Source organism: Protomyctophum bolini (genome assembly GCF_963924005.1).
Source record: "Protomyctophum bolini genome assembly, chromosome: 22".
NCBI classification, from domain to species: Eukaryota; Metazoa; Chordata; class Actinopteri; order Myctophiformes; family Myctophidae; genus Protomyctophum; species Protomyctophum bolini.
In genome coordinates, this window is record NC_137883.1 from 21,807,424 (window position 1) to 22,095,781 (window position 288,358).

Sequence of the window (288,358 nt, forward strand, 5' to 3'; positions counted from 1 at the left end):
AATATTTGCCATTGACATTTGACAATAAAAGGAGAAACTGTGTCAAATGTCCGTCAAATATGATGTAAATTTGTGGCAACAAACATTAAATGCCATTGACAATGAAGGGAAAATTGACGTCATATGTAGACAAGCAAATCGGCGAACTAATCACATAAATTCAGTTGTTCATGAGATGGTCTATGATGATGTAAGTGTGATTTTTGAAATTAGAATTAGAATCTGTAATGTAATACACACCAATAATGAGGACCTACCTAATTCAGTAGAGCATGACTGACAACGATGTAATCCAAACATAACTTTATTCAATAAACTCATTATTATGGAACACCGGCTGTTTTGAACCCTATAGTTCCTCCTGGCTGCGTGTCCAAGTGTCCTTGAGCAAGACACTGAACTGCCCCCGATGAGCAGGTTGGTACCTTGCATGGTTTTCTTCACCCTCAGTGTGAAGTATTCACAGCATAGAATGGCAAATACTTTCTGCCCATAGCGGACAGGTCCCAAGATGGAAAGACACAGTGTTGATGATCCCTGATGTCATGGCACTGACGTCACGGTACTGACATCACGCTACTGATGGGCTCACCTCTTCGCTGTGTTATGCCTGCCATATTGCATTTGAACTAATTTGTGACTTGTGTCAGTCAAGGGGTTGCATGTGAGTGACGTAGGGTAGGGTCCTTAAAGTCTTTAAAGGCTAAGATTGTCATACTCTTTCTTCATTGTGCATGCATTCTTTGTCGTTGTCTTAATCTCATATGTTTTCGACTTTTGTAACCTTGTTCTGTTTGATCAGATAAAGCATAGGATATGAGTGGGCATCGTTCTAACGGCGCTGTCCAGTTTGAATGTGGCTCCTGGGAGAACCATTCGTACAAGGACAAAGAAAAGCACAGGGAACACAAGAAGCCCAGGGACCACAAGAAAAGAAAGGAACGGAAGGAACAGGATAAGTCTGCCAAGCACAAGGACTCGTCTGGCAAAAAGCACAGGGACAAGGACAAGATAAAGCACAGACACGGCAGCAAGGATAAGCACAAGCACAGAGAGAAGAAGAGGGACGACAAGGAGAAGCCCGAAGGGCTTCAAGTCCTTGTCAAAGAGGTGAAGTATGAGCCTGATAGTGAACACCTCACCGTGCCTAAACACAAGCATACTCTGAAAATGGAAGGGAACGACTACAATAGCTCTGATTCCAAGCTCAAGAAAATAAAGACCGAACATGATGAAAAGATTTCCAGGAAAAGGAAGCAAGACGACTGCAAGGAAGTCGTCAAGGCCAAGAAGGCAAAAGACCAAAACGGGGAAGACTCTGATGGAAATAAGAAAGCGACCAAGGAGCCAGAAGACACGTACAAGTGGTGGAAGGAGAAGAGGTACACTGATGGCACCAAGTGGACCACTCTGCAGCACAAAGGACCCGTGTTTGACCCCGAATACGAACCACTTCCCAACCATGTCAAGTTTTACTACAATGGGGAGCACATGAAGCTTAGCCCGGGAGCTGAGGAAGTGGCCACCTTCTTTGCAAAACTGCTGGACCACGATTACGTAAAAAATGATATCTTCCGGAAAAACTTCTTCAACGACTGGCAGAAGGATATGACGGAGGAGGAGAAGGCTAAAATCAAAGACCTGGCCAACTGTGACTTCAGAGAGATCAGCGACTACTTCAAGGCTCAAACGGAGGCCAGGAGGGCATTGTCGAGGGAAGAGAAACAGAAAACCAAGGATGAGAATGAGCGCCTCCTGCAGGAGTATGGCTTCTGTATCATGGACAAGCAGAAGGAGCGCATTGCTAACTTCCGCACTGAGCCGCCTGGTCTTTTCCGGGGCAGAGGAGATCACCCCAAGATGGGCATGCTGAAGCGTAGGATAAAACCCGAGGACTGTACCATTAACTGCAGCAAAGACTCCAAGTGGCCCAAGCCTCCTCCAGGCAAAGAGTGGAAGGAGGTCCGTCACGACAACAAAGTAACCTGGCTTGTGTCCTGGGCAGATAACATCAAAGGCTCCATGAAGTACATAATGCTGAACTCCAGCTCCAGGGTCAAGGGGGAGAAAGACTGGGAGAAATTTGAGACGGCCCGTAAACTGAAGAAGTGTGTGGACCGTATCAGGGCCCAGTACCGCGACGACTGGAAGTCCAACGAGATGAAGGTCCGACAGAGGGCCGTGGCACTCTACTTCATCGACAAGCTCGCGCTGAGAGCCGGTAACGAGAAAGAAGAAGGAGAAACAGCGGACACTGTGGGCTGCTGCTCCCTCCGAGTGGAACACATCACCCTCCACCAGGAGAAAGACGGAGAACCGTACGTGGTAGAGTTTGACTTCCTCGGTAAAGACTGCATCCGGTACTACAATGCGATCCCTGTGGAAAAGAGAGTATTCAAAAACCTCCGTAGGTTCATGGAGAAGAAGCAGCCCCATGATGACCTGTTTGACCGTGTCACCACCGACATCCTGAACAAGCACCTCCAGGAGCTGATGGACGGTCTGACGGCCAAAGTCTTCCGTACCTACAACGCCTCCATCACCCTGCAGCAGCAGCTCAAAGAGCTCAGCAAGCCCCGGGACAATGTCGATGCCAAGGTCCTGTCGTACAACAGGGCCAACAGAGCAGTAGCCATCCTCTGTAACCATCAAAGGGCGGCGCCCAAGACCTTCGAAGCGTCCATGCAGAGCCTGCAGGCCAAGATCGATGCAAAGAGGGAGCAGCTCTCCGTCGCCAAGAAAGAGGCGAAGAGGGCCAAGGCCGACTTCAAGGAAAAGAAAACCGAACAGTTCAGGAGGACCGCGGAGTCCAAGAAGAAGGCGGTCCTGAGGATAGAGGAGCAGTTGATGAAGCTAGATTTGCAGGCCACCGACCGCGAGGAGAACAAGCAGATCGCTCTGAGCACGTCCAAGCTCAACTACCTGGACCCACGGATCTCTGTGGCCTGGTGTAAGAGCTTCAACGTTCCCATCGAGAAGATCTACAACAAGTCCCAGCGGGACAAGTTTGCCTGTTTTATTGACATGGCAGACGAACACTTTGAATTCTAAGACCCCCCTTTATGAATTCTTGTGAGCTTGTAGATCTGCTGTTATTGCCTGCGATTGACTCATCAGGAGAGAGTCCAAACTAACACCAACAACAACAGTAAAATCTATTTCTGAGATTTGTGAGGTATTAATTTCACCCATGACATTATAGTGAAATGATAAAAAAAAGTATATATTCACCATCTGCAAAAGCTTCCCTATAATACGAATGTTGGGGTTTAAGTGGTAAAGGTTGAAACAGTTGATCTTTTTTTTTATTGATCCCCTATCTTTCTTTTCACTACAGTAACATAAATGGACCGTGATGTGCCTATCTATGACTTACTGTATGATTCCATATGTGGGCATAGGTTTCCACTTGATTCAAGTGATATTCACTTCCTTTTATGGCTTGGCTTTAAGTGATAACGTCGTGAATTTACACTTTGTTTCTCGACACATTTTTTTTAATGGCCGTGTACGGCCAGTGATTCAAGGGCTGGGACCAGGCTCTAATCTGTGCCAATCTGAGCCCCATTGACTTCCATTGTGTAATAAAGTAAATGTAAACATTTCAAAACGTATAGACGGGAATCTAATCTTAACCCAACACTGGATTGGTCCAGTGGTGTGTCAGATTAGCCGTGGACCGACAGTCTCATTGACTTCCACTATTAAAAAGAAAATCACACTTGTGTGAAGTGACGCCCACTGTGGCTGCCACATGATGTCAGTAAAGGTCTGTAGACTTGCCACATGACGTCATGTCATGTCTGAAAGCCAGACGTGCCTCTTAATCCATAGACTTGGCTTCCACATGATGTCACGTGGGTGCTTTTTGTGTCCAGCTTTTAGTGTGTGCATGTGCACAAACGTTGTCCTACACAAACATTAAATTGCCATTGACATTGAATAGACAATTTTACACCATAGTGTGAATATTACGTCATGCTGATGTACGATGATAAGAGCGCCCCTCACTTCACACGGTTGTGAAGGAGAAATTAGGTCATATGTGCCTCAAATATGATGTACAATTTGTGGCAACACAAACATTAAATGCTATTGACAATGAAATTAAGGGAAAATGTACGTCATATGTAGACGAGCAAATCGGCTAACCAATCACACAAATTCAGTTGTTCACGAGATGTTGTATGATGAAGAGCTCCCCTCACTTCACACGGGTGTGATTTTTTTTGAGGGGTGCTATAGCTTTTAGTGTGTGTGCACAAACTTTGTCCTACACAAACATTAAAATGCCATTGACAATGAATGGACAATTTTGGATGTTTGTGTAAACACAAACATTTCGTAACACAATGATGACGAAGGTGAAGACGCAAATTGTGATTGGCCGGAAGGAGTATGATGATGTATGATGATGTACAGTACGATGATAAGAGCGCCCCTCACTTCACACGGGTGGGATTCTTTTCCAAACACTTTTATCCATAGATTTTGCTTCCACATGACAATTTGTTAAAGCCAGATGTTGGAGGGGCTTGCACCCCACCCTCAAAAAGTGGATATTATGCAAACCATAAGATGTTTTAACGTGACCGGCCACTGGCCTAGTGTTTAACAAGATAGGTTCTAATAAGGGTTGTTATACCACATACCGTGATGTCAGCTCACTCTAGCCAATCAGTCCGAAGATGAAGGTGATGCACCAAATTTGGGGATATAAATAAATGTGTCAGCGAGGGCCACTGGCCCATAGTTATGTGTTCGCTGGTGTTCAATGACCTCCAGCAACATCGATACCCCTGAAATTCCCACTGAACATGTCCAAGAAGCACATGTTCAGTCATGTCTTAAATGACCCAGTGCACAATGACACCAACGCAGCAACCGCCGGACGTGCCACGGCGTCATCGGCACCGCACCGGGTCGATCCGCTGAGAAAGAACAGGCCGCCGTTCCCGTGGTTCGGCATGGATATCGGCGGCACGCTGGTGAAGCTGGTCTACTTCGAGCCGAAGGACATCACGGCGGAGGAGGAGCAGGAGGAGGTGGAGAGCCTGAAGAGCATCCGGCGGTACCTGACCTCCAACACGGCCTACGGCACCACGGGCATCAGGGACGTGCACCTGGAGCTGCAGGACCTGACCATGTGCGGCCGGACGGGGAACCTGCACTTCATCCGCTTCCCCACGCACGACCTCCCGGCCTTCCTCCAGATGGGCAGGGACAAACACTTCTCCGGCCTGCACACCACGCTCTGCGCCACCGGCGGTGGGGCACACAAGTTCGAGGCCGACTTCCGCAAAATGGTCGACCTGCAACTGCGCAAGTTTGACGAGCTGGACTGTCTCGTCAGGGGGGTGCTGTACATCGACTCGGTGATGTCCAGCCGCTCGTCGGAGTGTTTCTACTTTGAGACACCGACAGAAAAGGAGCGCTCCGTCCAGAGGCCCTTCTCGCTTGAGAACCCTTTTCCTCTGCTGCTGGTCAATATAGGGTCCGGGGTCAGCATCATGGCCGTCTACTCTGAAACCGACTACAAGCGGATCACCGGGAGCAGCCTAGGTGGTGGGACCTTCCTGGGTCTGTGTAGCCTGCTGACCGGATGCTCCAGCTTCGAAGAGGCCCTGGGGATGGCCTCTCAGGGCGAGAGCAACTCCGTGGACAAGCTGGTGCGGGACATCTATGGCGGTGACTACGAGAGGTTCGGACTGCCAGGCTGGATCGTGGCCTCCAGCTTCGGCAACATGATGTTCAAGGACAAGCGAGAGTCGGTGTCAAAAGAAGACCTGGCCCGGGCCACGCTGGTCACCATCACCAACAACATCGGGTCCATCTCCCAGATGTGTGCTCTCAACGAGAACATGGAGAGGGTGGTGTTCGTGGGCAACTTCCTTCGGGAGAACACCCTTTCCATGAAGATCCTGGCCTACTCCATGGACTATTGGTCCCAGGGACAGCTAAAAGCTCTCTTCCTGAAGCACCAGGGCTACTTCGGAGCAGTCGGGGCTTTGCTTGAGCTGTTCAATTCCTCTTCTGCGGAGCACAAGAATGAAGACGTAAAGAACGAGACTTGATCTCCCCAGACTAAGGAGCTGCCAAGTTCTTCCGTATACGGTATCTGTTTTTTTCCTTTTCCTTTTTTTTTCTGGTGCCCAAGAGACAACCAACCACAATCAACAATCTTGCTTAGAGGAAGGGTTTAGTGGCTGTGACATGCCGAGAATAAATAGTCATCTCCATATTTTCACACACGCGCACACATGTTTTTCAGGCATGTTAACGGAAAATACTGACTAGTTGGCCATGCCCCTTCCGTCTGCACTTGGGGGGACGAAGGCCCCGGGAGGCCTGCGACGCCCTCTTAGCTTGGGGTTGCATATTGTCTCCATTTTTGAAACTTTTGGAATGTTTTTGACAAATGATCAACCATTTTATACACACACACACACACACGTGTGTGTGTATATATATATATACATAAATGTTAATTCTGTGCTTAAAAATAATAGGTCTACAGTGTGTCAGCATCTAGATTCTATGACACGCTGTTGGACTTACGAGGCACGGCCACACGGTAGGCCTACATATTGTGCAACATGTTTAAACATTTTTGGACTACGTCCCAACAGGACAGCTTACCTAAAGTAGCTGCATTACTTTACTACTGTAAAGTAGTTAATGTATAGCATTCACAATCATTTTAGCCACTTTATCCATTTATTCGTTATTTGTGCGCGTTAGAAATGTTTTGAATAATGTATAATTTCTTAACACAAATCTCTTGTGGGGGTCTGGCAGTTAAACATCTACTGATGCATGAACTTGGACAAATCACCAGTGTTGTAAACACTAAACGGTAAACCTGGGATCATTGGGTGTTTCTGGGTCTTACAACAGGTGACCCGGCCAAGGTTGATCAGACCCCGACATGTGTCCAAGTACAAAACCTTTTCAGATGGGGTTCTGTGACTAATCATACATCAGCTTGGGGGTGGTTGGCACGAAAGGTTAGAGAACCACCGTTTGTATGAAAAAGAAATGTCACCAACTTTCAAGACATTTTTTTTAATTATTATAATTCCCTTCACTGAAACATATGGGCCAGTTGGTCTAATGACAAGTCACACAATGACATAAGATGACGTGATGAGAGGAAAAAAGGCAATTTGATATGACAAATTATCAAAATGAAAAGGGGTACAAGAGTACAACAGAACCTCTCATTTTAACATATCAATTGGATTGTTCAGATGAACTGAGAGAGTAGGCCCAGTTTGTACATTGTTTGCCAACTTCCCGGTCAACATGTGAAACATCCATCAAATGGGATTGCAGCAATTTATAGCTAATCCCCAAAACGTCATAAATGGCTCAAAAGCAGTACTGTACTATTTATTCTCAAATGAGTTGAAATGACATCTCGTTTCTTCATTTTGCGACTGCCATGATGAAATAAACAGATTGAAAACATTGCAGAAATGCCACCCAACTAATCTAACGGAATATTCCTATACCAGTATATTAGTTTCACTATATGAATAGCCACAAAGAACTTATTAAAGGAGAAAATATTTATCACTATTTGGATTTTCAATTATCTGGAAGAACTACAGTATATGACAACATGAGACTAAAATCTCAACTCCCCACAAATGCCCGTAGTGCTGAAAACAGTTAGACCTTCATTTTGACATGACTAAACCAGCAACAACTCAAAGTCAACGGTAATACAAAAAGAAAAATACTGGATTATTAAATGCATGTTCAACACATGACCTTGATGCAACCAAGAATGTGTTTCATGCACAAAACAATACAAAACACAAGAGAAAATCAAGTCAAAGAATCACTTAAAACAAGCACTCTTTTCTGCATCCGGGAAGCAGGAAAGGACAAAATAGAGAATCTTGAAAAGGAACAGAACATTCACACCAGTGGGACTGGAAACATACTGGAATAAATAAACGTCACTCCCTGAACCAAGAGAACATGAATAATGCACAAACTTACAGTGAAAAGTCAAAGGAATGAACAAAGCTCACAATCGCCACTTGCAATGATGCTGCAAATTGACTTATTACTGCCAAAATACTCATTCAATATTTGCATATGGAGACCAACTGTTAAGTATAGGTTTAGAGGACAGAAGAGCCATGTTTCTCTTTTGATACGTTGCTGCACACCGAAAGTAGCAGATCTACAAGTTTAGAGCTGGTCACATACGGTTTGTGGAAAAGGCTATGCTCAAAATGCAAGTATTGATACAAGGGAGGAGCTATTACATCAGTGGTTCTCAGGAGTTCCTTGAGGGGGTTCCAAATGGACACCTATGGGTCCATTTGTACTCTCATAGTGAGGTCATGCCTGCTGCTGCCCCCCCCCCCCCCCCTCAAAAAAAAGAAGCCATCTCAGTTGATGACATGATCTAATCAAGGACAGGACAGATCATTCTAATCAAGGACATTGAGCAGACTAATCACATTACAGTGTGACCATATCAACATAGTTTCCCCCGGTTGATTATCATCTTGTGTTGAAACAACCTTTTTATTCTAGTTCAACTTGTAGATCTGTCATTTTCAGTGCACAACGCTGGAGTGCAATCCAAGTATAATTCGGGCAAAAAGCAGCAGCTACTTAAGGTGATAAATTGTTGGGCTAGTAGTAGTGTGATTGTGTGGTGTTGGTTGGACTGTTGTGTCGGGTGGGGAACGTGTAGGTTCTGCTCTGGTTCTACCCTCATCCCTCCAATTCAAAGCCCATGCCCACTTTGTGTCCACCAGCGTTGAAGTTCTTCCCATCGATCAGGGCTGAGAGGGTGACCTTGACACCTAGAAAAGACGAGGGGAGAAAAGTGAATCACTTTCAGCACAAACTTAGGCCTCTTTTAGACGGCGACCATCTCCATATAACACGTCAAAGTCCCGTTGCGTTCTCATTTTTTTGGACCATTTACACGAGAACGCACACTTGAATGAACACGCTACAAAGTGCATGCATATATATGCCAGGTCGATAGGTGGCGATAACGGGCTGCCAAATAGACCAGTCACCCACGTACAAGAAGAAGAACCCCTTCACACAAGCCTGCGCAACACGGCTCCGTCTTTCTGGCAAATCTAGAACTTCCTGTTTGAGAGCTAGCAAATTTAAGACATTCGGTTGCTTTCAAAATAAAAGTATTGTTAATTAAATAATTATTACATTACATTACTAGTATTATTATTACATTACAGTTATTGTAAAGACACACATTATATTTCTGTGTAAAAATAAATAATTAAATAACACAGAAACATAATGTGTGTCTTATAGCATCATTTAAATGCTTAATTTCTAGTTTTAATGTGCAAATAATTTATTTTAAATACTCTAGAGGGTACTCTTATTTTGAAGAGATCGTCTTAAATTTGCTGGCTTAGATTTGCCAAAAAAACTGTGCCGCGCAACACTGCTCCTGTCAGAGCATGCAGGCAAAGCGCACCACGGGATGGTTATATATTTTATAATACATTAGGCTACATAAACGCTGCTGCCGCCTATTACAAGGATTTTTATTTACATCATGGTTTTACATTCACCATCATGCATGTAATAAACATATGCGCTGTGAGCCAACGTGAGCCATGGTGTCATAAGTTTTGCGGATTCACCGTTTTGCCTGTTTACACGGAGAAGGGATAAAACGGCGTTCTCAAAGATTTCCACTGTGGAAGGTGGTTTCACTTTGTTGCGTTTTCACCTCCTGAGAACACGGTTCTCGTCTAAATGACAGCAGCAAACGATACTTTATTTTGACGTTTTATATGAACACCATCCTCGTGTAAATAGCACCTTAGAATAATTCTCAAAAGTTTGCTTGGTGTAACAGACATAACACGTGATATAATCATATTTTACAGAAATACAGTATACTGTATTATGAATTCTAGTGCAACTCACTGTATTATTAGTCATTGTGCCAAAATCTTTTTTTGGGGGGGGGGGGGGGGGGGGGTCTCTCTAAATACTTTGTTTCTTTAAATTTCTCGTTTTGTGTCAGTTTCTTACCTTTTTGAAAACTTTTATACTGACCAGTGTGCAAACTCAAAAAGTTCCATCTGAAGAGACCGTGTATAGACCCTAGGGTTTTTTGTGGTCAGACAATATAAATATGAGGCCAAAATTCCAAGCCAGAGCCTTTGAAATGGAGTTGCAACACTCCTGCAATGTGATCACTAGGTTCATATATTGCACCCATAATGAGGATTCAATGTCTAAAACTATACACTTACAGTAGCATTCTACGAACTAAAGAAATAATACAAAAATAACAAACAATTATTTGTATATGTCTTAGCCTTTATGCTTTTTTGGCATTTACCATTTTGAAAAACATCTTATAATAGACTTATCGACACATTGTGAGCTATTTGAAGTACTTAAAATAGACAAAACGTGTGTCATTTGTAATGCTCTCCATGCAGGTGTGAACTGTATGTGTGATGAGCGTAACCCTACCTGCCCTCAGGCTCTGGGTGTAGCCGATTCCAACCAGACTGGCATTGTTCACTTTGGCCTGAAAACGGACAAACAGTCATAAACCCAATAGTTGGACAAACAATTTTGGGGTCCCCAGCAAAAGTAGTTAATATTGCATCACCATAATAATAATTAAAAAATGAATGATCTGGATTTTGTTTTCTTCTGGGGATCCCCGGCACAAACATTTTTCAGATGGGTGGTCCGTGGCCAAATACATATCAAATTGGTCCTTGACATGAACCACTGACCTAATGCTCATCAAACTGAGGGGTCACTGGAATGACAGAGGCTGAGAACCACTGAACTTACAGACAGAGAAGCGTCGTTGTCCAGCTTGTATTTGCCGGCGATGCCGAAGCGAGTGTTGTTGCTGCCGGCCGTCCAGGCCAGAGTGACCGCAGTCTCCAGCTGATCGTTCACCTTCTGATAGATGGAGCCACCAAACTCTGTCCCATCATTTCTGAAACGATGACATTGCAGTCATTTAGCAGACGCTCTTAATCCAGAGAGATTGACAGTAAGCAAGGTAAACGCATGGTAATGCATAGACAGGGCCAGTGTAGGCTTAGGTGCTGCAGCACAGGGCACCAAACGGCAGGGAGAAAGCAAAAGAAAACAATCGCAGAAGCAGCGCCAAGAATTAGATGCAAAGGCTGCTGAAGGAGTGCTAAAACGTGCCAGTCAATCGAGAATTCTCCCAGCTCTGCACCCGCCACCCCCTGCATGGTCTTCAAGGCTAGGGCAAGTGCTACAGCAGGGTTCCCCAATACATTTCCCTCAAGGGCCATATTTTGACTAGGGTACCATGCTGGAGGCCGAGTCCGCACGCGCGAGGTAGAGATGAGTCGGTCATGAACGAATCAAAAGAACTAGTTCTTTTTGGTGAACGAAACCGATCCGGTCACTTCCGTGAACGATCCGTTCAAAATACAAATGACGGGGACTCAGGGAGTCGCCCGGCTGCTCTTCTCATTCAGTGCGAGGCTGCGAGCCGGAGCCTGGAGGGCGGGGTGCATGCTCTCCGTCTCCAGGGCTCCCACAGCGCACAACAGTTGCAGAGGAGAAGTACGCTACGACCGAAATGCATATTTCGTTCAAAGTGGGTCGGATCGGTCATACTGGTACATTGACCGAGCTAGGAGACCGAAAGACCGAAATTTTTCGTTCTTCGTTCAAAGTTTCGTTCTTCGTTCAAAGTGGGTCGGATCGGTCATACTGGTACATTGACCGAGGAGACCGAAAGTTTCGTTCTTCGTTCAAAGTGCTGTAACAGTATAACCGACCGGGAGAAGGGGGTGGTGACTGAACGAAGTGCTGTAAACTAACTGAAGTGTGTACGAATGACTGACTTGGGTCTGACATTGTCTAGCATTGGAAACCCATATGTTTTTATTTCGCGGAAGGAAAGACCGACGAGTCTAAATAATAATGCATGACTGACTGACTGAATGACTGATTGTATTTGTAGCCCTCTGGCTACAAATACTACTTGCAAGTGCAACAAACGTCATGATGATTAACGTAGAAACATTAAACTTTGATTGATTGATTGAAATATGTATTAACAGTTTGCAGAATTACTTGTTTACAAGAGGGTCCACGGTGGACTTATTCATGCTCCCCCGTGACGTCATGTGGCAGCCAAGTCTGTGGACTTTTAATGCTTGCTTTATTCATGCTCCCCCGTGACGTCATGTGGCAGCCAAGTCTGTGGACTTTTAATGCTTGCTTTATTCATGCTCCCCCGTGATGTCATGTCAGCAGCCAAGTCTGTGGACTTTTAATGCTTGCTTTATTCATGCTCCCCTGTGATGTCATGGCAGCAGCCAAGTCTGTGGACTTTTAATGCTTGCTTTATTCATGCTCCCCTGTGATGTCATGGCAGCAGCCAAGTCTGTGGACTTTTAATGCTTGCTTTATTCATGCTCCCCTGTGATGTCATGTCAGCAGCCAAGTCTGTGGACTTTTAATGCTTGCTTTATTGATTGTCACTCTTTGATGAATTGAACAGAGAATCACAAGAGTGACAATCAAACAATAAAAGTGACTGGTTATTAAATTTGCTCTCTTCTGTTTAAATGTACTACTATTATGGTGATATTATAATATTATGGTGAAATTATACTATTATGGTGAAATTATATCAATGGAAAATAAACAGGCTAATACATACCAATAAATATATATAGTATTTAATGCTATAAAAACATGAAAATAGATTAGGCTCCTTCTTTATACTAATAGCATTAATAGCATACAATTCATATTACCATAATTGGTTAGTATAGATTAAATATAGGAGGGGCAGGGCTCAATAACCACCATGGAAACTAAAGGGATGGAGGGTAGAGGAATGGAGTTAATCAATGATATTTTATTTGTGCATATAAATTATATATTTCCCCTCAAATATCTTAGTTTTACCAACATTGTTAATGTGAAATAGTTTCTATATGCTTATTTATTTAAATTGTGATAATTGCTATAGGTATTGGAGCTCTGGTGGTCCCAGACAGACAGGGGACGTAAAGAGGAAATTATGCCCGGGTAGAATGACTGGGGGAGACTGGGAGGAGTGACTGGTGTTGACATCGCGGATCATCTGACTCTGCCAAAACGTAACAGTTACCCTCCAAAAAAACACCTCCATTCAGTTTCATTGTAACTGAGATTTTCGACAGTGCTACTCTGCTACTACCATAGACCGCAGGGGAAAAAATGGCTACTCTCAGCCACACAAGAGGAGATTAGACCCCATCCCTCCCAGAGAAAATCCCATAGCCTGGAAGGACGATCGGCCTGGCTCGGCTAATGATATTGATTGAACGACTCGTTCGAGTGACTGGTGGGTCCGTGCCATAGAGTATGGTCCGTGCGGGAGATCCTATAGTTTACAGGACCGAAATGAACGAATCATTTTAGTGAACGAACGAACGACCGATCCGTTCACTGAAAAGAACGAAAGTTCCCACCACTAGCGCGAGGTCTTGCCCTGAAAATTGTAATAGTGGTTTGTTGATTACGTTTGACGAAGTAATGGTTCTTTTCTTTTGAGGCATTTAAAAGTCCTTAAATGGACACATCTGGCGACGAGAACCACTGGTTTAACCCATTAAGGACTGGAACGAATTTGTGAATATATATTCTTTCACAGCTTAGGTTTTTAAGTCAAATATTATGAAAAGTGTGGGAACCACTGGGTGAAAGTGCTTACACGCTGGCATGCAGTTGGAAGTCGTCGGCCCTGTATCCCAGGGAGAAGTTGTTCTGCGCCAGCTTAGACTTGGCGGTGTCGAAGGACATCTGGTAGCCCGCCAGCCAGCCCTCCAAGCCCAGCACCGCAGCGGCGTGCACGATGGGACCCTCGAAGTCGATGTCACAGCCCATGTTCACGTAGTCGCGCTTGTAGGCAGTCTTCAGCTTGCCACTCTTCTTACTGACAAAGAGACCAGGGCAGTGGTTATTTCATGAATTAAAGCAAAAAATGGAATGACTGAAAATGTTGCATGGCCAAGTCCTAAATGTGCGATTTGTGAAACGTATCTGTTAATTACAAATTGCTTTAGATTACAAATGACTTTAGATTATTCACCCTGTGTTTGGTACAAATGAGGTATCCACTGCAACCTTCAATCCTTGAGTCAGCTGTGGGCGAAGAAAGAAAGCGTCAACAATAAACAAACCTTTAAATACCTCAACATTGTATAATGTGAATAACTCACAGTACAACGTTTAAGGCAATATATCTAAGAAATTAAGAACCCTTCCCATAGGTTGGTGCATGAATAAAATATTTTCCCAATTATAAACACGCATAAACCAACCAGGAGAAGAAATCACAGATTGAGGCTTTAACCTTTGCAGTTATTAAATATTCGAGACCATTGGGGTTATATGGAAGATTGTTCTGAACATATTGCTACTAAAAACTTTAAATGCTCTAATCTTAAAACAACTCAAAACAGCCGGTCTAAGACCGGCTCTCTTTTCTGCACAACCCACTTCCATAGAAAACATGCATGGTTTTTATAGTCCAGAAATGAGTGAAATCAGTCGTGGTGACTGAGAACTTTAAATCCATGCATGCACTGAATAGGCAACAGAAAATCTAATCCGCAATTTTCAGTGACTTTAAACTCAATCTCTGAATGCCCAAATCCATTTATCAAATTCTACAATACTTGTGGTGACATATGAGACTAAAAATTATAGTAAACACACACACACACACACACACACACACACACCTGGTCCTCCACAGTGACCTCTGCAGCCAGTGTGTTGTCAGTGTTCCACTTGTGGTTGAAGGTGAGGCCCAGGTCTGTCATCTTGTACTTGGTCTCTATGCTCCCTGCAGCCTTCCCTGTGTCCGTGTTACTGGAGCCTGACGTGTTGAACTCCTGACAGAGGGTGCCAGAGAGTCACATCATGAGGGACACTGGTGGACCAGTTGTAGACCCCTGGTTCACAAACGTTTTAGCTCGAGACCAAAAGGAGAATTTGATGTCTCCCAGGGAACTCCAACTAGTGAAAACAGCCAATCTACAAGCTCTCAACATGTCACATTGCGAGCTTGTAGAATGGCTATTGTCACTAATACTAAAACAAAATAAACAGATTGTCATGTCTGAAAAGTTATATTTTTCTTTTCATTCATTAATATTTTTGAATTAAAAAGAAAAATGTAGGAAATTAAACTGTAAAATGGGTCCCGACGCAGTGTGGGTTTATTATAGACCATTATATTCAGGGTTAGTTTTGCTGAGGGGGGGGGGGGACAACACCACTACATGTTCCAAAAGTTAACGGTCTGATACGTTTCAAATTTCAGTTTGATAATATCAAACCATTTCAATTTAACAATTTCGTTTTAAAGTGCATAAAGCACAATTATTCTTTATTTAAAAATCACACCGTGTGAAGTGAGGAGCGCTCTTATCACACATCTGGCCAATCACAATTTGCGTCCTCACTCAAAGCTGGACATACTATCATAGGAGGGGCTAGCAGGGACACACCTTGTCAGCTTGTGAGCAATGAGCATACATGTAGATCAGCTACATTTAGCCATTTGTTCTGCTACAAAATATATAGGGTTTAATTGGTGGAAAATATCCACCGTTTTTACAAATCATCATTCGAAAGAAAAAGCTACACACTAAGAGAGGGAGTGTACACGTTGTTAGAAGTGGCGAGGCTGTTGGGAAAAGGCATTCAATAGTAGTGTTAGTTAAAAAGGAAGAAGATTACATTTAGTATTAATGAGCAAACTTGTGAACAGAAGTGATTATTGAATGAACATGAGGTGAAACAACGTTAAGCAGACAAAAATCAGACAATGATACATGCAACATTGTACATATCTGGACAGCAAGACAACCGTGAACATAAAATTGCATACAGAAAGCATATGATTTTTATGAGTAGACAACCGATACTGCAGTTTAACACAGATGTAAAATAATAAGGGTTAATTGCCTTAGTCGTTCAACCTTCTCAGGCCACGAGATGCCAAAATAATTCATATTTTAAGTCATTTTAACTGGGGAGTGGAGACCCCCCCCGTCCCCAAAATAGTCACACTAACTCTGGACCCCCCCCCCCAAATAATCTAATTTTAAATTAAGACCTGCCAAAATAATTAGATTTTAACTGAGACCTCCCCCCAAAATAATCTAATTTTAACCGAGGACCGGCCAAAATAGTCACATTTTAACTGGGGACCCCCCCACCCAGACAAGCACTTGGTTGAGGCATTACATTTTGTTTGACTTGGTTCTACAGATTTTGTATGTTATAATAGTGTATTTTAGAAATGTGCAGATACCCTGTATACACTTACTGTTATTAATGTTGGTTTGTTTACTGTTGAGTGAGAAAAGAAAAGAAAAAGCGTTTGACATAAAGCCAATCATCTGGGGACATCCCGATTCCCCACCCCCAATTTGAGAACCACTGTAGTAGAACATTGTTTTATAAATGGGGGTATACCCCTAGTGGTATGCAGAGATACTACAATGTATGTGAGAGAAAGAGGGAAAAATGTAGTTGACCATTGTGTTTAATGATAACAGTATTTGCCTAGTTATCAACTCATTATCTACTGCAAATACCCAGAGCAAGCATACAGTACAGTCGTCTCTATTTTAGATTGTATAGAAGTAATTTCTCAGAAATGTAAACTGTTCAGACAAAAGTAGTATGTGCAATCGACGGTCCTGACCCAGAACCGTTTCCATCCAAGAGTTTCATAATATTATTTCATTAAAACGTGTTTGATAACCTTTTAGAAAAGAAAAAGTTTGAAATTATGAATAAGAATCACCCCGTTCAATAGTATTTCTAACACAGCTAAAACGAATTATTTACCGGTACATTAAAATAGACATAATTGCGCTTTTCCACTTTTTTCCCACCACCTAAGTGAACATCGTGCAAAAACATCTACAAGCTCTAAATGTGTTGCATTGAGACACGTTGTGAGCTTGTAGATTGGATTATTTTCACTGAATATGTTTGGTTTATTGAGACAAAGGGGTTTAAGTGGTTAAAAATTATTAGAATGAGTTTTGTTTTTTAAACAAAAAAAAGCATGCATGACAAATAGAAATACATTATAACAATTGGTAACTTCACAAAAAAATTAAGAAAAATAATGAAATTGTGTGGTGGTGAGTGGTGACCATGTGAAGGGAAGAATGCAACATAGCGTGGGTAGAAGTAAATAAAGAAATAAAACATCCGTTTCACGTTCCACAAGCACAAATGAACGGCTTTAGGTACCAGGGCTTACCATCTATGTACATGAGAGTGAGAGAGGTCCGGGGCAAGAGGAGTCAGCAACATGGAGACAGAGCTGGGGTTAGCAGGAGCAGTAGAGAGACACGCATTCTCTAGGATTCAATTCAATTCAAGCCGAGCAGAAAAGCATTACAACCGCCTGTGGCAACCTGCAAATCTTTATGGTCAACCAGTAAAAGTTACAGCAAGGACTGGGGTACATAGTTGAATACAAGAACGCTCGCACCGGGTCAAATCCAGCAACCTCGGAATGGTCGCCACTGCCACCACGTATTCCTAAACATAACCTTAGTAAAGATATGCCTCATAAACTTTAACTCAGTAAAACTCAGTAAAACTACCGGTATGCCTAAATCCAACCTTAATCCTAAACGTAACCTTACCTCAGTAAAACTATGACTAATTACTTAACCTTATTCCTAACCTTAACCAGAGTAAAACTATGCCTAAATCTAACCTCATTCCTAAACGTAACCTTACCTCAGTAAAACTATGCCTAAATGTAATCTTATTCCTAACCTTAACCTGAGTAAAACGGATAAGCTCAAACATAGCTCTGCTATATTGTGGATGATTGTGTGACACTGTAGTATGATCAAGTAGGAGCATTACTTATAAAAAGTTAAAATATGGAGACAAGAGGTTTCTTCCCGGCAGCAATGTAGAGATAAGGCCAGACCAGGATCCTTCCTTGTCTGGCCTTATCTAGACACACAGATGGAGAGCAGGGTACACCAGGTGAATGAAAAACAGGGACAAGTTTCCTCACCACTCCATTTTGTGATTTTGTCTTCAGGTCCAGCTTCAGAACACCAAACCCTGATGAAAGAAGATACAGTTAGGCCTGTCACAATTATTGCATAATCACAGCATATCAATAGAAGAGCCGGGAGACAAAATACAACCACCCCAATTGTATCACTTATATTGTATTAACATACTCTACCATACAGATGTACTAGTATCTGTATGGTATAAAAACGATGTTTCAATTATTTTCAGGCAATTAATTGAAGTCTTAAACTGAATTGGAACAGAGGTGCTACAGTACTATGAACTGTTAAGATACTTTTATTGCTGCTGCTAAGGAACTGAAGAACAGATAAAGTGAACGCTTGGAAGTACCGATAGGAGGCGAAGCCTAAATCTAATTAAAAAGATAAATACATTAGCACTAGAATGATTGACCACTGCACATCATGAGACAGTCCAGTGCTTCTCACACATACTGTAGGACAAGGGCCTTCAACAGGGTGTCCGGGACCCCAAAGGGGTCCTCAGTTACTACCAAATATTTGTGAGATACTCTTCTTCCCCCCCATCCTTACATCCCTATTCTGACAGGAACATTTGATTAGGTGTTTATAGCTGTGGTTCAAATACCCACCATAGCCTTTGTTGAATATGTCCTTGGCAGACTTGCCCAGGTCAGCGTATGAAGGAGGGACAGCCATTATGCTAAGAGAGGACATAAGAAAGACAGAAGGTCATGAGACCGTTTCATAGCACAAGTAGGGTTTAGTTGGGATCCGGAAACTGGGGAATCAGACATTGAGAAAACAGAATCGGTTCTGTCACATTTGGAACCATTTCCAGAACCAGGTTTAAACACACCATCAGAGCTGGTATGTGGAACTTCTCGTCTGCTATACAATTAAAATACCAGTGGCTCTTAAATTTCACAGACCATAAGAACCATTTGTACACAAGAGTTACAAGACCAGCAAAGGGTACATTTGGAACCTCCTATAGGAATTGTTAAAAGAAACCATTAACCCATTTTGGGGTGGGAACACCTTTTGGTGTTAGCATTATGTTATGCTTTAGCTATTGAAAAATAGCAGATCTACAGGTTTTTTAATCGAAGACTGACAGAAACATAGCTTTTTCAGAAAACTGTCAGGATGTAGAAGACATTTTTAGAATCTGATCCCAGGTCAAAATGGGTTAAGGAATCGTTATCGTTAAAATCCTAAAGTATCCCAACACGCCTCTCTTCATCTCTCCAGAAGTCTCACACAAAATTAGCTAATCGAGTCAAAAAGCAAATTCAGTAGCCATTTCAACCACCTGTGGACTGTCCTATAGCCTAGAAGAAATGTTTTAACCTGCACTTATAAACCCCCATACATTGTTGAGCAGTCTATATACTACTGTAGGTGTCTTTTCTGTCCCCGCTGCCATCCTTAGATCTCCATATATGGAGCTCACCTGTTCTGACATTCCATATCCTCATCAAACCCTGTACACTAGTGATGCGCGGGCAGGCTTTTTTTCATAACCCGCCCATCCCGTCCCGCCACAGGAGCCAGCCCGCACCAACCTCCCCCGCAAAACAATATATTAATCAACGACTAGCCCGCCCGGCAGACCGCAAACATAAAAAGTAGAATAACGACCGACTTTTCACCCAGCATATTTAGTCCATTCAATTGCAATTGCTTTCGAGAGAGAGGGGAGGAGGCGCCTTTATTTTTCTTTTACATTTCTACCCAGATTTAGAGGAATATCTATTTTAAACACTACGCAACGACCCAACCAGTCTGCCCTGCAGCCCAAATTAGGCCTACTGGTTATCAAAGTAAAATGAGCAGTTGTTTGCTTTGCTGTTATTAATAATCGCATATGCTTGATTGCCGAGAGAGAGAGGACAGCACAAGTCGTAACAAATGATTTAACATATAAAACGTATACACATACGGCGACACGTTCTGAGCTTGTAGATCTGCTATAATTCTGTGCGTGCGCACTGGCACACGCTCAATTAAGAAAGATTTATTGCAGATGCGCTCATTGCGCTGATGACGGCCACGTTCAGAGCCTCAGAGGGGCGAGCGAGAGGGGATTCTTTCAACATAAAATGCTACATTCCAATATTAATCAGCAGGAGTAGTAGTCGTGGAGACAGGAGAGCAGGTAACGGAATGCTATTTTTCCTCTCTTTTGGGGGGGAGGGGAGGGGCTGACCTGTTCCGACATTCCATATGTTGATCTGACTTCATCAAACCCTGTACACTCAAGACACACTCCATATATGGCCAGTACAGAATTCATTCCATGTTGATCTGACGACCCATTCCAAAGCACCAGCACTCGCCCAGTGGTCTGCTGTCACCCAGGCAGGTGCGTGCACACGCCCTCGCCCTCAGGGCGTCTTATTGGAAATAATACATTTGATAACAGCTTTGTCTATCGGTCTGTCTGTCCGTTGATGGTCAATACTATTAACATGAATAGGTTATTTATTCTGATAAGCACTGCAGCCAGCCTATTATAAGACTAAAAACTAATTTTAAATATTTTTTTGGGTGGTTCCCAGTTCAAATGTGATTATTTGGGTGGTCCTCAGTTCAAATATGATTATTTTGGGTCGTCCTTTGGGTGGTCCCCACTTCAAATAATGATTATCTTGGGGCCTGACATTTAGGCTGACAACATTGAGAACCACTGCACTAGATCTCTCCAGCCTAGGAAAAGACGAATTAAGTGGATTAACATATCATACCTACCTATAATAAAATGATTGACCAACCCTGCTGGGGCCATGCATGACATGCAGCCATGGATGTGGACAAAAGGACAGAAGGGGGAGGGTTATAGTTGCTTCAATGGGGGCGAGTGAGGGTTGTAATTGTTCATTCAGTTGGTCAGCTAGCTTGGCTTCTTGCAGCAGGTCTTGGCAATTATAGCAGATTGTGAGCAGCATAAACTCGACTGCTCGAGTAAATTGCAGCACCAGCCACAATGACACCCCCCCCCCCCCCCCCCCCTGTATCTGAATCTGAACCTAAAATTCCCAACACAACATGAATTTCCATAAAACAGTTAATATCATGGGATTAACCTGTAGCATTAAAGGATATTATACATCATATTACATAACTTCTTTATTTGCTAGCTAGTATAGCGTGACATCCTTCCTTTAGCTTGGACAGAAGCAAGGGCTAAGCATGATGTTAGTCAAAAAATTACAAGCTAGCATGTCGGTCTAGCGAGCTTTATAACAAGTAATATTGATACAAAATACACTTCAGGTTCATACCAATGCAAATGTTGTTTGGCGAGGAGGAGCCGGGTGCACACAGCCTTGGAGAGAGACACAGAGAGAGGAGAGGAGACAGAGAGAGATGCTGCTGCTGCTGTTAGCACACTGGTTGGTGGTGGTGATGGTAGGGCACAATGAAGGAGACATACGGAGCATGCGCAGTCTGCCTGGTGATTTATAGGCTACTTTAGCCAGAGCCGCAAAAGGGGGAAATCAGCCCTCAACGGCTTCTGACAGAAACATCAGGAAAGGTTGGGGGCTGGGGCGCAAACGTCGGCCCTCAACGGCTTCTGACAGAAATATCCAGAGCCCCACAATTAAAGGATGGTTAGTATTTCGTAGATTTCGATTATTATTACTGAAATTACATTCTTCATAATGAGTGCATTTTGACACCAATACTTAATTTTGTAGGCCTACTTTTACTGAAGTCAGTTTTGAAATCCAGACTTCTACTTGTAACGGAGTAGTTCAACTTCTACATTGCAGTAGCCTAGTCTTAAATTGTCTTCTGCAGTATTAGTCAGCTCAAATGTCCTTCACCACCACCCACCCCCTTTCCCCCTATATGTTTCTTCCCTTTTTAGTTTTTACCTCCTTTATGATGAATTTCTGTTCTGTTCTTTGGCTATTTGTACGTCTCTAAATGTTTTGATGAATGAAACAAGGTGGACCCTCTTGTAAACAAGTGTAATGCTTAATTGGGTCGTCCACTCACAGTTAACAGTCTTTGTATTGAGTTTGTGCTTGAAATGTACTAATGCAATGTAATATAAATAAATAAACGTAATATTGCAAACTGTTAATACATATTTAAATCAATCAAATGACAGATTTGGTGTGCTTCCATAGAAGACATGTCTTCTTATGGAGCATTTTGTATTATTTCTTTTTATCAGACAACATTAGTCGTAGTGGCTGAGAACTTTAATCCATGAGATTATTAATTGTATAACAAATCCATTTCAGTCCAGTCAGTAGGGCCTAGGTCTATATGGATGTAACATTGCCTTTGGGATAAATAATAAAATAAAATAAAGAAATGGCGACATCTTCTGGTCACTAGTGAGAATAAAGAACAGACAATAACATATTCTAGATTAGAATAACTAGATAACACCAATGACTAAATGCAATTTAAATTGAATACTTTTTATTTAAAAAAAACATTCCAGTGTTTTTGTTGCCCCATTTTCAACACAAACCAAAAAGGTGAGATCACATTTGAGAGACTCAAACACCTTGGCTTCTAATCTACAGTCAGATTTTCCAGTCTTGGTTCCATTTATGGCCAGTCGGGATCTTCCCATTAGGGGATTGGTTGTCAAAATAGGGTCCGAGGAGGCCCGTGGAGGGGTTCCAAAATATGTTAAGCATAATCATTTTAACCACAGACATTATCCATTATACGTTGGCTATTTATAAAAAAAAAAAGCAAATATACAAGCTCACAGCTGGGAGCTTGTAGGCCTACATCTGCTAATTTTGAACATTTTTTTTAAAGGTTTGAAAAATATTGAATAATGTAGAATTTCTTAACACAAATCTCTTCTGGGGGGTCCCTGGCACAGAACATTATCAGATGGGTGGGGGTCTGTGGTTTATGTTGGGTGGGTGGGGTCTTCAACTTCATATGAAGTATCCCAGATAAACCCAATAGAACAGATGCCTATCACTAGTATTGATCTCAGGCTATTGGAAGAAGTATGGCATTCTGTCTGCATTACCTTAGTCTTGGTGACCTTTCATTGGAATAGTATAGACCAGTAGTTCAGGTTCTCAAAACATTATTGCAAGACCCTCCCCCCCTGACATGCATGACGGAAGGGTCCCATAACTCTTGAATTGGAACCAAATGGACCTTAACCATTGAATTTAGGTTCCCCAACTATCAATCACGTGGCCGCGAGGACTGCCCCTGGAAACCCCTCAAGGACCCCTGGGGTTCCCAGGAAACCACTTCGATAACCACGGTTATACTGTGTCACGCAAACGTAAAATGAAATGTAGAGCTATAACTTGCAGCTACATTTAGTTTTTAAGTTGAAATGCGTTGACAAAAGCAAAAGGTTTTGTTATATAATTTGTAAGCAAACTGAGAATGGAAAAGGCAATGAAAAAAATAAAACAAACATTATCCAAAGGCTGATCTGAAAACGACCACAGCGGCTTTCAAAAGCATCTATTGTTCAGCCTACGTTCTCACACCTCAACATTTTATTTACAATTAGGTCCATAGGTCAAAAACAAATCTCTCTCAAGGATTGATTGACAGGAAAAGAGCCATCCCATCCATCCCTGTATTAAATGTTTCTAGAGCAACTGCCCCCCATTTCTGTCTGTCTGGACACTTTCCATAAAGTATTTAAGCATCATTTATGCTCTGTCGTACAATGGTGTTGGTTGCTGAATAAAGCTGACAATAGCTAAATAAAAAAAATAAAAATTGGAGGGGCAAAAGAGAGATGTTTGCCTATGGTGAAAATAGTTATGCAAACACATTAAATGTAGGGTCGCAGACCAGAAAACGCATATCTCTAGTGTAGAACATGCGTCACATAACACATGTACGCAGATGGACGGGCATGGATTGAGAAAATCTGATTAATCTGCTAAAAACATGTTAAATCGGGGAAAACCTGCATAAAAAGCATTGGTTTGCAAAGTGGGGTCCGGGGAACCCCAAGGCCAGGGGTCCTTGGCAGGTTCCCAGTAAAAGTAGTTAATACACCAACAATCATTTTAGCCACTTATCTACATTTTACTTTGGATATTCAAAAATAGCTGATATACAAGCACATAGTGCAGCACATATCTGCTATTTTTGAAAACTCTTAACATTTGTGCAAATGTTTGAATATGTATTTTTTAACTGATTTTTTTTTTACTCTGATCTGTGCTTCTGGAGGTTCCTGGAACATATTTCTGAGATGCATTTTGGGGGGTCCTTGACATGAAAAAAGTTCAAGAACCACTGGATTAAATAACTGAATTTGAGGTTAAATGTTAACACTAGGGGGTCACAATTGCCATTCCGAGACCATAAATGACATGCCTGTACAGTAGTCTATACAAGCTCAGAAAGCGTTGCATCGTACGACTAAATATAAATCAGGCTTTATTCACTTCTAAAAAAATAATAAGTATATGCATTTTAGTTTTGAGGTTATGGCTGGCATTCTTGTGAAGAACAGGAAAGTGTTATGGACACATGCATTTCTTTTTTTTCCTTTACATTGTCTTTTGAATATCGATGCAGTCGCTCATGTCCAGAGAGTACTACTGGTTTCATAAGGAATTTCCCATGATGACAAATATTAATACCGGTACTCATGTAGATGGACCAAGAGTCGTTTTGCTTTTGCACTTTTCAGCTGTTTGGACAAAAAGAAAAGAAAAAGGAATCATGGCAAAAGTTGATTGTTCATACCTGCAGTATCACAAGTGACAGGGTGCATTTTATAACAGAGCACTGGATTCAGAAACATCAGTGAACATTCTTTACAAGGGTTGGATTAATAATAGTTTCAGTCCGACTTACTTTTAAAACCCATGCCCCATTTTCAGTGTGCTGAAAGAACATGTCAGGCAAGTTTAAAATAAGAACCAAGACAGGAAATTCAACTCTTAGTTTTCCAAAATTTGGACGTAAATGTCTGCTGATTTAACCACTTATGTCCTATATATATATATATATATATATATATATATATATATATATATATATATTGCATTGTTGAGGAATAGCGAAAATAGCTGTTCTACAAGCTCACGACCCTTGCGGATCTGCTATTTCCACTATTTATTTTGAAATCTTGGCGTATACAATGACATGCCCAAACTAGGTACACCAGGTTGGAAGTGGCAAACTTATCCCATGACTGCATTTTGTTTCATAATACTGCAACTACAGAGGTGGCTCCACTCACACAAGCACACAGCATAAAAAGAAAGCTGAAAAAATATAATAAAATAAAATAAAATAGACCCAGCAATTCATTGGGGAAGTCCAGTCCAAGTGCTTTCTACAGTTTCTGCCCCGTTGTCAGCTTGTCCATTATTTCCATAGAGTGACATCTGCTCTGTTCGTACAGATGTTGGTACAGCAGTGCACTCAAATCAAACAGAGAATCCTCCTCATGTCCAAACAGTAAAGGTGTTTACAGACTGCTGCGTTTTCGGACGCGAATATCGGAGCAATATTTCTGGTCCGCCGTCCGTCCGTCCCCGCAGTTTTTCTGTAAAACGCAGTAGTCTACAAGGACTGTAGTGAGAAAAAAAAAAACACTTCCAAGCATCTGGGCGTTTCTGTGTTTGGCTACAGAGACCCCCCATTGTTCTGGGACAGTGGAAGGCTTAAACACAACTAAAAACAAAAAGGGAATAGTGGTTTATTGTACTTTGTTTTATCTTTTCATTCAGTTAAATGTATCGTCTTGGTAGCTGATGTTCTTTAATCGTTGCAGGAATAGCCTAAAATTGCTTATTAATTTGTCTAGATACTTTCTCTTTTTTTTAAATTTCTACTCTTAAGCACATATTTTTCCTCAATTTCACTTATAATTACTATATAAATTAATGAGTGACTGACAAGGTTCTGTGCTGAAACTGGATTACACGTTTCAAGTGTGTTTGACAGCATGATAGACTGAGAATATAGCCTGGTTTATACTTTGTTACAAGCCAGTGTCTCACACCCAAAACAGCCAATCTGTTTTTGTGCGTGACACTGGTGCACAACCACAAGTATGCATCAGGCATTAGAAATCCATTCCAGACTTAGAATATGGTAAAAAAACAAAGTGAGTGTAGAACGAAGTGGAAAAAGGTAACTGATGGGTTAAATGGGGGAATTGGGGAGAAAATATGTCTTTTGTAGGTTTGTTGGTGGGATTGACAGGCGGTCGTGTGTGGAGGGGGGGCACCATTAGGGTGATGGGTGGGTGTGGTACAATGACTAAATGTTCGCTTATGTTGATGGTTATTCAGATCTTGAGGTTCTTTATAGTTTCTGCTCTCTTCTTGAGCAGATCTCCAACCTCCTGCAGCGAGCGCAGATAACTGCTGTGCACCTTGTCCATAGCAGACCTGGCAAACGACATCTCCTAGAAAGCAAACACACAAGCAGGAAGTGAGCGGGAATACCAAATGCGACTGTCTCTCAAACCTTTTCAGGCCACAGCCCCCAAAAATAAATCAGACTTGAACTGGAAATCCCCTACCCTGAGGCACTACATTTAGTTTGACTCAGTTCCACAGATACATTTTATATTGTGAAAATAGCCGATCTGCAAGCTCACAACACTTGTAGATAGACAATTTTCCCAATTATTTCCTCATTCTTACATGCCGGTAATATCTAATTTGTGTAAAATATATTTTTGGGGCTTTTTGTCTTTATTAATAGAGGAAAAAAGGAAAGATACTGTAGGTGCGCGGACCGCTAGGCAGGGCATTTTGCAAAGGATAGTTGTTCCACAGTAATATTTGGTCTCTTTTTTTCATTTTAGAGGGTTTCAACTGTAGACCCTGTATACACTTATACTGTGATCTGGGGGTCTCCCAAAGATCACTGGACTACTAGATACAGATGAGAATAACCTACATCCGAGTCCCCGTCCAGGGTGAGACTGGCCAGTTGGACAGCGGTCACAGTGATCTCCTGTCCCTTTATGTCCTCCACAGCCTGAGTCAGCAGCTCCTGCAAGCTGCCTGTCAGCTCCTGGAAGCCACACATCACCGCTGGCTGGATGGAGGAGGAGAAACAAACTGGTTCATCATGCTGTTTTGGAGTCTGGACAAATGTTAGCGCACGGATTAAACCAAGCAAAATAAGATATCAAGACTGGGGGAACAAAATGTTTTAAAGCAGCGCTAGCGTTTAGGAAACACTAGCACCGTTTCCTAAACAATTAGCACAATATGTAAAATGATGGATGTTTTAGTAATATTGTTCCTGCTGTTCTACATACTGCCAACCAGGTAAAGAAATCTATTAAGATTTTAAAATAATTACCGAAAATAGCCGATCTACAAGCACATTGAGAGCTTGTAGATCGGCTACTTTCTCTGCGCAATATGCTTCCATACATAGACATGCTTCTATGGAATCCAAATGACTGAAATCAGCCGTGACTTTAATCCATGGGAACAGCTACTATACCAGAGTGGTATTGGTGTCCTTTTTCTTCTTCTTCTTCTTCTGTAGGCTTGACTTGAGTGGTCGGAGGACCTTGGCACAGTAACTGGCCACCCAGAAAACAATGCTCAAAGTCTGTGTGTGGAGGAAAACAGACAACTTAAGAACTTCACTAATTCCTATAATGGCTGATGGGAGTCTCTGCACGTTAAACAATAACACCAGGAAACAATAAAATACCAAATAAAGGATTAATCACAGTATGTGTAGTAAAAACCGACGTCTCACCTCAACAAAGAAAACAAAGTTTTCTAATAAGGAGGGCTGCGTTTTTAATCTGTTGTCTTTCGTTTCCAATAGATCTCCTTTGGATTTATTCAATATTTCTGGGGACACAGGAATGGAGATATATAAGGAAAACAGACAAACATAATAATCACCCTGTACAGCTGGAATGCTAATGCTACAATTTGAGGGTATTAGGGAGGGATGGTAAAAAAAAGAAAAAACATCTGTAACCTTCCTAAATCATGATGATATAACGACATATTAACCACGGTCAATCTGGCATTCTTATTTTTGGGCATGTCGAAATGGACGATCAACGTCCATTGAGGTAGTATTGATTGTATTGTGTTGCCTTTCCTATTTTTAACCTGTACAGCACTTTGGTCGATGACAGTCGTTTTTAAATGTGCTTTATAAATAAAGTTTTGATGTCGAAATGGACAATCTATCACAGTGGGTCTTAACCAGTGGTTACTTACCTTGAAGCTGTACTATTAATGATTTGAAACCGTTACAGATCTGGGTTTGAAGCTCTGACGACTCATCTGGAGAAAAGAAAACTGTTGTGTCAGAACTGTACAGTATATACAGTACAGTATATTTAAGGTTGGGTAAGTGAATTTATTTGGTTAAATAGCTCTATATTCTGTTACTCATTGCATTAAGTGTTTGTTCAGTAACAGGAGTCTCCATGTCTCTTCAGCTCTTTAACGACACAACGTTGGGCGATAACGTTACATGAACCCAACAACATTTTTGGCCTCAGTGTGTGTGTGAGAGTGTGAGTGACAGTGTGTGAGTGTGTGAGAGAGAGAGAGAGAGAGAGCGAGAGAGAGAGAACTAAATACAGGGTGTCTCTTTCAGTGCGTTTTAACAGCAGGCGATAGCCAGACGAAGTGCATAATTTGTCTATGGGACCCGGCGACTACCGCCGATAACAGGGCGAACGGCTGACAGTCAAAAGGTCGCCCGAAAAGATAAAAATAATTCATCTTTTCGTCCAATAGCAGGCAATTAGGCGATGTGTCGCCCGATGCTCACCCGCTGTTAAAACGCACTGTTTGTCTATGTACACCAGAGGATATAATTTATAATATAATTTTTATATAAAAGTACAGTATATATCCAATGCTAGTATTTATTTATTTATCTATAGTTTTCTCAGATTAGTTACCGAGTCCGACGGTCTCCAGCTCCTGCAGGTGAACAGATAACTGGAGGGCAGCCAGCTGGCATTGACAGCTCCCGCTGGACAGGGCTGAGGCCAGGCGCGTGGAGGGAGGGCCCAGGAATGGATACTGCATCGTAGCAAATAGCATATTAGTAAGAATAGCAGTGTCTGTTACACACACACACACACACAGCTTGTGAAAGATGATATCGTCGCTGTCAGGCAGAAACCTTCTATTTCCATATAATTATACTTTTGGTGTTTTTTGTTTTGTAAATTAACGCGCTACTTGATCATACTGCAGCGTCACACAAAAGCATCAAAAGTAGCAGATCCGCAAGCTAACGCAAACTTTTTTAGAACAATCCTGAAAAGTAACAGTTTTGGCATTACAGTTTCCACCCGACATAGATGATATGCATAATTTAAACTTGGTTGAGCCACCGAACATAGCACATTTACAAGCCTCACAGCTCACTAGATCAGCTATTCCGCAAACCAAGTATATAAATGAAGACATAATTTCAGTCTTATTCAAAAAAGAAATCACACCCGTGTGAAGTGAGGGTCACTCTTATCATTATACATCATCTCAATCACAATTTGCATTCTCACTTTATTTTATTTTATATATTATTTTTTTATCCCACGATTTTGTAACCCATTTTTCACCCCTGTGTCAATCATCTAATGTGATCCTGGGCTCTACACCCCCTCCGCCAAACTGGGGAGAGCAACGGACTTAACTCATGCTTCCTTCATGCTTGAGTGTCCAAGTTGCACCTTTACACCTGACAGGGGGGGGAGTTTCCCTGGTTGGACGTAGCGCGTGGAAGGAACACGTTATTCCAACCAGTTCCTTTCCCCTCCATCAGGCGCCCCGGCTGGCCAGGGGGAGGTAGTTTAGAGACCAGGATTACTGCATGTTTTTGTGAGGGTACCTACCCTAGGGGACACGGGGAGAACATGCAAACTCCACACAGAAAGGCCCTTTCGCCAACCCCGCCTTCGGGTATGGGCACTGATGGCGCGGAGGAGGAAACACGCCGCCAGCACCCACAGCGCCCCGAGCGGGAATCGAACCCAGGACCTTCTAGTTGTGAGGCGACAGCACTACCAACTGTGCTACCGTGCCCGATGCATTCTCACTTTTTATCCTCAATACGTACTTTGCTCAGCCAATCAAATCATCGCTATGGGGTACAGACACAAAGCTGGGCATAGGAGGGGCTAGCCTAGCGCACCAAAAAAAAAAAACATACTTGTGTGCATTTCTTTGATAAGTGCGTTGCGGTCTGCAGAGTCTGCTCCAGCTGGGAGAGCAAGCTGCCGAGCAGCGAGGCCTTGTCTCCCACTCCGTTCTCGTTGGCCGTATCCGAGTTCTGCTGTTGTGAAGAAGGGGGGGCGTGTCCGAGCAGGGCCAATGAGGCGAGGAGGCGGAGCGTCAGGGAGCGTATCCTGAGCCACACAGACTCCTCCTCCAGAGACAGGCGCCTGTGCTCCTCGGTTAAAGCTCTGTCCGTGGAATAAAGCAAAAAACTGATTGTAGATCTTCAACCAGGAGGTTGGGTTTAGAAGGATAAAACAGCAGACCAAGTACAGAGCCAGAGGTGAAGCATAATAAATAGTGTTGGTAAGATTTCTGAAAACACACATTAACATGAATCCAGCACATTCATAGAAAAGATAGCATGTAAAGAAACAAAAGAACCACTGATGATAATGCTGTCAACCAAGTCTATGAAAACGACCTATTCAAAATGTTATACAGTGTGTGTGTGTGTGTGTGTGTGTGTGTGTGTGTGTGTGTGTGTGTGTGTGAGTGGGAGGCTGACAATTTACCCCAGGCGTTGAAGACCCCTGGGGATAATTGTGTGAATGATGTGACAATACATTTTTCAATAAAGTTTTCAACCAGTGGTCCAGGGTTCCTGGTGGTCACGAGCTAAATGATGGAGAGTTGATAACAAAAGAAGACCCTTATAGATCTTTAACTCTTGAGTGTGTAAAATGAAACCCTTATGCTTATGGGTCCATTTGGTTTCAAGAGTTACATTTTTGTTAGAAATCACTTAAATTTACAAGAAATCTACACAATTAGAGAATGTAGAGAATTTTATATTTTGATCAACGTTTTCCTGTTATCCTAATGGTACAAACATCAATACAGCATGGAATTGTTCACAAACGTATCCAACGATAACAAAATATTCTTTAGTTTTGGGTCTGCGAGGCTAAATCTGAAATGGTGGTCCGTGGCTCAAATGCTGAATAAATAAGAGCGTCTCTTGATATGAAAAAAAGTTGAAAACCACTGGTTTACAGTATGTACGCACCGGGTCTGAGGGTCCCAGCTGGTGCAGACGGTCAGGTCTCTGTTGTCTCTCATACGAGCCCAGGGAATGTCATCCTCCTCTGGACACAAACCCATGGCCTTTACACTCTCCTCCAAACTCAACACACTGGCCAGAGCCACAGAACACAGAGGTTAGCAATCCTTTACGTGCAAAGTGTTCATGTGTTGATTGAGTGTTCTGTTGTGTACAAGTGGTGGAAAAAGTACTCCATTTGTTTTACTTAAGTATAAGCACTCATTATGCAGAAAGTCTATGAAAACAGCAGATCAGTTAACGTGTCACGATTTTCAAATGGTAGACTGAACTGAAGTGGTTAATCTATGTTTTGTAATAATAAAAAATAATTGTAGTGGAGTAAAAGTACAATATTTGCCACTCACATGTCTGCTTCTAGGATGAGGTCCAGCAGCATCCTCTCTGTGCGCACCTGGGCAAAGTGCAGTGATTGGTTGAGCCTGGTCCTGAGCGCAATGAACTCTGGGATTTTCTCAAATGCTCCATACTTGTACGCCTGGATGATATACTCTGAGGTCTAATTGGAAAAGGTGAAGGAAGCAAAGAGACTTCAGACAGGAAGACTTAACAAAGTGGGACATTAATGATGAAGACATAAGTAGAAAAATTGTTCAGACAGCCCCAAATCACATTTTTGGCCTATATCCAGATTGGAACCAAATTGGTTTCATCAAATCTGAGGAGCAACAAATCCACACGCTAATCCAATTGGACACACACTCCTCTTAGGTGGTTAGAAATAAAATTAAAATGTGATTTCATCTCTTTCTGGTGGAAACCTATTGTCCAAACTTTTTACTTTTCAGGATTCAAATTCAAAGTAGCTAAAGTAGCAGATCTACAAGCTCAAAGCACGTTGGTTTGTGCTGCGCTTCGAGCATGCAGATCTGCTACTTTTGTGTGATGCTGTAGTTGTAGAAGGATGAAGTAGAGTGTTCATTTACGGAAAAACACACAAAAAGTTAAAATATGGGGATTAGAGGTTTCTGCCAGACCACAACCATTCCTAAACAAGTGTCTCAGTCTGTGGACACTGAAGCCTGATTTAGACTTTGTTGTACGATGGTGTCACAAGCCAAAAATAACCAATGTACAAGCTCACAACCCATGGCATGGTGACGCGTTGTGACTAGTGAGCTTGTAGATCTGTCGGTTTTTTTGCCAAGCGACGCGGTCGTACAGCAGAGGATAAATGAAGCGTTACTCACGCCTATGTCATCATTACATCATTACCGCCGTAACCAATGCAGATTATAGGTCGGCGACGTATGAATACAGAAACTTGATCTGACGATCACCTGCAAATAACAGTGTGGACAGTCAATCCTATATCTCCAATTTGATTATGTCATTATTTGGATTTGCCTGCAGTCCGAACAAAACCTAAGAATCAATATACCAGTATTACTAGTACGTAGACATTTGGTGGACTTACATCTTTTTGGTTCGAGTGGAAAAACCTGAGGGAGAAATTACACGACTGGGAGGCAGCAGCAAACTGACCCAGAGACTCTGCATAGCGCGTCAACACATACCTGGGGGCAAGAAAGAGAACAATGTATCCAAATATATCCTGAATTATTATTTTAAATCTAAAAGCTTTCCTTTTCCTCCCCAATGTAGTCAATTATTTCCTCCCCCCCCCCACACATTTGTGGACTGCCGTGGTATCCTAGTGACTGGCCTGCCAGTGAGGGTCCATGTGGTTCCATTTGTACACTCTCAAGAGTTACTACAGACCAGTGAGGGTCCATGTGGTTCCATTTGTACACTCTCAAGAGTTACTACAGACCAGTGAGGGTCCATGTGGTTCCATTTGTACACTCTCAAGAGTTACTACAGACCAGTGAGGGTCCATGTGGTTCCATTTGTACACTCTCAAGAGTTACTACAGACCCGTACAGGGCCATTTGGAACCAACTTTGACTGGTGTAGCAGAGTGTTTCTAGTGAGCCAACATGCACAATAGCAGCACCCTGACTCTGTATGACCAGAATGGAACAGAGCCTTCATTAGTATCATCGGTAACACCTGTGAAGGAAGTAGGGAAGGGGCCCACGGCGTGTGTTCGCATAGACTGTGGATTGAAAAACCCAGACAGATTGTGGTGGGCAACTACTTGGCTATTCTTTATGACCAATGGCAATGCAACCAATTCTGTACGGGAACCCCTTTTGGTGTTTTAACTATTGAAAAATAGCAGATCTACAAGCTCATAGCATGCCACTCGGTGGCGTGCTATGAGCTTGTAGGTCTTCTATTTTTGAAAAATCGTGAAAATGCGGCAAAAATCAAAAACATATATTCTTTCAGAAGACTTTTTTAATTTTATTTCGACGTCAGGCCTAAATGGGTCAAGAATGAATTTGAGTTGCAGGGACTGACCCGATGGTGTCGTGTTGTACATGTTTAGCATCCAGACTGGAGTACAGGTCCACCACAGGCTCGAAGGCTCCCAGGTGACAGTATAGGAGCAGCAGCAACAACTTGAACTGGGCATTTGAGGGGCTGTGAGACAGACCCTCATGGAGGAGACCCAGACCCTGCCACACCATGCTTACGTCCCCTGCAAAACACATCACTAAACCTTGTTAGTTATTCATTTAGTTTTGTCCATTTAACACAACATTGATATATACATAAATCTGCTACTTTGTTAGTGGCCTAAAATGGAGTTAGGTGGTTTTCTACTGACAGCGAATTATACAAAGACTTATAAAGAGCAGAGAAAGAGTGCTGAGAGAGATAGAGAAAGAGGGGGGGGGGGGTGAGACTTACCCGTGTCTGTCCAGAGGTCAACGTATACATGAGCTGCCATGAGACAATACATATCTGAGAACTGCAGCTCCGTCTTCAGAGCCGTCTCTCCTAGTGGACGTGGATATACATTTATGTTTTATATACAACCAGAAGTAAAACCTCACAACTGAAAGACTTTGTCAGACACACACGCACGCTGAGTTTCATAAACAATATCGTTGTCGGGCAGAAACCTCTTATCTCCATAGTTTAACGCCCTTGATCAAACTACAGCATCACACAAAAGCATCAAAAGTAGATCTAAAAGCTGGAAACGTGGAGCTAATAACCGAAAATAGACACATTGTAAGCTTGAAATGCTGTGAGCTGCGTTCACACGGGCAGATATAAAGATGCAGTCTACCATTAATTTTCAATGGAAGCCAGCGACATGACGATACAATGCTGCAAAAGATACAACAGCTACAAAAAAGATTGAGCTGGTTGCAACTTCAGCTACAATGATACAAAGCTATCTGCCAATGTGAACGCAGCATAAGATTCGGTGCGTGACACAGACATGCTGACTTCTTATGGAATCCAAATGACTGAAATTCATCATGAAATTCATCCATGTCAAGAAAACATTTAATTAAATTCTGCGCAACTTTGAAAGAGAGTAACCTCTCTTACCAAACTGTAACCCGTGACGATAATGAGCTTTAAGTTCTCTGATGAGCCGCAGTTTTCCTTCTACGTCCAGCAGGTGGTGCAGTCCGAGTGCGCGGCTCAGCTGACACACACATAAATGTCTCTGTAGAATTTTGGTGTCGCCTGGAAATGCGAAGCCTCCCTCACCCTCCTCCTCGCCCAATGGAACCGCTTCTCCCAGGCGGTTAATAAACTGAAAGAAACATTACATGGAGAAAATAAGAAACACAGAGTGATAGTTAGTTCACAGTTCTCTGAAAAAAGGTTTTCAGTGGTCCTCAAACTTTTTCATGTCAAGTCCTCTCAAAATGATAATGATAAATGACCATGATAAATTAGCGCAAATCTTCAAGATTTTACAAACAAATAGCAGATCCACAAGCTTATAGCACGACACGAATGACGTACTATGAGGTTCTATATCTGCTATTTTTGAATAGCCAAAGAAATTAAATGACACAGATGCTTTGCCAGTTTAATCTCGTACAATGCGCTGATAATGTACACAGTATATACCTAATGCTATGTTCATGGACTTTACTGTATGCCTAACCTCAAGTGCATAATTGTGATGATATGCTGTGTACAGTATATATGAAGATATTTTGTTAGATTTTTCCTTCTTCCCCTTGCTCCACGTCTCCCCGCATTTTCCCCTACTTGCACAAAAATGAATTGATTGTATTGATCACACACACACACACACACACACACACACACACACACACACACACACACACACACTTTACCTGAACGTGATGGTCAGGACACAGCAGATGCAGGTATATTTTCAGGTCAGTGATGCAGCAGGGTTTGTCTCCAAACTTCCCAAAGAACTCCACCATCAGCTCTAAGGGCTCACCTGCACATATAAACAAAAGTGTCAATCCAACGCACAGACCACCACATATGATCATGGTGTTTATGATAGAGGGCACTCTTCCCACAACATGTGAGTCAACGTCATCACAACATTTCCAAGCCCGTTGATCGTAATATACAAGGATATATACAAATAAATGCGTTATGTCTGCACTACTCTTCAACCTGGTCATAGACTGGGTTATGAGAAGAACCACCGAAGACATTCCAAGAGGCATCAGATGGACCCTCTTCTCACAATTGGAAGATCTCGACTTTGCAGATGACTTGGCTCTGTTCTCCCACACACACCAACAGTTGCAAGAGAAAACAAGTCGCCTGAACACTTTTGCAAAGCAAATAGGTCTGAAGATCAACCAGAAGAAGACAGAACTGATGGTGCTCAACATCCCAAACCCCACACCAGTACACATAGAAGGAATAAACCTACCCACAACAGAACATTTCACCTACGGTACTTAGGCAGCGTAGTAAGTCATGATGGAGGGATTGGAGGCGCAGGTAGCGACATCACAAGCAGGATCAGCAAGGCCAGAAACACCTTACAGAGGCCTAACAACGTCTGGAAGTCGGCCCAGTACAGCACCAACACCAAACTTAGACTGTACCAGAGCTGTGTCCTGTCTACCCTGCTATACGGTTCTGAATGTTGGAGAACGACAGAAAATGATCTACACAAACTGTCAACCTTCCACACCAAAAGCTTAAGGAAAATCCAGCGAATATTCTGGCCCAAAACCATCTCCAACCAACACCTTCTTGATATGTGTAAACAAGAAAACATGGATACCATCCTTATGAGAAGGTGGTGGAAATGGATTGGGCATGTAATACGTAGAGAACAAGGCAACATCACCAAAACTGCACTTCACTGGACACCAGAGGGCAAACGCAAAAGAGGCCGACCCAAGAACACCTGGCGTAGGACAGTGGAGGGAGAGCTGAAGACCCTGCATCACACCTGGGAATCTATAAAGATGCTGGCCCAGAACAGACTGAAGTGGAGATCCTTTGTTGCTGCCCTACATGCCAGCCGGCATAAAGGGCAGTAAGTAAGTAAGTAAATACAAATAAAAATGTCTCTGCTTTCCTGTTGCTATAAAGCAATTTTGGTGAAAACAAGCTACATTCAACTGCCAATAACTAGAGGCAACAGAGCATTAATTTGCGATGGCACACTTTTCCCCCCCTATGACAGCAGAGACTCGCCTCCGTCTTGAGACACTCGTGTGTCGATCGTCGTGGGGCAACATGCCAAGGGGGGCAACAAAATGTGCCAAAAAGTGCCAAGTCGACCCTGATAACAGTTTTCTCCGCGGCTCTGCCACGTAACAAGCGGCTGTGTGTGCGTCCTCACAAACATAGCCGATCTGAATGAGGAAACGCAGCGTTCTCATCAGGAGGGGCAACCAAAGGAATTTGACAGAATTTTTAAACATTGTTACAAAGTGTGTGTTTGTTTGTACCTAGCTGGCTGGCTTCAGGACAGCCCCTCTCTCTCAATCTGTGTATGAGTTCAAGACGGGCTAGATAAGGGCCTCTGAGCTGACGGGATTCTTTGGTGTCCTCCCCCTTAATCCTCTCTTCCACAAAAGTCATCACTTCGGCCACAGAGTAATGCACCGTGCCCTCTATGGACCTGCAGAGAAAAAGAGAGACGTGCACGTAGTTGTGGTGTCAGAAAAATAGTGGTTCTCAAACTTTTTCATGTCAAGGAGCCCCAAATTGACATGTATAAGCCTGCGAACCCCCATTTGTACAGCTTTAGCAGTGTTTTTCAACCGTTTTCATATCAAGGACCCCCAGTTTGACATGCATTAAGCTACGGGCGCCAATTTAACGGCATTCCTGGGCCCCGAATTTATATTGTAAAAACCTGTGTTAATTTAACTCTGAGTGTACAAATGGAACCACATGAACCCATGCCCAACCTAATGGAATAATTTGATTCTACTCACTGGTCTCCTTCGCCTGGGGGGTTCCATGACTGGTCAATGAGTTGGAAGAGAGCGTCAAAGTACATAGGATAAAACTGCCAATCATCTGGACTGAATAGGGAGACAGATGGAGAGATACAAGTGTTGGTAAAATATACATTATCTGTCATAATGGATACAGCATATCCATGGTGGATGTATAGTATACGATACGTAGTTGCTCGGTTATAGACTTACTTCTTCAATAAGAGCTTGTGGGCCAGAGCATTACACTCAGGCCAGCGCTGTAGTCGCTCATAAAGCATCATACACTTCTTCTCTCTACTCTGTAGCTCACTGGTCAGTTTCTCTATGGGAAGAAGATAAGACACACTGGTCAGTTTCTCTATGGGAAGACGCATACGACACATGAGGAAGGCATACTGTATAAGATAGACAAAGTTGAGGATTCATTAGAAGCTAATTAGAATTAATGAAGCCATTTCGACGCATCTATGCTTTTTCCACTGACAAATTATGCAAACCATGCACCAATCATTTTTAATTCACCATTTGTCAGCCTTCTGATTGGTCCACGACTGACTAACCAGCAGGCTCGTTCTGCCTTGTTCCTGTTGAATTTGCTAAAACTTTTTTTTTGGAAAAAACTAAAAACAAACATGATATGCCCAGTCACAATGCTGCACCTGTGATGTTCCTTTTTACTGACACCAAGATAAAAATAAGAATTGTATACACAGAATATCAATACAAAGCAACTGAAAAACATGTTGTTTCAATGGTAGTGGATGGAGAGAAAGGATTTTTGTCCAACCACGAACCAACACCCTTGGCCATTGGCTACTCAATGCAGGCAACTCACTTGCCTTCCGGCTCACTTCGGCGACGCCATGCATGGATTAAAGCTAAATAAAATCTCACGCCTGAATAAAATATGTATGGCCAACAAGTCCTAGTCTGGGATTTGTGGAACAGTGTGAAAGGAGCCCTCCACACTAGCACTGTTTCCTAAGCAATTAACACAATTAAACCACAATTTAACCTCTTAACCCAGACCCTCTAAATGCCTAATCATAACCCTAAGCCCAACCTGAATCTTTTCCTAATCATAAGCCTAAACGAGTGCTCACAATGTCTATTGCTCGAAATAAACTACAAGCCCTCGCAAGTATAGTAGTAATACAAGTGTACAGTCACACACGCACACACACACACACAAAATACCCCCAAGTGGGCCTCTGATCACTTCCAGAGCTTCTACACATTTCCCCAGTCGCTCCAGGATCATAAAGTACAGCTGCACCTAGAGAGACACAAACAATACAAAGGTAAATACTACAGAGGCAACTGAGACTGGCCATTTGTCACAATAAACTATGTGCATCAAACATGGACGGTATGACTACATGTAGACACTACACCTACCTCTGCCTCCGCTTCTATCTTCTCCTCCTTCACCATCTTCTCCACCATGCGTTCTGCCAGGGGAAGAAACATGGTCTGGGCCAGCTTCTCATCTTGTGCTGAGATGGCCTAAAAAAATTAAAAAGAATATATCAGTGATTCAGTGTCGATTCTGATGTAGGTTTGGTCATAGTCTTTTGAATAGAATTCAATGAATGAATTTGTTTTAGTCATGTTTAGTCATCTGAAATGTTTTAGTCTAGTTTTAGTCAACTAAAGTGTATTTTGCCACCAAAATACATTGCACCATTGCAGCATTGATGCTGCTGAAATTCATGATTTATACTCATCTGTGTGCTAAAAATAGCAAATCTACAAGCTCACAATATGTCGCGTTGTGACATGTTGTGAGCTTGTAGATCGGCTATTACACCCGCACACAAACAAGCATAAAATGACTTGTACAGTAGTTGTGTGCCGAAAACCTACCTGCATCACCAGGCTCATGACTGACCAGAAGTAGTAAGGATTCTTGGGAACTATTTTATAGAGGGCCATTCCTGCCTGTCAAGGAGAAGATTACGATCATCAATACTCTTTAGACGTGTCAAGCCCCAGTGGTTCTCAACCTGTAGGTCTGGACCCCAAGGGGGTTCCCCAGTCCCCACGTGCTGGTCAAACATTGGCCACATTTTTAAATAATATAAGAGGCAAGAATTGTGAAAATAGACAATCTACAATATGTAGATCTGCTATTTTATGATTAATATTTATCTGTGGAACAGAGTGAATAATAATTTCATGCCTGAATTCCTACAATTCCAAGTGCTTGTCAGGGTGGGGGGGGTGTCCCCAGTTCACATAAGATTAATTTGGGAGAGTCACAGGCTGAAATGGTTGAGAACCACTGGTCTACCATACTGTGTATCAAATGTAATCACTTAATCTTAAACATCATTAGAGCTGGGCATTATGCGTGTTTAAATGACTTAATTTGTCCCACCTGCTGCATCTTCTTGTACTCCCCCACACGAGCGTAGGCCATGAAGAGATGGGAGTGGTACTCCTCGCTGAGTGGGACCTTCTTGACTGCAGCCTCATACAGCTTGGTTACCAACTCCGCTATAAGAAAACAGAAAATTCAGCTCACACAAATACTCTGCATCAGAGTGACTCATGACTCTGATGAAGACCGCAAGGTCGAAACGTTAGTCGTTTTTGTATACTCAGCACCTAATAAAAGGCTCTAAATGTCTGTGCTGATTCAGTCTCTTCTCCTTATGCAACTCATGTCCTTGTACCTGTGAAACACCGGATCAGCTGTTTCAGGCTTGAGGCACGTTGGTAGACTCCCTTTGTTACTCTGTAGTAGAACTCTTCACAGGTCCAAAATTACCGACCTGAACAGGTGCAGTACTTAGTTTAGACAGTTTTTGGTTTAGACTAGTCATTGGTTAGACCAGTCATTAGTCCTACAACTACAATCCATCTCAAACCCTCACCCTAACCTCCCACAGGGCAGCACACCTAAACCTAACCCTAACCTATGTCTAACCAATGACTAGTCTAAACTAAGTATGCACCCCACCTGAACCAGTGACGTGTCTGTGGGGGCGGCGGGGCTCCAGCCCCCATGAGGAATTAGACCCGAATATATATATATATCTATTATATATTTGTAAAGTGGTACCCAAAAGTTGAAAGAAACCCAAAGCCACGAACGCTACGTCGCTACTGCAACGCCCACAACACCATCTTACACACTACACTCACACACACTCACACACACTCACACGGGCAGTGACGTCACACACTTACCCTTCGCAGTGTTCGGGACGTATCTCCTACTAAAGCGCCCCTCGCCAACGCTGAAAACCAGCCGTCAAACAATAGTCTTTGCACTGGCACTAACACTGCCTCCCTTCCACACTCACGCCGGCAATGCATTTGTTTAATACAAACATTATCGCCCCAATCACCCACACCCCCGAGGCTTCCCTACACGGAACACGAACCACTGCTGCCTATGCTGTTGCCCCAACAGGTCTAGAAACAAGGGGCCTGATTCATTCAAAACAAATACGCCACCGTTACACTGTGGCGGAAACAGATATCGTATTTATCCGTCCGATCAAGCTACGTTGAGATGACGTGTTATTCAGAGAAGCTGGTGTAATCACTTCATTCATGCGGATCGCTGAGTGTATCCTTTCCGCATTTTCCCCAAGCGATTCGCCTGGTGTCGCCTGGTTAGTTGGAACATCCACGCCCATTCTACACCATATAAGGCAACAGGAAATCTCGAAATACGTCATCATAGCGGCACAGAGGATTCCCAAACTTTAAATTCTATACAACAGCGCGATGAGCTTGTAGAGTAGTTAATTTTGACAGGAGGTTCTCTGCACGGACAGATCTTCAAGCAAACAGCGCGAGTTATATGTATATAATTATAAACGAAACTTGCCAACTTGGCACGCATTGCTTCACTCGATCCTTAAATGTCAGAGTTAACTGATATGTTACAGTTTAAATACTTTCACATAATGAGAAAGAAGTTAATTTGTACTGTTCACCACGACCAAATGCTATATTACAACTCGGCAATGATAAGCCCTTACTGATGAATGCACTGCAGGGTTATACAAAAAGAAAGAACACTCGCCTGCAGAAGTAAAATAGATATCCGATGTATCAGATGTATAAATTAATTTCATGATGTCGTCATGATTCGCGGGACACGGCAAACTTGATTCATCTCATGATGAGATCAATGTAGTAGCCTACAGCATATAGCCTACACAGCTACAACGTTGCCCATATTATAATTAATTAAGGTGAGCTGGCTTAAAACTGACTGGCCAAATTGCACGCGCTGATGCCATAATGTGGATTTATAGCCCTCGTCGTGACTGCTGTCTGTGAGTCTGTCTGTCAGACCGGCATGTCTGTGAACCATAGAATGCCATAGATAGACCATATAACAGTCGGGCCGGGCCGTGTTCTGTCCTTGCCGGGCTCACCGCGCCGTTATATTAATTTTCCAATGTAAATTTCACCCAGATTGGACTCGGTTCAGCGGCCGCATGCTGCTGTCCGCCCCACACACACACACACACACACACACACACCGACAGTCAGAGAACTGACTCACTAAACAACACTAACACACACTAAACAACGTTGGATTGACCATAATAATATGGAGGTCTTAACGAAGCCCTTTTTCCAATTTAACAACTATTTCACAACGGGTAAGGGCTAGTCATGATAAACAGACCCGAGGTGCGAGATAATAGAACCGGAAACGTCCAGGTCTGTAACACGTGCCGTTTACATTTCTGTCTAATAAAGTAATCAATCAATCAATCTGTGGATTCATGACTGAAATCGGCCGTAGTGACTGAGAACTTTCATCCACGTGTTGTCCGTGGACACGGGACCTAAGGAGTGTTGTGTGTGTGCTCGCCGCTTACGTCGATGCATCTCTCTGTACAGTATAGTCAGGGCCTGTAGTGAGTTGTCATCGGTTGGTTCTAGCGTGGCCACCTCCTGGGCCAAAGTGAAAGCCTCATCCTGCTTTCCTGTACGCTGAAGTCCGATGGCCTTGAGGACCTGGGGAGCAAACCAGAAGTTAAGTTAAGGTGGGTCAACTCATTGACTGACAGATAGTAATGCCTCAACCCCTACATTCCAAGTGCACATCAGGGTGGGGGTCCCCCCCAAGTTCAAATGTGATTATTTTGGCCACAGCTTGAAAAGATTGAACCACAATACATTGCAAGGTTGCGTGGTGCAAAAGCATACATCTCACACACTTTCAATAAGAAAATAATAGCTAGCACTCCGAATACACAGACATGTTTCGGTGTCAAGACTTCCTCAAGTACCAGAATGACTTATCGTAATATCCCCAGCCAAGTCTATGGACTTTTAATGTTCGCTAACATGCTTTAAGCAGTGACGTCATGTGGCAGCCACAGTGGGTGCCCCTCACTTCTCACACACACACACACACACACACACACACACACACACACACACTTTACCTTGGCACAGTGCAGGTCCTTGTGCTTCTTAAGCAGTTTATCTGCCTGCTGGATGGCCATCTTGTTGTTTCCATTGTCAAGAGAATCTGAGGAAATGAAGGGAACATTAAAGAGGATAATTTGTGTTCATTTGCACATGCAATTCATACGTTTACATTTCAGGAAGCATACGGTTATGTTTGTGAAAGTGTGGTTAAGTTACTAGATTGATTATTAATCTTCTCCTTGACAGGCTGGAATGGCCCTCTATAAAATAGTTCCCAAGAATCCTTACTACTTCTGGTCAATTATATAAACTTTAAATTTTCACAAAGAATGCCTCTTTTTCCATGACAGCTGGGTGCCCAAATTAACTGTGCCAGAAAGAAAATATATGTGTGTGTCTCATCATGCCCATCCTCTCCCCTTACGGACATTTAAGACCCCTTTCGGCAGGGGTCTTAAACGTCGAAATAAAAAGTCTTCTGAAAGAATATATATTCAAAGACTTGTGCCGTATTTTCACGATTTTTCAAAAATAGCAGACCTACAAGCTCGTAGCGAGCCACTCGGTGGCGCGCTATGAGCTTGTAGATCTGCTATTTTTCAATAGCTAAAGTATAACATAATACTTAGTTAAAACACCAAAAGGGGTTCCCGTATAGAAACAATGACTTATTTTCTATCAATTACACACCCTATGAAGCCTTGAATTCACGGAGAGGTTTTTGTTACATTCCTTAAGGCAAGAAATTGATGACCAGCGGAAAAAAACAATGGCGGAGTCGTTAAGGCCACTTTAATACCATATAGGTTCTGCTTCTGAATGATGCAGCCTAGTGTCAGGGTGTCAGCAAGGCTCGGGGTCGATTCCCGGGTTCGGCGGACAATTGCTGCGTCGACCTCCCTTGTTCTAATTTTACTTTTATTATAATACTCATTATGATTAGCTAAGCTTTTGCATTGTCGGAAGGAAGCTGAACAAAAGAGTGTTAATCTTATGTACACAAAAAAACAATAAAAGGCAACATTGAACTCCGACACTTTCCCCATTCCCTGTCAATCTCCACTCTTATCAAATAAAGTCATGAAGTCAAAAGTAACTATAAATAATATATATATATATATTCAAACCGCTGTTTGGTATATCGTCTGTCGGTGTCAGGTGGAAATAAAACCTCATATGTCCAGAATAGCACCACCTACTACCACCATTTTTGCTGTCGCTTACGCAGTGTTTTGAGCTTGTAGGATCTGCTACTTTTGATGGTTTCGTGTGGCGCTCTGTAGTATGATGAAGTAGGACAAAAAACACAAAAAGTTCAAATAGGCAGATAAGGGGTTTCTGCCCCGACAGCGACGGTATTTGAGGATAACCTTCAGACTGTTCTAGACAGTCGTCCTCTCCTAGGCTGCATGTGGAGAGGAGGGGAAGGTAGAGCTGTACACCAGCTTTCTGTCGGCGTGAGCCTGGCATACAGAATGAACACCACGTACCGGTACCGGTGTGACCCCTTACACAAGATATTGTTGCAGTCAGGCAGAAACCGCCTGCCACCTATCTCCAGATTTCAACTTTGTGTTTTGTCGTAAATTAACGCCCTGGCAGCCCTACTAGAGCGCCACGCGAAAGCATCCAAGCTCAAAACGAGTTGTGAGCGTGTAGATCTGCTACTTTTTAATTGTAATCCTGAAAAGTAACAGTTTTTGTCATATGAGGTTTCCACCCGACAGAGATGATATCAGAGCGACATATGGACATGGTTTCACTGATCTGAGCTCACTCTTTGTGGCCAATAATAGAAGAACTGAGGAACTGATTGTGTTACACTGTAAAACGCTTGCCTGGCTTTCAGCAAGTACCCTACAGTTTGAGACATAATGATTTTGTGTTGCGTACCTTACTACCTTTCATGCTTTTTATATGGATTTCGTATTTTTGAGTGGTGCAACCACTCCAAGGAACAGCAATGTCCGTGTTAACCTATGTGACTATGAGTAGCAGTAGGGGCAAAAGTGGCGCTGTTGTGCCATAAACACAGAGAGAGAGATAGTGCTGTACTGTTGCCTGCTAATGAGAGAGAGAGAGAGAGAGAGAGAGAGAGAAGGGGGGGCAGGGGGAGAGGGGAGTTGCACCACTCAGTTCACACGTGTGTGATTTTTGTTATACAATTGTGTCAATGAAATAACTCAAACTGGTGTCAGTGTCTGAGTCAACCATTGTCACAGAAAGGTTTCGGGTGCAGCAGAGCTCAAGTTGGCCGGTCTGGATGGAACCTGGATCATGTTTTTAAGCTACCAAACAACAACCCAGAAAAACAAGCTGACTCAAGCTGAAATACTTAAAAACTCAATTTCAAACTAAAAGGTGATACAGCCCAAAGCATCGTCATCGTAGTGTCAAATCCTATGAGAATTATACAGTTTGCAAACAAACAATTCGATAATACCTTAGATCTCACTCGTAAATCACAAGTAGTTTAGACCTAATTATTTGGTTCAATGGACACATTGCTTTCTCTACCACAGCACGGTGCTGCTAGTGATGGCTGACGCTGCATTTAATACCGTCTCCGGCAAAATGCTGCATAAAGCTCCAATCAGAGATTAAAATAGGGTGCATTTTGCATCCCAAAACGCAGTATATAGTTAAGTGACGCAATAAAACAACGACCTCTGCATCCACGGGATGCACTACTATACTGTTTTTAATTCTAGTTTATTTTGCTAGCTTTAGTTATAATAATAATTTTATCTGTATGGTGCCTTGTTACTCTGCTACTGAGAAATGTTGATCATGTTATGGAGTGTATATGTAAATGTATGCACTATGCAGAGATGTCGGGTCACATCACCCTGATTTGATTAGAGAGCTATAGTGTGAGCAGTCTACCATCATGTTACAATTTTTACACCATCTTCAAGCTTGGACAAATATTGACCGAAATTTGTTTATGTCCGTCAGTCTTTGTCGATCCTCCCAAATATCCACTGGATATCTCCATCTGTGTTTAGCACTGCACAGATAGAGTATATTTCTCAATAAAGACCTGCTATCCATTGATTATCCCTTGTCCCTTCTACCTTTAACTGGGTGAAACACTTTGGACTTCTTTGTACAGACATACACAAATGTCAGACTAGATTAAAAACAAACAATATCTGTCTGTTTTGGTCCAAACTACACTATCATTATGCTATTAAGAGTATAATTTAATCACATCGGTAAATAATATGTCTGTAAATGCAAAAAAAGCCTTGTCACTCTGCTGAATACTGCACACAGTTAACAGGGCAGCACACAGCACAACACAACACACTGAACACAGAAAGAGTGTCACAGACAGACACTTCACTTAGGAGCTAAGTGTATTGCTCAGGGGCACTTTAACGCATATTGCTGAGCAGATCAGGAGGCGAACCGTCTGGTGACCTTCTGATTAACAGATGGCCTTTCTACCCTTCTTCAATCTCAATGGTAGTGCTTTCCTTCATCCTTTTATGTTGTTGTGCTACAGTGGTGATATCCTATGCAATTATGCATAGTCTAGTGTCTGTACCTTGAATAATACCTACACATCACATCACCAATGATGCGCTAAAGTGAGCCATGTGTGTGAACATTGATAGTGCCAGAGCCATAAATAGCATAACTGCCTAAATGCACTACACTAGTAGGTTGGCTTTTAGACTCTAAACACAATGCTACCTATGATAATGAGAGTACCAAGACCATTCTGTCATTTTACTTTTACTCAATTAGAGTCTTCCATGTGGGTGCTCACTACGGGATGTGATCCTAATCCAGAGGAACCAGGAATCAGTTCCATCACATTTGAAACCGTTTACAGAACCGGTTTCATCATCACACTGTCGAAGCTTTGCATGTGGAATTCATGTCTGTTTCTCTGCTATACAGTTACAATACCAGTGGTTCTAAAACTGTTTAATTTCAAGGACAACTATAATAACTCTGAGTGTGTATACATGCTCCATTTGGTTCCATCTGTACATTATCAGAGTTACAGACCTGTAAGGAACCATTTCGAACCCCCTATAGGAATCGTTAAAGGGAACCGTTAAGGAATTGGACCGTTAAGAGGGAATCGTTTAGGAACTGAAATCGTAAAAATCAGAAGGATCCCAGCGCTAGTGCTCACAAGCTTGCGGGCAAATAAATCTTTCTTGGGGTTCATAAGCAGTGACCTTAGCAACTTAAAGACAATGAGATAGACTTCTGTGACCTCAACTTTGACCATAATGTTGACAATATGTAATGTGAAAACACTGCTTAACCCTACAAGCTTGTGAGCTTGTAGATCTGCTATTTTTCAATAGCTAAATTATAACATGTTTAAAACACCAAAAGGGGTTCCCGTCCAAAATGGGTTGTAAAGCTCTTCTTCAGAATCATGCAATTGAGCATATATATCAGCTATGAGGTGGTTTCGCAAGCAATGCAATGTATCAGATGAGGTTAGAATAGTTATGTCTTCCAAGTGTAAGGACACAATTACTGTCACCTTCATAACAAGCGTGTGCAGCACTCTTAAGGTCAACAGTAGTGGCAGACAGAGTCAGACAATGCCCAGCCAGCTCAAATAGCAACAGCAGCTACTAGCCAGCAATAACAGTGAGCTACAGTACACTAGTACAGTACATTCAACAATGTGAATGCCATCAGCAAGGAAAATGCCTTGTGTTTTGGGCCTCATTTTGAAATCACAGGGAACAACTGACATGACCTACCCTTACAGGACGGATGAGGCAGGGGTGGTTATATCCCTCCAAACACGGTACACCCCCCCCCCCCCCCCCCCCACATTCACACAACTGTGAAGCAAGCCAAGACAACTCAGGTGGCCCACGATCGACCCAATCTAGCCAAAATGTTTAAAAGCTATCTGGCTATTCCAAATGAACAAAATTCTCCTCTAACCAGCAATCTTGTCACCAGAAATTGGCCATGCAGTATTGCTTCCAATTGCGAGTCGTCCCCCCCCCCCACCCCAGCGGTGCCACTGACCATGAAGATTCATAAGGTATGACCTGAGACAGCTGTTATCATTTCATATTTTTCCACATTACGTGCCGACTATGTATCCTAACAATCTATCCTTTCTGTAGCGTTGCAAGTGGCTAGTAGCAGTAGTTCATCTGCACCTTTCTGTCTGTATATTGCTTTTGGCATTCACTGCCGTGCCATCTTTGGTAGAGAGGGAAATACATTAAGTTGTACCCCACAGTTGGTGTGTGATCATGTGATTATTATGCTGCATGGCATGGGCTGTAATGCTTTGTTTTACAAAACCCTGTTTTCACTTGCCCTTGTTTTTTTTGCCCTTTGTTTAACATCGCCCTCCTAGAAACAAAGGTGTCATTTCTCTGTGGCATCACAATTTCATTTGTCTGAATATAGAGACACAACATTATTGCAGCTGGTGGGCCATTACACTGGAGCTGTTCCAGTGAACTTGACTGTCACACAAAATGCTATTGCTTAACCAAAACGGCTCAATATAATACAAATACTTTTAATACAATGATTAAGTCTTTACAAAAGGCCTGATGTGAAACTATTGCCCTTCACTGCTGTTGTGCATCTAAATATTTGGTCCATTATTATATCATGTTGAAACTTTTACCCAGTACACTTCTATTGATTTTAAGGCATGGGCTAGCTCCGTTTGGAACCTCTATATCTATGCTGCTACGTAGATATAGAGGTTCCAAACGGAGATAGGCATGGGGCACACACATTAACCCACTACCAGTTAAACAATCATTTAAATTAATACCCAACAGTAGTAGTAGTAGTAGTCTTTTGTTCTTTGCTGCATATTGATGCAGTTCTTTCTCACACACACACACACACACACACCTTCTCCCTGTCCCCTTTTTAGGCATCTTGGACACTTTATGTCAAGTGAATTTGACAAATTTTACCTTGGACCATTTGAGATTGTGCCTCGTTATAAATGCACTGTTTTACATTGCACATACATGTATTTTGATGTCCAAACGCGCTGAAAATAAACTGGACTGAACTAGCATGCTGCTTGCTAAGGCAGAGACAGTGCTAATAATAGCTAAAGCTAGCTGTCAAATAGCTAGCTAACGTTAGCTTAGAGAGAGGAGAGGGCTTTGCATGCATGCATGCTGCTGCAACGTTAAATTATACCACTTTAAAAACACATTGACCAATTTATTAACGCGACAGAACACAACAAAGGCATTTGTACTATTAAATGAGATTATTGTCAACTCTGCTGTCTTGTGGTGTGTGTGTGAGAGGGGAATTATAACGTGCACTGTCATTCGCGCAACAGTCTCGCGCTGAAAACAGCAGACCTACAAGCTCACCGCGCATCGCAGAAGCGACGTTCGGTGAGCTTGTAGGTCTGCTCATTTCGGGAGCGCGACACCGTCCTACGTTCGAAGTATATGTGAGCGCGAGCGGCAGGCTCGAGCGGTTGGATGGTTAGCCGCTCGAGGGGCCGCTCAAGATAATACTACTACCCGACACACTACTAACTGACAGTGGAAACTGCGTCAATGTAACGAGCAAACAACACGCGACCGAGAGGTCCCTCTGACAACGCCGCGGATAAACAAGCAACGTGTAATTTTCGCTGCGTTATCTGGCCTCTTTGACTTGTTTTGTTTTCTTTACCGTAAATAGGTCTCAGTCTTCTGTCGTTGGGATCCTGCACATGGCCTCGCGCCGCCGCCATGGTGCTGCTGCTGGAGTTTACCTGGGTAAATGTTTCTGGGCATGCGCACAATGCCACATCGTTCGCTTCGGTAGCCGAAGCTAATGGTGGTGGTCGCGCCAGCTCGGGTCGCACAGAACGGGGAAAAAAAACGCCAAACTTTTTTTACGGGTTTGAGGGATCACATCTGGTCTAGAGCAGAGCCCCGCCCCGCCTACTGTATCCGGTCATTGCCCCGCACACACACATGGTACGCACACTGTCCGTTTCCGTATCCGCTCCATACCGGATCTGCTAGCTGCGGAGGGGATTGCTCACAGCTCTGCTGCACCTCCAAGGCTCAGATCCGGTCTAGATCCCGCCTATTATGTGTGCCCATAGAGTTATACCTAGTTATACTCTATGTGTGTGCCCACCACAAAGACAGTTTCCGTATCCGCAATCCTGCAAAGCAAAATAATGATCCCAGTCTGTTACTCTAAAGTTAGTGGCGAAAAATAAAACTTCTGGGAACTCAGATTACTCTAAATAAAGTAAACTAAAGCAAATCATGATGCCAGTCTGTAGTCCTACTGTTAATGTATTGACAGGGTGAGCCAACACGTGTCCATCATTCAACATCCAATGATGTTAATATTATAAGTTTATAACATTGGTGACTGCATGGTCAGTGCATTTGTTTAGACATATTAAAGCAAATACATTTACAAATCTAATTAAATCTAATCTAATTAATTTATACATTAAATTAAATTAAACACAAGTCAGCAGAGTTCTTTTTTTATTCATTCAAATTTATTAGATATTCTGTTATGTTCCATTGTCTCTAGACCTTCAGTCACACAGCCATAGAGCTGTGGAAAAAACAAAACAAAAAACAAACCAACAAAAAAACCTAGTTGTATTACATTCACTACTAATATTCCCCTGAATTTCATCTTATCAGAAATGAGAAACTTGAATGCAATTGAATCCCCCCCCCCCCCCCCCCCCCCCATGTTAAAAAATAAAACAAAAAGAAAAATATTTAACAGTAGATTTTACAAGTGCTTATTTTATCATGATTACAAGAAAAAGGTACAGTAGGCTAATTCTCTGGAGTCACATCTGTTCCCTTAACCCGCCGTCAACACAATACCCTGGCTGGCATTCCTGGTAATGCTACAAAAAAGCATACATCACATCACATGGTTCTGTTCTAGTCTACAGGAAGATTCTCATCACCATCAAACTTAGGCCCAATTTATGATTAGTCACACAATGGTGTCGCAGCTTTAGAGCAGACAATTTCACCCAACCAAAAGCGACAAGGTCAAAGCTTAATCCACAGTTTGATGCCGAAGGACAAACCCTCCATTCAAAACTAGGAGAAAAAAAAGTGTTTCCCTTCTGTTGTGAATGCAGTTCAAGAGCCAATCAAAAGTAAGTTGCCTAAAACCGACAAACAGAATGGGGAAAATGCAGGGAGAAAAACAAAGTTGAGCATGCAAGTGATAATGAAAAGCAATGAACATGTCCTCAGAACTGGTGTGATACCATGTCAATATCAATGTCATGTCAACGTAGGGGCTGTAAAAACATATGTCTGTTTCCCGAATCCGGACAGTTCAGAAGCAACCTGCATAGTCCGACACTCTGACTCGTGCATCTTTCTCATAGATCAAACCTGTACGTTCACTGGCATGGTTGAAAGTACGGTTAAAACCCATACTATGAACGCATGAATAGCTTTACCACACAAGTATTACACAGAGCTGACACATACTCTGAGAATACTTTAGTTACTGAATTTATACAGTTGTCTGTACAGTACTGAAACTGAACACCTGAAAATGCTTGTAAATTGTAAAATACAAAACTCAAATTCACATTTGTAAAATATAATGGACCTACAGTATTTAGAAGTGCATACAACGACAATGCCTTTAAACCTTGGTCAAACAAGAATAACATGTATACTGTAGGCGCCAATGAAAGAGGAACTTTGGAGACACAATGATGCCAAGCTGTGTCATGTCTTTAGAGAGATTTTTGACAGTTATAATACTAAGATACGTAAAAGAACATTAAATAAAAAACATCACAAATAAAAATTGTTACCTAAAAAATAATCTGCATTGAACTTAAATTAAAACAAAGTGGACATAATAAAAACAATGCATGTTTGCTATGATAAGCTACAAACCTGAAGTCATATGGAATCAGAAGAACCACAGGCAGACAAAAATAAAGAAGGGTGGAATATGATGAGGTTAAAAGCTGCATTGTGTGGAAAATAATGCACACTGCATGATTTCATTGAGACAGCACTCAAATTCAAACACATTGTTTTGTCAGAATCCAACCCAACTCTAAGCTCCTACTAAGACTTCGGGCTTCCCTTGCCGAGCTGCCTGGCAAGTAAAATTACATTTAGAACTAACTAACTACCTACCTACCTACCTACCTACCTACCTACCTACCTACCTACCTACCCCTGGACATGATAACATAAATTAAAACTGCCTGCCAGTAGTAGAAAAGTCTCTTTGGCTGCTGTAATATGTTGGTTGTGTAAAGTTGTTTCAGAGCTAGGGGAAGGGGAAGAGCTGTCTTGTTTTGAAATGCAAAGGCTTGTTATTACCGTAACTCCCCATGTTTATCGGGGGCCGCTACTGAGCTTAATTGCACAATGGATCTTTAACCAATTAAGCCCGTCAGTCACCATAATACGAAGAAAATAGACGATCTACAAGCTCACAGCAAGTTGTGACTTTGTAGACTGACTATTTTAGCTGCACAATACATGTATAAAGTATACACAGTTTTGAGAATGTTTGCCTATAGTGACATGCCCAAAATAGGGACGCCCTTGGTCAGGGTTAATATGGTTAAAAATAAATCACTTTACCTGACCAAAACCTAAATTGTAGGGGTTATTATTACATTAGTCATTCATATTATATGACACCACAAACAAGCGGAATAGTTAAAAATTGTCAATACCCTACGCATGTTGATTTTCTGCCCTGGACCAATTGGAGGGAGGGAGCGAGACAGAGACGAGAAAAGGTAGTATGACGAGAAACTGAAATACAAACTGCCTTGGTTGATTAACCCCATACACAACTTCTCAGTGTCATCTCTGTTTTAGTATAAAAAAATAAAACCTTTTGAAGGTCCAACAAAGCCCTCTCACTAAAGCCCCAATGGAGTGAGAGAGCGTGCAGCGACAGCATGAGGCAAGTTCAACAGGAATGCACGCGCTACACATATATACACAGATGAATTGTACACACACACACACACTCTCATACATAATCTCTCATACATCTACTAAATGCCTAAATCATACATACAGTCAATAAGACACTAACTAACCCTCTCTCTCCTCTCTCTAATGGTCGCAACGGACTTCAGTAAAGCTGCATTGCTGTTGTACACCCCTGCAATGGCAGTTGTTGTTGGTCCACAACACATGCATATGTGTGGAGGTGTAGTATATCATTCATCATATCAGCAAAACATGATCATGCAGAAGCCTTACATGTCCCTAGAACTGCAATAACAGGCATGGATGAGTCTCAAAAACAGAACAAAAAAGAAATAAAAACAGAATATCATTCACACCTAACTGCCTTATTGAGATGCCAGTGAAACGGGGGGGGGGGGGGGGGGGGCGGGGCGGCGGTCTATACAAATTGCAATAAAGTAGACACTACTCGGGGTAATAAGGAGATGGATATAATTAGAGGTGGAGACAATAGGATAAATCTATAGGGAGGACATTAATGGTCCAATACCTGCTTTAGTGATTTCATTTTTTTTTTTGGGAGGAAAACCGTTAAATCAAAAAAAAAACGAACGAACAACATTCTAATGCAAAAGGCTTGACTTTTCAGAGTTGCAGTGTACACATCTGAATGAAAACAAAGCCCATTTTGATAATCAACTAATTACAGGCAATTTACGATCTGTGCAAAGAGTCTCCCCCCCCCCATTTCACACATACTTTGCATATATATATATATATATATATATATATATATATATATATATATATATATATGCAAAAGGTTTTGTTGTGAAATGGAGGTTTGTGATTGGGTAATGGTCTGTAGAGTACTGTTAACCAATCATGTCCAACCCTCCAGTATATCATGTGAGACAGGAACAGAACAGCGGATGATGTCACAGGGCCACTTCCTCATCATGGCGGATGATGTCACAGGGTGATGACATCATCCTGACAGGGATTGGTTGATTTGCCTCATTGCTCATGAGCAGCACTCATGCCACGAACCGGACCTCTGATACGCAGCTGGAGAGACGAGACAGGAAGAGGGGGAAACCACAGTAAAAACAGGATATAGACAGAACTTTATATTTATAATGCGTTATAAGCACATATATAATGCATTTATAAGACATTACAACATTTTAGAACACTGTTCATACTTATGCAGAACAACTTATAATAATATAAGGTTTATGAAGTAGTGCTGGACATAATGCATTATAAACTCAGTGGTACATTATAACTACCAGGTAACACATTTATAATGCGTTATAATTCACTTATACAGCATTATAACACTTGTTTATAATTATGCATAACAACTTATAACAAAGCCAAAGCAAACTTTTGCCAAGTTGAGGTAGTTATAATAATTTGCTGTTCCACTGAGCTTATAATGTAATTATGACCAGCACTTATAATACATTAAAACATTGTTATAAGTTGTCATACATTTCTTAATTGATTATAAACATGTGTGTTATAGTGATGTATAAGCATGTTATAATGCATTATAGACCTGACTTTTAAGTAAAAAGAGACAAAAGAATAATGATTAACTTGAACCTTGCACTTGAATCATGCCTATTCTGGGGGGAACATGCAGCAAAAATAGACGATCTACGAGCTCAAAACGCATCAGGTTTTGAGCTAATAGATCGGCTATTTTTGGCTGGGGGAAAAAGAAGAAAAAAGTACAGTTGTAACTCCAAGTCCATTTCACCAAGTCTAGAGGGTTTAAGTGGTTAATGCGATAGACCGTAGTGTGTGAAGGGTTAAATTAGTAAATACATTGGATTTCATTTCACAAGCTGTGAAAACACAGTAGGTTGATTTTTACTGGTTAGGTTGGTGTAAGTATCTACCATCACCTCAGTCAAATATTAAATATTAAAGAAAGGGCAGTCGTTCCAAGGATGCAGCATACTGTACTTCTTGCCGAAATTAGGTTCTGCAAGGCAATAACAAAACATTTGAACTGGCTGAATATCACTGCAGAGACATAAATGAAAACACAGTGAGTGCCACTGTCACAGGAGGTACAGCAGCCGCTTGGGTATTGGAAGGCTGCCCATTCGATCCCAGAGTGTCGAAGTGTCCTTGAACAAGAGACTGAACCCCTAATTGCTCCCGATGAGCAGGTTGGTGCCTTGCATGGTTTCCTCAGCCGTCAGTGTGTGAATGTGACGCACATTGTAAAGTCGCTTCAGATAAATGCACAATATAAGTCAATGCATGATTTACCTTTTTATGGTTATTAGTCAGAAATTCAGCATGCTATTTTGTTTCATTTCCGCAATCAGCTATCAGATCCATGTTTTCCAACACTGTATACAGTGGACCGTGGTCTAACTTCATATTCAACATTCATCATAGCGCAGCCAGATTGAGTATAAAACAATTTTGTCCTCAGTGAACTTGCTCGGTTCCAGCAATAAGCAGAAGTATGCTGCTACCTTCAGAAGGATCATTCCTAGTAAACAAAACACTCAATGCATCCCCAGTGTGTCCACCAGCATGCAACAAACTGAAAACACAACATGAGCGTTTCAAGAAGTTAAAGTGAATAAAAGAGACAGAGACACGGACAGAAAATGAATTAGAATGCAGGCAAGTGAGGCAACGCTTACAAAAACAATCCATTAAGATCATTAATAACTATTTATATGTTGCTTTGGGAAAACATACGTATTGTCAAATTGCAAATGTTTGATGTCAAGGGATGAGTGAATGCTTATTGGATTGTATTTGCCCTGATTACAGACATACATGCAGTCATAATGTCAAACAAAAGGTTTCATATAGACTCGTAGAGAACTTACAACACAGAAACACAGAGGGAAAGAGAACGAAAAAATTAAGAATGGAAACCATTATGTTGAGATGTTCGTATGAGGTAAAGTCCGACAGTTATTGGACATGCACTGAACATGCACCATGCTGGTTAGTTGGGGACGGCGGCAAGACGAAAACAAAATGAACATGAGCGATAACGTGTCGTTATCAGAGAGGACATGGCAGAGAGGACATGAAGACGGTGGCGGAGAGAATGACACAAACATAGCGTCCATCCATCGCCTCTCCTTTCCTCGGTTAGACTTACTCAGCCTGTCTCTAGCCTTTGACCTACAGGGACGGGATCTACTCTTCCATTGCAGAGGTGCCTCGCACGTCTCCCTTCTGACGCATCTGATGTTGATATTCAGGAATGAAAAGGGTTACATGACTTGGGTGAAATTACAATGTTTAGTAATATTTTCCCTGGTGTTCTACATACAACAGGTGAATAAATCACTGATTGAGGCATTAACCTTTTGCTTATGAAATAAGCGAGACCATTAGGTCTTGGACATACAAGGTATCCACCCGACAGAGACGATTTACATGTTGTAGAGAAGAACTGAACATATTGACTAAATGCACACTGTGGCCATTGTGCTCTCACGTCATATTTGCGTGTTGGGAAGAAATAGCATTTCATTAACTTAACCCCTTTTGACCTGCAATCAGATTTAAAAAATGTCTTCTACATCCTGACAGTTTTCTGAAAAAGCTATGTTTCTATGTCAGTCTTTCTGTGATTTTTCAAAAATAGCAGATCTGCTATTTTTCAATAGCTAAAGCATAACATAATGCTAACACCAAAAGGGGTCCCCGCCCAAAATGGGGGTTAATAGCCAACAAAGTCTTATGCACACCTGTATGCTCTGAGGCGGGTGCGTAGGCAGGGCTCAATGTATTCAGAAAAATGCAATAAAGTTTGTATTGCAAGTGCAGACGGTGTGCGGGTCTTTGTGCAATTTATGTGCATTTTTCTGAATACATTAACTTAATAGCAAAATGGCCGCCATGTGAATATGATGAATTGGCATTTGCAGATCTGTATGGAAAAGCCATAATGTTGGATACCTTCCACTAATGTATCTGTATCTAGTCTGTATGTAGAAAAATAAAACCTGTTGGTAAAAACAACAGCCAAGGGTATCACAGGAGGGCAGTAACACTTAAAAATGTTAAAACATATTTCCACGTGCGCTGAAATTCTACAATCTCACTCCAACCGCCCCACCGCACAACAAAGTGTGAAAGGCCATCGTACCTCTTCAAGCTCTTTTTGAGTCTCTGCCTCCATCCTTCTGATGTCCTCCATGGTCAGACCCACCCAGTTGTCAATCCAACAGAACAGCTGGCGGTGGAAGTTTGTGAAAATACGCTTCTCTTGCTGTGGAGGGAGAAAACAGGACTTTCTGTAAGGTGCTTTAGAATCCTTGTGCCCTATGATTCTTTATAAACCATGCCACCCCACACTAGTTTAGTTGAAATTATGGATGCCATTTCAAAGAAGAAGCACATTCAAAATGAATATACAGGGTTTGATGAGGGCCCAGGTAGAGCCAGTGATGTCACGATGACCTGGGCACCTGGGGTGACCAGGGGACTGATGTCATGTGATGTCACGATGAGGGCTTGCCTGGGGCAAGCGACGGGGATTTGAGTTAGGTGACGTGTCAGAGTGACGGGGATTGTGGGTTAGGTGTCAAAAACGCAAGGTTTCATAGTTATCTGCGACCTCTGATCGCAATAATCATAAAGAAATTATTTAAACAAAAAGCATCACAACTTTCCATCAATTCAAAATAATTCCAACATTTTTCAAAAGTATTTGACAAATAAAAATGTAAATTTCCGGAAATACATTTTAAGAAGTAGTAGTTCATTTTAAGAAGTTTAAGAAGCAGTGAACATAGCCGATCTACAAGTTGAGCTTGGAGGTCTGCTATTTTCTATATTTGGGTCCCAGACAAATCAATCTTTTGGGTCTTGAGCAAAAAGGTTTGTGAATCACTGGTTTAAATAGTTCCTAAATACAACCAACTTGAGAAACACAAAGATACACAGTGACGTAGTGATGCATCACATGCATTATAATAATAATACAACAATAATAATAATAATAATAATACAGCAATAAAGCAACAAAACCACTCCAATATGATGTACAGTGTGTTAATAGTGTTTTACCTTATGGATGAAATTTTCTATTTTGCTTTGAAGACCCCACCACTTGAACTTAACAGTGACGAGTTTGTATGCACACATATATGGACAGTCCGACTTCAGCTCATCCTGTGAAGAGGTGATAAACAGAATTGTTTTCGTTACAACAGAGAACGACTGCTCAATTACTCATGGCCAATGTATTACTACACAGACAGTGTAAAGTGGATAGACATGCATATTTCTACATTTTTGCCTTTGAGAGCATACAAATGGAACCATTTCCTTGAAATGAAAAAGTTCTGAGAACCACTGATTTTAGTTAATTATTTCATACACTACCATCCATTCAGGGCTCAGAGGTCCTCTGCCTGTCTTGGTGGAGTGGAACATAGTAGGATCTTCTGTTTCTTTGTAGTCCTGCAAGGATGAAGCACATATGAACTAATTACTGTAGATTCAGGAATGCTAAGAATACTGACTGTGGTTGAGCTCCTTGGTGTGAGGAGCTAGCCTGGTGAAACCACTCCTGCTGGACAACATTTGCATTCTGCCAGAATGCCAGAGTCTGGAATCTCTCGGGCAGAGACGATGTACTCCGGACCAATTCTGGCCGGAGCGATATGCGGCTGTATGGGGCCGCTAGAGTCGGGATCAACTCAAGACTTATGACATATTGAAGCTGCGCCACAGCGCAAATGTAAACTCAACCTAACAAGACTACTCGAAATTATTATGGAGATATCAGATTTTTGTCCCGCTGCTTCCGGGTTTGTCATTTCTGCTTGAGAGAGCCCAGGAAGCAGGAGGAGGGAACTGGTGAACTCAATACTACCGCAATCTGGCAGAGTCAGGTTAGTGAGGAGAACAGATGAGAGTTACGACAACTCTGTTCACTTCATGGGGTGACAAAGGCCTGAACCGGAAGTTTGCGGAATGCCCCCTCATTGCAGAACTCTTCTTTCAATGGCTCTGGACTCTGGTGTGAGCCAGATAGTCTTTGAAGGACATAGAAACACAAGTTTACATTACGTGCACTGACTGCATGTGGTCAGACATATAGCATAAGGCCAATAAAGTCACCACAGATCCTTTGACTTTGGGTTGGATCAACTTGATTTTAATATTGAAAACCACTGCTCTACAGGGTTCTTTAAATTCCCATTATGTACTATTGAGACCAGCCATCTCAAAGATCAACGGAGGCTTTCTGATTCCTTCCTTGTCTTCATTGAATCACTGATTCAATGGATCAGTGAATGGACTTCCTGTTTGTTGTAGCGATGGATCATGCACTGAGAATTGCAATCAATGGCAGAGAGGAGGCACTGGGGTTCACTCTGGTCCCGAGGAAGTCAAGGCGAGTACACCCCATCATGGTCACTGACCTCGACTATGCAGACGACATCGCCCTAATCTCGGATACAGTCGAGAAAGGAAGGGAGCTACTACTGGCAGTAGAAAAAGAGTGCAGGAAGATCGGCCTCAAGCTCAATGCCAAGAAAACAAAGATAACAAAGGACAAAACCATTGCCACTGCAGACGGGACGGTGCTCGAACCAGTCGAGGACTTGAAGTACCTTGGGGCCTGGACTGCCTCAACTGAACAGGATCTGAAGGTTCGGAGAGCACTTGCCTGGAAAGCATTGCACGGGATGAGGAGAGTGTGGAAATCAGATATGGGAGAAGACCTTAAGAGGCAGCTGTTCATATCTACTGTGGAGTCAGTACTGCTGTATGGGGCCGAGACATGGACCCTCACAGTACAACAGGAAAAAGCCCTGGATGGAGTCTACACAAGAATGCTACGAATGGCACTAGGTGTCACATGGACGGACCATATCAGAAATGTGGACCTCTATGGGGACCTACCACGGGTCACGCACAGGCAGGGCACTGTGTCAGGCACCCAGAACTTGAGGCAAGTAAATTGACCCTACGGGAGCCAACTCAGGGCAAAGCCAGGAGGGGAAAGAAGCATATACCATTATAGACGTGCTGCGGCGCGACAGCTTTGGCTGACAACACTGCTCAAGAACCTGATGTTGGATAGGAAATTGTGGAGGGCAGCGATCCAGGAATCCCGAGTTGGTGTTGGCTAGACCTCACTCTCAACTAACAATGGATTTCACAAAGCAGCAACAAAACGAAGCTATTTCCGGTGAACGTATCCCTCCAGAATAGGAGATACCAGTAGTCCTATCACACATAGATTTGATGGCCCTCCCTGTAGTAACTCTGAGAACCTGCTCTAAAATCTACTCGATGCAATCCCCAGGACCTGACCGACAGATCGTGACAGTTACTGTATCAGTCTGCTACTGGGCCTCTCTACTTAAATGTGTTATTTTAATCCATTGCCACTGTGGTCAAAGAGTGACAAACACCCTTGGCAGATGGACCTACGGATTAACCCTCGGCCTCGATGCTGATCCACTTAAGTCATTATTGCACAAGAGCTGGCGGGGAGAAACGCTACAGGTCTGCAGCAGCCCTGGGCCAAAATGGTCCTTATCCATCCGCAGGGGGATGCCTGGTGTCCTTGACTCCTTTAAAGCAGGGTCTTCAACTTCAACCCTAGAGCAGGGTTTCTTAAAGTGGGTGCTGCAGTATCCTAATATGAATAATTCTAATATTTAATAACTAATATTAGGAATTCATCAATATCACTTCAGCCGAACGACTTGTCTTAAACCCTCATTACTTAGTAAGACAGACCTGAGTTGCACTGCACTTAGTTATTTTTCCATCTACACTAACTCTCTTCACCAAAAATAGCCGATCTACAAGCTCACAACAACGTGTCACCACCAGGGATGCTGATGTGGTTAAACGTGAAATATATACACGTTATTTTCAGTAAGAATTTGCATATTTACTTGGGTCCCATTTTTATAGACTTTGATTTGACCCAGCCGAGGAATAATGAAGCCTGACCTCCTGGTCTCAGGGCAGAGGACACTCTAACCAAAAGGCCACTAAGCTGGTATCGGCATAGTACCGACATTCAAAGCCTTTCAGCAATAATCTATAAGTCTACATCTCCAGTTGAGTGAGTTATGTGTTCTTCCAAGTTAAAGCTGATTCATGTGCTATCCGGGTTTCGAACCAGAGTCTCCCTCATAACTTGAGCACTACAATTTCTGCTACTGATCTAAAACGCAAAGCATGTTTGGGCAGAGGAGATATTATGCTTTGAGCTATGGATTGCAGCTTTAATTCGAGTCATCCTTGAAGATCTCCGGCACCTAATGCTAAGAAACTAAGGATTAAAGGTGACCAGCTGTACATGCATGCACTCAAGTGAAACGCTCCCCACGATCTAACTCTTCCCACCATGAGCTTAATCTGTTTTCTAATTATTATTATTTCTACAGTGATACGTACAGTACACACATAATGTATATAGCACAGTAGTTCCAAGTCTTGTTTTCTTCACAAGATTAGAGCATGTTCAATGTGTAGTGACAGATCTCATCCTGAGGGTGGAGACAAACATCCTACTGTAATCTTCCAATGGTTGTCAGTACTTCAACATCACTCACCACACTGAGTCTGTGAAAAAGGATGTCGTTTCCAGCTAAAAACTCACCGCAGTGGCCACTTCTTCGTTGGCTGTAATATCTATGGGAACCACCTCCACCTGCTTCCATGTCTCTTCGTCCAAATCATGCACCTGTTACACATCAAGCCATGGAAATGATGAGAACGACAATAATAGCTGTCTGTCACTCACAACTGTCAACATAACGTATTCAAGAGAATGCAATCAAAGGACTGTTGGCATTGACCTTAAGAGGCTGGTTTAGTTATTTCGTAACAATAAACAAATACATAAATAAATAGAAATGCCTCCACCAACAAGTTGCAGTTTACATCCTTGTGGTGAAGACTTTGAAAGAATTTAACTTAAAGGTATTAAGTGATTGTGATGTCCTAATGACCTTCACAATCACTTCATCTGTGGCTTTTTGAACGAAATGTAGATATCACGTTCACAAGAATGGAACAGACATAGTGGCGTATGGTATGAGTTGCCAACTCGAAAAGAAATAGGATGCCTCTGGCAGAGCTGCGAGCATGCCAGAGGCAGGTTTTTATTATGCTGACACAAGCATTAAAACAAAGTTGCATTATTATTACATAATAAAAGCTATGATAATGGCCAATGCGATTTTCTTTTAACATTTTTCAGAAAACACTGAACCAAAACGAACTATCTGATATTTCTCAATCATTTCACCCAAAAAGTGATATATATTACTATTGTAATGTATATGTCAATGATACCAGCTACACCAGACGCACGGATACCGCGGGCCATCTACGCGTGCTCTAAAAATAAGATCGGTTAAAAATGTTTTACCTGCGTATGCCCCCATGCGCGCGTATCTATATATCCTCCCGGAAGGTCCTGCACAAATCTGCCGCGCGCCACAGATCTGGTGTAGCCGGGGAATTTCACACGCATACTTTGTGCGCGCAGTGCGCTTACGTCAAACGCACACATGCCTGGTGTAGCTTGGCCGTTAGGCCAATTTGTGTTTTGACTTAGGCAATTGTAAACCTGACTTGGACAAGACAATGTGACTTAGACCAAAACATATTGGCCTAAGTCACATTCTCTTCGACTTAGACAACATAAAAATAATGGCCTAGGTCACTCTCTTGACATAGGCCAATATACTACTGGGGCAGGAACAGCATGATCTTTTCAATAATGATATTAAGCCAATTTACCAGAGTGTCCTGAAGAGCTGATTTAGGCACACATATCGAAAAATTACGTGGCCCATTGTTTTGGGAACCATTGCATTTATTATATTCCCCTCTGTGGATCCTTATAAGCACTACATGTTCAACACCAACATCCAGGTTATGATCTTACTGTGAGTGACTTACATTTTCTAATGTTCCCATGTCCGGTTTATGCCAGGTCTCAATCTTTATCATAAAGTCGTCTTTCATGTACTCGTTCTGCAAACACAGGGAAGAGCAACACTGAAACACTGAACTACAATAAAAACACATATTGTCTGTGATGCTGTATGCATGCCTGTTTTTCCCCAGAGGCTTGCCGTTCCCCCGCGTCGTGGTCTCGGAAGCAAGGGGCGGAGGAACATCAAGCCTCTTGGAAAAACAGGCATACTGTGTATCGATACTGTCGGGTAGAAACCTCTTATCTCCATATTTGAGTGCAGAGGGGTGACGTGATAGAATAGAATAGGGATATCCTGGGGTTAAAGTGGTTAAATGTCAAGTATAACGTTATTTTCAGTCTGTCCTATACTAAATGTGTGTGTGTGTGTGTGTGTGTGTGTGTGTGTGTGTGTGTGTGTGTGTGTGTGTGTGTGTGTGTGTGTGTGTGTGTGTGTCAACAATAACATCAACTCACCGTCACAACTGAGATAGATGACATGGAAAGGAAACAAGAGAAAAACGTATATCATTATTATTACCAGAATTCCAGACAAACTTTAACAGGTATATTGAACACGTTGATGACGTTGCCATAATGAATACATTAGCATTACAATATTTCAATACAAAGACAAAGTTGAGTGAATGTTGTTTACAGTCAGGCTACCGTCTACTACTGCATATGTATTACAACCAAAACGTCCATGCTGATCATTAAGGGTCAAGCAACCCAAACTGTCACACCCCACGCATTCAAAATAAACACGTTGCTGGAATTGCGGAAGCCGTGATGTGCCGCCAGGGCACTTTCATGGATGCCAGGTACTATGGGTCATTTGTAAATACCCCCTAAAAAACAGCTTATTGACTCATTTATTTCACTGATGATTTATATGACGTATTAAATACAAAATCATCCATACAATTCAAATAATAATAATAATAGGCCCCATGGCCTTGCATTGCATGTCACTCTATTCTGACCAGTGGTGATCAGAGTCTGTAGACTAGACAGTATGTCATCATTCAGTGTTGTGTCATGTACTGTAGCTCAATCAGGAAATTGGCACACAGCAACAAACAACAAGCTCCTTCTCTGAATGGATTCTGCATTGGATCATGCCACTCAATTGCATCAAGACACACATCAATCAATCAATATGCACCTCAAGAGTAGTAATGTATTGGTAACTTACTAGTGCGACAGTATGGGTAGGCATTCCAAGCTTTTTCATGAAAAGTTAATGCTCCTTCCGGTGCGATCATCTTCACAAAACCCGGGACTTTACTAAGGAGGTATACATTAAAAAAAAGCAGAAGTCAGATGTATTCTAGAGCAATTATTACAGCATTCAGATCACAGTTATGGACTAGACTAGGAACTACTAAATATATGATAAATATTTGACATCACCAGTCAATAAGTTAAATTTATTTGAAACTTTATAAACATTTATTTTAGCAAAGTAAACAAGTACTTTTAGCAAAGTACTTGCTTAAATAATTTATTTGTATTTTTGTTGTTAAATTAAGTTAAGTGAGATTACCCTTATAAACCCCACAGCTGCACACATACACAACCCCTATAATACGTTGTTGTTTCAAATGTGAAAATATATATATTTTTAAGAAAGGGTAAAAATGAGTTTTTTGTGTACTAATACATAGTAAAAGTAATTCTAAAACAGTTGACCAAGTTAAAAATGTATGCCTTTAATAAAAAGTTGTCTGTTATAAATAGATCTCTAAATAAATAGGTTTTAGTACAGGACGATGCATGCCGTTTATAGCAGTTAAAGGGTAAAATGCATAGGAGAGACTGTGGAAAAAGTGGGGAGGAGAGAGAATATTGAGTGAGTGGAAAAGTACTGAACAGATTCACCAGAGTGTATGACCTGACACAGGTTGACATGACAGAAGTGAAGTGGAAGTTTTTTGATAGTTTAATGCACAGTGCATGATTCTTGTGTCTGTTTTGTTTGAGTGAGTTATAAGAAGTCTTAAGTGAGTGGTAATGTAACATGTGTTTGGACTGAGTGAAGAAAGCAAGTTAATTTCTCAACAAGAGGAGACTTTGGCTCATTCTAAGAGATAAGTGTTTTGGAGTGTGTTCCTGACGAGGATTCGACGTTCCTGCAGTCTGCTCGGCTTCATCACATCTCACCATCTCACGAACTGTTCTAAAGATCTGACAAAGAACTGTGAGTAGGACTTTTGCTCATCATCAACAAGGACTGAGGAGTAAATCATCATCACCCCACCATCACCACGATCAGGCCTGCACCTTTTGGTGTGTGTGTGTGTGTGTGTGTGTGTGTGTGTGTGTGTGTGTGTGTGTGTGTGTGTGTGTGTGTGTGTGTGTGTGTGTGTGTGTGTGTGAGAGAGAGTGAGTGTGGGCCCACTGTGTGTTTAGATTAGAGTTTTTGCATTTTGTATTTGCTATTTAGGAATAGTAATCTGATTTTGGTTAATGTCATGTAAAAGGGAGTTTGTACAGATTTGTCTTACAGTCTTACAGATTTTGAGAGTTGGGTTTGGTTTGGTTTTATTGAAGGTAATTAAGGGACTCTACATTAGGTAGGGTTTATTTGGTTTCACTGGTTTAAAGGCTTGAGCCTAATTGGTTATATTACAAGGCCTAGTGTTGGTTCATTCTAAAAAAGGGTTTACCATTCTTGTATTGTATTATTATTGTCTTAACATTTAAAAAGGGTTAAACACATTTGTAAAAACAGATAACCTATTAACCCCATTTAAAGTGTGGTCTGGTATATCTCTTTAAAATAGGTATGCTGAGCTTGTAGATCTGCTAGTTTGCAGTTAAAGTCAAGTTAATCAGCCTTGTGGTTTATTCTATAAATACAGGGTTATTTAACGAACTCAAACGCCCCGTTGTTCCCTTTAAGACGGTACCGGGTGCTACATTTGGTTTAGTCTCTGCAATATGCACCAAGCTTTTGAGCTTGGTGAGCTTGTAGATCAGCCAGTTCAATGATCTCAAATAATTTTGATTAGTAGGCCATTATGTAATGATTGTGATTTTGTGACAGGCCTAACATGTGCTGTGTCATTTCTCGGACATACCTTTTTAGATGGTAGATTTTGTGTGTGTACTGTCCCTTCTCTCCCTCCTTCTCATATGGTTCGTTGATCAGCACCTCAATGCCTTCTCCCCCGCCGGTCTCATTCTTGCTGGCCTCAGCTACAGAGTACAGCTGGCCCACTTGATACTGAGAGCACACAAGAACACACCACACAGGTTTTAGAGATCAGTGCTACTCACGTCAAGGACTTACTCCCGAAATGAATTTTGTCTGCGGTCCCCATCTGAAAGTGTTTTGTGCCAGGGACCCCCAAAAGAGACCCCCAAAAGAGAAAATCGAACTAAATCTAATCTAAAACAGATTTTCTAAAAAGTTCAAAAACAGCAGATGTCACTTTGTGTCGTGCTGCAAGCTTGTGGATCTGAAAGTTTTTAATAGCCAACATAAGATGGCTATTGATGCCTCTCGAGCGTCTCCCTAGGGAGACGATGCAAGTCCCACTGGGAGGAGAAAGAAAATAGCTAAAGTAGCTTGTCTACAAGCTCAAAAAGCATCACTTTGCGCTGCATTTCGAGCTACATGCATCGCGATGTGATGCATTGTGAGCTTGTAGATCGGCTATTTTCAAAATATTTGTATACATTTGAAAACTTGAAATGGGACATTCTGCATAATGAGTACTTTTACTTTTGTAAAAAAAACCAAAAATAGAATATTTCTATATTGCAGTATTGATACTTTTAAGTAAAACATGCAAGTATTTTTTTCCACCTATTACTAAATCTGCTCATTAACCTCTTGAACTCTAGCTCTATTCGGAGGCGAACATTCAGCAAAAGAACAGCAGGTCTACAAGGTCATATTGCCTAAATAGTTACACAATGTAACGGATACTGTAGCATATTGGCCTGCACATGGACACCGATAAGAATTACACAAACGAACCAGCATGGGAAGAAAAAAAACCCTCTAGATTGCACTGGATTTGTATGTGGGTCAACAAGGGTAAATAGACAAAAACAAAAAATTGGGGCATCTAGAGCAGGAGGCTCTGTGCTTGGAAACACCAACAGGCATAAAGCTGGTAACTCAGTCATGATGCTAGAGGGAGCGGAGTGATCGTCTAAGTAAAGACAGTGGTTTTCAACCAGTGGTCCTTGAGGGGGTTCCAGTTGGTCCCCAGCTAAATGATGGAGAGTTGGTAACCAAATGGACCCTTATAGATCTTTAACTCTTGAGAGTGAAAAATGAAACCAAACGGATCCTTACAAGAGTTCTAGAAGTCTACACAATTAGAGAATGTAGAAGAATGTTTCCCTGTTATCTCTCCTAACTATGGTAGTGGTACCACATCAATACAGCATGGAATTGTGGACAAAATCCTATCCAATGGCAACAAAATATTTTTTAGTTTTGGGGCTAAATCTCATCAAATGGTGGTCCGTGGCTCAAATGCTGAATAAATAATGAGCCGCCTCGATATGAAAACGGTTGAAAACCACTGGTCTAAGTTCATCTGACCCTGTGCTGCTGTGGTCTGTTTGCTTTGGCAAGCCTACCAACTGCTCCTTGGGGAGGAGATGCAACATATCGTTGCCGTCCGGCAGAAACCTCTCATCTACAAGCTCAAAACACAGTGCAAGGAGATACACTTTGGGCTTGTAGTCGTAGATCTGATACTTTTGAATTTAAACCCGCAAAGTAACATATGAGGTTTCCACCCGAGACGATATGACAGGAGCATTTTGTTGTTGTCAGGCAGAAACCTCGTACCTCCATATTTAAACTTTTTGTGTTTTCATAAATCCATGCTCTTGTAGTTCATCATACAAGAGTGTCACACAAACGTGTGCCCAAATAGCACCCACTGACTGAAGCTCCCCTCCCCAGGATCCCCCTGGCTTTTTTGTCATGTAGGCACACAACTCTGCACCTTTACGGGGGGCTGCCTGTTCCCTGAGAAAAAATGGATATAGCCTACAGTCTTTTTAATTCAGAAGAAGCTGTGAGTTGGCTTTCACTGTCAGTTCATTCACGCTCCTGCAGCAACACTACGCTGATGCAGTCAGCGGAGAGGCTGCTGTCTGTGTGCCGTCGGCCTGTCTGTAAAGAGCCATGAGCCGAGAGGGAGGGGAGGGGCAGCAACACCTCCAGGTAACCTCCACACTGACTTGAGACTTGAGAAAAAGACCCATCTCAGCAAAATATCCCAAAACAATGTCCGAGGAACAGAACTGTTCCTTTTCCTCAGAAAGTCAGAATACTTTTACTTTCATTAAAAGGTAAGATGCAGTGACTATAATTGGGTCAAGGATCTGGCTTTCGTGAGCAATGGTGTACGAGATTGGAAATACATTGGTCAAATCATGACATTTTTAGACTATCTGGGGCGGGGCGGGGGCACCCACTGCCGTTATATATTCGCGCCTGAGTACAGTTATAAGTTAGATTATGACTAAGACTAGTCATAATAGAAGACTAACGGATAGTCTTCTTTAGAGTCTAACGATCGAGAGACAGAAATGAGTAGCAGGAAATGTGCATTTAGTAAAATATCTCCACTTTCTCACGAGATGAACACGGATCTCATTCTCCGCTTTCACCTCCAGTGAGCAGTGACTATGGCAATGTAGTGATTGTCCCTAGAAATGCTCTGAACGTCCTGTTCGAGCATCTGTCATTCGTTTACAAATCGTGGTTACTAACACAGGAACGGTGCGAACACAAACCAGACCGAATGCAAAAATGCAACAATGTAACCATTTGGTTCTTGATCCCACCATGCAGAGCACTTTAGAGGACTTTAGGTATGAAAGGAACGCCAAATGTGGTGCCCTATCGAGATTCGAGAACAGAGAGGCCAGAAAGTTAGAGCTGCAACAAGCTTTTGGCAGCGGGGTGATTATAAAATGATTCTTATTGATTGTGAATGAACTTCTGAGCTACTTCCTGAGAGGAGTTGTGCTGTTGTTATGACACTTACCTCTTCCACAGACACCGGTAAGACCACACGGCTGGAAGGAGGGAGACATGGGATGGGAGGCAGAGAGAGACAGATGAGTTAAAAGATCAATGTTGCATCAATAATCATAATCAGCTCATTTGGACGAAACACACCACAGGGCAGTTCAGTTATTAATGACGTGAATGAAGCCTACAGTAGCACCCCTATCTGGGCATGTCATAAAATAGGCACTGCGACATTTTGTGAGCTTGTAGATCCGCAATTCTTTCTATTGACGTAACAACGTATACCGGTGTAGGATTTAAGTTGTAAAAGCCTAAAGGAACTAAGGAAGGTGAAAGATTTAACCCATTTAGGCCTGACGTCAAAATTTATAAAATGTCTTCTAAATTTGGACAGTTTTCTGTCAGGATTTGCGATTTTCACGATTTTTTCAAAAATAGCAGACCTACAAGCTCGTAGCCACTCGGTGGCGCACTATGAGCTTGTAGATCTGCTATTTTTCAATAGCTAAATTATGTTTAAAACACCAAAAGGGATTCCCGCCCAAAATGGGTTAAAATCCTACTCCTAAAGGTGCTGACTACGGTGCTGACTTCATAGAACATAAAAGTCATACTCAAAGGTTATGTGATTCATCATATTACCCCTCAACATGCTGCTCTCATGCTGCTCACATGAATAGACTGGCTATTGAAATATGCTGTTGTTAATGTATTGTGTCTATGTGCTATAACACTCAAACACTGCATATGGTCTGTCCAATGTGATTGTAATGGCCATGTCAAATTACATAAACTAAACATAACATAACTGAGCTTCATGTGGCAGAGATTGCAAATCATGGAACTCCTAATTTTGTCTCTGGAAAATGCATAGTATCCACTATCCACACATTTGCTGTTAATGTAGGATTTGATGCGATAGCCTAATCGTAAATGTCTTCACTTCTGCCATCCAACAGGGGGGACTCTGATGCTGGATGGATGTTGCAAACTTCCTGCCATGTATAAAAGACATGCCATGTTCAAGTGATAAAAGATGTCAACAAAATGACAGCCCTGGTGTAATAAGCTGAGAATCAACTAGCAACAACCTCAAACACTGCTAACGCTTTGGGTCTGTTGCTATGCATGCATGTGGTAGGGTCGGGTGACTTGACAAATACATGATGGGGATTCGACGATGGGCTAAATCGCTGGTGGATTAATTTATTTCTTTTTTCGTTCTTTCCCCCCCCCATTTACATGCATCTCTCCTCGAGCATTCGAGTCGTCAAACCTGAGGCAAATAATTAACCCGCTTGAGTGTAGTTCAACCTGCCATGAATAGTGGCACAGTCAGGAACTGGCTGCTGGGCCCATTCAGCGATGATAATAATAATGTGTGGCGTGCGCATGGCTCTGATTTTAATCTAGTTAATACAGTCTAACCTCTGCTGCTGCTACAGTGTCCTTATTTTAATAATTCTCTTAAAAGGGGACATTATTGTGCAGATGTTATGGCATCAGTCATTAATGGAGTAAGTGAAAGGGTTTTTAGAGTTGTTGAAATTAAAGCAGTGGAAAGGGAATAGAATTTCATCTGGATTCACTCGCTCTAAACTGAGGCACCGAGTATTTAAACTAAGGAGGTGTAGTCCCACTTGCAGTAGTGCTGATTTTGATAGCAAATTTAGATTTTAGTTTTATTATATTTATTATTATATTTTAGTCGACTACAATGACTTGGCTGTGTCTTTTACTTATACTGGATCTCTTGTCCTGGTTGTCAAGGCTGTTTCAGTGTTGCAAACAGTTGATTCACCCATAGTGGTGTGACAGGGAGTCAGGGACATGGCTTTGGATGCTGCAAAAGCCTGATCAATCCCATTTATGCAGTCCAGACTCCAGCAGCCATCCAGGGCATTGGAAACTATAGCTTATATACTATATGGTCAAAGAGATACTAAGCTATGCATGCAGTCAGAATAACATCAGCTATACTGTAGGTTCTCTGGGACACACAGACTGCAGGATCATAGTAAAAAAACCCAAGAGATATTTCAGGGATCGTCTGTCGCGTGCACACACACACAGGAGCGCACACGCAGTCGCACACACACAGGAACGCATGTGCAGTCACACGCACACACACACACACCAGAGATGTCACTGCAGCATCACTGCCTAAAGAAAAAAAAGCTGGTAAATTAAACCACAGCTAAAGTCCAGATAAAGTGTTCAGCCCTGAGGTCGGTAGTGTGACAGAGAATGTTGTCCAAATGTTGAAAACACCAGCATATTTCCTAACTTTCTAACGCGTACTGTGTGAAGCGTTGTGAGCTTTACTTGTAGGTCAGCTATGTTCACTATTGGTCTTACGACGCATATTAAAGGGCTTAAATGGTTCACAACACTACAGTTAACAACATGTAAAGGTCATGACATGCATAAGTGACACTCGAAGTCACCTGACCCAAATGGTGTCACAAATAAAGATGTCCTTGCTATTGGCTTGTAAAGACAATAGGAATACAACATGTGCCAAAGTCCAGGTCTTATTCAATGCAGTGCATGATGTTGTCTTGCCTTCCATATACAATTACAAAGAAATGCTTTTCTGTCTTCTTCGCTGATATAAGTCACGTTATGACAAACTGATATATAAGCCACCCCCCAACCTGGACCCTATCTTCCTAGTTGTTTGTATCATATCAATCAGATATGATAATGATTGTCTCACTTATTCAGGGATTAAAATAGGGTGCATTTTGCGTCCCAAAACGCAGTTTATAGTTAATAAAACAACGACCTCTGCATCCTGCATCTCATTCTGTATTGAAAAATTATAATAATTTTGTCCATTCTGAAAAATGTAACAGGGTATCTGCTCTCAGGCAAGTCAGATTGAACTTAAATACCTTTATATTTAATATTGTAAGCTTGTAGATCTGTTAAAGCTGTTACTTTAGGCTTGTTTATCTGTAAAGACAGACCGATTCATTAATTAATTAATCGGTCTGATTGATTAATCGAACTGATGCCGATTAATCTAAAAACAACTCAAATCGGCCGATACCGATGTGTTTGCCGATTAATCTCCCATCATTATGTGAAATGTCCTTGTTTATGCTGTGCTTGTTTTTCTGAATAATAAAGTAGTAGCCCAATAATAGTGGCCAGCACTCAAACGTCTCAGCATGGACAATCGTAAACTTGTAAAAATGCTTATGCAGGTCTATTGGAAGTGCCAGTATCGTCAAAGTATTGTCTGTTGGCCCAATTGGACTGTATCTGACAGCTGCTTCAGAGAGTGAAACTCAGCAGCATTGCTGCCTGGGCCGGCTTAGCACTATGGCTGGTAGTCCAGCATGACAGTGTGTCTCGGGTTTAAGTCCTGATCCTGACGAACTTTGCTGTGTGTCTCTCTCTTTGTTTCCTGTCTACCTACTATAGATCTATCAATAAAAGGCAAAAAGCCCTTCAAAATATCTTTTTGCAAACCAAGCATTGCTTGGTTTGCAAATTGTATTACAAAAAAGAAAACAGGTGAGGTAAAAGATGTTATACACATTTCATTTCTTGAAAAGGCAAGGTGTATTTGGGCATTAGGTCTGACACTGTATGCTAGTAGCTATGGCACGAATTACCGGTATTCTATTTCAAAGTAAATTTGAAAATGCAAGGCAATGAGAACGGCATGAGAACCACTTGTTTTATCAAGAAATATTGCAGTTTTCCTATACTCGTCCTTTGACCATGTCTGGTTTGAGAGAGAATACTAGTGCACTGGAAACTACTAGTGGATAATATATTGAGACCTGGAATTTGTCCAAGTGCTTCTTCATGGCAAAATTCTATACATTATGTGGATTATTAATGTATATGTATTAAGAGGTACAGTATAGGGCATCACAGTCATCATAAATTGACAATTTATATTTTTAGGAAAAAGTCTAATTATGTAATTACCCTGCTATAGCAAAGAGTCCGACATTAAATGTATTACAGTGGACGTAGTTCAATTTGACACAGGGCTTAGTCAGAGAAAGAAAAGTCATCATGGCAGGTTGCAATTGTAACAATATCATGTTGCACAAATATGGTCAAATTTCAGTAGGCCAATTCTGATTGCTCAAGGACAATGTTTGAATGGGGTTTCAATGTTTTTCAGGCCAAGGACCCTCTAGCTGAGAGAGAGAGATGAAGCAAGGGACCCCTCTTTGCCAGCACTATCATCAGTGTGTGTTCACGTTAATGTGTATTTTCAGACAATTAACCGTGCACTTAAACCCTCAATACTTAGTAAACTTGACCTTTCACTCTGTACTTGATCTGCTCTTTTTTCCCTCTACACCAAACCTATTTGACGAAAACAGCAGACCTACAGCTTGTAGATCGGCTATTGCCGGCTTAAGTTCACCTCAGAATAGGGATGCTAGGGTTCATGTGGTTAACGTATTTGTCGATAGTTAGCCTGCATGACCGACAGTCAATAAAACAGCCATGGGACGTGTGTCTGTCATGCTGAATTGCCGATAAAGGCTACAGAGCTTCCTCTTTGATTTGTGTGCTATTGGGGCTTATAGGACTGCTTTGAATTAGATCTGTCCCATCAGTTGTGTCTAACGCATGTCATGCATCATACATGGTACATTTTTACGCTTCTATTTTATCAAAGCAACACTACATTTGTATATCTTGTTGCAGTCGGGCAGAATCTTCTTATCTCCGTATTCTAACATTTTGTGTATTTTTGTTCTCGTCGTAAAAGAATGGCCCTACCTATAATAGAGAATCGCACAAAAGTAGCTACAAGTATCTACAAGCTCGAAAGGCGGCGCAAACTTTCGCTACTTTTGTTGTTTTGAGACCGAGACATGCAGAGACGATATATATACTGTATATACAGTGTATATATATACCAGTATATAAAGGGCCTACCGGTGTAATATGTGTGTACCGGTATATATATATTATAATAATGTAATTAGGCCTAATTAAATTGAACGAACAGCCTTGATGGCATGTTATAACATTTTCTCCCTTATATTATAGCAAAGCAACATTACATTTATTTTTATGTTTTTCCCTTGCTGTGTTGGAACGGCATAGTAAGGGAACCAAAGTGATCTTTTTATGTGAGTCGTTAGGGTAGTGTAAGTGATTTTCTTAGGTTAAATCTTTTTTGTGGACATTTTTATCAATATTCTGACAGACAGTAATCACTGCTATAGAGTGTTTGTTCAGTTGTCCTCAGCTCTAAACAGAAAATACGTGAGGTGACGTTAGGTGAGTTGCCAATCATTTCCCGAGAGAGAGAGAAATAGAGAGAGAGAGAGAGAGAGAGAGAGAGAGAGAGAGAGAGAGAGAGAGAGAGGACATATTCATCAGGTAAACCAATTTCTGTCTTTATGTTTCTCTCTCCAGATTGGAAAAAAATTGCATGAAAAATGCATTTTATGTTTACTAATTGAGCTGGAGACAATTGGAGGCTCCTGTTACTGAACAAACACTCTATATAGCAATGATTACTGAATAATTGAATATAGAGCTATTTAATAAAATATAAATCTCCTATACCTAACCTATTACCTAATATTATTATACAAACATATATGTAGCTTTGCAGAAATAAACTGCATCTTGCCTGATGATAATGTATGAATGAAAAATAAAACATTTTATGACCATGTAATAACAACAACCACACATTGCGTTGCCGCTAACTGTAATTCTGTAATTCCCCAGTTAGCTGGAATAATCACATATTTTACAGTGCCTGCTAGCCGCCCAGCTATAACAGCTAACTAGACTTCTCCAAGGGGGCTAAGGGCTATAGCCGTACAAATAGCAGATCTACAAGCTCACAGCAGCGCGTCGCACAGGCTCACAGAGCGTCGCTGTGGAGCTTGTATATCTGCTATTTTACGGCCGTCGTACGGGCGAAGTATAACAAAGCCATGGCTTAAGCCCATAATACAGCAAACCCCTTTCATGCTCCAACAAAAACAGACAACAGCCGATGATGAACAGGCCCAAATATTAGGCAGCTTTTTGTATGAGAGCAGGGCGGTTATCGTCATTGTAACAAAGCTGTAATAACGCGATGATAACGCTTATTCCCAATGTATACATAAAGCTAAACGTTAGCATCCCACATTAGCATCAAGGCCCTGCTGGCTCCGAGACAGAGCCGGTGTATTATGTATACCTGGAACGCTGCTGCCTGCTATAGCTAGGCTGCTGCTGCTGTCAAAAGGACAAGACATATACATGTCACAAAAAAAGCTCTTATATAATGCATATAATACGCGATGAAGATACGATTTTATTCCGTTCATTAAAGGAGTTTAAGCCCGCTGGCTTAAATGCGACACGTCGGCGTCGAATACAAACAGGGGGTTTGTTTGCTTGTAATGATAATAATTCAGACTCACTATTCTTTAATGTTCACCATCTTCTCTCTCTCGCTCTCTCTCCGCTCGCGCTCCTCCTCCCGGCCTGCGTCTGCGCATTGAGAATCGTCTGACTGGCGGAATTATATCAACCGGTGTTGCCAGATGGAGAGATATAATAAGCGACCAGCAGGTCAATGAAAAAGAAAAAAAGAATGCACACATGACCACAATGGAAACTTAAGACTTTAAGACACCTTAAGATGATCTCTCTTGTGTTGTCCTTTTAGCAGCATCATTGTAATTGTACCACTGTACTATTTTGTAAACTGTAAAGTAGCCCATCCATTAACCGTATAGTCTGGTCGCGAGGGCAACAGCTTCACTAGAGAGCTCCAGACCCTCTCCAGAGCAACATCAGTAACTTCATTCTGGGAGATCCTGAGGCGTTCCTGGCAGATTTTGGAGATATAATTCCTCCATCTCATCCTTGATCTGCCTCGGGGTCTCCTTCCAGCGAGACTTGCATTTGGGTCAAAGACCTCCCTAGGGAGATGCTCGAGAGGCATCCAAACCAGATGCCCGAACCACCTAAGCTGGCACCTTTCCAAGCGAAAAAGCAGCGACTCTACTCCGAGTCTCTCTTGCGTGACTGACCTTCTCACCCTATCTCTAAGGGAGATGCCAGCCACCTCAAAAAAAAAAACTCATCCGCTTTTAACTGCAACCTTATTATTTCGGTCATGACCCACACATAATGACCATAGGTGAGAGTAGAAATGAAGATTGCTCGGTAGACAGGGAGCTTTGCCTTCTGGCTCAACTCTCTTTTCGTTACAACACAGCGACTGCAATACCGCCCCTGCCACTCTGATTCTCCAGCATCTCCATCTCCTTCTCCGTCCTCCCCTCACTCGTGAACAAGACCCTGAGATACTTAAAATCATTCACCTGGGGTAATGGCTCATTCCCTACTTGGACTGTCTGCACAATCCATCGATTTCCTCAGATTTAGAGATGCGGATCCTCATCCCAGCTGCCGTATACTCAACTCATGTGAACCTGTCCAGTGAGAGCGGCGGCCGCAGAAAATAGCAGATCAGATCTACAAGCTTACAACATGTTGCATCTATTTCAAAATAATCTTGAAAGAATCTTTTTTTGAATAGGCCTACCTTTTAAAAGATTATAAATACACACATCTAAATCTTTAATTTTGTTGTAGGCCTGGCAACCCTGGCACAACAGATTTTCAGATGAGGGTCTGTATGCAGACAAACAGTCTGGGAAGTTTGGGAACCCATTCCTTTCTCCTCTTCCATTTCTCCCAGTAGCCTACGCATTATGAATGCCCCTGCCGACAGATTCAGCCACACAGCTCGGAATCTGTCAACTCCCACAAATAATGTGGGGGTCCCACATTATTTGTCTAATCTCTCAAGAACAGATGAAATTGTTTGAAACCACTGTTTAAAAGCATTTAGAAAGCAGCAACAAGCCTATAAGCAACTGCACTTTACAAACAAGCCCTAAAGAAGCAACCCGCAACCACCAATAGGGGATAGATTAAGATTTCACCCAACACACTGATATGCACAAGCAACTTTACAGGAAAAACTCAAAGTCGCCCAAAGTCGCTTATAATACGCAGACCTGGCAACCCTAAATGTGTTCCGCCCTCTGAAATATCTCATTGGCTTAGATATATTGTTGCTGTGTGTCCATAGGGGTGTGTGTCCAACAGTGACCCCTGCAGGCTGCAGGATCAATTACTGAGTTTAGGGATGGGTCAATTCACATACCCGGTAGTTAGATCCTGTCCCTAGAGCGGATACGGAAACATAAACAGTCTGCGTAGGCGTACCCTTTACAGTGTGGAAACGGATATAATACAGGGGGGCTCTAGACAGGATCTGAGAAGCAAGCAGGCAGTAATAAATAGTCAGATAGCATGGCTTTCCACAAGTACAAGTACTGCAGTAATTGTATTGAATACAGGAAAGGTGGGCACTAGGGAAATGTGGTCACCATATTTTTGGAGTGGGCACCAGGAAAAAAGTGGACACCATGAAAACTGGGCAGTGGGCACAGCTAGGGAAATGTGGGCACCCGGAACACACTTTGGGTAGGAGCCGACCATTTTCTCAATTTGTTTCTTGTACTACTATTTTTGGCAAATAAACTCTTAAATTGTGCTGAAACAATGGTGAATACCAGGTTTTAAAATAATGAAATAAATACATTATACAAAAATTATCAAATGCAAAAAAAGATTTGCCTTCAGGCACACACTCCTGGTGCCCACATTTCCCTAATGCCCACTCTGCCAGTGTCCGCCCTGAGACTGCAGGGAGGTCAGGGTTCGATCCCCGGCCAAGTCATACCAAATGCCTCCCTGCTTGGCACTCAGCATCACGAGTTGGATTGGGGTAAGTCCCTGAGACATACCAGCGTCATGTCCAGGGGTTGTACTTCATGTACATCAAGCTGCCTCATTCTAAGGACACAGTGGATAGGCTCCTGCCCTATGGGCCTCAGGGCTCGCCAAGGCTTACTTACCACTCTTCCTAGTGCCCAGTTTCCCTTGGTGCCCACTCTTCCAAGGTGACCACATTTCCTGTATTCAAGCTACCGGTACCTGCAGGCTTGTAAACTAAAGGTGTCCTAAAAAAACAAAAACAAAAACACACACAAGTCACACACACACACACACCCACCCACACACACACACACACACACACACAAAAACAAGTTCTTATAACCTATAAACGTCATGTTTATTATACCGCTGTGGTGCATTTTGTAAATGGTAGTCTGACTCTGGCAGTTGTGAAAAAAAATATATGTACATTATAAAATACAATAGGATACCAGGCTGACAATCATGTCACATGAAATAAGACATTTAAATCATGCCCATAACAAATATCAAAATGTTTTCATTACTCAATTGCTTGTCAAGTTTATATAAAATGTAATAAGTCAATGGGAAAGTTAAATGTACAATATAAACAACAGTCATTGATGAGGGCATTTAACTATCGCAATAAATCCAAATCTGCCCAATGTAGTTCAATAACACAAATATAATAAGCATTTAATTAAGAAATCAATACTTTTTCATTACCTGCTAAATGCTTTCTGTAAATATTAAGTTAAAAAACTCTTACAGTGTTGATGGAGGCAGAACATAATGCTCTCTAGTCAGACACGATCAGAATAACATCTAGACATTCAGCGTCCCTTTTAAGACACATATTCTCTTTCCAGTTTTCTCCAGGAGAAGGAAGGCACATCACAACATGTGTAATAACAAACATTAACAAAAATGTCTTCCTTGTCTACAGCAGGTATCGCTTCAATATGCTTGTACTGTAGATTGCTGAAAAAGAAATGCATATAACAAATTTAACAATACATAAACCGGTCATCAAACAGAAGACGGACACAGTGGTTCCCAAAGCAACAGGGCATGTATTGAAACCATCAGCACTTAGAAGAGGGGAAAAACTTTCCAGATGAGAGGAATTTGTAACCATTCCCTGAGGGAAGTCTGACAGGATGAGGGTGATCACCAGAACCACTACCCTTGCCGTTTGTGCCAGACTTAGGCGGGGGTGGCGGAGGTGATTTTGGCTCCAGTTTTCTGTGCCCGTTAGTTTGGCTATCAGAGCTTTGATCCTGAGGTCCCTCTTGATTCTTTCTGGCAGACTCCAGTCTAGGCGAGAGATGTAGCAAACCCAAAACGTCCTTCCGAACCGTGCTCATCTTCATGTTATCCCCTCGGAGGATGCTGGCGGAGTCGGGCACCTCGTGTTTCTGGGTGGCGTTCGCCCAAAACGTCTTCAAGTTGTGAATAGCCTGGACCTTGTTGCCAGGAGCGCTCTTCTGTCTGAGCGGGCTTAGTTCTGTGGCACTGTTCACAGGGCTGTTGCATGCCGAGGTGGATCCGGTGGAAGAAGAAATGGAGAGGGCGGGGGAAGGGGCGCTGCCGGCTGGAGAGGGGATATCAGAGATGGTGGAGACAGAGAGGTTACTGGAGGAGCGTGAAGGTGAGCTGTGTGCGGCGTAAGCGAATTTCAAAGGTTGGGCGTTCGGGTCCAAGGAATGTAGGGAGCTCCGCTCTTTGAAGGAAGGAGAAGGAGAGGATACGGAGAGCGCTGGGCTGCTGCAGCCAGAACTGATCTTCTGTAAGGACGAGGAACGGCAGGGCGGTTTAGGCAGAGTCGGGGGAGGCGTTGAGTGAGAGGAGGAAAGATGAGCAGAGAGGGAGAGGAGGGGGGACGAACTGGCTTTTAGACTCGTTCCACTGCCGGGCCTGCTGAAAGCACTGGTCTTAGACGGACGAAACCCTAGCCCTCCTCCAGTGGGGTTCAGAGGTGAGGTCAGCGAGCGTGCAGGGAGAAGGGGTTGCGGTTGCTTAACAACACTCTCGCCTCCTTGCTTCTCAGCTTCCGTCGACGTCTTCTCTACACTGTTGGTCCTCTGCAGGCTCTCTACAGCCTGCATGTGGCTCTGTGTCTCTTCCAGAATCCTCTGGGCCAGCTCCTGGGCATCCAGCTTCCCAGCAGAGGAGTTGGTTTCCTCCTGAGACTTGACAGTGCTGTCCGTCTCTGTGCTGGACTGGTCCGACTCTGAGCTGCTCACCTTCCCTTCCCCAGCCCTTTGCGAGGACGAGCTGGAACAAATGAACACAGCAACAGTTTTTATTCATTTGTTTTATACTGGTTAAGTAAAGGTTAAATAGAGAGGTATATTTGGCCCAGCTACATCAGATTTAGATATGCTGGACCTTTAGGTAATTTGGGGCTGGCCTACTAGCTATGAACAAAACATGGTGAAGCAGTATTTCACTACTATGCACCACAACCCTAGCCATTTTTTCCCTCCAATGTGGGCATTTTGTAGCCTCAGTTTTCAGTTATTAATGGAGTTAAGATATTTATTAGGAGAGTGAAGAAAACAACAATGATCCAACTTACATCGCAGGCCTGGACGTGGGACTGGTGGCAACGGTGAGGTGCGGCGCTGGAGATTTAAGCGGAGACGTGGGGGTGCCGATGACACTCCCCTTCATGGCGGACCCCTGACTCCCCGCGGACCCTCTCCCGCCACCCCCCCTCCGGTGGAGCTTGTGTCCCCCCCCGGGAAGTGGCAGTGTGTCACACTCCTTCCCTGTCGCCGCTCCCAGCGGCTCACTGCTGATGATGGAGAATCCCTCGTACTCGCCGTCCTCCCCCTCTCCGCCCACTGCTCCTCCGCCGTGATTGGCCGGCCGACCCCTCGACAAGCCGCCGCCGGGGTGTCGCGGCCCGTGCTGCCGTCTCTCCGTCTCTATGTCGCTTCCCGCTGGCTCCGGTCTGGACAGGAAGCTGAGCGAGGAGGCGAGGGAGCTGAGGCTGTACACGGAGACGGCATCACCGGAGAGGTTGTCGCCGGGGCAGATTTGGGGGGGCGCGAGGGAACGATGCTGGGCTGGGTAGCCGCCGCCTTGGGGCCAGGCTATGGAGTGAGGCTGCTGGGGGACGGACTGGGAGGACGAGAGGGACTCCAGAGATGAGGAGCTGTCCATGCTCAGACGCTTAGGGAGCTCCGTGGAGTCTGACGGAGAAAGGAGGGGAACAAGGTCCATAAGGCAGTGGTTCTCAAACGTTTTAATGTCAAGGACCCCCAAAATGATACTCATTAGCATGCAGAACCCGCATTTGAAAATATTTTTACAGCTCTAGCAGTGATTTTCAACCATCTTCATTTCAATACAAGAAAACTACAAGCTCACTGTAAACAAATGGACCCTCATAGATCTTTAACTCTAAAATGAAACCAAGTAGACATGTACGGGTCCATTTTGTTTCATATTACGCTCTCAGTTCAATTATTTTTATTATAACACCTACATTAAAAAAAAAGAAGCATGTAAGCACTTTTATTTGATTATTTTACTTGAATATTACATTGTTCAGTAGAAAAGAGACACATGAACTGTTTTTGTTTGAAAAGGGGTATACATATATTTTGAATTTTTTCAATAACAAAAGGGTAGACGTAATAAGCTTAGGCTTCAGTCTACTCTATATCTTTCTTTCCCCCAGACTAAGAAAAAAACTGTGATGAACTAAGAATGTTTTTGTATGGGGAAAAAAAATAGTCTTGGGTCTGAGAGGCTGAATCTCATCAAATGGTGAATGGACCTTGATTATATGAAAATCTGGTCTTACCAAAGAGTGCGAGCAGAGCCTGCAGTGCAAAGTGCATGGTCCTCCTGGTAGCCTGCTTCCCTGTCTTCAGGACCACCTCCTCCTGACCCACCTCACAAAGGTCAAACCCTAAAGAGACGCAGGAGAAACATGGATTTATTCTATTGTATGCCACGTCAGGCTTCTATTATTAGCTTTTCCCTCCCCATTTAGTCCTTATGGTAATTCTCTGTGTATTCTAGTCCAGGGTTTCTCAAAGTAGGTGCCGTGGTACCCTATGGTGCCTTGATGCAAGTACAGGTGACTACTTTGATGATATTTGGAATTTATCAATATCGCTTCAGTTTAACCACTTAGACCCTCTATACTTATTCATTGTACTTGGTGCGTTCTTTTATCAATCAATCAATCAAGCGGCAGAGATCACCCCTATGTCGCTCGTTTTTTCCCTCAAGCAAACACGGCCAATTGTGATACCCCAAATCTCGCCCACTCGGTCACTCCAGCTTGACCTGGAAATAGTTTTATCCCAATTGGTAATTTGCTTTTTGGAGGAGCCGAGTGGCTTCTCCGAGTTTGAATAGTCTATTCTGCCATTATGTACTATTCTATACCTGCATATTATTCTATGCGTGTCTATTTTCATCCACTGGTTGTGTTCCACGGCTCTGGTTCCAGTGATCCAGCTGTGTGACAAGTCGATCACTCCGCCCTTGCATCTAAGTCCCATGCGAGTTTGAAAATTGGGGTATTGCAATTCAGCTGTTTCCGCAGTGGTGGCCAGGAACTTTACCACAGTGCTACTCAAGCACCTAGTCAATGCTTTATCTGCAATCTAAAAAAAAGAAGCTAAATGGGTTTAGTCTACTGGTAACATACATACCAAGAGCAGCAAGGAACTCATGACAGCCTGGCAGTCTCCAAAGCTGTACACTGATAGACACCTGGATGGGAGCCAATGAGAAGTCTTGCTCCTTGTCACCTGACTGCAACACCTGGTGAAGCTTTGGGAGGAGGCGATGGGGTCGAGTTCAACATGAAGAGAGGATGAGCAAAGGAAACAAAAACCATGTAACACATAGATACAAATAAATGATGTTATTCTCATTCTGTCAGTGGTTCTCAACCTTCTTAGAAGTGTTTGCGGCATCAGAGTTTGTCATTATGGCAACTTTAATAATAAATAAAAGATATATACAATTTTGAAAAACATTTTGAAATAGTTCAAATAACTGATCTACAAGCTCACAACGCATCGATGTAGATCAGCTAGTTGAACTATGTTGAAAATGTTTTCCAAAATCATAAAGATATGGATAATAATTTAAGATAAGAGGTAAGGAGGCCCCAAATACATAAGCAGATAAACACTTGCCAAGCATCAGTGCCATATTGGCAACACATTTATGAAAGCCCAAAATAATGTGGGCTCCATATATTAAAAAAAAAAAAAGTTAAACCTTAACAACAACAAGGTCTGACTTCAGCTACACAGTAAACTACCCAGAAATGTAACTAAATGGTTGGTTTGGTTACAAATTGATCAATTTAAAACAGTCAATTTCCGTTCATGATAATATGTCTTTTACTGTGTGTTTATGTCTATCTTTACATCAAAATGCTTTATTTCCATTTCTGCTGAGCAGCACGCTATATATTTGCTTAATAGATGATTTTTGCTTTATATTCAGATACATTTGTGTGACTGTAAAGACAAAGCGGAAAAGTGGAGGAGGATGCGTCACACTTGCTTCTGTGCTCCAGGCTGTATGAAAATTGCAATCTGTCTTTTAGCCAGGCTGGGGGAAGGACAATGTGAAAAAAACCATCCATGTCTACATCACATTCACAGTGTGCTGACAACAACAGTATATCAGACAACTAACCCTATCAGGCCAGGTTAATTACCTTGTTAATGAGTGGTTCACCAGCCTCAGAGGATGTCACTAGTTTGCAGAAAGCCTGGAGAGCTGGATGAGTAAGACCTGCATGTAGGTATACATACAGGAGATGATTAGGTACATAACAGTACCGACTACCTTTTTCACTGACAAAAAATAAATGATGAAACTATGATGACTAAAACTCTGAGTAAATATACTGACAATTTCGTCGAAAAAATAAAAATGAGACTAAAAATGTAGGGAGGGACTAGTGGAGAAGATATCCAGCAGAACTAGAAGACAAGTCATTTCATGCATGGTTATGTAAGTGGCACGTTGTGAGCTTTTAGATCTGCTATTTTCGGCACACAGCCGAGTATAAATCAGGCATTTCAACGCCATCACGACCGGCCAAAATACTTTTTTGTCGGCTAAATCAACTGTAGATTTAGTAATCTCAAGAATTGTAGTAAAAAATTAACAAACTGTCTCTGCGATATTCTCGGGGACATGGCTCTGTATCATTTACGACAGTCAGTCACTCGTATTTGATACAGTCGGTTTCTGGCAAAAATTATACTAATTCGGTGGTAGTAAACATTCGCGTTTTCTCACCGTCAGTTGATTCTTCATATCCATATGCATATCCATAACCGCCTGAATTATTTGTGTAACACAGTTCTTATTTGACGCGATATTAAAAAAATGGAATGGGGCAACCCAAGTAGGATGTATGGTACTCTGAACCATACATGGGCAACTGGGGGCCCGGGGCCACATGCGGCCCCCACCTTCACTTAATGCGGCCCGCAGGTTAATACTGCTATAGTAATGATTTCAGCTGTTACAATTCCAAACATGCAAACATGACACACTTTAATTACTTTTTAATGTCCAATGTATAAACCTTCTATTATTGTTATTCTTGTCATTGTTGCTATTGTTGTTTGTATTTCTCTTTCTCTTTCTCCTCTCTCGCTCTCTCTGCAATTTGCATTTAAGCTAATAAAGTTAACATAAGTGTAACTAAATGCATTTGAAATTAAATAAAGTTTAGATTTATCAGGATTCCAAATAAAAAATAGCAAAACAATAATTCAGGATTTCAATTCGAATATAGCAAAAAAATAGCAGATCTACAAGCTCAAAAAGTGTCGTGTAGATCTGCTATTCTTCATACGACAGTATATTATGCAATGTGAGTGAGTGTGGAACTATATAGTGGCCCTCTCCATCTTCAGAGAGGGCCACCCCTGCTCTGAACAATATAAATGCTGTGTAACTATGTACTGTATGTATACCAAGCAGGGACTGCAGAGTGGTGCTGCACTGCTGGAGGACATCAGCGGGGTCCGACGTGGGGAAATAGACGGCGGCGGGCAGACCACTACCACCGTAGCAGTCCAACCTGAAGCCCACCGCTGACAGCAGCGTCTGCCAGCCTGGCACCCCGCCAACCTGATGCAGAAAGAAAGAAAGGGGGCAACACGTTGCTTTTAGTGACCTGTGGTGTAAACAGTACCCAACTCTGTCTACTTAAGTCCTGTATTAAAAATGCACTTGAGTAAAAGTACAAAAGTATCGGCATCAAAATGTACTTAAAGGACGACTTCACCACTCGTTAGGCAGATTTCTTTTAAACAAGAAAATAAATATTTAGATTTTTATTATCGTGAGAACGATGGCTTCCATTATCGCATTGCAACTTTTCAGGAATAGAAAGCCTGCAGTTTCTATTAGCTTGGATTCCCCATTGATGATGTCACTGGTGGACAGGTTTCTGAATTGACCATAGCCCTCCTATGAAACACAGACATATATTATGAACATTAGTGAGGAGGACGTGTCGCGCTGCGACGCGTTCTGTAGGTCTGCTATTTCCAGCATGCAACCAAGTGTAAGGTCAAGCATTATGACGCCATCAAGGCCCGCCAAAATACATGATTGCAGACAAAATCAATTGTAGATTTAGTTGACTAAAACTAGACAAAAACCTTTCAGATGACAAAAATATGACTACCGGTAAAACTAAATGTAATTTTATTCAAGAGACTATGACAAAAACGACATAAAAATTTGCTGTCAAAATCAACAGTGCAGTGGACATGGAGGTAAGTCGACGAACAGACACACTCACACTACCTTGTTCTCCACGCTCTGCTGTGATGTGTACATGGGGTTACACTGACCGCTGTGGATACGCTGGAGGGATTTCTCTACCTGTAACGAGAACAGAAAGGAGGAAGACAATCCTGTATCATTTGCAAAAAATGCACAGCATACCCATAGTAAATCAATTGTTATTGAACGATTTGGAATAATGCATGGCCATGGTCTCATTTTGAAGGTAACACTTCAAAAGCCCTATTATTGGTTTATTGACGACACGCACACTCGCACGCACGCGCGCGCGCGCGCGCACACACACACACGCACACACTCGCACACACACACACACACACACACACACACACACACACACACACACACACACACACACACACACACACACACACACACACACACACACACACACACACACACACACACACACACACACACACACACACACACACACACACACACACACACACACAATGTGTGCAATGCAGCGTGGTGCTATCCCCCCCCCCCCCCCCCCCCCTCGACCCAGTGTTTGAGAACCAGTGGCTTACATGATGCAGTACATGTCTGTGGGTGTTCTCTTACCAGGTGCAGAATGACTCTAAGAGCATCTCTGGCTCTCTCTGGGTACTGGAGGATCTCTGTAAGGGCTTGGCCAACCAGAGACATGGGGCTGTTGAGCTTCACATCGTTGCCAACGAGCATGTAACCTAAAAGAACATGTATAAGCCACACGACAACATGTGAAATAAGACAGCGTGTAAAGGGGCTTCTTCTTGTGGTACGGCCTGAAAAGTGTGGTAACCCTTAGAAGAACTCAAAGCCCAAACTATGGATACTTACCAGCCCAGTTGGAGGGGTGTGAGAAGTCTTCGCTGCACTGCAGCGTCCTCATGGCCTCTGTGAGCGCCGTGCTGGCCTTGGTCCCATTGAGCAGGGCTGTGTAGAAGGCGTGGGTGAACACCTTGGAGGCGGCCACGGCCACAGGCCACAGGGAAACGCACACGCACTGGACCCCCGCCGCCAGGAAGGCCCGCGTGAGACCCACCACCCCGTCCGCCGTCACCCTGCCGCCGGACTCTGGGAACAACCTGCGTGAGGAGAGCATAGTAGCGTCAGTAAGGACGCGGGCACATACGCACCAAGAAGCGTCAAGAAGGCGCCTAAATCCAGGCGTCTCTTCCTGGTTTTACTCAATGTCTGCCGAGGACTTAATTAACTTATTTTTTATGATCTCCCAGACTGCCAACCACGCCATTAACGCCTTTTAAAAACGTGTATAACGTTTTTATTTATTTATTAAAATTAAAATTAAATAAAACAATGTATAGAAACTGGCGGTCAGGGCCTTTTTTGCGCCCCCTAGTGGCGATGGATGAGTTAAATAGCTGGTGGATGGAAATGACACCAGCTGCATCCATTAGCCTGCCCTCACTGTTTTCACATATTGTACAGTTAATATAAAACATATTGTACAGTTAATATATTTAAAAAAAATTGCCCATTAGGACCACTCTACGCAATGTCATCAAACGGCGACTCGCACCTATGGTAACATCATTCTACATGCCACAGGTTTCTGCATTCTTTCCCATAGTGCTAGAGCGAGTCCGGCTGCCAAAATTATTAAGTAATCGTCTAATCGCAATTATTAATGATAATAACTGTAAGGGCCAAAATGACCACTAATGTCGAACACATTTATGTAACCTTGGGGTGGCGCTGTTGTTACATAAGCGTCAAGTTCACAGTCACGGTGAGGGAAGGATTGACCCGGAAGGGCAAACGGCTTTGACCGCAGGTATGTCAGCACTGTGAAATGGTTGGAGCGAAATGTTTGTCTGTTTCAGTCTGAAGTATCCATTGTCTGTAATCTGTCTAATTATGGTTTATTGTTTAATATCACGCAGATCTGATGCTGTACACGACTCTTTACATGGTGAAATAAATACGTTAAAAGCCAATGGAGAGCTGCCTGTGCGATGTTATTGGGGCTGACACACAGGAATAAGCAGCACGGCATTAGAATGGCGCGTCAGTCAGGTCCAGCTACGGGATCAATTCCTTGAGAGATCCGAGGCTCTCACAATAACAATATTGTCATAATCGTTTCATCCATGTTGAAAAGATTTTATACATTTAAAAAAAGCTGAATTACCAGATCTACAAGCTCACAACGTGTCACTTGAGGGACGCGTTGTCAGCCTTTTCAGTATAAAAATAATGAATATGTCAGTAATTTCTTTGTATATTGTACATTTCTTTGTTATTTGTCATATCTGCCCTGTGCATTTTTTTATTACCAGGCAAACAGAAATGTATTATTTATTCATAATGTTCCAATGCTCAATGCCAAAAACACAATTCAAGCCTTAATCGCAATTATTGTTGAATCGTCAACTTAAACTTGTAATGGTGACAGCGCTAAAGGCGGTCGGTACCTCAGAACGACCAGTTTGACGGACAGGCTCAGGCCCAGGATGTCTGCGGCAGTCAGCAGCACGTCCTGCAGTGGGGGACTGTCGTCACAGACACTGTCCACCTCACACAGGCTGTCCCCCTGCTCCTCCTCCTCCTCCTCGTCCTCCTCGTCCTCCTCCGCTCCTCCTCCCATCGTAAGCGAGGCCTTTTGATTGATTGATTGATTGAATACTTTATTATTAGTGAGAAATGTATACAACAGCACGTGTTGCAGTAAGACATGCTAGACAGGCTAAAAGGATAACGCAAAAAAAAACATGTATTCATTCATATGTATTCAATTAATCAACATGGTATACAAAAACCAGTGATACAAATCAAGTTTGTTCTAAATTGGGTGCTCCCAATCTGGGAGTCCCAGATCATGGTCGTTCCCTCTAGTGTTGTGTCTGTGCGGGTCTCACTCACTTTGGAGAAGTAGCCTACTGTAGTCAGGTTGAGGGCACTATTTCGACCATCTTAAATACTTGCCATACCTTGCCATACCGATCCACCATCGTCCCGCCTGAGGTCGCAGAAGAACCGCCCACATGGGGCGCTGTGTGCTTGGCTCTCCCGCTTGCTGCTTCTTCTCCCCCTGTGTGGTGGTAGCGGCGGCGGTCTTCTTGGCCAGCGGGCGGGGCAAGGACCACGGCGGCAAGCTTCCAGGATATTTGGGTGGCGAAGTGAACGCACTCAGCCTGAGAGTAGGGATGGAGATCGTTCATTTTTATTGATAACGGGTACCTTATCGACCAGGCATATGACGCCAGGTTCTTATTGAGCCCGCTATCGAGAACTTTCTATAATTTTGTGGTTGACAAAGATGACAAATTCTGAACAGAACCAGTATCTTTTACTAGGGCCTTCAAATACAGTACTTTTCTAATAGACGGAAGGCAATTGAATGTTTTACTTTTGGGAAAAAATATTGAAGAAAGGTAATATGTGTACCGTCACTTTAAAAGTGTAATTTTGTTTACCTGGGCAACGCTGGTTGGCAGGTATCAATACACTTTTAGACCGACATGTTTGTGCCAGCATGGGTGATTAGATTTATTTCTTGATCGCCTCTTGTCTTGCGTGTTTAAACATGACGTCATGGGCCGCTATGCTCGATAACAGGCTTGATAAGCCCAAAGCTTATTGGGTACCAAATAAGCTTGTTATTGTTTTAGTTTTAGTTTTTTGATTCGAGCTCCATCCCTACCTGAGAGAGGGCCGCCAGCACGCGCTCCTTGGTGGCCGAGGCGCCGGTCAGAGGGTTGCAGCCCAGCTGCTCCACCAGCCACAGTGCTTCCTCCTGCGCTGAGGGGAGGGGTCCCCACAGCCAGCGGTCCACCACACTGCTGGAGGGCATGTGAGAGCCCCCTCCCCCCACTACCGTGGCCATAGAGCCGCCGGGGCACACCCCTACTCCTCCTCCTCCTCCACGCCGAGGATGGGGCTGAGCGTGTGATGGATGGGGACACCAAAAGAGAGATTAGAGACCCAGGACACAAACTAGTGAAAAAAGCTGACAAGCTTGTAGATCAGCTATTTTCACTACTACTTAATTATTATATTGTTTTATTTATGGAATTTCTTAGATTTGTTTGTTTGATTTTAAATGTACACAATTTATGTATTTATTATTAAAGTAAATCACACCCGTGTGAAGTGAGGGGCGCTCTTATCATACATCATCTCATTCCGGCCAATCACTATTTGTGTCCTCACCATGGTCTTCAATGGTTGTGTTTACACAAATCATCATGTATGTAGGCCTATCACAATTATTAGTACATAATAGTCTAATTATATCATTTTGCATAATCGTCATAACTTGAATTTCCATGTTGAAATATGTTCGTACATTTATGCCAGGTATTGTGTTATTTGCAGTTATCGCATTATCGACCGCTACACATGTTACTTATTTTCTATGTTGTGTCGATTTCTCAATAGTGCTACCTTGTGGGTGGTCCTCAGGCTGGCCAACGAGGGCACAGAGATGAGACTGAAGCGCTCGTACAGGTACTCGTTGGACGAGCTGCCTTTGAGCAAGGCATAGGGGACGAGGTACAACTCCCCCTCCAGCACCAGGACCAGCTGTCTGTGTCTCCCTACGGGTCCACTGCTGTGCATCAGGCCCTGCAGCATGGGGACGGTAGAGGAACACACAGAGTCACAACCCCGCTCAGACAGAGAAGGAATAAGAAGACACTTGGTTGCACTTTGACTATAGCCGATCTGCAAGCTCACAACGTATTGCAGCGCAACACGTTGTGTGCATGTACATCTGCTATTTTCAAAGTGCATCTCCCGAGCGCAACCAAAACAATTACCTGTCTTTTAGTTCTATTGAATCTCTTCTCCACAAGTCCCTACCTAATATTTTAGTCTAGTTTTTATTTGTTGACGAAATTGTCAAATATATTTTGTCTATAGTTTTAGTTATCATAGCTTAGTTTTTATTACGATTTTGTCAGTGACAAAAGGTAGTCAGCAAACTTGTTTTCGTCGTCGACAAAATCAATACTGATGCGTACCCCTTCCATCGGAGCTATCAGTAAGTCATAGAGGGCTCGTAGAGGAGGCTGGCCGGGGCTGCTGCGTCGATGAGGAGCAGAGCTATCTTTCACTGGAGATACAGCCGAACTGAATAGGCTGCTCATACTCTGACAACTCCTAGAGAGAGAGAGAGAGAGAGAGAGAGAGAGAGAGAGAGAGAGAGAGAGAGAGAGAGAGAGAGAGAGAGAGAGAGAGACAGACACACACACACACACACACACACACACACACACACACGAATAGGGGTAGGCGATCAACGTCACATAACTCTATGTTTGACCCCGCAAAAACTCGGATGTGTGTCTCAAAGAATATGATTATTGGCGGTTGTTGCAATTACCCGCACTACAATACTTCACCATATGTTGCGCTATGACGAAATCCCAAAAATGTTCCCTAATTAAGACATTTTGCATTTCTTTCACCACAGTAAATGCTGCATTCATGGTCTGGAGAGGTCAGTTGTAAAACGGGCTAAAGGGCAGGGGCTGAAGCCCCCTTTGATGTCCATGTGTGCACGTGCCTGCACTGAGCCACAGTGTGTTTGTCCATCTTCCAGTGTGCACATCACGACGGTCCGTTTACCTGTTGAACAGGTTGTTTCTGGACACCATCCGCACATATCCTGTGGGGTCGTCCAGCTGCTGCTCTAAGAGATCTCCTGCTTCACTCTCTGTCTCGCTGCTGGAGAAGGCTCTGTTGAACACACAAGTACACACACACACCCGTGATGATTTGTCAACTACCGTTTTTTCCGCGGACGAAAACCAAACCTATGCTGTGATAACTTAAACTTAGACTGGTACAGGCCTATACTGACAATTTAATCTACAAATAAAAACTAGACTAAAAGGTTAGTGGAGAAGAGATCCAGTAGAACTAAAAGACAAGTCATGTATATGTTTGGTTGTGAAAATAGCCGGTCTACGATCTACAAGGTTCTCAACCTTTTTAGGTCCGCAATTCCCAAAATAATCATATTTGAACTGGGGACAAGCTCACACCGCCTCGCGGTTCAAAATTGATTTGCCTCTTTCTTATATTATTTGAAAATTTGGCCAATGTTTTAGCAGGTTTTTTCAACAGTTTGTTGATGACTTTTGATACAGTAATGGCGGTTACAGTACCTGCTGGGATGGCTGTCCAGGCCCAGGGCCACTCTGGCGTTGCACATGTATTGTTCCAGGGACACTGCAGCGCCACTGGCTCCTGCAGCCCTGTCCTCCTCCCGTCCCGGAGCCTCTCCCCCCAGGTACACCTCGTGGAACTTCACAACACCTGCGCGTGAAGTAAAGGAAAAATTTCCATCTCACGACTGAAAAATGGTGTCCCATTTAGAGAAACCGTGTGAAAGGAGAAATCACAGATTGAGGCTTTAAAATGTTTTACTATTATGAAATAATCCCAGAGCATTAGGATTTTATAGAAGATGGTTCTGTACATTATTGCTAGGTTGACCACTTCAAATGCCAAAATATTAGGGACACCACTAAATAATAATAACCACATTTGGATTACATCTTTAACACTTTATATGAGATGAGAGATGAGATGAGATACGAAGATGTCCACTGAAAGTTTTATAAAGCAGAGAGGTGGGGGGGGGCGGGTGTCTTTTTTCATTCAGATTCAAAGGTGAGAATTGGCTCTTCTGGTAGAGAAAGTTTGAGAAAATGAAACCTGGCCAAATATGTTGTGGTTATTGGATTAAAACACCCAAATCAAATGATGTATAATGAAGATTTCCTCTCTGCATGTATATACCTTCCTTTGTATAAATTCGGGGCAGATGTCCGGCTTTGGCATCCATAGGAAGCGTGTGTTTTGGGCATGCAGTACAATGACAGTCGTATACCGTATACTGTAAATATATACTGTACCTGTCTCAGGAGCCAGTAGCCAACTGTACAGAAACTCCCCGGCAACAGAATAGTAGAGAACCAGAGCCTTCTCCCTGTTCACCGTGTCCAGCATGTGCTCCACGGTGACCGGGACGTAGGGGTCAGAGGTCATGGCCTGCTGACCTCCCGTCTGCCGTTCCACCAGGAGGTCAGCGAAGGCCCGGGTGCGGCCTCGCTCCGCTATGGCCAACGCCTCGTCATGGCGGCCTGCAGAGACAGAGAGTCAAAGACACAAGTGGCGTGAGTTCAGTGACAAAAATAAATATTTGATAAAGCCAAAAAGTGAGAATGCCTTAACCACTTAAAGATGGAGTGCCATTATTTTTTCCACCCTAAAACATGATCATCAGGTCTTATTGTTATACAAGGAGGAAGACATTTTTCAAAAAAGTGTACAGTATTTGTTAAAATGTTGTTTTTATGTGGACAGGACACACCCACCAGCTCATTAAGTATGCCTGGTTTGCCTGTTGGGTGGTGATCCACCTGAACTGAAGCCGCACCCACAGCTGTAGTTGTATGATAAAGTATGCACACAAACGACTCCATGGAGTCTAATGAAGTGCTGTCACCTCATACACATGAAAAACTGGAAAAATAATTGTGGCACTCCATCTTTAAAGGCGAATTCCGGACACGCTGTTTTCATTTTGTGAGCTGTGATACACTGGTAGTTTACATACCGTACATATAGAATGCATTTAATGAATTAAAACATAATAAAATAAGTGGATACAACAGGCACGACATTTGTAAATTATGTTTACCTAGGCTGACAAGAACCCTTTGGAGAGCTTGATAGGAGCTGGTTTGCAGGTCAAACAGGGAGAGCCTATAGTCTGTGTTCTGTTGGGTCTCATGACGGATCGTCTCGAACAAGGCAGATGCTCTGTACAGCTGGAACGTGTCAAAAAGACAAACTAACCAGATCACTCTCACCATAATATGCTAGATCAGTGGTTTTTAACCCTTTTCATATCAAGGCCCATTAATTATCCTGCATTTGAGCCACGGACCACCATTTGATGAGATTTAGCCTCTCAGACCCAAAACTAAAGAATATTTTTGTCATCATTGGATACGATTTTGTCCACAATTCCATGCTGTATTGATGTTGGTAACATTAGGAGAGACAACATGCAAATCATGCAGATCAAAATAACAATTAAATTCTTCCACATTCTCTAATTGTGTAGACTTCTTGTAAATTAATTAATGCAGACAATATATATCGTCTCTGTCGGGTGAAAATTAACTTCATAGGTCCAAGACCGTTACCTTTTCAGGAATCAAATAAAAAAATAGCAAAAGTAGCAGATTTAAAAGCTCAAAACGTGTCACTTCACGTCGTGTTTTGAGCTTGTAGATCTGCGACTATGGATGTTTTGTGTGACGCTGAAGCATTCATACAAAAAACCCCCCACAAAAAGTTAAAATATGGAGATAAGAGGTTTCTGCCCGACAACAACGATAATAGTACAGTAGAATAATTCCAACACACACACGTGGACAGAGACAGGAACACACCTGGTGCTGTGCCTCCTCCAGATTGCCACTGCACCACAGAGACAGTCCAAGGTGGTGGCGGAGCTTAGCTTCATCCTCCCTCCTACCCAGCTGCTCTGCCACATGTAGACCTAGGAGAAAAAGGGGTGAAAAACACTGGCAAATCTCTGAACTGAACTATACTAAACTGGGCTTTAGGAGGAGCTTAGAGCCAAAAGCTTGTTATATATTTTATTTTGACAGCATGCTTTAGAAAGGAGTGGAAAAGAGTCACTTGAGAACCGGAAGGTTCCCCAGAGTTACTGTAGAAGTGTCTTTGAACAAGACACTGGACCCCTAATTGAACAAGAGACTGGACCCCTAATTGAACAAGACACTGGACCCCTAATTGAACAAGACACTGGACCCCTAATTGAACAAGACACTGGACCCCTAATTGAACAAGACACTGGACCCCTAATTGAACAAGACACTGGACCCCTAATTGCTCCCAATGAGCAGGTTGGTGCCTTGCATGGTTTCCTCCACCATCGGTGTATCATTGTAAATCATTGTAAAGCGCCTTGGATAACATTACACATTAAGGCTACATATTACATTACATACATTCTGAGAAGTCATATCTGCTCATTCCATCAACGCATACACTACCAGCAGGACCATGCCGTCCAATCTTGCATTCGTTACCACTACACAGTACACAGTATACTTGGCTGACCGCAGTTCCACAGAGGTCTGTAGGTTGTAGATCGGCTATTTTCGGTGCACGGCATAATGGTACAACTAAGCATAAACAAGGCTTAAGAAGTCTCCACGACGTTTTCTTGACAAAATTGTCAGTATGTTTAGTCATAGTTTTAGTCGTCATACGGTAGCTTAGTTTTTATTTAGTTTTCGTCAGTGGAAAAAGGCTAGTAATAGATTTAGTAGGCGAAATCAACATTGCAACTCAGACAGGTGCTCCTATACCTTCCTGCAGGTACATGACAGCCTGCGTGTAGTTCTGCAGTGCGTGGTGCGTCCTCCCCAGGCTGCCGTAGGCCAGTGTCTTGGCATTGAGGTCGTTGGTCTGCGCGGCGACGCTCAGGTGCTGCTCCTGGAACACCACGGCTCTCTCGAAGTTCCCCAGAGCCTCGTAGGTCAGGCCCAGGTCCCCGTACGCCCGGCCCTGGCTCCTCACGCAGCCCGTCTGCTCCGCGATGTCCAAGGCCCTCTGGTGCCACTGGAAGGAAGACAAGTCAGTTAAACACTTTAATCCATGAGATTATATAGTCACACGTAGTCAGATATTGGCCCCGAAAGACTGGCGTACTGTATAAACTTTCTGGGCACGTAGGCTGACCTTTGCTGCGTGTCATTCCCCTCTAACCCCATTTCCTGTCACTGTGTTGTGTCATTGTTGCGTTATTATGGATCCCACCACAGTTAAAGGAAAGCCCAGCTGTCATTGGCCAGTATAGTCACTGTGATTGACAGTTCTCATTTTTGCAACTATGCCTAAACCTAAGCAAGTAAGCATAAACCTAATTTCAGTAAAACTATGTCTATACTATACCTAACCTCAGTAAAACTATGCCTTAACCTAACCTTAACCCTAACCCAGTAAAATTGTGCCTGCCCAGGAGCCAGTCAGACACATGGTAAGGCGGGTCTATCCTAGAACGTTCATATCAGAATCATGCATCTCATATGGTACACTAACCTGCAGTGCTGTGTCATTGTCTCCTATGGTACACTAGCCTGTAGTGTTGTCAAACTTGTCATTGTCTCCTATGGTACACTAGCCTAACCTGACTCTGCCAGATGGGGGCGGTATTGGGTAACCATGTTCCCCAACACAGCAACCATCTGGGATCTCTCAGGGAGTTGAGCTAACACCGAACCGCTCCGTGGTTCGAACCAATCAGCGTGAGCTAAGGGCGGGATATGTGCGAAACCGGATGTGAAGCTATATAGACACGTCAATATGATTGGTTGTGTTTGCACGCCCACACGGTGATAGACAGACGGTCCCATCCAATCATCTACCAAGTATCTTGCATCGAATTTGCTTCCGAGATCCCAGATCCCAATAAGCTGTGAAATAAATTTGTGTAGCAAGCTTCTTGGATCTGGCAGCGTCAGGTTAACACTAGCCTGTATTGCTGTGTCATTGTCTCCTATGTATGGTACACTAGCCTGTAGTGCTGTGTCATTGTCTCCCATGTATGGTACACTAGCCTGTAGTGCTGTGTCATTGTCTCATATGGATATGGTACACTAACCTGTAGTGCTGTGTCATTGTCTCATATGGATATGGTACACTAACCTGTAGTGCTGTGTCATTGTCTCATATGGATATGGTACACTAACCTGTAGTGCTGTGTCATTGTCTCATATGGATATGGTACACTAACCTGTAGTGCTGTGTCATTGTCTCCTATGTATAGTACACTAACCTGTAGTGCTGTGTCATTGTCTCATATGATGGTACACTAACCTGCAGTGCTGTGTCATTGTCTCATATGTATGGTACACTAACCTGTAGTGCTGTGTCATTGTCTCATATGTATGGTACACTAACCTGTAGTGCTGTGTCATTGTCTCATATGATGGTACACTAACCTGTAGTGCTGTGTCATTGTCTCATATGGATATGGTACACTAACCTGTAGTGCTGTGTCATTGTCTCATATGATGGTACACTAACCTGCAGTGCTGTGTCATTGTCTCCTATGAGCTGGTACACTAACCTGTAGTGCTGTGTCATTGTCTCATATGATGGTACACTAACCTGTAGTGCTGTGTCATTGTCTCATATGGATATGGTACACTAACCTGTAGTGCTGTGTCATTGTCTCATATGATGGTACACTAACCTGCAGTGCTGTGTCATTGTCTCCTATGAGCTGGTACACTCCTCCCAGTGCACTGCTGGCTTCCCCTTCTAGTGATTTATCCTGAGGGCAAAACAAACAGGTGATATTCTCTGCTACATTCCATTTCTGCATGCTAATGTCACATCCATATGGACCAAGGTTCAGGCATGGAAATAGGCTAAAGTTTATTTTTGTTTTTGTACTGTTACCCAGTATTCATCAGCTGTGTAGTCATTGTTTTATATAAGAGAACATGTTTCCCTGATGCTCTCTACTGTCTTCACTGTGTGTGTCAATCCATGTTGCTAAAGCCAGACATCCATACTGGCATATTTCGTTTTTAAGGATATCATAGCAAACAATAAAGCAGATGTATTAACAATTTATTAGAGCAAATTATTTTATTAGTTTCTGGACATGGACATTTAAATTGTATAGAAAGTGATCATCGTACCCGGTTCTCCCCTGCCACAAACTTATTGAGAATGCAAAGGCGGTACTCAGAAAAACATACTGTATGGCCAAAAAGAAAATCAATTGAAAGTGAACATCTGAACCCTTACCCCTGCAGTGTGTGCAATGTTGAGCTGGTGCTCCAGGCAGGAGAGAGCCTGCTCATAGTTCCCCAGCTGGCTGTGCAGGGTGCCCAGCTCCCCGTACGCCTGGGCCTTGCCTCCCCCTTCCCCGCCCAGCTCATGAGCCACCACCAGCTGCCTCTCGAAACACACCAGAGCCTGCTGGAGACTGCCTAGGGCCCTGGAGAGCGAGACACACAGCGCACGCAATGCAGAGAATGACGGGGTCGGGAACGCATCTGTGTCGCCTTCGTTTTTAACCACTTTTTTTTTAACAAGCTCATAGCGCGGCACTTGTAGATCTGCTATTTCTTAGTCATGTGTAGTCATGTGATCAACACGGATCTGCTTGATTTTTCATATTCCATCCTGAATAACTTTAGATTGACAGTTTGCATGACTGGCCCATTTAACAAAATGCCACAACTCATGAACGCAGCGTCCGTTTGCGGTGAAACAGCACATGCACATTCCCACTAGGCTGAGGAAGAAATGTTTCAAATCATGATCACAAAACTCTCAATGAATTCATTGCTTCATGGGGTGTGCAATTTATATGAAAATACGTTTTTTGGGGAGGTGAACCACTCATTTAAACCCTATTTATACTTGGTTGCAGGTGTTAAAATAGTATATCTACAAGGTCACATGCGTTGTGATCTAAGACAGAAAGGCATCCTGTGACAGCATGTGACATGTTCTGAACCCTGGCTGCATTGGGTTTAAAATCATCTGTAGGTCAAGAAATGGATTTACTTGGTGCTGATACTTGGGATTCAAGTATTTTGCTAAGGCAAATATTAGAGATTTATTGCTGAAATTAAGCCGATCTGTGAGAGTGCAGATTGGTCATGTTTGCAGATTGTTTAGCTTGAATGTTCCCCTATTATGACATGGCCAGAACGGGGAGTTCAGGGAGGTGATGATCGAAACGTGACTTCCTTGGTGATTACCTGTGTGCGTTCCCCAGTCCTCTGTAGGCCTTCTCCTGGTCCTGGAGGTGGTTGAGACTCTGGGCGACCGTCAGGTATTTCTCATAGTACTGGATGGCCTCCTCATAGTCTATCAGAGCTTCATAGCACTCTGCCAGGTTCCCGTAGGCTCTGCCTGCAATCACAGAAACACATTATCATTTTACTTTAGCAGTTAGAGTTAGGCATTGTGTTTGTGAGGTTAGGGCAGCAGTCCCTCCCTGCGCTCCACCGCGGAGGTTGTGGGTTCGAATCCACCGTTGTCAGGCGTGTACACAAACCCAATTAATTGATTCGGGGGAGAAGCCGAGCGGGGGAGAGTAATAATTGTCACTGCACGTAATCCTACAGGCTGGGCCGACACCTGTCAGCAGGGAGTGTTGGGCGAGAGGTAGGGTTGTCCCGATGTTAGGAAGGGACTAGTCACTAGTGGACAAGAGATCCAATATAATAAGTCATTTTACACTTGGTTGCATGCTGAAAATCGGCTATTTTCAGCAAGTGTAAAATCAGTCATTATGACAGCGTCAAGGCCTGCCAAAATACATTTTAGTGTACTCAACTGTTGATTAAATAAACTAAAATCTTATGACATTTAGTCGACCAAGACTAGACTAACACTAAAACATTCCAGGTAACTAAAATGTGACTAAAGATAAATGAAAACTATTCAAAAGATTATGACCAAAACTAAAATATAAAATTGCTCATTCAAAATCAACCCTGGGTGTAGGCGCCACCCGGGCGCCACACCAAAAGAAGAAGGGCGGTGCACACACACGGTACCTCTGTCCAGCATGCTCTCAGAGCCGCTGAGCTGTTGCAGCGTGGCCAGCTGCTGCTCCAGGTGGCCGATGGCCTCCTCGAACACGCCCGTGTTCATCCGCGTGATGCCCATGTTCCCGTGCACCTGCACCAGTGGTAGAAAAAGTACTCCTACTGTAAGTTATGTGTACTTAAGTAAAAGTATCAATACAGCAATGTAGAAATACTCCGTTACAAATAAAAGTCCGGAGTTCAAAATGTACTTGAGTATAAGTACACATTTCTGACTTGATCATGCATCTCACGCTTCTAAAGAGAGATTCAGACTAATTAGCGCGAGGTAGTAATGGAAGATTTCACCTCCCGGTTTTAGGGGGGATAATGGAAGGCGGGGCTTTTCCAGAGTGAAATCTGCCTCATCTTGGCACTCTAGGACCTTTATTATGAAAAATTCCCCAGCACAAAATAAGTAAATGTACTGTACTTAGTTACTTTGGCCCCCACTGACCTGCGCCTCCAGCCGGGTGTCCCGGAGCCCCACGGCCAGGGCCAGCTGTGTCTGGTAGCACTGCAGCGTGGTGACGTAGTCTCCCAGGGCCATGTGCACGGCGGCCAGGTGGCCCAGGGCGCGGCACTCCCCCGCCCGGTCGCCAAGGTCCCTGCGCAGGGTCAGCTCCTGGCTGTGGAAGGACAGCGCCGAGTCCAGCTGTCGCAGGTGTCTGCGAAAATTGTGGGTGGGGGAAAAAAATTAAAGTATACTCGAATGTTTTGCTTGAGTAAAAAAGTATCAATATGGTGAATGGTGAAAAATTGTGAAAAATGCTCCAGTTAGTAAAAGTTTCCGGAATGCCAAATGTACTTGAGTGAAAGTACAAGTGTTAGCGTCAAAATATACTTGAAGTGCCAAAAGTAAAAATACTCATTATGCAGAATGTCCCATTGCAAGTTTTCAAATGTATAATTTCTTTTATTGAAAATAGCAGATCTACAAGCTCACAATGCGTCGCATCACACAGTGCCTAACATTGCCTAACAAAACCTGGGTCAGGCTTGACACATGTGAAAATCAACTGAACATAAAACAAGCCTTGTACAAGATATGTAGTGTTTTATAAAGTGCTTCAGATCAACTACAATAATTCTGGAAAAAGGCTCGCTCAGCAACACATTCTGACAGAAAGTGGGAACAAAAAAATGTAGGCTATGACAAAATGACAGATCAGCCAGAGTACATCCCAGAATATTGAACAACATTGACATCTTGTGGTCATTCTGGCTAACTTCACCCTAGAGTGCTTCACAGCTACTTATTAGTATAGACAGGTAAGCTGAAGGTTAATTGTATGACACACACCCGCAATTAATGTGATTACTTGTTGTGTTTACTTTTCAAAAAGCTCAGTCAGAAAACTTTCCACAGGTAAAATGACAACAGCCACCCTGCCTGAACCCTGAATTTAGTTTAGAAGTTTTGCCCCACAGTTCGAGATAAGAAAAGGTATTATTAATTTAATCAAATGTAAAATTCTTCACTTGTTCATTGTGTGCTACAGTGCTAACATGTTTGATTGACCGTACTTCAAGCCCAGTGTTTTTTCTCTTCTGGGACAAATGTTCTGCAAAACTCACATGACATTGTGTTGCGAGCTTGTAGTTCTGCTATTTTCAAAAAAGGGTGCCAATAGAAATATTAGCTCTGTGGGACCCTGGTCTAGTGATGGGGGAAAAAGTACCCTCATAATTAAACTGTAGATAAGAAATACTCTTGTTACAAGTAAAAGTACATACAGTAAGTATTAGTATGTGATATCAATGTACCAAAAGTTGATTGGTATTATGCAGACCGTCCCATTTCACATTATCATTTTACTTTAGCAGAAGGTTAGTTAGGCATTGTGTTTGTGAGGTTAGGGCAGTAGTCCCTCCCTAAGCTCCACCATGGAGGTTGTGGGTTCGAATAGTGTCCCCAGATGGAAAAGCAGTGATGCTTGGGGCAACTCCTCAGAATGTCCCTGATACTAAGAGATTTAAATATCACGCAGTGTTGTCAAAGGAAGGGAACTTCAGGGAAGTTTTACTATGGTAAAACTACAGGTAAAGGGGAAGAATAGCTGGGCTGTAGGAGTGGCGAGACTGTCCGTTAACAGAAAGAATGCAGTCGGCCTATCCGTTAGGAATGGATGCTGGGTCATGGTGCGTGATGCCGGCCAATATCGAGCATATGGCTCAGTAGATTCTGCATGCAACCTGTTTGTGAAGGAGAAACCACAGGCGGTGGGGGTCTATGTAGACCACGACATGGGACAGGTCTCCTTTTATGATGTCGATGCAAACTATCACATCTACACATTCTTTGGCTTTGGTGAGAGTCTGCATCCATACCTGTGCACGCAATCTGACCGCAAGCCTCTGACCCTCACGCCTCTACGTCTCCCAAATTGACTTGGTGTGTGTATACGATAAAAGAAAAGACACCTTATTTGTTATACTGTAGGTATCTTGCCAGATTACCTGCTTTTACAGATGGTCTTACGTGCTTTCATGTTTCATGTCTACTGTCTTAACTTCTGTCTTTTAACTTGTGAGTTTTAAAGTTGTTTTATTTGTTCTGTTTTAATAAAGCCTTGGTGGTGTCAGCATGTTGGCACTGGAAATACTATGATCTTTGTGTCTGAATAATTCCGTAAGGGATGGGCTGTGAAAGGCTGCCAGACATTAAAACAAATGTAGGCCTATTTAATTTGTATATCCACCCCTCCATCCACACCAAACAATACAAGTACTGTAGAATGATGCTGTTTCGAGTGAAAATACTAAGTGCATCACGCCATAGCCTTACAATGTAAATGTTAAATAGAATAAAGTTAGATACTCAGTGTGGTTCTTAAAGTTCTGCGGACCCTGGCCTCAGGGGCTCTTGAGGGGGTCTTCCCGAGCAACATTACCGTATTTAAAGTTAGACGCTTACCCTAAGGGCAAGGGTCTAACTTAGTTAGAACCTTACAGCTCAGTAACTCTGGCCGTTGAAATTAAAACATTTGAGAACCACTGGTTCTAAACGGTGTTCTGGTCAGCTCAGCTGGTAAAGGTGAGACTGACTTCAATGAATTTGTGCTGCCGGGTAGCTTAGCATAATAATGCATGTTTTGCAATCGTCAAATTATAACAAACTATTGTTAAAGGTACAATATTTGCCTTTGCGGTGAAAGGAAGTAGAAGTAGCCCTAAAGTATGAAAAATGTAATATTCTATAAAGTAGGCCCACCTCAACATTGTACAAGTTAATTACCTTTAGCAAAAAGAAAAACAGTTACCTATGAGCTGATCCAAGCGCTGAGTACGCGTCAGCCTCCATCTTCTGAACTTTGACCTTCTGGGCCAGGGTCAGCTGCTGGTGGTAGTACCTCAGAGCTCCGGGCAGGTCACCCCGACACACACACACATCCCCGAGGTTCCCCAAGGCCCTGAACACTGCCTGGCAACACACACACACACACACACACACACACACACAAGCATTAAAAACCACTTTGTGTAGTCCCTATTGGGAGAAGTAAAGAATTATTGTATTCTTCAGGTAATAAAAATATATATTTAGTCGATAAAATAAACAGCAATCTTGACATCAATGTCAAGTTGTCAACCCCCCAAAACACAGACAATTCTAAAGTAGCAACAAATAGCAGATCGACAAGCTCAAAATGTGTTGCTTGCATTTTGAGTTTGTAGATCTGCTACTATTGATGCTTTTGTTTGACGCTGTAGTATGATGAAGGAGAGCATTAAGGAGGGAAGTACAGTGAGTATGAGTGATTGTTATCCAAGGCCTGGGCCAGTGACAGTGAGTATTAGTGGTAGTGACCTGTTATTTTAAGTCCCTCTCGAAGAGTCATTTGTCATCTAGTGGCTGGACCCCAAGTGACTCTCTTCTTCAAGTCACTTATATAACACTTATAAAATGTGTTTGTTATCCAGGGCCTACTGGACCAGTGACAGACAGTGGATATCAGTGGTAGTGACCTTGTGGCCCACTTTGACAGGCTGGAATGGGCTGGAATGGCTTAGAGTTGGCGACAGAGTACAGCATCATGCAATGGGTCTGGTCCACAAGAATCACTACACCTCCAAGATACCCATGTACCTGTCTAAATACTTCCTTAATGTCAACCCACACACACGCAACACCAGAGGGAGTTCAACAAACCATGTGCAACCCAGATTCGGCACAAACAAGGGACAAAATATATTTTGCTCCTATGCCACCAAAATGTGGAACGTAGACCTGTCGTAGACCTGTCAAAACAGCTCTCAAAGGGCACCTACAATTCGAAACTGGCCCCCGTAAAATCTGAATCCCCCACCCACCCCTTTTCCCCATCACTGTATATGTTTTTTTTGTATCGAGTTGTACTTGAAATGTACTGTAATTCTGCAAACTGTTAATAAAGAAATCCATCAATCAATCAAACCTGTTTGTTATCCAGAGCCTGGGCCAGTGACAGCAGATATCTCTGGCACTCCTCCGCCTTGCCGTAGTCCTTCAGGGCTTTGTAGGCCAGACCCAGGTTACAGTAGGCTTTGGCCTGGGACAGCTTGTCTTGGAGGTCCTTAGCCAAGGCTAGGTCCTGTTCATAGTACCTGGACAATAAATAAAAGGCATACCGTATCTTAATCTATACACTTATGTTACCACATGATTTTTACTACGTGTGTGTGTTTACATGGCTGTCATGTTGGAAACAGCAGTAAATCAAGTGGGGCGCAGCTGGTGCTCAGAGGGTTTGATTAGGGAGCGGTCATTATCAAGAAATAACTCACAGCTGAATTCAGCGATTGACCAATCAGAATAAAGCATTCAACCAAGCCATGTAATAACTTGTATGTAGGCTATATAAATTATATTGAATTAATGTACAACGCTATTGTCAATCCATCACTAAACTCGGGTAAATTAAACTAAATGTAATATATTCCATAACAAATATGTCTCATCAAAATATATTGAAGTAGGCTACAGCAAGACCTGGTAACTTGAGGTACTCATCTTTAATATTACATCATCACTGTTAAAAAAAAAGATTTCATGGGGGGCTCTATCATAGGGGGGCATTATTTAAAAAAATATTTAAAAAAATAAAACAATAATAATGGAGCTGGCAACTTCTCCTTTTGTCCACCCATTCCTGGGAATGATCCAGTGGGGAAAAAAACAAAAAAAACATTGTGGGTGTATGGGACTTTTCTCTATCACTAAACGCGGGTAAAATTCACCCAAAAAACAGGGATGTGGGCAGGGATACAAATCTACCTTCTATGATGTGACTGAGCATCATGAAGGTATTGAAAGACCCACCCACTATATATGATATTGTACAGTATTAACATACTCAACCATACAGATTGTATAGTATTGGACAGTATTAAGATGTTAATATTGATTGTATTCATCTTTAGGGCCCCAAATCACACCTTAGAAAGCATGCAGGTCTATTTAAAACACATAGGTGTTTTGACTGGGGGGTCATATTTTGACAGCAGATAGTGCCCGTCATAATTTCACCCCCCTCCCTATCGAACGATTGGACAGTATTAAGTGTTTTTCACGTTTTTCATCAGTCATATTTTGACAGCAGAAACTGCCTTTGCACCCCCTCCCTATCTAATTGTTGGACAGTATTATAGCCACCGACGTGGAGCGGAGCTGGCATAATCATTATCCCACTTCTCACACGGCTACTTAATACATAAATTAATAAATTGACCCAAAAGTTACAACTAAATAAAGTATTTCCTTTCTTATGGTAATGAAGGTATTCCAAGTTGGCCCAGCAGAGGCAGACTCTCCTTGGAAAACAAGGAAGTTAGTGTACAGTACATTTTCGGGTACTGCAACGTCTATTTCTCACTTCATATGTTTTCACATACATTCTTGAGAGCAACGTTTAGTTGTAAATTACATTGTGTGTGGGTGTGTGTGTGTGTGTGTGTGTGTGTGTGTGTGTGTGGAAACAGCATGAAATCCAAGCAGCACAGCCAGGTGTTCTGAGCCTTTGATTAGGCAGCGGTCTGTTATAGAGCGGAGCGGTATGTTATCAAGAAATAACACACTGCTGAATTCAGCAATCGACCAGTCAGAATCAAGCATTCAACCAAGCCGTGAAATAAATTGTATTATCATAATCCACCACTATGATATGTCCCACCTGACAGCGTCTTTGTACTGGCCCAGGCAGTAGTGGGCGTAGGCCAGGTTGTGGCAGACCTTGCTCTCTCCCTCCATGTCCTGCAGGCCTGCGGACAGGGCCAGGTACTGCTGGTAGAAGGGCAGGGCCTGAGAGTACTCTGCTCTCCAGCTGTGGAAGTTACCCAGGTTCCCTGGTAGGCCGAGACGGGAAGGAGAAGGACAGTGGCGTCAGTGGTGCACATGCTGAACATCCATGTCGCCAATATTATTTGGAAACCGTTTCGTAAAAGCAATATGCAATCTTAGAACAGCTAAAGTGGTTTTCAGTTGCAATTAGTGTTGATTTTGACAGCAACTTTTTTGAGTAACATTTGATTTAGTTTAAGTCATATTTTAGTCATCTGAAATGTTTTCATGTTAGTCTAGTTTAAGTCGACTAAATCTACATTTGATTTTGTTGACTAAAATCTATTTTGGCAGGCCTTGATGGCGTCGTAATGCTTTTTAACGACTTTACACTTGGTTGCACACTGAAAATAGCAGATCTACAAGCTCACAACGTGTCGCACTGAGACCAAGCAACCAAGCATAACATGTTTTAGTACTTCTGGATCTTTTCTCCACTAGTCCCTCCCCTAGTCTAGTTTTTGTTTGTTGACAAAATGTAGTCTCTACTTTTACTTTATTAACGGACAAGAAAATCCAAGTTACGGATTGAAACAAGCATTTAAATCTCTAAGTTATTTAGCATTTTTTTGCAAGGAAGTTGCAGCCGACTTCACTCGACATTCAACCAGGGGAGGCGCTAACGCTGCCTCAGCGGGTGCAACTTCTGGGACCTCATCTCGGAGCTACAGTATGAGCGTAGGGACTGAGGTACCATATGGGGCTAGTTCACACTGGTAGCTACAATCGAGGCGAAGATACAAAGTCTGTCGTTTGGAAACTTTGTTATGGCCAAAACTGTTACTTTTCAGCATTCCAAATTCCAATTCAAGAGTGGGAAAAGTAGCAGATCTACAAGCTCAAAACGTGTCGTTTGGCGCCACATTTCAAGATTGCAGACCTGCTACCTTTGATGCCTTTGTGTTATGCTGTAGTGATAGTACGATCAAGTATGGGCGTTGATTTGAAGTTAGAAAATAGAGATAAGAGACAGCGATGATAGCATATATGTCGCTGCGTCGACGTTGAAGTGTTGATCGACATCGACAACTCGTAGAACGTCATCTTGTGTGTCCGACAAGCGAGAAAAATATAAAAGGAATTCATGTGGCTGGGGTTAAAAAGACTTATGGAACTAGCAGACGGAAATCATTTTTTTCGCATTACAAGCAGGAACTGTGTAGCGACTCTGGTGAGTGGAAATGGTTAAACAACACAAGGCAGCTCAACTTGAATTGTAGCTTTGTAGATGTTGTATCAGCAACAAAGGTTGGGCGTTGTATCTTCATGTCGCTGGCTTCCATTGAAAACGAATGGTAGCCTGTAGCTTTGTATCTTCATGTCGCTGGCTTCCATTGAAAATGAATGATAGACCGTAGCTTTGTCACAACACAGCATAATGCCAAACACTTGTCTTGGCTGTTCTAAAATCACTGTTAATCACAGCCACTTAGTGCTTTAATTTACACCTCCATCTTTCGACAAAACACAAGTGTTTCAATTTAATACAGGCGCGTCTCTTTTCTTGTCTCACCCAGGGCTCTGGCTTCACTCTGGACGTCACAGAGTTCGCGTGCGATGGTTAGGTGGTGGTGGTAGTGCTGGAGAGCCTGGTCCTGAGCGCCCAGGGCCTGATAAGCCACAGCCAGGTTCCCATGCGTAGAGGCCTGCGACGGACGGTCATTCACCTGCACGCCATGAAGAAATAGAAATAAGAAGGGAAATGTGAACGTGCATGGATCTAGGCCGAGTGTATGGAGCACATTCTGGGCTTTAAATCATTTCTTAAAACACTCATATACACTTATATACCATATAGAAACATTGCAGATAGAATAGCCCCCACTCCTTGGGGTGTTTTTTTTGTCACTGTACAGTATATTTGCACATACATGGAATTTGTCTCATGCATTTACCTATTTACCTATCTAACTACTAGGAGCAGTGAGCAGTAATTCTACAGTGCTCGGGGAGCAATTAGGTGACTCTTGCTCAAGACACACATCGACACATTGCTGGCCTGGCCTGGAATCATATGTGGGAAAACCAGGGGCTCTCGCTCCCCAGGCAGGCTCACTAACATGGCCGCCCATATTGTGCTTTCTTCTTATGTTTTACCCACAGTTTTTCAACCTGTTTTGGGCATGTCATAGGTTTCCAAAACATTATGAGCATGTAGATCAGCTATTTCTGCCATCTTTGAAATAGGACTTAAAGGTAGGTTAAGTCATTTTATTTTTGTTAAAATAAGTGTTAAATAGATCTATATTCTGATGGTACTCATTGCTATAGAGTGTTTAGTCTCCATGTCTCTCCAGCTCTTTGGAAAACAGAAAATGCATTTTTCAGGTCGGGAAAGGATACCAATTTATTTTCTTTCAATCAGGACAAAGAACTCATCACTTGTTAAATAGCTGGAGGGACAGGGAGAGAGCCCTTCTACTTCGATTTTGTAGGCCTCAAGATCAGGTAGATTATAGTTATAGTCACCAATGTACACCGTTTTTAAAATATTTATTTCCAAAAACAAAAACAAATTGTCCGTGACCCACAAATGTGTCTGCGACGACCCAGTGTTTGGAAAACAGTGATCTATCTATCTATTTTATATCTCACCTCTAAGGAGATGTGCAGCTCCTGGCGGTGGTAGCGCACGGCCTGGTCGTGCAGACCCAGGGCGTTGTAGGCGTTGCCCATGTTGCCGTAGGCCCGGCCCTGAGCTGCATAGTCCCCCAGCTCCTGCACCAGGGACAGGTGGGCCCTGTGGAGCTCCAGAGCCTTCTCATACTCCCCCTTCATCTGGTAGATGATGCCTGGACAGGGCCACGTGTGGACGGATGATTAGCTTCCCGTGCTACCGCTAGGTGAAGCTGTTAACTTGATTTTCCAGCTTTTGGTGTATATGTGCAAACACAAACTTTGTCCTACACAAACATTAAATCCCATTGACAATGAAAAGCCAATTTTGAGTGTTCGTGTAAACACAAACATTGCGTGACACAAACATTGAAGACGAAGGTGAGGACGCAAATTCTGATTGGCCGGAATGAGATGATATATGATGATCTACGAAGATCGCCCCTCACTTTTCTTTTAATTCAAATTTTTGAGAGGCGCTAGCCCCTCCTATGCCCAGCTTTCCGGGTTCGTTCATGTAAACACAAACATTGGCTTTTGATTGGCTGATCACCGCATACCAATGATTTGATTGGCTGAGCATTACATACTGAAGATAAAAGTGAGGGCAGAAAGGTGAAGACGGAAAAGTGAGGACGCAAATTGTGATTGGCCAGAATTAGTTGATGTATGATGATAAGAGCGCCCCTCACTTCACACGGGTGTGATTCCCCCCCCCCCCTTTTTTCCCAAGTCAAATCAAGCAGAGTGATTGTGTCATTTATTCAGAAAAGAAAAATACCAGATGATGGATTACCTAGGTATAGCCTCAATGAGAATTGAAATGAGAAATAATAATACACTATACAGACACACACACACACACACACACACACACACACACACAGACACACACACACAAGACCGTGATGGGTTGTCCACTCAGCATAAGGATCAGGTTAACAGGCTCTCGCGTGTCACTGCGGCTGCAGAAAACCAAAACCACGTTAATAAAACATGAGTGTTGATTGGACGACGAGGCACTGCAGCAGTCATGTGATATATAGGACAGCAGGAGCTCCTGTGTCCAGTGAGGAGCAGCGGATTAGACGGGATGATGACATGAACCCCAGCATCCCATTTACTAGCAGGCATTTAACCAGAGGGAGGCAGTCCAGCTGCAAAGTATTCAATCAATCTATCTATCAATCAATCAATCGGCTAGTTGGTAGGAACAAGAGGGAGGGAGGAGCCCTCCTCACACACACACAACAGACAGGAGCGTATATTGTACGTACCCAAATAAAGGAGGCAGGAGCCTATACCTACCCAGGTTAGATGAGGCGCGTCCCTGCGCTGCTCTGTCCTGCAGCTCCTGAGAGATGTCCAGCTGGTGGTGGTGGTACTGGCCTGCCCTCTCCAAGTCCTTACAGGAGGAAACGCATTCACACAAGGTCACCACTGTTATTTACTGTCTCCGAGTCCTTACAGGAGGCAACGCATTCACACAAGGTCACCACTGTTATTTCATGTGATCGTCATCAAGAGGCAGATATTATTGACCATTATTCCCCTTTTCTGACAACATCCTGCGGTGTCGTCAATTTTGCGTCCTATGCGCGCCGCTATTTAAAGCTCAATAACTGCCAGTGCGTTTCTCTAGAACAGTCTGCACAAACTTTTTTTTTTACTAATCTTTCAAGACACAGAATATTTTGTTCTATGATGATGTAAAGACCAACATCCCAAAAGAAAGAAGAGTCTCTACTTTCACCAGAAAAACAAAATGTTCTGTTCTTTAGTCATTAGCAGCTTTTCACCAAAACACTGTCTGGGAAGATTTTATTTGTATGAATCCTATAATATTAGACTAAACCATCTTGTTATTTTAGATCACACACACACACACACACACACACACACACACACACACACACACACACACACACACACACACACACACACACACACAGGAAATGTGTGTCGTTCAGACTTAGCTATAGCCATCATTCCAGTCAAATAAAAACAGGAACACTGACGGAGTAACATCGCTGGAATGGAATGTGACTGTACCAACCTGCATGCAGCGGGCAGCATGGCCCAGCCCAGCGTAAGCCCTCATCTCGATGGCCCGGTCTCCCAGCTCCTGTGCCAGCCCTAGCACCCGTGTGTGGTAGGAGATGGCCTTGTCAAAGTCCCGCTGAGAGTGGTAGGCGCTGCCCAGGTTGCTGTATGCTCGCGCCTCCTCGCAGCGGTTCTGCAGATTCTGTCACAGCAGCAGCGAAACATGTTAAAACCCATTTAGACCTGAGGGCAACAGTTTTCTGAAAAACCCTATGTGTCAGTGGTTCTCAAACTATTTCATGTCAAGGACCCCCAGAATTATCTGTATTTGGACGCAGACCCCAAACTCAAAATATGTTGTTCCAGGGACGGCCCCAGAAGCAAAGATTTGAGTTAAAATCGTTCACTCTGAAATAATATATTAAAAGATATCCACCACATTTTTACGATTTTTCAAAAATTGCAGAGCTATAAGCTTGTAGATCTGCTATTTTTCAACAGCTAAAGTATAACGGAATGCTTAAAACACCAAAAGGGGTTCCCGTACTGAATGGGTTAATATCAATAGGTTGCACCAGGTCTAAATGGGTTAAGGCGATTAGCCAATAGCAAATGCACTATTTAATTTCTCATTTCGTTGCAAAACACAAAAGGCTGTTGTCATAATGTGTAGATGCAATTCTCATTCATCTCATTCCCAGTCGAAAACAGATAGATTTCATGTACATTTCCCATTCGCATTGACAGAGTTGTTCATTAGGTAAATCATTGCATGCAGAATACTGTGTACAATGAGCATTGTGTTTGTACAAAAGGTTAGGCCAGCATGACGGGTTACTGGAGTAAGTAACTTCCCTTCACACAGTCGAAGAGTAAAAGAGAACGGTGTACTGTTATTTCCAACCCACAGGCGCAAATTGTGAACACAATTGTTCTCACAAACATGTCGTCTCTGTTGGCTGGAACATATAGGTCCAAAACTGTTACTTTGTTTTCAGGATTCAAATGAAAATTCAAAAGCATCCAAAGTGGATAAGCTACATTTGAGGCTTTTGTGTGACGTGGTGGTATGATCAAGTAATAATAATAATAATGAATTGCATTTTTATAGCGCTTTTCCAAGTGCTCAAAGCGCTTTACAATGGTTCATTCATTCATACAGGGCCCAAAAAGTACAAATATGGAGATAAGATCCCGACAGCAATGAGAAGCTATAGGCTTCCGGGGCACTGTTTCTACATAAAGAAGAAGCAAGAAACAGGTGTCAATCAAAAAAGATGAAAGTGATACATAAACATGTTTTGAATGACTTAGTAGGCTATCCTTTGATGCACTTGTGGCACTGTTTCAGATTTTGCACTTAAGAGTTTTGGGGGAAAGAGTTCAGAGTTTCATAAAATGCAAGAGATTGTAGAAAAACTGTAATACAGCAGAAAAGAAAGCAGTGACATCACAATATCATCCCATCCCCTAACCCCTCCCCCTTTATCATAGAACATCAGCTGTAGTGCGACTTCAGTTCAGTTCAGTTCTTGTATAATAATAATACCCGATTTTATTTAGGGTGGGGAAAAAATCACGACACTCCATCTATAATGTGTATTATCACTAATCCCATTCTTATTCCAACTGTAATTACTGTACCTTGGCTATGTCCAGATGTTGCTCGTGGCATTGCACCGCGTTGTTGAGGTCTGCCAGTGCCGTGTACACGGCCCCCATGTTGCCCAGCTGGCGCGCCTCCGAGAGCCGGCACTGTGTCTGCCGTGCCAGCAGGACACACTGCTTATGGCTGGCCAGGGCGTTGGGGTAGTCCCCTATAGACGTGTACACATGGCCCAGGCTACTGAGAGCACTGGAGGCAGCCTGCACACACACACACACACACACACACACACACACACACACACACACACACACACACACAAACAATATTATTAGATTTGGCCCTTACAAATATAAGTACACATCCACACACACGCATGCTCACGCACGCACACACATCATGCATGCGCGCGAGCACACACACACACACACACACGCACGCACGCACGCACGCACGCACGCACGCACGCACGCACGCACGCACACATACAGTAGGAGGCCGTAGCTATGTTTAACCAGTTTAATGTGAAGGGACGACAGGATGAGGTGAGGTGTTGTTGTTGCTAATTGTCGAGAGTAATGGCTGCGTGTGATACTGAACAGTCAAACTATTTGTATCAATATGGCTGTATCAACAAAATAATTATGTTATAGGTATATGAGTCTTGAAACGGGCCTCCATATTCCTAAGGCCGCACACACACACACCCACACACACACACACACACACACACACACACACACACACACACACACACCTCTCTGTCCTTCAGCTTCATGGCGAGCATCAGCTGGTGTCTGTGATTGGTCAGAGCTTCTCTATAGTTCCCCTTGGAGAAGAAGGCTGAGCCGAGGTTCCCATGAGCACGGCATTCACCCAACTGGTCACCTGCATGGAAACACATTCAATCAGGAGATGCAAGGACCACAATGGAAATACGTCTTACGGCGTTGTTGTGTTTATAATCTTGACGTTGTATAATCTTGACATGTCACATGTTTTTCTTTTATGACTTCTAATAAATATATGGTTAGGGTGGCCATAGCTGCATTTTCTTTTTAAGAAAAGGTTTGAGAACTACTGGTAATATATGACTTAAGTATTACTGTCCATATAAATGCTATGTGTCCTTCCCATACACACCGAGAGTCTTGGTGACCTCCAGGTCTTGTTGCATGTAGGCCGTGCTCTTCTCCGCGTCGCCCAGTGACCAGTAGGCGGAGCTTAATGCGGAGAAGACGGATCCGCGCAGCTTCAGCGAGCACGTGCCAATCCTTAGCCCCGCCTCCAGCACCACTGCGGACGCCCCGTGGAACCCGTGGGTCAGCAGCTCCTGGCCAATCACAGAGACCACCACGAACGGGCTCTTGTCCAGTTTCATCTTCTGTAGCTGCTTGTGTGTGGGCTCTAGTGTGTCTGTGGAAGTGCGCACGTGCGGACGAAAGCACGCGCACACGCACACACACACACACACACACACACACACACACACACACACACACACACACGACCCATTTTTCATTTCAAGGATCCCCAAAATTATATGGATTTGGTCATGGACCCCATCTCAAAATATTTTGTTCCAGGGACCCCCAGAAGCAAAGCTTGAGTTAAAAGTGTTTGCTTTAGAAATGTCTTTATACACATTCGAAGGTTTGCACACATTTAAAAAAAACAGCAGATATCAAGCTCATATCATGACTCAGAACATGACGAGCTCAAATGCCTAAATTGTCAATTTGAGCTAGATGCATTCCAGGTCTTATTAATGGGTGGAAAGGGAAAGGGAAGCCTCTGTACCTCTAAGGGGTGATTTCATGGCTGCCTCCACCATGCCCACCAGCAGCTGGAGACTCTTGGGGTCCTGGGCCAGGCCGGAGGCGAAGGCTGCCAGGGAGTCAGCATGACGGCCCAGGTACTGCAGGGCAACACCCTGGCGGAAGTACGCCTGGACAAACAAAAAACACACTTTATACAGTAAATGCAGTTTGCCGGTTAAGGCTCATGAAGACTCACAATAAGAAAATAATAGCCGGCATGCATGCCAAAGTAGCATAAGCTACTTCCTCAGGCCTTCCTCATCGTGTATGATAGACTTTTCAGTTTTTTCTTTTTGCCTTGTATTGCTGTACTTAACGGTACTTTTCTTACACTTTACCTGTAGCTCTGTAACCTTAACTGCAGTGCCTCCTCCGGGTGGGATAATAAAGGGATATCTACTATTTATCTATCCATCGGTTCAAGTCACTGCAGCGGGTCCTGCTGGTCATTGAATACACACCAGTCCCCTGCTTTCTTGATTAGTATTTTTCATGGGTCTAAAATAAATCCTCCTCCCCCCTTCATAAGCGTCTGTTTTCATCCACCCTTCTCTTCTGCCATAATATGACATGAAAGGCAACAAATGAAGACAAAGAGATCTACAATTAGGTTACAGGCCATCTCCTGGGTTCTAAGCAGACAGGCTGTTCTGTTGTCTCTAGACAGTTTCATTATGAAGAATGGAGACACGTACGGGTCACATCTGACTAATACAGCCTTTGTTACTTTCAGTCTGAATGTGTTGGTACAGACAGATTACACTGTTAATTAATATAAAGTGGCACAAATGGTGCCACTTGGTAATGGTAATTACCAATGGTAATGGTAATTAAAGCTGCCTAATAGGTCTTAACCACTTAAAGTCGTAGGCACTATGACAGAAACCAACTATCAGGAAATGGGGAAAATAAATCTATTTTCGTCCATGCTAAACCTCTTATCCCTAAAATTCTTTGCCTTTTTAACTATTTTGAAAAACATTTTTGAATAGTTCAACTAGCCAATCTACATCGACACATTGTGAGCTTGTAGATTGGCTATTTTAACTATTCAAAAATGTTTTTCAAAATAGTAAAAAAAGAAAGAAGAAAAAGGCAAAGAAGTTTAGGGATTTATTTTTCTTTCTTTTTTGCCTTTATTGCTAGTATCAAGTGAAGATGGACAGGAAAGAGGGTGAGAGAGTAGGGGAGAGACATACAGCAAAGGTCGTCATGAACGGGACTCGAACATGCAACGCTCCGTCAGGCCAAAGCCTACATGTGGCATGCGCCTGGACGTGGACCACCTGGTCAGCTCGGGCCCCCAGAAGCTCTTTTTAATGTGTATTAATGGTTCAATATTCGTAAAGACCCACACATATGCGACGATATGCTTTGTCGACCAGGTTTCCCCGCAGGGATATACTTGGTTGCCCGTTTTTCCCTCTCCACCACGCAATAACTTATCTACAAGATTGTATACAGTGGGGCGCCCGCTGGCCAAGTGGTCCAGACGCACGCCACATACATGTAGGCTTTGGCTTGACAGCATGTTCGCGTCCCGTTCATGACGACCTTCGCTGCATGTCTCTCCCCTTCTCTCTCTCCCTCTTTCCTGTCTATCTTCACTTTACTACTACTTTACTATCAATTAAGGCAGAAAAGCCTAAAACAAACACAAAGATTGTATACAGCAGGGGTAGGCAACCTTAGGCACGGGTGACAACATTGTGGCACGCAAGTGTGAGAGACAGAGGTTTTCTTTTAAACGTTTGTTAGTCAGTTAAATGAAGTCCCAAGCACATAATTGTATATTCATTCAAACTCCTAACTCTGACTGGGGACTGGGAGTTAGTGTTGATGTGGCAAAGAAATGTTAAACATGGCACTTCATGTCCAAAAGGTTTCCGGTCCCTGGTATACAGTATCTGCTATTGTCTGCATATGTTCACTTATTTTTGGCAGATGATGACATGCCCAGAATTAGGGCTTACGGTTCATGTGGTTAAGTAAAACCGCACGCAATTTTTTTTTGAGGGTCCCCAGATGATTATCTTAATGTGCAACTCAACAATAAGCACACAAAACATAGTACAACAGAGTATATGAGTGAGTGTATATACGGTATTTGCACATTGCACATTCTAAAGTGACAATTTAAGGACCTTTAAGACCTTTTTAATACCAAATTGTCCAAATTGTCAAATGACACGCCGTAGAGAGTCAATAAAGTCTATACAAAATCCAAAGGACTGCTCTTCCGCCCCTGGTCCAGGCAACAGGGCAGAGCAGTGGAGGCTGCCCTGAGGCTGGAGATAGCAATGCGATATGGGTCTAGGTACACCAGCTGTCTCTATCCACCTCTACTTAACACTGCCGCATAGAGAACGTATACTGCTCTAATATTGGGAATCCACACACAAAACATGGCGTGGGGAGTGAGTATACAGGGAGCACAAAGTAATTTGATAGAGATACAGTATGTTGAGCAGACAATGGGGAGGAGAGGGCAGGTGTCACCTGGCAACCAAGAGCTCTGCTGTATTCTCACAATACCCAGGGTTAATATAACAGTATAGTAGAGTCTATGAGAGTTTAACACAGTATGTCTTTGTTTTTGTCGTTTCTTCTCAAATCCCTGTCAAGTACTGTCAAACTTTCTCATGTCAAGGAGCCCCACATTTATTATAACTTATTCAAAATGTTCCAAAAATAGCAGATGTACATGCTCACAGCGTGTCACAAAGTGACTTGTACATCTGCCATTGCTGCTTTGAACAGTCTAAGGATAGAGTGGTTAAAATTATAGTAATTATGATAGTATTAACTAATATTGGCAGGACCCCCGCCCCCCGCACCAGGCAAGGACCCGACTTTAAGGACCACTGCTGTAGCTGTTAGTTTACATAATATTTTAAAGAAAAGCCAGTGAGAACATTCCTAATCTACCCAGAAGGCCAGTCAGTAGTCAAGAGGAAGGCCGATTTACCAAACAAGTGTCTCATTGTAAAACGCTCCTGGTTATTAGGGTCAATTATCAGGGTTATTAGGGTTACACCAACCAGGCCTCTCTAGAGAACAGATTATATACCGTATACTCACAACATAAGAATGAATTAACTTTGCTTTCCATTGAAGGCCATCGTGATTCAAACAGGCTTTCATAAGGACTAAGCAGCACTGTGGTGTCGAGCCAGCATTATTTTCCCACACAGCACAGCACTACAAATGAGAAACAAACACGCTTTGAACACAGTTAGACACGCATACAGTACACAACTGAGTCGGGCTGCTGGGCGATGTGGACAGAAGCAAATATCACAATAGCTTTTGACCAAATAAATACCGTAGGCGGCTAGGCACACACACACACACACACACACACACACACACACACACACACACACACACACACACACACACACACACACACACACACACACACACACACACACACACACACACACACACACACACACACACACACACACACACACACACACACACACACACACACACACACACACACACACACACACACACACACACACACACACACACACACAGAGAGAAGAGAGGGAGAGAGAGAAAGAGAGAAGGAGAGAGTTGAGTTTGAGACTTTTTTTGCTGTGATGTTGGAATCCGTTTGTAACCGCCCCTTGGAAATAAATCTTCCACAACTGAGTTCCAGACTAATATCTGCACAGTGATATTAGTCATGGCCATGCCAGCCTAACGTAGATGATACGGGTCCCCCAGGGGTCTCTATGGTCCCCTCCCTCTAGTAATGTTGCTAAAACGGATTAGCTTTTTCTTAGTGCTTATGTCTGTTCTGAATGCTGCTAATAAGGAGCGCATAATAACAGTGTACTGTAGTGGTGGAAAGTAACATTTACTGTACAATAAGTAAAACATTTCTACTTTACTAGAGTATTTCCAATTGTCAGTAGCCTACTTGTATCTACTACATCTCAGATGCAAATATTGTACTTTTACTCCACTACAATTATTTGACAGCTTTGGTTAGGCTACAGTTACTTACAAAACATGACATTGACTCATTAACCACTTCAACCCTAGCCTATACATTTCAGCAAGCTCACAATCCCTCGCATCAAGATTTTTATACTAAAATGCCAATACTTTTAGTAGACAGATTTTACTCAAGTAAATGTTTGGGCTATACTTAACAGACTATATTGCAGACAGTATTGATACTTTGACTTAAGTAAAAAATGTGAGTAGCCTACTTTTTTCCACGACTGAAAAGCTTTAATTACCTTCTTCCGTGGCTGCCATTTCATCATATTTGTGACCCAGAACCAGAAGTGTCCCGCAGCATTCGGGTATCATAAACGGAGGGTTGAGCTAGAGAGACAGACAGGCAGCCTGTCTGTCTGCTAGGGTATAGTCAGAGCGGCACTAAAGTCCTGAAGACACGCGGTGTCCCATTCTAACATGCTTCTAACCTACCTAATACACTACAGTCTGTTGTTGCTCTGAGTGTCTGAACAGCGCTAGGGACAATACCCTCCCTGCTTGCGGCTTGGCACTTGATATGACAGCGAGCCGAGCGACTCTCTCTCTCTCTCTCTCTCTCTCTCTCTCTCTCTCATGATTTGCATTCACTTGGTATAAAACCTTTGCACAAATAGCAGCAATTCATTCACTTGTACAGTATATCTAGTATTTCACACACACACACACACACACACACACACACACACACACACACACACACACACACACACACACACACACACACACACACACACACACACACACACACACACACACACACACACACACACACACACACACACACACACACACACACACACACACACACACACACACACACACACACTTACTTCACCTAATCTAACCCCAGCTCATTATGCTAGTGTGGGATGGCTGCAGGGTAGAGGACAGAGTAAAGCAACTTGCAATGGGCCTGCAGGTCTGCAAAATACTCCAAGGAACAGGGATACCCATGTACTATCAGACTATTTCAGAACAGGGATACCCATGTACTATCAGACTATTTCAGAACAGGGATACCCATGTACTATCAGACTATTTCAGAACAGGGATACCCATGTACTATCAGACTATTAAACAGGGATACCCATGTACTATCAGACTATTTCAGAACAGGGATACCCATGTACTATCAGACTATTAAACAGGGATACCCATGTACTATCAGACTATTTCAGAACAGGGATACCCTATCAGACTATTAAACAGGGATACCCATGTACTATCAGACTATTTCCATAGCGTAAAAGACACACATACTGTACTGTAGGCACAACCAAAAGGAGCTCCACTGGATCTCGCTCAACCCAGATTCGGCACCAGCATGGGGTCAGATTTGTTCCACTGCTATGCCACCAGAATGGGGAATGCCCTGGCCTATAAACACACATCAAAACGTGTGACGTTTTCCAATATATTATTATTGTAGAAATAGTCAAATCAATGCTAACGGGTCCATTTGGTTCAATTTGTACACCGTCAGAGTTACAGACCCATACGGGTCCATTTGGTTCCTATACTATCTATCATTTAGCTGGGGACCCCTTGGAACTCCCTCAAGGACCCCTGGGGGTCCCCAGACCCCACTTTGAGAACAACTCCTTAAGAGCACCTGTCTGCAAATGGTAACTGGTCCGATTACGTCTAAGCTCAACACCACAATGATGACCCACGACCCGACTGTTACTGTACAGTAAATATGCTTTCTTGTTATTAGTGTTGATGTCTTGGTATAGTATTGTATATTATTGTATGTCTTTAAAGTTTAAATGTCTTTAATTGAATAAACGTTGTGAGCTTATAGATCAGCTATTTTCGTATAAGCTATTATGTATAAATCAGTGATTACGATGTTCACACATTTTTGCCGACTAAAATCTTATGATATTTAGTCAACTAAAACCAAGTAAATCATTTCAGATGACGAAAATATGAATTAAAACTAAAGGGAATTGTATTCGAAAGAAGAATAAACTACATCAAAACCATCAGAACCACTGTTCATGTCCCGGACAGAACATGGAAGTTATGGATCTCAAAACCTTATTTCATCACTGCTCTGAAATACTGTAACTAACATTGTTTTTTTGTAATTCAGAGATCACTGACTGTAACAAGTCGATGCTGCCCTCTAGTGGTCGTGCATGTTGAGTATCTGCTGTGTTATGTATCCACACTATTTTTGAAAACATTTCTAGAAGATTTGTGTTAGAAATGTTTGCTTAATAAACTATTTTCAAAAGGGAGGTCCGCAGCCGAATACATATCAATTTGGGGGTCCTTGACTTGAAGTTTGAGAACCACTGATATTAATGTAGGATTACCATTTATTTCATTTAGTGCAGAGGGTCATCACTGCTAGCCTCGCGTAGCGATACTACTGCATGGATATTAGTCTCTTCCCTCTCAGCATTCGATTTCTTTCCGCAATGTCTCGCCCCATATTTGTATACTGGGCCTTAGCTGGTTGGTCGTAGCAATTTCGGCCAACAAAGTCCTCCCACATACATTTTGAGACGGGCCAGACTTAATCTGCCTGGGGCAATATGCATTGCAAAAACAGATGAAGGCTGGCAACGCGAGGCTACATCACGGCCCCCTGCAGTAGCAGATCTACAAGCTTGAAATGTTTTGCGAAGCGACATGTTTTTGTGTGACGCTGCAGTATGATCAAGTAGACTAGTAGAGCATTAATGTACGAGAAACATTAAAACACAAAAAGTTGAAATATGGAGATAAGAGGCTTGTGCGGTTGTGCCCAATAGCAACAATATAGTTTTGTGCACATTTTTGCCAGGGGCGGGGGCTGCCAGGAGGGTGATGGTGGTTTACAAATCCTTTCCTCACATGGTCTGCAATAAGTCCTGGATTACCCTCTTGACCCCCGTATGGTTCCCCATGACACAACCAAGGCTTTGGATTTAGCACAATTTAACACAATTTAGGATCACAGTCCACTGAGCATCATGAGCAACACACACACAGACTGTTTCTAGGTCAAGGGTTCAAAAACGAATTCAGCAAGAGGAGAAGGAAAAGAATGCCTTGCCCATGGGGGTCATAAGCCCTCGTACTGCAGCATGTTGATGAATGGAATACATAGGGCCACAATGGAAACAAGGACATTTTTGTGTTATCCTTTTTACCTTAATGTCTGACTGTACCTGCATGTGCTGTTTACATTACTGACTAATAAATTGATAAATAAATGCAATTCAATAAATAAAAAAACACCTAAAATAATGTTTATGAAATTCAAACTAATTAATAAAAACGTTCAAAGTAACCTCTTTAATCTGACAAAATACTCCTTGTATTCGGTGTATCAATATGTATAGAATGGTATACAATAGATTACTATGAAAACCTGCAAAACCAGTCGGTCGGTCACGCCTCCATATATGGTTGTCAGAACATCAAGCCTTGTGACATCACGCCTCGTGACATCACGCCTCGTGACACACTCCATATATGGCCGCCTCCATATGGCTGTCAATGCATCACAGATAGGATACGACAGGAAGCACGCACATCTCCAGAAATCTACAGGTGCTGGTAAAAAAATACGTACAATGAAAAAGGAAGGGATGTCCGCACACTGAATTGTAGCTCCCAGGAAAATTCTTTATTGGAAAATTCTTTATTGAATTGTAGCTCCCAGGAAAATTCTTTATTGTAGCCTACCAATAAAGAATTTTCCTGGGAGCTACAATTCAGTGTACGGACATCCGTTCCTTTTTCATTGTCAATCCATCACACCTCGTGACATCACGCCTTGTGACACACTCCATATATGGCCGCCTCCATATGGCTGTCAATCCATCACGCCTCGTGATCCACGGTCCATATATGGCAGTCTCCATATATAAAGAACACGACATGGAGAATACTGGATCATCACCTACATCTGCATATATGGAGCCGGCCAGCAAATCTACATCTGACCTCACTGACACCAGATTAATAGTTTATCTCCTGCTTCTCAACTGTGCCGTATTAAGAAGCTCTGTTGTTTCAGCGCAACCTTGTGAGGTCGCTTCTCGCCCTCAGGGCGTCTTACTGGTATGTAATATATTATATATATGTATGTGATGAATTGAGTACAATGAACCACAATGGAAACAAGCCACCTGGGGCATAAACTTTGACTGCATTGTACTGTTAACAAGCCAAGTATTCAATCAAAAAGGAGCCAAATCCCATGCCCACCTTGGCACCTTTGTTTGCACCTCCGACACACTCATGTGATTTAAATTCCCTTCCCCTAGTAAAGAGTGATGATGTCACTGTAACTACAGTACTAGTCACTCACTAGCCACTAGTCCAGTGGTTCTAGTCACTCACTAGCCACTAGTCCAGTGGTTCTCAACCTGGGGGAAATGTTTTGGGTGGTCCTCCAGATGATTAGCTTGATGTGCAACATTGCTTTCTCACTCAACAGTAGACAAACCAACAGACAGAATCAGTAGGACAGGGCATTTGCACATTTCTAAAGTCACAATTGAAGGTATATTAATACTAAATAAAATAAAACACTAATAAGAAGGGGTCCGCGGCATTAATCCGACATTAATTATTACGCCGACACGTAGGCCTACTGTATAGCTTGACTCGCCAGTCGCCACATTACTAACCCTGTCCCTAATCCTTACTGTTATTGCACAGTACAGAGCACAGTACACTATAATACAGTACAGAGCACAGTACAGTACAGTAACGATAACAATAAATGTACAGTTGCACCACTCACTTCACACAGGTGTGATTTTTCTGTTGCCGAATGGTTGAGTTGCCAGATTCAACTACTAAATGTAATGCCTCAACTCCTACAATTCCAAGTGCTTGTCAAAGTGGGGGGTCCTCAGTCCAAATAGGATTATTTTGGGGGGTCACAGACTCACAGCCTGAAAAGTTTGGGAACACTTGGTGTAGTCCACAGTCTTTAAAACTAGCCAGCAGTAACCTTGCAAATGGTAAAAGCGTTCACACGACAAGCGTATGTGGGGAAGAAATAAACACAGATGAAACGCTTTCACTTGTGCATATATTTTTCAGACACAACAAAACAAACAAAAAACTTTTGTGCTCATTCGGCTGCTGACATCAGATGTCGTTTACTTCTTACTTCTTCTCACACAAGCACACAAACACATTCACGTGTGTGTGTGTGTGTGTGTGTGTGTGTGTGTGTGTGCGTGTGCGTGCATGCGTGCATGCGAGCCTGTTGTGCCAACAGAAAGGCTGGCAGAACAGCAGTGGGTTGAACGGTGGAACGCAGACTAAGAGAGAGAGAGAGAGAGAGAGGGAGAGAGAGAGAGAGAGAGAGGTGAAAGGAAGAGCTCATGCAGAAGTAAGTATGAGAACTCTATTCTGATTGGTGGTTCATTAGTCTTGACCCCGCCTTTGACCCTCACTACTGTGACACTGCCAGACCTGTCAATCACATGCACGCACAAGCATTCCCGCACACAAACAAATTCACACACACACACAGGCAAACTCCCTTGGTTGGCACACATACAAGCATGTGCAGTATACACACACACAGGAATGTTACTGCAGTTATTGTGTTTACCGGCAAAATGCACTCCAAGGTCAGGTTTTGAAAAACAAAGTGACACACGCGTGCACACACACACACACACACACACACACACACACACACACACACACACACACACACATCCGTCCATTCTGTTGCACAGAGAGAGGAAGTGGAGCGCACTGGTCCAGCCCTACACGTCCAGACTGTCTAGATACCAGTGGTTCTCAAACCTTTTCACCCAAAAATAGCAGAACACGTTGCTTTGTGCCATGTTGTGAGCTTGTAGATCGGCTTTTTCATTACTTCTTCAAAGCTCCCCCCCACGCTAATTTATGGAATGTCTTAGATTCTTTTCTTCTTTTGTGGGGAAGGGGACGGGGGAATCTTTTGAAATAGCAAATATTAAAAACAAAACCTAGGAAACAAAATCTTTTCTAATGGGGGTCCGAGGGCTAATAAGTGTCAATTTGGTAGATTGAGAACCACTTGCTTACATCATCAGCTTTACTCTTTAATTTGAAGAAACCTCACATCAAGCCAATGGGCTCTATACTGTATGCACACAGAATAACTCTTCCTACTTCTGAGCTGCTACCCTATTTCCTTCACATGGGTGCTACAGACTAATTAGGTTTTCAAACTTTTTAATTTCAAGGACCCCCATAACTCGGAGAGTTTACAACTGGAACCAAATGGAGGGTACGGGTCGGGTACACTCACAGAGTTACAGAACCGTACGCAGCCATTTGGAACCCACTCAAGGACACATTGAGACCCAATGGTGTAGCAGAGTGTTTCCAGTGAGCTACCATGCACAATAGCAGCACCCTAACTGTTTGACCAGAATGGAACAGATCGAGCCTTCATTAATTTAGTGTCATCGGTAACACCTGTGAAGGAAGTAGGGAATGGGCCCCAAGTTCTTTCCAAAATGGTGTGTGAGCAGTGCCTGGTGGTCACTCACGTACCTTGGGCCATTTGGGGTTGAAGAGCCGTGCTTTGAGGGCGTCGTCCAGGGCCGTGCCGTACTGTCCCAGCCGGAGGTGGGCCGCGGAGCGGTTGCTGTACAGGATGCAGTTCTGGGGGTCGGCGCTCAGCGCCTCGCTGTAGAGGCGCACGGCCAGGGCGTACTCGCCCTGCTGGCACGCCTGGTTGCTTCGCCGCACGCACTCCAGGAACTCTGCCTTTCTGAGGCCCGGGCCGGAGCCATGGAGTACCGGGCCGGAGCCATGGAGTACCGGGCCGGAGCCATGGCCCGGGCCGGAGCCGCCGGGGTGCTGCAGGTCTGTCTTCTTCACTGACTGGACGACGGCCGCGGCGGATAACGCTGAGGAGGAGCAGGAGGAGGAGGAAGAGGGATGGTTTGTGGTCCTGCTGCTGGTGGAGCGAGCACCAAACAGAGAGAACTGAAGACAATCAGAGAGAGAGGAGTAGAGCAGTGTTAATTTAGTTGACTAGACAAAGACTAAACCATTTCAGATGACTTAATGGGACTAAAACTACGGGTAAATGGTGTGTTATTCAAAAGACTAAGACTAAATCAGAATTTGCTGTCAAACATAACACTGGAGAACAAAGAGAAGAGGTGGGGTATTTATTAGACTAGAAAAAAGCACCCTTCAGGCGTGTACTGTATGCAGTAACGACAAATGTGTATAAATGCCTAAGGGTAGGTGAAGTAGCATTTGATGCTAGAGTAGAGGGTTTATTCAAGGTAAAGCAACTTTGAAATGAAAAATGCCGGTATGCTTATTCATTTTGCAAATTTGTAACGTTGGGGTCACTGGTATAAAAAGGACAGTGCTTACGCAGTTTGGAGGACAGACACTGACAAAAGTTGTGAGCGGAAAAGTGTAACACCCACACACACACACAAATGTCTAAATGATTATGGCTGTAAGACTGTTCAGTGGTCCTGGGGGAGTTCCAGGTGGTCCCCAGCTAAATGATGGAAAATTGGTAAGCAGATTTCCCCTTTAACTCTTGAGAGTGTGAGAGTGAGTGTCATTTTATGCTCTCAAGAGTTAAATTATTGTTACAAATCTGCATTTCTTAATTTACAAGATGTCTACACATAATTATAGTAGTATTAGATAATAGTTATCTCTCCTATGGTACCACGTCATCAATACAGCATAGTAGGAATTGTGGGCAAAATCTTATCCAACGATAACAAAATATTCCTACATTTTGGGTCTGCGAGGCTAGATCTCATGGTGGTCCGTGCATGGCTCAACTGCCGAACAAATAATGGGCCTCAAAATAAAAAATGTTGAAAACCACTGCTATAGCGCTTTGTGGAACAGAAAGACTTCCTCTCTTCTTCCAGCCTTGGACAGTGCAGTCCAAGGCCCATGGAATGCCAACCCTGCTGCCTCCAACATCATTTGCATGGCAGGTTTTGTACAACCACTGTCTTAAACCCTTTTAGTTGACCGCACTGAGTACCCCAGGGGTCTATAATAAGACCCCTCTTTTATTCCTTCAAGACCAAATAACTGACGATTTAGGAACTCGTACGTAGATCTGCAAAATCTGCAATTGTTTTGCAGTACTGTTCACCTCCCGCAGGGACACTAGGGTTCATATGGTCACGTTCAGTTCGTAAAGTAAATAAGTAGCTTAATATGTACACAAGTAATGCACTCAAGTATGTATTTTTAGGCATTTTTACTTTTAACTTTTTCCAATTTTCAATACTTTTAATTATATCCACTATCATTATTATTTGAAACTATTGTTTCTATAGTTACTGCAGAATTATTTTATTATTATTATATTTTGTTCATTTTGAAAACTTGTGAAATGGGACATTTCACTTTTAGAACTTTAAGTACATTTTTGATGGCAATACTTTTATATGTTTATTCAAGTAAATCTTGAATACCAAACTTTTACTTGTAACAGAGTATTTATTCATTGTGGTATTGATACTTTAACTTAAGTAAAAACAATGTGAGTACTTCCTAAGTTCCATCACTGGTTAAGTTTGCAAAACTCAAGTCAGTTGTTTGCACCCTGCCTTCAAAGTAAGCAGATCAGAAAGAGAGACAGATAAAGAATATAGTGATATAAAACATACATTTGTGTTCATCTCGTCTCATTTTTGCTACATTCACTTGGACTTTGAGGTCAGCCCTCTCTTGCCTTAAGTTTAGAAAAAGGCGCTTCCCTCCCTGATCCAAATTTGTCCTTTTCACCAGAGCCTACACCAAGGCCTTCATTATCTCTCTCTCACTCTCTCTCTCCTCTCTCACACAAACATGCATGCACACCCGTGTGCACAGCCACACACACACACACACACACACACACACACACACACACACACACACACACACACACACACACACACAGGACTATAGTTCCTTTGCTAAAACCTGAAAATGCATGAGCCAGTAGCTTTGAGAGAGTAACAGTGAGTGTATAGGGATGTATGATATTGAAATTATGGCCAATATCCGATCTCCGATTATTTGCAGGGTCATACAGGCCGATACCGATTCCGATACAGAAATATCTTTAAATTTCTTTTGCAATGCAGATTTGAAAGTAGATGGTAATCCCCCCCATCCCCACTAACAGCAGACACTATTAAAGAGACAGAGACAGTCAGTCTGCTCTGCGAGTACAAAGCCATTGGTGGTCACATTATCAATATCGGTGAAAATAATCATTATTATTTTGAGACTGAGGTGCATCACTAGTTCAACTCTTAATTAAACACACTTGGAAAGCAAGTGAGACGCATTGTATTATAAGAATGATATAATTGATATTGATATAATAGTAATGTCTGCCCTTCATTCTGTATCTACAAAGCTAAACACTTTCACACATGTACTAGCACACACACACGCACAGACAGCTGAGAGCGTTACTGCATAGTGCGCAGACAGACACACACACACACACACACACACCCCCCCCTCAGTCCGGCCCCTGTGTCCCAGTCAGAAGGGGGTATAGGCTACATTCCGAGAGGAATGAAATGACGTTTAGACCTCTCCACTGACAGAACACTGCAGACGCCTGAAACCTTTTATATTTGGACCATGAGTGGACAGTTGGACAGTGGACAATTTGGCCAATGTTTGACCAGTTTTTTTTCTTTTTCTTCTTTTCTTTGTTAGGTATTATAAAGGTCTTAAAAGTCCTTAAATTGACACTTCACTGTCATCTGGGGCCAAGGACTCCGTAGCTGAGAGAGAGATGAAGCAGGGACCCCCATTCATATTGTATAAAATTGTGTTGCAGATTAAACCTTTTTAAGGATATCATAATTTATAGACTTTTTGACAGCACAATCATGTTGGATTCATGTGTATTTTCAGACATTTAACCACTCAAACCCTAGTGAACTTGACCTTTCACTCTGTAGTAGCCTACTTTTCCCTCCCTCAAACTAAAAATAGCCAAACTACAAGCTCACAACGCCTTGCAGCCAGAGGCATTGTGAGCTTGTAGATCTGCTATTGTTGGCTTTAAAGTTCTCCTGAATGCATAGGACCCGAATGGAAACATTCCGGTGCTATCCTTTTGGATCAATGTGCTTTGACTGTACCTAGGCCTACTGTTTTGCATTGTCATTGTCTAATAAAATAATCAATCAATCAATCCTCAGAAAAAGGTTGCTATAGCCTATGGTTCAAGTATTTAAAGTAAAACAATATCCCCACAAAGACCCCCTCAGGGTGTCATCACTACAAGTGCCAAGCCAAGGCTTGACCCAGGGGGTCATCATCAATGCAAGGGTGCCGGACCCCCTGGCACCCTTGTAGTTCAACTACAAGGGTCCCGGACCCCCTGTTAGAGACCCCGATGCTGCTAGCCTACACAGTCACAATATAGACCAGCAGCACCAGTTCCACTTTGTGGCTGTCAGTTTGGCTAATGTTATAACCAGATGCAGCGGCTCTTCAAAGGCATACACAAAACAATGCCTCCATAAACAAATTGGTAATAGCTAGGACGATTTGCAATTGCTTAAAGTTTGGCTCTAAAAGGGTGTAACATGACATCTAAGATAATTAACAGCTATAGGCTAACTGTTGTTTTTTTGCAGTATTCATAGCAGAAATTACGAACTAGTCTAGGCCTACATACAGTAAGTTAGTAACAGTAGAGTTCAGAGTACTTGACAGCCGAAAATAGCCGATCTCCAAGCTCGCACCGGCGCGTCGTGAGCTTGGAGATCGGCTGTTTTCGGCCTCGCTCCCCAAAGCGCACTGTAAGCTCTATAAGTGCATTTAGTCTACTTTAGATTTAGATAACACTGCATTAAATATTTAAACTCACACACCGCTTCCGTTCAAGGCAAGCCTTACCTTTTCTTTCCTCGCTTTCTGTTTCTCCATCCTCTCCTATAATGTTTGTATTCCAATTTCCAAGCGATAGTATAGAACTCCAAACTTTTCATCTACGAAGCAATTCCAACAGCATGCCTGCCCTGAGCCAGGCAAAGGAGTCTAGGGAAAGAAAAACTTTCTCCACTTCTTCTCAGTATTATCCACAACAATGCCACACCACACAGACCAGGACCGTTGCGTCGCTAGTGGACCTAATTATAGCCCCGTACGCGCACACGATCCATCAAGCGCACAAATAGTTTGGTGTCGCCGATATATACATTTAAAATGTTCTTAAAGGACATGTTAAGCGACAGCCCAAACGGCCACTGACTGCCAGTGTTTTCTTCTTTTAGAGACTGCGTTCTCACTTCTCACAAGACTCACATCCGTTTTTTTCTCTCTCTTCTTTTTCCTAGCGGATTGTTGGCTGCTTTTTAAGAGGCGGGGACCTCGGTGGTGTGGAGTGTGGACTCAGCCATACACATGATGGACGCAGCGAGCAAGTTGCAACCTAACGCATAAAACTTCTGGAAACTCAGATTAATCCATATGGGTGAAGAAGCCTTCGTTCATCTTTAGGTCTAGTCTGCTATATGCATTGCATGGGGCTTCAATTTACTGTCTGTGACACATATGATTAGGCTAGTTAGCTGTCTGTGACATCACACCGGAGTTGAGAGCAGTTACCTGATAGCCTAAAGCCACACAGAGGCTATTCATTGCAAAGGCAGTGTTGTAAAGTAACTAAGTACATCTACTCAAGTATTATTTGTATAGGCCTACTTAAGTACAATAAAGAGTACTTTCTATATACTTTTGGTATTTTAAGTCCATTTTAATTCCAGACTTTTACTTGTGGTATTGATGTCAATGATATACTTTTAAAAGTAAAAAATGTCAGTACCTTTTTCACCACTGTGCAAAGGCAATTCACTGTTTACACCATGCTGTAGTGGAATACTATAATTATTACAGGGGCCTTTAAGATGCAGGGACCCCAGCCACAGGCGGCCACAGGGCATATTTGTAGCCTACAAATAGGCTACAAATAGATTTCATTCAGGGTTCCACAATATATGTTCTATTAATATGTTGGAGTCATGCCAATGTGCATTTTCAGACATTTAGCCACTTAAGTTGGTCTTGGTCTTCAGGAGAGAGATGAAGCACAGACGACAGACCCCAAACATATTGTATGAAATTGTGTTGCAGATTCATGATTCATGTGTAGGCTATTTTCAGACATTTAACCATTTAAACCCTCAGCACTTGAGTATAGTTTGCCGAAAATAGGCTTGCATGCAGCACGAGACTGCTTGTAAATCTGCTATTTTCTAATAATGCTAGGGTTCAAGTGGTTAATATAAAGAAAATCACACACAGATCTGGCAGACACCCTGTTGTAACTCTGAGGACCCCCTGGGGGACCCCTGTTTAATTAAAATAGTAGGAATTGTATAGGCTAAAATGTATGTGTTCAGTGGAATATATTGAGTTGAGCTCTTTTTCAGTGAATGGAGTCCACACATGAAATGACCACCACAGTGTTTATTTTTGACCAAACCTTTAAATAAAATATCAGAAACTTCTTGTATAAAATAAACAGTGAGAAATCCTACAACAATTAAACAAAAATTACGACAATTTATTTGGTCATCTACTGGCCTCTTGTCATTTGAATTGCTGTCATATTTTATCTCCAATCTTGTCATGTACATTTACATATTTATTTTGTTTAATGTGAACTTGTTTTGATATAAAAAATAAAAATATAAAAAACACATACAGTACAAAACACCATGTAGGATAGGGAGCATACACCTATGTTCCCCAATATAATTGAATGAATTGAGTGCAGAGCCATAATGAGGAACACAGAACCTTTTTTGAGTGGGGAACATAGAACCTCTTTTTGGTTGAGCAGGGAACATAGAACCTTTTTTGAGTGGGGAACATAGAACCTCTTTTTGGTTGAGCAGGGAACATAGAACCTTTTTTGAGTGGGGAACATAGAACCTCTTTTTGGTGGAGCAGGGAACATAGAACCTTTTTTGAGTGGGGAACATAGAACCTCTTTTTGGTGGAGCAGGGAACATAGAACCTTTTTTGAGTGTGGAACATAGAACCTCTTTTTGGTTGAGCAGGGAACATAGAACCTTTTTTGAGTGTGGAACATAGAACCTCTTTTGGGGGGCAATAAGAGGAGTGGGGAACATAGGGATGACCCCTGTAGGATATACTGTGTTCAAGTTTATAGATTGGGCCTACACCATCTTCTCTTGGTCAGTCCAATCAAATTACAAACAGAAACAATTCATATCAACTCATCACTATACAACTATTTTACAAGTTATTTTTGTTAAAATCGCAGTGGTAGAAACGTATACCAAAGTAAGTACATTTAGCCCAAGTACTGTAAGTGCAAATTTGGGGTGCATTTACTTTATTTTAAGTATTTCCAAAAATATATATATATTACATCACAGAGGCAAATATTGTACTTTTTACTCTACAGAAAATATTTGACAGCTTTAGTAATATAGTTACAAGTTACTTTCCAGACTGAGATGATAAAAGCAGCACTATATAACCTTTTTAATGCATAAAATGTAATTTTGTCCAATCGGTATGGTAGAGTATGTAAATATAATAACTTATACAATCTGTATGGTAGAGTATGTAAATATAATATAATTTATACAATCTGTATGGTATAGTATGTTAATAAATCTGTATGGTAGAGTACGGTATGTTAATATAACTTACAATTGGGGGAGTTGTATTTTGTCGCCTGGTCTTCTATTGAGACAATTTGATCGTGTCAAAGGTCATGTCTCACTCAGAGATTCTGACAAGATTAAATGTATTCCCTGAGCTATAGCAAGCATTCTATTATCTTAATGGTAACAGAAAGGCTACATAGTGCTACTTTAGAACTAATCTGAGTACTTCTCGCACCACTGTTCAAATCCCAGTGAAAGAAAGTGAACATGACCTTATTATGTCCTCATCATCTGTCCTCCTCAGTGCTGTGGACCTTGGTGTTCTTGCTTGGCTGTTTGGTTCTGTTGTTGTTGTTGCTCATCCTCACGCAGAGCTTCTGCAGCCTGACAGGCCTTCCGTCCTTCCGTTTGGCTCTCCTGGAGTTGGGCTGCTTCCTGACCTTCAGCCGGATGGCCTCCAGAGGGCGCCCTGCTTCCATGATGCCGCTGGGCTTCTTCAGCTGAGGAAGCAGAGCTGCCTGTTTGACCACAGCTGCTGAGCAACTGTTGAGAGCAAATACATTATTTGTTATTATTTGGAATTATGGGTTAGCCCAAAGGTTCCCAAACATGTCAGGCCGCGACACCGCAAAATAATCATATATTTGAACGGGATACCCTGACATTGCCTTGCGTGGCCACTGGCCAGACTATATCTATTCTATATAACCCGCCCATATTTCAATACTGGGTCCTGATTGGTCTTCTGGATTTTTTTTTATTAATTATTAATTTCTTTGCACCGGCAGATTAGAGTCTGGCCACGCGAGGACTTGAATTGTAGGAGCTGAGGTATTACATTTAGTTTGACTCTGTTCCAATGATAAAGATTAACTTTTACAATAGTTCTTAGGTGTACTTTCTTAGGTAATACCGGTAGGTAATTTGAACATATTACCAATGTTTGTCATTTTGTTTATATAGTTACTTTTGACGTAATAATAATATTATTATTATTATTTTATTTTATTTTATTTTAGAGGTATTAAAATGTCTTAAAAGTACTTAAATTGTCACTTTACAAATGTGCAGATACCATTACACTTATACTGGATGCTGGCTTGTTTACTGTTGCACATTAAGCTAATCATCTGTGGACCCCCACACAGACACACAGACAGACAGTTTTGGCCAGCTTCTATAGTTAGTGCTCACTTGGTTCGCAATCACTTCGTTTGCAATCATAGCACATGTCTCATCATATAATATCTATTCTACGCAGGCTGTGATGTGTAATTGCATTGCATTACTAAAACCATTGGTAAGTGTGTGTGCATGTGTGCGTGCATGCGTGCACGTGCGTGCATGCGTGCACGTGCGTGCGTGCGTGCATGCGTGCGTGGCTGGCTGGCTGCGTGCATGCTATACTGACGTTTTCCCCTGACTGCAGGCCTCCTGTGTGAAGAAGCAGGAATCAGACACATAATCCAGCAGCAGAGCCTGAATCATAGTGGTTTCCTCCTGCTGAGCCAAACTCTGGAACAATCTGGCAGGACAGATAAACATCAAAGACGTAAGTAAGTAGGTCGGGAGGAGCAGTTCATTGTCAGCATCGGCCCAATGAGAGCATCCATCTATCCCCTGTTCAATGGACCGGACCTCTGTGAGATGGGCCGGCGCACCTACTATTGGCTCCTTGGTTTCACCGAGCCATGTTATGGATATGAAGGTTTTGGATATGAAGGTTCCACCCAACAAAGTGTTATAGAGGGTAATAGAATGACACACACACACACACACACGCACGGACGATATTTGGACTAGTTTTTGTCAAGAAACATCACACCATAGTCTGCTGATCTTACTATGTACACAAATCTATATGTGCAGACAGAGTTTACTGGTAGCACTGCACGTGTGTGTGTGTGCGTGCGTGCGTGCATGCATTGCAAATAGCATGATAAGCCCTTTACTGTAAGGTCAGTCACACAGTGGTGTGAAATTGTGAAAATGCATATTAACGTCAGAGCAATCCTATAATTACAGTGACTGCCTCCAAAAAAATTTTACTTGATCATTTTCCAACTAATCATATGCATGTGTAAGTGTAAATCTGGCTTTACAGTATGTCTATGACGCCAAACATTAGATTTACCTTGTGGTGCAGTTGCAGTGGTAGAGGGTCCTTGATTCCCGGTTGTCGAGGCCATACTTCCTCTGTTGTGGAAAGATCTTGAACTTACATCCATCTAGGTCCGTAAAGACCACACATGACAGTGGCTTGCCTATATGTAGAGATTACAGACAATAATATTATCAGTATCAGATCAATATAAACATCTGGTCTCTTCTTCATCTGAGAGAGAGAGAGAGAGATCTGTGATAACCCAGACATTTTTACCTATTTGACAGCTAATACACCAGATGTTGTTGTGGTTATTAATGGAGAGTCCAGAGAAGTGTCTGTATTACAGGTAGGAGATGTGGAGAGAGTATGTTTTGCGCTGTCCGTCTGGCGGTGTGTTCGTCTACTGTATGTCCTACGTTACGTTGCACAGCCTACCTGTATTGGCTGATGTGTCTTGCTGAGGCTGAGGCCGAGTCAGTCCATTTGACACTCTCAGTCTGACGGTGTGAGGAGGACTAGGCGTGACGATGCGAGGGCCTCCGGTAGACACGTTATCCAGACCTGTGCTCGTTCTCACAGGCATAGACATGGGTGTGGAGCGGGCGGTACCAGTGGTCAGAGAGACTCCTGGGACACCGGAGGTGCTGCTGGACGCTGTCCTCCCAGAGAGGGACACCGACCCTGTACCATTGGTCAGAGAGACTCCTGGGACACCGGAGGTGCTGCTGGACGCTGTCCTCCCAGAGAGGGACACCGACCCTGTACCAGTGGTCAGAGAGACTCCTGGGACACCGGAGGTGCTGCTGGACGCTGTCCTCCCAGAGAGGGACACCGACCCTGTACCAGTGGTCAGAGAGACTCCTGGGACACCGGAGGTGCTGCTGGACGCCGTCCTCCCAGAGAGGGACACCGACGCTGTACCAGTGGTCAGAGAGACTCCTGGGACACCGGAGGTGCTGCTGGACGCTGTCCTCCCAGAGAGGGACACCGACCCTGTACCAGTGGTCAGAGAGACTCCTGGGACACCGGAGGTGCTGCTGGACGCAGTCCTCCCAGAGAGGGACACCGACCCTGTACCAGTGGTCAGAGAGACTCCTGGGACACCGGAGGTGCTGCTGGACGCAGTCCTCCCAGAGAGGGACACCGACCCTGTACCAGTGGTCAGAGAGACTCCTGGGACACCGGAGGTGCTGCTGGACGCAGTCCTCCCAGAGAGGGACACCGACCCTGTACCAGTGGTCAGAGAGACTCCTGGGACACCGGAGGTGCTGCTGGACGCTGTCCTCGCAGAGAGGGACACCGACCCTGACTGTGATGTGCTACTGTTCTCCTCCTGGCCTCCTGTAGTGACCTGGCCTTGAGTTGAGAAGGTAGCACTGATGACGGTGGAGATGTTGAAGTGAGCGGTGTTGTTGCTGCTGCTCTCGTGGCCTCCGTACTGGGTGGCTTGGTGAACCACAGCATACGGTGCCATTTTGTTCTCCTTACACCTGTGGAGTGCATGGAGGTTTACAGTAAATGTTTATTATCCGGTATAATGGTCCATCTTAGGTATTGTCTGTGTTATATAATTCCAAATTGAATATCTGTTAAAGAGGCAATCATTAACTTACTTTAATAATGAATTGCATTTTATAGCGCTTTTCCAAGTGCCCACATTCACACAGCCACAGCCGCCCTTTAAAGGACTTCAATGTTATTTTAACCAATCTGTATGGTATTAATAGCTTGATTGATTGATTGACTATTTTACAGTATACAAAATGTACAGGGGTACAGTTATACAATAATGCAATAATACTGTATAAACGCTCTCCCCCTGGCTATTGCAGGGATTCCATCTTCCAGAATGCCAGATTTTTAAGCCAATATCGCACAAAACAACAGTGTTGTTCACTCACCTTCCAAACCAGTTCCTTAGTGTGCACTGGAGTCGGTGGGAGAACTCAAAGCAGTTCAACTTCAGCACGTTAAAGAACGTATATCCCACTACATTTGATATGCTGTCGTTTGCCGCCGCTAGACAGCTGCGGAATCTACAAAAAAAGAATAAAGAAATCCGTCAGGAAATATTGTCCAACAACTAAGACTCAATATTGATTGGTGCTACGTGGTGTTTAGACTAGCATTGGTTCTCATAGTGGGGTCTGGGGACCTTTTAAGAGTTGTTTATGTTTAATGATATTTTCCTGGTATTGTCTTTAATAAGTTATCACATTGTAACTTCAGGGACATGAAATACCGATTTAGACTCACTACCAGTTTAGACCCTGAAGATATTACAATCTAGCTATTTTGTCTCTGTCTGAATACACTGTCTCTCTTGCTGCAAAAGAACCTTCAGATATACACTGTAGTAAGATTATTCGGAACAAGTCACACTGACCCAGCCGACTGCCTGTGGAACACTAAAATATGGATATACTGTATATCACCAGCACATGTCTACAGCACCTGTTCCCCGGCCTAAACGGACTATATACACCTTTTTTTTTAACTCAAAGAGCCATCTTTTTTATGTACAGCTTTTGGCGTACATACAAATGTGGACAAACTTTGTCGACTCCTACACAAACATAAAATTCCCATTGACAATGAATGGACAATGTTACGTCATGTTGACTAAATAGCACATCCACAAGCTCACAGCGGGTCACTGCTAATTGACTTTTTTTTTCTTTTTTTTCCTTTTACATAAAATCTCCTCTTCAGGGGGTCCCTTGACATGCACAGACATTGTGCGTCCTCTTACTTTTTGTCACAGCCACAGTGAGACATGGTGAAGATGTTGCTGTTGAAGACACCATAACTGGACTGGAAGGACAGGATGGTGTCCTTACACTGGTCATGTTCCCGGCAGCAGCTGTCCGTCCCTGAGAAGACACCTGCAAGAAGACCGGACAAACACTCAATTAGCAATGAGTATCAGAATAAAAATACATTTTCAACAAAGGAATATCCTTATACCCTACCTTTAACTTATTCAATTCTAACTCTGAGTGCAGCTGTAAATGGACCATTAGAGTTTAATCAAAGCAGAAATTAGACTTAATTAAAAAAAAAGTTATTTTAACCCATCTGTATGGTAGAGCATGGTCTCCCCATGTTTACATAATTATTTAAACCAGTGGTTCTCAAAGTGAACATTATATATTACAGCCACTGTAATCTAAACACAATTAGACTTCATTGGTACTCAAAGTGGGGTCCTGGGGCAGCGAAGGGTCCCATGGGGGGATTCCAGGGGGTCACTGGCAAAAGTAGTAATCACAACCACTTTATATGGTGACTATTCAACTATAGTTGACTTGACTATTCAACTATTCTACAAGTTTGCAGCTGTGGCATAAAGTGACACGCTGATGAGCTTGTAATACATCTGCTATTTTTTTATTGATAAAGAACAATTTACAATTTACAATTTAGGCATTTAGCAGACGCTCTTAATCCAGAGCGACTTACATTAAGCAAGAACAAAAGCATGGGAATACATCACATAAACATTCATCATGAAACATGCGTAAGCTAAGAAAGTAACAGTGGAATATCTATATAATGAAATTTATACGTATAAACTTTACATATATACTACTATGCTATACATATGTACTATGGCGTGCTATGACTATATACAATGCAATTCTAGTGCTGTCTACATAACATGCTATAAGTCTAGAAGAACATCTCATAACAATATATTTATATAAATCGTCGCTTCTGGGGGTTCCCTACAAACTCCTTTCAGATGAGGGTCCGCGGGGCCAAATACATTTTAGGGGTAAGTATATGCATGCTTTAGAGACCCTGGTCCTGGTGTCAAGCGGGACACCTAGTGGTTGAACTGAAACATTGCAGCTTCAACACTCTGCTCTGCTTTTTGCTGTGTAACGTTCCAGCGCCCCCCCCCCCCCCCCTCCCACCACACACACACACACACACACACACACACACACACACGGGGAAACACCTTGTTTTACTTAACTTACCCAGGTCTGCATATGAAGGCGCTTTATTCCCAGAGCCGCACCAGAGAGTTCCAGGGACAATGAAGCCACGTTTCACCCGCCGATGACCCCCCGTGATGAGGTGACCCTGGTGGTGGTCATTCATTTCAGCGACGCTCCGCGCCAGCCTCTGTCCCACCGGCCTCCCCTCCTCCTCCTCTCGCCCGGCTTTACTTGGAGACATCGAGTCGACGCACATCATCCCATCATGATCAAACAGCAGGCTGAGATCAAAGGGTTCATCGTGATGATGTTGTTGGGTGAACTCCGAGCTACTGCGCTCCTCCACACACAGTGTCAAGTAGTGTTCTATCACTGCCGCGTCGTCGCTCCACGCGCAGCCGAGCGGAGCGCGCTCCTCCGTGGACCACACGGAGTGGTACAGGCGCACGGATGGAGAGGAGGAGGAGGACGGGGATGGAGAGGATTTCCGGAGGAAACTATAGTGCGTCTCCTCCTGGTTCGCCATGACTTTGGTCCACCCGCAGTGGGCCTCCTGCTCCTCCGCGGTGGTCCGTGTCAGATGATGATGTGACAGCAAAATGAACAGGAGAAGAGATGTGTGGTGCATAATGCTGCTGTCTGATGTGGGTGTCTGACAACACAGCCAGCCTATGAATGCAAACTGTCTCTCCCTCTCTTCTTCCCTCTGAATGAATGTAACGGACGGTCCCTATTGGTTGCCTTTATACCGAGCAGGGGGAGTTTCCCGCGGTACTATAAGTGATGTCAAGTTGTCAACACCTGATAGCGGCCACAGCTCAGGAACACGTGGTAAAATCTGACTTGTTGTATCATGTAACCCAAAACACCAGAGAACTGCGAGTCCTTCTGTCTCTCTGACTGGCCTTCCCGGGCCCCCTTTCTCTCTCTCTCGCTCTCTCTCTCTCTCTCTCTCTCTCTCTCTCTCTCTAATAGAAAATCACACCCAGGCCCATTTTCCACCGGTTGGGAACCGGTTCAGTTCAGAACCAGCTTTTAGCCCATGAGCCAGACCTCCAAAATTAGAACATTAATTATTAATTGAGCGGGCAAAACCATACCCATATTAAATTGTTTATATGATCAATATCAATCAATATAAGTAAATTATATGATAACCCTTCCACAGTAAAAATGTAATTAATAAATATCACAAATGGAAAGCCCATTAATCGTTCCCATAGAGATGATTTTCCCATGCATATACACCATAGACTGTAAAAGAATATGGACAAAGCATTCCCCGGGTCTGATATGGACGTAAGATGAAGCCTGTCAGTAACCTGACGCTGCCAGATGAGGGCGGTATTGCGGAAACATATTCCCTAACACAACACTCATCTGGGATCTCTGACGGAGTTGAGCCCTGAGTCAGATCTGCTTCGTACCGAACCAATCAGCGTGAGCTAAAGGCGGGATGCGGATGTGACGGTATATAGACACGTCGATATGATTGGTTGTGTTTGCACGCCCACACGGTGATAGACAGACGCTCCCATCCAATCATCTACCATGTATCTTGAAAAAAAGGAACAGCCCCGTCATCGAATTTGCTTCCGCGATCCCAGATCCAAATAAGCTGTGAAACAAATTTGTGTAGCAAGCTTTTTGGATCTGGCAGCGTCAGGTTAGCCTGTCAGTCCTTGAATTGTAAATCGCCATCTTTCTAGATCCGTTTGGGCCCAGCTGGCCATTGGCTGGTCCAGACAACGAGGCGGGACTTCCCCCCCTTCTTCTTCGTTGGTTTTTATTTTGACTCGAACGGGGGGTGGCTCCCGATCATAGACTGTAACGGTAGCCACGCCCCTCAGAACATACACGACTTTATGGTCAATTTTTAAATAAATGGGACCATAATTTTCCAAAAATAATATTATGACATGAGAAATGAGACTTTAAACTAGTGACTGGAAGCAGAAAGTATTCATGACCATGTTTATTAAGGTAATACAGTCTAGGTGAAGTTGGGCCCTCTATGGAGATATGGGGTTTTTTGGGCCCAATGACAGCGCCACAACAGGCCATTATATGAACTTTCAGGAAGTCCCGATTTCCATAGTGGCTTCACGAAATATCTGTCTGACTGCCCCGGACTGCCCCCCTGATATAGAGACGCTATGGGATGCCCAGCTGCTGCTGAGTGCAGGCCATTGTCACACACTGAATAGGCTACTAGAGCCTGCAAACTTATTAAGGACTTCAATCTACGGCCTGCGTCCACAGCTCCATCCAGTCCCCCCCCCCACCCCACCCCACCCCACCCCACCCACACACACACACACACACACACACACACACACACACACACACACACACACACACACACACACACACACACACACACACACACACACACACACACACACACACACACACACACACACACACTGTGTTTTATGAGCGGGAGGGCGGTTCGAATATCATTTCACACGGGCAATGCTCTAATCCAGGTTGTGGCCTGGATTAGAACATTGCACGTGTGCATCTGCGTGCACTGCAATTGCTGCATGTGTGTCACACAGTGTGTGGGAGTGAACCGTGTGTGTGTGTGTGTGTGTGTGTGTGTGTGTTTGTGTGTGAAGGGCAATGCGAATGGTAAGTGATATGGATTTATAGATGTTCACAGAGAGAGATAAGTAGGTCTATCTCATCAGTATAGGTTATATTGATATTGAATACATGAGCCTGAACTACAACACCATTCTATTATCAGGCCTATCTTAACTTTTTTTTACAATATCCTCAAGCTGGTTCGGTCACATTACAAACGTAGACTGTAAGATTAACATTGAACTTTTCAGTATACCGGTATGCAGATTAAAATTTTCAAATACTTTAAAAGAGTAGTGGAGTACTTCTACTCCACTACATATCAGAGTCTAAATATTGCAGTATTACTATATATATATATATATATATATATATATACACATACTGTATATAGCTGCTAGCTATTTTCAAAACATTTTTGAAAACGTATTTGAAATGGCCATTTGTTTTAGCATTCTTTATAAGTTTGATGCAAAGACTTTAGTAGGCCTACTTTTACTCAAGTACATTTTGAATACCAGACTTTTACTTGAGTATACAGTGAGTATCCTATACATGTGAGTAGGCGACTTGTTCCATCACTGGTAATTTCCCCTTTTACGTACCTTTGGGGTTTGGGGTTACATAGTCTTACGGACACAGCAGCCACAATGGTTTCTTTTCATTCATGTCCCGGGCCGGAACACTGGAAGAGACTTTTAACCATGACGTGATTCAACTTGACCCTGTGTTTAAAGAATTAAGGTCTGAGTTGTTTTAGGGCTAACTGGGTCCATGAACCTTCACCCACTGGGCAGAGGAAGAGAGCATGTTTTATCAAGAAGGGTCAAAGTTCCCCAAAACGCCAGCTGCGTGTCTGTCTGTGCTGATTGTTCCAGACCTCACCTGATCCAAACAAAGTTTCCTGCCATGTCACAGTTAATGTTGCCAGGAAGGAATTGAGTATTGAAGTAAGTAAATACCGATAAGTGACTTTTGGCTTGTTTGTCAAGTTGCTTCTATATTGGTAGTTGCGGTTTGCTTTTTTTTTGTTTCCTAGTCTTGTTTAAACCAGTGGTTCTCAAACATTTTCATGTGAAGGACCACCAACAGAAAATATTTCCTGCCAGGGACCCCCGTAACAGATAAAATGTTTTCAAAATATTAAAAAATATATATTTTTGTTAAAATATATAATAATAATCTACAAGCTTGTAGATCGGCTATTTTCACATTCCCGACGTATATATAGATTTATAAAGTGCTCATATACAGTAGCCTATAGACCTGTTACTTATTTCTCTGGCAAAATCTGGCAACACTTGTAAGTTCTCACAACATTGGCCCAAATCCAACCCGCCCCCTTACAGTACTCGCATACAGTAGCGTCACGATGATGCAAGATGCAGCTTATAGTACAGGCGCGTCTCTTCAGGGGTTTTTAAACAGCTGGTGGATGGAAATGAAACTTGCGCATAGCTTCAACTTGCAGCGGGGGCAACTGTCTACTGTCTGGGAGTAGCCTACTGTCTGTCACTGACTTTAGGTGTGTGTTCATGTGAAGTCTGCGAGGGCTTGAGGGCTGTCCCATTTGAAATCGGTAAGGGTACACGCAGATATACGCAACAAGAGTTTTGAGAGTGATGCAAAGTGTCATGAATGGCAGACTCATCCTCAAAGTGCTGTCCCATTCCTTTCACTACTACAATTTGGAGCCCTGGCTTGCAGCATAGACATAAACGTAGACGCCCTTTCCGGTTCTGGAGTGTATGTGCTCAAGGGAGGGCAAAACGTTCCCAGAGCGCATGTTCCGGAAGTCCCGGAAAATATGCGCTGTGATTGGCCAGTAATCACTTGAGTGGCAGCGTGACGTAACGTGCCTTCCACACTTCCGGCGTACTTCCTCTCCCAGTGTAAATTATTCCGCCCCTCCTTCAACACACATCGCTCCAACGAACTGCAGCGGCCAATGAGGCATCTATTTTTTAAATATCTATGCCTTGCAGCCTCTCACCCTCAAGCACTTACAGCTGACATAAGTCAGTGAGGGTGCAGGCATTTGCCATTGATTGTATAGTACAGCACAGCACAGCACAGCGGAGCCTTCATTATGGTGTATTTCTTTATTAAACACATACAGTACTGCACATGCAATGGTGCACATAATACAATATATTGCCTGCAAGACATTATTTTTCGAATCCACGTTAAGTCTTTGTGCTGCATTCAGCAGCGGTTTTCAGTGTAAGCCATCATTGCATCCAAGTGTCAAATATGCGCCGGTTCTGAAACACTGCCGATAGGCTAAGACGGTGGGACCTCATCTCGGAGCTACAGTAGAGCGGAGGGAGAGGTTCCATATGGGGCTAATAATTACTCATGTTTTAAGAATAATAACACAATACGTATTGTCTACATCTATGAGTGCTTATAATAATTATATGCACAATGCATCACAATTATGTTTATAATACAATATGACATTGGCTGCACAGAAACTGTTACCTATCATTTTAATATCTTGACATCCATAATTGTCCAGAGTATATTTTGAAAGCATTCCATGCACTATAAAATGCACGATAACACGATAAAGTGAAATTTGTTGAAATTGATTATGCTTCAGTGGTGCAAGCAAAGTGTATGCATGACAAACCCACAATTCAACGCATTCTCACTCCGGAAAACGTGACCCCGTGGGGTCACATGTTGACTAGGGGGAGTGAGTTACAATTTGATCGGTGCTGCATCATCTGAAGTGTACAATTGCAACATTCGGCACAGTGCCTCTCGAAGCTCAAGTCTGATTCAGGCAGCGCGCCGCCGTCATTCCTCTTTTGTATTTTTGTGGAGCCATCAACCTGGCGACACTTCCGCATTCCTGAAGTGCAGAAGTGACCGTGATGTCGCCAGACTCTCGGTCACATTTGTCCCAAGAAGTCACTATAGGCCGTTTTGGGAGTGTGTTGATTAATGAATGGTCTTGTAAAATGATTGGTGACAGTTCTATCTATGCGAGAGGTGGAGTGAGAGGGGGGGGATGAAACAAACCGAGGGGGAAAGGACTCAGTCATCAAACTGAACAGGGTTGTCGTTCTGTAGGACGTGCCAGCGCTCAATCTTCTTGTCTTTGTTCTTGAGGCAGTCGTACCAGTGCTTCAAGCATTCCCCCTTAGCCTGGATGCCCAGCTGGCATCCTCCTGTGTGGGCACAGGAACACTATTGATCAGCAAGCACAAATAATATGCAATTTTGCAGACACTCCCAGTGGTGTGCACAGACATTTTGAGGGGCAGCGGCTCAAGTTGAAAAATGGCCACCTTGTGCGGCGCGTGGAACCGCTGGCTGCCTTAATAGTGTTAGGGGCATAAATAATATATTAGCATCTTTTAATCCAGAATTGGTCGATGTCACCATGGGCCACATACTGTACACTGTAGGCCTACAAAACAAATGTACAACAAACTAAATTTCAAAAGGGCACATTGCTGTCCAGTAAGACATCCTGAGGGCGAGGGCGCGTGCACACATCCGCCTGGGTGACGGCAGACGGCTGGAATGAATTATGTACTGGCCATATATGGAGTTTCTGGCCGGCTCCATATATGCAGATCAGGATGATGATCCAGTCTTCTCCATGTATGGTTATCCAGGGTTAGATGAGATCAGTGTCATGAACTTCATATATGGAGATGGCCATATATGGTGGCATGACGTGTCACGAGGCCGGATGTCATGAGGTGTGAAATGAACCTTGTGACCATATATGGAGGCGTTAAGATGTCACGTGATGTCACAAGGCACGATGGATTGCCAACCATATATGGTGGTTTGACGGACACGAGACGCAGGATTTCATAGTAAATGTGACCTTCTGTCGCAATAACATGCTATTTAAATAGCATCATTTTAATATTTTAATAACAACTTCAGATTAACCATTTTCTTACCTTAATCTGATAATGTAATTATATCCAATAACGAGTTGTACAGGTGAAAAATTACATACAGTAACTCCATCCAGAATGCATCGCAGCTCCGATCTTGTGTGCTGCAGGGGTCACGTCATATGATAAATCGCGTATTTTGGTCGTTCGAAAAGTTTTTCTTTTCTTTTCCGACACATCTGTCTTTCATGACCAAATAGGCTGCACAGTGTTTTGTCCCAAATGGGCTTCTGTAAAAAGAAGAAGCCAAACACATACAAGCAAATGACCCGGAGCGCATGCTCTGAGCTGCGGTGCGCTCTGGATGTTATGTCATGTTTCACCTGCACCACTCGTTATTCGATAATAACATTCTCCTTCAACACATTTTTAAGGCTTTTGTGGAGTGATTGACTGGATGGACGGACGGACGGACGGATGGACAGACTCACCAATAAAATCGTTAGATTTGCCCATGTCGTAGTCCCACACTGATATGTCCAGGGTTTTCTTGGCTAGGTCAGGATGTTTTATTTCATAGCCAAACTCCTGAAACAAAAATCGAAAGGTGTGTTGCTGTGTGAGCTTCAACAACGCAACATGGCAACGTAAGTTACGCAACGCAACACCACTCCTAGTTAGGATGGGGTAAAGCAAAGGACAAATTTTACAAAATTTGTGCAAAATGTACATTGACGAAAGAATACATCAAAGGAGTGGGGACGAAATTATTATATGTATATAATATTACTATATATTTTAACACAACATACAGTATGTGTAGCCTATACGGGCCCAAATTGATCTAGGATTCAAGGTGCAGTAGAGTAGACAACATTCAGCCACTCCACACATCACAACAGCTCTGTTGCATAAGGTTCCTTATTTCCCTGAGCAATGCCTATATGGCTGTGGCAGCACTCCTGCAGTTTGCAGCATTTGTAATGTGTTGGCTGCCTCAAGGCGTTGTAAGGGGGAAAAGAAGATTCCTAAAAATAAAAAAATATTTGTTCCTGACTGAAAATTATTGAATGAATATTTAACGATCACGTTTTCATAAAAATGTTATAAAAATACCCCTTTAAAATGCTTTGTGAAGGACTGACCTCGTTGTATTCTGGGTTGAGAGTCTTCTTCTTTGTCTGCGTCTTATTCTTGGCTTTCTTCCCCATATCTGGCTTCAGACATCTATACAGCACACAGGAGGTAAACCAACAGATCCAGGATATTAATCTAACAAAGGGGTCCATTGTTATCTCAGATAAGAGACCCACAGTTTTGCCGTGTGTATCTACTAATACCGTACATATTAAGCTGTGGAAGATATTGCGAATTAATGAGAGTTGATATAGAACAATATAGGTTTTTCAGAAAACTCTTAGGATTTAGAACAGTGGTTCAGATAGGGATAGCAGATATACGAGCTCACAGAAAGAATTATGAGCAAATCTTTTAATATATTCTTTAACACAATTTTATTTTTGAACTCATAGCATTGCTTCTGGGGGGGTCCCTGGAACAACATATTTTCAGATGGGGGTCAATCTGAGTGGTCAATTACATATTTTTTTTGGGGTCCTTGATATGAAATAGTTTGAGAACCACTGATACAATACAGAAATAGTTTTTTTATTTTCAGAAAACTGTTATGATTTAGAACACATTTGTAGAATTTGGTCTCCAGTATCAATGGGCGTTAAATGAAGCATAGATACGTACACTTTGACGAAGGGGTCAGAGTAGCCATTAGAGTCCATGGCGGCCAGGTGTGCACAGCGGACCACGCCCACCAGCAGCCTGCCCTGCTGACTGCTATAGGTCAGAGACACCAGGACACGCCCCCTATCCTCCGTGTCACAACCGTCATTCAGCTACGCACGCACGCGCCACACACACACACGCACACACACACACACACACACACACACACACACACACACACACAGTCAAGATCCCCAGTGCTAATTCAATCCATTTGCAATTCTGCTAAATGATGGACACTCATGATCTGATTGTAGTTCAGAAGCAAATTGACCTTTGATCACTTTCTTCCCTCCCACACACACGCACGCACGCACGCACACACTCACACAGAGAGCACTGGGACATGTGGAGAGCAGATTTACATGAACAGTGATGTAGTGACATGCATCACTAGTACTGTAGGATTACCATGTGACTAATGGAGGATAATATATATCTATATGTCAAAGATTATCTATACTAAGCACTTTGTAGCAATATTTGGAAGTGTAGTTAGTAGTGGAGTAAAAGTACAATATTTGCCTCTGAGATGTATAGTGCTGTAGAAGTAAAAGTTCAGATCTTTACTTAATTAAGTACAGTACTTGAGTAAATATACTTAGTTGCTTTACACCACTGTGTAAGAGGTCAGATTATGGTCTTACATCATCCTCGTACAGCGCCATTCCCCGGGCTGCACCTCCCACCGTCGCCTTCTTTACCTTCAAGAGAGAGAGGAGAAAAAAATCACAATTTAAAAGATGGTTTCAAAACTGGCCTGAAAGATCAGGCCATAGAAAGGAGGTGAAAAGGACATTTCTTGTGTGGCTTTTCCTTCATAGAGACGGCGGGATGCCCTGTAATTGCACCTTTGAGCCTTGCACCTTTAAGACCAATCTCTGTACGTGTGTATGTACGTACGTGCATCTGTAATCCACGTAACTCGAAAGCCGCTCGCCCCCCCCCCCCCCCCCCCCCCCCCCCCCCATTTGACACACACGTTCCACACCACTGCAGGGAGTGCAGTACCTGGTGTTGATTCCGTCGGATAGCCGGTTGTCCAGAACCAGCACAAAAGCCTCTGCCCAGGATCCGGACCTATAGATCTCCAATTATCCATATATGGAGCTGGCCTGTTCTGACATCACAATAATGTTCTGACATCTGTACAGACATATTTGTCTTTAATGTCTTACTGTACCATGGGTGCTTTACACGTCTGTCCATTTAATTTGTTGGAAAAAAATCCCATGCAGTAGTAACCCAACTAACTCGCCTACATTAGAGTATAGCAGACAGTGCTGGAAAAAGTACTCACATAACTGAAGTAAAAGTATCAATATCGCAATGTAGAAATACTAGTACCAGTAAGACGCCCTGAGGGTGCAAAGCGACCTCGCCCTTTGGCCCTCGCCATTGTCAAAGCAGCCTTGCTTTACACCACTCGTAGCAGGTATTAGTTGAGGCTCACCGGGATCACTCTCTCCAAACACACGCTGAAGTGTTTCTTCTGGTTGAACGTGAGTTTCTTCAGGGCCACGCGTGTCTCTCCGATGAACTCATTATGACCAAACTTGTCTTCATCACTCACCGAGAGCCTACGGAGAGAAAGAGCTTAGTAATTTGTTCTGTAAATCGACTTTGAGTACCTTGAAAAGCTATATAAAATGTATGCATGTATGTATTATTATTATTATTATTATTATAGAGGTTCTCTAAAAAACGTCGTTCTTATACCGCAGACTTTTGCGTGTCATTTCATCATCAGTGATGCCGTAGTAGATCAGAGTTTCATTCCACACCGGGTTCAGGGTGGTCTTCATAGTCTTGGTACGGAGCTTGTTAGCCTGAGGAAAGAAAAGAAAAAAAGATACACAGAACAGTACAGTAAGTGAGGCAAATTAGAAAGATACTTTCTCATATTATTACATTGATCTGACTAGTCAGACATGATATCAGAATGTTTTCTGTGCAGGAGTCTTCAACATTCTTTCAGGCCAAGGACGTATAGCCTTAGCTGAGAGAGAGATGAAGCAGAGACCCCACTACATAATGTATAGCATTGTGTTGATTAAACGTTTTCATAGAGCTCATAGACTTGTTTGACAGCACAATCATTCTATTATGAATATGTTCTATTTTAAACCCCTCAATATTTAGTCAACTTGATTGTAGCAGATTGTACCCTTGCTATAGTGTTCCCCATCACACAAAGATTTGGCGGACCCCCTGTAGCCCTCTTAGTATTATTACTGTTGTATTAAGAGGACCCCCGGGCCCCCTGTTGAAGACCCCTGTTTTAGTGACAGAAAGGCAAAGAACAAAATCAATAACATTTCATTACCAGTAAAAAAGATTCCTGAGCCTTTATTGGAGATGGATACAGTCGAGAGAGAGAGAGACATAGAGAGAGAGAGAGAGAGAGAGAGAGAGAGACACACACACACACACAGAGGAAATAGAGAAAGTGGTGCGGGCCACCCCGGCCAGCTGTTGGGTCGCCCCGCATCACTGCATGCCTCTAACGAGATGTGAGATGTTGTGAGGTGAATCAATAAAGATGAGCGCGGTACACAAATCACTCTGGGTTTGATTTAACGCTAGGAAGCGTTGCTTGGAGAGCACCTCTAATCACATTAAAGTATGGTCTCTCTCAGTCCACTGGCTGAGCCTGATTTATATATACCTCGTCGTTAAGGCATCCCGGAATATAGCCCGTCTAGATCAGTGCTCCTCAAAGTGGTGTCCGGGGACCCCTGGGGGTCCTTGAGGGAGTTCCAAGGGGTCCCCAGCTAAAGGATAGAAAGTTAGGAACCAAATGTACACTTATGGGTCTGTAACTCAGAGAGTGTACAAATGGAACCAAATGCATCCTTTAGGGTCCATTTCGTTCCATTTGCACACTCTCAGTTACATTAACATTGATTATACAGTATAAATTGCGGTCCCAGAGATAGAAATTACATTAAATGGGGGTCTGTAGCCTAATGCTTGTCAAACTGGGGGTCTTTGAAATTAAAATGGTTGAGAATCACTGCTAGAGCCGTAAAAACTTCTCTTGTGGGGGTCCTTGTCTTTTCAAATCACCCGGAAATATATTTCATTCGAATCGGTGTTTGTGCCATCATAGTACATGCATGACATGTCGCATAGCCTACCAATAAAAGCAACACAATTCTCATTCGGGAACAAGGTCAATTAAAGCATTGACCTCTATGAATGAGGCATTCCTCTCCCCCGACCCGAGGTCAGGGGTATAATATTTCCTGGCAGCGTGAATTGTCTTCCTGAAAACGTGTGATTGTGGCGCTGTTGATATACTAGGTCACGGAGGTCAGGGCCACCTCTGCAGCCCGTCAGGCCCCTCAGGTTGTTGGAACGCCAGCTGCTCTACCCGCTGTCAGGACGGTGACACATTGGCCTCGCCGAGGACACCAGACAATGTCACCGCGTCGCCCGCATACGTGAGGATCTTTCCAGAGGGGTACTCCATGGTGCACCCACTGTTTAGATCAGTGGCTCTCAGAGTTTAATGTTCACTGCATGTTATCCTAGGGGCTGGGGGCCCATGTTACGGACCTCAGAGTTTAATGTTCACTGCATGTTATCCTAGGGGCTGGGGGCCCATGTTATGGACCTCAGAGTTTAATGTTCACTGCATGTTATCCTAGGGGCTGGGGGCCCATGTTACGGACCTCAGAGTTTAATGTTCACTGCATGTTATCCTAGGGGCTGGGGGCCCATGTTACAGACCTCAGAGTTTAATGTTCACTGCATGTTATCCTAGGGGCTGGGGGCCCATGTTACGGACCTCAGAGTTTAATGTTCACTGCATGTTATCCTAGGGGCTGGGGGCCCATGTTATGGACCTCAGAGTTTAATGTTCACTGCATGTTATCCTAGGGGCTGGGGGCCCATGTTACGGACCTCAGAGTTTAATGTTCACTGCATGTTATCCTAGGGGCTGGGGGCCCATGTTACGGACCTCAGAGTTTAATGTTCACTGCATGTTATCCTAGGGGCTGGGGGCCCATGTTATGGACCTCAGAGTTTAATGTTCACTGCATGTTATCCTAGGGGCTGGGGGCCCATGTTACGGACCTCAGAGTTTAATGTTCACTGCATGTTATCCTAGGGGCTGGGGCCGTGAGCCTGTCAGCAGGGTGTGTTGGTTGGGAGGAGTGGGACAAAGTCCTCCCGGTGGGGGTTCCTCACTGGTAGGTACAACAGCAGTGACAGCACAACATGTGTGACTAAATTGGTGAGAAAAAGGGGGGGGGGGGGGTGGATGTAATGGAAGTATGTAACAATACCTTACTGGCTCCAGGTAAGAGGTGTAACTTCACATAAGGATCGGCCAGTCCATTGGAGTCCATTGACTTCAGGCTCTGAAACAAAGGACACAATGATGGAGAACCTCTGCAGCTGAGGCCCCTTCAGCACCATGGTCAGTGACCCTTGGGACAGGTAATGCTATAGTGCGTGTGCGTGTGCGTGTGCATGTGTGCGTGTGTGTGTGTGTGTGTGTGTGTGTGTGTGTGTGTGTTTACCTTGGCTTTGATAATACAGCAGTGCAGGGCGTTGTTCTCTTGCTCGTAAAGCAAACTGAACTCCAGAGAGCCCAGACTGGCTGGAAATGAACGAAAAGCACAAAGACAAATGAGCAACAAGAGGTATATTATCGACATGAATCGTGTACACATTATATAATTTCGTTGGAACCTTGTTGGGAAATCAGGTGTCCACGTGGAATTGTAAACCTTTGACTGATATGTTCACAAGTCCAGTGGGAAATTACCTAGTGCAGCTCTGAGCGCAGGCAAAATAATGTGTGTATTTTGACGCAAATCAATAACATACACACAACTGAAGAATAACCAAATCAATGGAGCCGAAGAGCATTATGGTAAAAAACAGGGTATAGTTCAATAACCACAGATGCTATGAATTGAATGAAAGCCCTAGCAAAGAAATAGCAGATCAACAAGCTTAACAACGTGCCACGATGCAACGCGTTGTGAACTTGTAGATCTATTTTCAAAATGTGCGACCATCGTTGACATTTTGTCTTGACCCTTTTCGCCTACAATGAGCTGCCCGAACCGCATGGACATCAGGTTAAAACCATGAAACCATCTGTGTCAAAGGCATAACACCAAAGGGAGCTCCATAAATCACTTTCAACCCAGATTTGTCTCAAACAAGGGATTACATTCGTTCTACTGCAATACTACACAAAATGTGGAACACCCTACCAACAGTCATAAAACAATGTGAATCCTTAAACCCTCCTTCAAAACCACTCTAAAAGAGCACTTACAGATGGCTGCCCATCCCCCCCATAAGTAAATGGTAAATGCTGCATTTATATAGTGCGCTTTACAGAGATTCAAGTGGGGTAGCTGGCATGTCCCTTAGAGATAGGGTGAGAAGTTCAGTCACGCTCAAAGGAGTAGTCACTGCTTTTACGCCTGGAAAGGAGCCAGCTTAGGTGGTTCGGGCATCTGGTTAGGATGCCTCTCGAGCGTCCCACAGGGAGGAGACCCCGGGGCAGACCAAGGCGCAGATGGAGGATCACATCGACTCATTGGCCTTGGAACGCCTCAGGAAGTTACTAATGTCTCGAGGACTAATGTTGCCTGAGGAAAGTCTGGAGCTCTCTGGTGGAGCTGTTGCCCTCGCGACCCGAATACGGATAAGCGGTTGAAGATGGATGGATGGATTCACCCATTCACACACATGTTCATAAACCGATGACGGAGGAAAACATGCAAGGCACTGACCTGCACATCGGGAGCATAAGCATAATGGGTTCAGTGTCTTGCTCGAGGACACTTCGACACCGACTATGGGTCTGTCGTGGCCCTAAAAGGTTGAGAACAGAACCCCCATGGAGTAAAATTTGTATAAAATGAGAGTAAAATGAATCTTACTGGAATCATCTGAGTCATAGTTGGTGTCGTCCTCCTCCGCTGTACTAGGTGGTGGTGTGGGGTTGGAGGGAGGGGGATGGACACGGGGCTCTAAGCTTGGAGCAGGTATGCTGGAGTGTACTGGATGTACTACTGGAGTGGAAACAGGGCCGAGCACTGCTTGTCTTTTTTCTTCCCCGACTGTAGGAGGCGCTGTCTCTTCTTTATGTGGGTATCTGCCCTGTTCGCCTGGAGGAGCAGCAGCTGTGGGGTTAACAGTAAACACACATAAGTCAACACGGCACAATTATTTTATATATAAACTACTGTATATCCTCACCTCCTTTGTGTATGTTGGGCTTACTGTGAAATTGGTGACCTGATGAAATAATGTGTCAACGCCTGAAAATAAATCATTGACATTGTTTTATTAACAGAGGTAAACCTAGTGGTATTGAGGCCACAGGACCGTCAACGTGTGTGTTATTGAAAACGTGCTATATTGGAATATGAAACGTTAACCCTAACCCTAATTTGACCCGCCAACACCAAAAAGTGTCAGCAGGTTTCTAGTTTTTTGTTTTTATTTGTTGATGAAATTGCCACTATATTTAGTCTTAGTTTTAGCCTATACTAGCTTGTCGTCAGTTAGAGTAAGTTTAAGTCAACAAAATCAACAGTGCAAGGGAACGTACTCTTTAGAGGACCCGTGCAAGCCGTGGCGTTGGCCTTGGCATCCTGTGTGGTCACTTTGGACGATGTGGCCTTCATATCTGGGACCATCGGTGGACTGGCCATGCTGTCATTGTAGGCCACTGCCGAGTTCACTTGAGATTCACAGGACCGTTGCTGTTGTTGTTGTTGTATACTGGCATCTGTGGAGCCCAATATGCAAGATAAGAGACTCACATGACGTGTGTGTGTGTGTGTGTGTGTGTGTGTGTGTGTGTGTGTGTGTGTGTGTGTGTGTGTGTGTGTGTGTGTGTGTGTGTGTGCGCGCATGCGTGCGTGCATACCCGTGTCCTGTGATCCCTGGGTGACAGTGGGGTCGGGTGGGGTGGGGTCAGTCTGTCTGGGTCTGGACAGCGGAAGGAGGGGAGGCAGCACCTGTTGCTTCTGTCCCTTAAAGAACCAGGCTCCTGACCGCTTCAGCATCTGTACACACCAGTGACGTTAAGTCAGCAGAACAAACAAGGTATGGCCAGGGAGCCAGGCTATACGGTACGGTACGGTACGGTACAACACAACACAACACTTTTCGATAGTATTTGAGGTAAATTCTGTTCGCTTTTTTTAAATGTGGTATTAATATTGTTAGAACAACAAATTTAAGGAATGTGTATTATACTTTGATAGTATTTGATGTAAACTGTACTATAGTTTTTTTTTAATGTGCTATTCTCAGTGTTACAGTACATATATTATTTGTAGGAGACTACCTTGGAAATAGTCAAATAGGTCTATGACATATAGTTTATTTATTCTACATTTCCACTTTAACCTTCTATCTATGTATGTTGGTCGGAAGCAATTAATTAGATCAAATCACATCAAATCGAATCAAGTTGATTTGATTTGATTTAATCAACACATCATGTTGCTCGGCATCATTCTGGATCAGCAGAATTAAGCCAGATTTGTGTGTCTAGTAGTGACATATAAATTAAATTTAGGGGCTAAACCTGGGTGGAAACTATTGATTAAAAGAACGACATCTTAGACAAGATCTCCAGCTAAATTGATTCTCTTAGGATGTCTTTTTTATTTTAGTCATAAACCCCAGCAACAGAGAGGGAGACCAGCTGGCCTCAGTGTGAAACTAGTGTGAAACCAGCTCATGACTAAATGAACCAGATCAGTGCTTTTCAACCTCTTTCATATCAAGGACCATTATTTAGTTGGCATTTGTGCCACGGACCACCATGTGATGGGATTTAGCCTCTCAGAACCAATGGATAAGATTTTGTCCAAATTTCCATGCTATATTGATGTTGGTACCATTAGGAGAGATAACAGGCCAATGTTGATCAAAATAACAATTATTTTCCATTATCTACTGTAGACTTCTTGCATTTTACGTCTTTAAATCTAAGCCGTAGGTATAGTTGACTAAAATCTTATGGAATTCACTCAACTAAAACTAGACTAAAACATCTCAGATGACCACAATATGACTACTGTAAAACTATATAAAATGTAATTAAAAAGATTATGGCAAAAAATATATATTATAATAAAATACCTGTCAATCAACAGTGATTTTGTACACATTTTGAACTTCTACATGTAACGGAGAGTACACCTACATACCAGTATTGACACTTTTACCTAAGTAAAATATTTGAGTACTTTTCCCACCATGTCTCACCTCTTGGTGCTCGCTGCAGATCCTACACAGCCACACAGGACAGGAGTGGCTGTTGCTCTGGACGCCGCATTTACTGCACATGTGCTGCAACACAAGCATCATTCACACACCAGATCAAGGTCCGCATTATTTTATTCACCATTTGAGCCACGGGCCACCATTTGATGACATTATCCTCTCAGACCCCCAAACTAAAGAAGTTATTCATTGTCGTGGGATAAGATTTTTTTGTCCACAAGTCCATGCTGTATTGATGTTGGTACCATAGGAGAGATAACAGTATATCGATATAACATGTATATAGGAACATATATTGTATTATATCGTATCGTTTTGCAATGCAAATAATCAGTATCAAAAGGTTTTGCATTGCAAATAATCGATTGTATCGATACTAAGTACTTGTGTCTATTGATACATGTGTGTATTCTCTGTGTTCATGTCAAGGTTTGTCCATAATGTGTTCAAATACAGTGCCCATGTGTTTACTTTTTTACTTAGTTTCCCTTAAAAAACTTTAATTTCTTTGCTAAATAGTTACTGTATCGACTTTAAATCATTGAATCATCGGTGCCCTGTAGGCCATGTGTGCCATCAGTGCTGAAGTGTAAACCTCTTAATGGCTGCGCCCAGAGCACCCTTCTGTGGATTTGTCTATACATAATTATTACATAATGGTGGGTGTGGCCACAAAAAAACGTCACTTTAACACGTTATGTACACTTTCTTTTCTTTTCGCGTAAATTAACACTCTATTCTACTTGATCATAACGCGAAGCGACAGATCTGCTGCCTTTAACGCTTTTGAATGTAAATCCCGAAAAGTCACAGCTTTTGGACATGTGAGGTTTCCACCCCTACAGAGACAATAAAGTACATGCTGACCTTGTTGCATTTGGCACAGAGGACGGTCTGGACTCCATGCGATCCAAAGGACTGACCACACAGCAGACAGTGGGACTGTCCATCTCCACACGCCGTCTTCTTTATGGTGTCCAGACGAGAGGCCAGGCGCCTGCACAATAGTGTTGATTTGGACAGCAAATTTGGATTTAGTTTTAGTCTGAGTAAAATGTTTTGGTACATTTTGACATCAATACTTTTATACTTTTACTTAGGCCTATTTGGAATTCCAGATATATTTACTTGTAACAGAGCATTTCTACATTGCAGTATTGATACTTTTAATTGAGTAAAAGATTGTGTGTATACTTTCCGCACCGCTGTACGCGTGCGTCTCTCACTCACTCACCCGATCCTCTCCTGGTCCACTGCCTCCATCATGGCGGCGCGCGCGATGACCGCGTTGATGACCTCCTTCTCCTCATCGGTGAGCTCCTCCCCCACAGCCGCACAGGGGGGACCACCAGACGTGTACATCCTTCCACCTTCCTGAAACACAGTATATGAATATGTTGCTGTCGTCGGTTGGATAAGATTTGGTCCACAAGTCCATGCTGTGTTGATGGTGTTACCATTAGGAGAGATAACAGGCAAACGTTGATCAAAATATCAATTCTTCTACAGTCTCTAGACTTCTTGTAAATTAATTTATGTAATGCAGATGTTTAACAATAATGTAACTCTTGAGAGTGTAAAATGTTACACTCTCAAGAGTTAAAGGTCTATTAAGGGTCCATTTGGTTACCAACTCTCCATCATTTAGCTGGGGACACCTGGAACCCCCGGACCACTTGTTGAAAACCGCTGTCATACACACACACACACACACACACACACACACACAGCGCAAGGAGAGAGACTCGACAATTATTTGGGGGCCCAGACATACATATACAGTATACATCCTTCCACCTCCTAAAACACATCATGCACACAGCTCAGCATGGCCAACAGCAAGGCCAGGTTCCCGCCAAACCTCTCAGGCCAAAAGCTTGCTCCCTGTCTGAAACAGCATTTAGGCTACATTTAGTTTGATTCGGTTCCACAGATAAACTGTGAAAATAGCTAATCTGAGTTTGTAGATCAGCTATTCCAATCCCATGTCTGCCTCTTTTGACTTCCAGGGACCCCCAGTTTCATATGCATTATAGGGCAGCTGTATCTATGCTAGCTAGAGCAACCACAACAGTTTGTGTATATAGGAAAAGATATTTTATTGACGACGTTTCGAGCCAAGACTCTTCATCCGATCAAAACTACCGTATATAACCACCTGACGACTGACTGACACGAGACAACACTTTATAGCAATGATTACTAGAATAATAGCCTATACTGAATAACTTATGCGTTAACAAAAGCGTTTTGTATTAACCAAACTTTTATACCTATAACCAATCACTTACAGCAACTTTACGATAACGAGAGTGGGCTCTTACATTTCTTGATGTAGAATTATAACATAATTTGCCATATGAGGATAACAGTTTATTTAGTAAAATGAATGGCCTACTTCATCATACGCCAGTGCCACACAAAGCAGTGAAAACATCCGATCACTATGTTTTTATATTTAGATAATAATAAGAAGGTTTCTACCCGACATTGACGATATTTAGGAGCCTGAATACAGTACTTTATAACCCCTCGACCCCCCCCCAATCCATAATTGTTCAAATAGGCCTACTTGCGCTTTACGATTTAATGTGTTTACATTCTGGAACATTATGAATAGAAATGACATTTCCGTTTGGCTTTTAGGCGTTGTAAACTAAAGTTGCACAGGGTAGATACAACAAATAACTTTATACTCTACAAAAAACATTAACAGTGGAAATAGCCGCTCTACAAATGTTACAATACAAAAGATGTTTGAAAATATATATGAAAAAAGTTCAACACGGAAATAATTATGTTACGATTATGCAAAAAACTATATAATATGAAACAATTGCGATTAGGCCATTATGTAACAATTGTGACAGTGCTCTAAACACACAACACACACCCACAACCCCAGAGAGAGGACTTTGATGTGAATGCAAAGAAAACCAGCGCTCAAAGTTGAGACTGTGTTCAAGCGAACCATAGCAACAGTGGCGCCACTGAGCAACTTCCATTGAAATTAATATAGTTGGGGACGGGGTTGTCTGGTCTCTAGATTGTAGATTATATAAACTATATGAGGGCACCCCTCCGATTATTCGTCTTATAGACTTGGTGCACTTGGTGTGTATGATCTATCAAGCAAGCACGGCTTTAATTAGGCTACTAAAAGATCTCAATTAGCGTGCCACAGCGACATAATCGGCTTATAAATACGTTTAGATGGAGGTTCTCATGCATTGTATACTCTTGGAAGGCTATATCGACCTGAAATTGATTGAAGACTGATTTTTAACAGCAAATTTTAAGCTGTTTATTAACATTTCTGGCTGTGGGAGTCTGTATACAGTATGTGAACATCAGATGGCGGGTGCACTCATCATGTCTCGCATATACTGAAACAAAAGATGTCACAAATTTGAAACTAAAAATCACACTTGTGTGAACTGTTAAGTGAGGGGCGCCAACTGTGGCTGCCACATGACATCAGGGAGCATGCTTAAAACGGGGGGAGAGGGGGTGAATGAATAACACAAACATTAAAATGACTTGGCTGACACATGGCATCACGGGGGCATGAATAAGACAAACTTGGCTGCCACAGCGCCCCTCAACAAAGGAGCCTTGCCTTATCGCCCCTCAACAAAGGAGCCTTGCCTTATCGCCCCTCAACAACAAAGGAGCCTTGCCTTATCGCCCCTCAACAAAGGAGCCTTGCCTTATCGCCCCTCAACAAAGGAGCCTTGCCTTATCGCCCCTCAACAAAGGAGCCTTGCCTTATCGCCCCTCAACAAAGGAGCCTTGCCATATCGCCCCTCAACAAAGGAGCCTTGCCATATCGCCCCTCAACAAAGGAGCCTTGCCTTATCGCCCCTCAACAAAGGAGCCTTGCCTTATCGCCCCTCAACAAAGGAGCCTTGCCTTATCGCCCCTCAACAAAGGAGCCTTGCCATATCGCCCCTCAACAAAGGAGCCTTGCCTTATCGCCCCTCAACAAAGGAGCCTTGCCTTATCGCCCCTCAACAAAGGAGCCTTGCCTTATCGCCCCTCAACAAAGGAGCCTTGCCATATCGCCCCTCAACAAAGGAGCCTTGCCTTATCGCCCCTCAACAAAGGAGCCTTGCCTTATCGCCCCTCAACAAAGGAGCATTGCCTTATCGCCCCTCAACAAAGGAGCCTTGCCTTATCGCCCCTCAACAAAGGAGCCTTGCCATATCGCCCCTCAACAAAGGAGCCTTGCCTTATCGCCCCTCAACAAAGGAGCCTTGCCATATCGCCCCTCAACAAAGGAGCCTTGCCATATCGCCCCTCAACAAAGGAGCCTTGCCATATCAAGATTCTTCGCTTCCAGCCGCAATGTGGTGCACGGTGAGCTTTGCTATGAGAAGCTGCAGCAGAACATCGTCCTGTTTGTCCACCAGCTGACTCTTGGACATTTCACTGAGGTCGATCGGTATCTGGGTGAACTTCTTCTCGAAGTCCTTTAGGTTCCGGAGGAGGATTTCCTTCTTATCCTGTATCTCGTGGTCCGCCATTTCCAGGTGCTGCTCCATATCTGCGACGGTCTGCTCCGCGAAGCGGAGCTTCTTGCTGACGGTTAGCTTTTCTCGGAACAAGGCGTCTTTCTCGAGGAGTACGTCCCTCCTCTCCCTGTCGAAGCTGACCTCCATCGCCTTTGTCTCCCTCTTAAAGAGGTCCTCCAGCGCCTGCTTCTCCTTCCCCCACTGCACCTGTTTGCTCTTCAGTTCATTCATGGCGGCCGTCACGTGCATGTAAAGGAGTTTGTTGGACCTGTCGTCGATGTTAGCCATGCCTTTCCTCACCTTGGCCGCCTTTGTTCTCAGCTCGTCCTCCAGAAACTTGACCCTCTGCTGCATGGCGTCCAGCCTCTTCGCGTTCATCTGGATCTCTCTAATCAAATTGTCCTTTTCTACCAGCCAGGCTTCTTCCTGGGCGACCGCCGAGGCCCAGAACTCGGCCTCTTGTTCTCTCTGCAGTTTCTGTGTGCGCTTCGCCTTGTTGACCGGCATGCCATTCTCGTATAGTATCGGGCGGCCGGTGGATTTGGGACGGGTCTTTTTGGCTTTCAGTCCATAGTTGGCCCAAAGGAGCTCTTTGCTTCTCTGCTTGGACAGTGGCTTGGGGAAGAGGAATAGGTCGTCGGGGTCGTCCTTGACACATTGCAGCTGTCTCTCTAGACATTCTGTCCTACTGTCCATGAAGTTCCGACTGTCTTGGGACCCTGTTTCCATCATTGCAACCACTCTAATAGTTTCACCTATCAATAACCTGTGTCCTCAAAACGCTGTTTTGTACCTCCAGCACTACCATTCTCACGCGTCATGCTGACGTCACTCCCTTTAAACAAGTTGAAACCGCATGTAAAACACAACGATTTGGGGCACCCCTGTAGTAAGGAGGACCCCCTAGGGGTCTCGGACCGCCTGTTGAAGATCCTTGTATTATTGACTATTGAGAATTGAGAATATAGTTTTCAGTTTGTTTTGTTACACCTAGTCTAGCAGCCAGAATGATTATAGTCAACCTGTAAAGTAGGCTACATTTCTGTGTATGTGAGAGATTTCTTTTGTATTATCAAATGACACAGACACTGTGTGCACTTGTTACCATTGACAATAATGTGTTTTAGTATTATAATTGCAAAGAAAATAAAGCTGTATTGTGACCAGCAGTCCATCACTTACACCTCTGAAAGACAGAGAGACTTGTAAATGTGAGTTTACAGTATGTTTGCATTATTTGATATTCGATACAATGATAGTGTTTATACAGTATATAACACACAACTATTATAACAAATTGAAACCCTGGCTGCCTGCCTCTCAAGTTTGTGTTGGATGTTACAAAAATGCAACCCGCAACCAATATTTACAAGTGACTTTACAGCAAAAACTGGCCCAACGCCGCTTACAATAATATAAGCAGACCTGGCAACAGTCTCCATGAACCCCTTCATTCTATTGATTTAATCCTGGTTATAATCTCACCACATTATCCTCCGTTTCACATGGAGGCCACCCTTTCTTCCCTTTTCCTTTCAGGTTTGACGGTAAGCTAACACAATCTCCTTTATCATTCTGGTCAGCCTTTATTGTTGCTTCACTGACCAGCAGTCACTGGGTTTTCTGAAGACCTACTGTAAACGTGTCCCTTTTTATTTTCATATCAGACGGTGGACACTGCTGTACTGTGTTTGTCAAGTTTGGTATCAGATAACAAATAAGATAGTTTTCTAAGTTGTGCTGCCTTCATACATACATTAGCCTATATGCCTCACACATTAAGACATCAGGTCGATTCTACGTCTTCTAAAACAGAACAGTTTTCTGAAAAACGTATGTTGCCATATCAGTTGTTAAATTTTGACAGTGTTCCATGCTGAGTCATCATCACTTCCATACCCTGCATGTTCTCTCTCCTGATTGGATGAAATTGGACTGGTATATATTGACCTTTTCTGTACCTCTAAAGAGCTAGACAGACAGGGACATTATATGGTGGTGGTGGTGGTGGTGGTGTGCACGCCACTAGTGCTTGTATGGTGTGTTCATCCTCCTTGAAAAACATGTGTCCATGATGACTGCAATTTAAATGTCACGGTTAAACTGATGTGTGTGTGTGTGTGTGTGTGTGTACGCTCGTGCGTGATCGACTGACACTCAATGTGAATTAAGGGAATGCTGTAGAATGACAGACACACTTAGCCAGTGTCACAACACACGTGTGACACGCACACGCACACACACACACACACACACACACACACACACACACACACACACACACACACACGCTGCCATTACTTATCAAATCAGTGTCAGCGTGCTTGCAGGGCCATGTCAACATGACAATAGCAATAACATCAGCAGTGGAGACAGGAGAACAAAGAACAAAGAGGATGAGTGTTCATTGGATTTAAGATGACGGCCACACTTACAGTACTGTATACAGTATAAGTACTGTACTGTAGACTAGAGTAGACCTTTAGTACACATGAAGTCACCTTTCGGCCCTCCATATTATTTGACATCCTGCAGAAGGTCAAGCTGAAGATGACTGAACAGGGCTTTAATAGCACTGATTCGATTAAAAAAAGATAGATGGTTTCTGCCCCCACAGCGTTTCATGGGTAAAATGGACCACTTTCTGATCCATTACATTTCAACAAATTGCGATAAAGTTAGTTTTTTTTATAGCGGATCACCTACTGTGTATACAAGTGACACGTCATCCATCTATAGTAGCTATGGTGTGGATCTGGGACTTCATGTACAGCGGTGGTTCTCAAACCTTTTCAAGTCAAGGACCCCCAGATTGATATGCATTTGGCTGCAGACCCCGATCTGAAAATGTTTTGTGTTTGTGTGAACACCATAGCGATGATTTGATTGGCTGAGCACAGAGGATAAAAAGTGAGGACAGAAAAGTGAGGACACCAAAAGTGATTGGCTGATGATAAGAGCGCCCCTCACACAGGTGTGATTTTTTTTTTACCACATAATCGGCTAGCCTGACACGCCTGAATTTGGTCTTCACTCGTTTGCCGTGGCCACAGTGGGACTCTTTTGGCGATTGGTTCGTACTGGATTATCCATATAGCAACTGGGCCGGTTAGATTTCCAACAGAGAACACCCTGCTTCTCTGCTAAAGCATGTCCAGACCCCTGGATGTGAGACTAGCGATACGGGGGCTAAAGCATGTGCAGACCAGCTGGATGTGAGGCTACAGTAGCGATACGGGGGCTGCAGGGCCAGGCTAATAATAATGTACATCAGACATTTGCACACAAGGTGTGGGCTTAACGCTTAACGGTGCATTAATCAATGAACGGTTGGTGGACGTGCATTAATATACTTGTAGATGTATGTATACGCCGGTATATTAATTGTATATGGCCACCGATCGCCATTTGATACATCTAGGCTTATCCCTTGGGAAAACCATTCAACGGTGGGGGGCTCCGGGGGTCACAGCCAGGGCCCCCCCAACGACCCCACCGCCGGCCGCCACTCTGAGGATCAGAGCTCCCCTGTCCACGCCGCACAGGGCCTTTAGTTCTTTTAAAGAGTGCCGCACTACGAGCTTGTAGATCTGCTTTTTTTTTTTTTATTGTGAAAATGTGGCGCAAATCTTGAATATATATTAATAAATTAAAACGTTTTGAACTCAAATCGTTGCTTCTGGGGGTGGGCCCTGGAACAAGGTATTTTCAGATGGGGGTCCGCAGCCAAATACATATAGTTCTGGAGATCCTTGACGTGAAAAGGGTTGAGCACCACTGACATTTTTCAGAAAACTGTTGACATTTAGAAGACATGTTTTTAGAATCGGACTCTATATTGGTTAACCCATTTTGGGCAGGAACCCCTTTTGGTGTTTTAAACATTATGTTATAATTTAGCTATTGAAAAATAGCAGATCTACAAGCTCATAGCGCGCATTTCAGAAAACTGGAGGATTTAGAAGAAATGTTTTAAATGTTGAGGTCAGGCCTGTATATACTTAAGTAAATGTACCCTGGTTACTTCCCACCACTGGCCTACAGGACTAGCCTACAGGAGGTGTTCATGCACGAGGCCATGCTTCATGATGCTCTCCACCATGACCTCCAAGAAGGGCGACTTGTCACCGCAAATGGACCCGGCTTTGATTTATACCGTCACTATAGTACGAAGAGACTCAGTGATGCATGCGTTGCATGCATGTATGTGTATCAGCTCGGGGGAGGAGCAGGAGGAGGGAAAAAAAGGATTTCTGTCCAGAAAGTCGAGAAATATTGACTTTTAGCTGAGGTCAAATTAAGGAGCAGTCAAAAAGCGACTTGGAAAAGCCTTCGTGTGTACATGAGAACGCTTGCACCCGTCTGTATACCTGATGGCCCTTTCATATACGGGGGCCAGTGTTGCCAGGTTTTGCGAGAGGAATAAGAAACCAGGTCTTTGAAAACAATAGCCAATCTACAAGCTATGGGGGGGGGGGGGTCCTTGACATGGAAATGTTTGAGGACCGACTAGTTTACAAACCATATATTGGAAACAAGGCCCAAACCCAGGGTTTACAACTAAGCAACTTAACAGAAAAACAAGCCCAAAGTCGCATCTAATGAGCAGACCTGGCAACCTGACGGGGGCATGTCATTAATGGTAAATGGTGCATTTACTATAGCGCTTAGTGCCCTGCTTCAAAGCGCTTTACAATGTGCATTACTCCCTCGCACGCACGCACACGCACACGCACACACACGCACACGCGCACACACACACACACACACACACACACACACACACACACACACACACACACACACACACACACACACACCAACCAACCTGCTTATCGGTGGCAGTTTTAATAGGAGTTCATTGTCTTGCTCAAGGACACCATGGACACTGTATTAGAAATTATATTGAAATGTGTTGGGGGGGTTATAAAAATTGAATAGAAAAACAGAAATAAGGGGATATTTACTCACGACCCATAAAAATGGACCCACGACCCCCTCGGGTCCCAGCCCACTGTTTGGAAAACAGTGGTCTATAAAAACACTGAGGTGTGCACCCACTCACCTCACCCCACCCCACCCATCCCCCTCCCACCCCGCCCAACCGGCGTCCCCCTCTTCAATGTGCTGAGAGAGTGAACCTGTCACAGAGAAAAACCACTGCAAACAAACAGTAAAAGCAAAGCAAGGCATTCCAGCTCCTTGAGACTATTGGTGAACAGACCTAGAATGCCGCAGGCTTAACAAGTACAAAATGCACAAAATGAGAAACAACAACAACCCGGAAAAACGACACACAACCTGCCCAGCACGGAAAACACACAGACATGGTCAGTGGCGAAAGACACACACACATTTGTGGCTTCTGTATTAATACAAAAGAAATAATATATATATATATATATATATATATAGAAAAAGTGCCCCTCTGGGCAGAGGGGTCCACCAGGATAACGTGACTGTAGAGATAGTATGTACCGATTTGCGTGATGTATGGATAAAATGTGTACGAGTAATGTACAGGAATGTGTTTGGCAAAAGTGGCGCTATAACAGGCCTTATAGTGGAAAAATTGGGGCAGAGTTTCGTCCTTTCGGCCTCCAGGGAGTGTTTGTCATGGGCTGGACCAACGGTGCCGGAGATTAGCTGTACACAGACGGATGGCCACAAGGACACATGGACACACGGACGGAGTGCAAAACATACTCTCTCTCCCCATGCCTTTGTCCTGGTGGAGACAAAATCTGATGATAATGTTGTCAAGTCTATGAATCTATGAAAAAGGTTTAATTTGCAACACGAGTTTAATACCCCACTACAATAGTGGGGGGGGGGGGGGGTGTCCCTATTTCATCTCTCTCTCTGCTAAGGGATCCTTGGCCCGACTGTACTGTACAGTATGTACAGTACATGTATAGTACATTCTGTCTGTCTCTGTTAAGAGTTGTCAGAGCAGTATAAAGACAGCAGCTTATGGAGCTTAAACAGGCCAGGCCAGGCCATCACCACTCATTTCATCACCAGTCCGATCACTCTGTGCACGCGCGTGGTGCACTTTTATGTTAAAGCCGGGGTTAGATATATTGGGAAAAAAATCCTAAGTCTTCAATCCTTTGGTGGGAGGGCATTGACATCTCTGGTTGTTGTCAGAAGACGACATTAACCACTTTAAATCCTGCATGGCTGACCGGAGTTGCGACACGTTTTGTGACACGTTGCAACTTGCAAGCTTAGTCGGTCGCCTATAGAGGCTTCATGTGTGTGACATCATTGAAACCCGGAAGTTATATGTGGGAACACGGTCTGAGTGAAGTTATATGTGGGAACACGGTCTGAGTGAAGTTATATGTGGGAACACGGTCTGAGTGAAGTTATATGTGGGAACACGGTCTGAGTGAAGTTATATGTGGGAACACTGTCTGAGTGAAGTTATATGTGGGAACACGGCCTGAGTGAAGTTATATGTGGGAACACGGCCTGAGTGAAGTTATATGTGGGAACACGGCCTGAGTGAAGTTATATGTGGGAACACGGCCTGAGTGAAGTTATATGTGGGAACACGGTCTGAGTGGCAAAAAAGCAACGTTCTAATCCTTGACGCTCGTTTAAAAAAATGCAACGTCCTGCTGCCTCCTGCATTATGTGACATTTAAAAACAGGTGGAACGCAGGACCGTTGAGTGATTTCCAACAAGTGCTTCCAAACTCCAACGCTCCATGGAGCTCAATGTTCAGCCACTCAGATCTAGATGAAGGGGGCGTCAATCATTTTATTAAATAATCTATTAATAATATGTCCCAATTCTGGGCATGTCATTATACTATAAAAATAGTGATCACCATTTTCTCTCTCTCTCTCTCACACACACACACACACACACACACACACACACACACACACACACACACACACACACACACACACACACACCCCACAGTGCGTCTGCTCTGCGGTCACAGTGACAGGAGGCAACAACAATGCCTCTATTTAACAGGACAAAGAGTGATACACAATCCATACAAGTGATCATTCAACTACAGTATAGTAAATCAAGTGGTCAATTAAAGCCTCATTGAACTTTGTGGTTGAATGCCAAATGTGTGTGTGTGTGTGTGTGTGTGTGTGTGTGTGTGTGTGTGTGTGTGTGTGTGTGTGTGTGTGTGTGTATGTGTGTGTGTGTGTGTGTGTGTGTGTGTGTGTGTGACTGTGTGGTTCCAGGGACCTTTCTCAGACCTTGTACATCTGCTATTCTTTTTACATTTTAGAAAAATATCGAACATATTTTGAATAATGATTTGTTTTTAACACAAATCTTCTCTTCTGGAGGTCCCAGGCACAAAACATTTTCAGATATGGGGGTCCGTGGCACGATTTACCGCACATTAATTTAGGGGTCCTTGACACCCCCCCTCCCCTTTCCACAAACCAATTTTCAACGAGGTCACAATGAGTCGCAATGCGACACACCTATTAATATGACATGCCAAGAAAAAAGGGGGACGGCAGCTATAGGCGTTTAAGTCGTTAAAGGGCCAGACTGACTGAGTCTTGGCAATTTTTCTCTGAATTCAGCAAGAATTAAGGTTTGAGTAGGTATAGCTCCCTTCATGGCGATGCAGCATCTAATATACAGCGGTCAGCAGCACCATGAATAACAAGACCCCTCCCAGTGGTGGAAACAGTACTCAAATGTTTTACTTAAGTAAAAGTAGCAATACTGCAAAATATAAATACAAGTGAAAGTCCGGAATTCAGAATGTATACTCGAGTAAAAGTACAAAAGTATTGGTATCAAAATGCACTTAAGTACCAAACGTATAAGCACTCATTATGCAGAGTGTCTCATTTCAAGTTTTCAAATGTATAAAAATATTTTGAAAATAGCAGATCTACAAGCTCGCAATGCATGGTGAGCTTGTTGATCAGCTATTTTCAAATGGCTGAAATGGTTAGTGCATGTTTTGTAATAATAGTAAAAATCTGCAAAGTAACTAAAGTTTTCAAATACTGTATATGTAGTGGAGTACCATATTTTACAATGTAATATTTATTGTAGTGGAGTACAATATTTTGGCTCGGAGATGTAGCAGAGTGGAAGTACAAGTACTGGACAAGTACTCAATACTCAAGTAAAGTACAAACCTCAAAATTGTAGTACAGCACTTAAGTAAATGTACTTAGTTACTTTACGCCACTGCCCCTTCCTCACTCAAGGTATGCGGTAAGCAGGGGGGGAGTCAGGGGGAGTGGAGACAGAGGGGGGGAGTCAGGGGGAGTGGAGACAGAGGGGGGGAGTCAGGGGGAGTGGAGACAGAGGGGGGGAGTCAGGGGGAGTGGAGACAGAGGGGGGGAGTCAGGGGGAGTGGAGACAGAGGGGGGGAGTCAGGGGGAGTGGAGACAGAGGGGGGGAGTCAGGGGGAGTGGAGACAGAGGGGGGGAGTCAGGGGGAGTGGAGACAGAGGGGGGGAGTCAGGGGGAGTGGAGACAGAGGGGGCATGGGAAAGTAGCCGTGGTCAATAAATGACGGCGCTTTCAAAGGCTGATGGTGATTGAGGGGCTAATCAAAGGCCAGGACTGGAAATTAATCACTCTATCTATGCCTCCCACAAAAACATGCACGCACAGCCACACACACGCACACGCACACACACACACACACACACACACACACACACACACACACACACACACACACACACACACACACACACAAAGGGTTAATTCAATCCATTTGCAATTCTGCTAAATGATGTATACATGATCTGATTGTAGTTCAGAAGCAAATTGACCTTGATTACTTTCTTCCCTCTGACATACGCACGTGCACGTGGACACACACACACACACGCGCGCGCGTGCGTGCACACACAGTAAAAGTCCTCCGTATTAATTTAACCCGCATTTCCAACTCTGCCAAACGAGTAACGACATGATGCGATTGTAAAAGTTCAGAACCAAACATTGACCTTTATGGTTCCGCAACTCAAGAGCGGCAGTGTGTACTAATGTTATGTAAACCACATTGGTCTCATTTGTACCACACTCATTTAGAACCTGAAGCCGGGTTTTCAAAGAAAAGATAATCACAGAATCACGTTTCACCAGAATCCTGTGGATGGTTTGATTCTAGGCTTAAATTAATTGAGATTTTTTAAAGGAAATGAATCAGAAACCTCTATGGGAAAATTAATGGTCTATTTTGGACAACAAAACCGCTATACAGTAGGTGAAGGCGCGCTCTACTCAGGGAGTCAAGTTGATAGTCTCTGTATAGCTGATGGGTGCAGATTCTTGAAGATCAATGGAAAATTGGAATATCCGCACTATCTCACTCTCTGAGAGTGCGGATATTCCCTTTTCCCATTGGTCTATTTTGGAACCACGACCATTATTAGACCTTCCCGGTCTGAATGGTTACTGAGGGTTTTTACAGTGCACAAACCACTCTTCCTACATGTCTCTGAATGGTTACTGAGGGTTTTTACAGTGCACAAACCACTCTTCCTACATGTCTCTGAATGGTTACTGAGGGTTTTTACAGTGCACAAACCACTCTTCCTACATGTCTCTGAATGGTTACTGAGGGTTTTTACAGTGCACAAACCACTCTTCCTACATGTCTCTGAATGGTTACTGAGGGTTTTTACAGTGCACAAACCACTCTTCCTACATGTCTCTGAATGGTTACTGAGGGTTTTTACAGTGCACAAACCACTCTTCCTACATGTCTCTCCACCATGGTGACCTATTCAGTCACTGCTGTCACTGTGCATTACATCTGGCCAGCTGCCTGCTCCCTCGGGCCAGAAAGACACAGCAGGGGACCAAACACTATATATATACACTGCTAAATGCATGTTAAATGTGTGTTTTCAGACATCTAACCCAATTAAACCCTCAATACTTGAACAAACGTGACCTCTGGCTCGGTACTTGAGTCTGCTCTTTTTCAAAATTTCAGCTAATGTTCCTGTACTAAGTTTTCATGTTCTCCCCGTGTCCCCTATAGGGTAGGTACCCTCACAAAAAACATGCAGTAATCCTGGTCTCTAAACTGCCTCTCCCTGGCCAGCCGGGGCTCCTGATGGAGGGAACTGGTTGGAATAACGTGTTCCTTCCACGCGCTACGCCCAACCAGGGAAACTCCCCCCTGTCAGGTGTAAAGGAGCAACTTGGACACTCAGGCATGAAGGAAGCATGAGTTCATGTTCGTTGCTCTCTCCATGTCCCCCATATATGGGGACTAGGTTGGCGGAGGGTGTGTAGAGCCCAGGATCACATTAGATAATTGACACAGGGGTGAAAAATGGGTTACAAAATCGTGGGATAAAAATTATTAAAAAAAAGAAAAGAATATACAATGAAACTATGAGAATACACTATAGACTGAGTGCTATGTCGACATATGCAGAGACGTAAGGTCGTCGAGGCTAGTGCAAGTGCTACGGCCAGTGCTGCGGGCTAAGATGGAGTCTGAAGAAGTGAATTTCTACACTACGGCGGAAGATTGGGAGTGAGTCTGCGAAGTTCTAATTGAAATGGGAAGTTAATGTAATAGTTTTGGAGCCAGAAGGGAGAAGAGTCTGGGATGTGTTGTCTCTTTTAGTGAGGGTTCTGCCAGCCTCCCTGTTTTGGCTGATCTGAGCGTGCAGGAGGGTTTGTACTTTGTAGAGTCCCATCAGACTTTGAAGATATGGGGGGTATCTTTGATATCTGATATCTTTGGTATCTTGGATGGTTTGAAGGCCAGCATCAGAGTTTTGTACTGGATGGAGCGGAAAAGGGGGGAGACATGTGGCTGGTTTAAGACCAAGGGTGCTGCGGCATTCTGGATCAATTGGAGAGGCTTAAGTGCACCCGCATGCCGGTAGGCTAGTAAGGAGAGAGTTAGAATAGTCAAGCTTTGATATGACTGATGACACTTCCTGGGTGAGGAAGGGTCTAATCCTAAGAATGATAAAGAGTGTAAACCTACAGGATCGAGTGGCCACTGTAATGTATGTGTGCTTAGATAAATTATGTATTGACTGTATTGTATTGATGTAATGTTAGGATGTATTGACTTGACTATAAAGCTTTAGGTTACTTTGCAACTACTATATCCTATTTCTGTTAGTGTTATTAGCCTACTCTGGAAGTAGTTGCATAGAATGATGCTATAAAACATTGTGCATTATTGTCTATTGTTTGCCAAGTGCTTTAGTTAATGTAGGCGACTTGGGGGGGTTCCAGGTGGTCCCGACCTAAATGACGGAGAGTTGGTAACCAAATTGACTATATTTGTATAGATCTTTCACTTTGAGAGTGTACATTTTACAGTGTCATCTTACAGTCCCAAGAGTTAAATTATTGTAAAATAATCTGCATTACTTAATTTACAAGAAATCTACACAATTAGAGAATGTAAAATAATTGTTATTTTGATCAATGTTTGCTTGTTATCTCTCCTATATCACGTCAATACAGCATGGAATTGTCAACAAAATACTATCCAACGACATCAAATTATTCTTTAGTATTGGATCTGAAAGACTAAAATCTCATCAAATGGTGGCAGTGGCTCAAATGCCGAATACATAAAACCACTGATATAAAAAAGTACTCATAGTTCATTACTTATTACTTATTACTAAATGGCAACAAGGCAATTCAATGTTTTGCACAGAACATCAAGCAAAGAAAGGATGCATAAAACAAAAGAAGTATAAGAATAAAATAAATAAATAATAACAGATACAGTTACAGTGCAGAAGAAAAAGAAAGAAAAGAAAAGTAACTCAATCAAAGACAGTGGAAAGCAGAAAGATCTTTAGTTTAGACCAATATGTTGACTTACCAGACCCGCTTCCAGACCCGCTTCCAGACCCGCTTCCAGACCTGCTCCAGCTTCCAAAGGCTCTGAAAAAGATGTTTTTTTCCCCCCTCCGGTCCGGTAATCGTTATACTGTCTGTCACAGTCACACACTCACATCAGCATCCTTTCAGCATGGTGAGGACCAGTGTGATGATAAGCCCCCACCCCTCTCTCTCTCTCTCTCTCTCTCTGTCTCTCTCTCTCTCTCCTATACACTCACCATGACCAGTGTTGCCAGATTTTGTGAGAAAAACTAAGCCACCCAGGTCTATGAAGACAAGCCCAAAGAAGTGCCACTATAAATGTTTGCCATTTGTATTTATCTAGCTAATAGATTTTGATCTTATAGATCCAAGCTCTCTCTTTCTCCCTCTCTCTCTCTCTCTCTCTCTCTCTCTCTCTCTCTCTCTCTCTCTCTCTCTCTCTCTCTCTATATATATATATATATATATAGGACATTGGTCCTTGTCCTTGATGCTCAAGGGTTCCTTGACATTGGTCCTTGACACTGACTGGTTCAACTTCAAACAATAATAAAAACATTAGCAATGCCCAAAAAAGCAACTAATATACTTTAGAAACCAGATTAAAAATAATTAAACGACCAATATTTACAAGCGACTTTACAGAAAAACAAGCCCAAAGTCGCTTAATAACAAGCAGACCTGGCAACACTCCCTCACCGTGACACCACCCATCCCCTCCTAGTCCTCCTCGCCCCGCCCCCTGCTGTGAGAAGACCACCCTGCAAGCATTGATCTATATTCATGATTCTTCAGCCAACAGGGGTGCGTGACCCCTAGTGGGTCCTCAGTGCTACTACGGGGAGGGGGGCCACATATTTTTGTGAGATAGGCAGTAGTAGGCACGTACTGTATACTTTCTTTACTTGAGTATTTCCAAATTCCAATACTTTTACTGCATTAGGCTACATCTTAGAGGCAATATTGTACTTTAAATCTAGGCCTACTGCAATTATTTGAAAACTTTATAGTTAAAATGGTAAATGGTGCATTTATATACAGTATAGGCGCTTCACATAGATTGTGCATTACATCACCCATTCATACACCAAGGACGGAGGAAACCATGCATGCAAGGCACCAAGCTGCACCTAGCAATAAGGGGTTCAGTGTCTTGCTCAGGGACACTTGGACACTATCCGGCCACTCTACCCTTGAGCCACCACCGAAGGATCAATTAGGATCAATTAGGGGTTCAGTGTCTTGCTCAGGGACACTATCCGGCCTGCACTCTAATTTTAACATTAATTTAACCAGACAAATAAAGAACAAATTATTATTTACAGTTACAAAAGGCAAAGATGCTAAAAGAAATAACATTCAAGTTAATAACACAATAAATATCACAATAAGTAACATTATAAAATAATCCTTACATATCCAATATACACATGTACTGTATACTACTGTAGCCTCATCCTACCGCATGGCGTGCATTAATTCATAGCGCCATATGGGAAAGCTTTCTAATGGCACTATATTTGGCCCTTGTATTTATTTACCCATAAGCGGAACAGCTGCACTTATTATGCACAATACAATACAAATCCAATAGAGCTGCTGGGCTGTGCGGTTTAGAGCCCACATGTGATTATGTAATTCAGCTATTCAGCAAATGTAGCCATGCATTAACCCTTTGAAATAAATGTAAACTATATAGGCTTGTCCAGCTGTTTTGATTCTGTTGAATTATACAGTTAAAAGGTGAACAGCAATTGACTGCAAAAGTCGGTGCTCATGACATGCAGTGACGGCCATTCTTAAAAGTGTTCCATCCAGCCTCACGCCGAACGCATTGGTGTGGCGGTTCTTGTATTCTTTATTTTGTTTTACTGAGAATAAGGTTAGAAATAAGTTTAGGGTTAGGCATAGTTTTTAATAGTTAATAGTTTAACCGTTTAAACATAATTTACTTAGGTTACTTTAGGAATACCAGGCTGAGCAGTTCAGCCGGCAGTACATCCGGTGCGAGTTGGTAAAAGCGACTTCATTGGTATTCATCCAAATGACGTTGAATTAACTCACTGCTGTCCTGAGTGGGGTTTGTCTAGGCTAAGGTCTAATCCTTTTCATTTTGCAAACCCTCTGTAGCTAATTGGTTCTCAAAGTGTGGTCCGGTGACCTAAGTCTTTGATAATATTTGGAATTCAATTCATCATTATCACTTCACTTTAACCACTTAGACTCTCTGAACTTTGGGAAACCTGAGTTGCACTGTAGGCCTATTTGGTGTATCTTCTTCAGCCTACAGTACACTAAGGGCCCTATCTTGCCTTACACCTTATCCCGAAAATCATTTGCCATTTTTTACTATTTTGAAAAACATTTCCAAATGTCCAACTAGGTGATCTACATCGAGACATTGCGAGTCGGTCTGTAGATCGGCTTTTTGAACCATTTTAAAAGTGTAGGGATATACCGTAAGGGGGTAAGGGGTGGTGCAAGACATAGCCCCAAATATCTTCACCAAAAATAATAGATCTACAAGCTCACAGCGAATCACGCTGTGACGCATTGTGAGCTTGTGGATCGTGAACGTTTCCCCCCAGAATGCGCCAAGTACAAAATACTCTCTATATGGAAACTCTATCTCTCAAGTTTTCCTCGTGACATACTGTATCTCAGGCGGAAAGATTTTACATAAATGTAAGTTGCTGTAGTAAATGTAATTCACGGGGATGACAAGTTATTTCACAGGAGTGTCCAGAGCCAGCGTGATTTCAGGTCTAGAGGCGTCGATTTTTATATATTTTTTAAGTTTTTTTTTTTATTTAGTTTTTTCATGTCATATGAAACGTGTGTGTATCCTGATGACAATAAAGTATCTATCTTCATGTGGTTAATCAGGCGAATCAATTTAATGCATTATACAAAATCTATATTTTTTTATGTTGATTCATTGATACGTATAACAAATAAAAAAGCACACTTCAAGTTTAATTGGGTAATCAAAAAAAGTCATCCATAGAATAATTGCTAATAAAATAATCGATAACTGCAGACCTAATATTGACAATACCGATAGTGCTGTGCGTCCGCCCCAGGTATTTATTTCTAATGGACAAATAAGATGGCTTAACCTTCTGACATGTTGAAATATAGCACCAATTAGCAGTTTGCAAAAACACGGTGAGGAGGATAATTGCACGCTTGACCCTCTGGCTTTAAACAGTCTACTCTGCAACCCAGACGCCACAGTGAAGGCTCCAGACAATTAACTTACCTCTGACTGTGCATGGCTTCAAACAGCCATACTGTATCTTGACAGTTTAGTAAATGAAACCTTTAGCAAACCCGGCACGTTTTTGCCACCGTAGTCCATACACTTAATTACACTGTGGTGCTGGAAAACGTGCTCAAACGTTTCACTTAGAAGCAGGGTTAGATTTCCTGGTGTGTGTGTGTACGTGTGTGTGTGTTGGGGGGGGTTGCACACTTGAATAAAATTCAACAGAATGAGTGAAATACAAAAAAAACAAACATTTTAACCATAATTGTTACAACTAGACTAAATGCGCACCAAACGTGCACGGTTTATGTGCATAAAATTAGGGTTGGGTTGGGGTCACGACTCGCGAGTCAATGGCAGCATTATTTCGGGGTCGGGGGGGGGGGGGTAAACATTTTTAAAAAAGTGTGAAATTGTGCCTGTGAAGACAATAAAAAAAGAGGAAAACAAAACTCATAAATTGTAGGTTTCATTTTAGCGAGGGATTCATTCAATACCAGAACTTCGAAAACCTTTAGACTGTGTGTTAGGGGCATGTCATAGTCGAGGTCAAGCTTGTACATCGGGTGCAGTACTTAGTTTAGACAGTTTTTGGTTTAGACTAGTCATTGGTTAGACCAGTCATTAGTCTTACAACTACAACCTATCTCAAACGGTAACCTAACATACCACGGGGCAGCACACCTAAAGTAACCTTAACCAATGTCTAACCAATGACTAGTCTAAACTAAGTATGCACCCCTGTACATCGGCTAATTTCGGGGAAGAGATTTGTTGTACTGGGACAAAGGAGGGGTCCAAGTACAGTCCCCTGGAGGACGACAGTCAACAATGTTTTATAGGGATTAAATTCCTGTTCACCAACAAGTACGTAAGTGTGTAATTATTTTATAAATTAGACACAGAGAATTATACTTTGCAGACATGCTTTATTTATAAGTCATGCTATGCATCAACAGTCCAAATATGTTGAAATTGCTACTCTTGCATAATGGTCTGCTGTCATAATAATTCTTCACACGTCATGTATTAATTAATGTATAAAACTCTGTCTGTATAAAAAGGTGATGCAATGGATGCCAGTTTCTGAATAAATGGTAAATGGTGCATTTATATAGTGCTTTCATCAAAAGCGCTTTACATAGATTGTGCATTACAATCATCCATTTACACACATTCATACACCGATGGTGGAGGAAACCATGCAAGGTACCAACCTGCACATCGAGAGCAATTAGGGATTCAGTGTCTTGCTCAAGGACACTCTGGGGACGAACTGGGAACTTCACAGTTCCCATCCGGCTGCTCTACCGTGTCATTCAAAACCCTACACGGCTTGTGATTGGTCAGTGTACTTGTGCAAGGATGCACTGCGATTGGCCAGTAGCCACTTTTTTGGTTTATAATTTTTGCCCACGATTTTGTAACCCATTTGTTTTTGTCAATTAATGTAATCCTGGGCTCTACACTCCCTCCCCTAACCTGGCGCCACTTCTTTTCACCTGACGGGGGAGTGTCCCCGATTGGACGTATGTGGAAGGAACACGTTATTCCAACCAGTTTAAGAGACCAGGTTTACTGCACGTTTTTTGTGAAGGTACCTACCCTAAGGGACACGGGGAGAACATGCAAGTAGGCCAGTAGCCACTTTGAGTGGCAGTTGGGGCAAACGCTCACGCCAGAACATGATTTACTATTCTGTCCCCATTGGGTCGCAACTCCAATGGTGCTGAGTCGGCGCCATCGAACTTCGCAACTCAAGTTCCCTTGAGACCCCCTCGTGGTCAAAAACTATTCGACCAAAAAACAGTCTGCAGTTGTTGTAGGCGAGATGCACTTCCACGTTGACCACAGAAGCGGGGCGTGGTTATAAGCACAAGCCGTCTAAGATTTAGAATGTCACTGTTCTACCGGCCACTCCACCCCTGAGCCACTGCCACCCCTGAATAAAATAAATACCTGAATTGTCACCATATATCGCTGGGTTATTCTTTTCTCATGTGGACACCCGTAGACAAATGTAAGAAAAAAAAGTGTGGATTTGTGAACACAAACATGAATTAGCATAAATGCTACACACACACACACACACACATACTCTGCGGTATGTTAATGTCCCGTGCTAAATATAGCAAAATTACTAGCTCAATTTTTTTTATAATAATAAAAAAGGGAAAATAAATCTAATATAACTAAAAGAAAGTTTAAAAAGTGCCCAGATCATACATTTAACCATTAGTATTAAGATGCATCGTGAAGAATTTACTGGGATTATTTACGCATTAGAAAATTGCATAATAAGCATGTCTGTGTATCAAAAATGCCACGTGTAAATCAGGTGTTTGTTTGTATCAATACAAATCCATAATATAGATTGATAACCAATGAAATCATACCTCATGCAGAATGTATCTTACAAGCCACATTTATATAATATTTCCTCTTACTTACAGTGAATCAAAAATACATTAAATACAAGTAAGAAACCAACATAAAAAAGACTAAAACATGAGATACTACTGGTCCGTGGTCAGACTTAAAACTGCATTAACTAACTTTCTTCTTCCACCCCGGATTTGAACCCGGTTTGGATTTTCTTTTGTCAGATCCTGTGTCTAGGTGAGACATGACCTTTGACTAGGCATGTAACGATATATCATATATCGATATATATTGATATTAATCCCGACGATATGAATCGATTCGAATCGATTCATTGAAATAAAAAAAATCGATTTTCAATTTTCCTTTTTTAGGGGGGGCTTGTGTGATGTGACATGCGAGTCATATTCTTTTGGTCGTTGATGCTCATCAAGGAAGGCAATTATGTTTCTGCACTGTCAAAACTAATGCTACTTCTTTTGCAATGTAGTTAAATAAAAAATCTCAGGGGGGAAATTATATAAAATAAAAGAAACGGTAATGTTTCTTTAAAATATATACTTTTTTTAATAACGTGAAAAATCGTATCGTGAACCTCATATCGTGATACGAATCGTATCGTGAGTTGAGTGAATCGTTACATGCCTACCTTTGACACAATCTAAATGTCTCAAATAGAAGGACAGGGAGACGAAACACAACCACCGCAATTATATAAGTTATATTGTATTAACATACTCTACCGTACAGATTGCATAAGGTATATTGTATAAACATACAGATTGGACAAAATTACATATTATTAATTTTAAAAGGTTACATAGTGCGGCTGTAATGAATAGAAGGTTGCATTCAAAAAATCATTACATTTCCATTATTCAACAATAAAAGATGGTGTAAGTGATTTTAGGGTTAAAACTCAATGTCTTTGGTTTAAAAGATAAAGCTCTCTATTGTGATAGTAATCATTGTTATAGAGTGTTTGTTCAGTAACAAGAGTCTCTCCGTCTCTCCAGGTCTTTAATACTTTTTTTTTTTAGGTGGGTTGCCATGTTCACCCAATCCGAAGAGATTGCTTCAATTTTAAAGGTAGGGTTACTATCACAATATAGAGACATTTAACACTTACTTAACCCCAAAACACCACTTACAGCACCTTTTCATGCATGTTTACATTCCAGTACTAAGCATCGTGAACGGTCCGTCTCTCTAATCTTTGCATAGTTGTAATAGTCTTGAATGTTGGAAGGAAGACGAAGAGGCTAATTAACTAATTAAAGCCTAAGTTATGCATTGTCGTATGACAGGCAGCGCGACAAAGTATGAACGGGAATTAATTGTACGTGTCGTAATAATACTCCCGTAGCCTGGGCTCCACGACAGCAAAGGAAGGCCTCTCTTCTGAGCTGGAAGGGACAACATGTCTACAATTAGTGCCTGTTTGTTATAGCGTGAATGCTGTGATCAGCCAGGCGTCCCTATTTTGGCCATGTCATTAAAAGGCGAAAATACTGGCCCGGACAGTTAGCTCAACCGTCTGGGCACCTAGGCTGCCAAGCCAGCCGGATGGCGTGCCGCGGGTTCGACTCCCGAGCCCGACGGCCTTTGCCGCGTGTCACTCCCCATCTCTCTCCCCCTCTCCTGTCTAATTACTGTACCCTTTCAATAAAGGCAAAAAACATATGATGTCTCACGTCGTTATACAATAAAGTCCATGGACTTGGCTGGCAAGCGTTTTTTTGTTAAAAGTGCTCTAAACAAACATTAAAATTCCATAGACTTGGCTGCCACATGATGTAATTTCTGTAAGCGATGCATTACTGGCGAATGCCAGTTTGAAAGCGTCACTCACCTGTACGTCCAGCAGTTCTTCATGAGTTCGTATATCTCCTTTGGACAGTTGGATGGGGGGTCCAGCCGGCAGCCTTGTTCGATCATCTCCATCACTTCTGTCCCCTTCTTGCCCTGTGGACAATGGACATACAGTGATGAGGTCGTCACTGATGTCAACACCCAGAAAAGGCGGGATCTGGGACCCCTAGTTGGTCCTCAGGGTTACTACAGGGGAGAGAGGGAGGGGGGGGGGGGGGGGGGGGAGAGGGAGGGGGGGGGGGGGGGGGAGAGGGAGGGGGAGGGGGGAAGGGAGGGAGGGAGGGGGGGGTGGTGCTGCTTTTTTTTAAGTCGCGCTAGCCCCTCCTATGCCCAGCTTTCTGGGTTTGTGTAAACACAAACATTGAAGATAAAAGCGAAGACGGAAAAGTGAGGACTCAAATTGTGATTGGCCAGAATGAGTATGATGATGTATGATGAGCTCCTCACTTCACTTCACTTAACCACTTAGCAACCTAGCATCTCTATTCTGTGGGGAACATTGAGCTTGTTGATCTGCTATCTTCGGCAAAAAGGTTTGGTGTAGAGGGAAAAAGAACAGACCAAGTACAGAGCCAAAGGTAAGTTTACTGAGGACTGAGAGTTTAATTTACAATAATTCTACACTTGTATGGTTTCTGTCCATAAGAGTAGGCCTCCTACCTTGTATGGTTTCTGTCCATAAGAGTAGGCCTCCCACATCAGCACCCCAAAGCTCCAGACATCACTCTTGGTGGAGAACTTCAGGTAGTTCATACACTCTGGAGCGTACCATTTAATGGGCCATTTCCCATGGGTCGCCTAGAACGGACGAGGGCACACAAATCTGGGAGTCAGCAACTAAAAGCCTACAAAAACACGCACCAACACGCTATTAAGCCGCATGAGCGTTGGATATTTCGGAAATAGCAGATTGACGCTTTGTGAGCTTGTAGATCAGCCATTTCCAAAATAAATCTTGATGTTTTGAAACCTTTTAAGAGCACAAATCTGGTACAGGGGTCCCGAAATACCTTTAGATGGGAGTCCGCAGACATGAAAATGTTTGAGAACCAAACAAGCCCAAATAAAGCAAAATTACAGGAAAAGTCGCTTAAAGCACAGATCGCCTAAAACGACTTTGGACGAGGTATTAGGTTATTACAGTATTAATCCATAATAGCCTATTTTATATGTAACGTATAGTAGCGTTCCAAATCGCTAGGCAGCCCTCGGCTCTGTGTTTTGGACCTCACCAAGATGGCCACTACATAGACTCCTATAATGGCGGCGAACGTTAGCTGCGTTTTTCTTGGAATTGAGGCTCATATTGAGGTAATTGAACAAAACGTTGATGTTAGGAGATCGATAAAAAAATCTGTGGTCACTCGGTTATTAGCGTTTATGATGAAAGAGAAAGTACCAATCTGGACATCAGCAATGGCTCTTTACTTCCGGTCAATTTGAACTGAATTTCAGCGTTTTTAAAATAAACGAAACCTTTTCTACGGCCGGCGGCGAGGGACATTTGACTGAATCGCGGGTGTCAGTCAAAGTTGATAAGCAGACATGGCAACACAGGTTGTATACCGGCTTGTAGAAGTCCTGCTCCTCCTTCAGAGACTTGGACAGACCAAAGTCACTGATCTTGGCGTAGTGCTGAGTCACCAGCAGGACATTCCTGGCCGCCAGATCCCTGTGCACAAAATGGTGTTCCTCCAGGTACTTCATGCCCATGGACACCTGGTGCATCAGCTCTGTGATGTTCTTCACTGTTAGATGCCTGTACAGAACAATGATGGCCATTGTTAGGGATCCGCAATGAAGTGGTCAACGAGCAGGCAGAACAGACTCACTCCCACAAATCTCTTAAAAGGACCCCTGGCTAATAAGACAAATATGCCTTGATACATTATAAGTCAAGTGCCCTCTATAATTAAATTCTAAAAAATAAAAAACACCTTAAATATTTTATTTATTTTAGAAATAGGTAATTTTTCACTCAAAAGGAACAACTCCCGTCACAAGTTGAAGTCCATCTGTGGTCCAGCCCTATGGAATATATGGAATGCATGTGCTAATTAATTGTATTTCAAATATTGCTTTGATGCTCATATTATCCTTCGGAAGTATTAAGTTGTTGAAAAAAATTGGACCCAATTTTACTCAAATGGACCCATGGGTCCATTTGGTTTCATTTTACGCTCTCAAGAGTTAAAGGTCCGCTGACACGCCCCGAAATTAATATGGGTGGTACAGCACATCACGTGGTCTGACTGAAAACAGTTTGAAACAGTTTGAAACGGGGCTACGGCGCTAGCAACAAGTGGCTATAGGTCAGGCTAGCGTTTTTGACGGTACATTTAGCGTCATATTGGCTATAAATGTAATTGAAAAAAAATATTTTTTCGCCAGAAATGCTTAGTTTGAATGCAATTGAGGTTGGCGTGGGTTTTTTTAGGGGAACTGCAGCACAAGCGCAAATTTTGGACTCAAGTCCCATGTTCCCCCGGTCGCCAACACCCCTGTCTGCCCGCTCTGAGACCTCTCAGCCCCGCAGCGCGACAGTCGCGACTACGGACGGTCTGCTGTTGTCTGGCCGCTGTGAGAGCAGCCCCGCAGCGCGACTACTGTTCTTTTCCCCTCTCAGCCGCAGGCTGACATGTACACCCTCGCTCTCACTCTGTAATACCGTAGTTAGTTACCACAACATTGTTCAAGTGAACTATAGTGTGTTTATGTTTGTATTCATTGTAATAATAAATATCGCTATGCCGAGGCATAGTCTTGCGGACGAGATCATGAGCTTCTACGGGGGACTGGGCATGTGTGTACACACACACACACACACACACACACACACACACACACATGCAATGGCACGGAATCTTTAGCTCTCTTCCCCGCTGTCATGCACTATAGCCACGGCTAAAAGTTGTGTCTTGTGTGTGTGTGTGTGTGTGTGCGTACACACATGCCCAGTTCAATGCGGGGACCTGACCAGAGACTATACGTCCGTCCGTCCGTCCGTGTGTGTGCAGCCTGCATCTGAGACGGGCTAGACTGTATGTTGTCATGCGGAGCGACGCGGCGATAAATAAAATAATCATAGCGATATTGATTATTACAATGAACAAGCATAAACACACAGTTCACCTGAACAATGTTGCGAAAAAATAATTTTTCGCATGAGACTTTCACCCAGTATTCAAGCTAAATGTGACACCAAAATAGTAGCATAAGTTGCTATGCTACCACGGCCACCAAGCCCGGCGAGCCCGCATAGAAGTCTTTGGGGAAAGCCCCTCGCCACTCTGACGTCAGAATCATGATAGCATTGTTTGATAGCAGTTATTAGCTCCCGAGGGGCGTGTCAGTCCTCCTTTAAAGATCTAATAAGGGTCCATTTGGTTACCAACTTCCCATCATTTAGCTGGGGACCACCTGGAACGGGTGCAGGCTTTAGTTCCAACATACTATTGATCCGAAACCTCAATCCCTAACCTAACCATAAGAACGGGAGTAGCGCACGTCGGACCATCGCATTTTCGCAAAGCATGTACCCGCACTTCGGACACTTCGGTGTGGAAACCACTGAGGTAAGGGGGACGGACGGACGGACGGACGCAGCACTCACTTGTTCTTCTGCAGGAACTTGTTGAGCGGGCCCAGGTCCGCCAGCTCCATGATGAGCATGAGGCTCTCGGCCTCGCAGATCCCGATCATCCTGACGATGTAGGGGTTGTCCAGCTGCTGCATGATGTCCGCCTCGCGCAGCATGTCCTCGCGCACCGACGGGTCGTCGTTGTTGTTCTTCAGGATCTTCACCGCCACCGTCTTCTCCGTCCTGCAAAACGACGGACGAGCAGTGTTGATTTTGACACGCAGCATTTTGTTTTTTAGTTTTTGTCATTTCGTCTCTATAGTTTTCATTTAGCTTTTATAACATTTTAGTCACCTGGAATGTTTTAGTGTTAGTCTCGTTTTAGTCGACAAAATATCATACGATTTTAGCTGAATAAATCTAGTTGATTTAGTCGACTAAAATGTATTTTTGGTGGGCCTTCATGCCGTCATAATGGCTGATTTTACACTTGCTGAAAAAAGCCGATCAACAACGCGTCGCAGTGCGAGTCGTTGCAGTGCGACGCGTTGTGAGCTTGTAGATCGGCTAAAGGTTGTCGTGAGGTATCTGTTTTCAAGCAGCAGTGTCAGGAGTGTTGAAACTAGGAATGGAACCATAATCGTTATCGTTTATCGTGATAAAAGAAAGCGTCTGCAATTTTTGGTGCAAATTCCTCTCAGAACAGGGATGGAAATGGGGGTTCAAGTGGTTAAACAACAGTGGCATTTTGAGTGTTAATCCATTCAGGATGGGAACCCCTTTTGGTGTTTTAAGCGTACCGCGCTACGAGCTTATAGATCTGCTAATTGTTTTTAAATTGTGAAAATGTGCCTCAAAACTTTTAATATATATTCTTTTCAGAGCGAACGTTTTTAACTCAAATCTTTGCTTCTGGGGGGTCCCTGGAACAACATATTTTCAGATGGGGTCGATGGCCAAACACAGATCATTTTGTGGTCGAAATGGGTTAAGCATATTTTGATTATCGCGATAATAACCGTTAATCGCAATTACTTCTGCAACAATAATCATGACATGTAATTTGCATAGCTTTGCTGTCGGGAAGAGAGCACCCAACTCCATTTTTTAGTTTTTTTTTTGCATAAATCAGTGCTATTGAACACCCTTTACGTCTGTGTGTTGGTTAAACAATATTGCACCAAAGAAAAGTAGTAAAAAGTTCTTCGGACAAAACCTCAACAACCTCACAACTCTCATGCAAGTAATTAACAATATATGAAGTCACACTCACAACACCAACGTTGATGACACAGTATTGCTTTGTTTTCCAAATATACGGTTTTCTTCATTTCCTGAAATTTTTATATTTTTCATTTTCTGAACATACTTCCTCATCTTATAGACGCCCCGTATCACGGTGCCAAAGTTCCCGGAGCCCAGCTCTCTATCTTCGAGGATGATCTGGTGGCGTTCCACCTTGCCACTCCTCAGTTCGTCAGGGTCGGCGTAGGGGCTCTCGTACACCTCCGTGTCCATGGGCATGGCTTCTGCTTTTCAATACACACACACACACATGCACACACTCAAATGTTATGTATTTGAAAACAGCAGACCTACAAGGTCATTGTGAGCTTGTAGATCAGCTATTTCCAGTGTAAAATCAGCCATTACAACGCCAGCAATGATGAATGAATATTCCGTCAATGGCAAGTGAATGTGTTTCATAAATAAAATGAAAAAGATCTATTTAAACAAATAGTGAAAACAGCAGATCTACAAGCAGTGCAAAGCGACGGCGTTGTGAGCTTGTAGATCTGCAATTTTCACTAGCTTGGGACTCGGGCAAAAGTCTAATTTCTCTTTTGGGTCAGAAAATCTCTTCGCCAAAAAATATAATAAAAATGTCCCCTTAAAATCCATTCATTGGACCACAATTGCAATGAAAAATGGTGTTGCACAAAATTCCAGTGTGTGACACTGTGTGTGTGTGCCACTGTGTGTGCGTGCGTGTGTGCGTGTACCTCTAGTGGCCACCCTGATAGCATACGGGTTGACGCTCTCCGTGGTTTTGTGTGAGGGTTTCCAGTTCTGTGTCACAATATTAGACGGGAAACAAAACGACACAGAACACCTTCACGCGTCAAGAAAATGTCTGAAAATCTAATCTATAACTATAATTATAAGTAATATAATCTCTTAACACGACTTCTGCCAAAATATGTGGTTACCCTCAAAGATTGAGTTCATTCATTCAGTATTCTATGGTGAAAGACACTACATCGCAACTAGTAATCAATCAATCAATCAATGAGAATCAGTTACAGTACCTTCATTCGAGCAGCTAAGGAAGAGGGCATGAATCTTTCGAAGAGATCTGCGAAGGGTCCTCCCTGCAGAGAAGCACCAGGATATTATGTTATTGAACACATTAATATGAATTATTCATTTGGATTCATGTGTTGGACAAATGTCATAATCCGTCATGACTCATGAGTCAAGTATAGTTATTGTAACATGTTATGTGTAATTGTATGAATGATACTTACAGGGTGGTCGCCTGGAATCCCAGCAATACATTTATAAAAATGAAAAAAATACATTTAGTCATTAATAGACAACACAATGATGATCTATTCCATGACATTTATGAATTAGACGCCAGGCATAGTTTTTTTTAATACATTTTAATTTAGTTTTACTCATATTTTAGTCATCTGAAATGTTTTACTGTTACTCTAGTTTTAGTCATAAGTAAAGTAAATATAAATCTACAGTTTATTTTGTGGATAATTTTTTTATTTTGACAGCGCCTTGATGGTAACCTGACGCTGCCAGATGAGGGCGGTATTGGGGAAACATATTCCCCAACACAACACTCATCTGGGATCTCTGACGGAGTTGAGCTGAGTCCAATATCTGCTTCGTACCGAACCAATCAGCGTGAGCTAAGGGCGGGATGTGTGCGAAACCGGATGTGAAGCTATACAGACACGTCAATATGATTGGTTGTGTTTGCACGCCCACACGGTGATAGACAGACGGTCCCATCCAATCATCTACCAAGTATCTTGAAAAAAAGGAACAGCCCCGTCATCGAATTGGCTCCCGAGATCCCAGATCCAAATAAGCTGTGAAACAAATTTGTGTAGCAAGCTTTTTGGATCTGGCAGCGTCAGGTTACCTTGATGGCGTCACAATGCCTGATTTTCCACTTGGTTGCATGCTGAAAACAGCCGATCTATGTGTCACCGGAATGTATATAGGGTTAATGTATATTTTGTAACAATAATCCAAATCTAAAAAGTAACTAGTAACTAATGTTTTCAAATAAATGTACTGCATCAACTCGCACTGCGACGCGTTGTTGATCGGCTATTCTCAGCAAGTGTAAGATCTCATGTTTCAAGATATAAAGTGTGTGTGCGTGTGCGTGTGTGTGTGTGTGTGTGTGCGCGCGCGTGTGTGTGTACAGGTATGTGTGTGTGTGTGTGTGTGTGTGTCTTACATCGCTCAGGTCGTGCACATGGCTCTGTCAGTGCACAGAGGAGACCGTCTGGTTTGTAGGAGTAGTGTTCTACCAACTGAGAGAGAGAGAGAGAGAGAGAGAGAGACACACACACACACAGACAGACAGACAGACAGACAGACAGACAGACAGACAGACAGACAGACAGACAGACAGACAGACAGACAGACAGACAGACAGACAGACAGACAGCAGGGATTAAAGCAAAAATAAAATCTCACGACTGTGAAAGGAGCCCTACACACTAGTGCTGTGTTTCATAAACAATTGTCACAATATGTAAATTATGTTTTAGTATCCATACAGCAGACCAGTTGAAGAAATCGCAGACTGAGTTTTTAAACCTATAACATTTGCATTTATGAATGTCAGTGATCACTCAGGGGTTTCTGGAGGATACGACATGTGCTAGTTTGACCACTTCAAAAACGCTTTAATCGAAAATAGCCTATTTTCACTGGCTCTCTAGCTGGCAGCAGAGATGTAGAGTTCTTATAATTGTCACTGTAGAGCTGTCCTCTGAATGAACCTCATCTTGGCTGGTGGTGGTTTCATTGTGAACAAGTGAGCAGGGTACAGTACTGTATGCATATTTTACCTGGCAGGTTAAAACAAAGCCTGAACTGTACGAACGTAAAAGAGCACACTCAGGACAGGCAACGACCACCCCCCACCACCCCCCGCCCCCCAGACAGTGAGGGCAAAAGAGGAGTTACAAATTCTTCATGGGAGCCCCCCGGCCCCCACAGAGTTGGCCCCGGCCCCCCCGGCCCCCACAGAGTTTACGTCACTGGCTGGCAGCAAGAGTTTTATTCAAAAACTAAAACTATGTCGAACATAATGTCATAACACTGGTGAGTTGTGAAAGCCTGAAAAGTCAAACGAATCAATCCATTTAGAAACTGGGCTCATATAGGTATACTATATAGTATATACAATACAGTAAGGTGTAATCTACTGACCTGCCACAAGGTGTCAAACTTCTTCCCGTCAGGAATGGACAGCTTGTCTTTTCGGTCTCTGTCGATGCGATAGTGTCTGACCGCTTCCTCGTGAAGCAGACAAAGAGCGTACGAACCCTTCTCATCCCTGGGCCGGATTCTACACGCACGCACACACGCACACACACACACACACACACACACACAATTCCCATAATACTTTGGTACACTCCATGTGGATAGGGCGGGGGATGTCTTACTGAGACAACATGTAGTAAGTGAGCCCAGTGTCCATGACATCATGGACACATACTCAAATATCTAAAAACCCATATTACCCACATATAAACCCCAGGAACGTGTTTCTTGTCTCCCAAACATCATTAAAATAAGATCTGGTTGCAAAAGGGGAGAAGTGTTACTTTAAAAAGAGCTGTAGAGACTCTTACATGGCCTTTCAGTGTTTGTTGCCGGATATAATAATGTGTAAATCGCACAAATCGTAATACATTTTCATAGTAACAATAATACATAGTACGGATTATAAACCAAAGTACACATGAAAGTAAAGTTGTGAAGCACAACAGTATTTCATGTCTTTCTAACCATAGTCAACCCCATCACCTTGGTTTCGAAGTGAAATAACAAATTCACAGAACGCAGCAATTTCCAAACAGCACTTCTGCTTTTTTGTTATCTATCAGAACAGGCTGCGAAGGTTCCGCACATGCCATCTTGATGAGACTTTATCTTACATGAATAGAAATACGAGTGACCTTAAAGAACGCAGCGGAGCGGAGAATAGGAGAAAAAACACCAGCATCATTGGAGTGTGAGTCAGGAGGGGAGGGACTGCGCTGTGTACCGGTGTCTTGTGTCGTGTGTGCGTGTATCGGCGCTGGTGTACTGTATGTCTCAACCAACGGGAGAGGTAGAGTATCGATACACCGGTACTATGGTCAAATTGAACCGTTTAAATTTTTCAGAATTGAAGTGACCGAAAAAACGATTGAGGCTGAGCCACTGTGCTACATATGTTTGGAAAATCTTGAAATCTTGATTTTTATAGCAAACATTTTCACCCAATTATTTGCTTCTGGGGGGGGGGTCCCTCTGGAACAAAATATTTTGAGATGGGGGTCGGCAACAAAATACTCCTTGACATGAAGAGGTTTTTAGCAGCAAACAAATCCTGTTTTTCAGGGCAGCTCCATTCTGGTCTCTAATATTGTCAGTGAAAATATAATGCAATGTATATAGATTATCTCTACCTATGAGGAAGTCTCACATTCAGTGCCATAAACTCACTTTACTGACACTATTTAGCAGCCTGCCAGCCAAATAGTGTTTAGCCGTTATCCCCGATAAGCAATCACCTGAATGAAGAAATAAGTGAATTAATAATCACTGTGGTGTGGATGACGGCTACAGTCACCAAACTCTTTTCGTGCCAAGGAGGACCCTCTAACCCCCATCTGGAAATGTTTTGTGCCAGGGAGCCCCGTACCAGATTTGTGTTTCAAAAAATCTTCCAAATATTCCATATTTTATTTCAAGATTTTGTGAAAATAGCCGATCATAGAGTATATAGTATATAGGTTTAAAGTACTCATGTGGCCTATTATAGTTGCTTCTTTTGTCTTTTGGGCTTGTTTTCAAACATGCTTTCATGACAGAAAGTTACAGTTAGCTCATTAGCATGTATTTGGTCACTATACAGGAAGTTATTTGCAACCTGTCACAGCGGAAACCACAGTGCTTCTGTACTGTATGTCTCTCTGCCCCTCTCTCTCTCTCTCACACACACACACACACACACACACACACACACACACACACACACACACACACACACACACACACACACACACACACAGTTTAAATGGGGCTAAGTGAGGGAGGGCCGTGGCAACATTCAAACTGTACCACGCTTTCAATCCAAGTCAAGTCTGAAATATATATTTTTATATTCAAATTTAATACAACAGGGGGAAGAGTTACTACAGGGGGGCCGGCCAATCTTTGTGTGAAATATATTTTTACATTAACCAGTTGAACCCTATAGCAGATCTACAGGCTCACAATGCCTTGCACTACTTGGTGTTGTGAGTGTGTAGATCGCCTATTTCCAGCAAAGACGTTTGGCGTAGAAGGAAAAAGACACATTCTCATCTAATACTTCGGTAGACTCGATGCGAATGGGCGGAGAAGTTGCGATTCTTGCATATTTAATTTGCTGCGGTTTTCCTTCCCACTGGCTGTATCAAGCGCAGCAAGGAAACGAAGCAGGGAATTTTATCAATGTGTTCAATTCATAAAATACACAGTGAAAGCTATGGTGTTAAAAATATACTTCAAGTAATAGTTAGGACTTTTGACTTTTGTGTCGTCGGGGACTGGACTGTCTGTGTGGTGTGTGTGTGTGTGTGGTGTGTGTGGTGTGAGGGTGTGTGTGTGTGGTGTGTGTGGTGTGAGGGTGGGTGTGTGTGTGTGTCTGTGTGTGTGTGCCAGCCACTGTTCTTTTGGGCACATGAACGAGGCACAGCGGAGACGAATGATGAAGAAAGTCTCCACTCGGATCCCCACTCACAGTGACAGGCAGCCCTCCATGTTTACGCACGACAGACAGACAGAATATTCTGTACACTGCAGTGTTTTTTATGTGTTTCCTTAAGCAATAGATTAATGTGCTCGTCCTCATATTTCGATGAGGGCTTCGGCCTCCTTATTTGACCACGTCACATGGTAACCTAATGGGACATCTTTGTACTGCTGAAAATGAATATCCCTTCTACGTCTCCAACTGTGTTTAGCTCCTTACACGGCACATTGTTTGCTTCATTTCCTTTATTTGCTGCGGATTGCATTCCCACCTGCACCGAATCGTAATCAAGTGCGATTGGAAGCGAAGCGAAACCCCGTTTTTGGTCGGAGTAGAATGCGGTTCTTTGATGCGCATTAGGATTCGAATGATGCTTCACACCTGCCAAACGAAGCGCACTGTGACAATGACAGTGACAATGTGCAGCAGGATTAGTTTTAGTCGCAGTAAAGCTTTCTGGTGTGAAGGTCACCTAAGTGGACTGTCACTTAACTGACACATTAACATTTATGCAACACAACACTACACAATGATAGTGCTGTCAAACAAGTCTGTGAAGCTATCTATGAAATCTATGAAAATATTTAATCTGCAACATAATTATATACAAATATGATGTAGTGGGGGTCTCTGCTTCATCTCTCTGCTAAGGGGTCCTCAGCTTGCAATCGTTGAAGACCCTTGCTTTAGAGGGTGGGTGGACACTGGGTCTGCCATCAGAGGGACAAACCAGAAACCTCTGGTTTAAAACGACATATTTAAATGTATCGTCATCAGTGAAAGTACAGCTCTAAACTTACAAACTCAAACCCAACAGGCCATACTTTAGTGGAACTCTACTATTCCCAAGGGACACACTGCCAAACACAGATAATCTACCAGCTCACAACGCGTTGAGAAAAGGGATGCTATAGGGTTCAAGTGGTTAAAGCCTAATTTTATGCTTTGTAGAAAAGTTTTTTTGGGTCACTGTCCTAGACTGTCCACTAGGTAGTGGTTCTCAACCTGTGGCTCTAGACCCCCGGGAAGATCCCCACATGATTTTGGGGGTGCATCAAATGTAATGAGAAACTAACTAAACATCGGCCAAATTGTCAATGATCATGCCATTATCATGTAGCTCTACAACAAAGGTACGGCCATAACAGCAGGAAAAATGATATATAACATATTAATCATATTCGGCTATTCGGCATTCGTTTTCCGGCCAACTGTTTCCTATATTCGGTATTCAGTTTCGGCCAATAATTTCCCATTTGGTGCATCCCTGCCTTCAACTCATTATGAACTGAGCCACCATGAATACTGTAGCAAAACTATTATCATGAGGCTGGCTATTATGTGTGTACTGTGTATCGAATTTATATATTTATTACTCTGGCCCTTTTCCACCTAGGTTGAACCGGTTCCGTTCTTTTGAAACCAGTTCAGATTGTTTCCATGAATTGGTTCAGAACCCTAAAAGTTGATTTGGAACTGGAACAAAAGATTGTAATTATTTTTTCTTGCCCTGAACTGGGAACCATAGTGGGCGTGTCACTATTCTACAGGTTGGAAGTTGCAGATGGGATTTAACCCATGAAGACCTTAGACCAGATTCTACAAAATGTCTGAAAAACGCTATGTTTCTATGTCAGTGGTTCTCAAAGTATTTCATGTCAAGGTTCAAGGACCCCTACCCCAAACGTATATGGATTTGGCCACCGAACCCCATGGCCTCTGAAAATATGTTGTTCCAGGGAATATTCGCTGTGAAAGATTATATATTCAAAGATTTGCGCCACATTTTCATGATTTTTCAAGAATAGCAGATCTACAAGCTCGTAGCGCGATGAAAAATCATCATAAAAAAATAAATAAGCAAAAAACTATCTCTTTAGATTCCTATCGGCATTATAACCGCAACAATCACACAATCAATTCAAGCACCACATTTGTTCTCGAAATAAATAACATCTTCCTGAAAAAGAAACGAGGGAATGGATAATTTATCTGAGAAATTCTTACAGGAATTTTCCGTTATTGCGGGAGCCATTTTGTAGGCGCGGTTCTGCGTCCGTGCGTGAGATGGCGCTGTGGAACCAGGGCATCTTTTCGTGGGCAGTGGTGGCAATCAGCTTCTCCAGTTGAGGCTTCTGGCTGATGATGGCCTGCTCCAACGCCGGCCCCTGTACGCACAACACAGTCATATCGTTCATGTTGGGCAGAAAGAAGCCGTATTTTTTAACTTTTTGTGGGGGGGTTTTCCCTGTAAATTAATGCCCTACTTGACGACTACGTGACTACCACCGTGATCACCACCAAATCCGGTGCAACACCATCTATATTTATCTTAATTTGAAACACACTGAACATGGCACACACAGATAACCAGAGATACAGATATACAGTAGATACAACTAGATAAAACCAGAGAAATAGCCAAAGTAGCTACAAGATTATTGTTTTATATCAGTGGTTCTCAACCTCTTCAGGCAGGCCACACCCCACCAGATCTACAAGCGCACAACGCAGCGCGAAGCCGACCCACTGTTTGGGAAACGGTGGTCTAAAGAAGGGAAAATGTTGTGAGGGTAGTGAACTGACCACTGGCCACAGGACACAGTCTAAAGAAGGGTACATGTTGTGAGGGTGGTGAACTGACCACAGGACACAGTCTAAAGAAGGGTACATGTTGTGAGGGTGGTGAACTGACCTGCAGGTTCCAGGTCTGCTTGACGTACTCCCTGATGAGCTTCTCCTTCAGGTCCTCAAACGGACCCACCTTGGGCTGCATGTTCTTGGGCCTGCTGCACGGCTTCCGCAGCAGACACACCAGGCCGTCTGGCTCCTGACAGGGACAGGGGTCAGAAGGTAGAGGGGTCAGAAGAATCGGCTTTATTGTCACATCACAGGCTCACAAAAAAAAGAAGAAAAAATAAAATAAAACGAAAGGGAAGAAGAACTCGTCTGGTTTTCATATAAAAGGTGTGAGCATAGCAGCAGATGATATACAGTACTATGGGTTTAAACTAGAGATGTCCCGATACTGTATCGGTATCGGGAAAAGCCCTTATTTGTCATATCGGTATCGGTGAATATGCCAGTCTAACCACAGATCTGACACAGGGGTCAGGGGGTTGACACTATGGCAGGTAAATAAAATGTTGGGGCATGTGGAGTTTGCTTTGGAGTTGCCCAAACTACAAGTGAGGAGTCTGCTATAAACACAACACGAGATATATAGCTAGATAGCTATAAACACAACATGAAATCACAACACTACGTAGTATCAGTATTCTGTATCGGCACAGAAATGTAGGTATCGGGATCGGATCGGAAGCGATAAAATCGGGACATCCCTAGTTTAAACAGCAAAATATCATATCGTTTGTCTTTGTATCATACAGTATGTATTGTATCGTAGTGGTTTGCAATGGAAATAGTCTAACCCTAACCCTATACATTTGTTTTGCAATGCAAAGAAAATCTATTTTATCAATACTAAGTACTAGCCTACGTGTGCATTATTTTGCAGTTTCATTACTTTTCCGTTCAATATCGCTATGCTTGGTCTATCGATAAATGTGTGTATTCTCTGCGTTCATGTCCAAGTGCGGGTTTCTCCATATGTGTTCAAATACAATGTCCATGTATTTACCAGAGAATCACTGTGTTCTTGCTGCCAAACATGTTAATTTAGCATGAATTGAAAAGTATACATTTTTCAAGAAATGAAGAAAACCTTATATTTTTAAAACAAAGCAATACTGACTCATCAAAATTGGTGTTGTGACTTTATATATTGTCAATTACTTACATGAGAAGGGGTGGAGTTTTGTCAGAAGCATGCTTTTCATTGCTTCAATATTTTTTTAACAACGTAATATAAAATGTAATGCCTCAACTCCTACAATGTCAAGTGCTTGTGAGGGTGAGGGAGTCCCCGGTTCAAATATGATTCTCCGTGAGAGGTTCATAGGGGAACTTTTGCTCTGTAATACCTGCGAGTGGTAGTCGATCACGCCTATGGGGTCGCGGTGGCTCTTCCCTCCCACGATGGCGAACTTCTCGTTGGGCTGCCTCTCGATGGTGTAGTGGTAGATGGCCTGCTTGTAGGCCACCGACAGAGCGTAGCCGCCCAGGTAGTTACGGCTCTGTCGCAGCAGGTACAGGCCGTTGGTCATGCCACCCTGTGTCACATGATCACACAGGCAGCCGTCATGGTCAACAGTGGTGGAAAGTAACTGCAGACATTTACAGTACTCAAGTACTGTATTAACCCATTCAGGCCTGACATCGAAATTAAAAAATTATCTTCTAAATCCTCCTGAAATAAATATTTTCACGATTTTTCAATAGCTAAATTATAACATAATGTTTAAAACACCAAAAGGGGTTCCCGCCCAAAATGGGCGGGAACTTTTACTCAAGTACATTTTTAATTCCTGACTTTTACTTGTAACAAAGTATTTCTACATTGCAGTATTGATACTTTTACTTAAGTAAAACATTTGAGTACTTCCACTAGTGATTGTCAGACCACAGGTTTTACCATTGGTTCTCAAAGTGGGGGTGCGGGGACCGCCCGGGGGTCCCTGTGGCGGTTGTTCCCGGGGGTCCCCGGCTAAATGTGTTAAAGGAGTAGCTCAAAGGACTTGTTTTCTATCACTTGCACACCCCACGGAGCCTTGAATTAATTTGTATTCGTTCCTTATATTCACAAAAATATGAATATAGGAGGGGCTAGCATCCCTCAAAGAATCACACCCATGTGAAGTGAGGGGCGCTCTTATTATTATACATCATAATGCATCATCTCATTCCGGCCAATTATAATTAGCGTCCACACCTTCATCTTCAATGTTTGTGTTTACGCAATGTTTGTACACTCAAAGCTGGTCATTCATTTTCAATGGCATTTAATGTTTGTGTTAGGACAATGACGAAAAACTGGCCATTCATTATCAATGGCATCCAATGTTTGTGTTAGGACAATGTTTGTGTTTACACACACCCTCAAAGCTGGACATTTCTACGTTATTCAGAAATAGCAGATGTACAAGCTTGTACATCTGCTTTGGCAATGTTAGTCTGTTTTCTCAGGGGCGGTAACCGTCACAGGGAGATCATCTACCTGTCGCAGGTAGTCCTCGGCCTCCTCCCGCGTAATGTTGCCGTAGAAGAACGTGGCTTTGTCGGCCATCTTGGCTCGTGAACGTCTCTTTTTGACGGAGCTGGAACGACTCCAACTTGAGTCACCTGGAAATAAAGAAGCAGAAATACAAAGTGATGATACATTTTCTCTCTTCTTGTGTGTGTTTTTAAACTTATTGCAACTGTATAGGGTTATGGTGTTTAAGGTATTTTATAACGACGCTCAACAGGTCAAGCACATGACTCTAGCATCCCTGGGGGTGAACATTCGGCAGAAATTGTTAATCTCTCAGCCAGGTCACAATGTGTCGCAAAGTGTTGTCAGGTTGTCAGACATGCAGGGTTTTAGACCAATGGTTCCTATTCCCAAATTTGTCAGGCCGTGACCCCTCCAAAATAATCATATTTGAACTGGGGACCCTCCAAAATAATCAAATTTGAACTGGGGACCCTACAAAATAATCATATTTGATCTGACCTGATAAGCACTTGGAATTGTAGTGCATTACATTTCGTTTGACTCAGTTCCACAGATAAATATTGTGACAATAAGCTCGCAACTCCTCCTCACAGGCCCCTTTTCCACCAAAATAACGTTTGTTCTAGAACTGCATGGTTCTGTTCTAGAGTCTTGGAACCTTGGTACTTTCACGGAACAACTTTTTGGTTCCATTTTCAAACCAACTTTTAGGGTTCTGAACTGATTTCATTGTCAACTCTGAACTGGTTCAATATTGAGAAGAAAGCGAAGCGGTTCAACACCAGTGGAAAAGGGGCCACAGTGCGAAGTGTTGTGAGCAGCATGTCCAAGATCGGCTATTGTCACAATGTCTGCCTCTTTCTTACGCAATATTTGACTTTATTTTATTAAAAAGGTCTTAAAAGTAATTAAATGGTAACTTTAGAAATATGCAGATACCCTGTACTGTATGTTGGTTTGTTTACCTAATTTGGGAACCACTGGTTTAGATGAGGGGAAAGGGGAGGGGACCAAGGATGGAGCCCTGACAGACTCACACACACACACACACACACACACACACACACACACACACACACACACACACACACACACACACACACACACACACACACACACACACCATTTTTGTCTAAAAAAAGCTTAGTCAGTGTGGTTATTGTGTTAAACAAACGGTCTACTGAGAACTCCAGATGCGATACATGATTAGATCCAGGTTCCTGTTTTCATTATATTTCATTTCTGTATTACTGGTTATTGCTATTGGCGTTGTCTTATCAAGCCTACACTGTATGTACTGTTGGATTACATTGGTCTTAATGGGCCAAGAAAGAGTGTCTGCTAAATGCATACATTTTAAAATGTAAATTATATATTGTAGGAATCATCTCCCCATCCATCCACATCCCAGAGTCTAGCTCAGATCTTGAAATAATCTGGTCCAGTGGGTCTCAAACAAATAGTTATGGCTGGTTCCATTTGTACACTCCCACACTTACAGACCTGCAATGGTCCATTTGATTCAATGTACACACTCTCAAGAGTTACAGACCTATAAGGGTCCATTTTGTTCCATTTGTTCACTCTCAGAGTTACAGACCCATGTTATTAAAATGTTATTAATGTTATAAAGCATATGAAAGAAAAAAAAGAAAATGGCTCAACTTTTGCCCAACCCATCTGATATCATCTGGTGGACCATAAGGGATGATTAAATACAAATGTATAGTGTCTATTCCATTCAAAAAATAATAAAACGTTTCATACATCCCTTGTACAATATGTATAGATACAGTAATTTTGGGTAGTTTAAAGAATAGGAAATAAGTACTTTTAACCACAGATACTTTTGATAGCAATATTTTCATGCCTGGAGAATGGCTCTTTTATCCGAGTCACTTTCTAGTTAAGATGAGAGAGAGAGAGAGAGAGAGAGAGAGAGAGAGAGAGAGAGAGAGAGAGAGAAAAAAACTAAAATGGTTTCACCACTTAAGTCCTTGTTTTAATTATTCTGTAATTCCAAAATAGCCGATCTACAAGCTCACAATGCATCGCAATTGTGACACGTTGTGAGCTTGTAGATCAAAAAACAAACAAACAAACAAAGATGCCAAAGCAAGCCAAAGCAAAAAAACTAAGTGTACTCACAGTATCTGGTGTGGAGGTCAGTGAGCTGAAATAATCGCACCCTCTCCCCCTGTCACTTTGTATAGTTCTTTCAACAACATGCAAGTCGGTCAACCTTAACAGCCTTTTGCATCCTAAACGACTGCCTTCATGCTGAAGAACAGCTTCCAAACGGGCCAACAAAGTGAAAAAGAAGCTGGACTTTCTTTACAGGCGATGCATGAGATGAACTATCCTTTTTAGAGTCAACCATGAAGTGATGCTTCCTCATTTCAACGCACTTCCTTGAGTTGTGACTTGTGAGTGGCCTCGACTTCCCTTAATTTATTTAAAAACGCTGCAATAGGCCAAATACTCCCTCAACACCACAACAGGAAAAAGCACAGGCAGGGACAATAATTGCAGACACCAATTAATTGATAACAGGGCCGATTAATGCCTATACACACAATTCTACCTTTATCCTTCTCAATTACTCAGACATAACCAACACAACTGTTTGACGTGTTTGGTTGTGATGCAACTATTTTGTTACAACGAACTATTGATAAAATACCTTAAAAGGATCCCTGGCTAATAAGACAAATATGCCTTAAAACATTATCCTTGCCCTCTACAAATAAAGTAAAAAAATAAACACCTTAATTATTTATTTATTTTTCATAAAATCACACCCGTGTGAAGTGAGTGGTGTAACTCCTTGTGGGGGTTCCCGGAAGTTCCAGACCCACAGTAACGCGCCCAGGGTGCCAGCCCGGTTCCGGCGTGCTGTCCCGCGTCCGAAACGGTTGAGAAATGACAGTTACCGTGTGGGGGTCCCCAGGTGGTCCCTCTACGGTACTGTACTGTCGGTGTACTGTACTGTCACACCCGAAATCACGCAATGGCCACTAAAAATCTAGCTTCCCATCTTGCAGCTGTGCAGTGTGAAGCTCAACAGCGCCATATGGCTGCTAAAAACTCAGCTTCCCATCATGCAACTGTGCACAGTGTGAAGCTTTTACAGCACCACTTTGTCACCTGTTGGTACTCTAAACCAGGGGTCGGCAACCTTTTTGACAAGAAGTGCCATGTTTTAATTTTCATGATAATCAGTGTGCCATATTCAACATAAAGTTTAATTATGTCACCACAAGAAAATGTAATCTTTCCATCTGATTTTGATTGTCCATAGGCTGTACATAACCTTTCTATGTGCACCTATATTCTTTCGCACAGACTCAGAGCCCAGAGTTTGAGTGAACGTAGAATTATGTGCAGGGTGTATGTGAGGGGACTTCATTTCACAGACTAAACTTTTTTTGAATACTTAATATTAAAATAAAAAACGTCTCTCACACACTTATGCCAGTGTGCCAGTGACCACCCTCCCCTGTGCCAATGTTGGCACCTGTGCCTGAGGTTGCCCTGCTCTAAACAGACATGCATATACACGTATACAAAGGGACATACATTGCTGGGCATTGGAGTTCTGCACCCTATAGTTGCACTACTCAAAAAGAGAATCTTTCACTCAATAGGAACTGCTCCTGTCGCAAGTTGATGATGTCATATGTGGTCCAGCCCTATGGAATATATGCACATACAAATATGTAAAATATTGCATAATAACCGTAGGAAGTATTAAGGGCCTTTCAAACGTGAAGCGATTTAACGCGCCTATAGTTCGTTTACAATGAGACCGGATTTTTTGCGCGGAGCACTGGGGAGTTCCCTATTGAGAGAAAGATTCTCTATTTATAAAAGAAAATAACATATATGTTTTTATTTTAGTTGTAGAGGGCAAGTACTGTATAATGTTTTAAGGCATATTTGTCTTATTAGCCAGGGATCCATTTAACATTGTCTTTAACTCTGATTTACCAATTTGCCAATGAGATGTAAATGGAGGAGATTTATAAAAGAAAAAAAAATAATATATATATATTTTTTTTTACTGTATGTATGAGCCTTTATTCTACAGATCTTTACATGAACCCATTTAGACCTGAGGACGCATCTGTGTCACCTCATAGGCAACGGCTGTAACCACTTTAACCTTTATCTGTTGAAAGAATTGTGAAAATGTGTGCAAATCTTTGAATAATTATGTTCTTTTCTTTCACAACGAACATTCAAATATTTGCTTCTTGGGGTCCCTGATAACAAAATATTTTCAGATGGGGGTCGGCGGCCAATTACATATACTGATGGGTCCTTGATAGTGCTGCACGATTCTTGCTCAAATGTGAATCTCGATTTTCCTACACAGAATTGAGATCACGATTCTTATTCTTAATATTTATTAAAGAAACATAAACATAACTAAAATGAATTGGACAGACAACTAGAATCTACATCTCGATCTTTTTTCGATTAATTCTGCAGCACTAGTCCTTGACATAAAACAGTTTGTGAACCACTGATACAGACATTTGTAGAATCTGGTCTCAGGTCTTAATGGGTTAAATTGTAAAAATGGGGTCACCTGGCTTGCTTCTACGCGCTCTCCTAAAACGCTGAAAGGACATGTTTTGGGGGGAGTCGCCGTGAGAACCCAAGCCTCAAAGTCTGAAGCTGTGATTGCTGGGCTCGTGGCCTCGACCAGCTGTGAGACACACTTTGACCAAGTCGTCAGAAGTGTTGAACCAACAGGAAGTGGAGGCGCTCGAGGCAGTTGCAGAGCGGTTGTGTTTTCCACTGCGTTCGCGCGCGCGCACATACACACACACACACACACACACACACACACACACACACACACACACACACACACACACACGCATACAGGTGTGCGTTTGTACCACGGAATGTGATGATTTGATTGGCTGAGCACGGAATGTGATGATGTATGATGATGATAAGAGCGCTACTCACTTTTTGTCCTTCAGCGTCTTGTTAACCCATTAAGACTTGAGGCTGTAAACCTCATATGTCCAGACCAGAACTGCTACTTTTCGGGAAGACTCCTGAACAATTTGCTGACTTAATTGTGTGCTGCTGTAGCAGAGCATACGAGCGGAGTGAACGAGTGAGAGCGGAGTGGGATGATATTGATTTGAGCATGGAGCTGTTTTTAAAAAGGCTTAGAGAGGCTTTGGAGCGAGGACCACTGGACCAGTCCACGTACCACTCCAAGCCGCCCTGAAAAAATTGCCGATCCACATTTTCAAAATAATGTTATATGTATACATAAAGTACATTTTGATACCATTACTGTTGTACTTTTACTCAAGTAAATTCAGAATTCCGGACTTTTACCAATTTCTACATTGTCACTAGTATTGAAAAGAAATTAGAGTTGTTGTTTTTTCATCACTGGAAGCTACACACCTGATGTTCCAAGCTCTTGGAACATCATTCAGTGAAAATAGGCGGAGTATATATAGGAGTTGACAGCGATGCTAGCATAGACCCCTGGGGAACTCCAGTCAATGACGTATGCTACAGGATATAGGGTTTAAGAGGCTTCCACTTCATTCAATGGCAACTGATGCTTTCACTTAATGGCCAGTGTTGAGAGAGAGAGATCGGGAGATAATGAGAGAGAGAGAGAGAGAGAGAGAGAGAGAGAGAGAGAGAGAGAGAGAGAGAGAGAGAGAGAGAGAGAGAGAGATGGGGGGCATAGGAAGTGAGGGGAGAAAGAGGGAGGGGGAGAGAGACAGACACGGGGGAGGGACGGGTTAGAGAGAGAGAGAGAGAGAGAGAGAGAGAGAGAGAGAGAGAGAGAGAGAGAGAGATCGGGAGATAAGAGAGATAGAGAGAGAGATGAGGGGGTCAGAGAGAGCTAGAGAGAGCTAGAGAGAGAGATAATGAGAGAGATGAGGGGGTTAGAGAGAGAGAGAGAGAGAGAGAGAGAGAGACACACAGAGACAGAGAGACAGAGAGATGAGGGGGTTAGAGAGAGAGAGAGAGAGAGAGAGACCCCCACATCGTGACGCATGCGCTGAGCCTCAGGTTGCATGCATGCCTTTGCATGGTGTTATTATGGTCAGGTGTGTCATCCATTCCATTCCATCCTCCACAAAGACATCAAACAATAACATGATGTAACATATAGCTATACTCACCGTCCATGATGTGTGCACTGTCCCCATCGGCCCACATGCATACACCTTCATGTGCTCTGTATGTATCCTTATTAGAAAGAGCAACAAGGCAGCAGCTGGCAGTATCTGTATGATGATCACATCATCACTGCTTCACAGGAGCCAATAGCGTCGCAGAATGCTCAGTGTTGCCAGTTTCTGCGAGAGAAACAAGCAACCAGGTCAATGGAAACAAGCCCAAAAGAAGTGACTATAATAGGCCAGTGGTTCCCACAGTGGTGTTCGGAGACCCCCAGGGGTCTTTGGAGGGAGGTCCCCAGCTAAATGATAGTTTGGAACCAAATGAACCCTTATGGGTCTGTAACTCTGAGAGTGTATGGGTCCACTTGGTTGGTCAATTTGGTTCACTTTTGTACACTCTCAGAGTTAAATTAACATTGATTGTACAATATAAATTGGGGATCCCATTCCCAGAGATAGAAATTCCATTAAATGGGGGTCTTTAGAATCACTGCTAGAGCCATAAAAAAATCTTCTCTTATGGGGGTCTCCAGCATGTCTTTTCAAATGGGGGTCCGTGGGCTAATTATTGTCAATGTGGGGGTCCTTAGCGTGACAGTTTGGGAACCACTGCAATAGGCCACATCATAGAGCACTTTAAACCTATATGCATCGGATATTTGAAAGTAGCAGGGTTACGGCCGTTGTGAGCTTGTACATCTGCTATTTTCAAAATAAAATCTTGGAGAAAAAGAAAACATCTGGTAGCCTATTTGTCATTGGACGATGCAAAAACGCTAATCCACGCCTTTGTTTTTTCTCGGCTTGATTACTGCAATGCACTTTTTTCTGGACTGCATAAGAAAACAACTGACAGATTACAACTTGTCCAAAATGCAGCAGCCAGAGTTTTAACTAGAACTAAGATGAGAGAACATATTACTCCAGTTTTGGCTTCACTGCAATGGCTTCCGGTTGTTTTTAGGATTGATTTTAAAATTATTTTACTTGTTTATAAAGCTCTCAATGGTCTCGAACCTTCGTACCTACATGACTGCCTGCCTAAATATGTCCCAAACCGCCCCCTAAGGTCTTCCACTGCTGGCCTGCTCGCTTTGCCTAAATAAATGGCAACTAAAAAATACGGGGAAGCAGCTTTTTGCTTCTACGGGCCGACGGCGTGGAACAAACTCCCATTGTACCTTCGACAGGCAGCCTCTGTAGAGCTTTTTAAAGCACAGCTCAAGACCCACTTCTACACCCTTGCTTTTAATTGATCTTTTATTTTTTTTGTTATTCATGTCCTCATTGTATTGCATTACTGCTCTTGTTTTTTAATGTTTATGCCTTGCTTTTCTTTTTTTCTCCATTGCTCTGTAAAGCACTTTGAGCTGCATTTCATGTCATGAAAGGTGCTATACAAATAAAGTTTTATTATACCTGTAGCCTATATCACAATGGTCAAGAGGTGCACGCACATCCATAAATTTCAACGGGTACAGGATCCAAAAAGTAACTAAGAAAGGAGAGAGGAGATCCGCACACCGTTTTAAAAGCTCCCAAAATAATTTATTAACAGAGCGGAAAAAAATACAATGTTTCGGCCCTCAGGGGCCTCTGTCAGGTAACAGGTCATCTCGCCCCTTTGCCAACTCGCCCCCGCGAAAAGTGAAGACGGCTCGCCCTGGAATTTCGGAGGCGTGATGTCACGAGGCGTGACCATATGGAGGCGTGGGTGACTAACTGACAGATGGGAGATGCAGGTTTTCATATAGTAAATACGACCTATGGTCGACTCGCAATTAATTTGGGGGCTCCTTGATATGAAAATATTGAGACCCTGTAGTGGTTTAAACAACATTAGGAAGCAAGCCCAAATAAGCAACTACACTTTAGATTAGAAACAAGACCCAAAAAGCAAGGCAACGACCATAAAAACAAAATACCAACAATTTACAAGCAACTTTACAGAAAAACAAGCCCGAGGTCGCTCATAATAAGCAGACATGGCAACACTGATAATGCTTCAAGTCAACCACTCAACACTCGGCGTCCGGTCTGGGACATCAAAATAAAGTTTCACGTGATGTGTATAAGATTTCGTTTATTTTTCTTCCCCGAGGCCCGAGCTATATATTATGATGCAAAAACAGTGTTCTTTTTTAAATCAAGGGTAGCCTTAAGATTACGCAAGGGTTAGGATGTTACATTGTGATTTTGTAAAGATAATTGTGAACAATGTTAATCAATGATAACTTAGGGGAAGTAGTAAAATGGCTAAGATATGATACCTTGATTCTCGGCCGGTTGCACGCATCATGCTGTGGTTATCGGTATTAGTCTGAATAAAACACTGTAGCCTAGCAATTCGAAGAATTTATCCTAATTATAAAGCCCAGTAGGCAGGCACAGACCCTAATTTGTACAACATATAGAATTCATAGAATTATATGTCTACATCCAGTAGCATAATGTAGGCCTACTTCAACTTCCAACTATAAGTTAAATAACTCAGAAACAACAAAACATTTCAAAGTAAAAAAGTTCCAGCATGTGTCACCACAGTAGCCTAAGCTGAATTATAAAAAGTGTGAATGGAGACTCCATTCACACTTTTTATAATTCAGCTATGGAGTTATGGAGTTATGGAGTTATTAAGTGAAAGTGATTTGATGTGTATGCCCTTCCAACAGTCCTTAAGACATGCAAATCCCTTGACTCCTTCAAAATCGCTCTCAAAGGGCACCTACGGACAGCTGCAATTCGAAACTGGCCCCCGTAAAATCTGAATCCCCCACCCACCCTCTTCTTCTTCCCCTCACTGTAGGCCTATATATCGGCCAAAAATAAACAAATAATTCATCTTTTGGGCGATGTCGCCCGGCGGCGATAGTGGGCGATAGAACCAATGAAATTCAAGCGTCGCTCGCCGTTGTTCTCCCACTGTTAAAACGCAATGTAACTTCTTCTTTCTTCAAAGTAAAGTTTCAGAGTAATTACCACAGTGGGATTAGAACCCTCAACATCTGGATCATGTGGACAGCCACTTAACACATTGAGCTGCAGGCTGTGTTCTGTGTTCTGTCATCATGTCATGGCTCTGTATTATCCGATTAACATCCATGATAACACTTAAATGCACTACGGACAGCTTTGATGCACAGCAAACACCATTAAAATGCTCTGTAGGCGTACATGAACCCACAATCTCCCAAGTATACGTAGCCACTAGTCCCCTATGACTAGCCCGCTGCACCACTGGTACTGGCCAATTCACACTGCTTTTACAGCACATCCTCTGGTTTCTGTGTTTAGAGCTTGAAATCATTGAAAGGCTTGTGACACAATTTGAATGCTGCAACCTTTATTTATTTATTTTATTTAATGTATTTATTTAAAACTACATTTAGAGCACGTCGTCTTCCTCAGATTATAACATGGTGTGCTGATCCTTCATCTCTATGTCGGCCAACAGCTGGACAGAAAGTGATTTCACAAAAACAATCATTAGAATTAGGAGGTGGGGTCTGAATAGGTGATCTAGGATGTAAGGTATAGAGCAGTGGTTCTCAAACTTTTTCATGTCAAGGACTCCCTAAATTAATGGCCACGGACCCCCATCTGAAAATATGTTGTGCCAAGGACCCCATAATACAAGATTTGTGTCGTTAAAAATGTAAAAACAATAGTCTTTTAGTTTTAGTTTTTTAGTTTAGACCTCATACCACCATAACTCTGAAAGTGTTGCTTCCATTCGTACACATTCAAAGTTACACCACATCCGTGTTCCTATTCCTAACTATCCATCATTTATCTGGGGGACACCCTGGAACCCACTCAAGGTCCCCTGGGGGTCCCCGGACCCAACTTTGAGAACCACTGAGGTAGAGCATAGATAACGTCACTCAAAACCTATATACACGTCATTGGCCACTGCAGTTAATTGGAGCGACATGTATCGCAGGGAAGGCGGAAGTCAAGCGGAAGTGCTGAAGGCACGCTGCCACTCAAAGTGAGTATTGTCACAGCGTGTCTTTTCCAGGACTACCGAAAGTCCCCTTCTGTGACGCACACGGAAGCTTGACATAAGTTTGCGTCCCTCGAAATACAGACGCCCCAGAGTTTTCTATGAGGTAGGGTCTGAAGACACAAGTGCTATAGGGGATGAGGTGGAGTCTGCGGAGGTGAGTGCTAGGGGGTGAGGTGAGTGCTAGGGGGTGAGGTGAGTGCTAGGGGTGAGGTGGAATCTGAGGAGGTGAGTGCTAGGGGGTGAGGTGGAGTCTGAAGAGGTGAGTGCTATAGTGGTGAGGTGGAGTCTGAAGAGGTGAGTGCTAGGGGGTGAGGTGAGTGCTAGTGGTAAGGTGGAGTCTGAAGAGTTCAAGGTTGTCTTTATTTCGGCTCCCTTGGGATAAATTTGTCTTGGAGACAGGACCACAGCTGCATACATATAAACATACGTATAATCACATAGACAGAGACATTACAGCAAAACAAAACAAATACACCCCTGGTGCATACACCCCGTTAAGGTACCAATTACCCATCCAACATTTTTATAGAGAGAGGAATGAAAGAGTGTTTATATCTGTTGTACTTGCACTGTGGCATCCTGTACCTTCTTCCTGATCTCATTAATTCATATTCGGAATACAGAACATGTGAGGGGTCAGAGGTTATATTCTTAGCTTGCCTTACTACAGTCTGTTCAAAAATGGCTTGGGGAGTCATCGGGGGGGAAGACAGGCCCATGATCTTCCCAGCCATTTTCGCAACTCTTGCAACTTGAGCTTTATATTTCACAGTCAGGTTACCATACCAGCTGGAGATTCCATATCTCAAGATAGATTCAATGCTAGCACTATAGAAAATTAACATAATATTCAGGCTAACACCAAACAGCCTCAGTCTACGAAGAAAATGTAACCGCTGGTGTATTTTTGAACAGCAGGATTCAACATGTATGTGCCAGCTCAATCTGCACTCCCAGATATTTATAGGAGGAGACCTGTTTGATGTCATTATCGTGAACCTTGATCAAGGTATGGTCTCCTATGGACCTCGGATCCACAATGATCTCCTCTGTTTTATCAGTGTTGATCATTACATAGTTTCTATCACACCATTCAACAAATCTGCCTACTCCAGTTGTATGGCTGAGAATGTCAGATTTGCTTGTAAGAAGACTGAGTATGACAGTGTCATCTGAAAACTTGATCACGTATTGATTAGAGTATGAGCTGACACAATCATTCGTATACAATGTGAACAGGAGCGAGGAACTAACAGTTCCTTGTGGAACCCCTGTGCTGCTGCGTGCCTCCTCAGAGAGAACACTGTTAAACCTGACCCTCTGTGGTCTCTTAGACAAAAAAGAAAAATACCATTTAATTATCCACGGATTAACATCTAGTAAAGCTAGTTTAGGTAGCAGTATATCTTGGTGGATACAATTAAAGGCGGAGCTGAAATCAATGAAAAGCAGTCTGGCATATGCCACGGTGCTCTCAAGGTGTTTCAGGATATAGTGTGCTACAGTAGCAATTGCGTCCCCGGTACTTCGTTTCCTTGAATAGGCAAACTGGAATTGATCTAGACTAGGTTCTACTTCTTTACGAAGTAACTCAGTGAGAATTCTTTCTAATGACTTAACAACATTTGATGTTATGGCCACAGGCCTGTAGTCATTATTTCCCATTGGACAGCGTTTCTTTGGAACTGGGACAATTACAGATTTTTTCCATAGTTCCGGCACTGTATGCGAGTCTAGAGAGAACTGAAACAGTTTGTGCCAGGCTGGTGAGAGCTCATCAGCACATGTTTTTAACAGGGAAGCACTCATGCCATCAGGCCCCGTTGCCTTGTTAGTTTTAATGGTCTTGAATACAGTTTCTAGGTCTAGTGTCACCCTGTTACCAGCATCATAATTCAATTCATTTACAACGTCACAACATGCTTGGTAAGAGTCATATTCAAATCTCATAAAGAAGTCATTTAATTAATTCGCCTTAGCGCTCTCGTCAACAGCAGCTATGGGCTTTCTCTCAGGGTTCATGTTAGTCATTTTCCTGATCGAGTCCCATAGTCTCTTTGTGTTAGAGTTGGCCAGGTCTTGCTCAGCTCGCTCCCTGCATTTCCTTCTAGACTCTTTCAATTGTTTATTTAAGTCCCTCTGAGCAACCTTTAATGCCTCACTGTTACCTGCTCTAAAGGCAGCTCTCTTCCTATAAACGTACTCCTTCATTTCTTTTGTAAAGTGCTTTTTATTATTTGGATATTCCACTATGGTTTTCTGTGGTATAATAGAGTCAACGCAGAAGGAAATGTACGATGGAGAAGGAAATGTAGAGGTGAGTGCTAGGGGGTGAGGTGGAGTCTGAAGAGGTGAGTGCTAGGGGGTGAGGTGGAGTCTGAGGAGGTGAGTGCTAGGGGGTGAGGTGGAGTAGGAAGAGGTGAGTGCTAGGGGGTGAGGTGGAGTCTGAGGAGGTGAGTGCTAGGGGGTGAGGTGGAGTAGGAAGAGGTGAGTGCTAGGGGTGAGGTGAGTTCTAAGGGTGAGGTGGAGTCTGAGGAGGTGAGTGGTCCTCGTTTGTGAACTTGGCCCTATACTGATTTGGAAGGCATTCATAGATTCAGCCTCAGGTCGTAATGATTTTGACTTTCACAGCTGTAGTTTTGTATTTTACCTTATTCAGAACCTTGACTCTCCTGACCAAAGCAGAGACGACCCAGTTTCAGAGCGAAGGGCGGATAGTGCACACTGTAAAAAAAAAGGAGACAAATGTTTTATCAGAAATGTTCTAAAGTAGCGGAAACAGCAACACTTTTATTTAACCAGGCAAGGCAAGATATCGTTGGTGTCAGGTGGAAATATTATGTCTAAAAGAGTTCCTTGGGTGGGGGGGATTGTGCAAATATCTGATCTACAAGCCAACAATGCATTGCACAGTTTTGAGCTTGTACATCTGCTATTGTCACAACATTTGTGTGACACTCTTGTATGATGAAGTAGGGCCTTAAGAAACTATGAAGAGGAGATACAAGGTTTCTGGTTTCTGCCCGACAGCAACGATATACAACCTCTTCTTGAGGAGAGGGGAAAGAGGCCAAAAACAATCATGTTAAAACAATAAACACCACAATATAAAACACAATGTAATCATTTACACCAGTGGTTCTCAACCTTTATCAGGCCGTGCCCCCACATGCCCCAAAATAAGGAAGGAAATGCATTCACTTTAACTCTGTTGTGTAAATTTTACACATCAGTTAAACTGAACGCATTTCTGCAGAATCTAAAAGTGAACTAACAGGGCACAGACACATTTGTCTGAGTGTCAAGTGTCAAGTTTTAAAGCGATAAAGAGAGAATAAACTAGATAAAGTGCCCCTCGGGGGACAGGTCTCCACCAGGGCAGGTCAGGTTGTGGCCTCCTGGTGGCGCTATAATAGGCCAATGTGAAAAGGCATTTCTTCTTACGCCTTGGATGGCAATTGGATGATTTGAGGAATTGTGTTCCAAAATGTGTTTTGCAAAAATCCACCTGTTGGTGGCGCTATAAGAGGCCAATGTGAAAATGGTGGGATATATTCCTCAGCCTAGTAGGAAAGTCTATGAAAGATTTCACGTAAATTGCACGCTGCGTTCATGATTTGAGGCTTTTTGTTCAAAACGGGCCAATCCTGTAAACTTTGAAAGCCAATGTTAGACAATTAGGATGGAATATGAAATATCGGACACATGAACACATGACTATAAAGATAGTGTATAATGATTTGCAGGATCTCAGCGGTTTGCTACTACAGTAAGAGGCTTATTTCTAAACCTATAATGTTTTCAGATACATCTTTTTACTGTGCTGATTAAGTTTAAAACGAGTTGACACTGGCCGCGTTTATATGCAGGGTGATCATTCTGAATGAATACTTCCGAATCTTGTCTTGAATGAGATTAAAAACAGATTAGTTCTGTAATCAAAACCAGCTGTGTTTGGAGGAATAAACTGCAGCAATGGGAAGAAACCAGGTGAATGAAACAATTAAAATCAGCTATATCACAACCCATCATTTGTGACAATTGTCAACTAAAACGACTTTACAGATTAAAGTGTTAAATATGGCAACAGTAGTCAACAGTTATAACATGATGATAGTCCACTTACCACTAAGTTCCATGACTTTAGTCTCCATGTGGTCTGACCCCTCAGAAGGCTTCTGGAGGAACTCCTGGCTTGAGATCGTCTGAGGACTGGCGTGGAGGTCAACCTTCTCTTCGGTAGTGTTGTGGAGTTGGACCTTGTATCTGTTGTGATGGAGACTAGCTTGACGTTGGACCTCTTCAGTGATGTGATCAAGGCCAGCTTGAAGATGGACATCTTCACCAATGTGATCGAGACTAGCTTTCTGTTGGACCTGCTCTTCAGTGGAGTGGTCAAGATACTCATGGCTTGAAATAGTCTGAGGACTAGCCTGAAGTTCAAGGTGGAGTTGGACCTCTTCTCTGATGTGATCGAGGCCAGCTTGCTGTTGGACCTTGCCTTCATTAGAGCAGTCAAGATACTCCTGGCTTGAAATCGTCTGAGGGCTAGCCTGAAGTTCAACCTCCCCTTCAGTGATGTGGTGGAGTTGGGCCTCTTCACTGATATGACCGAGACAAGCTTGCAGATGGACCTCTTCAGTGATGTGATCAAGGCCAGCTTGAAGATGGACATCTTCACCAATGTGATCGAGACTAGCTTGCTGTTGGACCTGCTCTTCAGTGGAGTGGTCAAGATACTCATGGCTTGAAATAGTCTGAGGACTAGGCTGAAGTTCAAGGTGGAGTTGGACCTCTTCACTGATGTGATCGAGGCCAGCTTGCAGATGGGCCTCTTTGGTTATGTGCTCAGGGTTAGCTTGAAGATGGACCTTCTCTTCAGCGGTGTAGTCCCGATACTCTTGGTTTGAAATTGTCTGAGGGCTAGCCTGAAGTTCAACCTCATCTTCAGTGATGTGGTGGAGTTTGACCTCTTCACCGATGTGATCGAGGCCAGCTTGCTGTTGGACCTTGCCTTCAGTGGAGTGGTTAAGATACTCCTGGCTTGAAAACGTCTGAGGGCTAGTCTGAAGTTCAACCTCCTCTTCAGTGGTGTGGTGGAGTTGGGCCTCTTCACTGATGGGATCGAGACAAGCTTGCAGATGGACCTCTTCAGTGATGTGATCAAAGCCAGCTTGAAAATGGACATCTTCACCAAAGTGATCGAGACTAGCTTGCTGTTGGACCTGCTCTTCAGTGAGACTAGCTTGAAGATGGACCTTCTCTTCAGCAGTGTAGTCGAGATACTCTTGGTTTGACATCGTCGGAGGGCTAGCCTGAAGTTGAACCTCATCTTCAGTGATGTGGTGGAGTTTGACCTCTTCACCGATATGATCGAGACAAGCTTGCAGATGGACCTCTTCAGTGATGTGATCAAGGCCAGCTTGAAGATGGACATCTTCACCAATGTGATCGAGACTAGCTTGCTGTTGGACCTGCTCTTCAGTGGAGTGGTCAAGATACTCATGGCTTGAAATAGTCTGAGGACTAGGCTGAAGTTCAAGGTGGAGTTGGGCCTCTTCACTGATGGGATCGAGACAAGCTTGCAGATGGACCTCTTCAGTGATGTGATCAAAGTCAGCTTGAAGATGGACATCTTCACCAAAGTGATCGAGACTAGCTTGCTGTTGGACCTGCTCTTCAGTGAGACTAGCTTGAAGATGGACCTTCTCTTCAGCAGTGTAGTCGAGATACTCTTGGACAAACCTCTCCTCAATTAGCTGATTCAAGCGAGTTTCCAGTTGAAGCTTCTCTTCAGCTATCTGACAAAGGTTAGTTGCCAGCTCATTTTTCTCATTCAGCAGTAGGTTTAGATTCGCCTCAAGTTGGACTTGTTTCTCAGTCAACTGTATCCTCGCATCAATTTCTTGTCGGTTCTCTTCGGTCAGTGTGTTCAGTTTGGCTTCCGTTTTAACCCTTTCTTCGATCGTCTGCTGCAGGTCTGATTCAATCCGTTTCTTCTGTTCGACCACCTGCCTGAAACATCTCTCCAACTCTTTGTTGTCGTGTGTGAATTGGCTCAAACTGGCTTCTAGCTCAAGTTTCTCCGTATTTAGCTGAAAAGAAAGAAAGATAACTGTCGGGGATAGATCGGCGTGCCAGATGCCAAAATCTCAGGGCTATGAGCAATGGTTTGTACCTCAGTCTCCCTGTCCTCCAGGTCCATCTGCAGCATCTCCCTATGGAACTGTACATCAACAACAATGAACACAACATACTGTACGTACAGTGTAGAGTAACAAACACACTTCATTTGGACATCACTTCCCCACGTACAAGTTGTGTGGCCGAGAAAACAATGTGCCAACTGTATGTCTTTTCAAATATAATAATAAAAATCACACATGTGTGAAGTGAGGGGCGCTCTTATCATCATACATACATCATCAGATGCCAGCCAATCACAATTGGCACCCTCACTTGTTATCCCCAAGTGAAGTCCAATCCGTCTAATCACTGTTTAGATTGTCATCACTATGGGGTACACACAAAGCTGGGCATAGCAGGGGCTGGCGCATTTGAGTGACGCATTTGTGCTCTGGTTTAAGTTAAAACAAATGTGTAGGCTTGCTTCTTACCATGCTCTGCTTCAAAGCAATGCTCGTCTCTTCAAGGGTGAAGAGGGTGAACACGATGTCTGATAAGGTGTTGATCTCCACCATCTTAAAGTTCAAGGTTTCCGTTAGACTCTTAATCATGGCATCTCTCTGCACCAGGCCCTTTAAAGACAGTTATAACAGAACATTTCAACACTGGAAGAAACTCCAGTCACTAAAATGATAATAGTATTTGTAGTAGATGACAGTAGCACAATTTGACATTTGCCCTCTATGGCCAGAAAATAATGTATGTCTGTTTGACTAGGGTTTGACTGGATTACAATGACCATAATGCTTTGGTGCACTCACCCCACACAGTCCAGAAAGGATGTGAGACCAGTGTGTGACATCACAGACACATAAAATATAAAAAAAAAACAATATATTACCCACATAAAAACCCCAGGAAAGTGTTTTGTCTCCCAAAATTAAATAAGATCTGGTTGCAAAAGGGGCGAAGTGGCCCTTTAAAGCTGCAGACAGGGTGGTCTTAGCCCATTTTGGTACCCTCGGTTACCTTTTCAGAATTTTGGCCGTCAAATTCTGAAAAGGTAACCGAGGGTTCCGAAAGGGGCTAGGGTGGTCTTAGCCAAGCTACGTTCCCTCAGTCCTTACGCTCATTCTGAAGAGCGTAGGGACTGCAAGGGAATGTATTGGGGCTAGGGTGGTCTTACCTTTAAAGCAGCAGACAGCAGGGTGGTCTTACCTTTAAAGCAGCAGACAGGGTGGTCTTAAACCTTCGTCTGTGTGCCCTGTGAAAGGCCAGCTCCTGTTCAGCAGCCTCCAGCTGCTCCTCAAGGGTCGCTCGCAGAGACTCGCTGCTCATCCTGGTGGCAAAGTTATTATAGTTAAACGGTTGTTCAATCTCTCCCCGCATTAATTCCAACAGGAATTAATTCAAAGAATGAAATAAATGTAAAAATTAAGCTTCACAAAAACTACAACTGAAACTGTATTTAGAAAACTCAAATACAGAAAGTTATTTTAGTCTATCACAATAATTCATAGTTTCATACATAAGCCTACTATTCTCTGCTGTCGGGGAGACATGCTTTTGCTGCCATGCAGGGGAGAGGGCAGTTTGATGATCCAATGGAGTTAGCCTGAGCTAATGTGTTTTTCTAATACTTTTCATTGGTTCAATTTTAACCAACACAGAAGTAAAGGCCCTTCAAATGGCGTAGAAAATGGAGTCAGCTGGACTGTTTCAAAAGCTTTAGAGCCTGTAGATCAGCTACTTATAAATAAATTGTCATCAATGCTTAAAAACTAAAACTAGCATTAAACAGCAAATCCGCTATGAAAACAAAATAAAGCTAACAGAAATTCATCAAGGAGAGACATGCCAACAGAAAACAACCTGATATGGAGGAAGAGATAGGCTGGAGGAAGAGATATAGGCTGGGATACTCCAAAGTCCAAACCCAGGTGTGTCCCATTCTCCTTGACTTGAGGATGAGAAGTGTTGCCAGGTCTGCTTATTATGAGCGACTTTCTATAAAGTAGCTTGTAAATATTGGTAGTTGGTATCATTCCCATGTCAAGAACCTCCAAATTGTGTATTTGAATATTTGTCCATGGACCCTGGCCCATCTAAAAATATTTAGTGTTAGGGCCCATACCAGATTTGTGTTGTTAAAATGTTTCAAAAATATTCCACATTTAAAAAAATAGAAGTGAGCTTGTCATAAAATTGGTTGCTATTTCCGTCCTAAAATCTGGCAACACTATCTGGGATACTCCCAAACCCAGGATCCCTGACGATCCCTCCTGAGTCTTGCTCCACCCTGCCAGTAGTGGTGTTTCTAAATTTTTTATCAAATTGATATAGCCTACTTGCTGTCAGGGTGGGTGGAAATATCCATATTTTAACTTTTTGTGTTTTTTCATGAATTGACCCACAGCTTGATCACACTACAGTGTCACACACAAGTATCAAAAGTAGAAGATCTGCAAGCTCGAGGCATGGCATGAAGCGATGTGTTTTGAGCTTGAATATTTGCTATTTTTGAATTTGAATCCTGAATGGTAACAGTATAGGTTTCCACAGTCCACCCGACAGAGACAATATATTTTACCAGTTTTTAAGCACTACTGGATTTAATTTAAGAACTGCTGGTCTAGCCAACACTGGACTCCTGAATCTCTGCCCTCCACGCCCTCCAGCATCAGGGTTTTGATCTCTGCTTCTGCAGTGTTGTTAGCTAAAGCAGACACGTCGCAGTGCATGTATACGTAGGTGATGCACTGGACTTCCTGGCTGGGCCCTGTCAGTCACTTACCCATTTAGGCCTGACGTCGAAATTTAAAAATGGCTTCTAAATCATTCATGACAGTTTTCTGAAAAACCTATGTTTCTGTGTCAGTGGTCCTCAACCTTTCCATGTCAAGGACCCCAAAAATGATATGTAATTGGCCACAAAAAAACATGTTGTTCCAGGGACCCCCCAGAAGCAAAGATTTGAGTTAAAAACGTTCATTCCGAAAGAATATATATTCAAAGATTTGCGCCACATTTGCACGATAAAAAAGAAATAGCAGACCTACAAGTCTTAAAACCCCAAAAGAGGTTCCCACCAGTTCCCGCACCCAAAATGGGTTGTCTGGTTTGCTTGCCACTAGTTCTGGGTTCCCTTCTGGAGTGCCCTGCCAGCCTCATCCTTCTCTCGGAAGGATACACATTGCATAGTGTATTTGCTGTCATTAAATGTTCTGATGAATTGAAAATGATCTAAAAATCACACTTGTGTGAAGTGAGGGGCACTCTTATCATCACACATCATCATATACTTCCCATTCCGTGTTCAGCCAATCAGCTGAGCACATTCTGTGCTCAGACACACATACACAAAGGTGTGCATTAGAGGGGCTAGCGCCCCTCAAAAACTGTTAAGTTATCAATCAAGGAAGCAGCTTGTAGATCCGCTATTTTCACTGTTTTTTCAACAGATGTTATAATGCATATGAATTGAAACAATTTTGATTTTCACTTATTTCAAATAATTGTGTCATAATTATGACAGGCCTGGAACTAATTCGTTTAACGAATGAGACCAATGATTATTATGCTTTGCAGACACTTTATTACACAAATAACATTGTTACTCAAAATAGTATTCTTGCAGCAAATCCTCGATATTTCACAATAAATAGACACAACTCACTGGAAAAGGTCAAATACAGCTTTTTAGATATACATGATATATTTTTACCCATTTCACTTTGAATGCAATGTAACGGAAATCAATAAATGTACATCGTGACACCAGCAGCAGTAATTTTTCATATAATGTGGCACGTTTTGTTTTAATATATAATAACTGTAGAAAGGCAAAAATATATAATCGAAAACGAACAAAAAAGGCACAAATGTAAATCGGTCATGGGAATGAAATGTCGACCAAACAACTTAACATTTTCTCCTGAATATATAATAATGCCATCGTGTTCAATTCAATGGAAGAAATCAATGCAAATATATATAATCCCCCCACCTTAGACTCTCTAGAGCAGTGTTTCTCAATGTCTGGTCCGTGGGTCCACCAGGGCTCCAAATGGCACCCTTATGGATCTGTAACTGTTAAATTAACAGTGAGGATTTCAAAGTATATTTCGGCTTTAAACATGTTTGGGGTCATCTTGACTTCTACTCAGGCAAGTTGCTTGATTCAGTATTTAGATATTTGATTTTGTCAGACACGTCCGCTTCCTGTACAAACCCATATGTTACCAAGTTAGATTAAATTAAAACTCATGTCCTTGGTTCTGGTGACTGCAATGTGAGGTTGCAGTTTCTTTTTTTCCCTCTCTCTCAATTTATGTTTTAATTATTTTTAATATATTTTTGTGGTAATGAAATAATAAAGACATTAAATTAAAAAAGTAATTGAAAAAGCACGACCCCCTCATGCATTAGAAGGACAATATACATTATACAGTATCAGTCAGGACCAAGGGCGGGTGTTTTCGATGAATCTATCATGGTTAAATTAGAGTTTGAGGTTATTTTTATATGAAGGGGGCATGTTGATAAAAAAATAACAAAAACTTGAAATACTGAATCAAGCCACTTTAAAAACACAAAAGCCTGCCCTGAGTAGACGATAAATTGACCACAAACATGTTTGTAGTAGACAGGGGTCCCAGAGATAAAGCATTGTATGAAATGGGAGTCTGTGGTCTAATGCATTATCAAACTGAGGGTCCTTGAGAAAAAAGAAATTGAGTGTCACCAAACTAAACTAATACCTCGGAGAGTGTACATTACGGGTCCATTTGACTCAATTTGTACACTCTCTCAGAGTTACAGACCAGTAAAGGGGTCCGCGGACCGGACCCCACATAGAGGACCACTGCTCTCAGTGCATAAATCATTGAATCTCTAACAAGTGAAATGTGTGTAATCTTAAAACGGAATAAACTCTGGTCCATGTGGTTCTGAAATGAAGTTACCTAAACTGAACAGAGCACATGGAGTCTGGAAGTCACTTCCGTTACCCTCCCCGTTTTCTCCATTCTGAATTCCATTGACATTTCTTTTTAATCATCATATAAGAACTGTGCTCAAAAAAAACAAAAAAAAGAAGACTTACCACGATTTTAACTCGTATGCATATGAAGCATCAATTGACGGTGAAAAGGTATACATTTTACCCAAATAAAATAAAGATCAAACTGCCTACACATCGAATACAATTCTCAGGCTTAAAATCAGACTTTGAGATATGGCCAAAGTGTTTTTCATCATAATATTGGGTCTGCACTGGCGGCACGGAGTAAACAGTCAGACTCAAACCCCATCATGATGACAGAGAGGTAACACTCGCAAAAAGATAAACATTTTGAGAGTGAAATGCCCCACAATATGAATACATTTGTATATTCTTTATTTCGATGGCAACTGTTGTATAAAATCGCAATATTACACCACAAGGGTGGCTTTATCGTGATTATTGGCACTTAAGCGATGCTTGCACTAAATAACATAACGATAACTACTGTCACGGAATCTAAAGGAGCACGAGGCCGACGCGCTTCAGTGGAGGACTTCTGTATCTTCCAACGGTATACTTTCTGCTACAACCGCAGGATTCATTACAGTTTCTCCAAACACGTTCATCAAAAACAAACTAAACATCATCAACGACACAGAGCCATCTCCCTGACAGACTCGTTCCTCTATTTTTGGAGCACAGTTCTTATCATTATGATGTGATGTAGAAAAAGCATTGGTTCTCAAAGGGGGTTCCACGGGGTCCCCAACAAAAGTAGTTAACACAGCATCACAATCATTTGAACCGCTATACATTTATACTTTGGCCATTCAAAAACAGCAGATCTACAAGTTCACACTATGAGCTTGTACATGTTATGGGTAACAGGAGGTGACGGTCAGACTCTGGTCCATGCAGCTCAGAAATAAAGTGCCAACAGAGAGACGATAAAAGTTGAAGAGAGAACGTTTCTTTTTTTAGCACAAATAAATAAAGATTGGCAGCCAACAACAAAAACAAAATAAAAATAAACAGCTACACAAAACCAAACCGCCTCTCTAGAGGGCCCAGGAGAAGAGAGGCAGCAGGGGATTGGCTGAAGTGGGGGGGTTTAGGCGGGGTTTAGGCCACCGGCCTAGGACGGCGAGACGGGGAAGGTTGGTGGCGGAGGCGGGGGCGGAGGGGCGGAGTACTCCTCGTTCTCGGAGTCGGTGGCATCGTCCTTCTCGCCGTCGCTGCCCTCTGTGCTGAGACGGTCGAAGCCCTGCCGGGTGTAACCTTTATGCGATGCAAAAAAGTTCCCCAGGTTGAGGCCGCCTGCCGCTTTACCTGGACGTCGTGAGGTAAGAAAAATAGCAGATTAGCTGAGCTTGTGGCGCAGCAGGATGTGACACGCTGCTGTGAGCTGTGAGCTTGTATGTCTGCCATTTTTGAGTAGCCGACGCTAAAAGCTAAAATGACACAGATTTCCCAGTTTTAATGGGTTAAATAAATATTTTGTCTGCTCTGTGTGTGAGTGTGTGTAACCAATGTCAGTGTTTTATGCTGTATCCTGAATGAATTTGGCTATCACTGATTGTATACAATCTCTATCCAGACCTGGAAATGTATTGTCTGCCTTTTATGTGTTTTTTTTCTTGGCCACTGGAGGGCACTGTTCTCTAACCTATGGGTCATCCATGGTTTGGGGTGATTCCTGTGAGCCTTCAGGTGAAAAGAAATATCTCACACGCACAGTAGAAAACACCACTACAGTACAATCCAATGCGTGCAGAGCAGGCTCTCAATCACAGCCTGTCTTTCAAATGGATTGTCGGCGCGTTTGGCCTAAGTATGGACCATGATTATTTTCTGATTCTAGGACAACGCTATAAATCCAGGCAGGTAGTGGGTTTTAACCCATTTTGGGCGGGAACCCCTTTTGGTGTTAGCATTACGTTATGCTTTAGCTATTTAAAAATAGCAGATCTACAAGCTCATAGCACGCCACCGAGTGGCGCGCTACGAGCTTGTAGGTCTGCTATTTTTGAAAGATCGAAGAGCGACTGACATAGAAGACATTTTTAGAATCTGATCTCAGGTCAGAATGAAAACTGTCAGGATGTAGAAGACATTTTTAGAATCTGATCTCAGGTCAGAATGGGTTTAAGAAGCAGCTGGAGAGACAGGGAGTCCCCTGTGACTAAACAAACACTCAACAAGAATATAGATAGAGCTAGAGAAAGTAGAGGAAAGTGTTCTCATAACACAATTTGTAGGGCCTGACAAGTTTTATAAATCACTAGACATAAAATAGTAGTCTCTCTCTCTCTTTTGTTTGATTGTTGTCTACCACAATTTTCAAATGCTTCATTGAGAGATTGTGGAATGGTTGTTTGTCTACACGAGATATGTAAGGTAGAATTTAGATCTAATAAACATAGAGCATACCTCGGAGTTTCCCTAAAATGCCTCCTGTAGAGTTGGGCTCCAGTTTAACGTCGCAACCATCTGGAAAAGAGTCAAATATTCCACTTCAATACATATTCCAATTTCCAATACATGAATGCATTAAACTTTTTTCTGCTTTTAGTTTGATAGTACAGAGTTTTACAGGAAACAAGGGAGGGAGCAGACGAGTCACACACAGCTCGGGAACTGAACCCAGAGTCACTGTCAGGCTGCAACAGAGCCTGCATAGCCATAGACACCCCCATGCACTTGTTAAGTGCATGGGGGTGTAGTCATTGACATTGCAATATAGTCAATTATTTCCTCCTCACACGGGTCGACTGTGGCTCAAGAGGCAGAGCAGGTCGTCCAATGATCCATGGGTCGGTGGTTCGAATCCCGGCTCCTCCTGTCTACATGTCCTTGGGCAAGACACTGAACCCCAAATTGCTCCTGATGTGCTGGTTGGTACATTGCATGGCTTCCGACGCAAGTGGTGTATGAGTGTGTGTGAATGGGTGAATGTAATGCACAATCTATGTAAAGCGCCTTGGATAAAGGCGCTATATAAATGCACCATTTACCATTTACCACACACTGTGTCGTCACAAGATATAAAATAGGTCTACAAAGCGCTACGAGCTTGGAGAGCTGCTATTTTTCTACTAAAGGTTTAAAATAATGGTTAAAAGCAATGTGTTTTACCTCCATAAGGTCTGCTTTTCCTCCATCGTAGGAACACTCCCATGGAGATGATCAACACCAGGGGAATGAGCAGCAGGGTGGTCACCACGGCCGGGGACATAGTCCCCTTCTGCTGGCCCGTCTGCTTCAATACACCCTTCTTCTCTTCGTCCTGCTCGCAGTGAGGATTTTGACAAAAGCAACAAAAAAAAAGCAACATTTTGTTTTTAGTCAGTCTTTTGAATAACATTCCATTTAGTTTTAGTCATATTTTAGTCAACTCTAGTTGACTAAATACCATAAGATTTTACTCAACTAAATCAAATCTACAGTTGATTTAGTCGACTAAAGTATCTTAGCAGGCCGTTATGTTGTTGAAATTCCTAATTTTTACTCAGCTGTGTGCCGAAAATAGCAGCTCTACAAGCTCACAATGTGCCTTGCTGTGACACGTGAGCTTGTAGATTGACTATTTTCAGAGAGTGACACATTTGTTGACAAATTATATATATATATTTAGTCACAGTTCCAGTCATCATAGCTACAGTTAGTTCTCGTCAGTGGGAAAAAAAGGTAGTTGACTAAACATTTTCGTCATAGTCTTAACACTTCTTTTGCTGCCAGAGTCTTTCATAATAAAGTGCCAAGCATATGAGGCAGATTTTACTCTGAAATGGCCTGGGCATGTGCGAAACACAAGGAGATCGCTGAAGAAGGAAATGCCAAAAAAAAAGAAAAAAATATGTCTATACACATCCAAGGCCTCCCACGGGGGGATTAGAAAAGACGTGTATACATGGCATTAGCATAATTAGTGTTAAAAGCCTAAACCACACCATTCAACTCCTTGCAACCAAACGGTTGCGAGTAGACGCATACTATACATGTAGTTGCAAGCATTTCATCACTTGCGTCGACATGCACCACCATGCACCGACGTGCACATCTGGGACGAACACTAAAACAGTTTTGTTGCGTCTCGACCCATTGGTGTGGTTTGGGCTTAAAGCCCAGACCACACCGCCCCTGGTGGCGCATGTCGACGCAAGTCAACCTCACCAAGTGATGGTTGCGAAATGCGACATATGTCTACTCGCAACCGTTTGGTTGCAAGGAGTCGCATGGCGACCCATTGGTGTGGTTAGGGCTTTAGTCGACGAAACCAACACTACCTGCTTATGCTGCTGCTGGAGCAGCAGCTGGGTGGGAGGGGTCTGAGCGGGCCTCTGTTGGCTGGCCACAGCGGCCACGGCTACTGACACCTTGTGCAGCGTGGGCTGCCTCACGTTGGTCTGGACGAACGCCTCTATTTCTGAAAGGAGGACAACATGATGTCTTGTCTGGATGAAGAGCTGAGCTCTCTCTGCTTATTGGAGGACAACATGATATCTGTCTGGATGAAGAGCTGAGCTCTCTGCTTATTGGACGACAACATGATGTCTGTCTGGATGAACAGCTGAGCTCTCTGCTTATTGGACGACAACATGATGTCTGTCTGGATGAACAGCTGAGCTCTCTGCTTATTGGAGGACAACATTATGTCTGTCTGGATGAACAGCTGAGCTCTCTTCTTATTGGCAGTGGTGGGAAAAAGTTCTCACATTTTTATATTGCAATGTAGAAGCTACGAGTCATCGTCTGGAATTCAAAATGTACTTGAGTGCATTTTGAGTACAAAAGTATTCATTATGCAGAATGTCCCCAAGTACTGTTTATGCAGAGGTTTTCAAATGTATAAAAAAATATTTTGAAAATAGCTCTTTTCAAAATAGAAAATGCATTTTCAGGTCGGGATTTGATCCAATCAGGATGGAGAACTCAGTCAGGCCCAGGCGGAAAATAAATACACATATTATATTTTTTGAAAGTATACTAAATGTAGTTATTTGTACTTGAAACTATTTGAATTTAAATTGTGTTATTTTGAAACCACTGAAGTTGTACTTATAATACTTAAGTTGCACTTAAGATCTGCTAAAACAGAAGTATATATTTTTCCTATACTTTTTAACCCTTTCACAACAAAAAAGTAGTGTTTAATTGAAAATATACTTCCAGTATCCCAAGTATACTTTTTCCGTTGAGTGAAAAGCATACTTATATTATATTTATATTGTATTTTCGAATATATCGAGTGTATATCAAGTATTAAATAAATACATTTAAAATATACTATCAATGTGTTAATATATTAACATTACAAACTAATGTGCTTAAAATATACTATCAATGTATTACATATATACTTGTTATCTTGAAACCATTTAAGTTGTACTTATAATACTTGAAGTTGCACTTAAGATCTGCTAAAACATATCTTAAATATATTTTTCCTATATTTTTTTAACCCTATCATGACAAAAAAGTAGTATTTAATTGAAAATATACTTTCAGTAACATTATGGACTAATATGCTTAAAGTATACTATCAATGTATTACAAATATACTTGTATTAGTTTACTTTCAAGTATACTATCAATGTATTACAAATGTAAATTAAGTATGTAATAAATAGATGTTATTGAAGTATACTACAAATATATTTTAAGCATAATTTATATATATATCATATACTTCTGAAAAGTATAAATCTGCATATATAACTCTTTGTTGGAGAAACCACGCCTTTCCAACAGTTACTATACATATGAATGGGAAAAGGGGAGAGAGACTGACCAAACAGACAGACATTTGAATTCATGGTTTTACTAACAAATCACATAAAACAACATAAATCACCAAATAACTCCACAACAAAACCCTAAACACAATGACCCATAACATAACTGACCAGTAAACATTCTAATATTCAAATAATAACACAAATAAGAACAATAACACACAGTCCTTGGCGCCCCAGTGTATGCTGGGAAATGGACTTCCTCTAGCCACTCCCATTTAACCTGGCAGTATTTATAGCACATTAGTACTTAATATACTTAAACTTAATATACTGAAAGCAGTTTATACTTTTATTGTATTTATAATGTATTAAAAATAAAATGTAGTAATATATTTACTTAAAGGTGATATAGGCAAGTTTTCAGCCAAAAATCAAAATATTTATCTATCTATATTTGTGGCCTTATTCCCTCTATCTTCCCCTATATTTTGATGCTGAGCTGCTGCCCTGTAGACATACACTCTCCCTTTGTCTCCCTCTATGTGTTTGTATCTGTTTATATCCACTGTTGTTTATGTGTCGGGACGTCAGGAAGTGTGTTGGGAGGAGGGTCTGTGTGGGGGGTGACGCGGAGTCTTAGCCAATCACAGCGCGAGGGTGCGTACAGGTACAGCCCGCATATCACCGGTCCAGGCCCTCACTCTGTTTCCATTTCAAGAAAATAACGTGACATGGCGGAGTCAGCGGACGCTTCGACTTTACCAAAGAAAAGAAAGATTTTTGAAAGCAAACGTGTGGCAGACAGAGCTCGATCCAAAACCAGAGTAAATCTGGGTGTTGTGTTTCCCCGATGGCGTGCGTTGAAGGAGAGGCTATCGAGGACCATGGATATATCCAGCGACGCAGAGTTGGGAATGTATCTTTTAGACCAGTATCCGATGATTTCATCAGGTATCCGATGAAATTAATTATTTTACGCTGATGCTGCCGATAAATTTCCACCGATGATTCTGCATGCACTGCAGGTTCGTGTCCGTGTCCTGTGCGTGAGTCCATGCGCGTCCGTGCATGCGTGCACGCGCGCATGCGCGGTTTACGACAACACAAATACACGTGGTAGGAGGAGTGCGTGGGGCGGGTTCTTCAGAGTGACGATGTGAGGGGGGGAGGTGGGTGGAGTGCAGGGGAGTGGCTCAGTTTGAATTTGTTTGGCAACAACAACACCTTCTGTGTACAAACACTGGAAACTTGCCTATATCACCTTTAAAATATGCTAAGAATGCATTTAAAAAAATACAATGTAGAAATATATTTACTTAAAATATGCTAAGAATGCATTATTAAAAATACAATCTGCTAATATATTTACTTAAAATATGCTAAGAATGCATTTTTTTAAAATACAATCTACAAATATATTTTTAATTATAATTAAAGTACATCTTAGAATAAATGCATGTTCAGGAGAACTAGCTATGAATATATTGAAATAATTACAAATATATTTGAAATTATATGTATTTAAGTTAGACAACTAAAAACATAAAATGAATGCACTTATGAAAAGCATATTTTCATACTATTAGAAATATATTTCTCATTTAGTAGTTATCACAAATGTGCTAAATTACAATTTAATTTATGTTCACTTATTATATTTAGCAAAAATATAATTACAATGCATCCTCAATGTAATTATTACTATTGTACTAAATATGAATTGGATTTTTTTTTTTACTATTAATATGATTTGAGGCAGTACAAGTATACCTTTAGTATACTTTCTGTGCAAAAACAAGTAATGATGACACAAAGAAATGAGCAGACAACATTGGAACTGGAGCACCATAAAATAAAAATAAAAAAGCTGATAAATGGGTACTCTCTCCCAAGAAATCTCATGAGTTAATTTGATAATGTAAATTATGACAGATCCATCAATTTACCTTCGACTTCTTGGACCTCTATTCCACCTTTCTTAACCGAGCGATGTGTTTCTGCAAAATACAAATGCAATAAATGTCAATGTATTTTTTTTTTGTAAAGATTTTCTTTACAGCATGTCTGTGTAACTGTGATATATCACAGTTACATAGACAGGTACGTCAGGAGAGGATCGGGATTATTTATATTGTGGTTGTCGGGCAGAAACCTTTTGTATTTTTCTTCCTTTATTTTTTGTAAATTAACGCCCTACTTGATCATACTACAGTGTCACCAATAACATCAAAAGCACCAGAACCACAAGCTCGAAACGCGGTGCAAAGTGATGCATTTTGAGCCCGTTTAACTGCTACTTTTTAATTTTGAATCCTGAAAAGTAACAGCTTTGGACATATGAGGTGTTCTTCCCAGGTAATGAAGGCTACCCAATCGTCCAATTAAAATGTATTTTGTTTTCTATGATAGAATAAATACACTAAACCTCCTTTGTCTAAAATAGTTTGAACTGATGTCACTGTGTAGGCGGGTTTCTGAAGTATCAACACTTCAACAGCCCTCCTCTGAGACACAGAGTGAGCAGACAGAAATGAGCATTAGTGACGACCAATTATTTGAAGATAAAGGTTGGATAATGGGTGAAGCGGTCCTTTTACAAGAGCTGTCTAAATGTATCGCTCTGTGGCTCAATTAAAAATGATTCTATGTCTGAATAAGACATTCATTAAGTCAATTGTCTCCATGCACAGCAGCCATATTGGAAAGAAATTGTAAAAAAGCCTTATAAAAGGTCTTACCCCAATTAAAGAGATATTTCACTTTAAAACATTTTTTGTCATTTCATCGTCTACTCATGGCTTATGTGAACACCCCAGACAGTTTTTAAGTTGCTTGATTCAGTATTTACATATTTGATATTCATTTTAGCTGCCCCGCTCCCTTCCTATACAAACCTATTATAACTTCAAACTCCATTTTAACCATGATAGATTAATCGGAAACACCCAACCTTTTTTATGGTGACCGATACTGTCCTTCTAATAAGTGAGGGGGCTGTGTGTTGTCATTTACTGTTTTAATAATTTTTAATGTAATGTTTTATTCTTTAGTCTCCTCTGTCGTGCAGCATGGTCTGCCACATTTTCCAAAAGAATGATGCCTGAAGAAGGTCAGTAGACCGAAAGCTTGCTGATGCCTGAAGGTCAGTAGACCGAAAGCTTGCTGAATAAATACATTGATTGTGCGCAGATCTGAGTGCACGGAGCTTCCCTTTATTTTTCCCAAAATAATTATTAGAAATAAAAACTGTCATGATTTTAAGGAAACATTTTGTAGAATCTGAAATGAGTCAACATACTTGCGGAGGTGAACTTGAAGACGGCGTTGGAGCCCGCGTCGCCGACGAACACCACCCCGTCCTTGTTCACCACCAGGCCATGAGGCATCACAAAGTCCTGGACACCGAGGTCAAAGGTCAACACATAAAACAAGCATTTGTCTACTGCCATGTTGATAATAGAAAAATCACACCCGTGTGAAGTGAGTGTTGCAAGTCCATGTGGGGACCCCCGGGGGGGGGGCGGAAGTTCCAGACCCACAGGAACGCACCCAGGGTACCGCCCCGGTTCCCGGCGAGCCGCCCCGCGTCCGAAACGGTTGAGAAATGACAGAGCTACCGTGTGGGGGTCCCTCTACTGTACTGTACTGTACTGTACTGGCACACCCGAAATAATCATATATACAGTTAATACGTGCGTGTGTGTTAGGGCACAGGTGGTGAAAAACAACCGTGCTGTTTTCGTGCTCAGACCCACCCAGCCAGCCACCCAGCCACCCACACACAGAGCTCCGTAAGGGAGTGGTTGCACCACTCAAAAACGATGTGTTTAAGGCGGTGGTTTTCAACCAGTGGTCCGGGGAGTTCCAGTTGGTCCCCAGCTAAATGATGGAGAGTTGGTAACCAAATGGACCCTTATAGATCTTTAACTCTTGAGAGTGCACGGTTTCATTTTACACTCTCAAGAGTTACATTATTGTTAGACATCTGCATTACTTACTCTACCCAATTAGAGAATGTAGAAGAATTGTGTTTCTGCTGAGCCTGCTGAGCCAATCAAATGAGGCTATTCTGGTGCTGAGCCAATGAAATGAAGGAAACCTGGGCGATGCACAGACCCTAAACTTCTAAGGCAAATACAATGAATAGTTCAAATAGCCGATCGACAAGCTCACGTGTTTTTCAAAAGAGTGAAAAAATGCAAATTAGTTTAGAGATAAGGGCCAATGGGTAAGGCACTTATGAAAATAGGGCCGTATTGTGTGCCATCATTATGAAAAAACACTGCTGTGTGTCTCGTCTCGTCGAAAGCTATTGTTCATAATTCCTTAAATTAATAAAACACTATACGGTCATTTATCTTCTTAACATGTTATTGAAAGTGCAAACAGCAGTTTGCGAGGCTGACCTGTTTGCTGGGGCTGAAGGTGTCCACGATCTCCTTGGTGGAGTAATTGATGACGAAGCCTTGGGGCGGAGCCGAGACGTATGGAGACTCTCCGTATGGAGACTCACCGTTCACCGCGTAGAGCAAACCACCTGGATGACACGCGCGCGCACACACACACACACACACACACACACACACACACACACACACACACACACAAACACACAATGTTGTTAAGAATCTATAAAAGCGTCAACAGCTGTTTTGTACGAGAGCCATTAACAGTTAACGAGCGTCCCATTCTTTTTAGAAGGTGCCGATTCATGAACATAAAAATAAAACCTCACCGTCGGCGGTACTGTAGGACACGGCGTACACCTCTCCCTGGAACTCTGGACTCTTGATCTCCTTGACGAACTGGCCGGTGTCGGCCACGAAGCACTGGATGCGCCCGTTCTCCCTGTCGGCCACGCACAGCTCCCCTTTGTCGGGCAGGTAGGCCAGGCTGTGGGGGATCTGGAACGGCACGGGCCGCCGCCTGTTCGACGTGCCTAAAGAGCAACGAGAGTGCATTTTAGCACTCATTTTTCCATTGGGACCCCTGGCGTACAGTACCTGCGCCCCACTCAAGACAGGTATTTCCCCATAGCGTATAGCATACCTGCTCCCCACTCAGACAGGTATTTCCCCATAGCGTATAGCATAACTGCTCCACACTCAGACAGGTATTTCCCCATAGCGTATAGCATACCTGCGCCCCACTCAGACAGGTATTTCCCCATAGCGTATAGCATACCTGCGCCCCACTCAGACAGGTATTTCCCCATAGCGTATAGCATACCTGCGCCCCACTCAGACAGGTATTTCCCCATAGCGTATAGCATACCTGCGCCCCACTCAGACAGGTATTTCCCCATAGCGTATAGCATACCTGCGCCCCACTCAGACAGGTATTTCCCCATAGCGTATAGCATACCTGCGCCCCACTCAGACAGGTATTTCCCCATAGCGTATAGCATACCTGCGCCCCACTCAGACAGGTATTTCCCCATAGTGTATAGCATACCTGCGCCCCACTCAGACAGGTATTTCCCCATAGCGTATAGCATACCTGCGCCCCACTCAGACAGGTATTTCCCCATAGCGTATAGCATACCTGCGCCCCACTCAGACAGGTATTTCCCCATAGCGTATAGCATACCTGCGCCCCACTCAGACAGGTATTTCCCCTCGGGAGAGAACTTGAGTATCCTGGCGTTGCAGTATCCGTCAGACACGTAGATGTTGCCGGTGACCTGGTCCACGGCCACGTCGGTGGGCTTACAGAAGTGGCTGCTGTCACTGCCGGGCATGAAGGCCTTACCCAACTCCAACAGCACCTCCCCCCCGCCCTCGCTGCTCAACTTGAATACCTGGAGCAGTTTGGAGAGAGGAGACAAAAATAATACCGGCCTGTGTTATTAAAGTCTGACTGCAATGTTTATTTTTCGGTCATTTGGAAGCCTGTATTGTTCTATTAGCTAATTTAGCTGGGGTCCCCCTGGAACCCCCTCAAGGACACCCTGGGGGTCCCTGGACCTCACTTTTAGAACCACTGATGTAAGCATAATCTACGGAAGCGTATGTCAGAAAAGAACAATAACAATTTAAAAAAAAAACAAGATATGTATGCATCATGTTATGTCAAATTACAATTCCGGACGTAGTAGCAATATGCTAATTCCGATAAATAGAAAATCATAATCATAATCACAATCATAATACAAACTTGTATATCTTTCTTACTAATTTGATGTTTGCAATAACAATTAAAAGGATTTCTAGCCTTGGTGACGTTGGTCGTCATGTCTTGCAAATCTTTCAGACTTTTGAGATGTCTTCTCATTGCACTGAATTGAATGACGACACTAATCTAGTCCCATATGTCGTCTGTCGGGTGAAAACCTCATATGTCCACGAAAACACACAGTGAACATATGGAGATATGGTTTCTGCTCGACCACAACGACATATACTGCTATGCCCTGATGAGGCAGACATGAGACGTGTTACCTGGTGCAGAGCCACGTCAGTGACCCAGTAATGATTCTCCTGATCTGTGGTTATCCCATGAGGCAGGTAGAACCTGGAGAAAAGACGGGGAAGGATGAGGATTCACATTTACTTATGCCAAATTGCCAATCGATTCCTCCCCACACACACACACATATGTGCTGTCACTGCTGCCGAGCCCCCCATCCCGTAGGATTACCTGCAATGACAATTATCACCCTCCCCCGCCCATCTTCCCTCCCCCGAACACAGGCCAATTGTGTTCATGTAGATTGTATGTAGAGACTCGACAAAGCCAGATGCACCACTGTGGATTCGAACACACAACCTCTGATGGTGTTGGGCAGGCATTTTACCAATGTGCCACCCGTTCGTTGAGTACTTAGCCCACCACTGGATGACAGGGAAAACACATATATGTACTTGCATGTTTCTGCCAGAGGCCTTGAGGACCGCTCCAGTGGCAGGGTCCACCACCAAGATGGTGGACTGCTGGATGGAACCCTGGGACCTCTGCTGGTACCTCGCCTGGTCATTGAAGGAACTGAAACGAGAAAAGGAGGACGTCTGAGCCAAAATATTCTCTACGGATGTCGTTTTGGTGTGACACAGATCTGCAGTGTTTCCCCCACCATATGCAATATGCATGAAACGGTGGTTACCCCAGCGATTTTACTCTATGGATATGAAGCATCAACTGACTGTGTAAAAGTACTAACAGTTAGAGAACTACCCATTTATTTTAGGATAGGATAGGCCTCCGTGGGTTCAGTGAGATACACATACCTGGCGTCCCACTCATGGTCTCCTCTGTGGAAAATGACCAGGTTGTCGTCAGTGTCCAGAGCCACACCAGACACTTGTCCCAACCGCAGCGCACTGGATGGCCAGGAGGGGGCCTCCTCCAGGTGGTAGCCTAAAGACAGACAGACGACAATTTTAGTTAGCCCATTCATTCAAAAATAGATTATATAAAATAACTATATTCAGTCCAAATGCACAGTGATCAAGCAATAGCCCAGATTTCCCTTGGGTTTTTGGTACCTAATTCCCTTCCTTTCATCCTTGTACCCATTTGTTTGTTTGTTAGATGTCTTTAAGCCTATCTTTCCTGTGTTGCATACTGTGGTGCTTATGCCAACTGAATGTCCCTTGTGAGATCAACAAAGGTATACCAGTAGCTTTAACTGCACCACAAAAAGGACCCACCTTGTTGGTCGGCAACGGTAGTGGCGGCCGCCGCCGCTTGGCTCCCTCGTGGCCGGGCCGCGGCCGCCTCCAGCTGGTGAAATTTGTGCACTCTGTCCCTCACCAGCACGGGATCCTCCCTGGACGGGTGGCCTAATCTGGGACTGGGCCAGCCCAGTGCCTTCTTTTGCATTATGCTATCGATCTGAGCCACCAGATGGGCCTGAGCCTGGGCCCCCCGCGTCGGGCCGGGGAGGTCGTACCTATGAGCATGGTGTACTACGTCCGGGCTGGGGGGGGCTAGCAGCTTGGACAGAAGGGAATAGAAGTCACCTGTGCACACAGGACAGACAGACAGAAACACCACAGGAGATAGAGAGAGAGACAGAGAAGAAGCATGAAGGGAGAGAAGCAGTGCTGCATAGAATTGAAGCTGCAGAAAGTCGAAGGAAGTAAAGGTGGTGTTGGGACCGAAGGAGTGGACAAGAGAAGGGAGAGTTGCGCTGTGTGCTGTAGAGAGCTAGCTTGGGTTTCACTAGAGCAAGGGCCCATGTTTCAGGCCGCCCCGAGAAGCACTTGGAATTGTAGGAGTTGAGGCATTAGATTTGGTTTGACTCGGTTCCACAGACATTGTGAAAACAGCGATCTACTAGCTCAGCTTGTAGATCTGCCTTTTCAAAATGTGTGTCTCTTGCTTATATTACTTGACAATTTGGCCAATGTTTGAACAGTTTGTAAAGTTCAGTGTGTATATTACTTTTTGAGGTATTAAAATGTATTAAAAAATCATGTGAGGACCACGACAGGCCATTTTCTAAATGTGTGCCTCTTTCTACTGTATACACTTATTATAAACATAAATTACAATGAGATAAACAACCAGCCCACCAGCAAGGCAAAAATCAAAAGATCCGGCCGGCGGATTTTCGGGGTTTTGGCGGCACGGGGACCCCTGGCGACCCCCACATGGTAACTCTGTCATTTCCTTCGTTTTTGGGGGTCTGGAGGTTCGGGGACCCCTGGTGTAACTGTCATTTCTCTACCGTTTCGGATGGGCTCGTTGGAATCCTGTCGCCTCTGTGGGTGCGTTTTCGGATTTTTGTAGGTTCAGTGACCCCTGGGGACCCCCTCATGGTAACTGTCATTTCTCTACCTTTTTGGACGTGGGGGTGAGCTTGTTGCACTTCATTTTCATTCCAATGGAATTTTGAGGACGGACATTAAAAAATGTAAAGTTCATAGAATGTCAGTCATTTAATCATGATGCATTTTCTTTAACATTTTAAAAATCAAATCCTCTCAAAGATAATTTAGACTAAATGTCAAGGCAATATTGTGTTAATATTTAAATATAGTTATAATACATCTTTTAATTTTCTATCATGAATTATAGAGTTTTAGAGTTTAGGTGAGAATCAATTAATGTAAAATACACGAATGCTCAAACATAGGTTCAAGGTTCTTTATTATTAGTCTCCCGAGGAAGACATTAGTCTTAGACAAAGGGCCTGCATGCAAGCGTAGCCCTTATGCCCATGTCGCCGCAGTGCAGCGCCAAAATACATATTTCTTGCATCAAAGAAAAATAAAACATAGAGGGGGTAAGAAGACATCACATCACATTTCAAGTAAGATTGATACTACTCGGCTGTGCAGGCACGTTTCTGGGTGGGGGTGGTGGGGGCTTGGGCCAGGCACAAAAAAGCTCTCCTCCTACGCATACCATCGAAAGGGATGAGCTGCACGGGGGGAGGAAAAAAAGATAACCTAGCTGCAGGGGGAGTGTTTAAAGTTTAAAATCAGGACGAGTTTACTGTTAAGAATGTATATTTATTTTTGCGTAATCAGTCGCACAATAGCAGATTAAATACACATTCAAACCTGGGACAATGAACAATAGTCCTGTCTCTGCAAGTTTTTGCAGAGACAAGAGTCTGCACGTTTTTGCATGAGGACTATTTCCCCTGATATCCATGGTCTTTTGCTTTACCATGAATGTACAGTCCATTTTAGGTTTTTATTGCAGTTCCATGTATATCTCCAATCATTTTCTGTTCTTATCAGGATTACATTTGCTTTTAGTCAGTTAGAAGAATCCGTTGAGTCTGAAGATTCCGTGCTAGTCTCACCAGGCTGTAAGGACATATCGGATAACAAATATAAATACATTTTCTGTTAATACCGAAATATTTTTGTGTTTGCAACCCACTACAATGAGGTTCAGTGTGTGAATCCCCTCCACCAAACTGAAGCAGCGAGAGATATTTCATTATTACAAAATAAAAAAAGTCTTCTAAATGCTGACAATTTTCTGAAATTCCTATGTTTCTATATCAGCGGTGCTCTATAGTTCATGTCAAGGACACCAAAAATGATATGTAATCCACGTACCTTTCTTTCCAACGATTTGACAAAATAAAATCCAAAATCCAAAATGAGCCATTATTTCATTTGTTTATTTATCGATTTGTTTATTTTTTTTGACCACGGCTTTTGATTGGCTGAAACGGGTGTGAAGAGCTCTGCTGCGTCAGCTTGGACTGCACACGAGAACGCACCCACAGAGGCAACACGATTCCAGGGGTCCACGAACCTTGAGACCCCCAAAAACGCCCCCAGGGGGGCGGCATGATTCCAACAAGCCCACCCCCATCCAAAACGGTTGAGAAATGACAGTTGCCATGTGGGGGTCCCTAGGGGGTCCCTGAACCTACAGACTCCCAAAAACGCGCCCAGGGGGGCGGCATGATTCCAACGAGCCCACCCCCGTCCAAAACGGTTGAGAAATGACAGAGTTACCATGTGGGGGGGTCCCTGGGGAGTCCCCAAACTTTGAGACCCCCAAAACGCCCCCAGGGGGGCGGCATGATTCCAACGAGCCCATCCCCGTCCAAAACGGTTGAGAAATGACAGAGTTACCATGTGGGGGGGTCCCTGGGGAGTCCCCAAACTTTGAGACCCCCAAAACGCCCCCAGGGGGGCGGCATGATTCCAACGAGCCCACCCCCGTCCAAAACGGTTGAGAAATGACAGAGTTACCATGTGGGGGGGTCCCTGGGGAGTCCCCAAACTTTGAGACCCCAAAAACGCCCCCAGGGGGGCGGCACGATTCCAACGAGCCCATCCCCGTCCAAAACGGTTGAGAAATGGCCGACTGACCACGGATAGGCCGGCCTATCGAAGCGGCAGGCAGGCTCTTTTGGATTCTGCCCTCCCTCCAGAATTTACTGCCAATATACTAAGACACTACAACACCATTAGCCATCACAGCACCTCTGCTAGCGCTAGTGACTTATTTATTCCAATTACCCAGAGATTTATTTAATTTAATTTAATTTAATATGAGGAATGTCTGCAGTTTCTGGACAGTGTGGGCATCTGGGGACCAGAGCATAAGTAATTTCTTCTTCTTTCTGGGTAAAAATACCAATGTCACCTCTATGTTCGACAAATTGATTGTGAGTGACACAAAGGTCCGGGAAGACTCTCCTGTCCCACCGTACAACGAGTTCTTCTACAAACATCCTTCCACACATGGTTTTCACAGAATACACAGTCCTAATCTTTCAATTTCTACTGCTCTCTTCAAGTGTTGAAAGTTATAAGATGTTACTGACCACATATTCACCCAAAACGAACGAAAAATGTATATGGATTTGGCCGTGGACCCCCATTTGAATGTATTTTGTGCCAGAGACAAGATTTGTGTTTAAAAAAGTTCACAGCGCATCTGGGTGTGGCGCGTTGTGAGTTTGTAGACCTGCTTTTTGCAACTTTTGCATGGCACGATTGTACGGCATTAATTGTAGAAAAATAAATAAATGAAAGGAAATAGCGACAAAATGCCAGTGTTTTTAAAAAAACTAATCATTCACACTCAGACTCACCATCATCTGCTCTTTCTGTTGGTCCAGAAAACACATCCAACTCAGGACCAACTTCTTGTTCTTCATCTTCTTCTTCTTCTTCTTCTTTGGAAGAGAAACCAAATGACGTCAGAATAATCCTACGCCTGTCACAATTATTACATAAAATCACAATAATTTGATATTATCGCAATTATTTAGCTTAATGCTCATAATCCTTTCCAGGTTGAATTTTTTTTTAAAGAAGAAATCTATAGAAATCGAAATAGATCTACAAAGCTCACAACTATTGTAATTGTATAAAATTGGGTCGCTTTTTTTTCTTATAGATTTATCAAGGATGTGTAAATTATTATTAGTTTTTTACGGTTTACACAATATAATGATGTTCTCTAAACACATTTGATTATTTTGAATGTTCATTGTCAAACATTTTACAACTTAAACCATCAATATGTTTTAAACTTGACCTTTGGCTCTGTACTTGTTCCGCTCTAGATTTATTTTACCTCCACACAAAACCTCTTTACCGAAAAAGAGAAAGGTGAATGATAAACATGTTGTTGCACTTTGGGAACAGGGACAATACTTACAAGACATAACTGCATCACTTCTCTCACACTCACTCGGTATATAACAATTGAACTATGGCACCGGGGCCATCTAGTGGTGATTTTTTACGGGTTTTCTGACAGTAATGGTCATTTCTCAGGCCAGTTGAGAACTCTACCTTGTTGTGAGCCACTTATTTTTTTTAACTTTCTTGTTGTGCACCATGGCTCATGTGAACCATGGACATGGGGTATTTTGGTACCTTGACGTGAACCATGGACATGGGGTATTTTGGTACCTTGACGTGAACCATGGACATGGGGTATTTTGGTACCTTGATGTGAACCATGGACATGGGGTATTTTGGTACCTTGACGTGAACCATGGACATGGGGTATTTTGGTACCTTGACGTGAACCATGGACATGGGGTATTTTGGTACCTTCTTGCTGTGCATCATGGTTCATGTGGATCATGGACATGGACATTCCCGGGCTGACAGGGATGGGGACGTTGGCCTCAGCAGGGATGTGTCTGAACAGCTCCTTGCTGCCGGGGTCCATACAGCTCATGTACGGAGTGCTGTGTCTGCTCTCCATGTAGTACATGATGTAGAAGTTACACATCTCATCTCCTGCTGTTCCTCTATACACACACACACACACACACACACACACACACACACACAACATGTAAGTACATCATGTAAGTACATGTGCATCAAGCAGAAGTTAAGATATCCTGCTGTACCTCTGAAAAATACAGCCAACAAACATTTCATGCATTCTACGGTTATACCTAGTACCTACTGTATTTTACATATCATACTGTATATCTCCTTTGTTTCTTGTACTAAAATACATAAACGCTCGCACACCGAGGGCTCCAATGCAACAGATGCTTTATTGCAAAATAAAAACTTCAAGCTCAAAGCTCTTCCTCAGACCGAGGATGTGACCTGTGTTTCACACCTGCAGTAATGCCATGACGACTGAATTCCCCACTTAAAAGTCTGTCTGTCTGCCTGTCAAAAACAATGCTACATCTGTCGGTCAAGAACAATGCTACGTCTTCTTCAGGATCGTCATGATCGGACGAAGAGGAAGCACCGTTGTCACCCTTTGCTGGCTCCCAGTCAATCTTCTTATATTAAAATGTGCTTAAAAGAGTAGTTCACCCCCGCAAAAAATACTATTTTCTATCAATTACACACCCAACAAGCCTAATTCACAGAGATTTCATTTTTCCCAATTTTGTCACAATGCCAAGTCAATAATTTGATGAGCGGGTCATCGCTGATTCTCCTAACGGAGACATCTCCAATCATCAAATTGTTGACTTAGGTATGTGACAACAAAATAAATCTATATGAATTCAAAGTGTGTTATTGCTGGACAATAATTAATTCTTTGGGTAAACTACTTCCTTTAAGTGATTATCAGCTTCAATTGCATTTTGCTTTGTCCGAGGCTTACAGGTCTTTAATTAAATACTTTATGAAATGTCTATGAGAAAAATGCATGGGAAATTCTCTTCCGGGCCGCTCGTTGTCATGAAAGGGGGCGAGACTGTGACGCTCTATCGTGTGCAAAATGACGTGGACAGAATATGGTGATCAGAACTATACCCGATCTGGGTGTTCTTGGTTCGGCCCTCTCCTGTGAAGACACACCGTGCTGCTATAGTGTCTCCTCTCTTCACCTCCACGCCCGGCTGGGCTGCATAGAACGCCTAGTAGTAAATAATAATTAAAAAAATCATATTTTGTATAAAAAAAAAATATATATACAATACATATTTAGCTACATGTTTGAATGCCCCCTTCCTGCTGTCAAAAATAGCTAAAATCGTTAAAACGAAAGAAAGCAGCAAATGAAAAAACACTCATCTTTTACTTTCTCTAATAACCTAAAACATGAACCTTGTTTGAAAAAACCTTTGTCCTTTAAATTGTCACTTCACACACACACACACACACACACAGACTGAGATAGACAGACTAGTATAATGCTACTAGCCAGCCAGTCGTTGCTTGGACAGAGTGCTTCAACATCTGTGTATGTATCTGTACTTCTGTAGGTCTCTGCATGGTCCTTGTGGCTCTCATATGTACTTGTCATACATTGTGTTCATATTGTTATGACATACCTGTGGTAGCAGTGGAGACTGTCGTCCAATTAGAGTCCAGTTCCCATCCCGAACCCTGTAGCCACTCACCACTTTACCTGTGACAAAAATACACATTACATATTACTTTACCTAAGCCTTTGTGCGCCATGTGGCCCATAGGTGGAGGAGCCTATCTCCTGTTTCTCTAGTGTGAGGCAGCTTGATTTACCTCTGGACATGCCACTAGTATGACACAGGGACTTACCCACAATCCAACCCTTGATGCAGAATGTCAAGCAGGCAGTGCCAATTATTTATAGTCTTTGGTAAGACCCTGGCCGGGGGATTCAAAACCCGACCTTCCAATCTCAGGGAGGACACTCTAACCGCAAGACCACTGATCTGAGACCAGTACTTTATCTGTGACAAAAAAGACTACTATCTATATATATCACCCACTTTATCTGTCATGAAACGTATTAATTACACAAGCCCAACCAAGAACACTTTCTATATCTAGTCAGTGGATTTAGACCACTCGGTTCTCAAAGTCGGGATTGGGGGACCATTGAGGCAGTTCCAGAGGGTCCCCAGACTCCCCAGAGTAAATTATTAGGAACCAAATGGACCCTTACAGGTCTGTGACTCTGAGAGTATATTGGTCCATTTGTACACTCTTAGAGGGCAGCAAACTGGGAGGCCTTGAAATTAAAAGGTTTGAGAAATGAGAACCAATGATTTATTAGGGCCTGCGTTTATACATTAGTTGATTAGAAAGCTGACCTAGTTGATGTGTGTGTGTCCTGAAGGCAAACGGGTGGATGGTATAATAGTCATACTGGCAGGAGACATCTGAATTGGTCACTGCGAAGGAGAAGACAACATTTCCGCATTAGTCACTGTGAAGGAGAAGACTTTGACATCAAAAGTCCACTGGGCCAAATCATGTTTTTCTGAGCCTAATTATTCAGAAAAAGCCCAGACCACAGAAAATCCACAGAATATGTATGTATGTATGTATACATGAATGTGTCTTTAATGAATATGAATACATGAATGTGTCTTTAATTCATATGAATACATGAATGTACCTAAATATGATTACATTTAAAGGATATGAACACATACACACCTTTCTTTCCTGGAGGAATAACTGTGTCGGCAGACATCAGCAGATATATGCCAGCGATGAATGGCTGCCTGGAATAAACAAACGGTATATACTTTATACAAAATTATACAGATACACACAGACGCACGCACACGACGCATGTCCGCACGCACGCATGTATGCACGCACACGCACGGTAGGGTATACATATAGTTGCTGACTGGAGGAAACCGTTTGAGCTGGTAGAACGGCTATTTTCGGCAGAACAGTTTAAGGCGCATTGATCAATACAAAATTATAGAAAAGCACAAATATATTGCGTGTGTGTGTGGACTGACTGAACTGGTTTGGGTTTTCCCAGGAAAGATGTGCATGTTTCAACTGACATTAGTGTTATAATGTTATAATCCACATAGAGATCATACTTACGGCTTTGTAGTCATAGTTAAGGCGATTCCTGAACAGTCTTTATGCCCATCTGCACACAGGAGACATGCATATATTTGGAGATTTATCCTTTTTACAAGATACACAAGCTCACAAGCTTTACCCCCATTTAGCTTTGAGGGAATTAGTAAAGATTTTTCAAATCTAGGGGTGAATAGTTTGTAATTGTAATAGACATTTAAATCTCCCAGCTGCCATCGCGAACGCCATCTTGAAAATGACACCTTTCCAGAAGTTCGATTTTCCTAGCTTTTTAGTATGACATTTAGCATTCCATATGTTCAACCATATACTGACCCGTGTAATATATTTGGGTTTCTGCAAGAAGACCACTAGGGGTCCAGCCCAACTTGTCGATAGTCAAAAAACAGGAAATTTCAAACTCACTTATATCGGATTATTTTCCCAGATTGCGTTTTTGATCAAAACAAACTTTATTCATGGCTCATGAGTAAAACCTCGCTGGTCGCAGTTAAAAAAAAACATTTCAGAAGAATTATAAAAATATCGCAGCAACATAGCCTAGCTGCTTTCACTTCCAGTTCTCTAAGCCCTGGTCTTCAAAATAAAAGCTTGCTCTGAAAAGACTTGGCAGAACAGAAGAACGATGGGCGAAATACATCCGACAGGAAATAAGTTAAAAACTATTATTTAATTAAAATATCTCTTAAAAACAAATCACAGCTGTTCCAAGTTTCAAGTTCTGTACAGACAGTCGACAGAAATACGGTAGGTGACAGTCAAAACAAATACAGTAAAGTCAACATGTGTGAGTGTGTGTGTCAGTCCCTCACCTCTGAAATCATGGAACGTGTGTGTGTGTGTGTGTGTTGTGTGTGCGTACGCTGTCCCTCACCTGTGAAAGCATGGACATCTGCATAGTGGATCTGCAGCACAAAGTAAGAGATGTGCGTGGTCCCTCCCACTTTGAAGCCCACGTCTGTGGAAACAGTAGAGGGCTCACATGCAAAGAGGAAGGCAGTGGTGGACAGTGGTGGGAAAAGTACTCAAATGTTTTACCTAAGTATCAATACTGCAATGTAGATCTGTACTCCGTTACAAGCAGAAGTCCCGTATTAAAAATGTAAGTAAAAGTTTAAAAAAATGTATCGTACTAAAAGTAAAAGTACTCATATTCAGGGGTGCACACAAGCGGTGCGCCAGTGCGCATGCGTCGTCAAAACGCTTGGTGCGCGGTAGATCAAAGGCATTTAAGCACCAACAGCTGAGAGACAGGGATTTAGAGAATGCTGACAGGCCCTCAAAAGGAACTCAAATGAGATGTTAACGTCCTGTAAGTAGACTTAGAAATAAAACTAGTGTTGACTAATCATTACAAGTGGCTCTTAATTTGATGAGGAAGTCAGAGGACAGGAAGTGTGTTTTAGTTGTAAACAAGCTAGATGACAGTTTTTAGCTGTCAAAGTGCTAGTCGCTAAACCACGTTTGCGACCATAATTACAATATCTGTCATTTAAACAATGTAGGTTACACATGCTGGAATTAAACATAGAACCTGCAAGCAGCATTAGGTGAGTAATTCATTGTATATGTGTTGGACGTTTGTGGTTGTGCTAGTGATAAACGGACACCTGCTGCCAGTGGGATCCTACTGCTGCTTAACGACTGTGTGTCTGTGACTAGGTGTACTAGTGTAGCGTTGCCTCTGCCCGTGTGAGTGCAGCATAACTATGTGGCAGGATACGAACGTCCGTAGGTCAATCACTGAATTCAGCGGTGTGTTACTTTGACCGCTGAACTCAAAGGCTCAGAGCACCTGGCTCATATCAATCTGCATTGCTTCATTTTGTGCCGTATATTCAGAGGCAACTGTCACCCACCTTTGGGTAACTTGGTGGGGGGTGCGTTGCGTCCCCAGGCGTACATGATGGCAGACTCATCGTCACAGATGCGCTCAGTCCCACAGTCCCTACAAAACATGCAAGATTATTGTAAGTTTTAGATTTTTCCGTTACGTTTTTCTAGGGCTGGGTGTACAAAATGTGCCGAGGACCAGCATGCACACATATCCCATCTATTGAGCATGCTGATATACCGATGACAGGGAGCTGGCTAGATCTTCCCTGTTCCTGGTTTTGAGACAATGCAAGGTCCCTTTAGCCAGGGAGTCAGAGCCCCACTTCCTTGGGTTCAAAAGGAAACCCAGTGAGAGACTGGACACTCTCTCCCCGGGCTTTGGAGTTTCATCGGAATGGCTGGACTTGAACAATCTCTGTACTTAATAACTGACCACCTCTGTTAGAGTAACTGACCACCTCTGTTAGAGCAACAGTGACCTACAGTGGACACACTCACAGGTGCCAGGAGGACCCTGTTGTTCAACACTACACTGGACTTGAACTTCAGGGGAAACTTGCTCGTCTCCCCTCTGCTATTATCATTTTTACAGTAAAAGCCAGTTTACAGATCCTTCCCAGAAGGCTCAACCTTTCCCTCTGGTTTCCTTCCAACCATGTTTGTATCCACACCACACCGCAGGGCTGAAATGCCTTCACATAGAACATCACGACAGAATAGTTGATCTCATAACAAAAGTCATATCTAAACATTTGACACCGTCTGTGAGAAAGTCCAACATTCCTGTGTCAAACCCTCCAAGTTTCCACTGAATATTTGCACATTAAGCTTAATGGTACACCTCAGTATTGATTGCCTACACTGGCCTACAGGACAAGGCTCTGTGGATTTGTCTATAGATGCCTACCTGTGTTTATCTTTGGCAGCCTAGGACATGTACATGGGTTGGTTGTACCAACAAAAATAAGCTAACTGCTTGCAGAATTATGTGCATCGGTAGCCGCCAAATATGGTGAAGACGCGGTTACTTGTACCTCTGAAGGGTGTGTGGGTATTTGTCCCAAATTAGCTAGCTGCATTCTTTACAGCACCTTGTCAATATTTGTATCCTTGTATTGTATCTATACCAGCTCAGTGGCCTTGTGGTTAGAGTGTTCGCCCTGAGACTGGGAGGTCGGGGGTTCGATCCCCGGCCGGGTCATACCAAAGAAAAATGGGACCCAGTGCCTCCCTGCTTGACACTCAGCATCAAGGGTTGGATTCGGGGTAAGTCCCTGCAACATACTAGCGTCATGTCCAGGGGGTGTACTTGTACATCAAGCTGCCTCACGCTACAGAAACAGGAGATAGGCTCCTGCCTTATGGGCCCCATGGCTCGGCAAGGCTACTTACTTTATTGTATCTCTTATGTGAGGTATGCATGCTCTCTCTCTCTCTCTCTCTCCCCCTCTCTCCTAAACTTACCAGTATCCTGTGCGAGCGAAGGGTTTTTGGCAGCCGAACAGAAGCATGTGATGGGCTGTGTGCATACTGGCATGAGGGACGAAATCCACTGTGGATTCACAAAACATGTTATACACACTGCATATCATAAACACATCATTACAACCACACGCCAAATGTAAAAATGGTCTTTAATAGTGGGTCTGGGATGCCAAGGGGGTCCTCAGAGTTACTACAGGGCCAAATGTTGGTGCGATAGGATCATTATTTGTTGCATTAACCACTTGATCCCTAGCATCCCTATTCTGAGGAGAACTTTAGCCGAAAATGGCAGATCTACAAGCTTACAGATATGCTATTTTCGGCAAAGAGGTTTGGTATACAGGCCAACACACATCTGCTATTTTTGATGAATCGCTAAAGTGTTTGAAGAATATTGAATTACAAAAAATAAGTTTGAGAACTGAGAAATTAGGAGCAATTTGTAGAATCGGCCTCAGGTCTTTTTAATGACTTAAATACTGGATAAAAGACTTGCCTATATAGGAACCCTTGCCGGCAGGTGCGGGAACCGCTGTGCACAAATAAGTGTCCGGCTGAAAACAAACAAAACAATAATTATTAATAATGATACCTCAATCCAAAGCCCTATAGCGAGTCATAACCACATGATTACTTTACACGCTCTATCGTCGTTGGTTAAAGCTTCCAACCCATGCACTGAGAGTGGAACGCGCCCATTCAAAGACCTACAGCACAGTAACACATACATGCATGAATAAGCTAATAAATGAAACAACAAATAAGCTTTCACACTCCATCACCCACTGACTGGGAATATCGGCTAAAAGATTATTATTATTTTTATGATTCTTATTGTTATTATTACTATTATGTAACCTTTGTTTAATCAGGGAGGTAATTTAAGCAAACAAGTACATTTACAGAAGGTGCATAAAAAACTGTACATTACATATCAAATAACATCAGCAACACAGTAAAAATAAACACACACTGACTGAACTCATCCTCACTTTTTTTAAACCACAAGCATTATCTAAAAACGCTTCCCCACTTCCACTTCAACCACAAGGGGGCACCAATGCATATGAACATACATACAATGTAGCATTAAAAGAGATGTTTTCCAACTTTCTCACTGATTTGGATTATTCAAAAATAAAGCTTTGATGAAAACTATAGAATTATGTTTGGCGTATTGGGTGATGGTTGTAGGGGCTTCCTCAAAGTTTGTACACAACTCAACCAGCCTTCTGGCGAACATCAGTGCTTTCGCAAACGTTTTCATGTCAAGGAGCCCCACGTACTGTATGTACGTATGTACGTACGTACGTACGTCTGGCCGCCACCCCCATCTGAAAACAGGGGCCCACCCAAATCTAAATTATTCTACATTCTTTCCAATTTTGTACTAATCTACAAGCTCACAACTTCACAAGGAGTTGCATCGTGAGATTCGTGACACATGTACAAAATGTTTTATTGATTAGTTCTTTATATAGTTATTTTGAGTATTAGGACAAATGAAAGTAATTTAATTTGTAATAGCCATAGAGGTCTGAGCTCTCAAATGTTTTATCCAGCCCAGCGATAGTTCATTATGACGCAGAATGCTACTTCTAATTATTTCTCTAAATGGTACTGGTCAATCCTGAGCTGAAGAGTCTTAATGAAATGTATTTATCTCATGCGTCTATCTGCTGAGAGAGGCTGAGAAAGAAATATAAAGATAAAGTTTAAAAAAAGAATGCCTGGGGTTTTTCCACAAAAGCCTGAATAGACGTTAAAATGACCCCAAACATGTACAGTAACATGAAAGTTAAATATGCCTTTAAAATCTATATGATCATTCATGTCAATACAGCTAGTGCTGTGTGTCAGCATTTTACACGCAAAAATCCCCCAAAAGTGCCCAAACTGGTCCGTGTTGACACTGTCAGTGTGGATTCTGGTGCCGGCTAATCAAACAAAACCAACAAACTCATTTCCTCAAGGCCTCAGCACTCATTTAGCTTCAGGGTTGTCACCATCATTAGCTAAAAATAAAACCACTAAATGGGTCATGAGAAAAAAAATCCCTTTTTTGGAATTTCCTAAAAATAACAAAATGTATAAAGAATTGAAAAGTGTCCACTTTGGTTCTCAAAGTGGGGTCCTTTCCTTGTGGGGGCGTTCCAGGAGGTCCTCAGCTAAAATGCGTTACTACAGACAGCATCACAATCATTTTATCCTTTCAAATTAACCACTTTATCCATATTTCAATGACTTGAGAATGGCAGATTATACCATTTAAATAATTAATGTCCTAAAGCCAAAAGAGGCCATGATCTACAAGATTGCATCACAATGAGTTGTAAGCTTATAGTTCAACGATTTCCACAATTCCTGGCGAAAACAATAATTATCAAATCATTGCAGTCAGGCGATTATAAGCATGCATTGTGACAGGCCTTACACACCTACAGACAGACAGCACCACCCAGGCCTTGGGATATAGATCTATCTGCCTGACACCACTACCACCGCATGACTCACTGCAGCATGACTCATAATCTGACACACAGAATAATAGATTACTTCACCATTCATCCACTTAAGCCCTGTTATATACTGAGGTCGCACAGCCTTGGTCGTGCGGCGAAAACAGCCGATCTACAAGCTCACAACGTGCCGCAGCACAGTGCGTTGTGAGCTTGTAGTTCGGCTGCCTGTATAATGGCATGCCAAAAATAGGGATGCTAGGTTTGAGACTGAGCGGATAACCTTATCTGCAGAGAGAGAGAGAGAGAGAGAGAGAGAGAGAGAGACACACATGCACCTCAATCATTTATGATGGCTTTTTTTGTAGGTTTCACCTACCCATTCTGGCAGGAATACTGTACAGACACTGATTTGTAATGATACTGTTTTTGCTCTTGATCAGACTGGGGTTGTCGTCCCCCCTGACTGCAGGCATGGTCTAACTCTAATCCATTTTAGACCAGCTTTTAACCACTTTAACCATAATTTTAAACTTTAGCTGTTGAAAAATCGTGAAAATGTGTACAAATCTTTCAATATGTATTATATATTCTTTCACAGTGGACGTTTTGTAGAATCTTTGCTGAGGTCTTAATGGGCCAACTCACCCGTTTGGGGCTGACTCCAGGCATGCGCAGGTCCAGTGTAAAGTTGTGTGATGATGACGGTGTCATGACAACAGGCTGTTTGCTGCTGCAGTCGTTCGGATCGGACCAGGAAGTGTCCCTGTTCCTGTGGAAACAGCAACATCAATCAGCTATCTGCTTCACTTCCTGTCGTTTCCGTTTTTAATTCCATTACGTGTTAATTCTACTATGATAAGTGATAATGGCATGTCCCCAGTAGGGCTGGAGCCTATAATATATTTGTTTTTGCAGATGGCGGGAACTAGAGTCCTCAACAGGCCCGAAAATTAAGGCCTGGCTCTACCTGGGCTCTCATCAAACCCTGTACACTCAAGACACTGACTGAGTATATGGACTTGACGATGTTCGTCTAAAATATTTGCCCCTCACTTCACAGAAGTTCACACAACACAATTTTGAGGGGTGCTAGTCCCAACTATGCCCAGCTTTCCGGGTTTGTGTGAACACAAACATTGGCTTGTGATTGGCTGATCACCCCATAGCAATGATTTGTTTGGCTGAGCAAAGTACATAAAAAAAAATTGAAGACGCCAAAAGTGATTGAGCATGGAATGTGATGTATGTATGATGTATGATGAGAAGAGCGCCCCTCACTTCACACGTGTGATTTTATTAAACATTAACCACTTGAACTCCACCCCATCATCGCATTTCTGAGAAGAACTTTAGCCAAAAATAGCAGATCTACAAGCTCACTACGCCTCATGCTGCGAGGCGTAGATCGGCTCTTTTTGGCAAATACATATAGTGTAGACAGAGGGGGGGGGGGAGAATATACCAACTACAGAGTGAAAGGTCAGGTTTATCTCAAATCGACAAGGATCTTTTTTTTTTTTTTTATGTCTTAATTATGCCCCACTCTCACCTTTTAAACCTGTAGAGAGGTGTGTCCGTGTGCAGACTCAGGCTGTGGCAGACGAGAGCGAAGGCCAGCGTAGAGCAGAACAGAAACGCCACCATGGTTCCCGTCGTTCGTTCGTCCACCCGCTGGCGCAACAAACTCCTTGGGTTCCTGACGAAACGGGATACAAAAAAAATCCAAAAGGGCAGCAACAATGACGGCTGGTCTGGACGGAAGGCAGCTGAGGTATTCTCTCAAACACCTCCGTTTTGTCGGCCGAGAAAGGACAGCCGCTTGCTTTGACGATATGGCAGTCGAAATAAGGAGGGAATATGTTGTCCACTCACTGAGTGCAGGCTCCTGGTTTGGTTCCTTTTTCTGCTGGCTTGAAAGTTCATCAGGAACCGTATCCAAACCCCTGCAACGAACAAATGCAACATTTCATTATGGAAGTCTACACAGTCTACACAAATGTTCAAAAAGCACGTTGAAAAGCACTGCACTAAAGCAGTGGTTCTCAAAGTGTAGTCCATGGACCCCCAGGGATCCTTGAGGGGGGTCCCCGGCTAAATTAGTTAACATGATAGCATTATCAAGTTTAACCACTAGAAACCTAAATACATCGGCTAATTGTAGACGACCTACAAGCCCACAACGTGTCAAAAGATTTGAACAACAACAACTACAGTGCAAAAGAAAGAACACACAAAAGAAAGTGCAAGGTAAAGTGACAGTGCATGGTCAGCTGTTCAGCAGCCTGACTGCCAGTTATGTGTGTGATTTGATGCTCGGGTAGCATTTTTTGGAAGGGATGAGTTGGAACAGGGTATCCACAGGATGGCTGGTGTCTTTGATGATGTTGTGGGCTTTTTTCTTACAGCGAGTCATGTAGATGTTGTGGAGACCAGGTAGTGCCAATGATTTTAGCTGCTGTTTTAACTCATCCATCGCTTTTAAGAAGTGCCAAAAAGTCCCTAAGCGCCAGTCTCTATACATTTTTTTATTTAATTTTAATTTTAATTTTTTTGTTTAAAAAAAAAAAATCTTTTTTTTTTTTTTTTTGGTCCCATGTTATACCCGTCTGAAAAAGACGATAAAGACGTCGTTGGCGCTGTGGGAGTTGCTAAAAAAGGAGTCAAGTAGGTCGTTGGCAGACATTGAGTTAACGGTCCTCTGCAGCCTATTGCAATCCTGAGCAGTCATGTTGCCATACCACACTGTGATACAGCCAGTTAAGACACTTATTATCCCACGATTTTGCAACGCCTTTTTTCACCCCAGTGTCAATTATCTAATGTAATCCTGGGCGCTACACATCCTCTGCCAACCTGGGGAGGACAGCGGACTGACCTCATGCTTCCTTCCATGTATGAGGAGTCCAAGCTGCTTCTTTTCACCTGACAGGGGGGAGTTTCCCTGGCTGGACATAGCGTGTGACACTTTCAATTATAGAACGATACAAATTCACAAGGCCCTTGGTGCTTAAGCCAAAATGTTGAAGGCGCCTTAGAAAGTGCAGTTGCTCCTGCACCTTCTTAAGAATATGCTCGGTGTTGGGGGACCATGTGAGTGTGTCTGTGATGTGTATGCCCAATTTGCCCATTGCCCAGGAATTTAAAGTTTAATATCAACTATGTCAACAGATGACCCCTTGATGGAAATGGGGGTGTGGATGCCTTTGGACTTCCTAAAGTCTGCAATGATTTCTTTGGTCTTATTGATGTTAAGTAAGAGGTTGTTATCGCACCATATACTGTAGGGTTAGATCTTCTACCTCCCTCCTAAAGGCCCTCTTGTCACCGTTGGTTATTAATGCAATCGCTGTGATATCATCCGCAAATTTAATTATGCTGTTATTCCCACATCTGGCAAACGTAAACAAACTGGACAACAGAGGACTGTTGTACTGCCCCAAGGCTGTGAGAATTGTGGATGAACATCTATCTCCTATGCACACAGACTGGGGCCTGCCCGTCAGAAAATCAAACAGCCAGTTACAGACGGAGTTGCGCAGACCAAGGCCTCCGAGTTTCAACCCTAGTTTAGATGGAACAATAGTGTTGAATGCGGTACTATAATGATTATAGTTCCGAAAAGATTTTTTTTTATATCAGACTACTGTTCATTGATTATACGGAGTATAATCAATGAACAGTAGTCTGATATAGTTTTTCTTTTCAAGGTGTACCAAGGCAGTGTGTAGAGCAAGAGACATAGCGTCATCCACAGATCTATTTGAATCGTAAGCAAACTGAAATGGATCAATGCTAGCAGGAATGACGCTTTTGATATGAGAAATAACAAATTTTTCCAGACATTTCATGAGAACAGAAGTCAAAGCAACAGGTCGATAATTAAGACAGGTGACAGGTTTTGTTCTTGTCAATGGGCACAATTATTGGACAGGGTTCACGGTCAAATACACATTAATTTGGGGGATTAATGGAAATGTTTGAGAAGCCACTGGTTTAAAGGATGCAGAGAATCAGGGAGTGGTGCTATGGAAGCAGAGGGGGCGTGGTGGTGGCTGGTGAGGCAGGTCATTGATTGATGAGGACAGCTGTCATTAAATATACATGGTCACTGTTTGCACTGTGTGCAATACTTTACTCTGTCTACACCACGTCATTGCAGCTGTGTAGCTGCAATGTCAACACTTTGAATGCTTTTGTTCCAACTGTTAACAGAACAATGCGTTTGCTTTTCTGTAAATTATCATCATTGTTGTTCTACACCAGTGGTTCTCAAAGTGGGGACCCACCGGGGGTCCTGGGGGGGGGGGGGGGGGGGGGGGGGGCGGGTACAGTTACTTTAAGGTTAAGCATGTAGGTGTGTGTCACAGTCCAGCTGATTGTGTCGACTAAAATGACGAAAATGTTCATCAAGTCGTCGTTTTCACTGACGAAAGCTAAATGGAAACTAAATGACAACTAAGCTACAATTACTAAAACTAAGACTACATATACTGACAGTTGTGTTAAAAAAAAAAAAATAGAATAAAATGTTAGGAAGGGAATTGTGGACAAGAGATCCAGTATAAGTAAAAGACACAAGTCATTTTACACTTGGTTGCATGCTGAAAATAGCAGCTCACAATGCGTCGCGACACGTTGTGAGCTTGTAGATGTATTTCTTTTCATCAAGGCCCACCAAAACACATTTTAGTCAACTAAAGAAACAGTAGATTTAGTCAACTAAAATGTCATGTTAGTCGACTAGAACTAGACTAACAATATACTGTAACATTCCAGGTGACTAAAACTAAATGAAAACTATTCAAAAGACTGACTAGAACAAATATTTGCTGCAACAATCAACACTGCTGTCCACTCGTGTCATTGACAATCGTTGTTACTTGCATCAAGGCAATATAAATGTTGTGTTTCTGCAGATACCGTTATTTCTTATAATGAAGATTATTTTTTTCCCTGGAACAAAAGGGGGAATAATAACACCAAGAACTAAACAAACAAATATTGGTATTAGTATCAGCAAAATTGTTATTTTAAACATCAGCAAATAATTTCCATATCGGTGCATCCTTACTATTTTTCCTATTTTTTAAAATTGATTCCTGAAAAGTAAACGTATCCACACATTTACGATAGATATGTTGCAATATGGGAATAGCAAGACACCATCGGCACGCAGGCCTGGTGTTCATTGTTTTGACAATGAACAATGAATCAACAGCTTGGCTCCATGTCTCACCACAAGCTACAGTCTATCAACATGCATAGCTAGACAGTCACAGTATGTTCTGATGTCTGCTCTCATCAGTGTTGCCAGAATTCGCAAGAGAAACAAGTGGCCAGCTCTACAAAAACAAGCCCAAAACAGAGACTAGGACTATGATGTGTTTAGACCACTGCTTCCCATGCAGTGGTTCGGGACCCATATGTGGGTCACAGAACAAGTTGTATGGGCTGTAAAAATAAATCTCCTTTTTTCTATTTCTAATGTATGTATTGGGCCATAGACCCCCATATGAGAATGTTTTGTGCCAGGGACCCCCCCACACACACCCTGAAGAAGATTTGTTATCTATCTGCAATGATTGAATAATACTAGCCAACGTATAAAATGTGGATAAAGGGACTGAAATGCTGTATTAACTAAATTTTCTACATTAACTATGACAGACGATTTGCAAAGCTTTATCGATCATGTCAAATTTAGCACGTGATTCAACGGGTACAGGTCTAGTGTTTATTAACCCATTTAAGCCTGAGGCAGATTCTAAAAACGCATCAATTTCTTTAGAGCTGGAGACTACTACTTCCTGTTTTGAGCTTGTTGTGACAGGAAGCACAATCAGATGCCGTGGTGCAGATAGAGGCGAGATCGAACACATCATGGCCTGAGCCGTTGGCTCTAGTATGACATGGACACTTTCTGCAAGCATTAGTTCCTGTTTGTCTTGTATTACAGAGTCATACACAGCTGCAGCATTTTTGGTACATTTATTTATTTATTCTTAACTACTCCTGACACAAGTTCAGTGGCCTTTGGTTTTGGTTAGAGTGTCCACCCTGTGACTGACAGGGAGGTCAGGGTTCAACTTCAATCCACAGCTGAGTCAAACGAATACTATAAAAAGATGGTACCCAATGCCTCGCTCCTTTGCACTGTTGTGAGCTCCAGAAAGCCCTCGGTCTGGCTCTACCAGGCTGGGTGGTGTATGACAATTCAGTTGAAGTGTTCCTTACACTGCGTTTTAACAGCAGGAGAACAATGGCGAGCCACACTTGAATTTAATTGGCTATCGCCCAATCGCCCACTATCGCCAGACGACGTCACCCAAAAGATGAATTATTTTCACTTTGACCATCGCCTGTTCGCCTGCCATCGCCAGCTATCGCCAGTAGTTGCCGGGTCCCATTGACAAATAATTCACTTCTGGAAAATTTGTTAAAACGTACAGTCAGGTAAGCCGGCCGGCCCTGGAGAACAAGAATGTGACACAGAGACAGTATCACAGATTTAGGGCCGATTCATACTCCTATTTTACCGCTGTAGTGTCGAAATGATTTCGGCTCGTCAGAAATGTTCAGTAACACCGAAGAGCCGACTTTAGGACGGTACCCACCTCCCCCCGGGCCCCCGAACCTCAAATGACGTCACATTGTAGGCTCTACAGAGCCGAACCGACTTTTATTCGTCTCCAATTCTAAAATAGGTGTATGAATCAATTTAACCTGCTTTTATAAGAAATATTCCGGACAATTGCGATTTTATGGAAGATGCTAGTTGCTAAGTTTGACCACTTAAAATAGGCTACTCTAATCTTTAAAAAATCACACCCGTGTGATCTGAGTCTCTCTCTCTCTCCCTCTCATACTGGTCATACTGGTGCTCATTAACCAACACATAGGTGTTCCTTGGAGTGGTTGCACCACTCAATAACTGAAAATAGCCTATTCTACACATAGAGAGCTTGTAGATCGCTACTTTCGCAGCGCAACATGCTTCCATAGAAGACATGCTGACTTCTACGCAATCCAAATGACTGAAATCAGGCCCGTGGCTCAGAACTTGTACTTGTACATCAAGCTGCCTCACGCAGAGCAAACAGGAGATAGCCTCTTCCTCCTGACCTAACGGCTACAGTACATGGCTTTGAGAACCGTTGGTCTCCAAAGCTACTCATTTATTCATTTCAATAAGGATGGATTATGAGCGATTGCCTTTGCCCCCTTTATAGCCACTGAAAAAAATAATTGGACCCATTCTTCACAAGACAGCAGTATGTTCTGAACATCCTGACATTATAATGGCCTCTTTCAGACGAGACAGATAAAGAGGTAAATGATCTTTCTTCGAGAACGGTCAGGGTCAGCTGACAGTCAGGGTCACTGTTGCACTGATCATAGGACATTTGAGAGATCTGACTAAGATCTAAGATCTAAGTGTTAAATAGCTCTATGTTCAGATAATATACTCATTGCTATAGAGGATCGCAGTCCCACCCCCGACGAGCGGCCCGGAAGAGAATTTCTCATTAATTTGTCCCATAGACGTTTCAAAAAGTATTTATTTAAAGACCCGTCACCCTCTGACAAAGCCAAATCGGATGGTGACAACTCATGACAACAAAAGAAAATTGTGCCGAACAAATAATTAGAACAAAGAATAAAAGGGCAGGTTACAACTCAGACAGGAGGAGGACACAGATTTAGTGTGATTAAGTGAATTTGAAAGTGATGACACAAAGAAATGATCAGACAAAATTTGGAACTGGAACATAAAAATGAAGCTGATAAATACCGGGTAAGTACTTTCTCCTGAGTCGCTGACATTTTGTCACCTACCTGAAAATGTATTTTCTGTTTATTAAAGAAATGGAGAGACAGGGAGACTCTCTGTTACTGAACAAACACTATAGCTCTGAGCCACTGCGACCCTATGAATGGTCTTTGTCCTTATGCAGCCTTGGATAAACAACAAGCCGTTTCCAGAGCGACAGGTGCATGAGAGAGGACCGATCTTAGGCAAAAATGAAGCAGGAAAAACTCCCGCTAACCGTCTTCAAATGCAAAAACAATCTGGGAGTTTTTACCAATATTGTGTTTAGTGTTTCACTGTTTCCTGGTGAATCTTTTTTTCCCACCCTCTCACTCTCTGCATTTGAGGATTTTTTTACCTGAACCGGAAAACACAAGCTACTGTACAAGGTTGTACATCTGCTATTTTTTTAATTATTTGAAAATAAAACTTGAAAGTGTGAGAACTACTGATTTAGAAGGCTTTGGTAGAACCGGCCTCAGATGTTAATGGGTTAAGCCTTAACCCATTAATATCTGAGGCCGGTTCTACTTTACCGAAGGAGTTAATGCTAGCTGATCCTATTTAAAGAGGAAGGCTGTCATCTTGTCAAATTAACCATGCAAGGTGTGATGCTCCATCTGAGCTCACATTATAGAGAACCTGAACACAAGTATTAAAGAAGGTGTGATGCTCCATCTGAGCTCACATTATAGAGAACCTGAACACAATTCTTTGAGAAAATCACAATGATGTCTTCTTATGTCTTCTGCATTTAAAAAACCTCATGTAGCTATCGGTTACACACCTGCCCTGCATATGATGCTAATGTCTGTAAAAAAAACATGCACACAGAACTGCATGTGATGCAAATGTGATGCAAATTGTCTCTGTCGGGTGGAAACCTCATATGTCATACTGTAGGTCACATTTCAGGATTCAAATTCAAAAGTAGAAAAAGTAGCAGATCTGCTACTTTTTATACTTTTGTGTGATGCTGTACTCCTGTAGTATGATCACGTACTAGGGGCATTAATGAAAAAACACAAAACGTTTAAAAAAAATGGCTTCGTCTGCTCGACAGCAACAATATGCATCTTTATTTGTTCTATTAAACCAGTTTGCTATCCTCTCTTCTCATGGAATACTACAAAACAATGTATTTTTAAATGTATTTTCAAGTCAGGCTAAACAATTCCTAACAGATCCCCAAAGCCGTCGTTTTGGGGAGCGCTGGTTTCAGTTCAGTCAACCAGTCCTCTTGTGTGTTGGCTGGTGAGACGCAGAGATGCACCCTAGTGAGACAGAGATACTTCACCCCGCCAAAAGGTGCTGCGCTCAGAAAACAGCTAAGCTCACATCGCATCACAGATGCAGCCGCTGTGAGCTTGGTGGTCTGCTGTTCTCGACCAATTCTCTGCACGCAACACCTTCACACGGCACAGAGCCATCTAATAGAACATTTACGATATAGAGGGGGCAGAAACAGAGCGCTTGAGCTGTTCATGCAGCCTGAACTGAGCCGAGCTGGAAATACATTGTTTTCAACGAGGGCGGCGCAAACAAGAGCTATTTTAAGCATGTTTGCAACATGACAACTGTTTTAAAGTATTGTACAGTAACAACTAAAGTCTCTTTAATGTTTATGTTGTACTAATACTACAAAATACTAAAATAAAAGGGATTTAAGATCATTAAAGCTGGACTGTTGCCTGAGTCCAATGCATTTCTGCCTACTTCAGGTCCAAGACCTGGCCCAGTTGGTTGTCCCCACGCTCAATAGAAGTCAATGTAGGAGAGCCGCCATTGGACTGGCCCCATGAAGTGAACGCAGTTTGCGTAACTCTGTCCATATCTAAGGCTCTGGCACTGCAAAGCCTAAATTAGGTTTGAGGGGCTACAGCTGCTCGATCAAGCAGATGTGATCATAGGAACCGCTCTCTCCAAGACTGAAAGTAGCGTTTGGGGGACAAATGCTCTGAGAATCGCCATTATTGTTTACACAAGTTGACACAACATAAACCAAGGTATACTGTATATTTCAAGAGCGAGAGATCTCCGTAAAAATCCACCCTAAATAAACCTTCCATAATGGGATGAAAACAGCATCTGAAAGCTTGATGGGATCCATTTCTACATTGCCGTAATGATGAGCGATCGGTTTATTTTGGCCCCGGCCTGCGTGCATACAGGTTCTTGTCAGTGTGACGTTGTCTGGAAATGCGTCTGGAAATGCGTCTATAAAATGGTAAATGGTGCATTTATATAGCGCCTTTATCCAAGGCGCTTTACATAGATTGTGCATTACATTCACCCAGTCACACACACACACATTCATACACCGATTGCGGCGGAAGCCATGCAAGGTACCAACCAGCACATCAGGAGCAATTTGGGGTTCAGTGTCTTGCCCAAGGACACTTCGACATGTAGACAGGAGGAGCCGGGATTCGAACCGCCGACCCATGGATCATTGGACGACCTGCTCTACCTCCTGAGCCACAGCCGCCCTATGTCTATGCTGGTGTGTAACGCCGCCACCAAATAGCCTACATAATAATGTTGGCGATCCTTGACATTAAAAGGTTTGAGCATCACAGACATGGGTTTTTTTTCTCCCTCTATTTACCCAAGGTAAGTGCACATTTTCAGCAACGCCCTGCACATACAGTAGAAACACACAGACAGACAGTTAGACACACACATTAAAACCTGGGAGCTGACCAGTACAACCACAGTCTTATACTATTGGCCACTAAGCAGCTCCACTGGAGCAGTTGGGGGTTCAGTGCATTGCTCAAGGGCACTTCAGTGGTGTTGGGTCTAACCCTTAGGTGACCGCTCCTCATGGTAGCAAGCAACATACGATTTTCAGAAAACTGTCGAATGGGCCTCAGGTCTCAATGGGTTAAAGTCATGCATTATTAATGAGATCCATACATAATGTCACCTCATTGAGCACAAATGAGGATGCCACCTCGACATGTTGCCATGGCAACCCGACTGGTTGTCAATGTGGGGTCTGGGGACCCCCCAGTGGGTCCTATAGGGGGGTTCCAGGGGGGTCCCCCCCAGCTAAGTGATTGACAGTCAGGAAACAGATCAGACCCCTTAGCCTTTACAGATGTGTAACTCTGAGAGTGTACGAAATGGACCCTCAGCCAACAGATGTGTAACTCTGAGTGTACAAATGGACAAAATAAAATGAAAACGCTCAAGAGTTAGGCCTAAAGAAACACTGAGGATTGGGCTCCATCCCAGAGATAAAACGTTGTGTCAAATGGGGGTCTGTGGACTATAGGCTGTCTACCACAACAATCAACCCAATGGAATATGTTAAATATTTACAACATCATACGATGTTGTTGTCCTCTCTCACCCACCACACACACGAACACGCGCACGCACTGTGTGTGTCTCTCTCTCACACACACACACACACACACACACACACACACACACCAAGGATATGTGTCGAGCCACTTTAATCAACGCAGACACAAGTTACCGCCATCCCAACATGTAACAATGTAACCGTGTTGACATGGACAGTGCGGGCACATTATCACGACCGACCACCCGATGTACAAACAAAGCTGGACGCCCATCTGTTTTTTTAGGCCCACAATACATCTGACGTGTGTTATTGTTATTAATAATATTATTAATAACAATAGTGTTGTTGTTGTTGTTGTTGTTATTCTACTCACCGTTCAGGAAGGTCCGCAGCAGCAGGTATTAAAGCGACATGTTGGTTGAATGATGTGATCACTGTTGCTTTTGCTTTGCTTTGCCTTTTTTTCTTTCTTTTTTTTGCTTTTTTCCCACGAAGACGTAGGTTTATCTCCTCCCACTTGAGCCTACACGCGCTCCGATTGGACGGTTTCACCACCGTGACTCCGATTGGTCGGCGGAACACTGCTGCTACGTGACGTCATGACCATCCATTGCTTGTAAGTATATATTTTTGTATTAATTGATTGAATACAGCATTAACAGTTTGCCCAAAAAAGCACGGAGGTACAGATTTATACAAAAGCATGTTAAAAGGATAACCAGATGTTCCCCTTTGCGTGGGACAGTCACAGTCCCTCATTTCCAGACTTTTCAGGCATCCCACAAATTAAGCATGATAAATATCCCCTAGTCTACAGTACCATTTTAAAACAAAATGTGATTGATTGATTGATTGATTGAAATCTTTATTAACAGTTTGCAGAATTACAGTACATTTCAAGCACAAACTCAATACAAAGACTGTTAACTGTGAGTGGACGACCCAATTAAGCCTTACACTTGTTTACAACAGGGTCCACATTGTTCAATTCATCAAAACATTTAGAGACAAACAAATAGACACTTCTATGTAGTTAAAGAACAGAACAGGAATTCATCATATAGGAAGCGAAAAGGGAAAAAAAAGTATATATACAGTGAGGGGAACAGGGGGATAAAAGAAAAGAAAACGAAAGACAGAGTGTAGGGCGCCTGCACACAACACCATGCGTTGATGCCATGTGTGCATATGTGCAGGCACCCAACACCACGTCCATACAAAAACATAGTACAATCCATAGTACAAAGACAGAGTGTAGGGCGCCTGCACACAACACCATGCGTTGATGCCATGTGTGCATATGTGCAGGCACCCAACACCACGTCCATACAAAAACATAGTACAATCCAGATACAAATTCAGCTTTTACAGAGGCCAGTTTCGAATTGCAGCCATCCGTAGGTGCCCTTTGAGAGCAGTTTTGAAGGAGCCAAGGGATTCACATGTCTTAATGACTGTTGGTAGGGCGTTCCACATTTTGGTCGCATAGGAGCGAAAAGAATTTAGTCCCTTGTTTGTGCCGAATCTGGGTTGTACATGGTTTGTTGCACTCCCTCTGGTGTTGTGGGTGTGGACTTCGTTTACATTAAGGAAGTATTTAGACAGGTACATGGGTATCTTGGTGGTGTATCTAATCTTGTGGACCAGACCCATTGCAAGATGCTGTACTCTGTCGTCGACCCTAAGCCATCCCAGCCTGTCAAAGTGGGCAGGGGTGAGGTGGGTTCGGGGGGTGAGGCCAAGTAGGAGCCTGACCAGTTTGTTTTGGGAGGTCTGGAGCCTTGTTTTAAGGGCCTTTGAGGTGCTGTGGTACCAGGAGGTGGATGCATAGTCAAAGAAACCTTGTACAAGGGCTCCTGTTAAGGTCTTCAAGGTGTTTTTGTCGACCAGTGAGGAGATCCTGTAGAGGAATCTTGTTCTTTGATTGACTTTTTTGATTACGTTGGTGGCCATCTTATCACCGGAAAGATTGGCCTCCAGGATGGAACCTAGGTAGGTAATTTGATCCTTCCGTGTGATAATATCATCACCAACTCTAACCAAGAAGCCATCTGCCTTTTTGAGATTACTATTTGATCCGAAGAGAATGGATTCAGTTTTTCCCAGGTGTAGAAGCCAGAGGGGTTTAATAACAAAATGATAGACAATATTAGGCGGCCCATGGTTGACATCAAGGTTGACATCAAGCTAAGCCATTTAATAGAAACTTAAGTAATATGTTTATATTACCCCGTCCCGTCACCCTGGCCTGTCCCACTTGTCCCACACAAGTGATAATTCTGTCCTTCAAATGAACAGTTTGGATCTGGTCACCCTATCGATCCTGTGAAATTCAATTCATGGAAATTGATTGATTGATTGATTGATTGATTGATTGAAATTTGTATTAACAGTTTGTAGAGTAAGCACAGTTCGAGGAAAGTACAATTATGATAATGCACGGTCCAAGTATATTCCATGTTATAATATTTAGCTGACATAAGCACACGAATCCAGCTTTACTGGCCTTTGTCGCCACCTACTGGTAAAATATAGACTGTGATGGATTTAATCATCTCAACTTTTCTCTCCCTCTCTCTCTCTCTCTCTCTCTCTCTCTCTCTCTCTCTCTCTCTCTCTCTCTCTCTCTCTCTCTCTCTCTCTGTGTGTATGTGTGTTGTTGCATAATTATTACAATGCCAAGTCTGTATAGATTGTATTGACCCTGGGGTCTGTTTTGAGTAAATATGTGGTTCTTTTGACTGCCTTAATTACATTATGATTATATAGCTTGGCCTAAATTACAATGAATTTCCCTTTGCACGCAAAAAAGAAATTCTTACAAAATGCTAGGGTTTAATTGGTTAATCATGCATGTGCTTCTGAAACATTTTCATGTTGTAAGATTCAGTATGCTGTATGTGGAGAGACCCATTAAGTTAATTTATAGTATCTGAGTACAAGTGCTAATTTTCACTATAGGACCACAACGGAAACAAGTCCCCTGGACTTTTTTGTGTTGTCCTTTAGCCTATAATATATATTTCTGACTAAGAATAATCAATCAATCAATCAATCAATCAATCAACACCCTGGCCTGCACATAGACACACACAGACACACACATTAAAACCAGGGAGCTGACCGGTGCAACCACAGTATGATACTGTTGTACTGGGAGCTGACTGGTAGTAGGTACAACCGGCCTGATACTGTCATACTGCTGACCGGTACAACCACAGTATGATACTGTTGTACTGGGAGCTGACTGGTACAACCACAGTCTGATACTGTTGTACTGGAAGCTGACTGGTACAACCACAGTCTGATACTGTTCTACTGGGAGCTGACTGGTACAACCACAGTATGATACTGTTCTACTGGGAGCTGACCGGTACAACCACAGTATGATACTGTTCTACTGGGAGCTGACCGGTACAACCACAGTATGATACTGTTGTACTGGGAGCTGACTGGTACAACCACAGTATGATACTGTTGTACTGGGAGCTGACTGGTACAACCAATAATTTGGGGACCCATACGAATGTACTGGAGTTGAATACTTTATCCAGCACTGCTTTTGAATTATTATGAATGTTCCTCACACTGACATGGAATGAACCAGTAAACACATGAATGTATTTAATGCACTTTTATTAGGGAGACCCTAGTTAAGTACAAGCCAGTGGTTGAATCAGACGATCCACTGATCAGGGAGAGACTGTACGAAGTGCACACACAGAGGGTCCGGTATGTGAACATTCCCAGTCGCACCATTTACCTGTAGATCCACAGTTTGTCAACACACAGTTTCCACCACTTGGCATGCCCTCGTGCCACGCAGTGTAGCTCACTTTGGAGCCATCGGACCACATCCACCAACCCTCCATCTGAGTGTCACTCAGTCCAAGCCACGTGAACCTCTGGTACGGGTCAAAGCTCTTGATCAGGGCTCGGACGAAGTTGTGCTCCTCATCACTGTGGATGGACACAAGGTTGGCGTCTTCAGACAGGCAGTTCCGCTCCGCTACGGCCCAGACCATGGGTGAAGAGATGTACTTGTAGCAGCGACCATTGAAGCTGAACCAGAAAGGTGGACAGGTTCCACGTTCTAGCTTCTCCTCAGCATAGGGAGCAGCGTACAGGGTGCCTATACATAGAAACATAAAGGGTGACAAATGGAACCGAAACTGGTTCTGATTGATAACAATAACATGAACCAACAAACAACCAAGGTTATTTTTAGAGAACCATTTATTTTAATGGTTCTATAAAAGGTTCCTAAACTGGGGGTTGGGTTCCCCAAATGATTTCCGGGCGGTGCCCCAGATGATTAGCTTAATGTGCAGCATTGATTTCTTCTCACTCAACATACAGTATACATGTAGTCACTATTAGTCAGTCTGTCAAAGTAAATGCCTCAACTCCTAATCCAAGTGTTTGTCAGGGTGGGGGGTAAACCAAATCCAGCCTGACAGCGTGTCGCAGGTTCGAGTCCCGATCCCAACGACCTTTGCTGTGTGTCCCCCCATCTCTCTCCCTGTTTCCTGTCAACCTATCAATAAAGGCAAAAAAAAGAACGCGTAAACCAGTTAAGAACCCAGTTATACTTCATCGACTGGTGTCTCCCAGGGGTCTGTAGGCCTACTATCACTCCTATATTTCCCCCTCTACACCAAATGTCTTTGCCGAAAACAGCACTCAAGGCGTGTCAAAATACATACGTTGTGAGCGTGTAGACATACTATATCTGGCAAATGTAAGCCTATTGAGAAATGCCCCGAAATGTGGATTCTAGGGTTTAAGAGATGAGCTGTATTTTGCGTGTCTTAAGTACCAGGTCTTATTACCTAACTTGAGTAAACTAAAGACCTGGAGGCGTGATCAATGCCATTTGGCTATTCTTTAGTTTACTCAAGTTAGGTAATAAGACCTGGTACTTAAGACACGCAAAATACAGCCCTAAAGGTTCCTCAAAGAACGCAGAAAAAGATGGACCATGAAGAACCATTCACTGAAATGGTCCATCAGTAGGTGATTCTATTTCATGGAATCACATCAGATTTATTGTCACACCGCAGGCTTACAGTTGTAATAAACCTCTCCATCAAACAGGGACATGTCACACGTGCCTCAAGATTTAAAACTAGCAAGAGTAACCCTTCTGTACAAAAAAGGAAGTAAATTAGACCCCGGCAACTACTGCCCTATTTCTATTCATAGTTCCATCTTGAAAGTTATGGAAAAACATGCTGAAAAGTATCTTGGGTATGGCATTGGCAACGAAAGTATAACCAAAAAAGTCAACCAAAGAACATTTTGTTTGTACAGGATCTCCTCACAGGTCAGTAAAAATACATTGAGGACTGTAGGAGCAGCACTCATTAAATGTCACTTCGATTATATGCATGCACCTCATGGTACCGTAGCACCACAAAGAAGAATCCAACAAAAATAAGAAAACACACTGGTCAGGCTACTGCTACCTGTCAAACTACTTCAAAAACGTCAATGACTGACAACCAAAATCACAACACCAGAGGGAGCTCCACAATTTAACAAATCACGTTCAACTCAGATTTGGGTCAAACAAAAATGTGGAATGCCCTATAGGCCTATACCAACAGTCATAAAGGAGTGTGAATCCCTAAAAGATCACAAACGTGGCTTCAAACCGGCCCCAGTAAAAAGTCAAAGTCTTTTGGAACGATATGGCAGTGGTTCTCAAGGAGGTATTGAGGAGGTTCCAGGGGGTCTCCAGTTAAATGATTTATAATCAGGAACCAAATAGACCCTTTACAGTTCTGTAACACTGAGAGTGTACAAAATGTTACAGATCCGGTTACATGTGGTGTGCATGTGTACATTGTAAGAGGTAAATAACACAGATATCTGTGTAGATTGCATGGTTTTCCAGAGATAAAAAGTGTGAAATTGGTGTCCGCAACAGTCTGTGTATATCAAACTGGAAGTCCTTGAAATATTATGAACCATGGCCATATTGAACCATATGGCCTTTTAAAGAACCATTTAAGAAGCATTATTGTTCTGTACCTAGTGCCAGGCCCAGCAAGCATAGGAGTTGACGAGCCAGCAGCATGTCAGCCTGAGGTGGTCTGTGTCCGTGGATCTTGGGTTTGGGGTCTTCTTGAAGGGTGTGTGTCAATGGATCTTGGGTTTGGGGTCTTCTTGAAGGGTGTGTGTCAATGGGTGTGAATTGCTGTGTCTGTGACTGTGTCTTTTTATCTGCTCTATGAGGGCGTCTTCCGAGCTGGCATCATTTGATTGGTCATCATGTAGTAACAGCTGCCGTGTTCACATGTTGTCCCTAACATTTTGTAGCCAAAAAGATAACTTTTTAGGACATGAGGAAAAAAATAACCTGTGTTCCAATGGATCCAATGTGGTTATTATTTAGTGAAGTCACAAGCTCTGGGCTAATACTTTTAATTTGAAAACATAAATTTACAAAACCAACTGAAACACGTAACCACTTTTACTAAATAAAAATATGCATTGCATCACATATGATGCAAACTCCACACAGAAAGGCCCTTTCACCAACCCCGCCTCGGGTATGGGCACTGACGACACGGAGGAGAGAACACATGTCCATGTATCTGCCAGAGAATCACTGTGTTTACTTATTTATATCCATACAAATACATTTTTCCCTTAAAAATTCTGCACTATGAACACATTTCACAATCGTATCATCATGAATGAACCAATATCATCTGTATCGTATCATCAACCATGTATCGTGATGCGTATCGTATCGCTGTTAAGATGTATCATTACACCCCTACAAACTGGGGATCCTTCATCCTTGACATGAAATAAGGATTTAGTCAACCAAGTACACATTAGGCTTAAGTGGTTCAGTTCTCCCGCTCTGCCACTGGGTGGCGTCAGTGTTGCGCTTACACATACTAATGACAAATCTGGCTTCCAAACGGTCACACAGGTGGTTTAAGATTGGGAGGCCCCTGCCTGCACACAGGGTCCACTCCCCGGTTAGGAGAACACGAGGGTCCTCTGCAAGAGCAGAGAAAAGTCTTTGTCACATGGGCGTGTCAGTGAGGAGGCCATGGGGATATTGTTTTGTACTTTCTTTGGGTCTGTCATGGTGGGTGGGGGGGAAGAAGCCGTTTGTTTCAGATTGCAGTGGGCAGACAGTTCTGTTGTTTTTTTTACGCAACCTTTTCCCTCTTGTGGTGGGATCACCCCCTGTCCCCAGTCTCCCCACGCAGGCATCTGCCGGAAACCCCGAACCCCTAGCATACACACACACACACACACACACACACCGCAGACCGAAGCCACAGGCAGGTCTGCAAGCAAGCTCTGATCCGGGGGCCTAACGGCCTACTACTACCAGAGAGGCCCTTATACACACACACACACACACACACACACACACACACACTCACCCCAGTAGCCAGTAATTCCGTTGTGCGTCTGTCTGGTGTCTATACTCTGCACCTGGCCCTGAATAGAGAGCTTGTATCCTGTACAGCAGACACTGGACTGAATTCATGTCCTCGGATTGAAGCAAAAATGTAATCTTGTGTAAAAAAAGTATGGCCAACAAGTCCTATGGGTTCTGTGAAACGGCGTGAAAGGAGCCCCACACACACTGGCACTGTTTCTAAATAATTAACACAATCACAATATGTACAATTATGTTTCATAGTAATATTGTTCTTGCTGTTCTACATACAGCCAAACCAGGTAAAGAAATCACAGACTGAGGTTTTAACCTTTATTGTTTTATTAAATATCTGAGGGTATCATTAGGGTTTTATGGACGATGCTCATATATTATTGCTAGTTTTGACCACTTCTCTATCTTAAAAAAGATTATGTGTTCCAGACGCATTGAGAGTTTGTAGATCGGCTATTTCCGCTTCCATAGAAGACATGCTGACTGGAATCCAAATGACTAAAATCAGTTGTGGCAACTGAGAACTTTAATGTGTCATTTTGTTCTGTTGAACCAGTTGTGGCATTAAACCCTAAACCCTTGTTCCCCCTCATCCATTTCCCAAATCAACTACGGTATGCCAGTTGTTCAACCTTTTTCATGTCAAGGGCCCCCAAATTATTTGGTTACAGACAGACATCTGAAATGATTCTGTGGCAGGGACACCTCAACAAGACTGGTGATGTTAAAATATTTACAAAATAACATCCCTCCTCTGAGACACAGAGTGAGTTGAAATCTTTAACCCATTAAGACCTGAGGCCGAATTCTACAAATACCTTTAAAAAAATATATATTTTTTTATTTTATATATGTTTTATACATTTTTTATCCCACAATGTTGTAACCCAATTTTGTACTGTGTCAATTATCTAATGTGATCCTGGGCTCTACAAACCCTCCACCAACCTGGGGAGAGCAACGGATTGCCACTTATTGCCATTATGGTTCATTGTTCTTGCCATGTCTTTGTATATTCCATATTTTTATTTACAATAGTGTTGTGCCTGAGCTGTTTTTCTTTCTTTTCTTATTATGTTCTTGTTGTATAATATACTTTATAAAAAAGATACACAACTTTTGACACAATCTAAATGTCTCAATAGAAGAGCAGGGAGACAAAACACAACCACCCCAATTATATAAGTTATATCGTATTAACATACTCTACCATACAGATTGGACAACATTACGTGCATTTTATTCATTAAAAAGGTTACATATTAGTCTTCACAAACATGTTTTAGTTTTTATAGTATATGTTGGTTGCAAAAGTAACCCATAAAAACATTAATGAAATAATGAGTAAATCAATTAGGGATGCCTACATGAAATTGGGTGCTTGACCACACCTAAAAGTGGGACTAAATAGATATACTGTATATATGGTTAGCAAATTAGAATCCACATCTTTATCAGCAGCATTTATAATCAACGTTTCCAAAACTATTTGTTTGTTAGTAGTATTTATTCATGTGTATCTTTTCACAGGACGTCATGATCAATCATATTTTTATCATTTCTATGCCTAATAAAAGTATCAACTATTATTCGTCAGTAAAAGGCAGCTGTCTCAAAACAAAATTCGTCACAGCAATAGTAATGGCACAGCTCTCAAAACCATAATGTTCTGGGTTGTATCCAACGATCGATTCTCATTGAATAAACACTTAAACCCTCTATATGTTGACCGGCTCAGTACTTGGTCCCCTCTTTTCCTCTCTCTTACATACCGAAAATAGCCATATCTACAAGCACTTTGCTTGTAGATAAGGCTATTTTCGGTGAACTTTCAAGTGATTTTTTTAACAGTTATGAAAAATAATGTGGGGAAGCAGCTGGTGGGTGGTTGTTTTAGATTTTTGAAATCTGTACTTTTTTTCCACGATGTTTTTCGGAGACATGCCGATAATGACAAGGCCAACATCCGGGTTCACGTGCATATTTCCTGAACTCAGGACCAGTTCAAACCGTTGGTAGCAGAGTCCACCCTTGAATCTGGAACGGACCCCTGAAAGGGCATTGATTGATTGATTGGATGGCAGTGCTTAGTGACGAAGCAGGACCCTTTACTCTCCCTTGAAGCGAGGGGGCCTCTTCTCCTTGAACGCTGCCAGACCCTCCAGCCTGTCCTTCGTCGGTATCACCTTTGGGAGACACAGACGAGGCCGATTCTAAAGCTATCTTCTAAATCAGTCTTCTGATAAACTTATGTCGTCAAGGACCACGAAATTTGTTCCAGGGACGCCCAGAAGCAAATGTTTGAATTAAAATGTTTTCCTTAAAAAAGATTGATAGATGTTCACGATTATTTTCGATACACAGCGGATCTACAAGCGCACAGTGTCTTGACTCGGTGCAACCACCTCAAGACACTTTTACACATTCTATTTTGAATTTCACTTACCTGAGCGTAGCATGCCTCCTCAATTGCCAATCCTGTAGCCAAGTCAACCTAAAAGGACAATATAATATAATATAATATCACTTTAACACATTCATTGGACTAATATGGAACATTATGGATTAATATACACAACACTGCAATAGTTCTACAGCCATGACTTTGCAACAATACCACCATTCATTACAACTTTTGCCTCAATTAGGATTATAAACGAAGGGGGAAATGGAAGAAAGCCGATCCACAAGCTTTCCCTCGTTTTGATCAAACAAAGTATAATACCGGGTGATTTATTAGACTTAATCGATTTATTCAAATTTTTGTACTGATTTGTTGATTTTTTTGTAAGTATATCGTGTGTGAGCCACAGTGGTGTACATGTTTTATTCTTACCTCCATTCCTTGGTTTATTGACAGCTTTGCCATCCTGATAGCAATTGGACCCTGCAAAACAATTACACACATATCATTGTCTAGTCAGACACAGCTGTTTTAACTACAGTACATGAACCTTAGCAACTACTCTGGCCGTGTCAGAATAGGTAAACATTCAACAAAATCACACCTGTGTGAACTGAGTGATGCAACTATACATTCTAGCCCTCCTCCCTGGCCTGTGTGTGTGTGTGTGTGTGTGTGTGTGTGTGTGTGTGTGCGTGTGTGCGTGTGTGTGTGTGCGTGTGTGTGTGTGTGTGTGTGTGTGTGTGTGTGTGTGTGTGTGTGTGTGTGTGTGCGTGTGTGTGTGCGTGTGTGAATCAGAGACAGACATTAAAACAAAAAAAGGTTTTAAATACTTTAGAAAATGAACTTTTACAAAATATTCAAATTACATGGGATGGACCTGTACGTATACACACATAGCTGCGAAATGGAGCGGTTAGGCACCGCTCAAAAATAGGTATAAATAGCAGATCTACAGTACAAGCTCACAATGCACTGTGGGTAGTTCTAGATTTGGTGTAGATGGTGGGGGTGGGGCTGTACGTTCTCTAGATATATCATAACTATGATCCCAAGCTACTAGAAACGTCAGCCCTTCTCTTCCTGTAAAGTTAGCATGCTGGAAGCGTGTGTACTTGCACAAATTAAAATACATAAATGGAATCTAAATAAAAGTGTTATGTCACTGGTAGGGAGGTTTCTGATCTGTCCACAGCCCTCCAATGAGACAGTGAGTAGACAGAAATGGTATCATCTAAAAATGGCAATTTTAAGGCTGTCAATTTGAAAGTATTCAAAGTGGAAAGGTCAACAATCAATACCTCAATGTGCAGTTGAGTTCATTTTGATTCATATACTCAAGGTCCATGGAAATAATCAGGACATCTGGATGGGTTTTTACTAGCCTGGTAAACCATTGTGGTCGCGTGGTTTCATGTCATCGTGTGCCTTCTGACGAATGTGAATTCACACGACCGGAACGCGTTACAGGGCTAGGGTTTAAGGCTCATCTTCACCTGACTGTTGAACTCTCGAGCCAGTTCCAGGGCGCGGAGGTAGGCCGCGTCTCCGCTGTCGTTCTGCTCCACAGAGTGGCTGACCAGGCCCACGCGCAGGGCCTCCACCCCGTCCACCACCCGCGCTGCAAAGATCAGCTCCTTGGCAAGGGACACGCCGATGGCCCTGGGCAGACGCTGGGTCCCACCTGTGCACACAGGCACTCAATGGTCACACAGTAGTCTTAATTGCTTCGGGAACAATCGGTTCAGTACAGTATTAAGACACTCTCTGGGTTCACTCTCTATTTGCATCTTGTACTATGCTAGCACTGCTATTAGATCATGTGAGCTCCCCACTCTGTTGTCGTGTCCGCTTGTAGCTTGTAGATCAGCTAATGTGAGCAAATGTTTCCCCAGAATAGGGATGCGAGGGTTCAAGTGGTAAATAAATTATCACAGAAAGATTTGACGGCCCGTTGCAGTATCTCTAAGAACCCCCTATGGTTCCCGGACCCCTGTAGAAGACCCCTGATGTACCCAGTAAAATCTGCGTTCATTTAACTCAAGAGTATACAAATGTACTGTAACCAAATGGTAAGGGTCCAAAGGGAGGATGTTAGTGTATGTGTATATATATATATCTTGAAGGTAACCGTACCTGCTCCAGGAATGATAGCGAGTTTGGCTTCAACCAGGCCCATCTTTGCAGAGTTGGCTGGAGATGATGAAGGGAACAGTAACTAGTTCATTAATCTGGGCCACATTAGCAAACATTAGAAAGGCCAACTCTAAAACCACGTTATGTCCTGTTCCAATGAGCCCTTGATTGCATACTGTGCATACCGAGATTCACATGTGTGTATCACTATCAAATGCAGTTAAAAGGCAAACCTTAGAATAGCTCTTGTGATCCTTTTGTTGCACAAGAAACATGTCCTAATGAATAACTACACGCACATTAGGTCAAAGGTTCCACAACATTTTATATCAAGACCGAAAAGAGAAATTAGACATTTGACTGGGACCCAAACTAGTGAAAATCAATCTACAAGCTCAAGCTTGCACATTTTTCACTACTTCTTAATTATATATTTTTGAATTTATGGAATTTCTTAGATTAGTTTGTTTGTCGTTTCTTTTGTTTGTTTGTTGTTCTTTTTCTGTGGGGGGGAAAGAAATGGGATTTTTACTCGAGTTGTGACCCCAAACAATTGGTCCCTGACCCACAACTGGGTCCCGACCCACTGTTTGGGAACCAGTGCGTTGGGTCATGGCAGATGTAATTATAGCAATGTTTGCATCAGGGTGTTGGAACTGTAAAACGTAACCAGTGTCAGCTAAGTATTCTTTGAAACATTATGTTTGAAAACACATATCTTCTGATGGAATGAAATAATCTTTTTTTAGGAGACATGTTGTAATAAATGTGTCCATCTTACATGCGATCCTGATGTCACAGGCCAGAGCCATCTCCAACCCTCCACCTAATGCTACTCCATCTATGGCTGCAATGACCGGCATCGGCAGGTTACCTACAAAGACCATACCAACAGGGTTGTCACTTGTCAGTCACCATCATGAACACTTAGCTCACAATTAATTGTTAGGGTTACATCACAGACGAGCTTGTAGATTGGCTATTTTTAACATGCTTCCACAGAAGACATGCATGGCTTCTATGGAATCCACATGACTGAAATCTGTCGTGGCGACTGAGAACATTAATCCATGGTTGTTGCAGATTCAGTCATTTTGGACACTGGTAAATTTCCTAGTGGAAAATTAGCAATAGAATAAGTCATTTAGCAGGGAATCCTGTCATGTAACAGTGAGTGAAGAGACCTGAATTGCAACTGGACTGCTGCTTTTAGTTTTAGCCTGTTTTTTTCACTCTACACACTGATCTCTTCGCCAAAAATATCAGATTGTACATTGAGAGTTTGTAGGTCATACCTTCCAGAACAAGGACAATGGGGTTCAAGTGGTTATAACAGTAAATGAGTGTCTTACCCAGGTCTGTAATAAGTCCTCTTGCTTTGGAGACGAACGGTCCCACTTCACTCAGGTGCATTTTGGCACGTTCCTTCAGGTCTGCCCCTGCAAACAGCCATTAAAGAAAAACTTTACAGGTTGTACAAAGACATTCAACACACACACACTCAGTCAGAGCGCTTGAGTAAATGCTACGTTACCTGCACAGAAAACCCCAGGTACCATGCTGCATATAATCACAGTGCGCACTTTGCCATTCTTCTTTATACTCTCCACTGTCTCTACCATCTGGAGAAATAGAAAACACGTCATACAAACATGCACTTCGCTTTACAAAACAACAAAATAAGTTAAACAACTGTATTAGGAAAATCTAGTTAAAATGTTCATTAAAGATCACACCCGTGTGAAGTGAGGGGCGCTCTTATCATCAAACATCATCATACATCATCTCATTCCGGCCAATCACAATTTGCATCCTCACTTTTGTCTTCAATGTTTGTGTTTACACTCTTTTCTTCAATGGGGGCTAGCGCCTCTCGATAAAGTGGGATTAGAATTAGGTGGGGAGTGCGAGTCTGAAAAGGTGGGTTTTGAGTGTGGTTTTAAACATGGTGAGGGTGGGGGGCAGCTTTGATGTGAGCTGGGCATGACTTCCATAGGCAAGGTGCAGCCACCGACAAGGCCCCAGGTTTGTTTGTTTGTCCTGGGGATGTCAAGGAGGTTGGCGTGGCATTCAGAGAGGTAGCGGGGATATGTATATATAGGCCTACACATATCTCTGCTATCGGGAAGACATTTCATTTTTTTAACCAACACACAGACGTGAAGGGTGCGAAGAAATAAAACACCTGACAAATTCAGTTAGGTGGCTTCCCCCTGACGAATGTATATATGTATGTAGGCCAATACATAAATATTGGTCTATAAATATGTTTGCAGGCTGAATACATAAGTGCATGACTGTAATGTACTGCAGGTCTATGAATAAATATGTACGCTTTGTTCGTAGGCTACTGTAAGCCTGCACACTGCAGTATGGGAGCAAACCCCACTGAATTGATTGAATCCTACAAAAAAAATGTTGGAAATCACTTAATGGTCCGTCATCATGCCACCCGTTTCAAAATTATACTATTATAATGCAGGAGACAGTAGGACGTTGCATTGAAAATGAGTGCTTCCAAACTGCAACTCTATAGCTCATAACATGTCTACGGTGGATTTTTTTATGAAACAAACACCTTGCACATAGAAAGTGGATAATTCAAGCATTTCGTACAGCTGCAATGTTGGTGAGTTTAACATAGTTTAATACAATAAGACAGGACTTTTCAGTTAGGAATTGGATGTATGGGCTCTTTGGGCTGTCAGTGGTTGGTGTTGCAACTCTAGATTCAACATATTAACAATATAACCTAGACTAGAGTTGCTTGTGGGTACTGAATTGATAAGTCTGAACTTTGTTTTTTTGTAAACAATCAACAACAACAACAACAACAACAGACCAAGGCAGTGGAACAACATACCATGTTCACCAGGTTTCTACTTATTGCATTTTTGGCTTTAGGTCGGTACAGACCAAGAACCACAATTCCTGAAAGACAAGACAGAAGAAATACAAGATAACAAGCTTGATTGTCACCTTTAGCCTACAAGACACCGTCCAGTTGTCCAGGGACAGGTGCCAACTGTTTTAGTTACGGTACATGTGATGTGTGCATGGCATTTCACCTGCTTAAAACATTGATATTAATTTCCAATTAATAACTCTAATCACATATATCCTACAATAGAAAATAAATATAAACGTTAAACATTGACCTGAATCTTCTCCGTCCAGATATCTAACGTTCAGGTCGTCCTTGGGGTTAGAGCTGTATTGCCGCGCCGCTGCGGGACGGCACCGCACGGGAGAAGACTGAACTAATAACCCCGCATAATCCCGCACATGTATCTGATCCACCAGGTCTCTCCGCACGGGAGAGGAGCGCAACGACCGAAGAAAGAGTCTGGAACCCGCCGCCATGACCGCCATACTGTCAACAACACACTTCAAGAAGAAGGAAAAAAATGAACCCGGCGTACTTGCTTGGTACGAAAATAGCAAATCTACAAGCCCCAACGCCTTGTAGACGCAACACGTTGTGAGCTTGTAAATCTGCTATCTTCGGGCTGGACTGGGAAAATCCGATTCTATTTATTGTTAAATGCTCAGATCCGTTTTAGAGCCCGCATACTGTATCCGGTGGATTTAAAGGCAGATATTATGCGTCTGCAGATCGTTTCCGTATCCGCTCTAGAGCGAATGTGCAACCCGGAAAATGAATAAGAATGACTGCAGTCAACTTTGAACTGGATGACGTCACGTGGGTTGGCAAATACTCTATGGTTGGCATGGCTTTTGGGCTTTTATCATACATGATACATGCAGGCCTGAGCTGAGGCTACAGCTTTATGGGTTTTATATTACATTTAGTCAAAGATTAGGCTTAGATTATGTTAAATTAAGTGTAGGCAATAAAAGGTTACACTTTTAATTACACACATAAAAGTAATAAAAGTGTGTAATAAGAAGTCATACGGTAAGTGACTTATGGGCTACTCAAAGCAGATTATTTTTTGTTGTTTTGTTGCAAAATAATTTGACTGAAATGGCTAAAGGAAATTACGGAATATCATTTTGCATTATAGCCTATGAAACAGAAGGTTGTAGGAAATGAATGAATTAACCATTTAAGCCCTATTTAAAAAATAATGGTGAAAATAGCAGATATACAAGCTCATATAACGTGTCACTACTCAACATGTTTGTGAGCTTGTAGATCTGCTATTGTCAATCCAGGCAAAAACAACACCCTCTGCTGTTGTAAGTAGTAGGCTACAAATTGCAACTGAGCAACTTTCACTAGTAGTTGAGTAATATTTGACATGGGGTATTTATAGTTTTATACTTAACCTTTTGAGCTTGTAGTTTGGCTATTTTCACAATATTTATCTAAATGTAATGCCTACAATTCCATGTGCTTGTCAGGGTGGGGGGGGGCCCCAGTTCAAATATGATTATTTTGGGTGGGCCTGAAAAGGTTGTGAACCCTTGCACCATAGACTAGGGTATGCACGTGACGTGACATCATCATACACGGAAATTATCCGGGAATGCCTACAGTGTCAAAACAACAACGTTCTACCCATACATCCAAACAGAAATGTCTGATTGCATTAAAAGTTAAACGTAGTTACTCACTTTGCCACTCACTTTATGCATGCACATACCCTCAAGTGTCTAGTCTATAGACTATATACTATAGAGTTGCAGGCAACTTGGATGCTATAGACTATAGCATCCAAGTTGCCTATAAACAAGAAGTTGAAGGGTAAATTAACTGGGGTTTTAGTACTCTGTCTTATTTATTCATGCATGAATATTCATCAACAACACATAATACACAAGTCGGTCCTGACATGTATTTATTGTAAAACAGGGGGGGAAACTCATTCACCATTAATTACCACAAAGAGTAAACATGAATGCTGTAAATTCAGATATGCCAAATTACAAACTCACACTTTTTCATTTGAAAACAGGGCTGGGCAATATTATAGACATCTAATATGACGATATAAAATATAGCCAAGTATGCTTGTAGGTCGGCTATTTTCACTATCTTAGAAATTATTTTGAAGTTATAAAATAAGGCTTACATTTATGCCATGTCGTGATATTGTGATATGGTCTCTGTCGGATGGAAACCTCATGTCCAAAAGGGTTACTTATAGCACAGGTAGCAGATCGACAAGCTCTAAACACATTGCGGTGTTTCAAGCATTGCTACTTTTGATGCTTTTGTGTGATGCTGTATAGTATGATCTAGTAGGGCGTTAATTTACAAAAAAACACAGAACGTTAGAATGAGATGAGATGGAGATGAGAGGTTTTTGCTCCGACAGCAACGATACGCAAAATCCCCAAAGAGTCTTATGATGATAATCAAAGCAACATCGATATATTGCCCAGCACAATTCTAAATGTGTAACCTTACACCATATCAATAGCACAGTGAATAAACACAGGAAACGCTGTAATGCACACATTGTCTAAAAAAAACTAACATTGTCAATTTGTCATTCCGAAAACACATAGTGATCATTAGTGCTTGCCGTCGACTCCATCACAGAACCCAGGTGTGTTGGGATGAGTCTCGATAGACAGGCTGCATTTGAGGACAGCTCAGCAGCCATGCCCTGATTTATGTGCAAGTTCTCCAAATCCGAATGGGCACATGGGGAGGAGGGATCCCTACCATCCGTTGTGAACGCACTGTTGAGGAGGCTTGGGCTAAGCCTGCTACTCATGCACCTATCATCCTGTGGGCTATAGTCTTGTGGGCTATCGTCCTGCAGGCTATAGTCTTGTGGACTATCGTCCTGTGGGCTATCAGGTCTGTTTTTCTGCCACTGCCCGGACTGGTGGGTCCAGTCTCGCATGTCAATCACCTGCGCCGACAGGGGGCTGGGGGATGACTCCGCGGCCCGCTGCTGGTGCCACCCATCGGAGGCGTGTCCCAGAGCGTGGTACTCGGGGTCTATGGCCTCTACCTTGATGTTGATGTTGGCCTTGGCCTTGAGCCGCAATTTGTGCGGCAAGGCAGCCACCGCTGAGGTGGCGTCCGTCGCCTTGAGTGCTGAGACAATGACGCTTCTCTGGTCAGAGGAGGCGAGGTCTGAAGAGGAGGTGAAAGGCAGCAGTGGGGCGGGGGGACCCTTGGGGACCCGCTGCTCGTCCTCTCCATCGGATGACTTGCTCAAGGCCCCGTCGTCAGATGTTCCAGGAGAGTCGCCAGAAGACTCTGCGGCCCGTGGGAACGGATCGGTCAGGGGGCCAGCGGCATAGCTGGGATACATCTGGTACGGGCTGGCCCCCCTCTCCGCCACGTAGCCGCCTCTCTCGGCTGGCTCTCGTTTGATGGTGTCTCCGTCTTGAGACGCCATCACGCCGTGAGGCAAGTGCCTGATGACCGACACGCAGCTCCCAGCCACGCGCAGGGGCTCCAAGTCGCCCGCGCCGGGCGACACATAGTCGCGGTACAGGGTGGCGGTAGCATGGGATAACTTCTGCACCTCCTGAGCATATGCTGCCGAGCTCACCAGACCGAACCTATATAAGATATGATAAGATAAGATATGACATCAATTTATCCATACTGTACTGAATTTGACTGATTGAATATTTTATTAGACAGAAATGCAAAACACTATAAGTAGGGTACTATATCTAGCCGAGACTAGCAGACCTCTAAGCTCACAGCGGTCGCATCCGCGATGCAATGTGAGCATCAGCTGTTCTCGGCAACAGGTTTAGGGACTCTATATGAAGTTAACATTGGTTTGTTAAGTTTTGTGTGACTCTGTAGTTAATATGATCAAGTAGGCCATTAATATGGGCATAATATGGAGACAAGAGGTTTCTGCCTGACAGCAACGTTACTACAAGTCACTCTGAATAACAGTGGTCCACTGAATACCTACAATGTAAATGGTAAAACCTTTCCCCACAATACAATCCTTTACAACACAAACCTCAACTTGAGCGCCAGGAGCTCGGCCTTGAGCGTCGCGTTCTCCTGTCCGAGGGCCATTAGCTTGTTCTCCAGGACCATGTCGTTGACACGCCGCTTCTCCCGCGAGCGCTTGGCCGCCTCATTGTTCTTGCGCCGGCGCTCCCAGTACTGCGGGTCTTTCTTCTCCTCTGGGATGAACTCACGTTTGCGCCGACACGGCATCCGGGCTTTCAGCGGCATGGAGGAGGACTTGTTGAGGCCAATCAGGTCCCTGTGGGAGCAGAGGGGGAATATGAACGCATTAAGACCTGAGGCCAATTCTAAAAATGCATTCTAAAATGTAAATCAGACTCAAAACCTTTTGTCAAAATTTGTAAAAACCATCTTCGAAAATAGCAAGAACAAGATCACAAAAGCTTGTAGAACTGCCATAGTGAACTTGTAGATCTGAAATTCTTTGCTATTTTTTGGACCTTGTTGAATCTCGACCCCTTTTCATATTACAAAAAAAATAATGGACCTTGATGAAAAGGGTTGAAAACCACTATTCTATACTAACCTTGTGCTGGAGCTCTGGTAAGCATCCTGTTCAGCGTACGTTCCACTGGAGTCCAGTTCTCTCTTAATGGTCTGCATGTTAGTCTGTCGCTATATGCTCATGAGTTTTTAGGCATGTCGGCGTTGTTATAAAAGCATGTGAATGACGTAGGATGGTATCGGGCAGTGTTCATGTCCAGTCCAGCGTATATCTGTGAAAGTAAGGAAAGTCCAAGACGTTGCAACATTAGCCACTTAGTTGAGGGGGTCCCCCAGGGAGCTACACTAGGTCTGCACCTTTTTTTCCCTGTGGACACTAAATCCTTTTTCTTAAAATAGCCCATTTACAAGTTCACAACTAAGCCTGTAGATGGGATATTTTCCCCCTGAAATGTCCCTAGAATGTGGCACATTCTGTCCCACAATCCGCACCAAAGGACCCCTGGGGGGAGTACCAGTGGGTGCCCAGCAAAACTAACCACTCTACTCTACCCATTTATATGTCGATATAAACTAGCAGATCTATAGCTCACAGTCACAGCACGGGCACGCCCCTTTGTGCCACGCAGTAACTTTGTATACCGGTATCTGCTATTTTACATTTCGTGAAAAATATTGAAAATGTTTGGACAAATATATATATAATATATTAATTATATAATATATATTATATAACATTATATAATATATATATTAATATATTCTTTTTTTACATTAATATTTTTCTGGGGGTCCCTGGAACAAAAATGTAGTGGTCCTTTCCTTGACATGAAAAAGTTTAGTATCTGCATGTTTTAACACCACAAATCTTGAATCGGGGCGGGGGTACTGTAGCCTACTGTATCCGTGTGCATTGTAGGCTAAAGCAAGGGAAACAAAGAAATAAGGCCAAAGCAGTCATCCCAAACCACGTGACTGAAATGCTATAACACAAACTAATTAAGGTGGTTGCACCATAGAGTTATTATACTCTATGGGTTGCACACTGGACGCGTTTTTCGGAAAACCGGTGGAGAAACGCCACTAGAAATCCGAAAAACGCGCTCGGGGTGTGGGGACCGCCTCGAAATAAAATACAATAAAAATCCCCGTTCCACCTCACCGTACGACCGTGTCGTCCAGTTGGGGGGTCAGAGGCGGGGGGTGATAATGCCGTACCGTGCGCGCGGGTCTCTCTATATCACGCACAGTGTGCGTGCAGAACACCGGAATGTTCAGGCGGCGTCATGTCCCATTGCCCCAGATATCCTTCTTTGTGTCACAGGGATTACAGAACGAGCTCAGTCAGCTCACAGTGCAGCGGCCAGCACATTCTGCCATTATGCAATGCATTCACTTCACATTAGCCTCGTATACAGACATGCTTTAGCGAGGAAACATGTTGAAGAATAAAACAATGTGCGAATGATGAAAATCCAAAAATAACACGTATTTGACACATGTGGCTACGACGAGGTTATGCAATGAATGGGGTTAAAGAAAGCAATGGCTTAGTCCTACGCCTTTTAGAAGTGCCTAAATAACATAGAAATAATGATAATACGGCAAATTATTGACTTGTTTTATTTTGTTTGGTTCCGGGCGCTGGGACATGTACAGGAACGCCATGGCACGTTTCCATCCTCAATAGTGTGCGTTCTGCGCGTTCCAGCCTCTCCTCTCCTCATAGTCTCTCCTGCTATGAGTCCTCTCCTCTCCCCGCCCCGTGTCTATAGTGTGGAACAAAGCGGGACCACTCTAAACGCTATATATCCATAATATATAGCCGGTATCCCGGTTATGGACGTGAATATAAAAAAACTACAATAATATCAAATTATTCATCCATAAAAGTCCGATTTTCCAGAATGTTACTGCCTAAACGGCAAAAGATGTTTTGAAGAATCCATACATACTGGTCTGTAACTCTGAGAGTGTAGCCTACAACAAGCAATGTGTACACTCTGAGAGAGTTACATTCATATTACAGTGTAGATTTGGTAGGCCTACATCACCATTACGCGTCAGAAAAGTGTGTATTATTTTGTCCCCTACCGGTTGAACGATGATTGTGTGCGCCAACACGCCGGCCTGGTGGCATGTCCTCCCCGGCGACAGTAGCACTGTGTCCCCCTAGCTGCTGCTTCTTCTGCGTAGAGGAACACGCTGGAGCATTGCGTAAAGAAGGACAGTCAGGACTCAGGAGTGTGTCACATTATCATACATTGTTCTGTGTTGTAACGTCGCCTTTTCCCCCCTAACACACTGACTGAATGAGTGACTGGCTGACTGACTGCTTTTAGGATCTGTGTTAGTAGGTCAGTGGAAAAACGCGTCTCTGAGTGACGGGACCACGGGGCCAATGGGGAAACAGCGTGGCCCTTCGATACAGCCAATGGCTGTGCCTCCAACTATATGAATGATATGAATGTAATGTAATAATGGGCCTGGCTACTATGGCGAGATCATCCAGGATTCGTCACCACTCACCAGTGGTGGAAACTGGAAAGTGAAACAAGTAGGCTACATAACTTTACTGAAGTAGGCCTACTGTACTAGCACTAGTAACTAGAGACTAGAGTAGGCTTACTCTACTCTACTCTGGACGTGTAGGCCTAGTACTGTAGAGTAGCCCAACTAGGCGCTTTAAAAAATGAAAAGTCATATAATAGTCATATAATAATAATAATAACAGCAGTCTTTGATTGGCCAATGCATTCATTTTTACAAACTGAAATAGTAAGCCTAGGCTATTACAGTTTGAATACCAAACGAGTCGCCCGGCCTATGATACTACAGGGTATCCGGAGAACTTGCCAGTTTACCATCTCGCCGTGGCGAAAAGTGGAGAGCACTCGCCGCAAAAAAAAAAAAGAGAAGTGAAGTCATGTCGCCGCCTCGCCGGAACTGTGGACAGCTCGTCGGGACAGGTCGCCGGGATCTGTGGACAACTCACGGGACAGCTCGCCGTGGTGATGAGATTTACCGACCACATAATGAGAGTATGACTTTCGGGGGCCTTCGCGGCGACATGGCCGGCGAGATCTCTGCATTTTTCGCGGCGAGTCAGAAAACTGGCGAGTTCTCCGGTATTCCTTTACAGATGCATTAGGCCTACTTTAAAAAAAAACACAATTTCTTAATGTTTCTAATAAATTAAATGAATGCACAGACTGTAGGTGTAGTTTGTTTAGACTTCGATTTCTAAATATCTACCCTGCACCTGACAAAAAAAATACTTTTTAATACGAAGAAATAACTTCATTCTGCTCTGTTCCTCCTGAGATTGATTTGAGGCAAAAATTACATCATTACTTGATACATAAATTAATGTCAGTGATGGGAAGTTACTAGCCTAATTTATTCAAGTACCGTAGCTACTCTGGTGTAGACTATACTTAAGTAGCCTATACAATGAATGTTTACATTTTGAAATGTGTAGGTCATTTTAGGGGGGGGGGGGGGAATAGTGCTTTTACATTGGTACTGTACATATATTTTGATGTCAATACTCAATATGCCATTGAATAATCTGTTTTGAGAGATTACTGCTAATTGTCAATTGTTCAGAGTTGTGCTGTAACGTATAAGCGCCAATAGAGGGTGTTGTTGACCAGATAAAACATTCCAGAGTTTTGCAAGCGCTGTCATAATGAAAAATGCCAGGCGTTAGGCATATGGACAACTTAATAATGTATCGAGGCAAATGTGTTTATTTTCGTTGAAGATAAATGGTGAAATTATCCCTTCTTAAGCACTGAAATCAATGCCTCACACAAGAGCTTTGATATAGGTTCACACGTCACAGTTCATAAACAAATAAAACAAATACACTTAGACATTATTGTAGCACATGCAAAAACTTTGTTGAACAAGATTAGGATACTGTGAATTGACTACTTAAATTACTTTCTATAACCATTTCTAATATGCTCATTTTATATAACTGGTCCAACTTTCATACATTGTGGCTGTGCCGCCCATCCATCGCACGTGACTCGGAGTTATTTTTTACTGCTGTTTATTAACACCATGCTGAAAACACTGTGCTGTAAAACACCGTAGAACTGCCTTCCAAAACAAGACAACAAACAAAACATTAACTTGGACGTTCATACAATTACATTCATAATAATAATACATGACGTTCACAATAAGGCTTACAAACAAACAATACTGACCACTGTGCCTGCTTGCTTGCATGAATGGGGGGGGGGGGGGGGGCTTGGAGTTGGAACCTTCAGTCTTTCTTGAAAAACCTTTTTGTTTTCTCTTCTTTTCTCTATTTAACTTTACTTCATTTATTGTACTTAACTTCACTTTCTTCTGCTTTACATTTTATAGTTCACTTTACTTCATTCACTTTACTTATTCTTGTCTACTTTGCCTTCTTCCTTCTGCACAGAGCTCTCTCTCTCTCTCTCTCTCTCTCTCTCTCTCTCTCTCAGTGGTCTGCAGGTCTAGTCTATGGTCTGCACAGAGCTCTCTCTCATGTGATCTGCACAGTGCACTCTCCTTCTATGTAATGAGACTTCCGCCCTCTCTCACTCACAACAGGTGTAACCAACAAGCTTAATTACCAGAAGCACAGATGCAACAAAGACACATAATTGAGAACCCTCAACACATAGAACACACAGAGCGCCCCAAAAGGACAAATACAGAAACATGAAAACCTTGACATGGTGGCTATTTTCAATCTTTGTTTTATTCATTCTTGTAAAATGATGGTTCTGAAAACCTTTTGCAAACTGTTTGATATAGCTTTATTTTCTTTTATGTATTATTTGTAGTAAAAGTGATAAAAATGCATATTTACTGACCCATAAAATTATCGATTTTGCCTAAAGGTGGTGCTAGAGTAAAGGCCATGCCGCCATGGGGTCACCTAAACAGGCATGTATGGCTAATTGGCTATGCTGCAGTATGATAGTGAAACTGTAACTGCACATTTTCAAATAGATGTTATTTTTAAAAAGGTTGACACATAAATAAATAAAAACGCACCCGTGTGAAGTGAGGGGCCATCTAATCATCGTACATCATCATCAAGAATTGTGGTCCCTTATTGGCCAAGGGTTCCCACGAGGCCACGACATACATGTCGATTTGCTCAGACACATAGTAAATTCTCCATTCATTGTCAATGGCATTTTCAATGATGTTCAGACAACACGTGCTATATAGGAGGGGCAGGCACCCCTCAAAAATCTACTTTTACTTTGGTGATGTATTTTGAATACAGGCCCTTTTTGGCCTATAACCTACAGTATTTTTATGTTGCTGTTTTGCTGCTTTTTCTTAGGTATAAAAAGCAAAACTAATCTGACTACTTGTCCCACCCACCACTGCCACTGGTTAATAGAAAACTGTTGCTATGAGTAACAAATTACAAAGTAAATATAGTGCAGTGGTCATCGGTCTGTACTCAGACGCCAGACTATGACATCAGTCATCTTGTACCAACTTGGGAGAGCTGGGGGATCTCCATATATGGGCATAAAGTGGACACACACACACACACACACACACACACACACACACACACACACACACACACACACACACACACACACACACACACACACACACACACACACACACACACACACACACACATGCAGATAAACAGATTCCTGGATTTATGGATGGAAAGAACACAGTCACTCATGAGAAATCATATGGGGTGCACTTGAAAGGTTTTACCCACTATAACACAATGACTCAATACCACTATAACAGATAATAAAATAACTGGGCACTGTCCACCATCCTTTCAGATGGGGGTCCGTCCGTGACCAAATACATAATTTGGGGGTTGGAGTCCTTGACATGAAAAAGCATGAGACTCACAGCTTTTTTTTTTTTACAGCTAGTAAAATGTCCATGTAGTTTCCCAGGGCTCCCACTGTTTAACTAATACTCTCAATGACTAACTTTTATGAGCGAATGACAAAACATCAAACCATCACCAGGATGTTTAACATTCTCATCTTTAAGAGTCACTGCACATAAAGCTGACATCTTTTAAATTAAAGTTTATATGCAAGAATGCAGAATTTAGACATTACATGAAAATTGCGCGCGCACACACACACACACACACACGCGCATGCGTGTGTGTGAGCGACTCCCCCCACACATATCTTGAGAACCATCTGACCAATCTACTTCACTCCTGGGCCTGTGTATCGCAGAGAACCCGAGAGTGTGTTGTGTTAAGTGGGAATTTGGTCAATTCATCATATATCCCCTTAGGCTAGCATAGGTAAGGCGCATACCACATACCACGCTCTAATGCAGTCTGACAGCAAGCCGCAGGTTCGATTCCCGAGCCTGGCGACCTTTGCTGCGTGTAACCCCCCGCTCTCCTCCGTGTCAGTCAGCCACGGAGGTGGAGCTTCTTTTCCATCCACCAGCTGTCTAAAATGACGTCAGGTGTCAGCTTCCTCTGTCCTCGGCTGTGCGCGAAGGTGTGCCTGCACTGTAAGTCTGCGTGTCTGTCTGCCTATCTCCCACAGTCCCTGTTATGCCCATGCAAGAAGAAGAAGAAGAAGAAGAAGAAGGAAAGGTAGAATACCAACAAGGGACCATATAGGCCTTTCGGGCTTGGTCCCTTACAAAATACAAAATATATAGGAAAGATGATAAACACATCACAACAACTTAAAAAGATCATCAATGTTGTCTTTATTTGGACTTTATTCAATACTCAACGGTAGAACACAATATTATGGTTAGCATATTATTATGACTGCTTACAAGAACATTGTACCAGTAATATCACCAGGCTAATAATATTTAGCACATGAACATAACAACAACAACAACAACAAAGTGTCCATATATAAATTACAAAATGGTACAACAATGGTATCCAAAGTAATAGTTTTAAAACCAGTCTAAACTATTGGAGGAGACATAGGTCCTTTCTCTGAACATTCTATGGTATGTAGGCAGTGTTGGGCGAGTTAGAGAAATATGTCACTTAGTTATTTATTACTTAAACCCTATATGGTTAAATGGAGTCCAACAGGGCTCTAGCCTCTATACTAGTGTGTTTTCTGTTATTCTGGGGAGAGCATTTGCAGAAAATAGCCGTTCGACCAGCTCACAAAGCTTGTTTTCTGCAAAAGCTTTCCCCACAATATACGGATGCTGGGGTTTAAGAGGTTAAAAACATCAGCGATTCTCAACCTGTGGGCCGTGGCCCATCGGTGGGCTGTGTGAGGACAAAACGCTCAGATTTTAATATTTAATAAAACATTAAGATATTAAATCATATATATGTGTGTAAAGAAAAAAAGGGCTATAGTTCCATCGATCCAAACCCAAACACAAATTAAACATGCATGCGGCCCACACATCTGACTATTTAACACTGGTTGGGCTGCGGGACACTTTCAAGGTTTTCAAATGGGACCCTGATTCAATTATAAAAGGTTTAGTATCACTGCATTGCATCACTTGTTATCAAGAGTAACTCGTTACAATACAAGATTTGTTTTACTATATTAATACTTTTGCTACCCAACTCTCCCTTCATAATTGTGTCATAATAATTTTGCAAGAGGCCGCATGTTTTCAAAGAAGAGATATAAAAGGCAGTATTGCATCGCATCACAACGTGTTGATATTATTACCATATTGCCAAGTGTGATAAATGACACTAGTGGTCCACAACTAGTTTTGTCTTACATAACCCTTGAGTTGTTGCCATGCCGACAGTACCCCATCACTCACGTGTTCTGATGATTCTGTTAAATGAGTTCCATCAACTGTCTTAGTTTAGTAGAAATTGAAAATTGCGGAAATTGCGTAAATTGCAGAAATTGCGGAAATTGCGGACAACCATTGGCCAAATTGTCAAATAATATAAAAAAAGAGGCAAACATTGTGAATTGTGAACTTGTCCCCAGTTCAAATATGATTATTTTGGGGGGTCGCAGCCTGAAAAGGTTTAGTTTAGTACTGTACACTGGCTGCTATCTTGTCAAATGTCAATCATAGTCAAATGTCAAATCAGTCAAAACTATCCAGGGAGAGTGAGAGACGTTTGAAGTTTGAACCAGTTATCCATGTTCGCTTGCATTAGTTTATTTGGCTGCAGATTTGACCTTCATGGGTTTATTGGTTTTAACATGCGTCAAGTCAGCGGTTCGCAAACCCTTTTCGTGTTAACGATGATATATGTACTTGACCGCGGACCACCATCTGAAAATGTTTTATGGCAGGGACCCTCAGAAGAGAAGATTTGTATTAAAAAAAGTTATTAAAATGTCTCCAAACATTTTAGATTTGTATTTCTTTCAAAAATAGCAGTTGGAGCGGTGCAGACACAACATTTTAGCAATGGGCCTTTGAAATGACTTTCAATATTTATTGGGTACAGGCTTCTGCGTGTGCATCCCATATTTATTTCCATATCATTTGGGGAATAACTTATAAATGAATAAATAAAGCGCCAAAAGAAAATACCAATTCCAAGTGCCCCTGGTTGGGAACCAATGAATATACTACTCGTTACTGGGGAAAGAATTGATATTACCATTAACATATTACTTAACCCTAACCTAAACCCTGATAATAGGAAAGGTGTGCAGCTGTAATAAAGCCTGATTTGTACTTCGCCATATGATGGTGTCTTGCTGTGAAAATAGAACACTTTCATAACACAAATCAAGCATAACACTGAACTTGGAATCGCTGCTGAACATGTCACTGGGGTCAAATCCAGTAATATGAAATGTAGTGTAAGTGATACTTGTTTAGTTAAAACAAAAGTTAAAAAGTAAAATAATGATAGTAGTCATTGCTATAGAGCGGTGGTTCTCAAACCTTGTTTTGCTTCGGTTTTAAGTAGGCTATCCCCTTGATGCAACTACATTAAACTGCAAGAGAAAACCATGGCTAGCAATAGCATATGAATGCTATGAATTAATGATAAACAACCTTTAGAAGTCATATATGGAAATAAGAGTTAAAGAGCTGCAATTCAAGCCTCCTGCAGCACATGCATTTTTAAACAGTGGCCATAACACTTCAGTGAGTCCAGGTTTGATATCACTATATTCAAGTAATGTGCAAATAAACATTGCTTTTCTATTCAATAACAGTCGTACTGCTATTGACAAACACAGCTTTTGTCACTGTGTAAAAAAAAAGAAAAACAGTAAAATTAATTCTTCCATTTTTCACTTTCTCGTACACCCATTTGAGAAAAACGGCTATAACGAAAAAGAACACTTTATTATCCATTACCTTTGACATTAAATGGAAATTTCACTTTGGCACTCTTGCAGTATAAAACAGATAATAAAACACAGAATCAACAACTAGTGTTGTGCTCAGTAATAGGGGTCTCCCCATATCTTCAGATCTTTAATAAACAGAAAATAATGTTTCAAGTGGGTTGTCAATTTCAATCCAAGGATTAGAGATTTGTGAGCTCCAATTCTTATAGTGTTCCAGGTCCAATTTTGTTTCATCTCTTCCAATTATACTTGTTTAATCTGTGGCATCCTGACCTGAACATTTATTTTCTGTTTCTGTACCAAAAAGCCAGAGAGACCCCTGTTACTGAACAAACACTTATTTACAAAGAGAATGTAGAGCTATTTAACACTTATTTGAACAAAAACACTTACACCACATTTAAAACTACTACTGCTTACTTTTTGTTGTTGATATTTCAGTGTAGATGAGGGTCCCAGAGATAAAAAAAATAAAAATAAAAGCTATCAAATGGCGTGTCCGAATAAATGCATGTATCATACTGGGGGTCCTTGAAATAAAATAAAAAAAAGGTTGAGAATCACTGCCGTTAAGTATTATGCATTAAAATATTCCACTTGTTAAAAAAGTGGCACTCCAATTTAAAAGAATAGATAAGAAACATAGAAACATGTTTTTGTCTCAAAACACTGAAATTACCACTGTCTGTCTGTCTGTGAACAAAATAACTTCAGCTATCATTTCCATAGTTATTAAATAAATACGTTGCTAAATCGTATCCAGGTTCTAATCGTCATACATTCTACAACGTGTCACATTTCATTTTGACCACTGCTGCTCAGACTCCAACTCCATCTTTCATAAAACCGCAGTAACAATCATCTCAAATGTTCTGTCCAACTGACATGGCAACTTGTGTTTAAGGAATCCTGGCATGAGAGCAAAATGTTTGATGTCGCACAATAGTAAGAGTAGAAATTGTTCTTGTATTGGCTTTGCAACACCAACCCAACAAACAACATTTGCTTGATCCTCTTTGGCCCTTTCTAATGAGTTGTACGGGTACCTTTTTTACGTAAAGAGTTTTTTCCCCCGATGTGAGATGTGCTTTGCTGTCCAAAGCGCCAGCCAGAGCTACGATAAACCGTTCAGTTGCAAAGCGTTCCCTTCACTGCCTTTCTCCTCATTACTCCCCAAGCGAGCTTCGCTCGCATCACATTTTGGCTTTTTCCCCCCTCTGTTCCATATTGTCTGCCAAAGAAAATGCTCAAAAAAGCCCGAATTATACTTCATCATACTCTGCATCGCTCGCAAATAGCTGATGGACGAGTGCACAACGCGTCACGTCCACGGGCTCGTCGATCCGGCTATTTCCGGCGTGCAACATTGTCAATGCGACAAAGTACAAAAACAAGCTTTATTACGCCTCCACACACGACGTCTCCTCCTCCTGAACGCCAGTCTGTTTTGGATCGCCGTCGCCAAGCAGTTCCGTCTCGGGCACCGATAGGTCATCGTCAGGCTCCGGCCCGTTGTGGGACGCGGCGTCGTCGCCCAGGCCCCCCCCGCCGCCGTCGTTGTCGGCCTCTTTGCGCTCGTCGTCGAGCAGCGCGGCCCGCTCCGCCGCGGACAAGCTGGGCGGCCCCGTGGTGACGTAGCCCGTGGAGGTGGAGCCGCTGTGGCTGCCTGCGCTGTGGTGAGAGCCCGCCTTATTGGCCGGCGCCATCTGAGGGTGGTGGGATACCCGCTGGTGGTGGTGGGGCGCGGCGGGCTGGTGGTGGGACATCTGCTGCTGATGGGACATCTGCTGCTGATGGGGCATGGCCATGGGCATCTGCATGGAGTATAAGTTCTGCGGGTATGGGTACGGGTAGGCGGGTATGGACTGGTAGCCGTTGACGGGGATGTAGATCGGTTGAGGTCCCATGGGGCCCCGGTGCATGGGGCCCTTCATCTGCATGAACTGGGCCTGCTGGGGGAACGCCGGCATGCACTTCTTGGGGCTGGCGTAGCGCGAGCCATTGGCACCGCCGCCGCCACCGCCGCTGGTGATGATGCTGCTGACGTTGCTGACGGGGCTGGTGCTCAGGGAGCTGGTCTGCGTGGTGTGGCTGGTGCCCGAGCTCTGCGCAGAGCCCGTGGTGTAGTTGCTGAGGCTCTCCCAGGCGCGCAGCCGCGCGTGGATGTCCTTGAAGCCTGGCCTCCTGGAGGTGAGGAAGCAGGGTTGTTATTAGGGGTTAGACGAAACGAACGATTAGATGAAACTAAAGAGATCCAATAAATACATTACACCTATACGCCACCCCTTATCCCTTATCTTCCATAAACTTATTTGCCGTTTTGAAAATCCTTTTAAAATAGTTCAACTAGCCGATCTACATCGACACGTTGTGAGATTGTAGATCGGCTAATTGAACATTTTTTTTTATATTTTTCAAAATAGTAAAAGAATCACACCATCATCATACATCATCTCATACTGGCCAATCATAATTTGCGTCCTCACTTTTGTCTTCAATGTTTGTGGACATAGGAGGGGCTGGTGGTATAGGGATAAGGGGTAAAAGGTGGTCCAAAACTAAACTGAAATCGAAAATAAAATGTCAAACACCCCCCCCCCCCCCCGCCACAAAAGTAAATGAAAAGATGTTAAAACGATGCTAACCTGGCGGGGAACTCGTTCCAGCACTCCAGCATGAGGGCGTAGGTCCAGGCGGGGCAGTCGTCGGGGCAGGACAGCAGCTGGTGAGCGCGCACCATCTCCATCACGTCCTGGTTGGAGCAGCCGCAGTACGGCTGCAGGCCGTAGCTGAACACCTCCCACATCACCACGCCGTACGACCACACGTCAGAGTCCGTGGAGAACTTACCTGTAAAAGGGGGGGTTGATCATACTATAAATATTCTGTGACTACTTGAAAGGTATGAAAAAATAAAGCTGGCAGTGGGTGGATTACATTTTATTCATAAAAAACGCACATAGTACCGCCGGGAATCAACAGAACAAACGCAGTGGAAATAGCTAATTTTCCGCCTCCCAAAACACAACGTACCGTAGGCGATGGCCTCCGGGGCCATCCAGCGGATGGGGAAGGGGCTGGCGTTGCCCATGATGTTGCAGTAGTCGGCCGAGTACACGTCCCGGACCAGGCCCAGGTCCATGATCTTGACTTGGAGCTTGTCGTAGACGAGGACATTGCGCGCCGCCAGGTCCTTGTGCACCACGTTGTGCGTGGACAGGAACTCCATGCCGGCCGCGATCTGCGTCACGATGAGCAGGAAGTCAGCCTGCTCCAGTGTGGAGGACCGAACCGTCCGTCCGTCGTCCGAGCTGCCGCCTATAGGGATGGAGACGATAAATTGTTATTATCGTTTATCGCAGTGGTTTCGATAGTTCATCAGTAAGTTGGATGAAATCCTACCTGGAGGAAAGAGAACATTATCTATTCTCTTTGGGTCTAACCACTCCCTTAGTAGGGTAAATGATTTCAGTGTCAGAATTGACGTCATTATAATTGCTAGTAAAGTAGAGATTACATATCTGGGCTGTATCCTGGACAACAAGCTGACAGGTGAAGGCATGGCAACAAGGGCGATCAAAAAAGTAAATCAAAGGACAAGATTCTTGGGGAGAATCTCCTCCTTTGTAAACAAGAGGGCTTTTCGGTGCTATCCTTTTGGATAAATGTGCTTTGACTGTACCATGTCAATCAATCAATCAATCAATCAATCAATCAATCAATCAATCAATCAATCAATCAATCAATCAGGTGGTTAAACGGAAGTGGCATATTATGTTTGAAGCAAATATTTTCCTCATCGCGATAATATCGTCGATCCGCGACAATCGCGACGTGACAATTCCCGCATCGTCCTCCTCCTCGTTCTGCCCCTTACCGCCAACGACGTCCGAATGCGGCGAGCGTGTCACCAGGAACTCGTGCAGGTCGCCCAGCGGCGAGTAGCCGAAGAGCATGCTGATTGGCTGCTCCTTGGTGACCATGCCCAGCAGCGTGACCACGTTGGGGTGCTGCAGGCGCGCGCGGACCGCCGCCTCGCGCCGGAACTCCTCCAGCAGAGCACCGCCGTCCTCCTTGTCCTTCAGCGTCTTGATGGCCACCACCTGTGTTGCAGCGGTTGGAAAAAAGCACTCAAGGTTATTACTTAAGTAAATTTAGAAATTTAGAAATATATACTCCCGTTACATGTGAACGTCCGGAATTCAACGTGTGCTGGAGTGAAAGCGCAAAAGTATTGGCTTCAAAATGCACTTGCAAAGTGGTCGTTATGCAGAATGTGCCACTTCAAGTTTTCAAATGTATAGGCATCTTTTGAAAATAACTGACATTAAAACTAAACCAGTAAGACGCCCTGAGGGCGAAAAGTGACGAGGTCGCGTGTACGCATCTGCCTGGGTGACGGCAGGGCGAGGTGTGACCATATGTGGAGATGTGATGTCACGAGGAGTGACCAAAAATGTTGACTATACTAACGGACAAACGGACGGGTGGGAGATGCAGGACCTACAGTCGCAATTAAAACTACAAAATTACCGTAAAAATTACAATGAAAACTAAACCTAAAAAGCTAAATGCTAATATCCTTGCCTGGCTGGGCTCGCCGGGCACCATGCCGTACAGGAGAGCCTTGTAGATCTTGCCGAATCGGTCCTCGCCGAGCTCCTCCATGAAACGCACGGCGGATAGGCCGATCTCCCGTAGCTTGGCCTGGGAACACACAAATCGTCATTTTCTGAAATCCTACTTGATCATACTACAGTGTCACACGAAAGCATTAAAAGTAGAAGATCTGCAAGCTCGAAGCGCTTTTTAATGCATACCAAACCGAGACGGTAATTGTAAAGTTTGAGAATGAGTCTGTACCTGCTGTTTCTGCTGGTTGAGGAAGGGCAGTTCCATGTCTTGGCTGACGGGGGAGCCGGTGAGCTGGCGGCGAGGGCTGTCGCTGGACTCCTTCTGCTTGTTGCGACACATGTAGACCAGGAAGAAGAGGCACGCGATCACCAGGGGAATGGCGATGCTGGGCACCAGTATGTACAAGATCTCCCTCCTTATGTTGTCTGGAGGCCCTGCGAGTAAAATAAGACAAAACATGTTCTGTATTGTATGTCTCGTATGGTGAATTATAAATATAACTGGCTGTGCCGGTTGTAAAGGCTGCGCCTTTTGGTAGGCGGTCTCAAATCGGTGAAACGCTGTGCAGCGTAAGCAGGAAGCGATAGTCACCATTCCCCAGAACAACAACAACAGACTCACGCGATTGAAGAAGAGATCTAGCGTTTGACCCACCGTGCGGGTAAAACACCGAGGAACGCTCAGCATGGCGTCCATCATTACGGGACCCTCTCTAAAATGAGATGCTGCATCTCAAGGGGCTATCCTTTCAATAAATTCTGACCAAATCATATATACCATCATATTATGGTAAGAAAATAGCTTAAATCAGAAAAGGTTTAGAACCAAAGAATAAAGTAAAAGTACAAACAACTGTGCTTTGAGTGAATGCACTTATAGTTACTCACTGCAGGGATGGATGTCACACAGGTCCACCCTGACCTGGGCGTCCAGGGTGAAGCACCAGGGTCCCTCCATCTGGCCCCCCGGGTTGCGGCAGAAGTTGTGTCCCCCGCGCAGCTCGGGGTACTCCACAGGGGACAGGTGGTGGCTGTGGGGGTACTGGGACATCCAGGGCTGGCACGTGTAGCCAGAGCGGGTGACGCTGGTGGTGCCGTGGTAGGCGGCCCCACTCCCGTTGTAGCAGCTGTGGTCCGTGGATCTGGAGACTGTGGGAACGGACACAGGGACAGTTTGTTATCCCATTTAGACCTGAGACCAGATTCTACAAAATGTCTTCTAAATCCTGACAGTTTTAAGTAAAAAGAAAAGTTTCTATATCAGATCTTCTCTCAGGACCTCAAAGACGATATGTGTCTCTTGAGTCTGTTTGATTCGAACTGTTCCCGAATACGGTTGCCTGGTCCCCGCTGGCCATGATTCACATTGGCCTTCCTGCTGGAAGATTCAACAGTGCACCCTGGTACACTTCATTCAACGTATGTGCCTCAGAGTGGACTATGGGGCTTTTGGGAGAAAATGTCATGTCCAACAGCTTGTGCTACTCTCAAACACTAGCGGATGACCAATCATTCTTTGTCAACATTCAACTAGAACTACCAGAAGTACAACCCAGGTAAAATAATGTGTCATTATAAAAATATATAAATTATGATTATAGACCTTGTTTTAGTACGGATGGCTTTCACATTGCAGCAATCCGTATCCGAGCCTTGATTGATTGAGATCCCGGGTACGGTCGGGCGATCCGCTCCCGGGTACAGTACGCATCGCTCACATTACTACCTGCCAAGTAGCCTGGGCACCATTTCATTTCGGTATATGATCCGGGCTGGAGCCGGATCATATACTGTCATGTTGTAGGCAATGGTTTGCCTACAACTAAAAGCAATAAAAGCTCTCGTAAGCGAGAGCTTTTATTGAGAGGGAAAAGGAAGTTGTCGCCACCTGTTCCGACTACAAAACAATACTACAACATGACGTAACCACATCATCCGGCCCCAGGCGGGATCATACGGACTTTTGAAACAGAGACCAGGCTTTCCTCCGAGGCGGTG

The 288,358-nt window shown here is 42.8% G+C and overlaps 12 protein-coding genes across 26 annotated transcripts in view; 2 read left to right on the forward strand and 10 right to left on the reverse strand.

Annotated features, from left to right (window-relative positions):
* Positions 1–816: 816 nt before the first annotated feature.
* On the forward strand, positions 817–3,051 carry LOC308309703 (DNA topoisomerase I, mitochondrial-like; the record flags this gene model as incomplete). The annotated part of the gene is made up of 1 exon (XM_080755620.1): positions 817–3,051. One exon carries the CDS (start codon positions 817–819, stop codon positions 3,049–3,051), a length of 2,235 nt encoding a protein of 744 aa, XP_080611746.1.
* A 1,766-nt stretch (positions 3,052–4,817) lies between these two features.
* LOC308309704 (pantothenate kinase 3-like) lies at positions 4,818–6,261 on the forward strand (the record flags this gene model as incomplete). Its single annotated transcript, XM_080755621.1, has 1 exon — positions 4,818–6,261. One exon carries the CDS (start codon positions 4,818–4,820, stop codon positions 6,072–6,074), a length of 1,257 nt encoding a protein of 418 aa, XP_080611747.1. The 3' UTR covers positions 6,075–6,261.
* Positions 6,262–7,014: 753 nt separating this feature from the next.
* LOC308309928 (non-selective voltage-gated ion channel VDAC2-like) lies at positions 7,015–21,499 on the reverse strand. The gene is made up of 9 exons (XM_080755909.1): positions 21,368–21,499; positions 18,713–18,783; positions 18,095–18,144; positions 14,772–14,924; positions 14,117–14,169; positions 13,739–13,960; positions 10,834–10,984; positions 10,501–10,558; positions 7,015–8,831 (listed from the first exon to the last, which is right to left on the reverse strand). The coding sequence occupies exons 2-9, from the start codon at positions 18,777–18,779 to the stop codon at positions 8,740–8,742; spliced, it is 846 nt and encodes a 281-aa protein (XP_080612035.1). The 5' UTR covers positions 18,780–18,783; positions 21,368–21,499; the 3' UTR covers positions 7,015–8,739.
* Positions 21,500–22,517: 1,018 nt separating this feature from the next.
* Positions 22,518–49,827, reverse strand: LOC308309921 (N-alpha-acetyltransferase 25, NatB auxiliary subunit-like). Its single transcript, XM_080755895.1, has 24 exons — positions 49,715–49,827; positions 43,063–43,148; positions 42,490–42,628; positions 40,017–40,135; positions 39,503–39,577; positions 39,035–39,142; positions 38,834–38,912; positions 37,847–37,958; positions 37,631–37,720; positions 37,139–37,311; positions 35,540–35,652; positions 34,773–34,983; positions 34,119–34,208; positions 33,726–33,906; positions 32,776–32,875; positions 31,706–31,857; positions 31,305–31,430; positions 30,231–30,483; positions 28,972–29,095; positions 28,277–28,342; positions 27,798–27,895; positions 27,534–27,644; positions 26,976–27,116; positions 22,518–26,475 (listed from the first exon to the last, which is right to left on the reverse strand). Exons 1-24 carry the CDS (start codon positions 49,773–49,775, stop codon positions 26,356–26,358), a joined length of 2,928 nt encoding a protein of 975 aa, XP_080612021.1. The 5' UTR covers positions 49,776–49,827; the 3' UTR covers positions 22,518–26,355.
* A 703-nt stretch (positions 49,828–50,530) lies between these two features.
* On the reverse strand, positions 50,531–75,448 carry LOC308309930 (phosphatidylinositol transfer protein beta isoform-like). The gene is made up of 11 exons (XM_080755911.1): positions 75,380–75,448; positions 68,977–69,007; positions 66,034–66,179; positions 64,146–64,237; positions 62,932–63,038; positions 61,622–61,705; positions 58,372–58,449; positions 58,054–58,158; positions 57,131–57,253; positions 56,135–56,220; positions 50,531–54,054 (listed from the first exon to the last, which is right to left on the reverse strand). Exons 1-10 carry the CDS (start codon positions 75,397–75,399, stop codon positions 56,173–56,175), a joined length of 834 nt encoding a protein of 277 aa, XP_080612037.1. The 5' UTR covers positions 75,400–75,448; the 3' UTR covers positions 50,531–54,054; positions 56,135–56,172.
* A 2,660-nt stretch (positions 75,449–78,108) lies between these two features.
* On the reverse strand, positions 78,109–128,840 carry LOC308336847 (tetratricopeptide repeat protein 28-like). Of its 2 annotated transcripts, XM_080794427.1 has the most exons (38): positions 128,478–128,840; positions 124,119–124,556; positions 113,566–113,713; positions 112,909–113,181; positions 112,523–112,653; positions 111,804–112,025; positions 110,173–110,361; positions 109,425–109,521; positions 108,096–108,292; positions 107,014–107,167; positions 105,334–105,505; positions 103,600–103,768; positions 102,445–102,605; positions 99,639–99,849; positions 99,152–99,275; positions 98,348–98,501; positions 97,383–97,575; positions 96,820–96,900; positions 94,931–95,183; positions 93,983–94,092; positions 93,223–93,352; positions 92,435–92,662; positions 91,682–91,832; positions 91,140–91,250; positions 90,533–90,671; positions 89,955–90,134; positions 89,212–89,448; positions 88,499–88,702; positions 87,983–88,167; positions 86,385–86,632; positions 86,127–86,251; positions 85,560–85,637; positions 84,719–84,875; positions 83,443–83,519; positions 82,418–82,538; positions 81,556–81,663; positions 80,320–80,938; positions 78,109–80,015 (listed from the first exon to the last, which is right to left on the reverse strand). In XM_080794427.1, exons 1-38 carry the CDS (start codon positions 128,505–128,507, stop codon positions 78,824–78,826), a joined length of 7,797 nt encoding a protein of 2,598 aa, XP_080650553.1. In that variant the 5' UTR covers positions 128,508–128,840; the 3' UTR covers positions 78,109–78,823. The 2 variants fall into 2 exon arrangements, with proteins under 2 accessions (XP_080650553.1, XP_080650554.1); XM_080794428.1 differs by lacking the exons at positions 124,119–124,556; positions 128,478–128,840 and adding an exon at positions 117,845–117,905.
* A 13,842-nt stretch (positions 128,841–142,682) lies between these two features.
* On the reverse strand, positions 142,683–155,175 carry LOC308309705 (rabphilin-3A-like; the record flags this gene model as incomplete). The annotated part of the gene is made up of 15 exons (XM_080755622.1): positions 142,683–143,046; positions 144,225–144,321; positions 144,879–144,960; positions 145,492–145,643; positions 146,181–146,237; positions 146,987–147,113; positions 147,253–147,362; positions 149,829–149,903; positions 150,066–150,145; positions 151,449–151,691; positions 152,123–152,302; positions 152,444–152,582; positions 153,796–153,879; positions 154,681–154,810; positions 155,048–155,175. The coding sequence occupies 15 exons, from the start codon at positions 155,173–155,175 to the stop codon at positions 142,913–142,915; spliced, it is 1,818 nt and encodes a 605-aa protein (XP_080611748.1). The 3' UTR covers positions 142,683–142,912.
* Positions 155,176–174,383: 19,208 nt separating this feature from the next.
* Positions 174,384–195,799, reverse strand: syk (spleen tyrosine kinase). The gene is made up of 16 exons (XM_080794411.1): positions 195,583–195,799; positions 193,435–193,559; positions 192,302–192,490; positions 191,014–191,148; positions 190,326–190,486; positions 185,738–185,876; positions 184,755–184,830; positions 183,796–183,806; positions 183,577–183,639; positions 183,271–183,337; positions 182,637–182,796; positions 181,301–181,510; positions 179,254–179,446; positions 178,348–178,485; positions 177,668–177,780; positions 174,384–177,221 (listed from the first exon to the last, which is right to left on the reverse strand). Exons 2-16 carry the CDS (start codon positions 193,501–193,503, stop codon positions 177,149–177,151), a joined length of 1,797 nt encoding a protein of 598 aa, XP_080650537.1. The 5' UTR covers positions 193,504–193,559; positions 195,583–195,799; the 3' UTR covers positions 174,384–177,148.
* Positions 195,800–213,326: 17,527 nt separating this feature from the next.
* On the reverse strand, positions 213,327–253,566 carry pam (peptidylglycine alpha-amidating monooxygenase). 11 transcript variants are annotated; one of them, XM_080755294.1, is made up of 28 exons: positions 253,466–253,566; positions 243,839–243,909; positions 243,516–243,662; positions 242,612–242,735; positions 240,001–240,058; positions 239,484–239,571; positions 238,043–238,131; positions 237,058–237,141; positions 236,184–236,232; positions 235,776–235,843; positions 235,427–235,507; positions 234,683–234,759; positions 234,162–234,265; positions 232,977–233,179; positions 232,004–232,090; positions 228,138–228,449; positions 227,715–227,844; positions 227,356–227,472; positions 226,929–227,001; positions 226,078–226,288; positions 225,224–225,427; positions 224,895–225,025; positions 223,787–223,883; positions 222,435–222,485; positions 219,037–219,176; positions 217,886–218,036; positions 217,181–217,240; positions 213,327–216,079 (listed from the first exon to the last, which is right to left on the reverse strand). In XM_080755294.1, exons 3-28 carry the CDS (start codon positions 243,608–243,610, stop codon positions 215,886–215,888), a joined length of 3,078 nt encoding a protein of 1,025 aa, XP_080611420.1. In that variant the 5' UTR covers positions 243,611–243,662; positions 243,839–243,909; positions 253,466–253,566; the 3' UTR covers positions 213,327–215,885. The 11 variants fall into 11 exon arrangements, with proteins under 11 accessions (XP_080611420.1, XP_080611426.1, XP_080611425.1 ...); XM_080755300.1 differs by having other exon boundaries at positions 232,004–232,081; positions 243,516–243,909; XM_080755299.1 differs by having other exon boundaries at positions 232,004–232,084; positions 243,516–243,909.
* An 8,178-nt stretch (positions 253,567–261,744) lies between these two features.
* On the reverse strand, positions 261,745–268,477 carry auh (AU RNA binding protein/enoyl-CoA hydratase). The gene is made up of 10 exons (XM_080756593.1): positions 268,220–268,477; positions 267,925–267,992; positions 266,596–266,683; positions 266,414–266,500; positions 265,843–265,935; positions 265,062–265,118; positions 264,422–264,609; positions 263,358–263,408; positions 262,968–263,015; positions 261,745–262,707 (listed from the first exon to the last, which is right to left on the reverse strand). Exons 1-10 carry the CDS (start codon positions 268,431–268,433, stop codon positions 262,630–262,632), a joined length of 972 nt encoding a protein of 323 aa, XP_080612719.1. The 5' UTR covers positions 268,434–268,477; the 3' UTR covers positions 261,745–262,629.
* A 1,410-nt stretch (positions 268,478–269,887) lies between these two features.
* Positions 269,888–274,748, reverse strand: nfil3 (nuclear factor, interleukin 3 regulated). 3 transcript variants are annotated; one of them, XM_080755877.1, is made up of 5 exons: positions 274,528–274,748; positions 274,051–274,202; positions 272,516–272,705; positions 271,976–272,227; positions 269,888–271,553 (listed from the first exon to the last, which is right to left on the reverse strand). In XM_080755877.1, exons 3-5 carry the CDS (start codon positions 272,590–272,592, stop codon positions 270,521–270,523), a joined length of 1,362 nt encoding a protein of 453 aa, XP_080612003.1. In that variant the 5' UTR covers positions 272,593–272,705; positions 274,051–274,202; positions 274,528–274,748; the 3' UTR covers positions 269,888–270,520. The 3 variants fall into 3 exon arrangements, with proteins under 3 accessions (XP_080612003.1, XP_080612004.1, XP_080612005.1); XM_080755878.1 differs by lacking the exon at positions 274,051–274,202; XM_080755879.1 differs by lacking the exons at positions 272,516–272,705; positions 274,051–274,202.
* Positions 274,749–279,151: 4,403 nt separating this feature from the next.
* The window catches only part of ror2 (receptor tyrosine kinase-like orphan receptor 2), a 36,497-nt gene continuing 27,290 nt past the window's right edge, over positions 279,152–288,358 (reverse strand). Inside the window, exons 8-15 of one of the 2 annotated variants that reach the window (XR_013963467.1) lie at positions 287,249–287,509; positions 286,590–286,795; positions 286,314–286,433; positions 285,604–285,829; positions 284,760–285,044; positions 284,372–284,576; positions 281,099–283,910; positions 279,152–280,006 (exon numbers count right to left, since the gene is read on the reverse strand). Coding sequence is in view for 1 of the 2 variants with exons in the window: in XM_080756312.1 (XP_080612438.1) it covers positions 283,127–283,910; positions 284,372–284,576; positions 284,760–285,044; positions 285,604–285,829; positions 286,314–286,433; positions 286,590–286,795; positions 287,249–287,509 (2,087 nt within the window). In the remaining variant the exon portion in view is untranslated. Of the gene's footprint in view, positions 283,911–284,371; positions 284,577–284,759; positions 285,045–285,603; positions 285,830–286,313; positions 286,434–286,589; positions 286,796–287,248; positions 287,510–288,358 lie in introns of both variants that reach the window. The other variant, XM_080756312.1, reaches the window with a different exon arrangement.

Excerpts from the sequence above, each read along its gene's own strand:
- LOC308309928 (XM_080755909.1), bottom strand. The coding sequence starts at position 18,779 with ATGGCTGTCCCTCCTTCATACGCTGACCTGGGCAAGTCTGCCAAGGAC. Across the intron at positions 10,559-10,833 it reads ACAACGACGCTTCTCTGTCT|GCCAAAGTGAACAATGCCAG; the intron begins GTAAGTTCAGTG and ends GTCCGTTTTCAG. Across the intron at positions 8,832-10,500 it reads CACCCAGAGCCTGAGGGCAG|GTGTCAAGGTCACCCTCTCA; the intron begins GTAGGGTTACGC and ends CGTCTTTTCTAG.
- LOC308309921 (XM_080755895.1), bottom strand. The coding sequence starts at position 49,775 with ATGGCGGCGGCGCGAGGCCATGTGCAGGATCCCAACGACAGAAGACTG. Across the intron at positions 31,858-32,775 it reads TCCACTCGAACCAAAAAGAT|ACCTCAGAGTATATCATCCA; the intron begins GTAAGTCCACCA and ends TTTTCCAATTAG. Across the intron at positions 27,896-28,276 it reads ATTAATAGTACAGCTTCAAG|AAATATTGAATAAATCCAAA; the intron begins GTAAGTAACCAC and ends CTGTGTCCCCAG.
- LOC308309930 (XM_080755911.1), bottom strand. The coding sequence starts at position 75,399 with ATGGTGAACATTAAAGAATA. Across the intron at positions 58,450-61,621 it reads ACGAAGAAGTGGCCACTGCG|GACTACAAAGAAACAGAAGA; the intron begins GTGAGTTTTTAG and ends TCATCCTTGCAG. Across the intron at positions 57,254-58,053 it reads TAGAAAATTTCATCCATAAG|CAAGAGAAGCGTATTTTCAC; the intron begins GTAAAACACTAT and ends CTCCCTCCACAG.
- LOC308336847 (XM_080794427.1), bottom strand. The coding sequence starts at position 128,507 with ATGGAGAAACAGAAAGCGAGGAAAGAAAAG. Across the intron at positions 99,850-102,444 it reads GCGCTTGGATCAGCTCATAG|ACACCTGCGACAGCTGGACT; the intron begins GTAACTGTTTTT and ends CAATTTTCGCAG. Across the intron at positions 86,633-87,982 it reads GTCAAACTGGTCGTTCTGAG|GTTGTTCCCAGAGTCCGGCG; the intron begins GTACCGACCGCC and ends CTCCTCACGCAG.
- syk (XM_080794411.1), bottom strand. The coding sequence starts at position 193,503 with ATGGCCGACAAAGCCACGTTCTTCTACGGCAACATTACGCGGGAGGAG. Across the intron at positions 185,877-190,325 it reads CGCAATAACGGAAAATTCCT|AATCCGGCCCAGGGATGAGA; the intron begins GTAAGAATTTCT and ends GCGTGCGTGTAG. Across the intron at positions 177,222-177,667 it reads AAGAACTGCTGGACGTACAG|CTCAGAAGAGAGGCCTTCCT; the intron begins GTGAGTGACGCT and ends TGTCCCTTCCAG.
- pam (XM_080755294.1), bottom strand. The coding sequence starts at position 243,610 with ATGGTGGCGTTTCTGTTCTGCTCTACGCTGGCCTTCGCTCTCGTCTGC. Across the intron at positions 235,508-235,775 it reads TATTCCTCCAGGAAAGAAAG|TGACCAATTCAGATGTCTCC; the intron begins GTGTGTATGTGT and ends TCTCCTTCGCAG. Across the intron at positions 226,289-226,928 it reads CTGACGTGGCTCTGCACCAG|GTATTCAAGTTGAGCAGCGA; the intron begins GTAACACGTCTC and ends AAACTGCTCCAG.
- auh (XM_080756593.1), bottom strand. The coding sequence starts at position 268,433 with ATGGCGGTCATGGCGGCGGGTTCCAGACTCTTTCTTCGGTCGTTGCGC. Across the intron at positions 265,936-266,413 it reads AGGACTTATTACAGACCTGG|GTAACCTGCCGATGCCGGTC; the intron begins GTAAGACACTCA and ends TGGTCTTTGTAG. Across the intron at positions 264,610-265,061 it reads CGCTATCATTCCTGGAGCAG|GTGGGACCCAGCGTCTGCCC; the intron begins GTACGGTTACCT and ends CTGTGTGCACAG.
- nfil3 (XM_080755878.1), bottom strand. The coding sequence starts at position 272,592 with ATGCAGACCATTAAGAGAGAACTGGACTCCAGTGGAACGTACGCTGAA. Across the intron at positions 272,228-272,515 it reads TACCAGAGCTCCAGCACAAG|GGACCTGATTGGCCTCAACA; the intron begins GTTAGTATAGAA and ends CTGCTCCCACAG. Across the intron at positions 271,554-271,975 it reads CTCCTGGCGCTCAAGTTGAG|GTTCGGTCTGGTGAGCTCGG; the intron begins GTTTGTGTTGTA and ends TATCTTATATAG.